General features: G+C 37.0%; 3 protein-coding genes across 6 annotated transcripts; all 3 read left to right on the top strand.

Annotated features, from left to right (window-relative positions):
- The first annotated feature begins 46371 nt into the window (after window positions 1-46371).
- On the top strand, window positions 46372-198295 carry LOC117334133 (zwei Ig domain protein zig-8-like). 4 transcript variants are annotated; one of them, XM_033893599.1, is made up of 9 exons: window positions 46372-46463; window positions 78891-79491; window positions 148981-149108; window positions 165959-166178; window positions 169480-169503; window positions 173476-173778; window positions 188436-188495; window positions 188977-189009; window positions 193419-198295. In XM_033893599.1, the coding sequence occupies exons 2-9, from the start codon at window positions 79425-79427 to the stop codon at window positions 193541-193543; spliced, it is 960 nt and encodes a 319-aa protein (XP_033749490.1). In that variant the 5' UTR covers window positions 46372-46463; window positions 78891-79424; the 3' UTR covers window positions 193544-198295. The 4 variants fall into 4 exon arrangements, with proteins under 4 accessions (XP_033749490.1, XP_033749491.1, XP_033749492.1 ...); XM_033893600.1 differs by lacking the exons at window positions 46372-46463; window positions 169480-169503 and having other exon boundaries at window positions 78574-79491; XM_033893601.1 differs by lacking the exons at window positions 46372-46463; window positions 188977-189009 and having other exon boundaries at window positions 78579-79491.
- Window positions 198296-212737: 14442 nt separating this feature from the next.
- Window positions 212738-213562, top strand: LOC117334029 (serine/arginine repetitive matrix protein 5-like). Its single transcript, XM_033893447.1, has one exon. The coding sequence runs from the start codon at window positions 212738-212740 to the stop codon at window positions 213560-213562; it is 825 nt and encodes a 274-aa protein (XP_033749338.1).
- A 56359-nt stretch (window positions 213563-269921) lies between these two features.
- On the top strand, window positions 269922-283846 carry LOC117334028 (proteoglycan 4-like). The gene is made up of 3 exons (XM_033893446.1): window positions 269922-270071; window positions 282860-283106; window positions 283386-283846. Exons 1-3 carry the CDS (start codon window positions 269922-269924, stop codon window positions 283844-283846), a joined length of 858 nt encoding a protein of 285 aa, XP_033749337.1.
- Window positions 283847-288358: the final 4512 nt, after the last annotated feature.

Genomic DNA, 288358 nt, shown 5'->3' with positions numbered 1-288358 from the left:
GTGCAAAAGACGCTCACTCTTACCAAACGCTCGTCTACTTTTGTGTTGGTATCTCGATAACTCCTCTTTCTTCGTCTATCCTTTTTCGACGAATCAACTTTTCCCCTTTTTGAACATTAATTTTCCATTGTTATCCTTTCATATGGAGTTCAACTGATGTATGATGACAATATAATCTCTAATTTATATACATGTATTACCTTCGATATTAGCTTTTACAAGATATGGTTTACAAAATAAGATAAGTACGATATAAAGGTCAGACGGGCTCGATGATGTGGTTTAGTTGTCAAGGTTTTCGTTTCAAGTTTGCATTGACCAGTCTTGTTTTTTTAATCCGGTCGCACATGACGTGAAAAATACAATTAATATAATGACGAGAGACAAACCGACATCATTTAGTGACAACGTCACGAAGATTGTACTGATATCACTACACCAATGGGATATATATAGAATTATGGTTTGGTGACTTTCTGTTTTGATTGGTAAGATGATAAGGTGACAATGCAGAGAAAATGGAAATATTTTCTTATATTTTACCCTCCTTTTATCTGAGTTTTAATACCGGCTTTGTTTATTTGCATGTTGGCATTCCCTTACTTCAGCAGTTTGTCACGTAGGTGAAAACACTCAGAATTGAACAAGGCGGTATATATGTTCCAGCTTAATCTCCAACCAGATAAAGATAGTTTTGAATGTTCCACAGGGAGTTTAGATTCGAACAACATGAGTTGAGGACACATCAGAACAAAACAATATGGAAGTCATCAAGGCCAACCAGTAACCAAGTTCTGCCGAACAAATGATCTCTACCCACGCTGGAAGATCATAAATGATAACCATTGTGTGAAATCTACAAAATCCATTACGGTGCCTCCGTAGTCGTGATCGGTGACAGTAGAATTCTGTCGTGATTAGTCCAGCCAAGCGTGAGCTTCAAAACACTTTTCTCAATTTTCAATTCGAAAAAAGTGTTGACATAAAACATATGACAAATGGATTGGGCATCAGGCAGAGCCTATTTACAAATTAATGTACGTCCTCTCTGAAAGACCATTCTCCCCTAGAACAGGGGTTCGAGAAAGACAGGCGGTATTGGGTGAAGTTTTTTCAGATGGGTTCTACGTAAAAATGCTCTACAAAGCACACGCTGTTCTTAAAACGTCGTTAAATGAAGGTTCATTTTCATTTCATTTTGTTTCATTTTGTTTATCTTCCAATCAGTGACCTTAATCAGACTTATATGCATATTGGCCTAGTACACTCCTATGGAGATTGCTCCTAGAATTCCAAACATCATGATGATAAATTTGGAATATGTTTTTTGTATTGATACAAGGTCGCTCAGAGTGTAAATAGACGAGGATTGTCTCCCTTTAGATGAAACACTGTCTTTCTTCTCTAGACGGTAATGTATAATTCATACCTGATAGAGAACCAGTATATAACTACCATCTGATCAATAACATGACACATGGAATATCCGTCCGTGTCTATACCTTACCTGATTTGCCTTATGATTTACGAGCAGTTTGACCATTTCAAACAAACATGAAAGCAGTAATGAAAACTTGCCTTTTGATGTTTTGTTTATTGTGATTTGTATGCGTATAGGTATGAATAATTAAAACTCCAACTGCATTCGAGTACTTACAGTTATATCAACAAAAGATATGTAGTGATTGATGATATAATATGAATTATATTCAATAGTGTATCAAAATTCTCAAATGTATTATGTAAGGTTCAACAAGCCGATTGGTTTTGAGAATACTTATCTTAATCAAACCCCCTTGGGTTTAATAAATGATGACCATGACGATGTTTGGTAATCCTTATAGGTCGTTATATATCAGTCAACACGGAGAACATCTCTTTTCTCAAACAAGCGCAAAATATGAAAATATGGCAGATGAAACCGGTGAATACGAAAAATGTACCCTATGAAAAATGTACCCGACGAAAAATATCTTCTTTTTTTCGTCCACAACACCTGTCTGGTTTCTCTTTATAAATCAAATTCTATTAACGAAATAAAAATCGAAGTGATGACAACGAAATCAAAAAGGGGTGGAAATAGAGGATTAACAATGCAGAATATTTCATTTGACCTAAAAAAATCATTTTCACCAGTTTGTATTCCTCAGGCTATGTGTTGTGGGCATGTCAGCATTTAAAATATATCGAGGGTATCATTACACAGGAACAACCACTTGGATATCGAATTAAATGGAATATAACACAGGCTGAAGACGCTAGTATCAAGGAATGGAAAGTTCTCATTACAAATATTGAAATAAAAATGTTCATAAAACGAGCCTACTTCTTCCTGAATGACATGAACCAGTATAATCCTACGTCGTTTTTCACGGTTACAGAAATTGGTGTTTTCTATGACGAATTGCAGTGCGTCACATAGAATGTAAAAATGAAAGTCATTATCTAACCAACGTGGTTATTTTCATGTTTTAAAAGTGCAGCGGATACATCCTCCAATTTATGCTATTATAGTAAATACCACCAATATATATTCAAACCATAACTGTAATGATGGACCCAAAGTTGAAAAATGCATTTTGTCACATTTCCAAAATTTCAGTGATATATATGTCATATATTGGAGAATTTATTTTCCAGAAGAATGTTAAGTACTAAGATGGGTCGATAGTTATTCTGTTGTCCATAATAGCTGAAATTAAGCACATTAGATAACTAGGGCGTTTGAACAATCAATTCTAGATGACGCATTTTCAAACTATGATCGTTATGTTTGAAGTAGAGACAATTACGTGTATTAATGGAGATTTATTTAGTTTTGGGACATATTTCCACTTATCTAAGCGATTAACAAATGAGTAACACAACGTAATAATCATCAATTCGGGACACGAGACAATATCATTGATGATATGGATTCCTCGTAGGATATTACCAGTTAAGATGCGAGAGTTTTATGATTATTATTACTTGTCTTATCTGCTGCTCAACGTAATTAATATTAACTTTGTGCAGAAGAACAGCTATCAAACGCTTTTTTGGATAGAATCCCTTTAAAAGATCACATAATGTCCATATTAAAGAAAACTGAAAGTGTCGCTGATTGATATCAATTTAGATGGTGAGCATGGAGAATTTTGGTTATCGTTATAGGTCTTATCTAGAATATTAACTTACATCTTCAGAAATGGCATTAAATCATATTTCATTGACATTTAAAAAGGTGTTTGAATATGAGTACGCGCGTGCGTCGCTCATTACCAACTTTATTAAAGTCTAAGAACTAAAATAAACAGCCATTTATTTTAAACACCAGAAACAGTCCCGATCTGTAAATGAAATTCTAAACCAACTAGGGCAAATTTAAACAAAAAGATGCTTTCATTGAAATCCTTAAACATGATCAGGTCTCGTAGTCGTTAAGCTCTGGTTCACATTCCAGAGAAAAAAATATGAACGTAATGCATCCATTGCAACTGTCTGTAAGACTGCACACATAACTGCACGTGCAAATACACGTACAGCGTGATCTACCTAAGTATCTATACAATACAATATAATACAATACAATACAATACATAAGATATATATTTGTAAGTACGTATAATAAAAGCTTGGAGTATCATTCGAAAAAAATATATATATATATACTAAGGCATGCCTGTCACGAGTAAAATTTATCACCAGGCTAAAATGAATACAGTTGTATGATACATTGTTATTTACTACTCTAGGTAGCCATTTCTAACTGTATCTAACAGCTTGTTTCATCTTCTTGGGACAAATAAGTGACGTGCTGCATCAGGTCAAATGTGTAGGAGTGTTTGTATGACACAACCGAGACAAGGTAGGTGTGTTAGGTGGTTATTGTCAACAAAATGTTTCATGTCGAAAAGCAGTTCAGAGGCATGGTTTTCTTCTAGTATTTCATATCAAAAAGGGTTATATCATTTCAAGTTCATGAGTCAAACATCATTGGAAATAAGCTTTCACTTTTTGTCACTAGGACAAATCAGTACTGCTATCTCAAGTTACCGACAAAAATGTCTATTTGGAAATATGAATAACACGTAATATATCCCTCGGTTTATACATTGTTCAGTGGTTTACGACCTTCGCTTGACATAAAAAACGCGCAAGATTAAAAGGAAAAAAAACTTAAATATAATTAGAATCTATTTTTACAGTTTATTTTAGGTCGAAAAGATAACAAGATTTAGGAGGTTAATGAAAGCTACTTTGGTATTTTAACGAGAATAATTAAACATTTGTTCTGGTCAATTAAATCCTTTCTATTTCCAAATGCGTTGGCCATTATTGCGGTTTGACTAGTAAGGAACTACACACCCAAATTTAATTATACTATATCCACTCTGTTAGGTTTTCTAGGTCTCTAAAATTCATAATTACTGTATTGTGATGTCATTTGTTCAGAAAAAGCACAACATATCAACGTTTTAATCTCTCTCTACAACTCATTCGTCTGACGGGTCTTCGGCAGATGTTTACACTAAATTAAATTTCAGGACTTGATAAACACACGGAGTCGTTGAAGATAAGATTTTACCAAGGGCTCTGTGCGTTAACATAGCCGTCGATTACATTGACAATACACTCCACTTTCTATATAGGAGAGCGGTGCTTCTACCGCCAGCATTGATTAGTTTTACCACGTAAATCTTTAATTTCTATTTTGGTTATATACACATTACTCGAGCTTCCGCATACAACATGCTAGTACAGATGATTGAAACAGATTAAAAATATATTTAATGTTATTAGTAAAGCTTCAGGGGAAATTTTTGGAGTAATATAGTAATGGTATATATAGGCGTCTGAAATCGTGTGGGTTATATCTTGATGAATAATTGATGAATACCCCAATAATGTGAACCAGGCCATGCATGTGCAAAATACAGCAATAATGTGAAACAGGCCATGCATGTGCAAAATACAGCATAATGTGAAACAGGCCATGCATGTGGTAAATACAGCAATAATGTGAATCAGGCCATACTTGTATAAAATACAGCAAAAATGTGAGATAGGTCATGTGGTAAATACAGCAATAATAAAATGATTACAAGCATGACACGATAATACGGACAAGGAACTAAGAGCGCAAAATCTAGTAAATAAATGAAAATAGTTTTTACCGGAAAGCTAACAATAAAATGTGTTGAGGATGTAGATCGGTAAGGATCATGGACATAATGATCTCATTGGAAACTATTACATTTCCTTGTGCGATACAACGACTGACGTGTTCGTTGATGGATTTGATATGAGCTAGATTGGCATGACGTTTACCTTTTTGGAATGCTTGGTCTTATTCTCTTTTTTTCCCTTTTCAAGAGTTACTATGCAAATTTATAATTTGATCACATGTCCCCTCGTTTTATCGATGCCGGGTGAGAAGTACGGTTCAGTTTTTCGATATTCTCTGCTTTCTACATGGAAACGTGCGGTTCAGTTTTCCGATTTTCTCTGCCTTCTATATGGAAACGTTTGACAACTTACAAGATAAGACCAGGTGTTCCTGAAGAGTAAGGACTTCATCGATGACACCTGTCATCCAAATCTAGGTCAAGGTCATTTCAAGTTGTCAAAATATGAACGTGGATGATATCAACGAAACCATACAAGCAAACAGTCATCAAATGCTCTGTATTGTTTTACTACAGAAGGATATATAATTAGCTTTATGACGGGTCATGGCGGCGTCAGTCGTTTATCATATCGACCCTGAAGACAGGTAAGAGGTATAACATTTCCCAATATGATCATAATGGTAGGCATAAAATCTGCATTTGTCTAAGAACGGTACTGAATTTGAATAAATATAGTGGTAGGATGTTGTGTAATGAAGTTTGATGAACATATATGTATGTATGTTATGTATGTATGTATCTATGTATGTATCTTTGTATGTATGTATGCATGCTCCGCAGTGGTAGAAATCTAAGTAACAGACAATGTCTGACAACAAAAGATCAAGTACATAAAGGTTCTGAACGTCTACCTAATGTTGTAGAAATGGTAGACGCTGCTATGAACTGTCATTATGCTTCATATTACTCACACGTTACTCAATTTTATTCCCAAATGTGGCGGCGTTTTCAACAGATATGACAAGGATCACTGTAAATGGACATGTTGATGGATCCACATATATATCGACTTGTGATATACTTAATCACATTCCCCTCGAAAAAAATCAATCCTAATATTTACTTGTCATGGAAGGATTAAGGAGTAAATATTCCCCTTGTGTTGATTTAACACCGATACCAGTGATCTGATAGACAACAAGCCACGCCCACAAAGTAGGTGAAGTGACAGCCTCCTCCCACCCTTTACCATTACGAGATGTTTGGTTATAATGATATGCGAAACAAGCGCTCGTATGCACTCTACTGATCGTCTGCTTACTCGCAAAGCTTGAATCGTACACAGCATTCTCTGGAATGGGTTTAGGTATGGTTTCGTTTGTGGTTTCATTGAATTAATCTGTGTGACCCGACTGGAAATATAGCAGTGACGCTGAGCATCTCTGTGTATATTTACTTGTCTGAGTACACTACTGTTCTTTGGTCTTGTTGCAGTTATGGAAACTGCGAGTTCGTTTTAGCATACATATTACACAACTTACAAATACACATGTTTTACTTTTAATCTGGATCAAATGATGGAGATGATGTAAAGTGGTTTTAAAGATGGATTTTCTTCAGTATCGTCTAGGGGAGACGTGGAATGTTATATATACTCGCTCCAAGGTAAGTGAAAATGTTACTCGCTATCCCATCATTACATCATATTTACCCTTCAATCCTCAGGCATGTGTGGTAGTTTAGTGAATAGGTACTTGAAACACTAAGTATGGGTGTACTTTATCTATCGATAAAACATGTTGGGCCTAATAGAAATGTTCGTATGTATGTAGGCCGCTTAATGATGTTGTCCATTTTTTCGCGAAAACACAATCTCTCTAAAAATACCTTATATCTAACATTAACCATGTTACCGACGTTAACTACGTTACCCATGTTTCTCACATTACTCATTTTACCCATGTTACCCATTTGACCTATTTTACCCACGTTACCCATGCTACCCACGTTACCCGTACTACCCACGTTACCCGTGTTCCCCCACGTTACCCCTACTACCCACGTTACCCGTGTTACCCTTGTAACCAATATCATCCACGTTCCCAATATTACCCGTGTTACTCGTGAGAAAACATATATAATGTCTACTGTAAATGACCAAGCTAGCCACGAGAAACTCCACACATTGCATTTAGTTCAAGAATTTCACCTAGGATATGAATAGGAGAGTTTCATCTTGGATATGTGTCGGAGACTTTCACCTAGGATATAATGAAGTTTCACCTCGGATATGTAACTGAGAGCTTCCCTAGGATATATATTGGAAAGTTACACCTAGGATATATATTGGAAAGTTACACCTAGGATATGTATTAGAGAGAGTGAACAGACAGCACCAACTTATTATTATAAACTAATTTATTGGCAGATGGAAAAAAAAACTATAGTTTTAAAGTTATTTTGAATGCGTCTCCTACCATAAAATAATACCCCTAGTAATAATCTATGGACTTAATACGTCTATATTGGTTTGCTACACGGAGAAGGGAGTCATTAGGTATTGACATGGCTCTCGCTAAATTTCATTCATCACGGATGATAAGATGCATCAAGTGCACGTTATTCTGCCGAAATCCTAGATTCTTAAAATCTTTAAATAATGGTACATTTTCGCATAATATACATTCACGACTTTCTCATCGAACAGAGATGCGGCTTTATATACTTAAAGAGATTTAAATTTTATGCTCAGCCGTTAAATCTTCCTGCACAATTCAATCAACTTACAACTCACAATAAAAATACCATTTTGGAATCCTTTTAGATATACACTGCGGAAGTGAATTCGATTTTAAAACATTTATTGTGTATATCGATACTAGCTTGTTTTAATGTTAAATTGTTATCAGCAATGATTCGGTAAAGCTATGAAAACCTAGATTATAGTCGTATTTATCTGAGACTGGAAGGTAACACATTTAGAGAGAAATGAGATAGATGGTTAGGAGATATCTCCGTGAGCCCGGGAAACATAATATCATTCAAAGTGTGTATTGTAGTCCGCGCCGATCCTTTAACATCCCAAAACCTATATGTGATTGAAACATCCATTGTAGAATCGGGATTCGTTAATGAATTACGGTCCTGATGAAATTCTAGGAATGTATGCAGGCAGCACAATGTAGCATGCAGCTAATCTCTATCACGCGTTTAATTCCATCCAATATATTCAGAAATATATTCAACACACCTCCGTTCAGAGGAAATTGCATCCATTTCTTCAGGATTCTGACAGCTTTTGAACATGGATGGAGAATCTGTAGGAGAACAAACGCGTTTTCTTTGCTAACCCGTTGAATTACAAATTTGTATGTGCGAGTTCTTCATTGATTTTTAGTTCGGCTTTCATGTCAACACTTGACTAAATTAATGTGATCTTAATTGATAACGTATCCCATTTCACTTTGCACTCTACCATTTAAATTTGAAAAGTTCCATGGTTTCAATTTTTTTATGGAAGTTGGAACTATTATTAGTTCAAGAAATAAAGAATAAAAAAATGATATCATCGTTTAAGTTTTATTCCGTTTTGTTTCTTACGTCCTCAGAATAGGATGTAGAGACTCCGACTCGGAATATTTTACCTTGCTGGAGCTTTCCCAGAGCAATTGATCACTGAATCCAATTTCGATTTCCTTTTCATGACATGTGACATTTTATGCAGAAAAAGGGATTAATTCTTATTTCTCAAACGAGAGAGCACTCAAGCTGTTCTGTGCTAGACTTGTTTCTACCTCTCCAAATTTTCTTTTAGGATCGTTCTCACTGCCATTTACAAACGCAACGCTGTCAGTGACACATACAAATGTCATCTAATGGACGTTTTAGCTTGTATTTTTGTAAAAGAGAGGATACAATCTCCCTCCCTTGTCCTCTCACACAAATTTGTGGATTCATTGAGAACGCTTTTTTTTCTGTTATCATTAAGATGGTGTCGGCTCTGGCTGCCTTTCGTTTTGCATTAGGGCATTTCGTTGCATGCTATGTTGCATTATGATTTTATAGAGAATAATTCTCTTTCCTGAATTTGCTGTTTTTATATTGTTGTATTGAATTAGCGATAATGAGTATGCCTAATTGGCGGCAGAGAGCCTCTATTAAGTCCACTGTGGACGGTTGAAAGCATTTGTTTCAGTCAGTAAAAAGATGGTTCCAATGTGAGCCATTTTATTCGAAAACAGAACTTTACACACCTCCTCTCAAGCAGATCTCGTGCTGATTAGCAAGATATGGATAGCCCGAGGGAATACCTACTCGCATGTACATTTCATCTTTGAATGTATTAATTCCATGTTATATACAGTGCTGATACATCAAATAGAATAGTCTATACCTTAATTAATCAAAAATGGCTTCCTTGGCTTGTCTGCTACAATACTGTCTACTCCCTGACTTTGTACGTTGCTGTATTAAGATCGAACGGCTGTGAAAACATCCCAGATCGAAAACATCAACCGTGGTAAGATCGAAGATATATGTATATATATATGGCGTAATGAAAAAGTACGTATGTGACGGGGTTAGGGGCCCAGACAGTATCTTAATATGTATGTCTTTCCGTCGGCAACCTAATACGGCGCTGTTTGATAAACGTGCCAAAATTACTGGCCATTAGAATAAGACTAAGGTCTCATTTAAACTATCTATTTATCAGTATCACAACACCACAACTCGTAAATACATTTCCTAGGTATATCAGAGGAGGGATACAATAGTTTTACACGTATCTGTCCATTACAATGTTTATAGTATAGTGTACAGAATAGTGTGGGGGTTATTCATGATATGCGTTATTTTTTGTACATTACAGTGAGCGGTTTATAATGTTTTGTACATTACAGTGAGCGGTTTATAATGTTTTGTACATTACAGTGAGCGGTTCATAATGTTTTGTACATTACAGTGAGTGGTTCATGATGTTTTGTACATTACAGTGAGCGGTTTATAATGTTTTGTACATTACAGTGAGCGGTTCATAATGTTTTGTATATTACAGTGAGCGGTTCATGATGTTTTGTACATTACAGTGAGCGGTTCATAATGTTTTGTACATTACAGTGAGCGGTTCATAATGTTTTGTACATTACAGTGGGCGGTTCATTTCGTTTTGTACATTACAGTGAGCGGTTCATGATGTTTTGTACATAACAGTGGGCGGTTCATATTGTTTTGTACATTACAGTGAGCGGTTTATAATGTTTTGTACATTACAGTGGGCGGTTCATGATGTTTTGTACATTACAGTGAGCGGTTCATAATTTTTTGTACATTACAGTGAGCGGTTCATTTCGTTTTGTACATTACAGTGAGCGGTTCATAATGTTTTGTACATTACAGTGAGCGGTTCATACTGTTTGTACATAACAGTGAGCGGTTCATGATGTTTTGTACATTACAGTGAGCGGTTCATAATGTTTTGTACATTACAGTGAGCGGTTCATAATGATTTGTACATTACAGTGAGCGGTTCATAATGTTTTGTACATTACAGTGAGCGGTTCATTTCGTTTTGTACATTACAGTGAGCGGTTTATGATGTTTTGTACGTCACAGTGAGCGGTTTATAATGATTTGTACATTACAGTGAGCGGTTCATAATGTTTTGTACATTACAGTAAGGAGTTAATGATGTTTTGTACATTACAGTGAGCGGTTCATAATGATTTATACATTACAGTGAGCGGTTCATAATGTTTTGTACATTACAGTAAGCGGTTCATAATGTTTTGTACATTACAGTGAACGGTTCATTTCGTTTTGTACATTACGGTGAGCGGTTCATTTCTTTTTGTACATTACTGTGAGCGGTTCATTTAAGCATTGAACGGCTTTCAGTTGGCATTCATAGCGCGCTTCATGCTGAATTTGCCTGTCCAGTTGGAATTCATATTGACTATGAATGCCAACTGAAAGCCGATCAATTCTTATATTTACCATCTGCGATTTTTTATTTGTCATGCGATTTTTGTTTGGAAATTTTCAAATTCAAATTTCCCGCGCTTACCAGTAGCAGAGATCACTTCCTGTTGGCAGTTCATAGGCTGGTGAACACGCAACTGAATTGGTAGGGTTATATAGTGGCAGTGCCATACAATGGTAAATATAATGTTTTGTACATTACAGTGAGCGGTTCGTAATGTTTTGTACACTAACAGTGAGCGGTTCATTATTTTGTACATTACAGTGCGCGGTTCATTATTTTTTGTACATTACAGTGAGCGGTTCATTTCGTTTTGTACATTACAGTGAGCGGTTCATAATGACTTGTACATTACAATGAGCGGTTCATAATGTTTTGTATAAAACAGTGAGCGGTTCATAATGTTTTGTACATTATAGTGAGCGGTTCATTTCGTTTTGTACGTTACAGTGAGCGGTTTATGATGTTTTGTACGTCACAGTGAGCGGTTTATAATGATTTGTACATTACAGTGAGCGGTTCATAATGTTTTGTACATTACAGTAAGGAGTTAATGATGTTTTGTACATTACAGTGAGCGGTTCATAATGATTTATACATTACAGTGAGCGGTTCATAATGTTTTGTACATTACAGTAAGCGGTTCATAATGTTTTGTACATTACAGTGAACGGTTCATTTCGTTTTGTACATTACGGTGAGCGGTTCATTTCTTTTTGTACATTACTGTGAGCGGTTCATTTAAGCATTGAACGGCTTTCAGTTGGCATTCATAGCGCGCTTCATGCTGAATTTGCCTCTGTCCAGTTGGAATTCATATTGACTATGAATGCCAACTGAAAGCCGATCAATTCTTATATTTACCATCTGCGATTTTTTATTTGTCATGCGATTTTTGTTTGGAAATTTTCAAATTCAAATTTCCCGCGCTTACCAGTAGCAGAGATCACTTCCTGTTGGCAGTTCATAGGCTGGTGAACACGCAACTGAATTGGTAGGGTTATATAGTGGCAGTGCCATACAATGGTAAATATAATGTTTTGTACATTACAGTGAGCGGTTCGTAATGTTTTGTACACTAACAGTGAGCGGTTCATTATTTTGTACATTACAGTGCGCGGTTCATTATTTTTTGTACATTACAGTGAGCGGTTCATTTCGTTTTGTACATTACAGTGAGCGGTTCATAATGACTTGTACATTACAATGAGCGGTTCATAATGTTTTGTATAAAACAGTGAGCGGTTCATAATGTTTTGTACATTATAGTGAGCGGTTCATTTCGTTTTGTACGTTACAGTGAGCGGTTTATGATGTTTTGTACGTCACAGTGAGCGGTTTATAATGATTTGTACATTACAGTGAGCGGTTCATAATGTTTTGTACATTACAGTGAGGAGTTAATGATGTTTTGTACATTACAGTGAGCGGTTCATAATGATTTATACATTACAGTGAGCGGTTCATAATGTTTTGTACATTACAGTAAGCGGTTCATAATGTTTTGTACATTACAGTGAGCGGTTCATAATGTTTTGTACATTACAGTGAACGGTTCATTTCGTTTTGTACATTACGGTGAGCGGTTCATTTCGTTTTGTACATTACAGTGAGCGGTTCATTTAAGCATTGAACGGCTTTCAGTTGGCATTCATAGTCAATATGACTTCCAACTGGACAGAGGCAAATTCAACATGAAGCGCGCTAGCGCTTCATGTTGAATTTGCCTCTGTCCAGTTGGAATTCATATTGACTATGAATGCCAACTGAAAGCCGATCAATTCTTATATTTACCATCTGCGATTTTTTATTTGTCATGCGATTTTTGTTTTGAAATTTTCAAATTCAAATTTCCCGCGCTTACCAGTAGCAGAGATCACTTCCTGTTGGCAGTTCATAGGCTGGTGAACACGCAACTGAATTGGTAGGGTTATATAGTGGCAGTGCCATACAATGGTAAATATAATGTTTTGTACATTACAGTGAGCGGTTCGTAATGTTTTGTACATTACCGTGAGCGGTTCATTGTTTTGTACATTACAGTGAGCGGTTCATTTCGTTTTGTACATTACAGTGAGCGGTTCATTTTGCTTTGTTCATTACAGTGAGCGGTTCATAATGTTTTATACATTACAGAGAGCGGTTCATAATGTTTTATACATTACGGTGAGCGGTTTATGATATTTGTACATTACAGTGAGTGGCTCATGATTTTTATACATTCCAGTGAGCGGTTCATTTCGTTTTGTACATTACAGTGAGCGGTTCATAATGTTTTGTACATTACAGTGAACGCTTCATGATGTTATATTTACATCTCTCTCATCTTCAGCTAAGTAAATTCTATTAGCGTAAAGCAGCGGAAAAAGCTAAGCGGAGTAATAAGCGCGGGAATCGGTAACATAAGCATGCCGTCGTCTCTTTGTTACCGGAACGTCAACTGGACGGCGCCATTTTCAAAGGACTGATCTACGCAATATTGTAGCGTTTTCTCGTGTTACCCGATGATCTCTATACATAAACTTAATGCAAAGTGAGCGTTCTGTCAAAAACTAAACTGACGTTTGCGGAAATGTGTGAATATTTAACTTCTCCTAGAGGTAGGCTAACAACAAACGGCCAAAGCTTACAGTTCCTAGAGAACAATCGACCACGTCACTACTAACTCTTTGTCAAAACCCGCTGTGCTTGACAACCATATTTAATTCCAGACGGAAATTGTGGATTATAAATATATATGTTAATGAATTGAAAACCTAAAATGTATTAAACAAAAATTTTGAATTGTTTCTTTTAATTTTGTAAACAGTACTGGTGTCTTTACGTAGATTCAGTGGAACTATATTATTTTAGCAACCACGGCTGCCGTAGTTACCAACGTCGTAACCCATTACGATTTAATTTTCTTCGTACTGTATTTCAACGATTTGATGTATATATATGCAATGAACGGTGTTTTAATTACGGTGCTATGAACGCAATTGGATACAGTCGACATATTTAAATATCTGCATTCATACCACCGTAAACTCAATAAAAACACCGTTCCATCCCTATTTGTACATTACAGTGAGGAGTTCATGATGTTTGTACATTACAGTGAGCGGTTCATGGCGTGTTATAATGTATATTAATGCATGTTAGTTACTCTCTGGAGTAAGGTTTGCTGTGACCCCTCCGGTATGATTTATTACACCATATTTGATAAGAAAATGATTGTAACATATTAAAGGGATGCGGAATGATATCCCGTCATTATTTTAGTAGCTGTTGCTGATGCTGACTTTGAAAGTGTTTTCTCACATGGCATTTGGATCGATTGTGGAAATATTAATAAATAATGAGACTTATTCAGGTGTGAAATTATCCGGCTACGCTCGCGCGTTTAACCGCTTTAGTGCTGTACGTATACAATGCTTCTCTATAGAAAGGATTCATATATAAGATATAAAAATAAAATCTTATATAGTAATAGAGAAACATCTATGGACATTTTCCATCGATTAAATCATCTTTTTTTTTATAAATATAACACGTTCTTTACATGTCCTATCCTATCTTTATGTAACACTGAACAACGTACAAAGTATCTAAATCATTCATGAGAATGTTCTTTACAACGATATAAAGCCGTAACGATAGTTAAAACCTCCCATAAACATCGGCATTCAGACGCTGGTCAGTAACGTTACAATCTCGGGAATACTCGTTCATCCGTGACTAGATTAATGGTATCCCACCAAAGGTTTAGTGTCGGAAAACTCGTTCATCCGTGACTAGATTAATGGTATCCCACCAAAGGTTTAGTGTCGGAAAACTCGTTCATCCGTGACTAGATTAATGGTATCCCACCAAAAGTTTAGTGTCGGAAAACTCGTTCATCCGTGACTAGATTAATGGTATCCCACCAAAGGTTTAGTCCCAGGAAACTCGTTCATCCGTGACTAGATTAATGGTATCTCACCAAAGGTTTAGTCCCAGGAAACTCGTTCATCCGTGACTAGATTAATGGTATCCCACCAAAAGTTTAGTCCCGAAATACTCGTTCATCCGTGACAAAATAAATGGTATCCCAAAGTTTAGTCCCGGGAATACTCGTTCATCCGTGACTAAATTAATGGAATCCCACCAAAGGTTTTGTCATAGCGTCTATTGTCCAACTATTCCTCAGAGACATAGATCAGTAAATGTGATTTAGACGTGATAACAACATAACTGGAGAATAAACACATGTTGCCACTGTACCGACGTTTATTAATTTCAAATAATCCCGGCTCTAATCTTGAGAATGTGGCGACAACAATGGTCTTATTATTGATGTTTATGCATTCCCAAACTTTCAAATGTTGAAAATTATAAATCTAAATCAAGATTTTGACATTTGGTTTGAATTCCCCCGTCACCTTCCTGTTGTCAACACTTTAGGCCATTTACATCACTGACGAACACTAGAAGGACGACACCTATGCATGATGCAGTTTAATTAATGTTGTCCGTACTGTTACTCTCAGTTCTGTTACAAGGTGTTAACACCCTCATTTCAATATTGGGATAGGGTAGTGAACATAGAGCTTAGGTTTTAGTCAATACACGAATGAACCATTAGGACGTTGAAGAAGGAATAAAAAGTATATCGCCATAGCTTTGTTGAACAAATTGATGATTACCATGGAAAATGAATGTTTAATAGACTGAGTGAATAATTGGAAGGTCGAGTGTTTGTTTGATTCTATAGACATATGAATGAGGGGCCGCGGTGGCCGATAAATGACATACACCTTCCAGATTGTCCCTTCAGATCAATCTGTAACAGAGTCCAAAAGGAATACTGAAACTATCGTCCATTTAGTATAGTTACCCCTAAGTATGAGATATTGTAAGCGGTTCTCTAGTTCTGGCAGAGTTCGTCTTACTCTCTACCTACAGCTGAACATATATCGATTATACAAGGGTAGAATACTTAAGGAATAATGTCATAAAATTACAGCTTTAAAACCAAAACATGAATTAATTTTAACGAAATCATACAGTTATAATTATACATTGCGATTTTTTACTTTCTCTTTTTTGTTGACAGCTATGTTTCTGTCGGGACTGTAGGAAGAAAACACGAATAAATAGTGGCTTGTATGAAATATAAGATGATCTTATGCGGTATGTATTGAGGCGTTTGATAATTAAGAAATATCGATTGCAGATTTATTGTCGAATAAGAAAAGATTATACATATATTCATCTGCCTCCGAAAGCGAATGGATTTTGACAGTACATATGTATACAAGTGCACAATTGCATAATTTAGTTATTGTTATTCCCGAATAGAAAGCGATATCGATTTTCAGGTAAACTCAATACTATATATTGGAAGCAGCTAAGATTGGAATGAAGAACTAACTATGGAGTATGTGTCTGCAAATTAAAAGCGGACGACGATTCTGTAAATGTGCTTGAGACAATAGATAATTTGATTGTTTACATTCACTTTCTCTAGTGTCTACACCGTATATTTCTACTTACCCTAAAGAAACACCGACAAAAGTTTCATTACTGTAATGCTAAGTACGGCTCGCTTTCAATTTCGTTTCGGATGTTTCGGGGATTACGAGTGAATGCCTTTAAGTATCTTCCCAGCCTTGATCATACAAGTAGAAGCTATCAAAGGAGAGGATTCCGTCCTTAGAATGTTTAACTATTCTGAGTAACTTTTGATGCCGGGAAATTGGCACACGACGGGAATACCCTCACAGACATTGCTGAAATTGCTGTGACGTACTAAAGTATGGATTTGTCTATATAGGAAGTGAATAAGTAAAACTATATAGAGTATATATTTAACAGCAGGATCAGAGATCTGGAATAATACTATCGATGTATACAAGCATTACCGTTGGTATAGAGTTCAGATACTGCTGGTGAGGGCAAGACGTTCTGGAAAATATGACAAATATCCATAACATATTTTTTCAAGGTTATTATACTTTTAATTATTTTTCACAGTATGTTTGCAGTTTAGATTTAATACTTTTTCTCCGTAACATTATGTGGGTTTAATATGCTTAAACAACGTACTTACTATCATTTGGACTTTAACCCTTTAATAATTGAGATAATAAACACAAAGTTTTATCCAAAGCTTGAGATTCCTTACATTTTGGCAGCAGCATGCAATGGGTGGTTGTCTACATGACGTAATTGTAGAGCGAACGATCAGAAGTCAATTCTAGGAGGAATAGATCATAAATATATTCTCATGGAATATCCTTATCCATCTTTTATCTTCTCTGACCTACTTTCCGATGGAAAGTGTTTCAAGGACCACGACACCACAAGCGGAAGCGATTCCGATTCTTGGTTTTATGATTGATGTGATCTGGTAGGACGAGAGAATGTAATCTATCTGCAGCTACATACAGATGATAGTCAGCCTGTAGTTTACTGTGTATCAAATAAGATTATTTTATTGTGACAGTAGATATATACTATGTTTCGTCTACTCGTTTTATGTTTTACCACCGTTACATACCAATGAATTATGGTTGTCTCAGAGAGCTTTTTACAATGGTTTGTAGCTTATTAGTGGAGCAGGTAAATATGTTTTTGTAATTAAATTATTTATTGACGAATGAACAGCTGTGATATATACATATATACTCCTTCGTGTGAGGGAATCTCATTCTTTAGTATCGTATTGGAGCCATGTTAGAAGTTCTCGTCTTCATAATCAACACATGTGTTCTCAAATTGACGTAAATTTATTATTTCAATCTCCAAGTTTTCGTCAGTTTACGCTAAACGAGACATCGCCTGTTTGCTTAATGGTAAATATCGTTTAATAAAAGTCTTAGTTTATCAAACTAACACGTGTTAAGTTATCTCTGCCGTCAGTCTTAAAACAACCAGGTCAGACAAGCTTGTCAGCACTCGGATACCTCAGGAGAATATCTATTTACGTTATTAGGATAGAGAAAGGGATGATAAAATTACCATCTCTCACAAATCAATTACAGGGAGTCTGTATGTACTTCATACACACTACCCTTGGTTGGTGTATTTCTATACCCAAAAGTCTAATATCGAAGTGAATTAAATTTAAAATTCAATATTTAATGCTCATTGTTTGATCGAGGGACCTCGTAGTCTACCTAGTTACGATTTAGAGCAATGTTAGGGTGCTCTTATCCTTGAGACAGTTTACTGCTCGTAAGCTTTAAATTAAGCGCTGAATGACAAAGGAGTCTTTCGTGAATTTAATCCTTCGCGAGTATTTATTTCCATATACAAAATGTACAAACCAATATATATTATACTTTTGTTTTGTTTTTGATAACTTGTCCTCCTTTGTCCTGTCATCAGATAATGGTTGTCTTTTGTTCGAACGCCTTGTTTGTTGTCTTTCTATGGCCTTGTTGGCGTTCGTCAATGGTATATGTCCTTGGTTCGTTCGTAAGACAGTGTCTATTCCTCAGTCGTTCGGTAGGTTATGTCTGTCCAATGTCCGTTTGCCAGATAGTATCTTTCTATTGTCTATTGTCTGTCCTTTATACATTACCGTTAGTCTGATAATATTGTGTCATTTACCTTCAGTCTAATAATGTTGTGTGTCCTTGACTCTAAGTCTGATAATATTGTGTGTCCTTGACCTTTGGTCTGATAATATTGTGTGACCTTGACCGTTAGTCTGATAATATTGTGTCCTTTACCTTTAGTCTGATAATGTTGTGTGTCCTTGACTTTAAGTCTGATAATATTGTGCGTCCTTGACCTTTGGTCTGATAATATTGTGTGACCTTGACCTTTAGTCTGATAATATTGTGTTCTTTATCTTTTGTCTTATAATATTGTGTGTCCTTGACCTTTAGTCTGATAATGTTGTGTTTCTTTGACCTTTACTCTTATAATGTTCTGTCTTTGACCTTTAGTCTGATAATATTGTGTGGCCATGACATTTAGTCTGATAACATTGTGTCCTTGACATTTAGTCTGATAACATTGTGTCCTTGACCTTACGTCTGATAACATTGTGTCCTTGACATTAAGTCTGATAATGCTGTGCGTCCTTGACCTTTAGTCTGATAATATTGTGTCCTTGACCTTTAGTCTAATAATGTACATGTATGCCCTTAACCGTTTGCATGCGCAAATGCCTGTCCCTATTTCACATATCCATAAAGCTATCAATTTTTTGTTGATGTAAGCGTCTTTACTTATGTTTGCAACTTTTTTTCAGTGTTCTCCTTGAGGTTTTATAAATCCATCATAAACTGATGAAAACGTTATACAAACTCATATTCTTATGAGTATCCATATCTGTCTTACTACAGCAGTACACCAGGCCACGTGACCTTGGAGGGGTACTTCCAATCTCCAATAACTAATCCACTACTATCGTCAGCCCTTTTACGTGATAATTACAGGTATTAATACCACGTTAGTCTCGCTGTATCCTCTCAGATTTGTTTCCCGCCCCTACAGGTCAGCCTGTTCTCTGCCCATTTGAACACTAAACGGATGCAAACGATGTGTTTATACGGAAACCATTACAGATAGAGTACACGGATTCCCGACGGCATCCTACAATTAACAATGTACTTCCCTCAAATTAAGAATTTTATTGACGCAGAATTGGTGTCCAATATTAAAGTTCATTCATTCATTAAACAGTTTTCACAAAAGTTCTCTCATTACCGTGTTTCAATGCCTTTCTGAATGAATTTCATTAAAAACTTTTTATCAATGAAAAAGAATGGCTTTACTATTTTATATAAAAGATAACCATGCTTTATGAGACCATGAACAGCACTCAACAACAGCCTTGGCATTAAGGCATGTAGTACTATGTTGACAATTCATGTACATGTGTTAAACACTTGGAGCAGTTTATGGCAAGTGTTTAGACCTGGTCAGTGGTATTCAGGAACATGGGGTAAAAGCATGTTTATAAATATTGATATTATAACGGGGTGTAGTATGGGAAATTAATTAGTCGGAAGTTTTCCTCGTGTCAAGCAGATTAACCTATTAACTATAACCTATCACCCCTTTCCCCCTAAGATGGTTTTCTATTGGTTTCAGTGTGTTGTGATATTTTGTCTTTTGATTGCTTTCTTATCTTACCATTTTATACGCTATATATACGTACGAACTAACACGAACTATTATATTGAAGTTATCTGGAGCCTCAAAATAAAATATTGACCATTTTATTTGCTGATTCATCCACCCTTCCAGACCGATATTTAGGAAGTGTGTGCCGTGTACTTGTCGGCTTTTCTGTTGATACATAGTAAATCCCGGTACAAAGTAAATTAAAAAATGAAAAAAAAAAAAAAAAAAAATGTGCTGACTTTGTGCGAATCTAGACGAGATTGTATAATGTATTGAATGTAAAGTATCGACATTCACTCCTTTGCACCTGATATCAGCCGACTTTCTATATATGGTTTATATCAATATAACCAAGATTACCCGGCAGTAAAATAATTAACCCGGACAGGACATCCTGCCTGGAGTTACATGTGGTGACGGCATACATCCTTTCGAATACTGCGAGGCACATCCTGCCGGGTGCCACATGTGGTGACATTCTGTTTGCAAAGACTTTGTATTAATATTTCATAAGACGCACTGCCCGAAACCACAGGTGGAGCCGTGAGAAATCCTCTTGTTAAAGGTTTTGTATTAGTGTTTCGTGAGACGTACTGCCCGATGCCACATGTGGTGCCGTGATAAATCCAGTTTGTAAATACTTTGTATTAGTATTTCGTGAGACGTACTGCCCGATGCCACAAGTGGTGCCGAGAGAAATCTTGCCGGGTACCATATCTGGTGACAGGATATTTTTCTTGTCAGCTTTTATCATCTTAGGTTTACGTTAAGCTTATTATATCAATTAGATTCTTCTACTTAAAACCGTTGCGTCTTAAGATATAACTAATAGGCACACAAAATCAAGCTCATGGGGGTGGTCCCTAAAAACCTAACAACTAGTAGTTATGTATTATCACTATGTTGCAATATCGTTAACAGGCGAACTAATTGCATAGTCATAAATGATTTTTTGTGAAGATTGATGTGAAACACGCAATATCGTCAGAAATTAGAATGAGAAATAAACAAACCCCTGTCTGAAAACTATTCAAACAGATTTGTTGTCACACAGGAATTTGTTGGTCCTAATTGGCTCATTTCAATATGCCATCACAATCTCGATAGTCCTTACCGGTCTGTACAAACAGATAGTACAGTATTGTCAGCTCCAAGGTGCTAGAACCTATTGCCTTTAAGTACGGGGCAATGTATTGTATGACGTGTGCGTTAGGCGGGAGAAGGCAGGTGCCTAATGACTAATTGAGGCGAACAGACCTTAGTTCGTCTGCTTCCTAAATGGCTAAAAGTTTCATGCTCCTCTTGAGAAATATTCAAAGAACATTCGAGTACCATTCACTATGCATACACTGTTTATAAGCACGAAGAGTTTTGCATCAAAAAAATCTTTCAAAAGCCGTTTCTTCTACCTCCTAATTGCATTATGGGTATGCTGCTTCGACACTTCGACGCCATCTTGGCTATTACTGAAATCGTGAAGGAAGAAATGAGATTATTTGGTTGTTTGTGTCATCTTTGGGGTATAAAGTTTTCTACAAATAGGCTCTTGTTTTCCCCGAACTGCTAGAGGTTCGACAGAATTGTTACAGTGCTGTGGATTTCTGTTAACTCATCAGAAATCGAGAGAGTTTGTCATCATACGTGTTTCCCATCAGAAGATAAATTCCCTATGCTAACACTGGTAGAGCATATAACCATATTACAGCGATGCCAAGGTGTCGACAATTAGCCCCAGATGTATGAGTTCTCGTGAAATCTCGCTAAAATGAGACTTAGGTGATATTTTAATCGATTTTCAGACAAGTTAATATCTACTCGAATCGACATTTTGAGAAACATTATGTTTTTAATCTTTCAAAATCTTACCTGGTGTAGTCGACAGTAATGAACTTTTGGCCACATTTTATTTCATCTATCTGTCATAATTAACATACCCTGAATCTTACAATATAACGGTTACAGTCAAATTATCAAAGGCACCCCAAGCCTTATCAAAGACTGGTAACTGTCAAATTCATGAACAATGTACAGTGTACTAGTAACGCTACGATATCCTACTAATCTCTAAAGAATAACCTTTCCTTTTATCCTGAACAAAGACATCTCCGGTGATGATGAACCAACAACTGTTTCCTTAAACTTGAACAAATAATTTTCCCTTCCTCGTGAACCAACGGCTGCTCCCGTCATCCATCCCGATCCAATAACTGCTCCCTTCATCATGAACCAATAACGGCTATACCTTCATCATGAACCAATAACTGCTCCCTCATCATGAACCGATAACTGCTACCTATAGCACGAACCAATAACTGCTCCCTTCATCACGAACCAATAACTACTCCCTTCATCATGAACCGATAACTGCTACCTTCAGCACGAACCAATAACTGCTCCCTTCATCACGAACCAATAACTACTCCCTTCATCATGAACCGATAACTGCTACCTATAGCACGAACCAATAACTGCTCCCTTCATCACGAACCAATAACTACTCCCTTCATCATGAACCGATAACTGCTACCTTCAGCACGAACCAATAACTGCTCCCTTCATCACGAACCAATAACTGCTCCCTTCATGAAAAACCTATAATGGATACCTTCATCATGAACCAATAACTGCTCCCTTCATCACGAACCAATAACTGCTCCCTTCATGAAAAACCTATAATGGATACCTTCATCACGAATCAATAGTTGATCCCTTTATCACAAATCAATAACAGTTACCTTCATCATGAACCAATAACGTTACCTTCATCATGAACCAATAACTGCTTCCTTTATCATGAACCAATAACGGTTACCTTTATCATGAACCAATAACGGTTACCTTCATCGTGAACCAATAACTGATCCCTTCATCATGAACCAACCAATAACGGTTACCTTCATCGTGAACCAATAACTGATCCCTTAATCTTGAACCAACCAATAACAGCTCCCTTCTTCATGAACCAATAACTGCTCCCTTCATCGTGATCCAATAACTGCTCCCTTCTTCATGAACCAATAACTGCTCACTTCTTCATGAACCAATAACTGCTCTCTTCATCACGAATCAATAGTTGATCCCTTTATCACAAATCAATAACGGTTACCTTCATCATGAACCAATAATTGCTTCCTTTATCATGAACCAATAACTGCTTCCTTTATCATGAACCAATAACTGCTCCCTTCTTCATGAACCAATAACTGCTCCCTTTATCATGAACCAATAACTGCTCCCTTCATCGTGAACCAATAACTGCTCCCTTCTTCAGGAACCAATAACTGCTTACCTTCATCATGAACCAATAACTGCTCCCTTCATCGTGAACCAATAACTGCTCCCTTCATCGTGAACCAATAACTGCTCCCTTCATCGTGAACCAATAACTGCTCCCTTCATCATGAACCAATAACTGCTCCCTTCATCGTGAACCAATAACTGCTTCCCTTCATCATGAACCAATAACTGCTCCCTTCATCGTGAACCAATAACTGCTCCCTTCATCATGAACCAATAACTGCTCCCTTCATCGTGAACCAATAACTGCTCCCTTCATCGTGAACCAATAACTGCTCCCTTCATCGTGAACCAATAACTGCTTCCTTCATCATGAACCAATTACTGCTCCTTCATCGTGAACCAATAACTGCTTCCTTCATCGTGAACCAATAACTGCTCCCTTCTTCAGGAACCAATAACTGCTCCCTTCATCACGAACCAATAACTGCTCCCTTCATCGTGAACCAATAACTGCTCCCTTCATCGTGAACCAATAACTGCTTCCTTCATCATGAACCAATAACTGCTCCCTTCATCGTGAACCAATAACTGCTTCCTTCATCGTGAACCAATAACTGCTCCCTTCTTCAGGAACCAATAACTGCTCCCTTCATCACGAACCAATAACTGCTCCCTTCTTCAGGAACCAATAACTGCTCCCTTCATCGTGAACCAATAACTGCTCCCTTCATCGTGAACCAATAACGGTTATTTTCATCACGAACGTGATCATATGTTCCATGACTTTTACTTGTGCTAAGTCACGCTAATCTACAGTATTTATAAATTAATCATGAACTAAAGACCAAGTAACAAGACTAGCGTATATCAGGATACAGTTACGACTCGTTATTTACTGGCATCGCAATCATAAACTTATAACGTTGATAAGGGAAATGAGTCAAATGACTGAATCCCGAACTTCTGCTTCCGGTACTGTTTTCAACAGAATGACATCTATGGACAAGCTGCAGCAGTTAGCCACTGATCAAATTGTATAATTCAGTGACATAAGGCCAGGTTTCTCAATTTATTTCCACTGTTTAACTGTTTAAAAACGCCAAAATGACACTGGTGTTATAGATAAAGCCACCTCCGTCTGAATACACTCAGTGAGATGTGTGTGAGTCTGTGGTTTTGTAGCCGTCCCAGTGTATAACACGAAAACAGACAACGCCAGAGAAGTTCCTCCGATACCGATACCACGCATGCCCAGTTAAGTAAGATTGATGATTAGATTAGAGAGATATGTAAAATTCAAACGAATTCAAATTGTATTTAAAAAGCAAAGTCAGTCCTCAAATCTGACAATACCGAGACGTAAGGAAGCACCGTTGTCGGACTCCAGTTTCCGAAGCATTGTCACCTTGAACAGGACATTTTATAAAAAGAATGGAACTTTGATTACCTCAATAAGACATTTAAATAGTAAAATTGGAATACGTGTTTGTTTACCTGCTTACGTTGGTTTTCAGAAAATATCATACTGCAAAAATAATAGGACATTACCTAAAACACACCCAGGTTCGCTTTATTAAGGTGACAAGTTGATGATAATTTAACCAATGGGTTTGATACCATTCATCAACTAATTCCTTTTAAGTTGTCTAATGTAGTTACAACTAAGGACATGTTGCTGTTTATTAATAATGACGCCAATATTCCAAACACATCTAATTGCATGTGATATTCTCCTATTTTCAAGACTAAGCGGATTCTAGATAACATCACTATCCAAGTCTGTCGTGTATAAAATACAGTATCGCCGTCTCCCCCGCTTCATCATAAAAACCCCATGTATATTCATAACAGTTTCGAAATGTTCCGAAACAATATAAAAATGCCTTGCCCGGGAAACGCTCCAGCGTAATCTGTTGTTTCAGAAGATTAATAATCATTTCCAAATAGTGAAGCTTTCATTCATTTCCTTTCCCTACACCAGAATCAATACAGCTTGTCTGTTATGTGTTTAGCAATGTTTTAAACATATCTGTCTAGTATGTGTAGCATGTTTCGGGCCAATGTGTCACTTATAAATGTTGTATTGTCTCGGAAAAACCAAAAGGTCTTAAATGTGTCATTTGGTTTAAGTTTTAGGGAAAACAGATGGAATCCATTGGAATTAAAAAAAATAACAACAACAAAACCGACATACAAATGTACATGTATATAGAGAATACCGACGTATTACAATGTATCAAATCGTAAATCGCTACTGAAAATAAACAAAACAAAGTAACAGATAGATTAACACCGCGACCGTTAGGGTTCCCATGCTACATTTGACCACCATACATCTTGCTTCCATGTCGACTATAACAACATTAAACCACTGTTCAATACTTATATTTACATTGTCTTACCATTTTTGTCAACTTTGAAAATAATTAAACCAACACAAAAAAAATCCCGCCTTTTTTAATGTCACATGACCCACTGGGTGTGATAGCCTGAGGCACTGGGTGTTATAGGCGTATGGTGGCAACTGCCTCTAAGCATTGTGTCAATGGGGAAATGCGGAGCAAATGCAAATACAAAAAAAAGAAAAGTATTCATATATGATATACTGCAATCATATGTTCAATATCAGCTACGGCGACAGTCACTAATTAGAGGAACTAATAGCCAGAGCTAGATATACTATTGCATTAATGGAAACTGTACCACTGAAAGTAACGAGTACGTTGAGGGCAATGGAAAAGGCCAGCAAGAAATACTTCAGTGTAAACCATTGGAAGTCCAGTGTCTGTAGGAACCACGACGGCAGTTATGTCGAAAGACAGCGAAAACACCAAAAGGTTGTGGATCTACTAACATTTATCGACAGAAAGTACAGGAATAGTGACGTCCTTGGAACTCCAAGATCCATTGCATGATCGAAATTGTAGGAATCATCGCATCACGTTAAGGTAACATGCGCGGCTAGCTTTAGTACCGTTTCCCAACGCTAAGCTAGCGGAGAGTACAAAAATTACGGCAAGCAACCAGTCAACATGCGCGGCATGATATGCGGGATTCATTCGGAACTCCTTCGACAAAACGTTATCGAGAAAATTCATTTGTGACCATGATTATACATTTAAGTAAATATCAGAGAAATTCTGCCAGGAATAGTGTTGCACACCAAGATCAAGACCGTTTGAAATGGATATTTTTATAGACATTTAAACGATAGAAAAATGTCAATATTATTGGGGAAAATCTTCAACCCTCAAAACCAAAACTGTCCATATTATTGGGGAAAATCTTCATTCCTCAAAACCAAAACTGTCAATATTATTTGGGGAAATATTCAACCCTAGAAACCAAACATACATCAACGAAACCATATATGTCCTCTTTCCCCAATGTTACCATAGTTACATCCATCATCTTGTTAGCTCATGGTAAACTTGTCAAGCACAATGTAGTCGACGCCAATATCGGTACCAAAGTCAGCATACTGTGTAAAAATGATAATGCTTCATTTCGTCAATGTAAAAATTTTGTTAAGACTGAAATGAAAATAGCGTAATAATCTTAATGCATTAAGACAATCCTGATGTGTGCTGCATTGTGGGAGATATTTATTTAAATCCTTTGTAATCCTCTCGTTTGTGCCATGTATATATACGCCTTGTGAGGGATTAATGTTTTGTGAACGAATTCCGTCATTCTTCACTAATGCCCATTAGGCAGGTATAACGACTTGGAGGGTTATTGCCACCAAACTGGTTTTTGTTTTTTAAAATTATTGGATCTTGGCTGGGAATTTTCCTGTACTCTAAGTTTATAAAAAAAAGACTGCTACATTCTTCAATACTCGAGTTAACATGCCCCAGACGTTATGTACCATACCAATAACATATTTATCATAGCTACCGAGGCATCAAAACACACATCGAATCTATGGAAACCAGTATTTTGATTCCACTAAGGATGTGCCAATTTTCAATCACCCTCAAACCCGTGCAGAATTTTTTATTCTATCGACTTTTTTTTTCTTTTTACATTTCAAATTTTGACTATTTAACTACCCGCATATCTAAATCTAATTCAATTTGAGATGAAGCTGTTTATCAAACACTTTAAATGTAATGCAAGATTATATTAGGGTTAATATATTATAGTAATGCATTTTATCAAAATAGGACGTAAATAGACATTGGGGAGAGTGTGTGGTAGCCACTTAAAGCCCTTCAGAGAAAATGTTGATTTGTGATATTTAATTTATCTGCAATAAATATTGAAACGAAATTCATTCTAAACATTGAATGATAAGAAATTCAGAATGAAATGTCATTTGAAATTACCTCTTGCACGGAGGTTACTGTAAGGATGTAGGAGAGCATGTTGTTCACACAAGGTTGTCCATGTCTTAGACTTGCTATCAATAAGTTAAGTACAAATTAATGAATCTGTAATTATGTAGACATATTGGCTATACAAATCAAGCTCCGTCGTAAAAAAAAATCGACTCGCGTGGCCGCCATTTTGTTTCCCAGCGGGACTTGGTAGCGACATCTGGTGTTAATCGCCATCATAACAGCCAGATGGCGACTGCAAATATATTGCATCGGCGAACCCCACCACTTTCTCACCGTCCTCTGACCTACATACAATACATACAAATTTGTCAATCAAAGTCTTCCTGTTAGGAGTCTAGACATGTGTTGGTACTTCTACATGTATATGATTCTGTCATTTGTAACCGACGGGAGAGAAACATATTGGAATTATTATTCCACGATTATTGTGACGTCATAATTGCTGTTGTCCGATGGTAGGTATTGCTTTATGAGAGATCCCTGTAGGTCCATTACTTAGAAAATACAACAATATAATTTACTGAACTTTACAATCTCCAGTCGTCAATAAAACGTAATGCGCAATTAATTTTCGTGCTAATTCGTCATCTCTACGGAAACATAGGTTTACTTAGACACACATGTACCTTCGTGTATATTACACCTTGTTTACTTAGACATACATGTATAGTACACCTTGTTTAATAAGACATACATGTACCTTCGTGTATATAGCACCTTGTTTACTTAGACATACATGTACCTTCGTGTATATTACACCTTGTTTACTTAGACATACATGTATATAACACCTTGTTTACTTAGACATACAAGTATATAACACCTTGTTTACTTAGACATACATGTATATAACACCTTGTTTACTTAGACATACAAGTATATAACACCTTGTTTACTTAGACATACATGTATATAACACCTTGTTTACTTAGACATACATGTACCTTCGTGTATATTACACCTTGTTTACTTAGACATACATGTATAGTACACCTTGCTTAATAAGACATACATGTATATGAAACCATGTTTACCAAGACATACATACATACATATATATGACACATTGTTTACTTATACATAATGTATATGACACATTGTTTACTTATACATACATGTATATAACACCTTGTTTACTTAGACATACCTGTATAGTACACCTTGTTTAATAAGACATACATGTATATGGCACATTGTTTTGCTTTCATTGTTTTGTCTCTAATTTCTTTCTTTCTATCACCTATCTTTCTGTGTCCTTTCCTCTCTGTCTGTCTTTTGTTTCCGTTGATTTCTAACAGAGACCCACGCCTATTGAGGTATCGGTAGTGATAAGAAGAAAGGATAGCTAGATATGGTAAAATGATGAGGATATTGGATTTTCTGGAGGTTACATACCAAATTTATGTACATAATAGACTCTTATCACGAGCTGTACAATCATATCCAACTTCTATTTCTGTTGGCTTCAGCTGTTATGAAAACGCATTTCCTACAGCGGGACATAGCCGTACAAGTACATTATGACGTATATAGGGCTATTTCAACGACATTTGTCCATTCCGATCGACTTTCTGTATAATGCTTTCAGCTGATATCGCGTGAGATGCCCTCCCTCTTCTATCGTAGATAAGTAACGAAGGCTATTTGTATATTCATGAGGACAATCAAATACGATGTAATTCCACAAAGTGTCACTCGATTCATCAAACATGCAGTACTGTTGTTGAAGTGTCCATGACTGCTTAACACCGATTCGTCACGTGTTTTTAGTCATTTACACCGTGAACGAAACACCTGGATTGTCTCTTGGTTCTGTAGGGTCTTGTGTAATCGTTTGTTTTAACAATAGGTGTCCCGTTGTTGCTTTATTTTGGATATGACTTGCTTCCACGTGTCTCTGTTATGATACGGTCGTCCATCCTATTAACGTGTCTTTGTCTTTTCGGCGTAAAAGATGACCACTGTCAGAGATTTCGATTCTCACTTTCCGTTGATCTAGCTATTGGTAATTATCCTAGATCGCTTTACAGACGGCTACAAGCCTTGAAAGAGAATATCAGACGGGAAAACATACTGGGCAAGGCAGAAAGCGCACGCGAGTCATTGAGGTGTAAAACAATAGCCTAGATTAGACATTGCCACTAGTAATCACTCAAGCAGAAGGGTCGACCTTTACCCATTAAGTGTGAAAATGCACCTCATTCTTATCTTCTAGAACCGGAAGCTGTAACATTCCTTGACCACTCCTGTCCATCTCTTGGAGGTTCTTGTCTGCATTCTGTGGCCGATTTGGAGTGACAGGGTGGGTAGTGAATGGCGTCTAAATTGGCCGAACATGCTGACCGATGTCGGTAACCGTACCCCTAATTGCCTCTCCGCCCGTTTAATGGACACCGCGGGTAGCCTTGTCCAGTCTTAACTAGGCGTCAAAGTAGCCCCAATTAATGGCCGTGCGAACAAATCGCTCCTGTTGTGTGGTGTCCCACGCCTGAATGAGCAGAAGTGTTTATTGATCTACAATGATAACAGCTCATTCACAAACATATTACTGGTACAAGAGGCTATCACGTGCTTTTCAATAGAAGTGTACTATTCCTATCGGCAGCAGCTGTCCTGTATCCTCATACAGCTGGGAAGACATGTTTACTAAAATAATGCACTTTGGGTAGGGGAATGCAGTCCTGGATGTGGCTCGTGATAGAGGTTAGGAGATGGGCAGGTTGTGATGAAGTCATGGGGTAGAAGGTTGCATAAAAGTACTCTCCGACAAAAACAGCAATCTGAATCTGTTGACATCCATATCAACATTTGGCACTATACTCATTCGTTGGATTTCCCCACATATAGCCAGCATATTGATTGTACTATAAAACCCAATACAAATTAGTGACACGTAGATTGTAGTACAACGAACATCCCGGTCCTATCACTGTCTTAGAGGACGCTGCCACTAAACGTCCCTTACCACCCCCCCCCCCCCCCCCCCCCCCCCCCCCGACTCTCAACCATAATGACACGTGTCCGACTAGAACAGGGTTCGGAGATTATGACACCATTATTCTCTACATTTAGACCTGTCATGGATTGAGCAGTTCTGTGCTTGAATTAAATCTCCCATACATTGACATAGTTAAATAATATAATGCTTGTTAACGAGGTTATTGATGCATGCATTAGTTGTTTCCTGATTAACAGCAACAGTTTCGCATCGTTTTTCTAATTGGTGTGGTGTTATGACAACCGGAAAATATAGCTATAAAGATAAATGCATCCAGCCCATAATCCCAAGGACAAACCAGGTTAAATGATAAAAGGAACCGAGGGAGACACGGGGAGTTACGGAAAGACACGAAACATACTCGCTTATGTCACAATGACAACAGCAGGAACCGAGGAGAAACGGAAAGTTACGTAAAGACACGAGCATACTCGCTTATGTCACATTGGCAACAACAGGAACCGAGGAGAAACGGAAAGTTACGTAAAGACACGAGCATACTCGCTTATGCCACATTGGCAACAGCAGGAACCGGTGAAATACAGAAAGTTACGAAAAGACACGAACATTATTACTTATGTTACACTGGCATTCTTCCTATAGGACGCAGAAAGCAGTAAGAAACACCTGTTGTCGATTTCCATACACACGTGCTAGAAAACACACTGATAGAAACGCTCCGTTGAACTTTCCTCATAAAACTAATTGATATGCTGGGGTTATATATACACCAGCGGGGATCAACAAACAACTTATTTAACTTTCAAAGCAAAATACTGTTTCTAAACAGGTGCTCTCGGGAATTATCAGCGGATCGGCAATCCGTCTCGACACCCTTTTTGTTGAAGGCGAAACGAAGTCTAAGTATATCACGGTTTTTCTCTGGATCTTCCTCCAAAGATGCGCCAAACAGGTAGGAATCGTTGTCGGGGAAATCCTCGGTAAATTGTATTCCATTTAGTGTATTGGATAGCCTGGTATCACAAGGCATTCTTTGTATGGCAATGACTACCGACGTGGCGTTAGTGTCGAGGGAACACTAGTGAAATGTGTAACTTGCTTATAACAGCATTAGATTCAGATATTTTTTCCTTTGGGTGAAATAAAACTTTTATCCGCCAAACCTTGATATCTTCTCGTTGAGACTTACGTGGCCAAATCAATTTGACTAATTTACATGTTTGCATATACGTACCGAAAATATATATAATTTGATTAATTTACATGTTTGCATATACGTACCGAAAATATATATATAATTTATTAATTTACTTATTGAAACATATATAATGCTTTATCTTCATATTTGTTTTGCGCGTGCGGAATTCCTTGCTTTGTAGAACGCGAGTATGGTAACAGATATACCTATCGGTGATGGCCAAACTTATTTCCCACTGTTAGGTTTTTCACATGGTCGAATTTCTTGGCTGAAATAAGGGGTTTTTTTTATTGCAAGCTCTTATTTTCAATAAACATCCCTTACATTTGGCTCCCTGACGATAATAATGTCTGTTTTAGTTTTTTTGTTGAGAGCTGTGGCATTTCCGATTTTATTACAGTTACATAAATATGAAAATAATGTTCGATAAGCTTCAAAGTATGCTCTCAGAGATTACTCTAATATACACATGTAAAACCCTACGAAATCCAAATTACCTTCATAACACAAATTAATCCCGCGTCACAGCTTCGGACGTCATTTTTATGACGTCATATTTACAGCAATGGATACACTGTATCTTCTATTTGTTAAGTTACGCTAACACCATATTGAAGTTATTTGACACAACGACGATTGCTTTACACGGATTTAATTTTCTGTAATATGTGATATATCTTCAATATGATTATCAACGTGGACGGATTTTAAGTGGTTTTCATAGCCAAGATCACCAAAAACTGAGTTGACGTCCTTAAGCTAAACGTCTAATTGTATCTATTAGGAGAACACGTGTATCATCCCGCGCGCAATCTGTATGTTAAATACATCGAATATGAAAAAATGCCCTGTATCAAGCCTGAGAAGGGAATATCTTTATGTGCTTGACTTGTTCATGTATAAGGTGTCGATTTCGTTCATCGGTAACAGCCGTAATCTTGCTAGGTGACTTGGTTCAGTAGATCGTGAGTTCGAGGCCCGGTCGGGGCACAAGTTTATTTGTGTGTATGACGTGAGCGGTTTGATCAGAACTCGGTAGATATAACTGCCTCTCAATATTACATCAAACATACAAGATACCAATGTCTGTCCCCCAATATTACATCAAACATACAGGATACCAATGTCTGTCCCTCAATATTACATCAAACATACAAGATACCAATGTCTGTCCCTCAACATTACATCAAACATACAAGATACCAACGTCTGTCCCTCAATATTACATCAAACATACACGATACCAATGTCTGTCCCTCACTATTACATCAAACATACAAGATACCAACGTCTGTCCCTCAATATTACATCAAACATACAAGATACCAATGTCTGTCCCTCAATATTACATCAAACATACAAGATACCAATGTCTGTCCCTCAATATTACATCAAACATACAAGATACCAATGTCTGTCCCTCAATATTACATCAAACATACAAGATACCAATGTCTGTCCCTCAATATTACATCAAACATACAAGATACCAATGTCTGTCCCTCAATATTACATCAAACATACAAGATACCAATGTCTGTCCCTCAATATTACATCAAACATACAAGATACCAATGTCTGTCCCTCAATATTACATCAAACATACAAGATGCCAATGTCTGTCCCTCAATATTACATCAAACATACACGATACCAATGTCTGTCCCTCAATATTACATCAAACATACAAGATACCAATGTCTGTCCCTCAATATTACATCAAACATACAAGATACCGATGTCTGTCCCTCAATATTACATCAAACATACAAGATACCAATGTCTGTCCCTCAATATTACATCAAACATACAAGATACCAATGTCTGTCCCTCAATATTACATCAAACATACAAGATACCAATGTCTGTCCCTCAATATTACATCAAACATACAAGATACCAATGTCTGTCCCTCAATATTACATCAAACATACACGATACCAATGTCTGTCCCCCAATATTACATCAAACATACAAGATACCAATGTCTGTCCCTCAATATTACATCAAACATACAAGATACCAATGTCTGTCCCTCAATATTACATCAAACATACAAGATACCAATGTCTGTCCCTCAATATTACATCAAACATACAAGATACCAATGTCTGTCCCTCAATATCACATCAAACATTCAAGATACCAATGTCTGTCCCTCAATATTACATCAAACATACAAGATACCAATGTCTGTCCCTCAATATCACATCAAACATACAAGATACCAATGTCTGTCCCCCAATATTACATAAAACATACAAGATACCAATGTCTGTCCCTCAATATTACATCAAACATACAAGATACCAATGTCTGTCCCTCAATATTACATCAAACATACAAGATACCAATGTCTGTCCCTCAATATTACATCAAACATACAAGATACCAATGTCTGTCCCTCAATATTACATCAAACATACAAGATACCAATGTCTGTCCCTCAATATTACATCAAACATACAAGATACCAATGTCTGTCCCTCAATATTACATCAAACATACAAGATACCAATGTCTGTCCAATCAGGTTATGTGTTTCATCAAACTACCATAACAAGCTTTATCATCCATAAAAAAGTCAGTAAACTTTAAAAAAAAATTCCCTATTTCACGCTGGGAAATGCGCTGAAAAAAATGTACTTTTCTTTTAATTTATACTGATAGAAATTCGGCGTATTTTTGTTTATTTTATTAAAGCTCACAATGATTTTGTGTATTCGACGGCTTAGATGTGCGCGCGCAGAATCGGTCGTGAGTGTGCCAGCTAGCTGTCAATATATTGTTGTTTATCGGCGTTCGTTAGGCCTCCGAGGTCGTGAAATACCCCAGAGGGTTTGAAAAATGGCCCGACATCATCGATTTTATCCGAGATAGTGATAGGTGTTAACAGGTCATTATATAAAATACCGAATACATGTTACAATACATTGCTTTTTAATGTAAATGTTTAAACCGTGAAACAAAAACAAGTTTGAATCCGGAATACTATATTTGCATCATTTACACATTTCACCGAAGTGAGTTTAATATTTAATTTGATTTTTTTTTCTGGAAGAATAGATTCTGAATCTGTGTAGCTTGCTATCCCCAGAGGAATGTCACAGAGACACAATGTAAATGATCTAGAGAGAGAAACAAAGGGACACGTATTATATACTTATCAAAGATCAAGGGCTGTATCGATTTGATGAAAGGAGGATATCCCAACATCGCATCCATTTCTCTGGAAATGAAAATCACGCACAATATATACATAGTTATTTGGATGTAAATCGACAATACTTTCTATAGTTTTAAAAAAAAAATTCAATTTTTTTTTTTTTTTTTTGGTTTTTAATTTTTCTATTTAGATCAATACATCAAAGCTTTTGTTTTACCATTTATTCCACTGAGAAAAGTCGCCCGAAAGGAGACGCTACATGTATAGCAGTGTGACAATCTTTAGTTTTTACGTACGACATACAATGTACCCGATTTATTGACGGAGAACGTTAAAGGCGTGGGGATGGAGTGGTTTTCTTATTTTCCTGTCCTTGTACCAGATTCCATCGAGATTCTGTTGTTGTAGGACATATCCTTTAAAGCTCATCAAAGCTGTCAAGATTCAGGGACCTTTACCGCACGTGAATCCATTGGCCCTGTACTTTAGTCTTAGCTAGTCGTGCTGTCCACCAGAATTACAAGTGCTTTAATGATGTAATTACCGGACTGTAATGCTCGAGCTGAATAAAGACATTGGCACGGTGAGCAAATTAGAGAATAATTAAAGAAAGAAAGTTGTGATTGTATTCTCTGTAACAATTTTCTTTTCATTCCATCATTGGTCTTCTCTTTAACGCCACATTTAGATTAGAAAAAAAAAACTGTCATATTTTAACTTCAGTCGTTGTGATAGTTTCGCTTCATCCCGGTAATGTTAATTGTACGTTCATGTTGAACACCAAATTACCCGAGCCTTCCGGTGTGTTTGTTTAATTGTTGTTTCTGCGTAAAGTACACCAAACTTCATTAAGTCGTTAGATAATTGTACGGTTCGTCGTGTTCTAACATACATCTTGATCATCATTGCGTTTTGGAATTTGCCTTGGCACTGGGTCTCAAGGACGCTTGAATGATGGCCGTGTGATGGGAAACCGCGGGATACAGTACAGATACATTGTATTTAAAGAGAATGCGTAACACTGCAAACGTTCCGTTAATTTTCACGACCGGTGAATGTTCTTCAACAAAAATACCATAATTAGTAAAAGTTTTTGGATGTTGATGTCTACAGTGAATGGTATCCGTGGCAAGCCTACAATTGCTGCGAGTTAATGAGTGTTCACACGATGATGTCGACATTCTGAAACGAAATCGGATGATAATTCAATAACATTACATATGTAAAACATGCATCAACACCCATGTGACAAGATGTGTGATTATACAAACGCATTTAGAACATTCTATCTTAAAGGTTATCTAATTGTTAATATAGAATGACGCCACACACTACCGTTTTTGTTTCGTTTGAGTGATTTAACGTTGTTTTTACTCCGTGTTATGTTGGTTATCCGGCAGACGAATACAATGTAAGAGAAACGATGTGGGGAATTATAGCATATATTGCTTAGTGAGTATTCAATGGTGTGTGAGAGGCGGGGTTGAAGCGGAAGTTTGTGGAGTGGTCTGTTAGGGAGGGGAAAGACAGGAAAAGCTGGAATTCGTCAGGTTAGTGGAGGGATGGAAATTTAAAGAAGTTTGGGGGAATCCTGTGTTTATAACAGAACCTAACTCTGTCAATGATTTTAGAGCAAGATTCCCTGAGACCGTTTGGACATGATGACGTCACAAGTTATAACGTAATGCTATGTCTCGACGTTGTAAGGAAGCTTGTCACAACATACGTCACAAACATACGATTCTGTTAATATGTTATATTTTGTGAAGGTTTGCGTTGTAAAATAGCGTCTTCCATCAGTGACAAGAAAAAAATTGATAAGTGCGAAGACACATCACCCAAGGGCAAAACAGGGGTCTGGCTAATCTCTGTGAACATGGAAAACTCCTTTCTTTTTTAAGTCACATTATTTAGATACACGTATTGTCGCTTTCATTAGAAAACCCGAAATGTATGATTTGGAGTAGGGGTATGTGTTGCTTTACAACCTTTCACTGTGGAAAGGGCATAGGAAAGAAATGATGGTACTCCATGTCAGGACTACAAACAACATTGCAGACAATTTCTGGTTTTCTATTCGGACTTTACCCTACAAAAGTTCTGAACTAGTTCAGTTTTAAAACAATACCTGTAATGATTATAAGCAATCCTGAAAAATATGGTGCTACGTAAAAATAATGCATGGTTCTTTAATTCTTATGTCATCAGACAGAGTTATTTGTTATCATAGATTGAAGACGTCATTGCTCATAATTGATAACAAATTGAAATTCCACAGATGTTTGCATTAGTTGAATTTAGATCAACAGCATTGATTTTTCATCGAGTTATAACGTAATGAATTTAGACAATTGGTGTCCGGTGCTGCACTGCAATTTTCGCTATATTAACGAGAACAATTCCGAGTTATTATCAAAACACAAAGGGTTTTTTCTCTATCGATTCACAAGATACGAAACTACAAGAGCGTGCCAGTGGCCTTTACGAAACGGCGGCGGTGAATCATGATAGGGACCTATTTACAGGATTACACTAATTTCCATTAGGAACTCATGGATCCCAAAAGGCATGTAGTCGTTAAACTGATAATTTTTGCTATCGAATTTAATTATTACTCTTTGATCAGCGGTGTGTGTGTATGAGAAGAATGCTGTATTGTGCCCAGTTTGTTGAGTGTTAGTATCAAGGGATTTCGTTATCATTATCGAGCAAATACACGACTTCATTGCCCTCCTCAATGCCGTGCCCCCCCCCCCCCCCCCCCCCCCCCCGTCAGTTCTTTCCTCCTGAATTAGTACAAGGATAAACAAATATAAGCATAATTGTGTGAACAGTTGCTACATAGATTCTTAAAAATAAAGATTTCATTTTCGTATTCAAATAAGAATACGAGAACCAATGCACTCCTTCCTCAACTAAATGCGAATACAAAGTTGTATTCATCTTAGCGCTAGTTTCCCTCATTATTTTGTGTCAAAACGATAACAGTGATGTGATAATTTGATATAACAATTAAACATTAGAGGAACCAACTTTCCCTGTTCTAATATTCATGATCAATCCTTCTCACATAATGAGCCTGCTAAGAAGAAAACAACTAAAAATATTTAAAAACAAAAACAAAAACAAAAACAAAACAAAACAAAAAAAAACTTATGTCTATTTTTTGCTATTGTTCTACAATTAACAAATGTGTAAATTAAATTACACAATCATGTGATAGTCATATGATCAATTCAAAGAGCAAAATTGAATTGAACATATGTGTTCTGTCACTGGTTATGCTTTGAACAGCGAGGATCGATGTCTCTATTTGTAACGATGTACCGAAATAAACTGGTATTTTATAGCACAGATCAAACCTATCATTGGTCTCAAACGTCTCCTTAGCGACCTGCTATCGAACAGAACGCAGTCTGTACACAAAAAACATAAGGCATGCTTTCCCTTAATTGGCACAACCAGCAAATCCAAAGTTGGCAAAGGTTAGACCGGTACGATCTCACTGCTTCCCTGCCATTATACCGGTACGTTCAATGAAAGCGATTTATCACATATTAGCGTCAGGGTATATGGCAATGGTCAGAATGTTAACGCCGATGATGCCTTACTAGATAGCCTCAGAGCTTTCAAGTTGAACAGCTCTGTTTTATCATCAGTATAAACATGGTATGGTGGTGATCGTTATAACTCTATGGCAGTGTAATTTATATCGGCAGGAAGTTAATGTACGAAACACAAAGGTCGGTCGTAATATCAAACTATGCAGGTACATGTGTGTATATAGACCGCTAATAAAGAGAATTTGGAAACAATGCATAACCCAAGATAAGTTTATAGATCGAAAGATAAATAAATAGATAATAAATGAATTAATAAAAAGATAAATAAACAAAATAAATAAAAAGATATGTTTAGTATATAGATAAATGAATACATAAATAAATAAATAAATGAATGAATCAAATTACTCTCATATTGAAATTGAACACATTTGTGTACGGTAAATAATAAAAAAGAAAAAAATATTTAAATAAGGCGCCATATTTCCTGCATAATGACACCTAAACATTATCTGAACATTATCTGCAACTTACCTGCTCGGGTGAATGTTGACGTGCATGTTTTAAACTTCAAAAGGAGAACATTACTGTGACAAATGACCTTCCTTTTCATCTCGTAAAGCTTTCACTAAAGTTATGAGACACACACGACGGCGATGGGAACATCATATCATATCAAACTCAGGTTTTTGACATTTAAAGCCTGTAATCTCAGAGCACCAGATGTCAAGATAAATCTGACGGACATTTTAATACTCCGGTCTGTGGTATACTAGAAAACTAGAAGCCAATGGCGTCACCCTGCTAGAGACCCTAAGTAATTTGTTAACAGCTTCACACGGCCTTTCTGTATAGTGGGCCCCAAACTGCACGTTGTGTTACTCGGTACACGTTACTGTACTTTACGCTGCTACACTAATATTGTACATACAATTCTCGATAAACAAAACTCCCATAAGTGTTTCCGTTGTACTTTTGTGGTACATCACACACATCAATTCATGTACATTTCGTCACTACAACCTAACGGTGACATACAAAGTGACAATATAGATGTGTACATGTACGTTAAGCACCAGGTACAAGGTTTTGTTGATTCACTAACGGTTTAATCAAGTGGCATTATCAGCTTAGTCATAAAGCATTGGACTAACGCAGCCTTCGGTGAAGATCCAAAGTGTGTGGTTAGATTCCTGCTCACGGTGGTCGATGTTTAAAACTGAGATCAAGGACCGCTCTTAGCTTTTATTGGCTGTGTCCTTGGAAGGACATATAACTTAAAAAATGGAATACTGCGACGGGTTTTCCATAATTTAAGAGTTATAGCCACCAGCTACTACAATTGAAGTGTGGAGAGGGGTAGAATTTCGGTTAAAATGGAGCAATATGCCGCCCTATATTTGGGGTTTTCATTGCTTTCTTAATTAAACAAATAATTTAAACAGGTAACTCGGTGATTCCTATGTTTGGTTTGTTCTGTTTCTACCAAAGTTGACCTAAAAGTCACCACGCTGGGGTTACGGCAGGGAAAAACCAACAGGTGTTATTTGTAATAGCTTATGTCCTCTTTTCAGCAAGATCATATTAGATCATTTCGAGTGTCAATGATGATCCCGATGGGGGTGTGAACATAGTCAATTCGACCATTACGCACCAGTATAGACAGGGACATTTGTATGTACGTCACCGGTATACACTACGGTCGTCGGATTTATGGATAAAATGCCTTCATCTCGACGACTGGCTTGTGTAAAGGAGCAATAACCATAATTGGATTTGAAATAATCTTGGATTGTTGGGATTGTTTTTAACCTTTCGGATTACGGAATGGTCGGTTTAAACAGGTAACACAGCACGAAAGGTTGAGAGAGTTGTCTTCCTTTAATTTTGGAAATAACTCAGTTTCCAGACATTCATCCCCCTCCCGCTACAAGAAAACTATATAAAATTCGTCTGATTTCAGCTGGGAACTAATTAGCTAAAGTCAGCCATCTTACGACCGAAATCTTCACCATTCGTTAATTATTGATGACGCGGCATCAGCTTTAAGCCCGAGGTCGATCTCGTGGGATTAGTATGGGAGGGGGGATTCCATAACATATGGTACAATCGTAGAGGTATAGAGCTATATATCTACACAAGTTGGTGTCTGTCGACATACATGCATTGCTTTCTCTCTTCTTGGCAGGGTATGCAAGCGTCGACGTGATTATGATCTCAATCGATTAAGCGTTCCCGGGAATCTATTCAGGGGTATAATTTCAGGACTCGGTTGACATGTTTACGACCTGTGAGGTCATAGGTTCGAATCTTTTTAATGCCGTATTACCTGTTCAGGTATTACCTTTAAATCGCGTTCCCTACTGTAGATGTTTCTATTTTTGGCGGCTTTGATCCTCTGATCAATTTGCAGTGCACCCTGCACGGTAGCCATAAATACGTCGGCCTTTGTGACAAGTGGACTTATAAATATTCGAGATAAACACGTTGAACTTCAACTCAAGACCCATAAATTTGTGTTTATTATCTTTGAATTCATTTCATGAAATAAAGCGAAACATTCCGAATTGACAATTTTATATTTTTTAGCATTCTCAGTCGATACAACTACACTTGACGATTGTAAATTACTTGTTATTGACTACCCAGTCGAGAGGCAACTGATTCACCCTTCAAATTTACACTTGAAAAATAGAAACACAACGAATACATGATTCACTCCGAAATAAAATAGGAAACTGGGAATATTGATACCATATAATAACCATAAAAAGGCCATGTTGTCAATTTATTGTTACGACTTCGTCATAAAACTGCACATAATAGTCCTGTACACAGGTGACACTTTCGCACACCTTAATGAAATAAAGTGTTGATACCATTTTTTAAACAAATTTTATTTTTATAATGATTAAAAGATATTTTAAAGGAAAGCAAACTAATAAATTCGTTCCATTTTCATACAATCTCCACAGTTAGTCTAGCCCCGGAGAGGATAATCATGTTTTATCTTCAATATAAAATGATTCACATGCAAAGCGAAACTTATTTTTAAACCGCGCCGAGGAAACCAGTTTCAATGTATATTATGTATGTCCGTGGCTATCACTTAAAACTGAATGTCGTTATTTTCAGTAAAGAAACAATTGTAAAAAAAAAAAAAAAAAAACAACAAACAAACAAACAAACAAACAAACAAACAAAGCACTAGCGTCTGCTTATGTTTAGTGCAAATGCATGAGGAAAATGGAAGGGTTTCGAGCTTCAGATGAATTTCGACAATATCTACACAGGGGTGTTAATCTAGAGAAAATTGAGCGACATTACATGTACATGTACAGTGTACCTGACAACACTCTTATCTTTATCTTAAGACGGTATAACAATGCACATTCATTACCATACTGTTACTTTCAATACGATTTCAAATTTATGTGTTGTACATTTAGTATATATACGAATGGCATACATGTACGTAACATAAAATGTACATAGCGATCATGTGACCCTTATGCCCCGGTCCATTAGGTTACCGTGAAGTCCAGTTTTATTCCGATATATCTCGCTTACATTACAATTCTACTTATTTTTCAAACAGAATCGTTCTGCTTTGATGACATGGTACCCAACAGATGTTAACGGCCCTGTATGACCTAGCATGGCTTTATTCTATACCGTGTAGCGAAGAGTGATTTATGCTTTCTTCAGACTTTCACTCAACGCACTAAACTCTGTCCTGTTATCAGAACTCTTCAATCATGGCCACATTTCTGCTTCTGAAAACCGGAAGTGACGTTTTAGGCCATGTTTTTACTGTATAGCCAGAACCCATTCCGATTCAAATCAAGTCCGTGGAAAACACCGATTCAGCGCCTCGGCCATTTTTCATCTTGCACTGCCATGTCCAGTAAACAGTCTTCCTGGAATCTATAGTATGCCGGCAAATATGTCCGTGTTAACTCAACAGAGCATTATAGATGGCTGTAGGTCAAGCCAAGATCTTTCTTTGTTTTATCCTACGGGACCACCAACTGCTACGTCGACATCATACCGTTTTAGGACGAAGTGGTTCTATGTTGCCGACTTTTTTTTTTATTAGTGGGGTTGTTGTATCAATACAATGTACCTATTGCATGTTTAAAATCAACACGATCACGATCATAACAAAGATACCATTCCAAACCCGATACTACAATGTAAAATAAGGGGTTTTAACGACCCCATTAAAATTTACCCTAATGATGTTACTACAATGTAAATGAATAGTCTATTTTTATGAATATAGAAACAGGATTAATTGTCGCATAATTAACAAGTTGTAATTAGCATCTAATAATTTTCTATAATTATAGAGATAAACATTAGAAGGGGTTGTAATGACAGGATTAAGCAGGAAGATACGTTGGACTTGTAAAGGCTTGATGGGGGCATACAAGTACCCCACTTCATAGAAAATATACAGACCTTCTCTCTGGTTAATCCGCTGATGTTGAATCAAAATATATACATTGAAGGTGATACACAGGCATGGTAACCAGTACACATCTTAGCATTACTGAGCATGTCCAAAGTCATTACCATTAACGAGTATTGTCTGTTGAATAGACAATGAAAAATAAGTGGTCGGGCCTCGTAGTAATATTTTAGTACTCACACTCACCTTAAATCTAGGGGACCGGGGTTCGACTCCCGATCGGACGTGAAAAGGTACATTGTATTAGGACGTTTCGTAGGTTTTCCCAGGTTCTCCGGTTTCTGCCCGGTGCAAGAGCCATCGCGCGCTTCCATTAGGACAAAAGATAATGATTCATATAATTATATTGCTATTACTTGTTTCGCATAGTTACAAATGAAATGAAGTTATAGGTATATACATAAAGAGAAATCCGATCAATCCTACCAGAGTTAGTGAAACCATCATTATGGCGAGAAACGCTTCATTTTACATATACACCGAAAACACATTTGGTATGGCCTTACCATGGTGAAAAACAGTTGATAATTTCGGCTGCTGTACTCTTGAAGTAGAAATCAGTGCGATCTGTGAATGTATGTGTAGGCTTAGAATACTTATTGATTTAAACACCGTATCTGTTTGAGACTAGAGCGCGATCTTGCGCGAGCTGGTCCAGCCGTAATGAAGGAGGAAATTATCGGAGAATCTCCGTTTGTAATTAAATATCTGCTTACAATGACAGAAATTAAGTCATTATGGAAGTTATGGCTTAAAGCGTTTGGGTCGATAGAAGATAGACTTACATTGAAGCAGACGGCATTTAACCGTCTCAGGTTAATTAGATTCTAAACGAACATATTGTCAATGTGGCCATGCTTTCGATCTATATCCAGCAGACGCTCAATTAAGAAAGCAAGACCCAACCGCCTATGCCTTCCCATCGAAAGAGTGTTTGTCTACAGTAATACAGCTATTCAAACGGAAGTTGGTCTGGTGTTTTAATTGTTGTGGATAAGGAAACGGCTACCGTACATGTTTCCGGAATTCGTTTTCTCACACTATTCCACGCGTATAGTTGCAATGAACCTGCACTTTATGTTGATAAGTGCAAATTGAGACGTTAGACGAACTGAACTCTTTAATTAGATAAGGCGTACCAATGTAAGTTAGTCTGAGAGATAAACCTAACTATAAAAGCAAATTAGTCACTGATTGCTTACAACCTTAATCTTATAGATAGTCACTTTATAACCTGCGTAATCAATGTTTAAGTTATTTGAAGTGATAAGATATTTCTAAGGGATGCTTGTTAGCGGAATATGTCTGGATGAGATGTTAAAAAATCATATCAAATGAAGATATGAAGTGTTATATGTCCTTGTGTCATATAAAATGTGACCTATGTGTGACGATGTGATAAAGCCTCCATCAAGAATACTCGGGATTTTACCTAGATCGACACGGGTTATGTCGATGAAACAATAAGACGTTAACTCTCCCGGAACTCCCTATTCTGATCTCTGAGCAAATCGTTTATTCACCCGGAACTCATTCTTCTCCTTCTTCTCATTTGTTAATGCTAAATTTTCCGTCTTGAGTTAGAATAACGTTTCCATTTTAATACCCGTTTTCTTTTTTCGAAAACACACCGAATGTTTTGGTTTTTTTTTCTTCTTCTTTTTCTCTATTACATTAGATTGAAAGCGACTACTAGAATGTGTATACGTCATCTAGAACTTAAATTTTACATTTCACGAGATCAGCTGTTTCCGTATTCAATGAAGGAAAAAACACAAAGTGTGTATGCACGTACTCAGAAAACACATACGGTACGTGAATTGAAATTCAGTTACCATGCAAACAATCCATTGGGAACGTTTTGGCCGAATAACATTTCGGAAGATTAATAGAGATTTGGTTCTCTTAAGAGACCAAATGCCACGTCGTAGACATCGTACTTTTAATGAGCTGTGACGGTGAACACCGAACTTTCCTTATCGAACCGACCTATTCATTGGCTCGGGGATAAAAATGAAAGAATCGGTTCCAGTTTTTCAACCATTATATTCAATATGGAGAACAACATTTGCCAATATGCTATGTTTCGGATAACACGGGTTCAGATTATCAATAATATGAGTTTAAACATAAATTATTATTCATTATGATTAAATCAAAAGGACAAATCTACACAGAAAACATGTATTTAATCAATTTATTTTGCAAATAAAATGTTTTCCGTGTTATTTTTGACGTAATTCTGATTTGATTTTTAATGTTTCCATTGTGACGTCAGATTTTAAGATGCGAACATGGCATGCATGTGACGTCATTTCAGTATACTGACAAGGTCTATATGTGTTAATGTTGTACAGTATACTAGTTTTATGTGTTGATGTTGTTCAGTATAGTGGTTTTGTGTGTTGATGTTGTTCAGTATAGTAGTTTTATGTGTTGATGTTGTACAGTATAGTAGTTTTGTATGTTGATGTTGTACAGTATAGTGGTTTTGTATGTTGATGTTGTACAGTATAGTGGTTTGTGTGTTGATGTTGTCCAGTATAGTAGTTTTGTGTGTTGATGTTGTCCAGTATGGTGGTTTTGTGTGTTGATGTTGTACAGTATAGTAGTTTTGTGTGTTGGTGTTGTACAGTATAGTGGTTTGTGTGTTGATGTTGTCCAGTATAGTAGTTTTGTGTGTTGATGTTGTCCAGTATAGTGGTTTGTGTGTTGATGTTGTCCAGTATAGTGGTTTTGTGTGTTGATGTTGTTCAGTATAGTGGTTTTGTGTGTTGATGTTGTTCAGTATACTAGTTTTATGTGTTGATGTTGTTCAGTATAGTGGTTTGTGTGTTGATGTTGTTCAGTATACTAGTTTTATGTGTTGATGTTGTACAGTATAGTAGTTCTGTGTGTTGATGTTGTTCAGTATAATAGTTTTATGTGTTGATGTTGTTCAGTATAGTGGTTTGTGTGTTGATGTTGCTCAGTATACTATTTTTATGCGTTGATGTTGTTTAGCATACTGGTTTTATGTGTTGATGTATGTCGTGGTTGTGAGTTGTCGAAGTACTGTAGTCTATCTTATATCGTATAGATGCTTATATAGTCCTAGTCCATCTTGTATGTAGACACTGACGTGTAAAATTTCTCCACGTGTGCTGTCACTCCTGTTTTACCTGTAAAGATTTTTAAATGTTGATGACATGATATCTTTTATTATCTTAACATTTTTTTTTATTGTCAGATGACTAAACCGTAGCCTGTCAGCCATGTTCATCACGCCAGTACCCAAACCACTTCCTGTTTGTCACAGAGTTTGGACAATCTTCACTTCCGGTAGGTAACATATATTCAACAATCTTTATTTCCGGTAGGTAACATCTATTCAACAATCGTTACTTCCGATGGTTATCAGATAACGGTGTCCACGTATGGTCTTTCCGTTGTTTACAAATATCATTGTACCTAAATCGTATATGTCCTTCCGGTTCAAGCGAAATCTCGATAAACCCAGTCTGAGATATGGCAATGTTTATGATCTTCCGGTTACTGTCATATATCAATACGCGCTTCCGGTGTGCATCGGAAATCCTATAAAATACGATATAAGGAATGCAACCTAATACATAAATTATGTGTCTGTCGATTTTTATGAAATGAATCACCTTACTCTCTCAACTGGAGTTGTTCCTATGGACAAGCAGATCCTACGGAGTGCGTGTTGTAATAAACAATTTGTTTACTAATGTTACGTACATGTAAAGAAGAGGAAACAGAATATACCTACTGTATCTTACTTTATATCGTAATAATTGAGCCTCGCTGTATGATCGACGGTAGTTTCTCCAATATATCTATTAATTGATTAGAGAACTCGATATCAGGCTTGCTGTATTCCACAATATGTTGATCGTTGCGGGACGACTGAAAGTGACTCCTTACAGATCGGGGTTCCCTGATTTTAGAGACGAGGCAGTTATTGTTTTTGCTATATCTTTTGGAACACTTTGGATTTTACCTTATTTTGTCGTATCTTTCTATTCCGACATTATTTTCTCGCTTGTATCCTCAGACGCCGTCCTCATATTACCCTTACTGTTGGTGTCTCCTATACACCCGTCCTCAAATGATCCTGACTGTTGGTATCCCAATGACACCCGTCCTCATATTACCCTGACTGTTGGTGTCTCAATGACGCCCGTCCTCATATTACCCTTACTGTTGGTGTCTCCTATACACCCGTCCTCAAATGATCCTGACTGTTGGTATCCCAATGACACCCGTCCTCATATGACCCTGGCTGTTGGTGTCTCAATGACGCCCGTCCTCATATGACCCTGACTGTTGGTGTCTCAATGACACCTGTCCTCATATTACCCTTACTGTTGGTGTCTCCTATACACCCGTCCTCAAATGATCCTGACTGTTGGTATCCCAATGACACCCGTCCTCATATGACCCTGGCTGTTGGTGTTTCCTAGACACCCGTCCTCATATGACCCTGAATGTTGGTAATCCCCTAAAGATCAATCCTCATATGACCCTGACTGTTGGTATCCCAATGACACCCGTCCTCATATGACCCTGGCTGTTGGTGTTTCCTAGACACCCGTCCTCATATGACCCTGAATGTTGGTAATCCCCTAAAGATCAATCCTCATATGACCCTGACTGTTGGTATCCCAATGACACCCGTCCTCATATGACCCTGGCTGTTGGTGTTTCCTAGACACCCGTCCTCATATGACCCTGAATGTTGGTAATCCCCTAAAGATCAATCCTCATATGACCCTGATTGTCGGTATCCCCTAAACGTCAATCCTCATATGACCCTGATTGTTGGTGTCCCCTAGACACCCGTCCTCATATGACCCTGGCTGTGGTGTCCCCTAGATACCCGGCTTCATATGACCCTGGCTGTGGTGTCCCCTAGACACCCGTCCTCATATGACCCTGGCTGTGGTGTCCCCTAGATACCCGTCCTCATATGACCCTGGCTGTGGTGTCCCCTAGATACCCGTCCTCATATGACCCTGACTGTTGGTGTCCCCTAGATACCCGGCTTCCTATGACTTTGACTGTTGATTTCTCCCTAGATTCCTACCTGGCTGTCAGTATCACCTAGTAATCCTAGCACAAAATTGTTCTTCGTTACTTTCGCTCATACCCCATCGACAGAACATACTCACAACTCATCGACATAACATGCTCACAACTCATCGACATAACATGCTCACAACTCATCGACATAACATGCTCACAACTCATCGACATAACATGCTCACAACTCATCGACATAACATACTCACAACTCATCGACATAACATGCTCACAACCCATCGACATAACATACTCACAACTCATCGACATAAAATGCTCACAACTCATCGACATAACATGCTCACAACTCATCGACATAACATGCTCACAACTCATCGACATAACATACTCACAACTCATCGAACTAACATGCTCACAAACCATCGATTTGTCGAAGGTCACAACTTCCCGGCAGAACATTCTCACAACCCATCGACAGAGCATGCCCACAACCCATCGACAGAGCATGCTGACAAATCCACGACAGAGCATGCTCACGACCCATCGACAGCGCAGGCTCACAAATCAATGTCAGAGCATGCTCCATGCGATTCCTACAGTCCGTGTACCTGTCAAATGTTTAAACCTTGTATATCGGTGTACATACTTGTTTGTTTTATTACCTTGTATATCGGTGTACATACTTGTTTGTTTTATTACCTTGTATATCGGTGTACATACTTGTATGTTTTATTACCTTGTATATCGGTGTACATACTTGTTTGTTTTATTACCTTGTATATCGGTGTACATACTTGTTTGTTTTATTACCTTGTATATCGGTGTACATACTTGTATGTTTTATTACCGTGTATATCGGTGTACATACTTGTATGTTTTATTACCTTGTATATCGGTGTACATACTTGTATGTTTTATTACCTTGTATATCGGTGTACATACTTGTATGTTTTATTACCTTGTATATCGGTGTACATACTTGTATGTTTTATTACCGTGTATATCGGTGTACATACTTGTATGTTTTATTACCTTGTATATCGGTGTACATACTTGTATGTTTTATTACCTTGTATATCGGTGTACATACTTGTATGTTTTATTACCTTGTATATCGGTGTACATACTTGTTTGTTTTCATGACCAGAGCAAAAACAGCCAACATTATCGCGTTTACCTATAAGGTTAGCTTGTATGTATATTGTAAACGACGTATGGGGCAAATGTATTACATAAAACATCGCAAAATATTTGTTTAACTCCATTGTAATATAATAATTCAGTATAATTTTTAAGACTAGCTCATACGGCATTTGATAAAACGGAAATCAATTGCGCATGTCTACGTAAACTGGAGACATTTCGGTCGACACGTAGGGTGAGATACATGCGGTGAATTCACATAAAAACGTCATCCATTGATTAAACAGAAAACAAATATTTATATCACGCCAAACGCAGTGCTATGACATGAACAAAACCTCTCCTACGCCAGTTGGCCATTCAGAATATTACCGATGGTGGCCCCGTGTCGCCTTAAGCTTATTAGCGTTCCTCTCGTCCTTGTCGGCCCCTATAGAATTCCGAGATTTCAAACCCTGATCGCCTTGGAGATTAGACCTAACAGAGACGGACAGTTCTTTTTATGCGACCTCTGGGACTCGCGTGGTCGTAGTTTATTTCACAGGTCATGAAGGCAAGACAGATCAGCAGCGAAAGGTTTTAGGAAATCGTACAACCCGTGACGAGGTTTAGCACGTGCTAACCTCGATACCACCAGTGCGGTTAGGTACATTCTTTCCATTTGGACTCGTATTAATTCCGTGACTTCGCGGCTCTGAAAATGGTTTTAAGGCCATAACGTACCGTTGGGAATTGGGTAAAGTTCAAGATAGGATGAATAAAGTTTATTGATTTGGACAGTCGGACTTCTAATGATTACCAGTAGAGAAGGCTGGTAACATGTTACGAAGCACATAAAGGGTTACACATAACCTGGTTCAGAACGCGAAGAATAATTTTTGCAAGGTGAACTAGTTGCGTGTTCTGAATGTCGACAATGCTTACAATCTAACCGAGGGTATTCACTGTTAGTCATATACACTATGTACGTCTGTTCATGGTGAAAAATAATCGTAAAAAATCATCCTGAAAATAACTATACCAGAAAAATATTATAACTGAAAATCACAACGAAAATATCATTACACTGAAATTCACCGCGAAAATATCACTACATTAAAAATCACCACGAAAATATCACTACATTGAAAATCACCACGAAACTATCAGTACATTGAAAATCACCACGGAAGTATTATTACACTGAAAGTGATCGAACAAGGATAAGTCTGAACGGTACATGTATATGGTTGACCTAGTTATGTTACAGGATGATGCTTTCTGTTTCCATTTCAATCGAGTTTTGTATCTGAAAGTGAACAAAATATGAATGTAAAATGTGATGCGTCCTATTTATAATGTTGATTGAGCGCATTTTGGGGGCGCATATATAACAAAGACCTGGCCATATAGTGAACTAAATCACTTCAAACAATACTCAATAATCTAAACATGAATGACATAACTCTCTGTAAATACCACCGGATGTTCAAACAAACTTTTTGCCACTGTTCACGTAATTATGTTAGAGATTAGAGAGACATTCCTCATTTTGGTCTTTTATTTCATTTTAACCTTTGATTGCGTTTAAAAAAATTCCTTCTGTAATCTGAGTCTGTGTATAACAAACGATATGTTTACGATACAGTAGCGTGCTTAACCGCCATAGCCCTACACACGAGCCCCGATCTCACACGACACACGTGCCCCGATCTCACACGACACACGAACCCCGATCTCACACGACACACGAGCCCCGATCTCACACGACACACGAGCCTCCCCGATCTCACACGACACACGGGCCCCGATCTCACACGACACACGAGCCCCGATCTCACCCGACACACGAGCCCCGATCTCACACAAGCCCCGATCTCACACGACATACGGGCCCCGATCTCACACGACACACGGGCACCGATCTCACACGACACACGAGCCCGATCTCACACGAACCCGATCTCACACGACACACGAGCCCCGATCTCACACGACACACGAGCCCCGATATCACACGACACACGAGCCCCGATCTCACACGACACACGAGCCCCGATATCACACGACACACGAGCCCCGATCTCACACGACACACGAGCCCCGATCCCACACGACACACGAGCCCCGATCCCACACGACACACGAGCCGCCCCGATATCACACGACACACGAGCCCCGATCCCACACGACACACGAGCCTCCCCGATCCCACACGACATACGAGCCCCGATCCCACACGACACACGAGCCCCGATCTCACACGACACACGAGCCCCGATCTCACACGACACACGAGCCCCGATCTCACACGACACACGAGCCCCGATCTCACACGACACACGAGCCTCGATCTCACACGACACACGAGCCTCCCCGATCTCACACGACACACGAGCCCCGATCTCACCCGACACACGAGCCCCGATCTCACACGACACACGAGCCCCGATCTCACACGACACACGAGCCCCGATCTCACACGACACACGAGCCCCGATCTCACACGACACACGAGCCCCGATCTCACACGACACACGAGCCTCCCCGATCTCACACGACACACGAGCCCCGATCTCACACGACACACGAGCCCCGATCTCACACGACACACGAGCCCCGATCTCACACGACACACGAGCCCCGATCTCACACGACACACGAGCCCCGATCTCACACGACACACGAGCCCCGATCTCACACGACACACGAGCCCCGATCTCACACGACACACGAGCCTCCCCGATCTCACACGACACACGAGCCCCGATCTCACCCGACACACGAGCCCCGATCTCACACGACACACGAGCCCCGATCTCACACGACACACGAGCCCCGATCTCACACGACACACGAGCCCCGACTCACACGACACACGAGCCCCGATCTCACACGACACACGAGCGATTGCCGAGCTAATCATATACCGGGTATATATATCTCCCAACACATGTCTATACCGAGTACCCGGATGTGATCAAATTCACTACCAATCCCTACACTAGTTAGGAGGATAGGATATGATTAGGTATATTAAAACATGTCACAGAAATGATTCATTCATTTGAAAAGCGGAGAAGAATACCTACGCGTCATTTTACAGAATATGACAACGCCTCATTAAAGGGCTAGCCATGTCACAAGAGAGAATCTAAGAATGCTTGTATTTGTTTGACCCCGGTTCGTTACGCCTGGTTAGCTGTTTAACTTAACGGAAAGATAAAATTTCAATTAATCTTTTCCCCTAGAACTATAATGAAAACGACCAACAGCTGGCTATTTGTTGAGTATGATCATTGCAAATTAAAACACGAGCCAGTTTTTGTCCGACATTTTTAAATAATGAAGATAGGTGCCATACCGGTCATCTTCTGTAAGGCCGAACACACGTTTTTGAGCTACTTAGCCAACATGTGGTATTTTTAGAACCTTTGTTGACTTAATGGAAAGGGGAACGCTTTTTTTTATATATTTAAGAAGACAAGTTTCACGTAAAATATTGAATAATCAAATATAGATTGAAATAAAGTAGCTATAGATTTGATATCTGATCAACGATATTCAAAAACTTTCTCAGATATTTTAGAGGAAGGGAAACAATTACATCAATGTACATGTACATGTGTTTTTCGTAAGCTGACTAGTCTCAATATTGTCGACGATCGGTAGTCCCGGGCCAGATCCGGAGTATGATATTATTATGTTCTGCAGTAGAAAGTAGAGAGAAAAAATCTCAAAGAATGAACTCAGCTTCTCGTGGAGTTATCATTCATTATTTTTCATGTTGTGAACATATGTTCTTTGCCACACTTCCAGAATAAGCATTTTGTTTATTTACGCAGGTGGCGTAAGAAACGAAATTCAAACAGCGATATTATATGACTCTAAAATAGATTATCTAAACCCTTCTCGACATCTTTTTGGATCAAGTGTAGGATTTGAACCATTAGAGTATAATCCGTTTTCCTAATGAAAGGCATATGGTCTCGGAATCTCAGACACCGACTCAGGATCTTAGCGCCGCATGTGGTTCCGTCAGTGGATCCAGCGGACTGTCATCACATCACCGACCTTAAGAACTCCTTATTCACGGCACGCCGGAAAACTTGGACTGTATCTGTCCGGTAACAAAAAAACTCATAGGAACTTGTCTGATGGTATACATATATAAGGCTTATATATACATCTATTTCGGAATATATGTACAGTATATAACTCAGTTATATCGGAAAAAAATGCAAGTAGGGAACGACCCCAAGGATTCTAAAAATAATCAACCAAAACAGTCATATTCTTATTAAACCGCTCGAACGGCAATCCACGCGATTACACCAAACAACATGGGGTTCTGCTTCACGTGGATGTTGTTGTTTTCCAGCAAGCCATGTGTTCTTGGCTCAGATGGTAAATAACAGTGTAATATTGCCTGCTAAAGTCAAGCGTCATGTGTCATAATTTGTCACCCTCCCGAATACATGTCTTGGGTGTGGTAAACAAGCCCGACATTCATTGTATAATGCACGTCGACACAGTGGGTAGATAGTTTTCCTGGTAAAACAACGTTAATAATTCACACCGTGTAATATATTAATTACTACGCGAATGACATGTAAATCGTCTCATTGTCAGCTCCAGTATATACACAAGGACGACGGCGTTACAGAGTTAAAGAAAACTTTACGCACAAAATGGAGAACATGTTTTATGCATGACGTAATTCTGCAGAAAATGGTGCCCATGCTGTTTCATTGGCTCGTTAATTATCCACGTGACCTTCACGTATAATGAGACAACGGGAAGAGATAAAACATTGTTTTGTCGATAAAAGGCACTGCTCATTGTTTTGGTGCGATTGAAAAATATTCTGTGACACACTTTCGCGTTGTTCGTCGAGGACATTGCCATAATTCATAATCAGAGAATGGGGAATTTTCGTCTGAAGCTTCTTTGATAAATACACGGCATATTTTTCTTCTGATTTCAATTGACAAAGAAGAAGTCCCAGAGACTGAAAAGGTGTCGGTAACCATGACTAATTTAATTCAGGCTACGTATTGTAAAGTTAAAACGCTTCATTTTCATTTCAGTGATTTCGTATCAAAACGTATCAGCTGGTGTCCTCCCTCCCACTAATGTCCTCCCTCCCACTGATGTCCTCCCTCCCACTGGTGTCCTCCTTCCCACTGGTGTCCTCCCTCTCACTGGTGTCCTCCCTCCCCTTGATGTCCTCCCTCTCACTGATGTCCTCCCTCTCACTGGTGTCCTCCCTCCCCTTGATGTCCTCCCTCCCACTGGTGTCCTCCCTCTCACTGGTATCCTCCCTCCCACTGGTGTCCTCCCTCTCACTGATGTCCTCCCTCTCACTGGTGTCCTCCCTCCCACTGGTGTCCTCCCTCCCACTAATGTCCTCCCTCCCACTAATGTCCTCCCTCCCACTGATGTCCTCCCTCCCACTAATGTCCTCCCTCCCACTGATGTCCTACCTCCCACTGGTGTCCTCCCTCCCACTGATGTCCTCCCTCCCACTGGTGTCCTCCTTCCCACTGGTGTCCTCCCTCTCACTGGTGTCCTCCCTCCCCTTGATGTCCTCCCTCTCACTGATGTCCTCCCTCTCACTGGTGTCCTCCCTCTCACTGATGTCCTCCCTCTCACTGGTGTCCTCCCTCCCCTTGATGTCCTCCCTCTCACTGATGTCCTCCCTCTCACTGGTGTCCTCCCTCCCACTGGTGTCCTCCCTCTCACTGGTGTCCTCCCTCTCACTGGTGTCCTCCCTCCCCTTGATGTCCTCCCTCCCACTGGTGTCCTCCCTCCCCTTGATGTCCTCCCTCTCACTGATGTCCTCCCTCCCACTGGTGTCCTCCCTCCCCTTGGTGTCCTCCCTCCCACTGGTGTCCTCCCTCCCACTGGTGTCCTCCCACTCACTGGTGTCCTCCCTCCCACTGGTGTCCTCCCCCCCACTGGTGTCCTCCCTCCCACTGGTGTCCTCCCACTCACTGGTGTCCTCCCTCCCACTGGTGTCCTCCCTCCCACTGGTGTCCTCCCTCCCACTGGTGTCCTCCCTCCCACTGATGTCCTCCCTCCCACTGGTGTCCTCCCCCCACTGGTGTCCTCCCTCCCACTGGTGTCCTCCCTCCCACTGGTGTCCTCCCCCACTGGTGTCCTCCCTCCCACTGGTTTCCTTCCTCCCACTGGTGTCCTCCTTCCCATTGGTGTCCTACCTTCCACTGGTGTCCTCCCTGCCACTGGTGTCCTCCCTCCCACTGGTGTCCTCCCTCCCATTGGTGTCCTACCTCCCACTGGTGTCCTCCCTCCCACTGGTGTCCTCCCTCCCACTGGTGTCCTCCCACTCACTGGTGTCCTCCCTCCCACTGGTGTCCTCCCCCCCACTGGTGTCCTCCCTCCCACTGGTGTCCTCCCACTCACTGGTGTCCTCCCTCCCACTGGTGTCCTCCCTCCACTGGTGTCCTCCCTCCCACTGATGTCCTCCCTCCCACTGGTGTCCTCCCCCCACTGGTGTCCTCCCTCCCACTGGTGTCCTCCCTCCCACTGGTGTCCTCCCCCACTGGTGTCCTCCCTCCCACTGGTTTCCTTCCTCCCACTGGTGTCCTCCTTCCCATTGGTGTCCTCCCTCTCCTTGGTGTCCTCCCTCTCACTTGTGTCCTCCCTCTCACTGGTGTCCTCCCTCCCGCTGGTGTCCTCCCTCCAACTGGTGTCCTCCCTCTCACTGGTGTCCTCCCTCTCACTGGTGTCCTCCCTCCCGCTGGTGTCCTCCCTCCAACTGGTGTCCTCCCTCTCACTGGTGTCCTCCCTCCCACTGGTGTCCTCCCACTCACTGGTGTCCTCCCTCCCACTAATGTCCTCCCTCCCACTGGTGTCCTCCCTCCCACTGGTGTCCTCCCTCCCACTGGTGTCCTCCTTCCTCTTGATGTCCTACCTCCCACTGATGTCCTCCCTCCCACTAATGTCCTCCCTCCCACTGGTGTCCTCCCTCCCACTGGTGTCCTCCCTCCCACTGGTGTCCTCCCACTCACTGGTGTCCTCCCTCTCACTGGTGTCCTCCCACTCACTGGTGTCCTCCCTCCCACTGATGTCCTCCCTCCCACTGGTGTCCTCCCCCCCACTGGTGTCCTCCCCCCCCCCCCACTGTTGTCCTCCCCCCCACTGGTGTCCTCCCTCCCACTGGTGTCCTCCCTCCCACTGGTGTCCTCCCTCCCACTGGTGTCCTCCCTCTCCTTGGTGTCCTCCCTCTCACTGGTGTCCTCCCTCTCACTGGTATCCTCCCTCCCGCTGGTGTCCTCCCTCCAACTGGTGTCCTCCCTCTCACTGGTGTCCTCCCTCCCACTGGTGTCCTCCCACTCACTGGTGTCCTCCCTCCCACTAATGTCCTCCCTCCCACTGGTGTCCTCCCTCCCACTGGTGTCCTCCCTCCCACTGGTGTCCTCCTTCCTCTTGATGTCCTACCTCCCACTGATGTCCTCCCTCCCACTAATGTCCTCCCTCCCCTTGGTGTCCTCCCTCCCACTGGTGTCCTCCCTTCCACTGGTGCCCCCCCCCCCCACTGGTGTCCTCCCTCCCACTGGTGTCCTCCATTCCACTGGTGTCCTCCCTCCCATTGGTGTCCCCCCCTCCCACTGGTGTCCTCCCTCCCACTGGTGTCCTCCCTCCCACTCACTGATGTCCTCCCTCCCACTGATGTCCTCCCTCTCCTTGATGTCCTCCCTCCCGCTTATGTCCTCCCTCCCACTGGTGTCCTCCCTCCCACTGGTGTCCTCCCTCCCACTGGTGTCCTCCCTCCCACTAATGTCCTCCCTCCCACTGGTGTCCTCCTTCCCACTGGTGTCCTCCCTCCCACTAGTGTCCTCCCTCCCCTTGGTGTCCTCCCTCCTCTTGATGTCCTCCCTAATATGTTCCTGCGTAATTGCTGACTTTATAGCAGGGACCACAAAATTGGAGTGCCATAATAAGCTTAATTGTAAGTATTTGTGTGGTTAGTTATCTGTCTATTTTGGGTCATTAAAAATTGACGCAATTTTGTGACGTGTGTAAGCTAAATTATATCCAGTCAGTCACGTAACACGCAGTATTTTGTATTGCTTCGACATATTATCACGTTAAATAACACCTGTAATATATCTTTTAGAGAATTCATTCAAATAATAAAATCTTTGGTTATAGACGTATGTTGTATATTTCTGTTATGTTTTCATTCTAGAAGAACCCGACCATCAGTATCTCGGTTCTCTTTCAATTCATCGCTAATCAAATTGTCCCAGAATCCTTTACATGTGACTTATCTCGGGGATAGCAATGGAATCTCTTCATTCTCATAAACCGTAATTTACCTGGATTAGCGAAGATGGACCAAACACCTCCGGATTATCGGGAGCATGTAGATATGCCTTTATGTGAGATTTGCGTGTTTAACATTGTACCAGTACGATTGTTCTTACCCGGGTCGTCTATGATTTGATTTAGAATTCATGTTCATTGTCCCAACGCAGTTGTTACCTGGTTTAATTGTCTGTGTAGTACCGGACAATGATCCACAGAATGTGATAAAACTAATGTATCTATATATTTATCATCGTTTAACTCCACTGAAATCCTATATCTCATCTTAACAATATCACGTCATCTTTCCTCGGTAATACTAGTATTGTAAAGGCATTGTTCCTACTCACCCTGAACGAAATGTCCGCGATATCGCTTACACTTGACAGAAGGGGGAGGTAACTCGATCTGACTGTGTGCGGGAAGACACCTTCTAGTCCGTAACCCCTAATTAACCCATTCTATCTAGACCCGTTTTACAAGCTGACAACATGTGACAGGCCCCTTCCAAGTAATTATAGACAGCCCTTTATAAGACTTTAACAGTGAAGGACAAATATGTCAGCCTGTAATCTTTGACCACGCATTCCACTAAAATATCGTAAAAAACCCACAAAACCCTCTCTCGTCGTTTGAGTCTCGTTCATTAACTACGACTCCATGAAGGAGAATATTGACTACAAGTTAAAGATCTGTACAGAAATTAAGGGCTCGTTATGGAAGTCTATGGTGGTCGCACTAATTATTCAAGTTACAGTTAAGTTAATCGCACGCTCGGTGATATTTTTGCAATAAACACATGTCCTCTTGGGACGATATGTAAATGAACCGTACTGTTAATTAATTTGTGAATTACGGTTTCATATACCACAGATAGATATATAGATAACTCAATGTCGTATCAAACGAGAAATATCGATACCTGACGTCGGTCCCGAGACAGACATTTGTCTTGCAGCAGAGTTATCTCCCTGTCTGGAAATGAAATATGTAACTTGATGACCAATTGCAGGTTTTTTGGATCAAATGAGTGGACAAAAGTCACGCAGGATGTTAGCACTGTTTAATGCAAACTGATACAGTAGAGGTAAAGATGAATCCAACAGTATTATACAACAGTTTCGTCCTCCTAGAACTCCTCAGTGATGTTAGGGACATCATACAGCTGTTTCGTCCTCCTAGAACTCTTGGTGATGTTAGGGACACCATACAACTGTTTCGTCCTTTTATGACTCGTCAGTGATGTTAGGGACATCATACAGCTGTTTCGTCCTTCGAGGACTCGTCAGTAATGTTAGGGCCATGATACAGCTGTTTCGTCCTTCGAGGACTCGTCAGTAATGTTAGGGACATCATACAGCTGTTTCGTCCTTCGAGGACTCGTCAGTGATGTTAGGGACACCATGCAACTGTTTCGTCCTTTGAGGACTCGTCAGTGATACAAGGGACATCATACAACTGTTTCTTCCTTCGAGGACTCGTCAGTGATGTTAGGGACACCATGCAACTGTTTCGTCCTTCGAGGACTGGATGGGGAGGTACATTTCCCGACAAATCAATAATTTTCATAAATGGTGAAATTGGATTTCAGTTAAAATCAACAGCAATGTGACATGCAGGGTTCGGTATGATCATGACCATTCTTTTGGTCGATAAAAAGACCACTGTTTATCGCACAGATACAGGTCTAAGGATCCTACACGTGGTTTTCAGAGCTCTCTTGTGGAGGGAAAAAGTGTGTTACAACGGGGATGTATTTACTTTACAAACATGTAAAACAACCCATGGAAAGTGACGCTGATTTGGTGACTTTTCACATAATTCTGCGTTATTATACTGAAACATAACTCACGCCGATGTTAAGATAGTATCAGGCAGAAGTCTATTATCATGGCTGTATGGGTGTTGATGTTGGTCTTTTTGACCTTGTTAACAGATAATAATTGACTCTTCTTTCTGTCTTGTGGAGAGACAATGTTTCACTGTTATGTTATTGTTCTGTCTGCCCCGTGGACAGACAACATATATTATTGTTCTGTTCGCCGTGTGGACAGACCAGCTGTTTTATTGTTCTGTCCGCTGTGTGGACAGACAGCATATTTGATTGTTATGTGTGCCGTATGGACAGACACATATTTGGTTGTTCTTTCTGCCGTGTGGACAGACAACATATCTGATTGTTCTGTCCGCCGTGAGGACAGACCAGCTGTTTCATTGTTCTGTCCGCTGTGTGGACAGACACGATTTCTTTCTGTCTTTAGTACAGATAAACAATGCATAAATAACAACAATTGAATGTTTTGTCATCGCTTTGGTAGACAGACAGTACAAATTGTCACAGCGGCGCTATCAGGCATTATACAGCTTTATCTGATAAATTGTCGGTGATTTCAATTTAATCTTGTTTATTACATTCTGAGGTTGATGTGACAGTAATTGTGTATATCTATAGATATACGGTTTCTGTACGTCACGGTGAGCTGACAGGCCCTTGGGATCTCTAGTTCTCCTAATGATAACCCTCGTTAAAATCATTGAGTTGAACATGCCCCATTTAAACTGCCCCTCCCATTGTTGACGCTGCTGCTCAAGGTAATAGTATCTCTCGCTTCCTGAGCAGGTTTCGTGAACGTATTTCGGAATATTGGTGGACTTTCAATAATTTACTCTTCCGTCGGTTGTGTGGAGAGAAAATGGCTTACTGTTGTTGTATATATTGCGTAAAACATTAAAAACCGGATCGCTTTGGAATGAAGGTACATGTATATCTATAACTAACATCATATACCCCCTTAAATGATGTGTTTTATACAACCTGATACGTTATACATGCAACATACGTCACAATCCGGACTTCAACTTTATAACTGAAAAAAATATCTAACCGGATATCGGATGATTCTTTATTCCGAACGTTTCCTGAAAGCACGTTTATCCGGTTCCGGTTCCGTTTCTATTACAGCGTGGTTTATGGTTTGATAAGCCAGCGAATCTTAATGACGCATTATCTATGACGTGAGGCTTATTATCTAGTTAGGCATGATGTTACTATTTATAGCATGATTTACGGGAGTTCCCTCCACCCTAGTTTTACTTACTCTAATGTACCAGCGATATTCTCTACCACTGAAAATGACATCACTTTTTATGGCGGCAATAAATGTCAAATAAACATATGCTTTATTTCAGTTTTGTACTTAAGGCTGTATGCTACACCCAGATGTTCCTAATCAGACTGTCATTATAAATGAAGGGATGGACAGGAATTCCAGTTTTACTCGTAAATTCGAATCCGTTAATTATCCTAAATTGGACCAATTTCGGGTGTGGTGATCTATTCTGGTAATTAGCAACGAATGTTTTGTATGGCTATGATTTAAACTCCATGATAATTTCACACCACGTGATTAGATACATACCCCCTAAAAACCCAACTCATTAAGTGCCATAATAACTCATTAATTGTCCTCAGAACTGATAAACTCTCCTTAAAAATGATAGAGCCTCCACGCTTTAGTTAGAAATACCTTATGTCTAGAGATAATTTATATTTTCTCGATTCGTTTCTGGTGGACTAGTAAATCTAAAATAAAAAAAAAATCTGTTTATCCACTGTGTTTAAATATTTGATCGATTGTTTGTAAATATCTACTGGAACTCGATCGGCAATAAAAAAGAAAACCAAACTTGAGTATGAAATCTTAGGGTATTCTGATTTACAAGTTGAAAACGGATGGAATGTACAATGGTGTATATAGAGACATTAGATTGGTTTGTTTTACAAGTCTCCACAAGATAGAACGACGGTGATATCAGTATCATTCTGAGATAATTTGACATTTCTTTGGCGGTTTCTGATATTATAAACAGCCTTCCGTGGGGTAACGAGTGATTACAATAGATAACAAGTCTTTTTATTAGGTCTTTTAAGCAGTTTAACATAATAAATGTGATTCTTTAACTTTTTGTTTAAAAGAAAAAGTCAGTTGGCTATGTACAGAGAATGCCTTAGACGATTCATCTTAAGGCAATTCCCGGTCGTTTTTAGTCGGTTGACGAGAACAGAACAGTTTAACTGTCAAAAAAACCTTCGTCATAAACGAAAGAAAAAATCCGTGGAGAAATTTTACCATGTCAATATACGAATGGTCTATTTAAAATTATATACTTGGGTAATAAAAATGAAAGAATTCGCTCCCAGAACACCATGATGTAGTGTAGGCTACTTTACCAAGAATCAATTGTAAGCTTCATGAAACCTCAACAGTTTAACTTCTGAGATTTTAATAATTCCCAATTTGAATTAAAAATCTTTACATTTAATAAGATTTTTGATCTGGATAACTTATTGTGTTGATTGTTTTTACTAATATGTGGCGAGTCTGATTAATCTTGAAACAATTGCGAGATTTACGCTTCCTGCCGTCATTGTTATCTCTGTCATTTAAGTTCCGTTTTAATCAGGCTTACGGGGCTGATTCAGCTTATTGTGGCGTATATCAACACGTAACGGAAAATCAATTCTCACTTAACGAGGCAATGATAGCGTACAGAAAATGGGTCATCGAATATAGAGAGAGTCGTCAGGGGTCGGGTGTAATACCATGAAAACATCAAGAACATTTATCAGTAAAACAATATAAATGTATTTGTTTTGAATAACGATAACCTTGACATTTGATGAACAAAATGAACAAAGTTATACTTATTATCTATACGAATTCTGAATCCTAAAAGAAAAAGAAAAAACCAAACAAACAAACAAACATCAACAGCAAAAAACAAATGAACAAACTAAACGATCTCCTTTTCTACGAATTTTAATCATCAAACTACCAGTATTACTAGTTTTAGTTATTGACGTCATAACATCTGTGGCGTCATAAACATGTTAATTGGGCACGTGCGCCACGTGCTTTGCCTGAGTACGAAGCATTTGTATTAGTATAATTAAATTGGTATTGTTTACCTGTGTCAAATAGACTACGAAGGTATGTAGATATCAATCTTTTCTGATAAAACATTTTATTATCCTCAGGATATTCCGTTTGTTGGTAAACCTGTACGAATTCGAGCCCTTTCAGAAGGAGCTGAAGACGACTAATAAACCTAGCGCTTCGTGCCTACGTGTAGATAAAGGTAGGTACACAAGTACATTCGAAATGAAATCAAATATTGACAAAGAGTCACACATACAAAGTTATGTCAATTGCAATATTTTGAAATCTAAAGGGAAAAAGTTGCTGGCAAAATTTAAATCAATACGACTAAGCCTCGATTCAAAACGAAAGTAAATAAACGTATTTGTTATGTACACATATATACACAATAGTGAATCAGAAGGAATCAATTACCGATAACAGTTGAGGATTCCACGCAGTGACAGTGCTGTGTCCACTTCTAATAACGCCGGGTATATGGCTCCTTGGCGGACACCAAATATTTTTTTCAAAGCCGAATAGTACCGGCAAAAGCTACGTTATACGGTATTGAAGCAACTCCAGTAATCGTTTCCAATTATGCGGCCAGACCGGTTCAACCAGACTGCAAAATCTACGTCAGTTTGTATCGAAGCAAATGCAGTAATGTTTACGATTGGTCAGAACTTTTTTTTCAATTATACGCCCAGACCGATTGAATTAGACATACAATTGATTTCTTTCGCTTTTATGATGAAATACAGACTGACCAAGTGTTCTAGGTTTATAATATAGTGGTGTTTATATTAGCATACATTCCACGTTTAACGGTCTGACGTACATGTATTAATTATCCACAAGCTTGTTATTTGTTCAATTCTGTCGAAAAGAATATTCAAAATGTACAATAATGTCAAGTACGCTGGTTATCTTTGTTCAAATATATTTGAAATATTAAAAACTGGCCTCAAACATATCAATATAATGTAAATCATACCATTGGATTTCGTCAAATCGAGAAATAACGATTACAATTTGTCGATATGGACTCAAACTGCACATCTCGAATCCACGCCATTTTTTCTCGATTGTTTACAGTGCATAACTGAGAATATTGAATGTAACTAAAAGAACTGTTTATCTCGATATTAACACGTTTACCGACCTAGTGATATCGAGATACCTCAGTATGACCTGTTGATGTAAAAACATGTGTAACTAAATATACTGTATATCTTTAGACAGTTTAAAATCTATTTTAAATTTCAGAGTGTTCTGCTAGTCTTTTGATTGAATTACACGGGACCTTTATTTGTTTCTGCCTGTTTTTCCTTTTCATAACCATTTTTTTTTCTCCACAGAATGTAAAATTTGGGAATATTTTGGTTAGGTTCTAGGGTTAGGGACGTATAGGACGTATAATGTCAGTTAGAATGGTGATGTACCTGTGGTCATCCACCGGATAATCTCTATTACGACATTTCGTACACATTTTGTTTGGTATTTGAAATTGTATTCAGTTCAATTGATAATGTCAACTATGTCAACTGAAACAACAACAAACTCGAGAAATCATGTCAAAAGCGGGATAAGATACAACACACCGACGATAGGACCGTATTCTTTGTTATAAGTCAGGCCATTTAGGTTCAAACAGATGTTGTTTAAAATGATTCATGAAATTTATAAAAATATTGATGAAGTCTACAATGGCTGTTAAACCAGTCAGAATTACACCAAAGGAAAAAGAAGTAAAATATTGACGGTAGGTCTAAATATTATTATATACAACTGTATGCGCGACCATGCTAAATTATTAGTCACCGCTATAACACATATTGATAATTCCAACGATCGCAATCATCTGAATGATTGATTTAAAGCTGATCACTACGTTATTCGAAGTGGACTGACAAGCGTCGCCATGAACATGAAACCATTATTACACCGTCTGCTATAGTTTCTTTCAGCGTTCACATGCATGTTATTTAAATGTTTAATGGGAGAAATTTCTTTGAAAGATGTTGGTTATATGTTAATAGTACTATATCACTCACGTTATTATATATGCTGCATTACATGGTACATGTTTACACAAATGTACATAAATTAAATCGAGAATCAATATTTACTAATTAAAAGTATCGGTTAAAACAACGTCAAGTACATTGTACATACATGAGTATCCATACAGTTGACCTAGTTATTTTTAAGCAGTTAATTATGTTACCGAAAATGAAACGGTTTAATTTTAAATTCCAATTAAATTTGTTCTAATTGCCAATCTTCAAGCTAACTAACACCACATGCGACTCTGAATTTTTTCAATGTTTCTCAAATAATTTGTTCAGATTAGCAAACGTTCATTTATTGACTCACATAATTGTCACAAACAATGGTAATGGGTGTCCATTATTACATATAGGTACATGTACTAATTTGTTAAAGTTTGTTTATATGGACGGCCAATCGTTTAAGTTTTGAAATTTTTCTATATAACAAGTCTTTTCATTGGATTGAAAAAAAGCTTTAATACAGTGTAGGAATTGTAAACAATATATTGAATTTTAAGGATTAACTCAATATATCTAATTACCTTAATGAAAAATGTACTGCAGTTTCTTACGTCATTAAACAAAGAAGCATGCTTTCAGTAAACGTTGCTAATAGTCTTTATCTTTGTTGTTCCCAATTAAGACATTCTGTAATTAAATGCGAATAAGAAAGAAAGCATAGGCAAGATCTATGATGTACCAACTACATGTATGACTATGATGGCGTTTCAGTGTCATTAAACATTCATCGGTAATCTCTAGGATGACGTCTTTTCTTTGTCAAAGAATCAATTTCAGAACAGTTGTCTCTTTGATTATCCCCCCCCCCCCCCCCCCCCCCCCCCCAAAAAAAAACCCTCAACCTTTTTGACACCTATGAAATTGTAGTGTCTGCAATAGATATCGTTTTATAAAAAATTCCAAAAGCGTGAACGCTACTGAAATATAGCGTTATGGAGGATTTATATTACTCTATCCTTTCCTGTCAAGGTCTTGTTAACTGGTGTGTATTTCGTATTTATTTTACAATACTCTATCCTTTCCTGTCACTTGGAGTGTATTAAAACTGGTGTGTATTTTGTATTGTTTATTTTACAATACTCTATCCTTTCCTATCAAGGTCTTGTTAACTTGTGTGTATTTTGTCTTTATTTTACATAACTCTATCCTTTCCTATCCAGGTCCTATAAACTTGTGTGTATTTTGTCTTTATTTTACAATACTCTATCCTTTCCTGACCTATTTACTTGAGTGTATATACTTGTGTGTATTTTGTATTTTTTACAATAGTCTATCCTTTCCTATCTTGTCTTTATTTTACAATATTCTATCCTTTCCTATCTTGTCTTTATTTTACAATACTCTATCCTTTCCTGTCCTATTCACTTGAGTGTATTCTGTATAGTTAATCTACACCTCACTTGAGTGTATTCTGTATAGTTAATCTACACCTCACTTGAGTGTATTAATACTGGTGTGTATTTTGTATTGTTTATTTTATATTACTCTATCCTTTCCTATCTTGTCTTTATTTTACAATACTCTATCCTTTCCTATCTTGTCTTTATTTTACAATACTTTATCCTTTCCTATCTTGTCTTTATTTTACAATACTTTATCCTTTCCTATCTTGTCTTTATTTTACAATACTCTATCCTTTCCTATCTTGTCTTTATTTTACAATATTCTATCCTTTCCTATCTTGTCTGTATTTTACAATACTCTATCCTTTCCTATCTTGTCTTTATTTTACAATACTCTATCCTTTCCTATCTTGTCTTTATTTTACAATACTCTATCCTTTCCTATCTTGTCTTTATTTTACAATACTTTATCCTTTCCTATCTTGTCTTTATTTTACAATACTCTGTTTAATCTACACCTCACGTGAGTGTATTCTGTATAGTTAATCTACACCTCACGTGAGTGTATTCTGTATAGTTAATCTACACCTCACGTGAGTGTATTCTGTATTGTTTAATCTACACCTCACGTGAGTGTATTCTGTATTGTTTAATCTACACCTCACGTGAGTGTATTCTGTATTGTTTAATCTACACCTCACGTGAGTGTATTCTGTATTGTTTAATCTACACCTCACGTGAGTGTATTCTGTATTGTTTAATCTACACCTCCACGTAATCGACTCGGTGAGAAGCATCAACACAAGTTCCGTGATGTCTCAGGAATAAAGTATTGAGATCGTATTTTTATCCATTAGGAAAACTCCTTTAGTCACCTCGTCAGCACCCTTCAACAATTTTACCCATATGACAATCAATAACCTTTTTAATAAGTCGATTTTATCGCCAGGCGGAGACAGAAAGTTGTTGAAATTTGAACATTATTTTAATGTGTTCAGAGTGTTGAAAAATATGTGCGCAGGCCGATCCGCCATTGTTTACTAAATCATATTACGACTGCTTTGCTGGAACAAGGTCGTTTGTTTTGTCCTTCATCTTTGTATTCCATCCACAGTTATTTAATCAAAGACATTTTTTCTTTTTAGATATTTAGAATAATTATCCGTATTACATTAAATGTTATGTGTAAAATTTACAATGTTCCGTTTTCAAATCGATTTTTTTTTCTTTATTAATTTTATATGTGGCATAATTACTTCTGTGACCTTCAAACTAATATATCTCTACAAATGCTAAAAAAGTGTATAACCGAAATAAATTCGATTCACTTTCTTTCTCTGGCAGATTATCCGAAGAATTATTCGTTTACATTAATCTTTTGTGTTTATAATTACAAAATTTTCTCGCGAAATCTGATTTTAAATAGCAAATTGCACCAGTTCTTTATTTGATTAGCTTTGTGAACAGAAGAAAAAGCTTTACCGATAAATTTACCGATTACAAGTGTTCCTGTTCAATACAGGCACCACTCGTGTTTTGGTGTAGTGTTAAAGAGCGTGTTTTACGCAGACATTTATTTCCCAGCAAAATTGCTGTTGTCTGGTTCGCTAAACTTGACCTATACGCTTCAAACGAAAGACATAACTCATAAACAAAGCTCATATTAGATCTACAGAAACTACTTCGCTGTTCACAGGACGTTCCGAAGAGTGGTACATCTAATTATTTTTGAGGAGAAAAACTTCGTGCAGTTAGACCAACATTCCTAACAATCAGAAAAGCATGAAATCAGGTGCCGGTATATATTTTTTCCCAAAAAGCCGTGCAGTTTTTATGGGTACGCTTTAGACCTCTGCCAAGTGTTTTCTGACTTCAACATTCAAAGACTCCTCTGAGGTTCCAGATAGAGGGGAACACGCTAACTACAGTTGGCATGCTTGCCTGGTCCCTGCCCAGTTGACCTTCGGCGATGCATTGTCTTTTAATTAATATCGTTTGAAATGTTCCGTCTTTTAACAACAATAACATATAAAAGTACTACACACAAAATGATATTAACAAGACGTACACAGCCTTACAATTAGCTCCCTGTTGATAACATGTAACTATTCAACTATTAGCTAATCAGTATTTCTAATTAGGACCAAGTTACCAATCTCATCAGTTCGCTTCAAGGCATCCGTTATGCTTCTTGGAAAAAAAACCCCACTTGCACGTTACAAAATTATTTTTATGGAAAATATACAATACAAGTATTTTCTGCTGGGTGTAGATTATTTCATTTATTTTCCAGTGTCATCTGTGGAACTAAACAAACTATCCCTTACGCTCAAAATCGTCTCTAATATGTATATATAAGAATATTTTTGTCTAAATTGTAATAATTATCGAAAATAAAACAATTAAGTGCTCTCTAGTCACTTTTCTGATCGTATTGATGAAGTTAACTTGATAACTCCACATATCTGGAAACATTTTAATCTGACTAAACTGTGAATACTATCGCGTTTTAAAACTGACTTCTCTGCTGAGAACAGGTAATCTACATACACCATTTAACTTGTTAGTGAGCTTACCTTGTTAACCAGTTATTAACTTAAAGTAATTAGTTATATAATAATGGAACAGTTGATATAATAACTACGATAGGTAATTATTCAATATCATAAGAAGATATAATGATTGAGTGAATTGGTTTTCCATAGTTATTGAAGATCGTCTCCATCTACTCTTGTATAAACAAGTACCCTGCGTATTAACCGTTAAATTATAAATTATTTTCTATTTCCCTGTTGTTTCTGACTCTTTTACACTAAGGCCCTTATTTATTTATATGCAGCAACCCCTCCATAAAGGTCGAGGCAACAAGGAGGCGAAGGATTGCGTTATCCATGCTTCCATATGCTGTACGCACCTGAAAGATGGAGTCTTAAATGTCACGGAAATGATAAGCTGAATATATGCTGTACTGAGTTTTGTGTATACATACATGTGGCAGCAGCCAGTAACTACTGTTTAACAGCAATGTGTTTCAGAAGTTGTTCTATGGAACTACTCGAGACTACATACATGTATTGATTAATAGCACTTCAAAAACCATCTCGAGCAAATTGATTGGTGGTGTCTACAAACCAATCAAATGTTTACTATGTCAATATCACTGACTTTCGGATTATGGTCAAGGTTATGATGGAAGGTGTTCGTACATCTAGGTCAGATATATTTTTATATAACTACAATAGTTTAGTGGAGGCTAGTGCATCTAAGTTATACTAATAGTGTAACGTTTTTTCGTTAATCAAAACTAATCAAGTGTATTTGCCGTGGCGTTTTTGTGTCATGCAATCCGATTGGTTGTATTATGTGTACGTGTCATGGCTGGTAAATGTCCGTCAGACGAAGAAGTTAAAGGTATATAATTGGCGACTTTGTGTTGTCTTTATTTACTTGTTTATTTTTATATGTGTCTTATGAACCGTGCCTTTGACATAAATGCAAAGGTCGTATGTGTCTTAAGGCCTACTGGCATGTCATCTGTCAAGTCAAGCAAGCTTAACTGTTTCCTCGTAAGCAATAATGATGTTGATTCTATTGAACAAGAGCAAATATATATCAATTCTATATCAAATTATGTTTGCCGTTAATTCCAAAACATTAATCACCAACAGCACGAAATACATATCTCATAATTATTCTTTTATAAGTAGTTAGTGTATATAATTGCTATTTTTCCGTTTTCAGATTACTCTACAATGTATGTATACCCTTTTGGTGCCCAACTGCTTGTTTATAAATAAGCCCACATCCTTTGGTACACCGCTGTGAGATTAAATTCCCCGATTTGTGCCCCTATTGCTTGATTATTATCAAAATTATAATACATATTCCATGTTTTAGGCCAATACCCTTTGTTGCCCCATTCCGTCACTTCAACCCTTCTTTGGTGCCAAATTCTGAGTTTTTATTTATGGCCATTTTGTCGCCATCCTTCCGTGTCCAAAATAACCCCTTTGTGTCCTATTTGGTGTTAATGGTCTCCTTTGGTACCGCATTTTGTGCGTATCCCTTTCCTTCACACTCAATTTCAATGATCCTCTTAAGTGCCCCATCTCTTGTTGATAATCCTCCTTTAGGTACCCCATTCCGGACCATTTCATCTTGCCAGTAATCGCACACATATTGAGGATAATGGTGTAAAGCAGTTTTAGTCGTGTAAACGATATTCTTATTCCGCTGTTTGGGATTTTGTTTACCTAGTTTGCAGACAGAAAACGCATACATAACGTATGCAATATTTATGAAATGAACATCACACTTGTTATAGAAGCGTGTAGATTTGTTTGGAGTTCTACACAATAACAACAGCTAAGACTATTTCAACAAACGATAAAGTAACTCAAGGAGCATAACTTTTATCGCGCCACGCTACAAAGTACAAATGCTTTTATAATATCATTGATATATTAAAGCCATACAGTATATTTCAGTCTGTGACAAAATCTGTGCAATACCATTCTTATTCTATTAAAAGCATCTGGTGTCAATGTCCATGGCTAGATATAAGGATTAATGCATATATGTATAATATTATATCGCCATTTAGAAGCCAGGGAATCGCACGACGCTTTCATGCATATTCATACATTTAGCCATGCTTTTTTTTTTGTCCCACTGAGATAAACAAATTACTTGATACAATGAATAGATGTCTGGGCATATATGTTGGATTTAGGGGAAACAATATATTTATAAATTGCATTTACATGTACATGTGTTCTTTTTCTGTATCTCTGAAACGCTTGGAGCTCAATCTGTAATCTCTAATACATGAAAGAGTAAACAAGAAGCAAAACTTCCTCATCTCATGTAGTGTAGGTCGAAGGTCAACGTGGTGTCGTCATTGTATACGTTACATTAGACAAGAACTCTTCTTCGTTTTCGCATTTAGACAAAACCCTATGAGACGTTTTATGAGATTCCAGAATTTCTGTCCCGATACACATCTGTACATAATGCTCGCCCATTAACCGGAAGCTCTTTACACGATAGTCTTGAAGAACGCTACTGCTGTTTTTGCGTTTTATTTCTGTATTTTTTACCTTCCTGTGTAATTATTGTATTGATTCCCGCTGTAGTATATATTCTCCATTTTCTCCCAAGATTTTTTTTACAAATTAATAAATGCTTTTTATCTTCCATCGTAAGTTTTCGGTGTGTGTATTTACTTACGATAAGAAACAATAAATCTCTCAGTCATTTTTACTACTCGGTAGCAGCCATAGGATTTTAAAGCAGTTATGTAGTAAAAAAAGAAAAAAAATGGGTGATAAGTCTTATTTTTTCGTTTCTGTAATTGTGTCCACATGGTGAACCATTCTGATAGCTAACATAAGGGTTCAACATGGGCGTTCCTGACAGTGGTTAACCATTTCAACATAATTCATTTGTTATAAAAGGTATTACGAGATACCTAAGTGTCAGGCCGTTGAAACCAAGCTTTCATTTGTGTACGGATTAGCATCTCTATTAGAAGGTCAAAGGTTGGGTAACTGTCCGGATCAACCCCGCCCACTTTTTTATAATCTCCATTCCAGATTGTGATCAGTCAAGTGTGAAAAAATAATTATCAATTCTCCCTCAGATCACAATCCTACTTAAAAGACAATTCGCTCTATGTAAGTATCAAACCTATGCTAATTAATAAATTAACAAAGATCAGAACTACTCTGAGTGACATGTTTATATTTGCTTTCCCTGTGGACGACACAATGACTTCCTAGTATGCGGTGGATGTTTAATTAAATGTCCCCTTGTCGTGTTAATAATTTGTCCTTCGCTACGATACAATGGTGTTATTGTCTAGTCAAGTGATGCTAATCCGGTTCACGCTGGTCAGTGTTTGATAAGTTTATAACAAAAACCAATACCCAGCTGGTCATCACCCTAACGAAACCTCCATGTCCTTTCTGTATGTACAGGTAATGAGTGTTACAGTATCTTGAGAATGAAAGGTTTAATCGGCTGTTACTGTGATCAAATTCACGCATGTGCTCAAAACTGAATATATTGATAACGTATGACGGACTTGTCTGTTGACGATGTAAATTCTTGTAAATTGGCGGAGATAATCATGCTAAAATGTGCTCAGTCAAATCGCGTTTAATCAATAGAAAGATTGACTTTAACTTGTCACAAATGAAGTCGTCAAATTCAAGAGTTTCTGATATTATATCTTGTAAAGGTTTATGAATTCTAATCTAATGCATTGAAATAACATTAAATTGGTTAAAAAAGTATGTTAACAAAAAACAAAAACAAATTCATGATAATGTCAATCTGTTATCATTTCATATCAAATATAAGATCGACCGATAGAGTAAAGTGTGAGTACACTATCAATTGCTGATCACCGTTTTTACATAGAGTTTCAATCACAATTTACAATTCATTTGGCGTCACCTGGTTTAAGATTATTGCAATGTGGAGCGCGGCGATGAATTAAGAACAAAAAATATCGTTAATTTACCATTGGAAAGCTACATTCTACTCATCTGCCCCATTCTAAGATATTAAATTGTTTGTTCCTGATATCACTAATTTCGTAGAAGATATCGACTCCTGAACAAAAATCACATGAGCTCGAGTGATGAAGGCTGATGAAGACTCATTGTAAATTTGATGAATGAATATTTGGCTTCCTAGTGCAAAATATTGATGCGTTATATGTTTATTGATATATCCAGGGCTTCCGTTGTCACTGCCACGTTTCTATTTTTGAGAAAGTGACATTGTTCAGATTCGATTTACATTAAGCTGTTTACTGTTCCCGAACACACTTCTCTTTAGATTTATTGATTTAGAATACATGTTTATTCTTTTAGTGATTTGACCATGTTGAAGGGTACAGAGAATACCATCTCTAACTGTTTAGAATTGGTCCGAAACCATTACGATCATTCTGACCTTATTATGGTTTAATATTTAATAAGATTCCATCCCATTCCGATATTCTGACGGACAGGTGGTTTATGGTACGTAAATATCCTAAGTATGCATGGATTTGGCCATTGTTGTCAATGGCTATATACAGGGCAGGAACTGAATGAATATTTAATCAGGATACGAGAAATTCGAAAAATGTGATTGGCTGTCAGAACGGATCGAACAAACACCTGATAATAGTCCTCCGATTAAGACACACTCTTTTAATATTCGTACACAACATCATACAAATCCTGATGACCTCTCCACACAGAAAAGCCACAGTTCAGACCACCTCTTAACATCATTTACCAGACCAGATTCCTGTGGTCGTTGGCTTCCGCTGCTGGTTTAGAAGGAGCGGGATTGAATCGTTCTTCAGTTGTCAGTTCCGTTTCTTTTCTAGGGTTTTTGATAATTCGTAGGGGATTAATTCCGAACTGTGTTGGCGTGTTATTTTATTTCTGATGTGGATTACAGAATAATTCGGATCATAAAATGACAGTTTCGCAAACAAGATTTTCTCATAGGCTTTATATCCAAAATATGTTGTTCGCTTCTCAAACACAGGTGCTCTAGTCAGCACTCACACAGAGCTAGTACAGTGTACCTTAATCGTGGTATCGGGGAGGGGTTCTGATGACCAGCTGGTGCTGAAAAACAATAGTCTCTCGTCCATACCCATTTAGAGGAACATGGACAATACAATAATAATTCAATTGTTTATAATGAATTCGAAAAGAAACTGCCTCGAAGTAAAGGGACGTATCGGAAAATTTGTCAAGTTTTAAATTTTTTATTAGATTACAATTAAGAGTGAGATTTTCTTGTAGAATTTGTACTTTATATCAATTGAAATGATCTTATAAATCGCAGATGTATCTCACAGAAAATATTAATTCATTTATAGAGTTGTGAACCCTTGATAACTTGAACTCCATTATTCTCAAGGCCTGAGTCATGTCTTTGTACTTCTAGGCTAGGCACGTCCTTGTTCCCCTAAACAATGCCTGTTACCTATATCATGGCTATTATTATTATAAAATATATCAATGTCGATACCAATGAATATCCAATATGATAACACTTTGTACAGGTAAATTACCAACCAGTGTCTTGTTAACTTAATCCACTATATGGTGCAAATATTCATAATAATTCTATGTATGGAACATAGTTACACATTTTCTGGTGTATTGTTTCTTAATTATGTATAATTTTGATTTATATGCAATTGAAAATGACATGATTATGCATAATCGTAAAGATTATTTCTGTGGTGAAGTGAGTTCACCAGGTTGTATATGTAACATGTTTACAGCTGGAGACTTTTTAGTTCTGATAAAAGAAAATGTTTATAGAGTTAAAATTCCAAGACTGCGTTGATACTGGCGTGTAAAGTGTGAGACACACGGTTCCTGTACAACTCACATATGCATTAATTACTCTTTTTATATGTAGTTTAGCCCATTCCCCTCATTTTTTACCTGTTACTTTTACCTTGAACGTGTACCTATGTAAGCCATTCAGCAGTGGGTCGTGTGAGTTTATCAGAGAAACTCGCACTCTAAGCTTTATCGAATGTGTTATTAGGGCATTTGTTTACATTTCTCAATCCACTAAAGAATCAAATCCGGTTTTTACAGGCATGGCTTACCGAACTATCGCTTACATATAAATTGCTCCTCCCACCCTGTATAAATATAATAAAACTTTATCCCCCTGACATATGTTACGGGATATATTGGTGTCTGTATTTTGTTTACAGTAACACTTTATATACACGGTGAAGATTGAAGTGTCCCTACCACCAAATGAGGGTTACTGTGTATCTAGTCGACGGACATGTCTAACATGCTCAACTAATCCACGAAATCAGAAGATCCTCTCTATGATATGGATAAAATAAGACATTTTAACGAATGGTAGTCCGAATAGATTAATACTCAATTTACTGAGCGTTTTACGTGTGGCCGAAGTATCAAACTCAATTTATAATGAATTTCAATTTGTTTCAGTATTGGTATTTTCATAGATTAATTGATTTTTCAATAAAGAATGAATAAATGAAATATAAACTAACTTAAAAATAAACTTTGATATTGATCACTATGTCCTTTGTTTAACATTACACGGCCACCATTCTATTAAAAATATAGACAATCACGAGTCAAGCTTGGTAAACAAAACAGCTGTATTCATGTTGTAGGAGAGTAAACACTTAAAGCTAGATATACTACATTGTTTGAGATACTTGAACACTAATGAACGTTTATATACAGTTTGGGATCTGTGGTTATGTACGTAAGTGATAAGCTCTCCGTGACCTGAGATATACACACCTACAACAGTCATTCAATTAATCCGCCATGAAAATCAGCTAAATATCACGAAAGTTATAAAGACAATCTTATCGGCAGACTGATTGAATACTGATATATTTCCTCCTTTCTTATATTCTACCATTTATTTACACATGATGTTATTTGTATGATTTCATCAATTCTAATATCACTAATGAGTCCTACAATGACGAAACAGCTGCATGATACAGTTTAATATTCATTATCTGACCTATTATCTACCTATCATTAAAATCTTATTTAAAGGTGCTACGGCTTGTGTGTCTTTACAGTCGACTCTGGTCATTAGTGTTGGATTCTACTATAACTCTTTGTATTATCTATATCAAGATGGCGTGTTTCATTGTCTTGCATAACAATGTTTGTTGTTAGCCAATGGTTTCATTATTGACTCATTAGTTACCTATTAATCCTTAAGAGAGCTACCTGTTGTTTGTTTCTGTTCCGTCTATAGAAGACAAAGACATTGATATGTAACGTATCTGTCCACTTTGGTCACGTCAAGATAACAAGGTGATCCAAAACTACCATATTGATACTATTTTATCTCTCTAATGAAAATATAAGTGGCATTTAAGAAATTTGAAGTGTGAAAACCATAATCATTCTCGAAACTGAAATCATAACTATATAAAGTGTAACAAACAAATGCTGAACAGTGCAAATGATCATTGATATATGTTTAGTGGTGTTTCACCTGTATGTATCGTCCTTAAATGCTAGTGTCTATAAAGGAGTGTATACGAGACATATACTATAGAAAAAGATACAACTCATACTTAACAAAGAGAACAATTAGGAAACCGAAATAGGACAGTAAAACAATGCCACGCGCGGCTATAAATAAGTTTCTTCTCTTAATGAAAAGTTCATAAAATATACATTGGGGAATCTCGTGTTCCGGGATCGTTGTAATACGACACTATGTATATTTAGAGTAACCTAATACATCTCATATAGCATATCAGAATCTAGGCCATTTACCAGATTTTTTCAGTGATGTTATGATAAATCAATGCGTATAAATCGAAATATCGTGTCAATAAAAAAATAATCCTACCAGGTGCGGATAAAATGAAAACTAACAATACCACGATTTATTCATAATTTTGCGCGTGAATGTGCACGTGCATTTGCTATAATTTATCATGATATCTTGAGAGAACCTCGCCGTATTAAGATCGTTTTATCTAGAAGTACACCGATCGTGTCTGGTATGTATTCATGCGTGTACGCCAGTGGAACAATGGAAATAATCAAATTACTTTAAAACGCTTTTATATGGAATCTACTGTGCGTGCTATTACATAAGAAATGTCGAATACGCAGATGTATCTGTTAACGATAAAAGTACTTGTGACATGTTCAATAATCTTTGTCTACTGAAATGTACGCAATATATGTTCCTGATGATTAGATATAGAAGGATACGTAAATACCTGACATGTATATGTTTTCTGTGACATACGTATTTCATTATTACCTCTTTCACACAAACAGTGATTAGAAAATTAACACATAACAAACATACTGTCTCTACTACCTACATATGTTTCCATTGATCATTACTTACACACACCTACATAATATACTCCCATAGTCCTGGTCTATTGAACCACTGCGCCGTATCTACACCCCCTCCTTTCAGAGTTAATATTCAGCCTCCCATACACCAGACAAGTCTCTTTGACGTTACCGTCGCGATGGAATAATAGTTATGATATACATTTTATCATTACAACATAGCTGTTCAAGTTTTCCCGCTTGGCCATGAAAAAGCTATACTGTGTAAAAGGCACAATAACCTTTCCATATTCTTTTGCTTCATTATCAGCATATACATAAACATCATATTCTCTTAAACGTATCCATTGATGTTTGCTGTTTGCCAATGCATTACTGTGATAAATATTGCCTCTACCCTTCTATATATCGTTCCTATTCCGCACCGTCACTGTGATAGATATCGCCTCTCCCTTCTATATATCGTTCCTATCCCGTCCACCACTGTGATAAATATCGCCTCTACCTTCTATATATCGTTCCTATTTCGTCCATTACTGTGATAAATATCGTCTCTACCTTCTATATATCGTTCATATTCCGTCCATTACTGTGATAAATATCGTCTCTCCCTTCTATATATCGTTCATATTCCGTCCATTACTGTGATATATATCGCCTCTACCTTCTATATACCGTTCCTATTCCGTCCGTCACTGTGATAAATATCGTCTCTACCTTCTATATATCGTTCCTATTCCGCCCGTCACTGTGATATATATCGCCTCTCCCTTCTATATATCGATCCTATTCCGCCCGTCACTGTGATATATATCGCCTCTCCCTTCTATATATCGTTCCTATTCCGCCCGTCACTGTGATATATATCGCCTCTCCCTTCTATATATCGTTCCTATTCCGTCCACTACTGTGATAAATATCGCCTCAACCTTCTATATATCGTTCCTATTCCGCCCGTCACTGTGATAAATATCGCCTCTCCCTCCTATATATCGTTCCTATTCCGCCCGTCACTGTGATAAATATTGCCTCTCCCTTCTATATATCGTTCATATTCCGTCTACCACTATGATCAATATACCTTCTCCATCTATGTATCGTTATCACTGTATCTAACAATGGTACAGTGTAGGTGGAAAATTATCGGCCTAGATTTTATAAGTTTGTTACTCTCTTTCATACCTACAATCCTACCCCTAATCAGCCATACCACCCGTCAAGTTCCGGGCCACTTTTTGTAAATCTCGGTGGTCTCTTTATACCTGTAAAATTCACCCCAAACAACGACTGACATGCATTTACGCTCTCACTACGTACAGTTGTATATCACAACACGCGCACAGTCTTATCGCAACAGATATACCAGGTATGCTACTGAGAAGATGTGAAGGTAAATTATGTCTTTATGGCTTAGACGGCTACATTCTTAGGTTGGTCAAAAGATCAAACCAAGAATCGACGTGCATTTAAACAATTAAACAATTGATACATTTAACGTCTTGCCATTATGTGAATCAATTAAGAAACTGACTCGAAAGGCCACACCAAGTGTTGAGGCTACAGGAACTAGAAGGATCAGTTAAGACGTAATCTATCATGACGGATTTTAGGCAGGTATTTCAGCGGATGCAGTTTTAACCAGTATACTGGGATTTTAACAGTGATATCAAGTGTAGAGCTAAGCTTGAGGCGCTCCTGTCAAACAAGTATACAGTCACTCGCGGATACTCCACTAGTATATAGCCCTCCCTTCAGTACGGAGCATGCAGTGGTGAACGTGCCGGTCCGCTATACAACTACTACGTATAGTCATGTAGGACGATATCGTCGATGCATACACCGACACTGCTTTGCCACAAGTAAAAGCTACCGTGCGCTCAATCGCCTCCCCATGTGTTATTTCAACCATGTCCTTACTGTCAGGCGTATGTTAGCGACTGAGCTCTCTGTTACTAGCACATAGTTGTGTTACCTTTAACAGAGTGGGAAAGGATTTACCTTACTGAGTATAATAATAGCATGTCGCGTTTGAATCTTTCAGAACCCGTGTGACGAACGACACGACTGGAGCATCAGCATACACTATAGGACCGGTACAAAACGAAATGGTCAACCTCTCATCGCTCCTTCGAGACCCATAACAACGATGACAGTACAACAATTGTCGACTAGGAGGAAGGAATTCGATTTGTGCGCTGTGTATTGATAAGGAATATGGTGTTTATTATTGTGTGTTAGGGTCAATTCTTCAATCGACGGATAAAAAAAGTGGCATGTCATTTTTTTTTTTTTTTTTACAAATCACGTGTTATAAAAAAGATGAATGAATGACAACGGTATTTATTTTGCGGTTTAGCCGCCCAAGTACCCGGCAGTTTTGGATGCTACCCCGAGAAGAGGAAGCTTAATCAGTTTTCGTTTTGTATGTGTGGCCTCCCTATTTTATAAAGTGTTAATATAGAGGAGCTGATGTGAGGTGGACAACCAGTGAAATGTAGGGAGTTTAAGTGGCAGGACCATTTTTTATATTCTACATGGATTCACCGTGGAGTTTATTTCTGTTGTTCAGACAAATATGATCGAATCCACGTGGAGACTACTGTCCACAGTGGTTCTCGTACTTTTCGTCCTTTTGATCACAGGTAAGTCCTTTAAAATTAGCTTTAAACTATAAAATGACAGAACACTTAGGTATTTCAATATTTGCTTATGCTGAAATTCATTATCCAAACCACTACATAGTATTCCTGCACTTTGTAGCCCAATAGTATCACTGAAGAGCTAAAGAAGGACTCATGCTGCAGTTTTAATCATCCTACCTAATATGGTATTCGCCTGTATGTCACTCATATAATCTATTGAAGTTAAATTACTTTTATTGTCTAAAGCACATAACCATGATAATATTTTTATGGTATTCTATTAACTTGGATTTCAGAAATAGCACCTTGTTATTTACAGATAAAGTTGCCATATCAAAAACGTGAATTTTAGAATTAGGCCATGAACTGTACTTATTTTAACTATGCAGCTGAAATCGCCCATAGAACCAATGGTAATTTGTACTTTACTGGTAATCTACGTTTGAGAATTAAAACAACCTTAAAAGAAAACTGGTCGAAAATGATAATGATATAGTCATGAATAGTGTTAATACATTTCACAAATAAGACTTTTGGGCTTGCCCATAATTAGATATAAATTGTAAATTTCTTATTAATATGCAATTTTATTAATTTACATACCTTCGTCTGTAACCTTGTACAAGTTGTGATTGGGCCAATGTAGTTTGATATGTGATGGAAATATCGGAAGTATCTCGTAAATTTATGTATATATTAAAACGGGAAAGCAATGTGAATCCCCCACAGATTAATCGGTGAACACATGTCACGTTTACAGGTTGTTTTTTCATTCTTTTCTAAACTTGAAAATAAATCTATATATAGATATTCAAAATGATAATGACATAAGTCACTCGCCGTTGTTAAATTATATCACTGCATTTTACGTAATAATAAACTTATTTTTTTGTTGAAATCCAATACCACCTCAGTTACTTAAAAAGGGGAGGATGGTCATTCCATTGCTGTATATCTTAGAGGGCTATAGCATAAGCAATAGTCTTTCGTTGTCGTAATAAAAATCTCGGTAAACGTTTGAGCACGCGCCTTTTTATGTGTAAAGTTGTATTTAATGAGAGTATTGCGTACATGTGGCGGTGTGACCAGATGTTCCATACAATATCCGACCATTTAGTGGTACACGGTTAATATTTACTCCCGACAACAAACAGTCTCACACACGATTGTTTTCCTGGTGATATCTGTAACATCGATCAGACATGTGTACAACGCCACCGTAAGTGGACAGTTTTAAAGTACAAACGTATGGCTAGGTACTTATTGTATGGCTGACAGTTTTAAAACGTATGTCTAGGTACTTGTTGTATGGCTGACAGTTTTAAAGTACAAACGTATGACTAGGTACTTGTTGTATGGCTGACAGTTTTAAAGTACAAGCGTATGGCTAGGTACTTATTGTATGGTTGACAGTTTTAAAACGTATGTCTAGGTACTTGTTGTATGGCTGACAGTTTTAAAGTACAAACGTATGACTAGGTACTTGTTGTATGGCTCCTCTGCCTAATGTATGGATTGATGTATGTGATGATGGGTATTTAACACTGTATGACCATATTATATCCTCTATGATTATGTTAATGTAATTTTTAATATAAAATCTATCATATCATTATGTAACTATGGGTGTATTAATGTCTTGTGATGCATCGTTACTTTTAAAGAACCAGCGTATACGGGAATATTTAAAGCTTGAGCTTTTTCGCAGCCAACCCGTACTTTTACTTTTGTCTGTCTGACTGTCTGTCCATATCATGCATTTTCTTCGTACTGGTTTATGTACATGAGAAATGAAGCAGTTAATATCAAGCTTACTTGATCCAAGGCAATAATCATTTAAAAATACCATGCACTCTCTGCATAATGAACCAGAATTCCAGTATGGGCGGTTATCCAGAATATTATTTCTTTATGTCCAGATTGTTGTTTAATGCCACTGTAAGATAAAGTATCATGTGATGTAACTAATTCCCGAGGTTGTGTGGTGTGTTCAGACTGTTTCCTTATAATCTACTTAGACCCCAGATTGAATGCCTTCAATATACTCTATCGTTATCTATTCCTAGGTATCAGCGGACATTCAATTCTAGATTTTTCGTGTTTTATGGTCACAAAAAGTTCTCATTACAAACAAAATCGTAAAAGTTACTAATGCTTTTATCTGTAGAATAGATTATAATGGATTGTTTTATAACCCTATGGCAGATGTGCAAATATTTCCAGATGGGCTATAAATATTTCAATCAGAAAGCTATAATCCTTCTATAAATAGATACGTATTGATACTGATAATTACAACAGTAAGTAATAATACATATTTAATTGTTCTTTGAATATTCCCCAAATGCTATACAAGGTGACAGGCAGTTTGACTTTTTATTAATGGACTGTTGTGTCTTTATGTTCATCGCTGGGGGCGATTGATAAAATTCTTGATAAAAAACAAAAGCCCCTTTCTATTGAGGATATCGTTAATTATTTTAAGCTCTATCGAGCATGATTTAAAGCCTTATGTTTTTATCTATGTGTATCATTTCTCCGTGAAGCACGCCTCAATAGATGGAAGGCAATTAAAATAATTTTCACGCAGTAAAATGTTTTAAAATTCCACCGGTTGGTAAATAACCGCTGCTATGTTGGAGGTCATCCTTGTGAATGACAGCTGAAACTCGCATGCGTAAAATATCATTTACTATTATAATTATTGCTAAGTCGTGTAACTCTATTTCATAATTCTCTGTGATTAGTAAACGATTAATGCACATAATATTCAAATTTATAATTCAGAAATGTCATTAACATTTTAAATGTTAAATTTTCTCTCGCATTCCCTTTGAGTTTTGTTAATTTCGTTTATAACTGGACTTGATAACATGACATTTTAGCTTAATCATTATCAGCTGATCCGACACCTTATATGTACTTAGAAGGCTGGGAACCCGTTTTTTTATTCCTGACTTACATAATTTGTTCCTTGTTATACTTATACATAATTAACTTATATCTAGAAACTTCGCATAAGTGAACATTACATTTACAAAATATCTGATTCTTTAATTTATATAAACACTACGAACTTTAACAAAATACCAACAGATAAGGGTACGGACCACCTCAAATTATATTTCTATTTCCGGATGCAAAACGAAATGATATACAATGTATGTATACTACTGAACAAGTAAACAACGTAAACAAAATACCTGTTGCATATCGACATTAGTTACAAACGTACATTTGTATCAACATGAAAAAAAAATATATTTCTTGATTTCAAGTATTGCTTAATACCATTGCATTACATAACAGTGTCTCCTCGACATATTTGCTTGTGCTTAAAACTGTTTCCAATTCGGAATATATAACGGAACAGAATACATTTGGTGACACCTGGTTTTATGCTCGCTTTCTTCCAATGAATAACGTGCATATTAGGAAAAAATGAATACTTTCCTCGTGGTGAAATTAAAAACAAATGTGTAAGTTAATGCATTTAAGATGAAAAAGATTTGAACGATCAGCTTTCTTGGGAATTCTTAGAACCGCTATAAAAAGATCTTATTCGACATAGATAATGAAATAAAGGCTCAAATGCATGTTTCCGCAGTTCTGCTACGCGTTAATCAAAATGAATCAAACGAACCTCAATTATTGTACCCATAAAATGGATGTTTATATTGGACATTATTATATATTTTATCTAATATATTACTGAGATTCTAAAACAAGAGAGAAATTATATCTTCTCGCATCCTGCATGCACCATAAACTAATGTTTGTCTATTTAATACAGGATATAACTCAGTACTCGGATACGTATCATTCTTCACAACGAACACTCCGTGGAGATATATATGATACATCTGAAGACATTAGGTTTAGATAGCAATACATTAGTTCACTCGTCATTACATAATTACAATTAATCAATTGTAACAAAGATTCTTTTACCTTATTATCTACCTAATCAATATCACAAGAATAAAACTCATTTTAAACAAAAACTCTCAATGTATCAAAAATCATTTTGTTTTAATTACCGACATTCGCTCCGGTGGCTACACAGTATAACGCTTATAACATCTGCCATGTTTGTAGCTGTTGGTAATTTCAAACATGATATATTCGACACCCCTCCTGTTTCGTTTTTCTGTAACATTCGTTTAGCTAGGCGAATTATGACAGATCCCATTCCTTCCATTATTTGGATCTTTACCTTTCCATTGCCATTTTAAATTTAAATAAACAGCCCATTCCGTAATTTTCCTGTTTGGGAAAACTATGTGGAAACTCTTTTCAGTAAAAAAACCGTTGTTGTACATGAAGATTAAAATATATCAATGTTTACTGTGATATATACCAAGAAGCTTCCCAGTACGATTAGAGACACTATTAAACGATCCAAGGTATACAGGATAGGGTATAGTGTGAAGTAGAAAATCAGATTTTTATATTAGATATATGTAATCAATGACTCTGATACGTGCATATTTGTTTCCAAAGAATTCTTAACATAACACACGTCTTCTTCATTCGAACACCTGAACTGACGAAGATGTACTTTTCAAAATCTCAACATCAAACATTGTTATAGTAACATCAACGTAGATAAGTTAAGACAACAGCGTTAAAGACAGATCTCACATCATTTCTAGACAATTTAATGATATACAATTATTTACTGCCAAAGAAATTATATCCGTGTGTTATTTTTACAAAAATATAATTATGTCAGAAAAATCGTTCAAAACATTACAGTCTGGTACTCCTCATGAATAATTCATGCCGAAATATTGACGAAAGTTTAATTAGCATTTTGATGTCTAATCAAGAAATACCATACGGTAATGTAATACGTCAAGCCAATGTTTATCTTTCAGTTTTCCTCCTGAATCCATATCGCGATCTTAAAGAATTCATTATTTAGTTTATTTAGCTTTGGCGTCTGTAGGCCGGACAACTCTTAGTCTTTGCGTCAATTTTGTGAAGGTCTATGACACCTTCCGTTGTATTTCAGGAAATGTTCTTTTCAGTTGGTGATACCAGACATGTTCCTCGGCATTACAGCCCGTTTGCATAACCTAACTTATGTCAGTGTTCTTCCTTGAAACATATACGCCTGTTCCACGAAACTCCATGTTTTACGAGCTAAGTCAATTACAGGTAATAGCTGTACGAGTAATGGTTGTAAAAGAGTCATATGGTTTAAATGAGCGTCTTACAACGCATGTCATATTCACTTTGGGTTCGGACTTATAAGCTTTAAAGATAAGTATGAAAAAATGTTTGAAAAACTATAAATGACACGCGGGAAGAGCTGCAAAAATAACATAGAAAATTGCCATTAGTTTTGCATGTGTACTCGAACAAAGAAACACATTTTGTCATGAAGAACGGATTGATTTGAAAGAAAACATTATAGGCGATAACCATTCTTGATAGCAAAACAGAAAAAAATCTGCAAAACATTGCGGTTCTAGAGAACTGTAGTTGTCTGTCATCGAACTGACGTTTTGAAGACATTTTCGCAAAGAAATCTGCTAATATTTATCGATGCACTTTTATATGTGATGGATCTGGTATTGGTTCGGATAAAGTGAGGGTATGCTTCAAACAAACAACCATATCATCTCCCAGTTAGAAGTCTCTCTATTGTGTACGAGTTATGTTATTGACAGGTTCTGTATGCGTTCATGACAATTTAGTATAGGGGCTTAGTTACAGGTGTGGTAGTGGAACTCTCGTAACTAACGATGAAGTATCTCTACTGGAGGCCGTTTATCAATGACAGAAAAAGGACGGCATAAAGTAAATCTCTCATTATAAACTCTGTCCCTGTATAAAGGTAGCCCAAATCGTAAGTTTCATACTTTAAAAAAAAAATCTATAACGGAGTTTTTAATTAAATCAAGCCAAATCAACTGGGACAAGAGCTAGGACGCAACCCTTCCGTCTTTTATTCTTTTCAAATTATCCACTAGATCCACATCAATTTTGACCGAGTGATCTGCGATTATAGGTGAATGTCATTATTGTCGCCCATTCACGTTTGAATTGCTATGGTGTGCTATCTTTAATTACCTTTCCTAACAGATCTTTGCCTTTACTTCGTATGATATAGGATTCATTATGGATATCTATCTTGATGCAATTATATGTCAACAATCGTACTTTTGCTTTCTATGTCAGGTGTTTAAAGAACTTAATAGTAAATTTGTCAGCAGAATTGACTTACCCAAAAGAGGTTAGACAATGTGAAAGGAATAGCTTTGACCGGAAATGTATTGATAGAAACGATGGAAAATAAAAACAATGTTGTTTACAATATGCAACAAGGGTTCGTCAAGTAAATATATCCGAGGAAAAAGACCAAACATTTCTGGCGTTTTCATGCTGACGACTACGGTTCGAGGCATTGAGGATGAAATGTTCAAAGATAACGGATTCCTCTCCATCAATGAGCTCTTCGAGGTTCGTTACCGAAATACCGGTATGTGAGGTATGCTAGTCTCTACAAAACAAACGATTGTCTGAAAGGTCTTAGTCTCAGCCTACTCCGATGACGGATGCAGAGATTTCTTACTTCGGAAGCAATACTGTAAACGTATTTATTTTAGCGCAATCAAATTTTAGCGCATTTGCAGATTTTAGCCAGTTAACGCAATGATGAATTAGCGCATCAACAGAACTTTCTATAGAAATAGAACGTAGAAAAAAGTAATTAGCGCAATCATAATTTAGCGCAAGGCTTCTAGCGCGAAAAGCGCTAAAATAAAATTACCGCTAAAATATGTACGTTTACAGTAAATTAAGTGAAAAAATAGGCTAGTAGGAGGTTGACATACCTGTGGTAAAAAGGGGATACACATGCACTTCCACTTTCTCCCATATAAATTGAGGTGATACACGGTTGTTTTACTTTAAAAACGATGCATATTATGTCATTTCTCTGTTTGAGACATAGAGTGCATTTGTAGGTGAAGAATGCATACAAATATTAACCACCTGAAACTCTACTGCTTTTGACGAACTAAAAGGTTTAGCGTATCAAAACTTAAACAGAATTTTGGGCATATAAATAGTACAAGTATGAATGGGTGCACCCGGCAACGGACAAAAACACTCCAGAGGAACTGTCGTAATGAAATAACAATTTAGTGTAATGCTTCCAGTTGGAAATCACGAAATGAATATGACTGCTAAAATATGCAATTCGGTCGAAAATCAGTCCGGCTTTTAAAATATAGTTTTCAATGGAGCCCCTTCTAATTGTATTTTTCTTTCTTTTTACTGGGTATTTAAGGTGTAAATCTAATTATTTTAACAGTTTAACACTTATCTATTTCAGTGTCAATGTATTAGTAAGATTTTTTCTTTTATATGGTAAAATTTCTACACCAGGTAAATTGCTAACTTTTAACTGGATTCTTGGAGAAATTCAGAAAAACGCCTGTTGTTGAAAATGTATAAATAATAAATATAAACATTAGTTTCAGTAGTTCGAAAATTTAGAATCCAATGGGAGAATATGTCACGATCGGAAATTCCTTATGGTGTAATAGATGAGATCGTCAGTAAAGTAAACAGAAAAATGTTAAAATCAAAATAACATAGATTCGATTTTAACCTAAATATTTTATAAAATCAAAAGTATTCCGCTGTTTCACTGTACTATTTTCGGAGTATAAAACTGCTTCCGGCGATCGGACTTGGTATGCTGCTAGCCTCCCATGCATGTTTGTCGCAGTTCAAAGCAATTATTTTGACGTAATTGACGATATCGCAGTTAAACACCACCCATGCCTTATTCTATCAGAAGAAGGATTGCTATCATGTTTTTTGGAGATCCCACGCTTTCAACCAGTGCTTACGACCACCCAATGAAGCATTAAAACACGATTTTCTCCTTCCAACATGTGATTATAGAGACAGGGAGCCCATTAAACAATTGAAGATGAACGATATATCGTAGCTTCATCTACCTTGCACTTTTATGTAACTTGTATTTCAATATCTGATAAAATATCCAGAAACAAAATGCATTAAAAGTCTTGTGTGCACTTCACATCTAAATGGACAAAACTATTCATGATTTTTCTTTTCGTAATTGACACTTGATCATAATTCCTTTTCTCTTGTCAGTTCACGGGGGTTTAATTCGATATTTTTGCTATAAGTAAATACATAGAATTGTTTACTGTAAAATATCCATGTTGTTGCGCGAAATGTGGTGCCCGCGAGCAATGTCCGAAATGTGGTGGCCGCGAGCAATGTCCGAAATGTGGTGCCCGCGAGCAATGTCCGAAATGTGGTGCCCGCGAGCAATGTCCGAAATGTGGTGCCCGCGAGCAATGTCCGAAATATGGTGCCCGCGAGCAATGTCCGAAATGTGGTGCCCGCGAGCAATGTCTGAAATGGACAAGAACGAAAATAAACGCAAGTACACATTAGCCTCTGTTTTCTTCCCGTCTGTCTCATCCCTATCCATTCCTACGCATACCTTCTTTGCGCATGTCTTTATTTCAACCTTCCACATTTCACAGCATCAATTTATTTTCAATGTATCTTGTACCACACCCACTCTTCACCTATTGTGTTACCGCGCGACACTCCATGACCTTGTTGTGAAGATATTAGTTTTTTAGGTAGAAATAAAATAAATACTCGACATGCTGGCTCTTGTAACAGCTATCGAGGGTGTTCAGTGATTGATAGTTATCTGTATTGTAATGTTTTTGCCATTTGTGTTGCGACACGGAAGACCAGTGCGACACGAGACAGGTATCACTGAAGCATTGGTCTATCGTGAACCTGTATGTGTATGTACTTGAATTGTGGAAGTTTATAAGAAATGCTGGGAGAAAGGTAGAGATACCTTGTTTTAACAGAAATATTTGTATTGTGACAACCGTTACTTACTACATCTCATTTAAGGTTTGATCTTTAGGAAATCTGAGACAAAGTCTCACGTATTCTGATTACCTTTTGTTATTTGTATTATATTGTTATATCATAGAGCTAGAGATATCTACAATTTACGTCAGATGTTATAAAACCAGCCATTTATCGATTATTACGTATCACGATCCCCTTACAGTAGCAACACGTTACAAAGTATGACAACCTGCCTATAACAGACCACATGTCTTTAATGACCACTTATCATTCAATAGACAACATGAGTAACGACCATTTATTCAATATAACAATCTGACTAACGACCAGTTACTCAATGTAACGACCTGACTACCGACCATTTATTTCATATGACAACCTGACTAACAACCATTTATTCAATATGACAACCTGACTAACAACCATTTATTCAATATGACAACCTGACTAACAACCATTTATTCAATATGACAACCTGACTAACAACCTGGTATTTAACATGACAACCTGAATAACGACCACTTATTCAATACAAACACCTGCGTATAACGAATATTTATTTGATACGATCATGTGGTTAAAATAGGCGGTTATGTATAAGAGTATTGCTTGTTTATTAAATGTTTTATGATATCAAGCCTATGTACGTATACTGTAAACTACATTAACTAGATGTAGTATAGACGGGAACAAATGTATTAGTGAGACGGTTATGTTTTGAACCTGTGGTCAGGGCGACGTATCGCCTATGCTCTAATGCAGGTTGTACGCCGTGGTCTCAGAAGTATAATTTCCACACATTCGGAGTGATTTACGTTGGAATTGGCGTCAAGGTTTGAACCATTGGGACCAAATTCAGTACGAGCCAGTCGCTGAACGTGTGACCAGTGATATTAGAGCAGACTTGGATACTGTGTAATTCTTCATGTTGTAGAGTATATAACAACATTTCCCATTCTAGTTTTCTCCATCTTAATACCAACAGGAGAATACTGATGTATCTTCAAACACCACAATTCTACCTCAGAATCGATAAAATAAAGAGAAAATATTAGCAAAGAATAGATTTACACAGATATCCTTGAATACTTTCTGGAAGGACAAGCGAGTTCTGCTTCATCCTAAGACATCCGTCATACAAATCTAGGTCAAATGTATTTTAATGAATTCAATTGTATCAGTATATATATTGATGAGTTTGTAGGTATTGCTACAAGGTCCCTTTGATACAATATCAAATGAGTAGTGTTTCAATATCATTCACATGTGTTGATATGACACGTATCTACATGGTATATGTTGTAATAGTTTACACAGGGTAGACATCTCAACAGGGTAACAAGTAGACTAGTTTTGAGGAAGCGTTACTTTCATGACTTCTTAATAACACCGGCTAAGTATTAGAAACTTGGACATTTAAATGAACACAATACAGCATACAACCATTGACAGTCTATACGAAGCTTGACGTGAATGAAGCAATTGTAAAGTCGCACCAAGGATTGAATGTATACTACTGTACTTCTCTATTTGGTACGGACACTTCAGGGTTCTATTTTGTCATCCGGATTCTGTTGATATCTCTAAGATTGTAAAACACATACACAGTGTACGACTACAATAAAACCGACAGCATCTATTCTAAGTAAAAACGTACGTGTAAGCTCCGAAGTACAAAATTTATGAAAGCGTATCAGTGCTAAACAATGGAACATAATACACAACAGCTTCAGTACTAGCGAAATAAGCAAAACACAAACTCGAAACGAAAATGCAAGACATTTACTGAGAATATAATTAGCTCAACCTAAATCCGTTCCTTAGGGAATCTTTGTCAAACTTCAGTAGCTTTTGGAAGAGCGTACAAAGGTTTGATCCTCCATTAATCCTTGACATTTTACTATTTCAAAAGTCAAATCTCAAATCGTAAAGGTCTAAACATATACCAAATAAGCATAAATACTTGTACACTAAACATACTAACCATTTGTGTGGAGGTCAAGCATGGTCTGCAAGCCAGGGTGAAAGCCATGAAAATACTCGAATGTAACACGTTATCATAGAGCTAGTGATAGATACACCTTATGCTGATTAAGGATACCGGATCATACAGTTTCATACATCTAGGAGTTGTTAGTAATGCCGAGGATCAACTTATGGGAAGCCAGACAGGAGAAATACCATACATTGATATTAGGAATACCAGTGTATCAACGTGTGTTCCGTTGTTTGGTGACTTGAGGACGTATTGTAATTTTTCGGTTCCATTGTCTCGTCATTGACAAATGTTTACTTCCCGCCGAGCTGCGTTTGCTTTCCTGCTCGTGTGGTGCTGACTCTTCGTTATTTGTCCTCGGGGCTATTTCTTCTGACCCTTTCCCGCCACAAGGTAACGATCGTCTGCTTTATTCCAGAAGTAATGCGTCTGGTATGACATTCTCGTATTTTCAACACATTCAGATCCTAGACGTTGAACCACAAGTATTTAGCCCCTCACCCCGTTCTAATAAATCACGTGATCTCCAGTGACAATAGTCAATATATTGACATGTTTTTTCTCTCTAGCGTATTTATGTTATACAGTGATATTCTGGGCCTAAAGAACGCTTGAAAGAGTTCTTGGTACAAGATACCATTATCAGAAATATAAATATGTTACTAGTTTTAGTAGGCATATCTAGGTGATATCGTCAACATTTCTAGCGACGAGGGTCGGGATTCATGCCTCGATTTCTTGAAATACCTATTACTTTTTTCTATTAATGCTCGAGTGTTATGCTACCACAAGTGTACTCGAATATACTTCTAAAAAATTCTAAAAAAAGAAGAACACTTTATGTGTTTTGCAAATTCTTAACCACTTTTCTAGTGCCATTTTGTTATTAAATATTCCTCGGTAAAGAAAGGTTCTTCCAAACATAATAACACTTGTTGCAATAATGCCGAAACTTCTCACTTAAAATGCCTTCGAAGTTAACATAAAAACAAAACAGCACGGTGCTGTTGATTAAAGTTATTCCGTTTTAAGTCTGTCGTGCAGTACATCAGCAGGGTTGCTGGTGGTCCTGTACACTTCATGAACTATTCGGGGACTACCACTGATGGTGTCAAAGTAATTGAGCGATGCCAGACAAGTCAGACTTGTCAATGGATCAATATAATCGGCAGATTTTCGGTAATAATTAAAGTACGTTTGTCAGCATTAGTTACATCATACACAGCTGTAACCGAGTTGTTTTACAACACTTTTAATTAGTGGCATTGATCAGTTCTTTGTTCTCTCACTTCCTTTGACGGTAATTCTATCTTTGAAACGTCTTAGTCATTTCATATAAATTTTAATAGTGTCGATTTCAGTGTTAATTTCTCCTGTTGAATGAAGTTGTTCCATGCTAAAGCTATTTTTATATGTTGTATGTCAGGTGTTCAATAAAACCCGATAGCATTGTGCTGGGAAAGCATATGTGACACGAAGATGCCATCAATCCAATGGGATTCTGATATTGAACACAACGCTACAACATCAAACTAAATGCTCTGTGTACTGTATGCTGGGTCAAAGACGTAAACAACCTCATTTCGGGAGACAGAAGTTTTATTTGCGGTTCAAATCTGTGTCAACTCCCTTTTGCCCTTTTTCTTTTGCTTTCATACTCTTGCCCTCTTTCTTTTCCCCTCTTATTCTTGCCCTCTTATATTTGACCTTTTCCTTTTGCATTCTTTCTTTTGCCCTCCTCTTTTTGCCCTTTTCCATTTGACTCCTTCCTTTTCCTGATTCGTGATTTCTTCCAGCGCGTCTTATCTTTTTTTTCCTTTTGCTATTTCTACATCAGTTGGTTGTAATTACTACATGAACAAATTTAAACCAATATTATCGATATTAATCAATATAAGCTAATATAACCTATATAAACAAATATAAACTAATATTAACCGATATAAACCAATATTAATCAATCATAACCAATATTAAGCAATATAAACCATTATCAATCAATATTTACCTATACAAATCAATATAAACAAATATTTACGAATATAAACCAGTATAACAAATTTAAACGAATGTTATCGATATCAATCAATATAATCAATTTAACCAATATTTACCAATTAAAACCAATATAATCAATTTAAACCAATATAAATCAATATAAACCAATATAATCAATATTATACAATTATAGCATTTTGATAAGGTCGATACATGGTTTATCGACATAAGAAAAAATATCGACCGAAGACGAAAGGTAGATATTTTTCTTAGGTCGATATAACCATGCATTGATCGAAATCAAAATGCTATAACTGTTTAGTTATTTTCCTCGATTTCATTATTATTATCATTTCTTAATTTTTTTGGTTGAAAATTTAAAAAACTGGAAACATTCAAACAAAAACAAAATTTATGTTCATGTCTCTGTAATGTAAAGATGGTAAATCGAGACATTATTTTTACGAATATTTTAATAACGAAGCTTTAAGTGAGAATTGTTAACATTGAATAATTGAACTGTTCACATATGGTGTGTCGTCAAATTCGTTTGATCGTGATGTTTTCGGCCGTTTTTTAGCCTTACGTCTTACGTCTGCTTTGTCCATTTTGCAAAAAGACCGCCGCATTGTAACTAAGTCTTCAGAGCGTTTGACTCTAATGGACTCGATGCACCATTCAAGCTTCAAATGGATATAAGGTGGGGATTCCCCTAGAGGTCTTTTTAAACTGTACAATACTTTTTTACTAACTTGTTCTAACTAATGTTCGAGGGATGTATGGATATTCATCTTAATTAAACGATGCATGCATAAAAACAAACAAACAAACAAACAAAAACAGATGATAAATATTCCTAATGATTAAGTTGGACTTGAATCATAAATTTGTTGGATCATAATGGATTCTGTCTCCACAACCGCGTTAAATGGAGATTATTTTTATTATAACAATTCGCTTTAGGTTTCAAACTCACGATAAGAATTATAATTATTACAAAACTAGATACAAACGCGTTACATATGATCCACCATGAAATATGAAATAAACTGTCAAACTATATAAATATTTAAAACGTTATGGTACGGATTTAAAGATAAGTTCAGTCAGTAATAGAACAACCAATGCATTATTACATTGGCGAAACTATAAAATTGTTCCAAAGCAAATTTTAAGAATCCATTTCTGTTTTATCTGATGGTTCTGCTTTGTATCTAGGTCATTTCCATTTTTGATTTTGAGTTTTATGATACGAGCGCGGCTGCAATCTTAATGAATACTCGTCTAGCTCCGTATAAACGTCCGTAATCAATTTTGAGAAAAAAGTGTATGTGTGGGTTCGAAATAAAAATGCTCTTATTGTTTCGAGATACTACTATCTCAAAATAAACATTGTTGTTCAAGATATGATTTCGTTTATTAGTTTAAAACACTTACACTTATGTGTCGTCACAGATAAATGTAAATCTGGACTGTTTATCGTTGTCAAGTGAATTCACGATTTACAAAAACGCCCGCTTCTTTGTCAAATCACCATTCCCGTTGGCCATGCCTTTTCATATCATTCTCAGACGTTACTGATGTAGAAACAATCAGTCTCGGTGATTACCACCATTCTAATGATTACCATCTATTAATCCATAACGGCGGTCTCAGCAACTAGGGTTTTTTTCCGGTACAAGTTGAAAGGAAAACGTTCAGCAGATCCCGAAATAAGATTAGTTCTGTCTTTTGTGAATTAAAACGTTTAGTAGATTTTGAAGTAATGGCATACAACTTGACTGATAACGTTTGCTTCCGTCAGAGAATAACCTTATCGCCCGGACTGTTCCATAGTAGTCGTAATCACTGTCGCTCCGGGAAGTTGTGTTTTAATTACTCAGAAGAATTCGCCAATGATTGAAAGCTTGAACTCATTGGAAACGCTCGTGTTGTTGTGATAACATTAAACGAATGCTATGTCTTAGCGCCAAACGACACTCATTTTGACGATTAACATCATTTTGCTTTTCAACATTTCACCAATAAAAGACATCGATAAACTTTTCCATACATTAACTTTGCATTAACCGCAGAGAAGGGCTATTTACTGAAAGCAAGGTCATAGAAATTGATTTTTAATATTATAGAATAATACAATAATTTTCTCTATCCCATTGTATAAAAGGCGTACAAGTCAGAAACTCTCAATTTATGTTAAAAGGTGCTCTCATCTTTTGTGCAATACTCATCAAATGCAGTCTCCCTGAACGTAGAACCATCCAATGAGTTACATATTTTATGACAATTGTTCAAAAGCACATTCTATCATGTTTAGATAGTGTACGTTCCGCCTTACGTTTAGTGCTCCAACTCGCCGGTAATTAAAAAATTAAATCCTAAATGTAACCATCTGATACGCCTACATCTACATAGAATAGATGTTTGACCTGTGTATACTTTAAATATTATCAATCTAAGGTACAGTATACAATATGGAAACTAGTAAATTAAATTAGTGTGTGAATGAAGTATGACGAGTGAGAGCCCTCTTGTGAGAGGACAAATATTGTAATGTGTATTGCTATAAATCTGAGTGAATAAAATGTTTGTTTGGAAAAAAAAAATATATATTATCAATCAAGCTTATAATTACTAAACTTTATTTATGATTCTCAGACTAGTTTAACTCGAAGATTCCGACCTATCCATACCAAACGAGGAAGTAGGCAATGTTAAAAGGTAAAGTCACTGAAAGGCCATTACTTAGTAACTGACATTACCATATCAGTTGTTTCTATTGCTATTAGTTACATGTTTAAGTATTTGATTGAGTTTCGGTTTGACCGAAAATACAAGAATGAAAACATTTGTACTCCATGTTCTAATAAAAGGAGAAAAATTAAATTTGGAACGACGAAGTAGATTTTGATGAATTACTGTTTAATCACGAGTTTTATAGAGATATTCACTTGTTTAATTAATTTTGTAAATATATTTGCAAAACTTTACTGAGCAAACTAGTAATACTTCCGATTTCAAGTTGATTTTTTTTTAAAGTGAGATGACATTCTGTAGCAGATAGATTGTAAATGTAACATATTACCATGTTTTACCCATCTGTACTTGTTAAAAACACATAAGGAACATTCTTGTCTTCATGCTTATATTACATGCAATGGACGATTTACACTAAATGTTTACGACGGATGCATTTCATTGATGAATTACACTGCATTACAAGACGAGATCCTTGACGGTTTCTGTTTTTGCTTATTACAAGGTCGTGATAGTTGAGAAAATGCATTTCCTCTGTTATGGGTTTTAGAATCAATTGCATGTCCTCGCCGAAGTATCCATGTACAAAGTAATTTTTGCAGAAACTGTTTTTCCGGATGTTGTTTCTGGTATTCTGTATGTTCCCAATTCTGTGTCAGCAAATGATGCGGTCGTAAATACATCAAGGAAGTAGAGTCCAAACCTTACATTACTTCGTAACAACACACATTTATATGTATACTTATCCGCATTATCATTTTATAAGTTGTTCTTACCTATTGATAACGAGTATCAGAGATTTGAATTAGCGATTTTATAATTGATATGCATGATTGATCTCCATACCGCTTAGTACTGCTGTAGGAACACATGGTGGTATAGTATCGTTACGGATTTCCGTTTCTAGCATACATAATTGCGTGTGAAGGTGAGCTTAACTGTATCGTGCTGTATACTGATAGATTAACGAATACGACACACAACAGACCTTGAACATTGTGATGAAATGAAGATAGATAAAGACAATTTCCTTTACAAGGTACTATATCGTGCGCAATTACTCTACTGGGGGTTTGGAGTAGCGAGTAGTCAATTGCAGAGTTGTTCCTATTGATCGAGCGCAATGCTCAGATTTGGGTATATCATGCATGCTACTTTGATACATACATTGTAATTGTATACCAAGTATTCTCCGTCAATGTTCGAAATGTGCGTGCAGGCAACAGTGACTAATGTTAAATTCAATGTGTTGTAATGAATTTAAAGCTTGGTAATCGTCATTTGGATGGTTGCCATAGCAGAAGTAACTCGATTTGGGTATATACCTTGGCAGCGTAACGTTGTATATAGACTCACTACATGCATTTAAGACATGACTGCAGTTAGCATTGGTCTCCAGTAATAGTATTAAAGCTTAACCTAATTGATTTTAGACTAATGTAGAAACATTTTCCTAATTAATTTGCCCATATTTGTCATTCGGAAACAATCTAATAGTTTCTAAGGCCTACCAAACGCACAAAAGATCCGTGGTTATAAATCACTACAGCATGTATCTTATAGAACACTAGAAGGAATGGCCAAATTGAACAACTCGTTATTGGCAATGGCTCTAACGCCCAATACAAATAATTGATGTGAAGCGCTACGATTCCAACAATTAACACATTTTATTTCATTGAAATTGTTCCTTGCAAAACAGATTGACCGTTCGCGTGCAGTAAACAATAATACAACGGTATGTTGTTTGAATTCATCTGATGAATTGCTACATGGTTTCATATGATGTAGCCAATGGATAGCTTGGGGAAATTTCAAATTTCAACATCTGAAATAGCTAGAGCATATCTCTACCTGATAATTTTTGAAAATAGGAATAAAGAGATCCCTAAAATAAATACTGTAATAAGTTCAAATGTTCCTGAGGGGTAAACGTCTCAGAAAACGAAATCAGTTAATGATTATTATTTAGTTAATAAAACCATGACCTCACCTCATCCAAATATGTTAATTGAACACAATGTATCAAGTCTAAGGCCACACGATATGTCTGCTGATTTTTGGTGTGGTTATACATAGGTAAATATAACTGTCAATTTTAATTGATACATTAAATGATTCGAATACTGAATCTGTTGTCGGTGGTTTTACTAAAGTGTTATTGAATAACGTCCCTTTAAAGTTTACATGTAAGAATAAACATCAATATTTTTTTTCAAAATTTTGAGTTCAAATTTTGAAACCAAGCTTTGAAATTGACACCAACTCCTACATGAATACAGAATTTTCCTTCGCATACAGAAGCAATGTTCATGTTTGCCTCGTGACCTTCAGAAAATGACTTCAATCAAACTAATTTGTGTGGACATGATTCCAGATAGATATAGAAATGTTTGGTATGTCAGCCGTCTTCTCAATGTCAATTTTTGTCTATAGGAAACTGCAAAGCTGCAGCTCTAATTCTATTTCGTCTGATAAGAAGCTTAGCATTTGCGTGAACCTAGTGAATATTGATTCTACAGAACTCCGCTGCATCAACGTGTTTGTTTTATCTCGGAACAGGAAACGATTGCACGGATACGGTGGTGACTATTTTTTTTATCGGAAGTAAAATGGAGTTAATCGGGTGTTGATAGCCCAATCAGGAATCTTACATTCGGAACACCTTTCGACAAGTCATAGATTAGCAATGCTGTCCACAAAGTTGATTTTATAAACAATACTTCTTATCGCAAACTAAGAAAATCTGTCATTGTGCGAAGGATATTTTATCTTCTGTTGCTTATAGATACGGTTGTGATACAAATTCAATAGAATTCTCCTAAACACCATTCAAATCCATAAATACGTTTAGATTCTCTGTAAAATAAACTAGAGGCTCTGCTTGTGTAACCAGTCGGTAACAAATCAATAATTTGGTAGTTTTAATCGTCCGTGATTCTGCTTTCTGTCTTACAAATATCCGTAGCACAAATCCCTGAATATTCATTTTTAACTGTAATGAATTCATTTGCTGTGTTTTGCTTGGTCCGTCTGTCATAATTAACATGCTATTGCTCAACAAAATGAATGTATCCGCACCGAATTGTCCTTCCTGCTTCACACGTAATAACAGGGGTTAAGGTCTGCTAGATCTATTTTCTCGATTTATCATATATCTAACGTGTTTTAACAAAGCTCATTTCGTCTGTTTGGGTTTTAGCGATAAGAAAACAAATTGATGTTTGTATATAAATGTTTGTGTAGATAAAGGAGAAACACAGATATAGGGTAATGATGAACCAAATGTACACTTACTTTGGTATATAAACCGACGTGTACACTGGTCTTGTGTTGAGATACATTATTTAGAACGAGAAAAGCAGTCCTGGTATCGATCAGCATTTCTCAACCGAAAGTCGTCAATGTGACAAGCTGGGTAGAAAAGATGCCGTACTAGAGACAAAGAAAGGTAGCAAAAGTACAAGATGATTGCCACAAGCGAAAACGATGTTCTAAATCTAGAGCAGGGAAGGGGCAAAAGTTTCCTGTACATTTGAGAATGTGTGATGATTTTTTTATGATTTTTTTTTATTATTAAGAAGTTGATATTATTTTCTGATTTTGGAAATATTAAAAGTATTGGTACAGTTTGTAATCGTGATTTTGATAATCAGATCAAATCGTCAATATACAAGATTCTGACACAAAATCGATAATAAAATGACGAAAATATCATCTGAAAAGTAAATGAAAGCAAAAACAGAAAATTCTCGAGTTATGTTTGGGTAACGATTGATACTGGGCTGATTCCGTATGAAGTATTTGTAAAACCAATTACTGGTGGTGACCTTCTAATGAATGAAGAGTCTTGTCACTATCCCACGTAACGGATGATTTACATATGAGGAAATTAAAGTCAAAGTATTAGGGATAAAATATTTAAACAATTTAACGGGGTCACCTGTACCACACAAGCTCTTTGTTTCACCATGGATGCCTACCAGGTGTAGATCCAAGATTGTGCGTAGTATAGTGCTGATTGGATTTTGATTTTCCCCGAATGGAATGTATTAGCAAGGTTTCAGTCATCAATAGGCATACTTGCTGCCAATTCTTGCTTTGCTCGGAGTATTTTATTCTCGTTTTTTTTATTATAGCTATTGTATTATTATCTTTTGTGATGTAGAAATATCACAGAACAATACATGATAGTATGAATCCCCTTCGCTATATCAAAGTTATTTGATCCCGACCGAAATATTCATTGTTTTGACAACATTATCTATGATTGAAAAGCATTGCTGAAAATGACCGCTCCATTCCTCCGTTTAATTTTAATCCTAAATAGCATCGAATGTCATCTCGTCTTTTTGACATTGACTCAAAATTGATGAAACAGAAGCCCAGTTGGTGTCAGGTCATAGGATATCCATGTTTCTTCGGAAAAGTTCTCGTCATGAGGAACTATGTAATAACATGATGTTAATATATATTATATAGTCATTAGGTAACATTATTAGTTTTGTAACCAGAATATGACTTTAGTAGCCGAAGTCAATTGATATTAGACAATTGCAAAGAAGAAGAAGAAGAAGAAGAAGAAGACCACGACATTATTATCTGGTGAATATAAGGATAAGGATATTTTAGTACTGATAGGTATCATTTGTGGCGTTTAAGCACGCGAAGTCATTAATTGTTTCACACGTTTAGCTGCTGTCTTTTATTACTTTATAATGACGCAACTCTCAAAGAAACATTTATTTCATTTCTGGCTAAAACATATATAAACGATAACATATTGTCAATGTCTGCCCCGTGCATTAAGTGTAGTTGGCAATTACGCATCTGATGTTTATGGCCTCGGACGATTGAAGTATCACATCTTGTAGGCGCCGTACCGAATCTGCTTTTTAGTGTTTGTTGTGGTTATTCCGGATGAAACTTCGCCATTCGTTATGAAGACAAATCCCTGTTAATTGTAAACCAGGAATTGATAAGAAAATGTCGACATGTTCTAATTGTTGTCTGTTCATGTCGCACATAAGACTATAACCAACAGCAGTATATGAAGTTATACGCTTGTGTTTAAACACTGGTTTAGAAAGACATAATGATTTATTGATATTCGCGTTCAGTTTTAGAGACTGGTCACAATCCAGTTGATACGTTTAGATAACTTCATTGAAATCCAGTTTGAACCTAGGATGACCAAAATGCAGTGAAATATTGGACTTGAAAAGCCCGGACTAGGGTCATAATTCTTCTATAATAACCCCTTTAAATTATTCATATTTTACAGACAAACTCAACCTATAAATAATCGTTTCGAGGGTCAATCAGATACCTTGCTAACCTTAAAAAAAGTTACGCCATCTCAACAGGAAACACACCAAACCTCACGGAACACCTCTCTAGGCAATATTTCAATATTTCAAGTATAACCTTTGTTCATAATTACCCCGTACCCTGCAATTAGAGTTCGGATGTCCTTAGTCAGATTTAATATAATAATAGATGTCAGTCAATACCCAACTGATGGAATGACGATCTTTACATTATAGGTACTATTTTTGTTTTCCCCTTTTGTACTATATGACATGGAGATCCGAAGTTCTCTTGGGGGTAGAATATTAAGCAATAACATAAAAGATCTTATGAAGATGAAAGGAATGTCAGGATTTTAAGATTTTTTTTTATCGTTATGATGTTTTTTATACCACACTACCTACAAAATGTTCATAATCTATGTACAGATGCCAGGTTTTTAGTTTTCATTAAATTCCTCCATGACACTTACATAATGTCATAGCATTCTAACATGTTTATTTAATAAGATTTATTTGGCACTAAGACAGAATGAGCAGACAACTGCGTGTGAAACAACCGTCCCAAGTATACTAGAGATACTGATATACTGTGACATGTTACCATAGGGAGGAATATAAATGTATTAACTATATGCAATTTGAAATATCATTCTTTATGTTTGGTACATAATTCTGAATGACCCTGTCCCAATGGTCATGTGACCAAAAGAAATCTGACGACAAATATGGCAAGCATAGGGTGCTTGGCAACGAGAATATGAAAATACCACGTGATCGATATTGAATAATATTATAACCGAGAACACCGCGAGAAGACGGTATCAAATTTCTATAACGAACGGGTTTAGTATTTCAATTATCAAGAAGGATATATCCCAAAAGAAACAACATGCCATTTGTATTAATTACGCAGGGAAACGGATGAATATGAAAAAAAGATATTAGCTTTAGGTTAATTTTTCTTTGTAACATGCATATAGTAATGTATCCTTAAAAGCCTGACAGCAATGATTCTCTAAATTACGGGAGATAATGTAATAGTTCATCTGCTATGAGAGACAATGAAAGGTAAGCAGCTGTAGGGAAGTGGTAAAAAAGAGAAAGTTGGTATAATAGGAACGCGATATAGCCCCGTCATATGGCATAACGGAATGTTCTTATACACAACTAGTACTCCAATAGTGTTACACGGACACAACGGACTACTGCTCAACTCCGAATCTAGAGGATATGCTTGCAGCACCACAATTACGCAGTCAACCCCAATTGTTGAATAATGTGTGTTACATGCGGTGGAATTCGAGCCTAACAGCCCTTTGGTAATAACAGATTGATTCCTTTTGTTCAGAACCGTGACTTTTATACAAAACATAGTGTGAATTAGTCTAAACTTTGGTCTAAATCAATACATTATCATCTTAAGGTGCCCTCACTTAAATACAAAGTATCTACTTAGTCCAAGATGCAACGTCAATGTTACGATAGCCTTAATGTTGATGTTAAATAGTAAACGAATTAATCCTCATAAAATTGAAGTTACGGCCAGTCACATCCTACAGAATAAAACAGAAATCAGGAATCAAATTTGATATTGGAAGTTACGGCCAGTGACATCCTACAGAATAAAACAGAAATCAGGAATCAAATTTAATATTGGAAGTTACGGACAGTCACACCCTACAGAATAAAACAGAAATCAGGAATCAAATTTAATATTGGAAGATTTACTTGAAGTTTTACATGTACCTCTCGTTATGACATTAACTGCTACGAGATCACTACATTCTCTCTTATATGACATTTACTTGAGTACCTCCGTATACACTACAGATCATTACTCAAATCAAACTAAATATCCGCGGATGCTTTCCGTGTGATTTATTTATTCATTGAATGACCTATTGCAAATTTAAAATGCATTATGGGTATTTGTATATGGATTGACTTAATGCCCATCCCAATCAAGCAGATACCCCCACGTGCATTTTCATTTTGATTTTCGTGCATATTAAACGTTCATACACGAGTCTCGTTCCTCTCTCGTTTAAAACGAGTGTTTGTCAAACGGTAAAGCGGTACAATTAATCAATGTATATTGTTTATCGCTTTAACCCGATTCGTAGATTGACGTCATATCTGTGTTTTCTTTAAATCATGCCATAGATGGAGATTTTGAATCCAGTTGATTACAGAATCTTCGTAGTTTGTCAACTGAATCCGTCTAAATTACACATTTGTATATCTCCTTAAGTATTTGAGACAAAAATCATCAGGAAACACTTAATCGTGAGTTTGTCGGATTAATTTCTGACTATAATTCGATCTAACACGTGCTTGTTACTCAACATTGTCAACATTACATGTGGATAAATATCCTTCTGATTGTGCTTTAAACAAAATTGAATTTCATCGATTTTTGAAATCGGATTACAGGTCTTATGTACTGTAAGGCAATGCTAGGGTTCACGACTTTTATTACAGAATCGTAAACGGCTCTGCTAGTAACGTTCAGATACACCAAGTTTACGTAGAACAAAACAGGAAGGGCAATTGTTAGTTGACGATAAGCTTTTCGTAAAGGTATTTCAATTATAAAAGACTTTGTTTTGATTAATTATATAACCCATACATTATAGATTTCTTTTCATAATGGAATTGGATGTATAACTTTTACAAAATTTGGAATGAATCTGTTTCTGTACAGAAACATTTTATAAACCGTTCGTCTGGTTGATACAGCAATATCGGCGCCAGGGTGTAGCTCATTTAAGTAAAGTCTCGATCATACAAACGAATATAATATATGTATATTATTTAAAGCAGACAATACCGTACCAATATGTATATATAATTAATTTCAATAAATTATATTTGATTTATCACAGGAAATTTTAGCAAGGAATTTCCATCTAATATTGTCAATATGTTAATTCCGAGGCGTTATCGAACCGAGAAAAGCTTAAATACCCGTCCATTTTACTGAACGAGCGCATTTGAAGAGATTTCGCATGAATCGGACCCATGCTAGGTATTGTACAGCGGAACAATACGCGGCATATTAGAAAATTTCAATTTAATGTTTATTTATATATTATTTAGCTGTTATTGCTTTCGTGATTCACCTTGTCGATATTGAATATACTGACTTGTGAATCTCTTGTCAACACAGCTTCTTCTGTACAGAAAGATATTAAAATACATAATAGAACACATGCTTATTTTCAACACAAGTGCCGCTCTGCTAAGTGTATGTGGGTCATATGCTAATTGAAAGGTCAATATCAGGAAGTTCGTAAATTATATTACAATTCCATTCACTTCAAGAGTTCCTGCAGAGTGTTTGCATGTGAATAGAAAAATCAAACCGTCACAAATATCCGAAACTCAAGCACCTACAATATTGTCAGAGCTTCCGTAAACGGTTTGTCTTTTTTTTCCTTTTCAAATTTGAAAGTTGTATATAATATATCGGAAAAATTAAATGTGGTAGTTTGGCCACTGTTGTCCATGTTTTTACCGAGGGTAAGGCAGTGTAAAAAAAATTCCATGACGAAACTTAATTTTACTTTCCCTAAGTGCAGTGCTAAATATACTCCATTGGTCAGGTATTTGTCGTCATCATCAACGTGCCCAAACATTTATTTAGCATTTTTAGAGTCGCATCAGTATATAAAGACACAAAAAGGAATGTAAATTCTAGCGTTATAATCGAAGTCAAACAAGTGCAATTATCTGTAGTTTTCCTTTATTAAAGAAAAAATGATGCTTTCGCATTGAAAACTATTTTCTCGTTTAACACAAAATACCTATTTAAGTGTTCCATAAAGCTATATTACATTATTGTTCAGGAAGATTAACTAATGCTTTGACTCTACAACTTTAAACAATATCTTCTATATCATAATACTGATAATGGACTTCCAATGCAGATAATGACGGAGTACGTGTCAAACGTCTGTCGATATGACGTACCCCCCTCCCCCCCCCCCCCCCCCCCCCCCATATCATTGGTATAAAACGTCTGTCGACATGACGTACCCCCATATCATTGGTATAAAACGTCTGTCGATATGACGTACCCCCATATCATTGGTATAAAACGTCTGTCGACATGACCTACCCCCATATCATTGGTATAAAACGTCTGTCGATATGACCTACCCCCCATATCATTGGTATAAAACGTCTGTCGACATGACCTACCCCCATATCATTGGTATAAAACGTCTGTCGACATGACCTACCCCTATAGCATTGGTATAAAACGTCTGTCGACATGACGTACCCCCCATATCATTGGTATAAAACGTCTGTCGACATGACCTACCCCCATATCATTGGTATAAAACGTCTGTCGACATGACGTACCTCCATATCATTGGTATGAAACGTCTGTCGACATGACCTACCTCCATATCATTGGTATAAAACGTCTGTCGACATGACCTACCCCAATATCATTGGTATAAAACGTCTGTCGATATGACGTACCTCCACATCATTGGTATAAACGTCTGTCGACATGACGTACCCCCATATCATAGGTATAAAACGTCTGTCGACATGACCTACCCCCATATCATTGGTATAAAACGTCTGTCGTCATGACCTACCCCCATATCATTGGTATAAAACGTCTGTCAACATGACGTACCCCCATATCATTGGTATAAAACGTCTGTCGACATGACCTACCCCCATATCATTGGTATAAAACGTCTGTCGATATGACGTACCCCCATATCATTGGTATAAAACGTCTGTCGATATGACGTACCCCCATATCATTGGTATAAAACGTCTGTCGACATGACCTACCCCCATATCATTGGTATAAAACGTCTGTCGACATGACGTTCCCCCTCCCCCCCCCCCCCATATCATTGGTATAACACGTCTGTCGATATGACGTACCCCCCATATCATTGGTATAAAACGTCTGTCGATATGACCTACCCCCCATATCATTGGTATAAAACGTCTGTCGACATGACGTACCTCCATATCATTGGTATAAAACGTCTGTCGTCATGACGTACCCCCATATCATTGGTATAAAACGTCTGTCGACATGACGTACCCCCATATCATTGGTATAAAACGTCTGTCGACATGACGTACCCCATATCATTGGTATAAAACGTCTGTCGACATGACGTACCCCCATATCATTGGTATAAAACGTCTGTCGACATGACGTACCCCATATCATTGGTATAAAACGTCTGTCGACATGACTTACCCCCCCCCATATCATTGGTATAAAACGTCTGTCGACATGACGTACCCCTATATCATTGGTATAAAACGTCTGTCGACATGACCTACCCCCATATCATTGGTATAAAACGTCTGTCGACATGACCTACCCCCATATCATTGGTATAAAACGTCTGTCGATATGACGTACCCCCCATATCATTGGTATAAAACGTCTGTCGTCATGACGTACCCCCATATCATTGGTATAAAACGTCTGTCAACATGACGTACCCCCATATCATTGGTATAAAACGTCTGTCGACATGACCTACCCCCCCATATCATTGGTATAAAACATATCATTGGTATAAAACGTCTGTCGACATGACGTACCCCCCATATCATTGGTATAAAACGTCTGTCGACATGACCTACCCCCATATCATTGGTATAAAACGTCTGTCGACATGACCTACCCCCCATATCATTGGTATAAAACGTCTGTCGACATGACGTACCCCCCATATCATTGGTATAAAACGTCTGTCGACATGACCTACCTCCATATCATTGGTATAAAACGTCTGTCGACATGACGTACCTCCATATCATTGGTATAAAACGTCTGTCGACATGACGTACCCCCCATATCATTGGTATAAAACGTCTGTCGACATGACCTACCCCCATATCATTGGTATAAAACGTCTGTCGTCATGACGTACCCCCATATCATTGGTATAAAACGTCTGTCGACATGACCTACCCCTATATCATTGGTATAAAACGTCTGTCGACATGACGTACCCCCATATCATTGGTGTAAAACGTCTGTCGATATGACGTACCCCCCATACCATTGGTATAAAACGTCTGTCGATATGACGTACCCCCCATACCATTGGTATAAAACGTCTGTCGATATGACGTACCCCCCATATCATTGGTATAAAACGTCTGTCGACATGACGTACCCCCATATCATTGGTATAAAACGTCTGTCGACATGACCTACCCCCATATCATTGGTATAAAACGTCTGTCGACATGACCTACCCCCATATCATTGGTATAAAACGTCTGTCGACATGACCTACCCCCATATCATTGGTATAAAACGTCTGTCGATATGACGTACCCCTCATATCATTGGTATAAAACAACTGTCGATATGACGTACCCCCCATATCATTGGTATAAAACGTCTGTCGACATGACGTACCCCAATATCATTGGTATAAAACGTCTGTCGACATGACGTACCCCCCATATCATTGGTATAAAACGTCTGTCGACATGACGTACCCCCATATCATTGGTATAAAACGTCTGTCGATATGACGTACCCCCATATCATTGGTATAAAACGTCTGTCGATATGACGTACCCCCCATATCATTGGTATAACACGTCTGTCGACATGACGTACCCCCCATATCATTGGTATAAAACGTCTGTCGATATGACGTACCCCCATATCATTGGTATAAAACGTCTGTCGACATGACGTACCCCCATATCATTGGTATAAAACGTCTGTCGACATGACGTACCCCCATATCATTGGTATAAAACGTCTGTCGACATGACGTGCCTCCATATCATTGGTATAAAACGTCTGTCGTCATGACGTACCCCCATATCATTGGTATAAAACGTCTGTCGACATGACCTACCCCCCCCCCCCATATCATTGGTATAAAATGTCTGTCGACATGACCTACCCCCATATCATTGGTATAAAACGTCTGTCGACATGACGTACCTCCATATCATTGGTATAAAACGTCTGTCGTCATGACCTACCCCCATATCATTGGTATAAAACGTCTGTCGACATGACGTACCCCCATATCATTGGTATAAAACGTCTGTCGACATGACTTACCCCCCCCCCCCCCCCCCCCCCCATATCATTGGTATAAAACGTCTGTCGACATGACGTACCTCCATATCATTGGTATAAAACGTCTGTCGATATGACCTATCCCCATATCATTGGTATAAAACGTCTGTCGATATGACCTACCCCCATATCATTGGTATAAAACGTCTGTCGACATGACTTAACCCCATATCATTGTTATAACACGTCTGTCGACATGACTTACCCCCATATCATTGGTATAAAACGTCTGTCGACATGACTTACCCCCCCCATATCATTGGTATAAAACGTCTGTCGACATGACGTACCCCCATATCATTGGTATAAAACGTCTGTCGATATGACGTACCTCCATATCATTGGTATAAAACGTCTTGTCTCTAACGGTACTATCACAGAGTACCCGGATGTGATCTTTTCTCTGCGTTACACATTTCTGGACGACTGGGCGGGTTATGGGAGGAGTTAGGGTGATAGAAGTCAGTTTAATTACCCGAGGTCTTTGAAATGCCATGAGCAAATTGGTTGATATTACTGTCCTATTCTATAGACTTTTAAAAATGGATTATGCTAATATACATACGTAGTCCAAAAACCCATATACATTATTCATCAAACGAAGATTTACATTTTGTCAACATAAGCTTATATTATGTTCCAAAATTTTACGACTTAGATTTAATATTTCGTTCATCTGTATTTTATTGCTATCTTACTAAAACCAATCAAAGTTCAAATTCTAGTTTTATGAGAGTATATATCTTAATATGTAAAGAAGGATCATTCGATTCCGGTACACGTAGATACGCCCCTGTTGTGTCAATACAAATCTGTTGAATCCGAGTCAAATTACACCACTCTCCTATATGTATGTTTTTTCTTCTTTCTTTCGTTTTTTTTTTATTTCAGTAATTCTACAAAATGTCCGTCACGTGTGCCTAATATTGCAGGTATTACACCCCAACTGTTCCATTTACCTTGGTCTTTTTTCTTCTTTTTTTTGACAATTACATGCATCACACTTCTACTTTACATTAAAATTATCTAATTAGTGTTTTCCCATCCAGGTAAGGTTCCTGCTAATCGTATTTACCCTCCCTTCCCAACTTCCCAAATTTAACATTTTACGAACTATTGTCTTAACCACCTTATAACCACTGCTTATATAAACATGAATGCAGACTTATAATCAGAATATCCCAATTTGTATCTGTCTCGATTTCTTCTCGTCTCCATATATCGCTCGATAAGCTCTTGAGGGAGAGTGTTGGCATGCAATGTTAAACAAACGTCTAGATAACCTAGACAATATAAACCCGCGTACCGTGTCTAACCTTATCAAACGTGGGGCCTCTGTTTACATATATACAACAGTATTAGTGTAATGAAGGCCGTCCAATACACACACACACATGGTTACATCTCACACGGTAAACAATGCGCTGGTCTTATCGTTACTCCAGGCTTCAAAATGTAATTAAATTGAATCTCGAGATTGACTTTAACATTTTATTGAACGTCATTTAATCAAAGGAATTTCAATGTCCCCTCTCTTTATCTATAAAATATGACTTCTCGCGTAAATATGAGAAGTATTGTTTTCTTTCTCACGCGCGAGCCCTGAGATGAATTTGAACAGTTGTTCGACAAAGAAGAATTGTTGATATATACACTGTACTGCTTGTGAACTGATTGTCTGGTGGCAGATGGTGCCGGGGTTTTGTTGTAACACAAACTACTATATTACAGCTTATGATAGAGACATTGTACTAGCGTACCGATCATTTGGCTGTTTCTGAGTGGAGACTGAATGCATTTTTCGACAGCTTATAACTCTCAATTAGGGATACTTTGAATCACACATCCTACATCACGATATGCCCTACGCGTGCATTTCATACATACAGCCGAAGCGTGCAAACGCTTTGAATTCGGTTTCAAATGACAGTTTGTAACAGTTCTGGCGTTTAAGATTGATTTTATGTGAATTTTAACTTCTTTTCTCTGTAACATTTTGATTCATTCACAGTAAAGATGCTCCATTTGGAAGAAAATGAATACAAATTTGGATATTATATCCGTTTTCTTCATACAAAACACATGACACGTTTCGTGGTAACTGCATGCAATGTCATTGGAATTCCCTATAGTAGTTTGGAAAGCATTCGGAACAAGATGTAGAATTCCCTGTAGTAGTTTGGAAAGCATTCGGAACAAGCTGTAGAATTCCCTGTAGTAGTTTGGAAAGCATTCGGAACAAGATGTAGAATTCCCTGTAGTAGTTTGGAAAGCATTCGGAACAAGATGTAGAATTCCCTGTAGTAGTTTGGGAAGCATTCGGAACAAGATGTAGAATTCCCTGTAGTAGTTTGGAAAGCATTCGGAACAAGATGTAGAATTCCCTGTAGTAGTTTGGGAAGCATTCGGAACAAGATGTAGAATTCCCTGTAGTAGTTTGGGAAGCATTCGGAACAAGATGTAGAATTCCCTGTAGTAGTTTGGGAAGCATTCGGAACAAGATGTAGAATTCCCTGTAGTAGTTTGGGAAGCGTTCAGATACCTCAGACTTTTGTGTTTTGAAATAATTTTAGATGAAATATCCGTTGTATATCTGGAAATAAATTTCAAATTATTGGTAGAAAATCAAGATATATCATTTCTTTATATATACACACACTGGAGATAGAGCATGCGATTCTATAACGTATACAGAGAGGACATGTATTGTATGATACACACACATAATTATAGTGATATTCGAACCCTGAATCGCCTCCGCTGTCAATAGATAACTTCATAATTGTGCCACGTGTTGCCATTATGATATGACATGCTAGTAGCTTCAGCTGCTGATCAGAGCGGGGTAAATCTATCTCTTAACGCCAGTTCTCAAACGATGACTTACGACTGAGTTTTATAACACGTAATGCAAATTCCCCTCCGCTCGTAAACTGTCTGGATAAAACCTACACGTCCGACATAGGATCTGAGGCATGATTTTATACTACACGTACAGAAAAGACAAGTCTATCCAATGTGCACGTGATACCGGGCAAATCATCCGCATAAATTCTGTATTCCGGATATACAACTTCTACGAAAGGCATATATGTGTCGTATTTAAATACATCATGTGTTTTATTAACTTGCGGATTCTATTTAAATGACAGCAAATGTTGACAATCTCACGCAATGATTGCACATTGCTAAACATGTTACAATACTTTTGCTTCTGTCCCCTGGGCGACCTGATTAAATTGGTCATAAAAAAATGAAAAATTCAATAGTCAACAAACATTTTGATTAATCAACTTTTTCTATTTAATGAAAAAAACAAATTATATATAATATAACTTTGCACATTTTATTAATGTTTTGTGTCATGTGAGAAATGGGCTGGAATTTACAGTACATGTATTTCAGGATCGATTTTTAGATTGTATACATTCTCGAAGCTGCTCAAACAAAAATGTATGTTAGACCGTGGTTGTATATATCAGTCTTAGTCAATATTCTTTCCTCGGATGTGTGGTGCCAAATCGCCGAACACACCACGGATTTTTGTGCTTCATGGTCGTACCGGGCAACAGCAATGATTACGGAACTCGAGTTCCTGTCAGACACAGTTAACAGGCATTTTACATTGTGTAAACACGACACTTCCAAACTTGAGATACACACCAATTCAGTATTCCATAGACAGCTACATGAACATTGATATTTTCATCATTACCGACTATCGTATCGTCGTGTAGATGTTTACACGATCGCTTGTCATGTCCAGTACTAGTTTTATCAATTTTGGCGAAATGATTACAAGATGGAAAACAACCGATTGGTGAGATTGATGGTATGATATTTGATTTCTGTCAGAAACAGATTGATTTGAGTCAATATATGACATATTACTGTGTCGATCAGGACCCCAGAATAGCCGTAGAGCTGAAATATATTTCAATCATGTCAATTTCAGACTCGCGCCGGTCAAAACTGACAGCGCCAGGCGAACACGTGTTTTGTTCCCGCTCCGCATGACGTATGTATCATATGTCGGCAACTGAATAGACTCAGTTTCGTATTGTCAACAGCTCGTGTCATTTTGTTAATTTCTTATGCATGTTATTTTACTTAATGAAGTCAATCTGTCTGACAGCTGTTGAAGTCACGGACACATGATCCGTGCGCACGGATGTTGCACTTATTAAAACAGGTGCAACTCCGGGCGACAAAAAGTCCTTTGAGTATTCCGCAGATGTGTCGATCGCGTTAGGAGCTGGCAATGGACACAGTTGCGTAAATATTGACATCCTGTCATTCTGTATCGAGTTTTGTAAAACCATGGGCGGAGTGGACTCACATTACTGTTGGGTCGACCCCCAAGGATGCTTCAAAGATGGCGTGTTGACACTTCCGGTGTCATCTCCGTCGGTGGTCAGTGACTGATAGACGCTTCTCGTGATGTTGACAAGTTATCGGGTAGCGCGGGTCGTGATATATAATACATATCTGTATGCTATTTGTTTTCAGTAAAGGCACAGAAATAATCCAGAAAACAATTTATAAGTTATCTCATTTAAATAATATCCCTTTACATTCAGTGTGTGGCATCTTAAAAAACAAATACAGAAGAAAAAAGAATGAAATATAAAACATAGGACCGTTTTTTCCACGCCATTGAAACGTGAAATTGACACATGCTAAATGTTTTGGCACCAGATTACATTGCAAAATGTCAAATATGTTTGATATTGATATCAACATTTCGCCCTCAGGGATGTTGATTTCTGTAACGAAAACTCAAAGGCGTTAAAATATAACACATGCTTTTAAACAAAAGCTATAGACTGTCATTAAGGTATACACAAAATGTACAGTAATTCTTTTAAATAAAACCACTTAATATTAACGATTGAACATGTACACATTATGTCTCTGGCATGATGTACACTTATCAGTTTTATAGCTTTTATTTAGTTTAAGTATTTTATTGGCATGCAAAATGTCAAAGGGATTAGTCAGAAAGTTTTTCCAACTTATATACGACTCTTCCCAAAATGCATATATATATATACATTATGTATTACATAACAATAGTCACGTGATGACATTGACTATTACAACCTATACTTAAACATTGTTTCAAATAAGTTATAAACAATGTATGTATTATGCCTCATACATTGTAGATGACTTATTCATAATTCATATATACATATTTATATCCCAGTTAGAGCTAGCTATGTACGATACGTAAATGTATATACTCCACACAACACTATTAATTCAATCGGTAGTCGGGAGCACTTTTGGGGCTACCAATCATACTGCTGAGTTTGTATTATACACAACGTTAATTTTCTATTATTCACTTATCATTTCATTTTATTGATTCATTGACTGATTAGTTCATTCGTTCGTTCATTTATTTATTCATTTTTTTATTTATTCATTTATTTATTCATCTATTAACTTGTTTTTAGTAAAATGCAAACCATAAATATGCTTCCCAGTACCTTACTGAATATTCAAATAAAAATAAATAATAACTAAATTAATCTATTGATTAATACATCAAATAAATAAATAAATAAATCATTAGATAAATAGGAAGAATGAAAATACACAAATGCATACCTTAATTGGAAAAAAAAAACTTTGATGTCATACAAAGATAATTTCAAAATATGCTCGTTGAAAATATAAGTATCTTTCTTTTATTATGACGTAGGCTGTTACGACGTCGATGAAAAAAATTGACGTCATAACGCTTTGCATTGCATTGTCAAAACGAATTTGTAACTTCATCATAATTATTCGTCAGGGCAACGACGACGGCAGTAATTTTTAAAAAATCCGTGTCAACATCATAGTCGTCGGTGATGTAAATTTGTGACGTCATCATAACTTTCCTCGTGAGCATCGTGACGTCATCGTTGAATCCGTTACGTCATCAGGTTATTCGTCATTTTCAAAGTTTTCAGTGACATATCATAACGACAGAACGCTATTTTGTACGGAGTTGTTATGCGTTAGTGGGCATATAGTTGATATATATTATTTAAATATTCACACCGACATGACGCACATGTTTTAATATATAAATATCTGCATTACGTATGGGCGCATGACGATTAATATGCGCAATATTATAACATTATAAAAAGGTAAAGGCTACACTACATGTATAAACGTCCTATCAACAGCTACTTGTCGGAGGACCTAGCTCTCGTCAACAATGTTGACATTCGCTAATACAGTAAGGCGTTTTGTATCTTTTTATAGGACTTTCCACCAGTAACATACACGTGTACATGTATCTATTGACTTTTATCTGAATATTTCCTGGATTTCCAAACTTGTCGCCGGAGATCAGTCCTCTCTCTCAAATTCCCCTGGGAATTACCAGAAATATGATAAGGTCTTAATTTTTTGTCGTTCTTACTGGATCAGTTCATGATTTTTCAGTACGGGGGTAAAGATCTACATTCCCTCAAAATACTTCTGGGGCTCTTTCAAGGATTTACCGTTGTTTTGGAAAAATCCAGAATCTACGAAGTGTAATATAATTATTACGTTTTACCAAAGCTTTTAGATCCAAGGATTTGCACATATTTCGTTTGCTTTTCAAACATGCTGTTTCATTTTCTAACCATGAAGATATAGATGTCGTCCATAGTATTCTTCGGGCACAACACATGATCACACCTTATTTATTTGTTTGAATGAAGTATGAGGTTCAAATTTCTCGTTGCTTGTTATGTATATATTATATGAACACGAAAGAAAGGGTTTGTCGGTTCTTTTGTTAGTTGCTCCTTGTTATTTGCGTATATTTAAATGCGCATGCGTGGTTTTAAATGAGCTGTGAATGCCGTTAAATCCTTTTCCTGATACATATGACAGTTAATGACTCTTTATGATGACACCTTTGAACTTGACGACCTGAAATAACTAACGCACACCTGTCACTTTCACCTGTATCCGATTTCCAAACCGGACATATTGATGTTTAGATAATTATATGAAACTTCTCCCAGTATCGATAACTGTTACCCGACATGGAAAATCCGGAAGCCCACGACGGCAAGATTTATGTACCACGAATGCTCAAATACACTTACATACAAGATAAATCAAAATGCCGAGCATTCCAAATTGATGTACGAATCAATACTATTCGTAATCAGGAAAATCTTAAAATCTATTATTGACGACGTCACTTGATCCTGAAATTTGATTTCTTTTATTAATATGCTGATGAAAATAATAAAACGGTGATCTAAAGTACAATTATATAGAAAGCATTACAAAGCTTAAAGATGCCGACAGCATACACACTGTTTGTGTATAACATGTCACCACGGTATAGAGATGGTCCAATTAACGCAAACAAATGAATAAATGTAAAAGCATCCTGAGAATGATCAGTTGCCGGACATCAAGATACGTCAATAATATAGAAGCGGAGCACTATAGAATTCTTAAGTGATGTAATAAATCGTTTATTCAATTTAAATCTAAAAAAACAAAACAAAAATGGGCAGTTCAAATTATGGAAGGCTGATATATACATGTAGTGTAAAGTATGTAACTTTTGGTATAAAATAGAATAACATATTCTTGTTTGAAAATCAATGACAATTATCTTTGTCGGAGATGTAGCTTTAACCGTCTGTCTGGTGAATATGCTACTTTAAAATTTATCCCGACGAGAAAGATGACTAGGCATGCTAATTTTACATTACACAAAAAACTGCGTGACAGCGTTAAATGAATTTCATTTCAGCATGTTGATTTCTGCAACCCGAATAGCAGTAAATGATAATTATCTTATTAGTCTGATTGGAATTTCATTCCAGTTCAAAACGATGGTAGAATTGATGTTTCCCAGGTCGAGCTGTTGATTAGAGTGTTTGATTGGATATGGATTGTGTCTTAATACGATGTATGAAATTGGATTGCGTCTTATGCGATTTTTTAGGAATTTTCAATGGGGTAAACTGCACTTGTAATCAAAACATTCAGACGAAGTCTCCGTTTACATGTGTGCTGCCGTGAATCTGGTGGAGTGTTATACAGCAATACTCTTCCTACCTAGATACTTTATACTGATGTGGTCAGGATGTACATGTATGGCGTTAAAATTAGTAAAACTGACCCAATTTTAGGCAGTGAAAATCGCATGTTTTTATGTAAAATACCATTACTCTAGCACAAGTCATAGCGTAACATTAAAGGCAGTGTTCAACGTTATACAAATTATAGGTATAATATAACACATATTTCGGGTATAATATGTAAGGTAGCATATAACCTTAACTCTAACACAAATCACAGGTACAATATGTAAGGTAGCATATAACCTTAACTCAAACACAAATCACATGTACAATGTGTAAGGTACATGTAGCATATAACCTTAACTCTAACACAAATCACAGGTATATTGTGTAAGGTAGCATATAACCTTAACTCAAACACAAATCACATGTACAATGTGTAAGGTAGCATATAACCTTAACTCTGCCACAAATAACAGGCACAATGTGTAAGGTAGCATATAACCTTAACTCTAACACAAATCACAGGTACAATGTGTAAGGTAGCATATAACCTTTACTCTGACACAAATAACAGGTACAATGTGTAAGGTAGCATATAACCTTAACTCTAACACAAATCACAGTATAATGTGTAAGGTAGCATATAACCTTAACTCTAACACAAATCACAGGTACAATGTGTAAGGTAGCATATAACCTTAACTCTAACACAAATCACATGTACAATGTGTAAGGTAGCATATAACCTTAACTATAACGCAATTCACATCTATAATGTGTAAGGTACCATATAACCTTAACTCTTGCACAAATAACATGTATAATGTGTAAGGTAGCATATAACCTTAACTCTAACACAAATAAAAGGTATAATGTGTAAGGTAGCATATACCCTTAACTCTGACATAAATAACATGTATTATGTGTAAGGTACCATATAACCTTAACTCTAACACAAATAACATGTATAATGTGTAAGGTACCATATAACCTTAACTCTAACACAAATAACAGGTTTAATGTGTAAGGTAGCATACAACCTTAACTCTAACACAAATAACATGTACAATGTTTAAGGTTACATATAGATTTAGAAGGATGATGTGGTTAATTGTTGAAATATAGTTTAAACTTGACACAATTGAATGTGAATTGATGTTAAATTCTTCATCACGACTGGAGCTGTACAGTACGCCAATCATATATTTACACAATCACAAATCATTACCGAAGTGAAGATCACTTATATAGGCGTAGCTATGTATATTTTAAGGACTTGATCTTCAATAAACTTTGATAAATCCAAAATCAAATAAAATTTACTGGTATAACACATCCCTGCCATGTCCAATGAAATCGGTTGTAAATCTAGTTTAGAATTAATATGATTTTGCATGACTAACGTAGCGGGAACGTCAATAACTGGGAGTCATAACCAGGCTGTTCCAACTGTCTTATCGCAGTATGGAATACATAATGTTCTCCGAGACAATATGCAGCAATCGGATTTCGACTACGCTTGTCGAGGTAATGATAAAAAGCCCTTACAGACGATTGCCTCTAATACTGTCAATTAATAGTTTGTTCATTAAGAGCAATGCATATCAATAATCGACAGATTTTCAGGCTATTTTTAGAAACATATACAGCTAATAACCCTTATACTCCAGATTTAATCATCTGAAATCGATGTTAATAACCAGAGGCCGTTCGTCTGGATGAAGAGGTATGATTGATTACAGAGAATTAAGGTAATCGAGAATAAACCCATACATCATAATCACATCCCTATTGTTTGGGGTGGCGGGAGGGGTGGGATATAGCTCGCGCTGTAAGGCGACTGTAGTCCTCGAATACAGGTGTTTTTTTTGTAGCTTGAATCATATTGAGGTATTATTGAGGTTTGCAGGTTTATAGAATAATATGAATATGATTTCATATTTCCTCTTAACTAAAATCTGCATAATTTGGCGCAAATCGTATGGGTAGCGATATGGATCGGTGTTAGGTGGTAGAAATGGGGTTCGGTTTTATAGATTGGCGACACGATTCTGAACAGGACAATATTCTGGATTGCACGGTCAACAACGTCTGCAAATATAATCATAAAGCCCCGGTCGGCCATACTGTCCGGTGGACTACCCGGATGTAAATGTAAGGCACTACCATTTCAAGCGGTTATCACGGGTGAGCCCAGCTGGATACTACATGTACCACGATATAAGATAAGATATTTGAGCCCACAGTGCTGGAAGAGACTTAAGGCGTGCTATCAAATTGACATTGTTATAATTAGATGTTGTCGCAAAGTGAAAAAGAATGTTTAGGAATCATATAAGAAATGCAAAACACCTATTAAGCATGGTTTGCTACTCTTGGGGTCATCATGTTACAGGTTTGGGTTTCCGCCCAAATGATAAGACGAAATCCTGTGTTGAGTTCGGACCATTTATTCAAGTATAGTTGTGATGATATATATACCAGACTCTGCGTGTGGCACAAAGTCTAAGATACTCATGGTATCGTCATACTAGAGACTTGAAAATATTACATCAGGACTGTATTTTCAATGTTTGGCCAGTGCGACAAAAAGTACAGTACGACCTCTGGTTGTCACGATCGTATATTTGACAATGACCGGAAAACCGATCTGGCGCCAAAACATTGGACCAATAAAAATGTACATATCTCTATGACGTAAGACAAAAGACTTGACCATTGACCACAGTACATAATACGGACGGACGAGAATATAACGAAACGATATAACATTACATTTTGAACATAACAATACTTATTACTTCTAGGTAATCACGGAACAATTTAAATACAAAATATACATAAAATAATCCTGCCACATACTCCCCCTGCTTGAAAAATGTCGTCCCGACATTGATCTATTCAGACCATAGAAGATGATTAATAAAATCTAAGGGAACATGAAAAACTGATACCTATCTCTAACCTGTTCCTGACTGATATATGTACACAAAAAAAAAAATGTACCTAGGTCTTAAAATTTCCAGACACTATGCTCAACAACGTACTCGACACCTCCGCATCCCTACCCTTGAAGATACCGGTATTGTATAGACCTTCAATGTAGCGGGCACGTGTCATCCATTCTGGTTGTGTTTGTTGCTGAGACAGTACATAATCACCAGACTCCATCCACGCAGGAGGCTCTCGACGGCGTTGTGGGCGTGGCGGCACAACATGATCAACCTCAGTGGCGTCGTCTCGGGTGTCCAATATGGTGTCGTTGTCGTCCTGATTGCTCGAGTGGTCCGTGGTCGAATGAGTGTCCTCATTGTCTTCCAACTCGGCGATGTCTGCGCCATTACCTTCATTATCGTCCAGTACCGCTTCTTCACTAGCATCTGCAGCATCAACATCCAAAGATGCTTCGTAATGAGATGGTCTGGTGGCACCGGCTGTGGTGTTGGAGATAACACCACTATCCACCAGAACGTCATCCTCGTCTCCGCTTGAAGATTCAGAAGATTCATGCGCTGTCTTGCTATTTCTTAGACGCATTCTCCTTGGTCGAGGAACTGGTACTGGCTTTTCCTCTAAACCGCTGATGAAATTGATAGGGAGGAGAAGGTTCCTGTGAAGAGTTCTGTTTCTTCCTTCGCCGTTCTCCTTCCTGACGACAAATATTGGTAGTGCTGGATCAGGTTGGTCGATGACCGTGCATGGCTCTGTCTCCCACTTGTTTGATAACTTATGTCTGCCATCAAAGGAGACAATCTTTACCAAAACCCGGTCGCCGACTTTAACTGTTGCTCCTCTCACTTTCTTGTCATACTGCCCTTTCTGTCTCGATTGGGACTTGGAAACGTTGATTGACGCGATCTCGTATGCTCTTTGTAGACGTTCCCTCAAGTCCTCCACATATGACGTCAGGTCCTCGTACTGCTCTCCTACGTCAATTCCGAATGCCAGATCAACCGGAAGTCGCGGGTTCCTGCCAAACATGAGGTAGTATGGTGACTGTCCAGTAGAGTCCTGTCGTGTACAGTTATACGCGTGAACAAGGGCTGACAAGTGTGCCTTCCAGTTCTTCTTCTGTTCGCTCTCAAGCGTACCGAGCATGCTCAGGAGAGTTCGGTTAAACCGTTCGCAGAGCCCGTTTCCCATTGGATGATAAGGTGTAGTATGGGATTTGGCAATTCCGGTTACCCTGCATAATTCCTTAAGAATCTGGCTCTCGAAGTTTGGACCTTGATCTGTATGGATCCGGGCGGGGAGTCCGTAATGTACCACGAAATTACTGAAGAAGGCATCTGCCGTTGTCTTTGCAGTGGAGTTCTTTGTCGGTACGGCGATGGCATACTTCGTGAAGTGGTCCGTGATAACAAGGACGTTGTTAAAACCACCTTTTGATGTTTCGAGACAGAGAAAATCCATACAGATAAGTTCCAAGGGTTGACTCGATGGAATGTTGACAAGTGGAGCACAACACTTAGTAGATGTTTTTCTGAGGGTACAGGGTCCACACATCTTTATCCATTCCTCTGTGTCCTTCGTCATGCCTGGCCAGTAGAACCGATCTTGGAGTAAAGTGATAACTCGATCACGTCCAAGGTGTCCCATCTTGTCATGCACCATAGTGAGAGCTGTTGGAACGAGCGCTTTGGGTAAGACAAGTTGTTTCTTTGCCCTTCCGTCTACTGTCGACCGTCGGTACAACGTCCCACTTTCCAAGAACAACTTATCAAAGTTGGTTCGCAGATTTGTGTGTATACGCGACATGGGCAAATCTTCCTTTCGTGGCTTGGTTCCTGATGCGACGTAGGGAAACCAGACCAACAGATCTGCGTCTTTTCTCTGTTCTTCGGCTACATGCAATGTGTCCTCTCCATCAGGGTCCCAGTTGATGTCCCGTAGCACATCTGCCGACATTGTCACATTCTCAACCAATGGCTTTGGCTGCAGTGAATAACCAAGAGCTCTTATTATTTCACGGGGAATGGTTTGGCTGCTCTCCGTTTCACTCGCAAGATTGGGGAGTCTGGACATCGAGTCAGCATCAGTGTTGTTTATTCCCGGTCGGTACACGATTTCAAAATCGTATGCGGCTAAGGCGGCGACCCATCGCTGCGATGTTGCGTCCAGCTTGGCAGATGTCAGCACGTAGGTTAACGGGTTATTGTCAGTAACAGCGGTAAACTGGTTGCCGTAGAGATAGTCGCTGAACTTCTCGGTGACTGCCCACTTTAAAGCGAGAAATTCCAACTTGTGGGCTGGGTATCGCTGTTCTGACCTCGACAATCCACGACTAGCATATGCAATAGCCCTCTTCCGATCATCTTGTTCTTGGTAGAGTACAGCACCGAGTCCGAATCCGGACGCGTCGGTATGAAGGAAAAAGGGTTTCTTAAAATCTGGGTAGCCAAGGATTGGCGGCTGTGTCAGACTCAGCTTCAGCTTGTTGAAGGCTTGCTCCTGTTCCTCGTCCCAGACCCACTTACGTCCTTCCCGTGTCTCACTCTTCCTGTCAGACTTCTTGTTAGCCTTCTTGGGTTTCTTGGGAGTAGGCATCAAAATAGTAAGAGGTCTCGCTATCCTCGAAAAGTTTCTAATAAATCTTCGGTAGTAGCCTACAAACCCCAAAAACTTCCTCACGTCTTCTGGCGTTTCCGGGCGAGGCCACTGAACAACCCGCTCTATTTTCGCCGGGTCTGGTTCGATGCCTTCTTCCGAAACGACGTGTCCAACGTATGTGACTTTTGGTTTAAACAAGGAGCACTTGTCTGGAGAAAGCTTTAGACCATGACTCTTCAGACGCTCAAAAACTTGTTCCAGGCGAGAGATATGTTCAGCAAAAGACGGCGCAAAGACAATTATATCGTCAATATAGACAAAACATATCCTCGTATGTAGACCATGCAAACACTGTTCCATCAGTCGCTGGTAGGTGGCGGGCGCGTTGGCAAGTCCAAATGGCATTCTGGTATACTCGTAGAATCCAAGAGGTCCTACTGTGAAAGCTGTCCTTTCCTTGTGATCCTCGTGGATTTCTACTTGATGGTAGCCGGACTTGAGATCCAGAACAGAAAAGAACTTGTTCCCTGCAAGGGAGTCCAATGTCTCGTCTATTCTGGGTAGGGCATACGCGTCCTTAACGGTTCTCTGGTTTAGCTGGCGGTAGTCCACACATAGTCGGAGGGCACCGTTCTTTTTCCTAACAAGTACAACATTCTGGGTCCACGGGGAATGTGACCGCTGGATGACACCTGCAGCCAGGAGCTGGTGCAAGTGATTCCTCACTTCATCCAACATTGAGGGTGGAATTCGGCGATGTCTTTGTCGGAAAGGAGTGTCATCATGGAGATCTATTCTGTGCCTGACTACATCTGTATGACCCAAGTCGATGTCGCTGGTTGCGAATATCGAGCGATATTTCTCCAGGAGGGTTTTTCCACAAGATATCTCCTCGTTCGACAATCTCTCCGTGTTGATCTCTATCTGGTCCAAGGCATCTCCAGACTCTTCTTTGTCCTCCACTTCAGACACATCCTCTATTCCTACTAGTTGTAGTTCGCATAGTAATGCTCTGGGCTGAATGGTTGCTGTACGAGTAGAGATGTTACTAACATGAATCTTAATCCTGTCTCTACTTTGGTGACTGTAAGAGACGACTGATGGTGTAATATCCATATCGTCGGGTATAGCAGATCCGTGTGTAGGATGTATAAGTGCGCAGACTTTGGGAAAGCTTAGCTTCTTCTCCAGCTGTCCGTGGATAACTACTTCTGAGTTCGGAGAAATGGTGATCGGCGTAGACTCAGCTGACCTCACTATAGCAAGCCGGTTGTGATGCCGTGCCAATTCCCGCTCACGAAGCAGCATGCAGCGAAATGACAGGTACATTGGTGTTGTCAACTTGCCATCCTGTAAAAATCCCTGTCCGTAACAGTCTTCAGTCCTCGCCATCAAAACTCCAAGTAAGTTTGTCCCTATAAGGGCTGGTACTGTAGAGTTGTACGGACTGGGTGGCACAATAAGGAACAGTCCCTTCTCAATAGTGTTGGTGTCTGACTTCATCCCAGTACCGGATAATTCAATGGGCACTTCTACTAATCCAATGTACGGGAGGAGCTGACCATCCGCGCATTCAATATTCAAAACTTTCTGCAGTTCCTGTATAGGTATATGGGTGAGATGTCTGTCATAGAATTGCTGGGAGATCGTAGAAATTGTAGATCCGGTATCCAGTAAAGCCCTCGTAAAGGTGCCATCAATCTTTACAGATACCTCATTTGCTGACCCCACCAATTCTGTAGGTTTCTCGGGGCTCACTGGCTGACAGGCTAACGTCTGCCCCGTGACGCTGGCCTCTGATCGTTTAAAGCACTTGGTCTCTGTAGCTTTGCTCTACATCCAAGCTTAATATGGCCCTTCTGACCACATCTGTAGCAGGTTGGTTCCTCAAAAGCTGCAGCACCCTGCTGATCATTCCCATCGTCTGAGAACTGCTGAGGCTGCTGGTTGAACTGGTTTTCTCTGCCTCCTCTATAACGTTGTTGCTCTCTGCCTTGGCTTGCGTTGACCCGAGTTTGCTTATGTTGAGACTGGCTTCCTTGGCGCTCTACCCTCAGATCCTTCACCTCTGCAGCCAACTGCTGGATGATCCCCTTCAACTCGCTCATCTCGGACTTGCCGGGCTCCATCACTGTAGTGGCAACTTTGGTAATGGTGGCCTCTTTCTTCGCCACCTTTTCAGGTTGCCGACTATTCCAGTCATCTTCTAGTCGTCTCAAGGCTATCCTTAACTCGTCAAAGTCGTTGATATTCTCATGCATGTATCCGGAAGCATCTTTCAATGCAGGCTTCAATCCACACCAAAGCATCGTACACAACATTGAGTTTGCCTTGTGTTTGGTAACCTGTCCACTCTCAACAGCCTTTGCTACGAGATCTTCAAGTCGGCAACTCCAGGAAGCAACATCCTCATCAGCATGTTGCTTGGCACTGTAGAATTGGGCAAGTAGCATCTCCGCCTGTTGTACATTTCCAAAGACACTGTCCATCTTTTCCAATATAGTAGTGTATGATGCCGAAGGGTCAAGATGTGAGCGTACTCTCAGGGCGTTTCCTCTTAGGGAACTACGGATAGCCTGGGAAATGGTAGCAGCTGGGTGTCCTTCATTGATGATGCAGAGAACCTCATTCCGCCATACGTCATATGAGACATCTTTCTTGGCGTCTCCAGAGAATGGCGATATCTTTGGAAAATGCTGCATAGCTCCAGTATTGTATGTGAAAAGACTAGGCTTGACTTCCTGCTCTGCAGCTGTGGTAGCTGTGGTACCCTTCATCCATGCTTGGAAATCCTCTAAGGTGTCCACTTTTGGTTTAACCTTCAAAGCCTTCAGGTGACCCAGGAGCTTCTTCACTTCCTCTTCAGTCATGTCATGATCAGCCATGGTTAGGGATGGGAGTGACACCAGTACAAAAAAAAAACCGCACAAATTACTCCAAAACGCATGCAAAATTTGATGTGATCCAAGTTGTGTTTTACCCAAGTATAAACTATAAATTATATGGGATTTAACAAAATAAATCGATAGATAAATAGCATTGGGCAATGTGAAATACACGGCAAAAAACAAATGCCACAAAAAAAAAATCAAATGCTTGCACGGAAAATATAAAAAAAAAAAATGTTGTACAATACTTCAATGTATACTGACTGCAGCGCTGTCACACCTCGTTCAGTTTGCAAATATGCACGTTTAAATTTAATCTAATTTAGACATTTAACATAAAACGTATAACATGGAACACAAATAACATAGAAAACTGAATATATATATGGTTGATGTGTGTGTGACACAGCTACAGTAGTAAACCTCACTGTCAAAATATATGCAAAAATAAGCAATGTCCAATGATATAGCACGGTACAGTAAGTAAACAAGAAGCGGTATACCACTAGCAATCACAACCCAAAGCAAATCACTGTCGAATTAATCGAACAATGATGTGTATACATGTATACGTAGGCAGAATAAGCTATTATTCTAATACGGGATATGCCTGTAATATTATTCAATAAAAAAAAAAAAAAATTCAATAGGCGCAAGGCAATGCATGGGTACTATAAGTTTTTGCTAGTGATATCAATGTTACCTTTTGAAATAAATGTCCAGTTGTCCATTGGGAAAGCAACACAAATCGTTTAATCCAAATAAATGAGGCGAAATCAATAAAGTTTGTCTATATGGGCGTCGCCATCTTGAAAAGTCTTGGTCACTGATGCGTTTGCATTGGAGACAAGTTCCAGTAATATGAAGATCACCGCGTTCGAGGTCCTGCCGACGCTTCCGAGTACCCGTGACGTCACTATAGCCTACCTGTAGACCACAACTCGCGCACGTGCAATATGCCACTGTCAGTGTACAAACTGTAATGAGTAGTCACAATATAAAACAGGTAGTATAATACGACACAGGTAAATTGTTCCTCATAACACAGAATTACACGCACAGTTCTCGATGTAAATAGCAATGGTCCTCACTGGGGGCTCCAAATGTTACAGGTTTGGGTTTCCGCCCAAATGATAAGACGAAATCCTGTGTTGAGTTCGGACCATTTATTCAAGTATAGTTGTGATGATATATATACCAGACTCTGCGTGTGGCACAAAGTCTAAGATACTCATGGTATCGTCATACTAGAGACTTGAAAATATTACATCAGGACTGTATTTTCAATGTTTGGCCAGTGCGACAAAAAGTACAGTACGACCTCTGGTTGTCACGATCGTATATTTGACAATGACCGGAAAACCGATCTGGCGCCAAAACATTGGACCAATAAAAATGTACATATCTCTATGACGTAAGACAAAAGACTTGACCATTGACCACAGTACATAATACGGACGGACGAGAATATAACGAAACGATATAACATTACATTTTGAACATAACAATACTTATTACTTCTAGGTAATCACGGAACAATTTAAATACAAAATATACATAAAATAATCCTGCCACAATCAGATTTTTGGTCAGTAGGTGATCTGAGAATCGGCTACATGTATCATCTTAGTTGATCTTTCTCAAAACACAAGTATCTCATAAAATAAGAAACAAATCCCGTATTAGTCTATTAACACGTGTTTATGTGACAGTACAAAGTGTATTGATCACATTCTATTTAGGGTCCCTAATTCTGACAACTCGTGTATAAAGTCTTGGATGTTATGAGGAAACTGTGAAACCAAGCCAGGATCCTACTTATAGTTTCTTAGATGCAGTCGACAATATGTAAACATTTCTCTTTGGTCGATACATCCACTTCCAGGAATCGCCTACGGATTTCTGAATCTACAACCTTCTAATTTAGGTTGGGACAATACCAGGTACACCTCTTGTCGCCCAGACATACATGTACCATTACTGGCTAACGTCACTCTAATATATAGGTTAGGACAATACCTGGTACCTCTTGTCGCCCAGACATACATGTACCATTACTGGCTAACGTCACTCTAATATATAGGTTAGGACAATACCTGGTACCTCTTGTTGTACCGACATACATGTACCATTACAGGATAACGTCACTCTAATATATAGGTTAGGACAATACCTGGTACATCTTGTTGTACCGACATACATGTACCATTACAGGATAACGTCACTCTAATATATAGGTTAGGACAATACCTGGTACATCTTGTTGTACCGACATACATGTACCATTACTGGCTAACGTCACTCTAATATACAGGTTAGGACAATACCTGGTATCTCTTGTCGCCCAGACATACATGTACCATTACTGGATAACGTCACTCTAATATATAGGTTAGGACAATACCTGGTACCTCTTGTCCTCCAGACATACATGTACCATTACTGGCTAACGTCACTCTAATATATAGGTTAGGACAATACCAGGTACCTCTTGTCGCCCAGACATACATGTACCATTACTGGCTAACGTCACTCTAATATATAGGTTAGGACAATACCTGGTACCTCTTGTTGTTCCGACATACATGTACCATTACTGGCTAACGTCACTCTAATATATAGGTTAGGACAATACCAGGTACATCTTGTTGTACCGACATACATGTACATGTACCATTACTGGCTAACGTCACTCTAATATATAGGTTAGGACAATACCTGGTACATCTTGTTGTTCCGACATACATGTACCATTACTGGCTAACGTCACTCTAATATATAGGTTAGGACAATACCTGGTACCTCTTGTCCTCCAGACATACATGTACCATTACTGGCTAACGTCACTCTAATATATAGGTTAGGACAATACCTGGTACATCTTGTTGTCCCGACATACATGTACCATTACTGGCTAACGTCACTTTAATATATAGGTTAGGACAATACCTGGTACATCTTGTTGTCCCGACATACATGTACCATTACTGGCTAACGTCACTCTAATATGGGACCGTTAACCTACTCTTATTGTTGTGAACAATTTCAACTAAGCATGTCTCGAGCTCTGTAAACGATTTCCCTGTCGGCTATGTTATGTGCAGTATCACATACAAAAAATACAACATTATACGATATATAAAGTGACTGTATTAACAAATTAAACTAGCTTTTAATTAAACAGGTTGTACACATGAAGGCCGACAGAAAAAACAATCAGACAGCTTTACACACAGAACATACATGTGTACGTTAGGTGATAAGTAAGAAACTTCTCGACGGTAATAAATCTTAATTCGCCTTTAACTGTCGGAAACATCGATCGTACTGAAGAGGTTATGTGTAGGGCTGTGAACATAAAAGATAGGGTTCAAAAATCAGTAGCATTGTGTGAATATTTTACATGTAATATTGTAATGTTTGTGAAGACAAGAGACTATTTCACTCAGAGATTCGGGCGTTTTTTTATCATTTAACATTCTTATTCATAGTTTAGCATAGTATAGCTCACATGATACAACAAACAAAGACAACTTTCATTCACAACTTGCCATACAAAAGCTGTATACCAGGGGTGTTTTGAAGCTTGAATAAAATATAACTTGTAGTTGTGTGAGATAGCAGCATATACATGCATATTTAAACCCAAGATAATGGTATTCATGTATTTCTATGCAGTCTATTGATGAACTATATTTTGAAAAAAGCCCCCATTTATGAATGACAACGAGGTAGAGATTGGGTGGTTAGTAAGAATGTAAATCATCGTATTTGAGAGGTACACCTTAAGTTGTTAATTTCTTGTTGTTCTGTGTCCTAACAGTTCGTGTTACACTTCTTGTTCTGTGTCCTAACAGTTCGTGTTACGCTTCTTGTTCTGTGTCCTAACAGTTCGTGTTACGCTTCTTGTTCTGTGTCCTAACAGTTCGTGTTACACTTGTTGTTCTGTGTCCTAACAGTTCGTGTTACACTTGTTGTTCTGTGTCCTAACAGTTCGTGTTACACTTGTTGTTCTGTGTCCTAACAGTTCGTGTTACACTTGTTGTTCTGTGCCCTAACAGTTCGTGTTACACTTGTTGTTCTGTGTCCTAACAGTTCGTGTTACACTTGTTGTTCTGTGCCCTAACAGTTCGTGTTACACTTGTTGTTCTGTGCCCTAACAGTTCGTGTTACACTTCTTGTTCTGTGTCCTAACAGTTCGTGTTACACTTGTTGTTGTTCTGTGTCCTAACAGTTCGTGTTACACTTGTTGTTCTGTGTCCTAACAGTTCGTGTTACACTTGTTGTTCTGTGTCCTAACAGTTCGTGTTACACTTGTTGTTCTGTGTCCTAACAGTTCGTGTTACACTTGTTGTTCTGTGTCCTAACAGTTCGTGTTACACTTGTTGTTCTGTGTCCTAACAGTTCGTGTTACACTTGTTGTTCTGTGTCCTAACAGTTCGTGTTACACTTGTTGTTCTGTGTCCTAACAGTTCGTGTTACACTTGTTGTTCTGTGTCCTAACAGTTCGTGTTACGCTTCTTGTTCTGTGTCCTAACAGTTCGTGTTACACTTGTTGTTCTGTGTCCTAACAGTTCGTGTTACACTTGTTGTTCTGTGTCCTAACAGTTCGTGTTACACTTGTTGTTCTGTGTCCTAACAGTTCGTGTTACACTTGTTGTTCTGTGTCCTAACAGTTCGTGTTACACTTGTTGTTCTGTGTCCTAACAGTTCGTGTTACACTTCTTGTTCTGTGTCCTAACAGTTCGTGTTACACTTGTTGTTCTGCGTCCTAACAGTTCGTGTTACACTTCTTGTTCTGTGTCCTAACAGTTCGTGTTACACTTCTTGTTCTGTGTCCTAACAGTTCGTGTTACACTTGTTGTTGTTCTGTGTCCTAACAGTTCGTGTTACACTTGTTGTTGTTCTGTGTCCTAACAGTTCGTGTTACACTTGTTGTTCTGTGTCCTAACAGTTCGTGTTACACTTGTTGTTCTGTGTCCTAACAGTTCGTGTTACACTTGTTGTTCTGTGTCCTAACAGTTCGTGTTACACTTCTTGTTCTGTGTCCTAACAGTTCGTGTTACACTTGTTGTTCTGCGTCCTAACAGTTCGTGTTACACTTCTTGTTCTGTGTCCTAACAGTTCGTGTTACACTTGTTGTTGTTCTGTGTCCTAACAGTTCGTGTTACACTTGTTGTTGTTCTGTGTCCTAACAGTTCGTGTTATACTTGTTGTTCTGTGTCCTAACAGTTCGTGTTACACTTCTTGTTCTGTGTCCTAACAGTTCGTGTTACACTTGTTGTTCTGTGTCCTAACAGTTCGTGTTACGCTTCTTGTTCCCAGCACGGTAACTTTTGATATTTGCAAGGCCTTCAAGATATACATGTAAGTGATTTGATATTGTAATAGCCGATTTCCATTTCGTATCTGATTTTAAAACAGTATTAGTTTTCTAGTTTGTACGTATAGGAAGTACAAATACAGGTTGTATGCCCTCCTCCTGTTTACAGGTTGTAATCGGAGTCACTCCAGTATTGTTACAAACAGCCAATAAACAATAGTAAGGTCGCTCACGATTATTTTTTTCAAATTATGTTGTCCTCACTTTTTCGTGATGTCGGATAAATCAGTTTCCCAATAGTATTACACACATTACAGGATAAAACGGAATTTCAGTTAACGTGTGCCATCAATGTTTTAACGCCGTCTTCTTCAGAACCTTATAATTTTGACCGTAGTAAATTCCATTGGCCTCGGTAACATGTTTTAAGGTGTGATTTATCGACGGTGTTTGAGTCGTTCTTTTGGGTTTTTAGTTTTGATCCCTAATTAGGTGTTTTGGTAAAGGATACCTTTACTACAGACTCTATGGACCTTAACTACAGACTCTATGGACCTTTACTATAGACTCTATGGACCTTTACTACAGACTATATGGACCTTTACTACAGACTCTATGGACCTTTACTACAGACTCTATGGACCTTTACTATAGACTCTATGGACCTTTACTACAGACTCTATGGACCTTTACTACAGACTCTATGGACCTTTACTACAGACTCTATGGACCTTTACTACAGACTCTATGGACCTTTACTACAGACTCTATGGACCTTTACTACTGACTCTATGGACCTTTACTACAGACTCTATGGACCTTTACTACAGACTCTATGGACCTTTACTACAGACTCTATGGACCTTTACTACAGACTCTATGGACCTTTACTACAGACTCTATGGACCTTTACTACAGACTCTATGGACCTTTACTACAGACTCTATGGACCTTTACTACAGACTCTATGGACCTTTACTACAGACTCTATGGACCTTCACTACAGACTCTATGGACCTTTACTACAGACTCTATGGACCTTCACTACAGACTCTATGGACCTTTACTACAGACTCTATGGACCTTTACTACAGACTATATGGACCTTTACTACAGACTCTATGGACCTTTACTACAGACTCTATGGACCTTTACTACAGACTATATGGACCTTTACTACAGACTCTATGGACCTTTACTACAGACTCTATGGACCTTTACTACAGACTCTATGGACCTTTACTACAGAATCTATGAACCTTCACTACAGACTCTATGGACCTTTACTACTGACTGTATGGACCTTTACTACAGACTCTATGGACCTTTACTACAGACTCTATGGACCTTTACTACAGACTCTATGGACCTTGACTACAGACTCTATGGACCTTTATTACAGACTCTATGGACCTTTACTACAGACTCTATGGACCTTTACTACAGACTCTATGGACCTCTTTTTTTCCTTGTCATGTAGCAGTCTTACAATGGTCCCATTGTTTCACTTGTTATTCCGCTGTACTTAAAGTCTGGCGAAACGTTCGATTCAATCGTGTTCAGCTTATAATTGTGTTTCAGCATTTGTCTAGACGCTGTAAAAAAAGAAATCGGTATAGATTGAAAGTAATTTATCGTCATCCTAGCTTTTCCCAACTTAAGGCTATGATTATTTAAATCTGCAAAGCACAAATGTCCAATTATTGATACAGAAAAGTGAACTAAAATTGTAACTTGGAGACGTCACTGTCCATTTGACTATGTGCAAAGATTTCAAATAAAATCGAATAACACCATCCGAACAATCTTACATATATATATTTTCCGTTTTCAGGAGTTTGAAGAATGCATATCCTAAGCAATATGCCTGTATTTGAGGCCTGAATGCTTTTGACATTTACGTACCAGTAAATTATATACTTGTCCACACTAATATACTGAATGGAACATTTCATCGTGAGAGACTTCAAATGAAAAATGCATTATCATCGTTCCTATGTAAGCTGTATGATTAACTCGGCATACACGTACCACTCTGTATTTGGTAACCAGAAAGACAAAGCCAAAACAAATGTGCTTTGTCGTTTTGTTTCAATTTCACAAATTACACGTTTGCTGCCTTGACAATCTCCAGGAAATATATACACCATTCCAATAAAGCATGGTATTTTTTTTTGAACGCTTCCTCGTTTTGTAGCTGACATTTGTTTCCTCTGTGCTTAATCTAATGCTGGCAGGGTCAATATTTTATCGGTGGCACTGAGCCTGCAGATTTGTCAGCCATTTAAACCTGTTATATTAGTAGCAGTATGGACACATATCTCCTCGTTTGTTGTTCAACTGGCGGACGGCTCTGTGTTGTGGGAATTGATTCCATGTTGTAATGTATTAAACAATACACACAGTAGTTAACATAGGTATATGTATATCAGGGGCTAGTTTCCTCTTTATTCCTTAACTTAAGGAGGCTCCCTAACTCATTATTTCTATAGGAAAGCATTACGGAATTTAAGGAAGGTTCTTCAATTAAGATAGTTTCCCCTTAAATCCAATCAATGTTTGACTGTGGAATTTTTCAAGTCAAAGAATTCCCTGAAGTTAAGGAACGTTGATGAATCCGGTGCCAGGATTGTCAAGGAGAGTGATGTTCTCCTGGTTCTAGTCATAAAAATGGGTTGGAATCTACCGATAGATAAAATTTCAACATCCAATCAAATTTTGAGAAGACGTTAACCCTTCTGAAACGTCAGGTCATATTATGATTGTACTTAATAAATGGTCGTCGTGTAGATTTGTCTTTTGTTTATATTACAATGACGGTTACTTTATTATGTCGGTATTTTATTTTTGTTACTTTTGAACTATTTTACTTTAATTATAAATATTACCAATATATTTATCTGTAGCGATGTTCAATTGATGATTCGAAATATTTAGCTCTCCCTCTTTTTGCGGGTAACATTAATACTCTTTGTGATAATTTTACAATTGTAACAAAGTACGTTGTATTTCTCAGTTCCGGAATACACAATTTCACGTTCTGCTAGAAAACATCCCCGTCTAAAGTTTAAATGTAGCTTCACTAAGGAGACGTATGATATACAGCAGAGTGATGGGAAATGGCGTCCATAGGGAGTGATATTGAATGTTTCCGGAGCTGTATAATTGGTTGACACTATTAGCCAACACTTTGAGAGGATATTATGTAATTATAGAAAGCTAGAGGATAGAGCGTGGACATGCCGCGGCAACTCTGCAAAACCACGTGATATGGCGAAGATTTAGTGTTCTTGGGGATGCTGTACATATCTGGAGAAAATCAGAGAGTTTATAAAACCTTCCCATCACCGTATTTAAGGATCCACATCAGAAATTTAAATGGCAGGAGCGATTCCAGCACGTAAGAAGTATCTAAAATAACTTGATTTAGTTTAAGGGGCCCCGTCGCTTCAACCGTCGTGGTACTGTAATTAGCGTCCATGTCTCTCCCGTACAACCCTCCATTTAGGGGTTTCCCGTGAAGGTCTCTCGCGGCCGTTACGTACCAACATGCAACGAAAACACATCCCTCGCCTACGAGCAATTTCCCTGTGTCTCGATCTCGCATGATCTTTGTGAGCTGGGATATAAAATACCTTGTAGCCTACATAATGTATATTTCAGTCAACGTTTTAATGTGAATGATATATACTTACGGACGAACAAAATTGCTAAATTTGCATATTTTTATCGAAGATTGAAATCTGATCATTCAAATCTAGATATTTTTGCGTTTTTCGTTGGACAGCAAAATGTCAAACCGATTTTCTCAATGAGACCTAATAGAGCATTTTACGTTAGAATATGGTTCGACTGTCCTTTCCAGGGAAACAGTACAAACTCATGTACACTATCTATATACTCAATGTTCTACTTGCCAAGATTTTATGATAAACAGAGCGTTTGCCAAGAAGGTTCATGAACTTTGAAAAGCAGACAAATCCATGTATGTATATCAAACATCAGTGGGAAAAACAAAAAATGACAGATAACTTGACATTTATTACAGAATAGTTGGCAGATTTCAAAGTTGAATCTATAATTGTCTCAAATAAAAAAAATAAGGTCTCAAAACCTCTACCGAGTACGTCCCAATTCACACACATACAGAAATGGAATATTGCCAAACATAACGAGACTTTTTACAAGACGAAACGATTGTCGCATTTTCTACTTTGAAGATACAAACACAATATTTTTTTTTAAGTTTGTATACGAAGCATATCATTATTTTTTGCTGCATCTTTAATGTAATACACGTGTACCAACAAAAATTTCTGACTGAACGTCATTGCTACAAACATTTTTTTTCTCTACGTTCGAGTTAAATTCCTAACATATTTGGCCACAGGGTCTGGGCCTTTTAGAATATCCTAATTTCAGGAGTTTTCGACAGATCTAAAATTAACCGTAACGGTTTGCAGCATCTGATTTGGTTTGTAGATAGAGAGAATTTCTTCAAACCTTTCGAGAAAACATGCCAAGAGGCTTTTTGACATGGCTTCGCATAGTCGACGAGGTAGGTCGATTGCACAGAATGTTCGTGCAAAAGCACAATAAAACTAAAATTTGGATGTAATAGAATGTTCCCCCAGTGGTAACGCATCTTAAACTTTGATTAAAAAAGTTATAAGGTTTGTTCAACCTGTGAAGGTGTTGATGGATAAGACTTCGGTTGGAGTCTGAATACGTGTACGATCTCAATTCTTTAGCAATTCCATTGAGACATTACATACTCGTTATGTAGTTCACAATACCTACAATGCATTGTTAAATGGTGCCGTGTGCAACATAACGACAATAGACATTTTAAGTGATTCTGTTTTCACGGAAAACTTACATGGTTCTATATTCCCCCGGGTCGTTTTAAATGCTTTAATATTTTTCGAATTGCCTTTAACATTCCCAATTTTCGTTTTCATTTCAGTTAAAACGGTTCAGTTTGATTTGTTTTGTGTTAACTAGAGATAGGAATATGTAAAAACGACATCAAGATATTGTCTTTCAAAAACATAAATCGTACGTGTATAGAGAAGAGAAATGATTGATTGTGTACATTTCTAAATTAGTGATTGTCGGTGTCTAGTCTCGCCTGGGAGATAAGTAGTCATATGCTCTAGCGGCAGTAACGGTACGCTTCCACGTCCTTGCGGGAATTCACTCGGGTTTTCAAATATCAGCAAAATAGCTCAAATAACAAAGGTCGGCGCAGATTCTATTGTATGTATTCAAAGATGAAGTTGTCATGACGAAACCTCTGGTATGATACACATATAATTGTATGATAAGCTGAAGAGTGTCGGCATTCTTCTGTAAGGTGTATTTTCCCGAATATACAGTACATCTATATATAAAAACCCGTAGTTCCAACTAAATATCTAGAACATGTGAGGGGGGAAATTAAATAAAAACTTACATCGACTCATTATCTAGATATCTGTTGGTGACATCACCAGTTACACCAACCACCAAATTATCTACAGTTAAACCAACCACCAAATTATCTACAGTTACACCAACCACCAAATTATCTACAGTTACACCAACCACCAAATTATCTACAGTTACACCAACCACCAAATTATCTACAGTTACACCAACCACCAAATTATCTACAGATACACCATCCACCAAATTATCTACAGTTACACCAACCACCAAATCATCTACAGAAACACCAACCACCAAATTATCTACAGATACACCATCCACCAAATTATCTACAGATACACCAACCACCAAATTATCTACAGATACACCAACCACCAAATTATCTACAGATAAACCAACTACCAAATTATCTAATTATCTAGATTTCTATCGGGGACATGACCAGTTACACCAACCACGAAATTATCTACAGATACACCAACCACCAAATTATCTACAGATACACCAACCACCAAATTATCTAGATTTCTATCGGGGACATGACCAGTTACACCAACCACGAAATTATCTACAGATACACCAACCACCAAATTATCTACAGTTACACCAACCACCAAATTATCTACAGTTACACCAACCACCAAATCATCTACAGAAACACCAACCACCAAATTATCTACAGATACACCAACTACCAAATTATCTACAGTTACACCAACCACCAAATTATCTACAGATACACCAACCACCAAATTATCTAGATTTCTATCGGGGACATGACCAGTTACACCAACCACGAAATTATCTACAGATACACCAACCACCAAATTATCTACAGATACACCAACCACCAAATTATCTACAGATATACCAACCATCAAATCATCTACAGATACACCAACCACCAAATTATCTACAGATACACCAACCACCAAATCATCTACAGATACACCAACCACCAAATTATCTACAGATACACCAACTACCAAATTATCTACAGATACACCAACCACCAAATTATCTACAGATACACCAACTACCAAATTATCTACAGATACACCAACCACCACCAAATTATCTACAGTTACACCAACCAACTACCAAATCATCTACAGATACACCAACTACCAAATCATATACAGATACACCAACTACCAAATTATCTACAGATACACCAACCACCAAATTATCTACAGATACACCAACCACCAAATCATCTACAGATACACCAACTACCAAATTATCTACAGATACACCAACCACCAAATTATCTACAGATACACCAACCACCAAATCATCTACAGATACACCAACTACCAAATTATCTACAGATACACCAACCACCAAATTATCTACAGATACACCAACCACCAAATTATCTACAGTTACACCAACCACCAAATTATCTACAGTTACACCAACTACCAAATTATCTACAGATACACCAACCACCAGATACACCAACCACCAAATTATCTACAGATACACCAACTACCAAATTATCTACAGTTACACCAACTACCAAATTATCTACAGATACACCAACCACCAAATTATCTACAGATACACCAACTACCAAATTATCTACAGATACACCAACTACCAAATTATCTACAGATACATCAACTACCAAATTATCTACAGTTACACCAACCACCAAATTATCTACAGATACACCAACTACCAAATTATCTAGATTTCTGTCGGGGACATCACCAGTTACACCAACTACCAAATTATCTACAGATACACCAACTACCAAATCATCTACAGATACACCAACTACCAAATTATCTACAGATACACCAACTACCAAATTATCTACAGATACACCAACTACCAAATTATCTACAGTTACACCAACTACCAAATTATCTACAGATACACCAACCACCAAATTATCTACCGATACACCAACCACGAAATTATCTACAGATACACCAACCACCAAATTATCTACAGTTACACCAACTACCAAATTATCTACAGATACACCAACCACCAAATTATCTACAGATACACCAACCACCAAATTATCTACAGTTACACCAACCACCAAATTATCTACAGATACACCATCCACCAAATTATCTACAGTTACACCAACCACCAAATCATCTACAGAAACACCAACCACCAAATTATCTACAGATACACCATCCACCAAATTATCTACAGATACACCAACCACCAAATTATCTACAGATACACCAACCACCAAATTATCTACAGATAAACCAACTACCAAATTATCTAATTATCTAGATTTCTATCGGGGACATGACCAGTTACACCAACCACGAAATTATCTACAGATACACCAACCACCAAATTATCTACAGATACACCAACCACCAAATTATCTAGATTTCTATCGGGGACATGACCAGTTACACCAACCACGAAATTATCTACAGATACACCAACCACCAAATTATCTACAGTTACACCAACCACCAAATTATCTACAGTTACACCAACCACCAAATCATCTACAGAAACACCAACCACCAAATTATCTACAGATACACCAACTACCAAATTATCTACAGTTACACCAACCACCAAATTATCTACAGATACACCAACCACCAAATTATCTAGATTTCTATCGGGGACATGACCAGTTACACCAACCACGAAATTATCTACAGATACACCAACCACCAAATTATCTACAGATACACCAACCACCAAATTATCTACAGATATACCAACCATCAAATCATCTACAGATACACCAACCACCAAATTATCTACAGATACACCAACCACCAAATCATCTACAGATACACCAACCACCAAATTATCTACAGATACACCAACTACCAAATTATCTACAGATACACCAACCACCAAATTATCTACAGATACACCAACTACCAAATTATCTACAGATACACCAACCACCACCAAATTATCTACAGTTACACCAACTACCAAATCATCTACAGATACACCAACTACCAAATCATATACAGATACACCAACTACCAAATTATCTACAGATACACCAACCACCAAATTATCTACAGATACACCAACCACCAAATCATCTACAGATACACCAACTACCAAATTATCTACAGATACACCAACCACCAAATTATCTACAGATACACCAACCACCAAATCATCTACAGATACACCAACTACCAAATTATCTACAGATACACCAACCACCAAATTATCTACAGATACACCAACCACCAAATTATCTACAGTTACACCAACCACCAAATTATCTACAGTTACACCAACTACCAAATTATCTACAGATACACCAACCACCAAATTATCTACAGATACACCAACCACCAAATTATCTACAGATACACCAACTACCAAATTATCTACAGTTACACCAACTACCAAATTATCTACAGATACACCAACCACCAAATTATCTACAGATACACCAACTACCAAATTATCTACAGATACACCAACTACCAAATTATCTACAGATACATCAACTACCAAATTATCTACAGTTACACCAACCACCAAATTATCTACAGATACACCAACTACCAAATTATCTAGATTTCTGTCGGGGACATCACCAGTTACACCAACTACCAAATTATCTACAGATACACCAACTACCAAATCATCTACAGATACACCAACTACCAAATTATCTACAGATACACCAACTACCAAATTATCTACAGATACACCAACTACCAAATTATCTACAGTTACACCAACTACCAAATTATCTACAGATACACCAACCACCAAATTATCTACCGATACACCAACCACGAAATTATCTACAGATACACCAACCACCAAATTATCTACAGTTACACCAACTACCAAATTATCTACAGATACACCAACCACCAAATTATCTACAGATACACCAACCACCAAATTATCTACAGATACACCAACCACCAAATTATCTACAGATACACCAACTACCAAATTATCTACAGATACACCAACCACCAAATTATCTACAGATACACCAACCACCAAATTATCTACAGATACACCAACCACCAAATTATCTACAGATACACCAACCACCAAATTATCTACAGATACACCAACCACGAAATTATCTACAGATACACCAACCACGAAATTATCTACAGATACACCAACCACCAAATTATCTACAGATACACCAACCACCAAATTATCTACAGTTACACCAACCACCAAATTATCTACAGATACACCAACCACCAAATAATCAAGATTTCTGTAGGGGACATCACCAGTTACACCAACCACCAAATTATCTACAGATACACCAACCACCGAATCATCTACAGATACACCAACTACCAAATTATCTACAGATACACCAACCACCAAATTATCTACAGATACACCAACCACCAAATTATCTACAGATACACCAACTACCAAATCATCTACAGTTACACCAACTACCAAATTATCTACAGATACACCAACCACCAAATTATCTACAGATACACCAACCACCAAATTATCTACAGATACACCAACCACCAAATTATCTACAGATACACCAACTACCAAATTATCTACAGTTACACCAACTACCAAATTATCTACAGATACACCAACCACCAAATTATCTACAGTTACACCAACCACCAAATTATCTACAGATACACCAACCACCAAATTATCTACAGATACACCAACCACCAAATTATCTACAGATACACCAACCACCAAATTATCTACAGATACACCAACTACCAAATCATCTACAGTTACACCAACTACCAAATTATCTACAGATACACCAACCACCAAATTATCTACAGATACACCAACCACCAAATTATCTACAGATACACCAACCACCAAATTATCTACAGATACACCAACCACCAAATTATCTACAGATACACCAACCACCAAATTATCTACCGATACACCAACCACCAAATTATCTACAGATACACCAACCATCAAATCACCTAGATTTCTGTAGGGGACATCACCAGTTACACCAACCACCAAATTATCTACAGTTACACCAACCACCAAATCACCTAGATTTCTGTATGGGACATCACCAGTTACACCAACCACCAAATCATCTACAGTTACACCAACCACCAAATCACCTAGATTTCTGTCGGGGACATGACCAGTTACACGAGTCACAAATCATCAAGATTTCTGTCAAAGCTTGATTTGATAATTTCACTTCTGAAAAATTGTCATAATTTTGTCTCACACAAATCAACGCCACCATGGCATTGTGATCGTAATTGCTTGTGACTAATATAACAGTCGGTTCGCTATGTGAACACGATATTTAGAAATGCATATTCTTTCTACCAATGCTTAGGTATGAAAGATCAATTATATTATGTACAAAATAAGTCGCGTTCTTCGTGGTCGGGCCCCTTTGTCGGTTATTTGTTCATTCTGAACAGACGGTACTAGGGAATTTATAGAAGTAATTAGGTGTATTTGGTGTTTGTAGGATTGTATAGGGTTTAATATGCTTTTCGTAACAGCTGATAAATGGATCGAGTTTCTATTGATTTTTGCCCTGCTTAACTTAGAACAGGCATCACAGATTCTCGCTGTTTTTGTTCTTTTTTTGTCAGAATTCAGCTTTAAACTAAATTCGCCATAACTGGGTCGAATTCGGTCATCAAGAGATGGAGCATGCATTGTATATACGTTGTTGTACTTTAGATACGTCGTCTTGGAATTTAAAGTTCTATTTTTGTGGATATGAGGAAGCGTTTCATAAGCGTAAGGATATTAGAAAAAGATATGTCAAGTTGACTAGACATTTGAACAACTGTTACATTGTTTGTGACTGATATATAAACAAATCGATTGATATTTAGTTGAATTATGTCGCTTTATTTTGTAGCTATGAATTGTGAAGTAGTTCTCAAATCCGAATGTAAACATATACACTGCAAATATGAATTGTCGGCTAGTTCAAATATAATACATACGTGTAAAAATGAATCTTTTAGCACAATGACATGAAACATTTTATTTGGGGTTAGAACATCTTTTATGTGCCGATAATTCATTAAATTGAACAAAAGTGAATGTTTTCACATGTAGTGTACATGTACAATAATCGATAAATCCGCTAATTACATATTATCAAAAATCAAATAGCATTATTAATACGTCTAGATTTATATAAACAAATTAAAATGTTGTTTTTGTTAAGTGAAAACCTGGCAACATTAAATGAAAACGAAGAAGAAACACCTGTATAACTGTATTTGATGATTTACCTGGTATGCGATATTGGCATTACGGTTTTATGCACTGTTTCATGATTTTGGTTTGTTTTGATTATAAAGGTCATCAATGGAATATGAAAGTAGGGATTTAATACAATTATTAATCATGCATATTTTTCTTTCTCTCGTAATAACATTTAAGAAATATATAGATTGTTGTAATAATCTTATCTACATTAATTTAACATGTACATACTTTTCATATGCATAATAGTCTGATTTACTGATGGAAAATAAACAATAATTAGTACATGTATGCCTCTTGACAAGGTAAAGTATATTTTCAATGTCAAAGTCAATATCCTATCCAGAAGGAAATTTTATTGGAGTTTTTATCAAAAGTGTATTTTTTTACCATTAACATGTGTTGAAAACGTACAATTTAAAAAGCCATGTTTTTCTAGATAGGAAGTAGATAGGAAGTCTTGGAAACTGATATTTTTCCTTCACCTAAAACACCGTAATACCATGGGGAGACGAATTCAATCTAATTTGAATCCGGCACAATTAAAAGATCTAACTTGTGTTTATATGGACACGGTATTCGTGTATGAAATTTTATCATTTCCTTGAACGTCTCTAAAACCTTCGATTATGAATTCCCTCAGACAGCATGCAGTTCCCAAATCGGTTTTGTCAAATCCCACGGAGACTGAGAGCCGTCTTTGGCAGATACTTTAGCATAGCGAGTTTTGGCTAGAATATAATTTAATTTGATTAACTTGGAACATTAAAGGTAACGGAAAGAAAGATAAATAAATTATACCGACGAATTGGAATGTAGGAACTAGATTTTCGTATGTCTCTTCTAGGTCGTGTATGGTCCGTTTCCAGACATTGGGTCTCCTTAAAGTAAGTCTTTGGGTCCCTATTGTCTCTATTACGGCACTAGATAGTATAAAAGGGTCTATATGTGTCGGAAGCATGTTCAACTTGAAAAAATATAAATATATGTGTAAATAAATAACATTAACACAAAACAAAGTAAAACAATAAAGGCTATTATTTTCATAAGTCTAACATGTACGTACTTCATGGCATATAGTTTAACAAAAAGAGCAAGCATTATATTAATAGCATATTCTCATTTTTAGAAAAAAAAGTGTTACTATGGACAATTTTGACCGGTTAAGCTAACAATGCTGTTTATGGAGGAAGCCTGTCTCTCACTTACAGTATTAGGTATACTTCCTCATTGTCCACAGGGTCTAGACATAAGGGGCTCACTTTAAATAACAAGTGGACGTTAAGATTTATGAACTGACCACCTATAGACATGAAAACTGACCAGTGCGTATTGTATTCTAATACGGCCATACATGGCGCTGTATACATGATATCTGTTCAAGGGGTTTAAATACGACAACAACGATAATGATAAGATTTCAACGGATTGGGCCGAAAATCCGTGACATGCAAAATGAATATGTCAACCTTGGAAGAGCGTGAATTCAGTTGTACATTTAAACTCTACATTCTTATAAGCTCCAGGGTGTTTATTATCTAACCTTGGCTTCTATACATATGATTACGTTAACGCCACTCAGATAGCTAATTGTGCTGAAACCCCTGAGACGTTTTGTGTTGGATAATTCTATAGCGATCCAGTGCCACATTTAACCCCCTGGCTTCACACGAGATTTACGGATCGTTTACCTCAGCTGTCAAAAAGGCAATGCTATGTTTACTTACATAGAGCAGCACACGGAGACCTAGCTCGTATCCATATTCTCATAATGTATGATACACTAGGCTTTGTACAAACAACGACAGCAAAATCAGCAGCAGCAGCAGCAGCAACGACAACGACGATGACGATGACGACCCTTCATGATGATGTCTGAACATCCTACATGTATATCTGACCATAAATACCTTTATAACCACACCCCATATATGGTGAAATGGCGTTTTTAACGACTGTTTGTACTCTGAAATCTGTTACATAATTCGGAATGTTTCCCTCTCTTGTCTGTGTGTAAGTGACGAGATGATAATATGTGAATCGCCCTTTCTCGTCAATCCAGTCCGCCAGGGTATTGTTCTCATATACTGAGATTAAGCCGTAAAGGGATGCTTATACCAACTTTTAAATTAATGCATTTAAAGCCCCTAGCGCATTTAATCCGTTTTTAGTGGCATGATTCTTGGGGAAAATTCGATTTTGGATCAAAATTCTGACATTTATCTGCGCAATCACCGTTTGATATGATTTGGTAAATCTAGGACAGAGTTTTATGATACCAGTGGGCTTGTTTTATTACTTACTACCATGACATACACGAACAATAGCTCTGGCAGAGTTACGAATATAAACTAGGTATAATGTGGAATGTTATGCGTGTATATTGTTAAATCTTTTGATGATACAACGAACCTACAACTCTAAACACGTAACATCAGCCGATGAACACGCCTTTTTGTATTTTAATATCTCGTTTTAACATCTATATGTATTTATAGTCAAGAAAAATATTATGATCTCCGAGGTAAGCTGATTTGCTTGAATGACTTTGGGTGTTTTACATCTATTTCACGTCTTATGACTCGAGACCGGTTTTTTGATTTGTTTTGATTTTTGACAAAACACAGGTTTCTTTTGGTAACTTGTTTGTGTTCTAAGCTATTTATCTGTATCCTATTGGCAGAATTCTTCAAATGTAACTTTCACCAGATGCGAAAAGCAACCAATGAGCTCAGAATGAGACTGGAAATGGACGTAATTGTTCGACTATAGAAAGGGAGAGATGGACTAAATCTTTGATTTAATAAATTTGGGAAAGTTTGGATAAAACGTAGCATGCATGGTACCGTATACCTCGGAACTAAACGTCCACCAGCAGAGTACCGGTAAACATCGGGACTAAACGTCCACCAGCAGGGTACCGGTAAACATTGGGACTAAACGTCCACCAGCAGGGTACCGGTAAACATTGGGACTAAACGTCCACCAGCAGGGTACCGGTAAACATCGGGGCTAAACGTCCACCAGCAGAGTACCGGTAAACATCGGGGCTAAACGTCCACCAGCAGAGTACCGGTAAACATCGGGACTAAACGTCCACCAGCAGGGTACCGGTAAACATCGGGGCTAAACGTCCACCAGCAGAGTACCGGTAAACATCGGGGCTAAACGTCCACCAGCAGGGTACCGGTAAACATCGGGGCTAAACGTCCACCAGCAGAGTACCGGTAAACATCGGGACTAAACGTCCACCAGTAGAGTACCGGTAAACATCGGGGCTAAACGTCCACCAGCAGGGTACCGGTAAACATCGGGGCTAAACGTCCACCAGCAGAGTACCGGTAAACATCGGGGCTAAACGTCCACCAGCAGAGTACCGGTAAACATCGGGGCTAAACGTCCACCAGCAGGGTACCGGTAAACATCGGGACTAAACGTCCACCAGCAGGGTACCGGTAAACATCGGGGTTAAACGTCCACCAGCAGAGTACCGGTAAACATCGGGGCTAAACGTCCACCAACAGGGTACCGGTAAACATCGGGGCTAAACGTCCACCAGCAGGGTACCGGTAAACATCGGGGCTAAACGTCCACCAGCAGGGTACCGGTAAACGTCGGGGTTAAACGTCCACCAGCAGAGTACCGGTAAACATCGGGGCTAAACGTCCACCAGCAGGGTACCGGTAAACATCGGGACTAAACGTCCACCAGCAGGGTACCGGTAAACATCGGGGCTAAACGTCCACCAGCAGGGTACCGGTAAACGTCGGGGTTAAACGTCCACCAGCAGAGTACCGGTAAACATCGGGGTTAAACGTCCACCAGCAGGGTACCGGTAAACATCAGGACTAAACGTCCACCAGCAGAGTACCGGTAAACATCGGGACTAAACCTCCACCAGTAGGGTACCGGTAAACATCGGGACTAAACGTCCACCAGCAGGGTACCGGTAAACATTGGGACTAAACGTCCACCAGCAGGGTACCGGTAAACATTGGGACTAAACGTCCACCAACAGAGTACCGGTAAACATCGGGGCTAAACGTCCACCAGCAGGGTACCGGTAAACATCGGGGCTAAACGTCCACCAGCAGGGTACCGGTAAATATCGGGACTAAACGTCCACCAGCAGGGTACCGGTAAACATCGGGGCTAAACGTCCACCAGCAGAGTACCGGTAAACATCGGGACTAAACGTCCACCAGCAGAGTACCGGTAAACATCGGGTTAAACGTCCACCAGCAGGGTACCGGTAAACATTGGGACTAAACGTCCACTGACAGGGTACCGGTAAACATCGGGGTTAAACGTCCACCAGCAGGGTACCGGTAAACATCGGGCCTACACGTCCACTAGCAGAGTACCGGTAAACATCGGGGTTAAACGTCCACCAGCAGGGTACCGGTAAACATCGGGGTTAAACGTCCACCAGCAGGGTACCGGTAAACATCGGGGTTAAACGTCCACCAGCAGGGTACCGGTAAACATCGGGACTAAACGTCCACCAGTAGAGTATCGGTAAACATCAGGACTAAACGTCCACCAGCAGGGTACCGGTAAACATCGGGACTAAACGTCCACCAGCAGAGTACCGGTAAACATCGGGACTAAACGTCCACCAGCAGGGTACCGGTAAACATCGGGACTAAACGTCCACCAGCAGGGTACCGGTAAACATTGGGACTAAACGTCCACCAGCAGGGTACCGATAAACATCAGGGCTAAACGTCCACCAGCATGGTACCGGTAAACATCGGGGCTAAACGTCCACCAGCAGAGTACCGGTAAACATCGGGACTAAACGTCCACCAGCAGAGTACCGGTAAACATCGGGACTAAACGTCCACCAGCAGGGTACCGGTAAACATCGGGGTTAAACGTCCACCAGCAGAGTACCGGTAAACATCGGGACTAAACGTCCACCAGCAGGGTACCGGTAAACATCGGGACTAAACGTCTACCAGTAGAGTACCGGTAAACATTGGGACTAAACGTCCACTTACAGAGTACCGGTAAATATCGGGACTAAACGTCCACCAGCAGAGTATCGGTAAACATCGAGGCTAAACGTCCACCAGCAGAGTACCGGTAAACATCGGGACTAAACGTCCACCAGTAGAGTACCGGTAAACATCGGGACTAAACGTCCACCAGTAGAGTACCGGTAAACATTGGGACTAAACGTCCACCAGTAGAGTATCGGTAAACATCAGGACTAAACGTCCACCAGCAGGGTACCGGTAAACATTGGGACTAAACGTCTACCAGTAGAGTACCGGTAAACATCGGGACTAAACGTCTACCAGTAGAGTACCGGTAAACATCGGGGTTAAACGTCCACCAACAGAGTACCGGTAAACATCGGGACTAAACGTCCACCAGCAGAGTACCAGTAAACATCGGGACTAAACGTCCACCAACAGAGTACCGGTAAACATCGGGACTAAACGTCCACCAGCAGAGTACCGGTAAACATCGGGGCTAAACGTCCACCAGCAGGGTACCGGTAAACATCGGGGTTAAACGTCCACCAACAGAGTACCGGTAAACATCGGGGCTAAACGTCCACCAGCAGGGTACCGGTAAACATTGGGACTAAACGTCTACCAGTAGAGTATCGGTAAACATCAGGACTAAACGTCCACTAACAGAGTACCGGTAAACATCGGGGCTAAACGTCCACTAACAGAGTACCGGTAAACATTGGGACTAAACGTCTACCAGTAGAGTACCGGTAAACATCGGGACTAAACGTCCACCAGTAGAGTACCGGTAAACATCGGGACTAAACGTCCACTAACAGAGTACCGGTAAACATCGGGACTAAACGTCCACCAGCAGGGTACCGGTAAACATCGGGGCTAAACGTCCACCAGCAGAGTACCGGTAAACATCGGGACTAAACGTCCACCAGTAGAGTACCGGTAAACATCGGGGTTAAAAGTCCACCAGCAGAGTACCGGTAAACATCGGGACTAAACGTCCACCAACAGGGTTTGCCATCAAGCCATCTCAAGCGATCGCACAATGACGACCAAACACCAGTTTTTAATATTTAAAATTGAGTTATAGATACAGTATAAACTCATTAACGGTTGATTGTCATGCCGGTCTCTCATGTAATTACTTACGCCAGGTTGTCTCTTTATGCATCAGGGTCTATTATAACATGTTCTGTTTGGTATTCAAAGCATAAACAACGAACAATACTAGTCGAAATAAGTTAATTTCACTCCCGTAAAACCATAAAATAAAAATACATGAAACGATGTTAACGACGACTGGGAATCCCAAATAGATTGTAAATGACCATCGGAAGGACAGAGTGCTGAACAGCCAAGTCCAGTACTGTACTATTGTCTATGGTGACGATTACTAAAGGACTAAATTGTTACACGTGCTATCTCAGTTGTACAAATTGACGTCGACAGTTTGTGCTACATCTTTTAAATTAACTGAAAACGTCATAGAAAATGAAGGTTAACAAATGCAAAAATAAGAAATATTTCAGTTGTGTCTGGAATTGGTGGTCTATTGTGACTTTTACAATGTGTCAGGAAACACTTATCGCTGTGAGGTAGCCATCGCCGAAAATCGAAAGTGACAGAAAATGTTTCTGCCTTCGTCGAATAAATCATCACAGATAATCTCATTCCATGAGCCAATTATGTGTGGTGTGTGGTCGGGTTAGTTGGAAGGTGTGTGTGTGTGTGTGTGTGTGTTTTTGGGAGTGGAACACGAAGGCTGTGGTTGGACGATTGGGGATTTGAACGGCGATGCAGGGATGGGGATTAGGAAGGTTATGATGAGTTTGTGAAGATGATGGTGTATTTTCAGAAGGACATGCTATGTTTGAGGGATTTGATGAAGGGCTCTTTGTGTGTATGATTTATTGACTTTGATTTAACCGACGCCATGGTGATAACCATATCAGTCAGTAAGCGCTGTATTAGGATGTATCTTTGTTATAGGTTCGATTTCGCTAGTTATGTTGTATTCCCCATCATTTCGGCGTGCAGATCACTTGCCTTGTCAACACGCCACACTAGAAATGACCTACCTACCATGCCATTCGATAATTTTCGATATATTTCCGGATTTTTGAGTTTAAAGTTATCATGTTGAAGGCGTTATCGTAAGTTGGTGTTGTAAAAAGTAGTTCCCATAAGACAAGTTGAGTTCCTTGAGACCAACCATACGACCGCCTGCCTCCTGAGATTGATCTATATGTCAAAGCGTTTTAAGTTAACCCAACTAAAAATCTGTTTCTGTACAAAATCCTGAGCTGCTTGGGTCAATGTAATTCAAGTTTCCTTACTAAAAGTTGGTCTCTTGTCGCTTTGCATTGTTTTATAGGTACATGTATGAACGGCAAAGGTCATGGCCACAGTTTCTAAAAATAGAAAGTTGGCTCCATCTTTTATATCTTTATCATTTCTCTGCTAAAACAGCTGATTTATTGTCATTTACCTTTCAATCATGTCATCAAGTTTTTCTACCTTTTAAATGTATACTCAATATTCATTTTTAGAGGTGTTTTTAATTTTTACATATCTTTCTAAAAGCACTTCTTGTGTACTTTTACAACATGCCAACAATCTTTGGACTCCTGTGGATTTTGTAATGTGAGAAACGTCTATCTAATTGGGATTATAGGGACTGGTTATAATGACAGCATGCATACGTTTCCAAGCAAACGGTAGGGTTAGAGTTTATGTTGCTATTTCTGGCGTTAAAGGGACCTTCACTTCCCATTCATAGCATACCAAATTCAAGGTACATATCCTGATGAAAAAGTTACATTGTTTCATGTACAATCTCCTCTTTCCTGTCTCATATTGATTAGAAACAAACAAAGCATAAACATTGGAATAAAACTGAATTCAGAATGTTACAAAAGCTTTAAACTTTCAGCACAGCTTACCGTTACCCATATGCCCCTACGTCAAACATTACTTATTCATTCTATTTTTGTTGCAGTGTCCGGGTACTCGTCAAAGCGCCGGGTTCTTGTCCCAAACTTTTTACCCACAAAAACGAATGTCACCGTCCATATGGGAGAATTAGCTGTTCTTCAGTGCAAGATCCGGAATCTCGGACCAAAACAGGTAAATCGTTTGATGCTATTGATGGAGTTACTTAATGTTTATACCGAAAAAAATGTGATATTTACTCAAAGATCAGTATTACAATAATTGTTTACACTAATATTGATGACATTTATCCAATGTTTACACTAGAATTGATGACATGTATCCAGTGTTTATACTAATATTGATGACATGTATCCAATGTTTACACTAGTATTGATGACATTTATCCAATGTTTACACTAGAATTGATGTCATTTATTTAATGTTTACACTAGTATTGGTGACACTTATCCAATGTTTACACTGGTATTGGTGACATTTATCCAATGTTTACACTGGTATTGATGACATTTATCCAATGTTTACACTAGTATTGATGACATTTATCCAATGTTTACACTGGTATTGATGACATTTATCCATTGTTTACACAGATTATGATGACGTTGAAGATATCTCAACAATGATATTATATAACGCTTATTAACAGTTATATCAATGATATATCGATGACGTCATCACGTCTGAGGGAACACATGTGTACAAAACCACTAATGATACGTAACTGATATACACACGCCCTTCACGTGCCTGAGGGTATACTCTTCTGTACGTAGCTATCACGTACGTGTCTGCACGGGCATGCGCAAGATAAAATGACAACACATCAGTGCAATGACAGACCAAATTCCAACAGGAAACAAACACATGCTTTAGTACCCTTCGCCTCATACTATATATCTAGATTGTTATAATTACTTCCAGAATACAAATTGTCTGCCAATAGTATGCAGTAATAAATCTTTCCCTCGGTCGTTCCGTCATTCCCGGCAGCGACAGAGGTTTACAGACGGTTTGGCTTTATTACTCAAAAGCTAATTCAGTTTCGTTCATTATGTTTTGTTTACCTTGGAAAACAACACAATTGACAGATAAGCTACTTAAAGGAAATTTGGCACTACATCATACCCCGCCGAGTTTCTGACAAGAAACCTCTTTCAGGTGTAGTTTTAGTACTATGTCTCTAGTTCGAACGATTACGGATATAGTCGTTCAATAAGATATAACACGGATGGTGCTTTTTCATCTTTAGTTTTAAAATATACCGATACGACTTGTTACGGCAGGATGAATGTATTATCTAAATGAAAACATGCCCAACCGTTCTAGAGAAAAAGTCATAAACAAAGGTATTTGCAACTTTCGGATAGCTAGGATAGCTATGTTCACTTGCTTCTCTTGAAGTCTGTAATTGAACTAATTTGGGTTGATTTTACACTCAGAACTTTGGGACGCAAGGCATCTGTCCTACAAGGCTTACTATCATCTTCTTGCATTCTTATATAAAGGCAATCACGGGGAATTCTATCTAATTAAGTTTGATGCGTTTGTTAGCAAGAAAGCGGTTAATTTTAACAGGTTTGTAGTGCAAACACAGTAAGACTAGAGGTGATGTGTGTGTCGTCCCTCTCGCTCCTCTATTTGAACGTGGTGTTAGCTCAGTAGGTCCCTAAGACGAATTTAATGTTCATCATACTGTGAATGTCACCACACTGAGTACAAACACGTGCACATGAACGAGAACTTGGTGTATCTCTATAGAAATAAACATGTGTGGCGATAACATAATTTGACCTTCAATGAAAAAGGTTATAGGTTCAATCGGTGGTTAATTAGCATATCAATCTAAGTGACGTATTGACAGGTAATGTTTCCTAGCGTCATAGGTTGCAGGCAGGGTATCTAAAAACATAATGTGGTCTGGTTGTTAGTAATGATTTTATTCATACATCATTTACATTTCTTTGAATCTTGTCATGTGACCTGATGTCATTGTTATTTACTCTGATATTAATAATTATTTGGTTACGATTTTCGTTACACATATTACGTAACGCAGATTGATATATTCTATGGAAAAAATAATGGTCGAGAAATGGGATATCATAGATAAATATTTGTTAGTTTGGACGAGTGATATTAGTTAAAAAAGATTTGATAACCACTATCCCAGTTCTCATTTCGAAAACTTGGCATTATAAGACGCTTTCTCTTCCTCAACGCCTAGTCGTCTTCTCCTTACACGCTTTTTTTCACCAGTCTCTATGTAAATTTATCTTTCCTTATCATTTAACCCACATTTTATCGGTTCCAAGTTAGAATATGGTTTCTTTCTTTCTTTGTGTTTTTGCTTGTCTCTTTCTTTATTTCCTTTCTCCAATGTAATATTTCTGAAACAGACTTATATAGGTTTAGACACACATACGGCAAACTCTGAACACTATAGCTTTCGCCGAACCCATTAACGGAGAGCTGCTAGCTTCATATTGATGTTGAAGTTTATTTCTTTGGGAGTACCTGATACAGGAATTGCTGTATCCTTAGACTGCAACAGCGGGTTTTATAAGCGATATCACATGAGTTTTATTAGTTATAACTGTAACCACACAAATGTAACTGTATATTTACGCTGTCTTTATGATACCTGTGACATCTTACGAAGTTACGAATTCACGTCTGCTGCAGTTTCATGTGTCATCGGTATAATATATTTTGCCAAACGAGTCTAGAACTGGAATAGTTATGGGAAATATCTTTGCTCAATCTACACAACATGACATTATAAAGCTCCCGTATTTCTCAGTCGGGAAACATTTCAAACACAGAGCTTTCATCAGACCAGCCATGCGTCGTCTCAAGGACACTAATGTAACTCCCCTGTAAACTTCTGATCGTGATATGAGGCCGGGGATATGATGAACCTGTTGAGGACAAGAACGAGGAGGGGGTACTTGTTTTTATTGGGACACAACATGTGGGTTAGTGGGATCATATGAGGACGAGTGTCTCGGGGATATTTACAGCCAGTGTTTTATGAGGACGGGTGTCTAGGGAATTTTTTACAGCCAGTGTCAGTCAGGGTCATATGAGGACGGGTGTCTAGGGGATACCGACAGTCAGGGTCATATGAGGACAGGTATCTAGGGGATACCAACAGCCATGGTCATATGAGGACAGGTACATTTTGTACCTAGGGGATAACAACAGTCAGGGTCATATGAGGACGAGTGTCTAGGGGACACCAACAGCCAGGGCCATATGAGGACGGGTGTCTAGGGGATACCAACAATCAGGGTCATGTGAGGACAGGTATCTAGGGGATACCAACAGTCAGGGTCATATGAGGACGGGTGTCTAGGGGACACCAACAGTCAGGGTCATATGAGGACGGGTGTCTAGGGGACACCAACAGTCAGGGTCATATGAGGACGAGTGTCTAGGGGACACCAACAGCCAGGGCCATATGAGGACGGGTGTCTAGGGGATACCGACAGTCAGGGTCATATGAGGACAGGTATCTAGGGGATACCAACAGCCAGGGCCATATGAGGACGAGTGTCTAGGGGACACCAACAATCAGGGTCATATGAGGAAGGATATCTAGGGGATAACAACAGTCAGGGTCATATGAGGACAGGTGTCTAGGGGATACCAACAGTCAGGGTCATATGAGGACGGGTGTCTAGGGGATAACAACAGTCAGGGTCATATGAGGACAGATCTTTAAGGGATACCTACAGCGAGTGTAATATTGGTGACAATACCAGAGTAAGGAGGAAAGAAACGTATTTGAAATTACCACAGCAGATCGTTTTTGTTTATTTTATATCCCAAAGTAGAATGTCTTGATGAAAGCTCTGATTTCACCGAAGACTTTTCTGAATCTTTTATTTGCCTCTAAGATCAACATGTTATGAACTCCGTCAGGGTTAGTGATTGGGTTCTCTAATGACTCGATACCAGAAGACATCTGAGAAATCATACCCGATAACACAGGGGCGGGGAGCAATCATTAGTCCCCTCGTACGATAGGCCATGAGATCCAAGGGGCGGGGAACAATCATTAGTCCCCTCGCACGATAGGCCATGAGATCCAAGGGGCGGGGAGCAATCATAAGTCCCCTCGTACGATAGGCCATGAGATCCAAGGGGCGGGGAGCAGTCATTAGTCCCCTCCTACGATAGGCCATGAGATCCAAGGGGCGGGGAGCAGTCATTAGTCCCCTCCTACGATAGGCCATGAGATCCAAGGGGCGGGGAGCAATCATTAGTCCCCTCGTACGATAGGCCATGAGATCCAAGGGGCGGGGAGCAGTCATTAGTCCCCTCCTACGATAGGCCATGAGATCCAAGGGGCGGGAAGCAATCATTAGTCCCCTCGTACGATAGGCCATGAGATCCAAGGGGCGGGGAGCAGTCATTAGGCCCCTCCTACGATAGGCCATGAGATCCAAGGGGCGGGGAGCAATCATTAGTCCCCTCGTACGATAGGCCATGAGATCCAAGGGGCGGGGAGCAGTCATTAGTCCCCTCGTACGATAGGCCATGAGATCCAAGGGGCGGGGAGCAGTCATTAGTCCCCTCGTACGATAGGCCATGAGATCCAAGGGGCGGGGAGCAATCATTAGTCCCCTCGCACGATAGGCCATGAGATCCAAGGGGCGGGGAGCAATCATTAGTCCCCTCGTACGATAGGCCATGAGATCCAGGAGGTGTATTTATTTCCATCTCTCAAATGGGTAGAACCCGGAAAGAAAGACATACACAAAACAAGCATTGAGATAGAGATTTACAGAAAGGAAGGGGCAAGTGACTGGGCGCGAAGGCGAGGAAGGGGCGAGAGGGGATTTCGTCTCAACCTATGCCCATAAAGGTCAGATTACGCGAGTCAGACAGCGAGGAGAAATTCGCATATAATGTGTACTTTGAGATTTTCAGAATCGATAGAACCCCGTATATCGCCCCGTCTGATCTAGGCCCCGAGGTGTAATACTAGGAAGTGTATCTATCTCCGACCTACAGGGCTAACACGTACGAAGCCTTATAATGTGTATTTATACAAGGCGCGTTCGATTCATTCTCCATTGCTTTTAATTGCACAATTGTGAACAGAAGTTGGCGAACGTCCTGGCCGTGGATAACATAGCTTTACCTCTCGAGATACCATTCAGAATTTGGCGCTCTTACGTTCAATACATAGCTTGTTTAATAGCAGCTCAGTATACATTTTGAAATGTAATATTTCGTAAATCTAACCCTTACCCTTATACATTCGTGTTTTATTTAGATCAATATATAGTAATTGTGGCTCATGCTGATATAAAGAATTGCACATGTAGAAACATTTCTCTCAACAAAATACTTTAATTTACCAAAAAGCATAAAATATTTGCCTTTATAAACAGCTGACCACAAATAACAATTTTAGTACAGTACATTTGTATATCTTATCGATCTATCGACCTATATGGGTTTTGACAACGGTACAATTGATACCATTAGGTAGAGTATACCATACGCAACAGGTATATTCCATTTTGTAAATTCAATGACAAAGCTTCAGCACCCCTGCCCAGAATATCGCACAATTATGAAGACAACTCGTTGTTATCTCCAAAATAATTGACTTGCAAATCCTAATTTTGCAAAATACATTATAAAAATGTAATACAATATATTAGATATTCACTAGAAGGTATTTCAATGCTTATTGGTTTTATTTATCTAATTAGTTTTTAACGAATCGCACGTGGTCGATATAGAACGCTATACGATAAACAGAATTAATACGTTTTAACGTGGGGTACTCAGCAGTGATGATATCAAAATTCTTCCTCATTTCGAAAATATGAATGGACGTCATGTCAGTCGAACATTTATAACGGTGTTGTTAGAGTGTGTAGAATCATGTTAACAGTAAAATAATCCCATAACGAAACGGACCGCCGTCATTATAGTTATCATTTAACCGACACCAATATCCATGGGTCTGTCCTGGCAATCTTCAGATTTTCTCAGACAGATGGATGACGTTCTGGTTCCCCCGCTAAAGTGCTAGAAGTCTAGTTAATTCGGCTACATATATGTTACCACCATTTCGACTGAATAAATGCATGAATTTCCCCACCACGTCCATTAACCTTCTGCGTCGCTTCGGTCCGTGGTCGCGTTCGATACGCATAACCGTCTGATTACAGTTGGTAACTTGTCCGATAGGCGCGCTACATATGAGCTGTAATGGTTTTCATGGCCGGGGTTTCTGGGGTTGACGAATACTGATGCGTCTTGGAGCAGAATAAACGACAATTTTCATTGATGAAATACTGCGATTCGAACAACGACAATGATATTGCTGCTTGATAGTTTCCTTTATACTAGTAAAACCTATGTTGGGGAGTCGTTGGAATCAAATGGATATATACCAAACAACATCTAAAAACAATCGTGGGAATATTGGATTTATTTCAGTGACATCATTATTATCAAGAGACATAGTGAAGGCACCACAATGTATATCACGTGTACCAGCTAAACACCCCATCTGGCAACTTGTGAAAGAGCGTTCATTAAGAGTATACTAGCTCGCAATACACGCGCTAAAAACGGATAAAAAATATAACAGTGTATTAATTGACAAGAAAAAAACTGTATTTAAATCAAACTGGCGATGTCGTCTGGTAAGAATAAGACTGTTAGACAAGTACGAACGAACTTTAGCTTCTTTTTTTATTCATCTGGATACAGTTGTTAAAACTGAAGCATTCCATCTTTGCAACAACATCCATTCATGGATCTTCAACAGAGGCCACTGTCGTTTCGGCTTCTGTTTAAGATATATATACCATGCACCAAAAGGCAGAGTCGCTTCTGTCACGGGAGACTGTCTGACCCCTATCCAAGGAGCTAATAGAATTCAACAATTTCTAACTGTGGTTCCAGTCTTGAACGATAACGATTTTCTGTAGGCAATCAAAGAGAGCATCTACTACCATTATATATAAACCTCCTACCTACAATGGTATCGATCTGTAGTCGACTACTTTTTAAATGTTACGTTCTGACAATGTGTTGCCTGAAGATCGACCGTCTTTTACAAAATACAGTCACACATCTACAAGTACATGCTTTTTGATGTCAATTTAAACTGCCGATAAAACATTTTAGAATTAATTATTTGATGTGAGAAAGAAACTCTGAAAGCCTTCTTTATACTGACTCTATCAGGATATCATCAATTGACGTGACGTCATAATATCGATATAATGTTGCACTGTAACACACACATGGTTCTTCCTTTAAAAAGTTACAGAGCTTTAATATACAGCACATCATTAATGACATTAACCGTCGTGACGTCATATTTCGGCAGAGGAAGCCATTAATTTAGCTTAAATTTGAAATAATGATTCAATATTTTTATTTTGTTTGGGCGATCTCATGATATTAAAAAGAAACATTTATCATCTACCATATATAAACAAAATCCAACGAATAGACAAGAAAACAGAACTCGCCATGACAGCGAGGTATGTACAAAGACATAATTAACACATTGATCATTAAAAACAACAGAGAATACCGGTATAATAACAAAGCCGTGAGCGGAAATATACGAGGGAAAATATATTTGTACGAAGACCATTGAAAAAGTACGAGGGCAAGATCCCAGTTGTTTCATTAGGGCAAGCGTCTTCTGCTTAATCGACGATACCGTCACAATCTAAAATGTACCAGTGTGTTGACGACTGGACACCAGGGGGCTGGTGATGACGCTTAAACGGCCAAACCAACATGACTCATTCATTTTGCATTCGGAAGATATTTTCCACGATCTGTTGGTGCATTTGAAATGGCCCAGCCATGATTTACAGCTGATGAAACATTTCTTTCGCATGCTTAAAGGAGGCGTATGTTAGCATGACGAAAAGTACATCTTACTTCGGGTATGTAATCCGCATGTCCAATAGTACACGGACAAACACAGGGGACAACCAGCACTAGCTTCTGGCCATCAACGGATCGCGATATTGGTAATACGAGACAACATGGTATCCCCAATATTACAGCTGTGACGTCAAACGGATATTGATTACCAAGCAGAAGTTAATGTGGATAAGAAAACACACCATAAATGTTTCAAATCACCTCTGTCAGACTTGGTAGAAGTTTACGATTGTTTGAGTGAGAGTATTTCTGCAGTCTGTCACTGTCCGTTGGTTCATTGTTCCCGGATAATTTGGTCTGGGGACTCTACGCTATACCAGTGTACTCTTGTCTCTCTCTGGGTGTTTTCTCTGTTTCTATGTAGTATATATCTGTTCGTTGGATTTCCCGGACCTAAGACCAGTTTATCACATGTTTCTGTACTTTCTAACGTATGATGTTTCTCCTGTAAGACATTGTTATGAAGACACATAACATGGTGGTATGATATATAACGGTTTGCACTGGCGCTATTGACCTTTCGGTTACGGACCCGCAATGAACAAATCTACACGAGATTGTTTTCGGTAGACAAAAGACAAATCGCCATATACAAACTCCAGCTGTGAAGTGACCATATTAGAGATGAGATAGCCAGCGTCTTTCGTCTGGACAATGGTCGAATGGACAATAAGGACACCTGTCAATCATTGAGGGGTCTGTTGAAGGAAATCGATATTTCTACAGTAGGGCCAAGCGTTTGTTACATCTATAGTAAACCATTCCCAAACATCCGTAATGTTAAACCTACCAACATATGTCGTCCGTATATTGTCTGTAGCAATACTTCCAAAAATATTCAATAAATTTACTTTTTGATGCCTTATTTGCCATCACATAAAAAATTGGTACGCAGATTTCGTTTTGGAAGCCTCAGCCGCTTCTTTGAATGTAACTTGGTGACGTCAATTCACCAACAGAATCTCGAATCAGGAATACATTGGTTATATAGCCTCTAGCAAAACGGAGCCCGTATGCGTCTGATCGTGAGTAGAATCATATGAAGATATACTGGAATTTGTTTAAAAGAAGGAGTAAGTCGATACTGTATGTCCAGAATACCTTATGTGTCTTCACGGTCATTCCATCTTGGACACATGCGTCCCGGAAGCTTGTCACTCGAAATCTTCCATAGAGGAACAATGTCAACCGGACATTTTGTCATCCGGGGATGTTGCCCAGAAACTCGTTCATGTTTGGACTATGTCATCCGGGAATATCTACATCGTCATTCTGTCATTCTAGATCTTTGATATAACAGTTACAAATACACGCTAAACATATTAATACAGATAATTGAATCTCATCATTCTGCACATTTATACGTTTATATATTTTTTCAAAGAGATGCATGTATGAATGAAGAGCATACGTATATTTGTCCATTACACCTATGGTATGGACAGCGTATACACGTGTACCAAAACGATTACAGGTAGAGCTTGATTGTCGAATTTATTTCCACCATATATCTTGTATACGTCTGTTTTATATCAAAACACTTTTTGACAAAGGTTCAATCTTGCATGGACTAAAGGTCACTCACTTATGTTGAGCGAGTACTTGCCTGCAAATGTCACAGTTCTCCCAACGCTACTATATATATTCTATCTGCGTTCTACTGAAATCACCATATGAAAGAAACATGTCTATACCATTTTGGTGGCTATATACAGATTTTGACCGCAGTCGGTCAATGTATATAAATGATTTCTTTTAAACGTCTTTGGTGCCATTCTGTAGTCTTACCCAAAACCCGCAGACCCGTGCTGTTGGCTGTCTGTTCGGTTCGGTGAAGGGTCCCCAGAGACGTCTAAAGGGTCTACATGAGAATGGACGCAGACAAATTTATCCCTACAGAAACAGGCGTCGTAAATGCCGATATAAAATGAATCAGTGATTTAGCACATGCGTATACGTGACGTGCCAATGCACCCATGGGGAGCTCTATTCGATTTCCGTTGGTCAAATTTTGTACAGAAACGTTTCAAACATATCTGCTAGTTTGTTTGGCAGACTATTTGATCCTCGATAAAACTGGAACATGGTGTAGCCTTATAAAGTCAATACTGATTGTTTTGACCATCAAAGCCGTATGGAGTTGTTTGTTCCTAGATCCATATTTGGGAGACCATTACGTTATGTTCGAGGTTTCTAAATCATATTTACATGTATGATTACATTGTTCTTGGTTTATTTAAAAGTACGATTTATTTGTGTACCATTTAAACAACATTTCGACAAGACTGTAATTCTATTTCGAAGCCATAATTTTATATATATAGTTTTGTTGTTTCTATATTCGATTTTTACATTCTATAACCTCTTTTACGATTACAGAAGTTATTGTCGTAGTGTTACCATGGATCATTTCCGTGCGTTGGTGTTAGGTTAGCAATGGTCATTAGAGAAAAGTTGAACTTTTATAGAACAACAAAGCAACTCCCGAATTGAACCAAACCGCATAGTTAACTCAGAGTCGATACAATATAATTATGGTCCGTATGGAACTTCTTTACCATTTTCATGCTCAATGCATATCTAGGTCAAATCTGGGGTAATTCACATCCAAATGAGAGCTACGAAGGTAGCAAAGAAACCACAAGGCCTACCATTTTTATTCAAAAAAGTCTAATTTTATATTTCGCAAGGATATATACGAGATCATGATGACATCACGTTAAAACTTTCTCGTTGTGTACCTCAATCTGCTTCCCTCGGAACATTGTTCTGTACGTTTTTCCAGCAGTAGACGACATCTGTCTCGGAAATCATGATAATCACGGAAATCATGATAATCATTGAAATCATAGTAATCACGGAAATCATGAAAATAAGGGAAATCATGATAATTTCGGAAATCATAAAAAACACGGAAATCATGATACTTTGAAAAAGTCCTTGCATAATTATAATGCAGCGAAAGCTGGCATATTGCTCACTGGAAATGGTAGATTAGCAATGAAGAATCATCACGTTTATCATACATTTGTAAGCTGTCCCTGCTAGTTATACTGTATAGAGAGATTATGATAAACGGCTGGTTTGAAGATAACAGCCATACTCCACTCTGCCATCCCATTAATATATTGTGTTATTCCGTCTGAAGATTCAATGTTTAAATAATAAAACACAAATAAAGTGATTTAAAACACCCTGAATGTAAGAAACAGCCATGTACTTTAAAAAACCCGTCAAACTAAAGCTTGTTAGCCTCATCATTCTCATTGTTATCGCTATCGGACGTTCTCATCAACACATGTCTTATCTCAAACTGATCACATTGAGACCAGGGGTTACCTAAATGTCGTATATCAGGACGTTACAAGGAAGATATGTTATTACACGAGGTCACCTGATGTAATCCTCGTGATTTAAGTCTCACAGCTGTGATTATTCATGGGAACCACGCATGCGCGACTATAATCAGCTAAAGTACCAACTCATTTGGAACTTTGGAAAAAAACGTGGAACGATTTATTATTTCATGCAATTTTCGACAATTGCCTACATTTGATTATATATGGACCAGTGATCATGTACAATGCGAGTGATGGTTTTTAGAACTGGCGTACGTGATTAAGGTTTAATTTGGTTTGTTGATTCAATGTAGCGTAAACTCACTTTAATCATCCAAAATCACGGGAACGATTAGTCATGTAACAAGAAGGACATATTGTATTTAGCTACACGCGACGAATTATCCTGATAGTCAGTTCAGAAATGTTATCCAGCTAAAATGTTAGTACGGCAAAAGAAACCGACTACTATACCTAAATATATACATTGTACCTTAAATGTTGGTACTTTACCTCACCAAATTAGGTGTTAGGCAAATGTCCACAGTGTCTTGGAAGAAAGATATGTGTAATGAAATTTTAGTTATAAAAATATAACGTAATGTCTTTGATAAATATTAGAAAAGGGCACATCATCACTAAGACGCCACATCTTGAGCAGTAAGATGGTTCCATGCCTCAACATCCTGTCTATCATTATACCTCTATGATAGTCATTATTTTGCCGACATCCCGTAACAATGCTGACATGTTCTAAGCGGCTCAAATGATAAAAAAAGCAAACGACAGAATGTGTTTAGCATGATGACGTATCGTTCATATATCGGTTAAGTATGATATTACACAATCCCTCCATACGTATCAGAAACATGTCCATACGGTAAATCAGAAAATATCACATATATCAATACGCCTACACAGCCGTCATCATATTTTGAAGAGCATATCTTAAAGGTATTACCATGGCTTATAATGGTAAACACTGGTCTGGAATATGACATTTCTTGTCTCGAAAAATGACTGTATAATGAAAAATGGCTCCTCCTGAGGGCGTCTGAGTCTGTCAAAGCATATGGTTTTTGCTTTCTTTATTGTAATTGATTTGAATCGTTTCACATGGACATATATATGTTTGACATGTACAAACTATCAACATCATACACCACGACGTTAACTATGTAGAACTGCACAGTGCTACAACATTTAACATAGTTCGAACAATACACAATTCTAGGAGTCCTAGTTTAACTTATGCCGATAGAGATTGCAAAATTCCCAATAATTGGAATGACACAACAACCTTGACACAAAATGTCAATATATACCCTAATGATGATGCATAGATGTTCTTCAGAAATAAAGCCAACTTTCCACCGCGTTGATATACCTAGTGTTTCATTTGGCACCACCTAGTTCCCATTTTAGGATGTGACTTTACCGGAATTTGATCTAGATTCCTATAACTAACATCGTCGAGGAAGCAGACGACGCTTCACTCACCGGAACACATGATCTCTTATGATAACTTATTTTTGTGGTTATATCGACCTTGATTTTGAATTGCGGTTTCATTATTAAGTCAGTATGTTTTCTGTTGTTTTCGAATAACATTGGCAATATACAAATCAACGTTGTGTAGACGTTTTGGCGACACATCTATATTTGTCACACAATCGTATCGTATTTTATCAGTATAATATAATGTAGGTTATCAAAATTACATACTATATTACATAATTGATGTCGTGATCTCTTTCTTTCCTAGTAAAGAAACAATGCAACTATTCCTTCTGAATTATTACTATGAACATATATTCAGATAGTAAATATTTGTTTACCTTTTCATCGGAATCAAACGTTTTGAAGTGAAATTATTAAATTGATACCCCATTGTCGATAGAAGTCAACTTTAACAAACATGATCATTTAGAGAGTTAAATCGTTTTTCTAAGGTTTAATACAGTTTAATATTTGTCGTAAGCCTCTGCCTGGAATTACTTGCAGAATTACTCATATAGTAATATCGCATGATAGAGTACACTCAACGGAGGACGGTTACCCCCTGGGGTAATGTTATGACTACTAGTTTAAAGTACTCGTAGCCCGTCATAAAACAGGTATGCACTTTTCCTTTGTAATGAGACGTTGTTTCGGTATATAGGTGAGAAAGTCTTTAACTGCCCGTCTCATTGACATTACGTATGAGAAATCATTATAGTTGTTACCGATTTAATATCCTAAAGAAGACTTCAATTCTATGAGTTGTAGTCCCGTCTCACCAATACATTTGAAATGCAGTTCCCTGGAGCAATAGACTTCCAGTTTAATCAGCGATCCAATTCAAGCCAAGAGCGAAGAACTATAGAGAGCTCTGAGAATTATATTTTTGCATAACACCTCGACCGATTTAATGTATGTCTGCAAAATATTACGAATGGATGAAGAATCCACAGGGAATTGCTGTTATTGAAAGCTAAATTAGGAAATATGATGCATGCGAAACCGACACCGAGTGAAATGAGAGAGACAAAGATCAAAACAACGTCTTAGAAATATGATGCATTCGATGTGAAATTCTCTGTATATTACATTGCATCACTTCACACGGCTCAATCGATGGAAAGAAATTCATCATGCCGTCATTCAGGTTAAATCGAGACCAAAAGATCGGTACAATGCTAATATACCCAAGGCGTGAACTTTATAATACGGTTTTCGTAAGCTATTAGATAGTTTAATGCTTATGAAGCAGCATTTGTATTTTACATAATTTCAGAGAATTACTATAATTCATATATGAACATATTTAACCCTACACTGCCTCCCAATGTGAAAAGGATATCTTCGATTTCTAAAAATTGTTAACATACCTTTTATCTTTTATACATTAGCTTTTCAAAGTAAAACGGCAAACTTCTTGAGATAAGACCCTACACGCATGCTGTCTCTCAGAGCTAACTAAATGTGTATTCTTTCTCAAGCTCGGTATAGGAACATCGAGCTAATGATTATAATTCAGTTGTGCTAAATCTAATCGCCGGGAAAAAATAATGTTTGTCTCCCTTTGATCCAAGTAACCCGAGACAAAGCTTTCTTTAACTAACGTTAACTATGGAGTCATAGAATGTATAACTGGATGTGCTATTGGCGATAGGATCCGGTTCCTGGATGTATTTGCTGTCACCCATATCAGTTTCCATTGTTAAAGGGAATTTCCGCAAAAGATGGGAAAAATCTTTCTATCGAATATTGTCAGCATCAAAAAGTCTTTCCTAAGGTCAATTTGAACGAGCGTAATTAGTGCGAATACCACAGGCTAATATATAATTAGACCATTTAAATAAAGCACGTGGGGAATCTGGAACTAAAAGGTCACTGCGTCGTATATTGTATTGGGTAAATACTCATACGATTTTTACTTATGATTTCTAAGAGGACGCAATTTCATTAGCAGCACTTCCTGTCATTTCTATAATGTTCATTAATATTTCATACAGTTCGGCCAATACATCGTAAACTGTTGTGAGACAATCAGGAGCAGGTGAATGTTTCTAAATCAATCTAGGTAGATCCATAAAAAAAATCCACAAAATAAATAGTGTATGTTTTTTATGGTAAATTGGGGTATATTATTTCCATTAGGACTTTGGCACCTGTTATATAATCTTATATATATATATAGTAATAATAATAAAAAACACAAACCAGAAATTCACACTAGCGCTTTCAACATGCTTTGAGAGCAAGCTCTTCATTACACCTGAAGAGCTTGCTCTCAAAGCATGTTGAAAGCGCTAGTGTGAATTTCTGGTTTGTGTTTTTTTTTATTATTATTACTATGTATACCCATCACAAGGACATTGTATATTTTTAATTATATATATATATATATATATATAACCCTGTCGTGTGAAATAGCTCTTTAATTCAATAAGAAATATATAAGGACTTTCGAGATGAAAATAAACATAACTTTCATCCCAAGCTTACTCGTATCTAAAAGTAATGTTTACTCTTAACCTTTATCCCAAGATTACAATGTACTCATATCTAGCATTGATGTTAAAACATGGCATTCATCTCGAGCGATATAAAAAAGACCTTCGTATCGAGCTTACTAATATCTAGCAGCGATGTTAAACCATAATTCATAAACTTTTAAATTTATATGAAGTGTGTTTTGCAAGAGGCCTTATACATGTATAACCACAAATATTTTATCAAAATTCAAAAAGTTAACTTCTTGTCGTAAGGCAAAGCTGGAGATTTGATATGCGTACAACTTCAAGTCATACATCTATAGATTTACATCATTATTGTATTGTGGGCAGCAGTGGCTATGTCAGATCCTTGTATTGGAGAAATATCAATGCCGTAACATTTTATCATTCAAGGTTCAATCAACAAAGCAACATTTGGAAGTTGACACGCAACTGCCATATGTTTTTCGCCATTGTTCATTCAAGTTGAAAATGATTTAAAAATACGAATGCGATCGTTGTACACATCCTTCAGACTGTCATATGTATTTTTGTCTTATCGGCACCGGTATGATACTAACCAGACGTCCATGTCCGCATGGAATAACTCCACACGACATGCATACAATACCGACAATATATATTTACGACTCTTTTTTTTTAACTTGCCGAATGCATTTTTCACCCACGATTCATTTTCGTTTGATTGGTTATGATTCATTTGAATATAAAATATATGAAATATCAAATTTCGAAGAATGTCGGAAATTGAAAATATGTTTCCTCTAGCTCTGGCTCTTATTAGAACCACGTGTGAGAAAGTATGTAAACGAAACATTCTATCGAAGTCAGAGTCGACAAAACTAAGATATATCACAGTCACAGGTCACAGTTTATATTGTTTATTTATTTATTTATTTTATTTTTTTTTGGGGGGGGGGGGGGGGGGGGGATTAGAATTAATTGAAATAATCAATAATGACAATATATCAAAATCAAACCTCAACACGACACAAGATATCTTAAACCTGCTGAGACAAGTTTCCTAACAAACGGAATCCATTGACTGTCTTTCGGCGTAAAGATCCGGACCACCAGTACGGTGTCGTATATATATGTACGTTAGCATCAAACAATAATCGCAGGTTATACAGGAGAATAGCTCTTACCTACCAATGGGAAGCAAACAGTATAGATAGTACATATATAAAAGGATTTGTAATATCGGTTATTGTACATCATATATTGAAATCACTTGACGTCATAAACCAGCTATCATTCTTGTTCCTCCTTCAGATTAATCTAGAGATAATATACCTTACTACTTACATTTAGTGTATTTGTTTTGTTTTGATATGCCTTGACATTTCACAAAATGTTTTAGAAAGGGGCAAATAATATTAGACAATTGTTTTGATATTTCACGTTGTCCTTGAGGACATTTGGTATTTATGTATATACGGGGATATTTGTGTGTATACGGGGAGAGGTTTTTTATGTAGCATATGCAATGCTAATTTGCAACATATTTACTACTAAAAAAGGTCAGTGAAATCAATGAAATATATATATTTACCGATGCAACTGTCTGTTTGTATCGTTCATTGTGGCATTGTGAAAAAGTAAGTATTTCATTGCGGATGGAATATTGCTACCTATAACTTGGACTGAATATTTTCCTTGTTTACATTTTAAGATCGAGTGGGTAAACTTACCATATCTACCTGTATCAAAAAGTTCAATTCGTTTGCTGTATTTTCAGGTTTCTTGGCGAAAGGTTTCCCTGGATTACCCGTTAACGGTCGGCACATTGCTGTTCGACCCTCAAGAAGAGCTCAGTGTTGATCACAAGAAACTGAGAGGGATGGTCACCCAGTACAACCTCATTATCAAAAGGGCGCAGCCCCGTCACTCTGGGAAGTACGAATGTCAGATAAGCGCTACCAACATTCATACCCATCATGTATACCTTACAGTGTTAGGTACGTATACATTGATGGCATCATTATTTCCACCGTTTAAACTGATGACGTCATCATACTTATCAGGTATACCTTACAGTATTAGGTACTAAAGTGATGAAGTAATTACGATCACTATGTATACCTTACAATATAAGGTACGTAAAAACTGATGACGTCATCATACTCATCATTTACATTTTAGAATTTTTAAGTACGTATACGTGATGACGTCATCATACTCATCATAATCGCATATATCATGAATTAAACAATTCTAGTCAGACTAATTCTTCAACGTCATTAGTGTCAGTTTTTATGTTATGATGATGTAAATTGATATACTCAACAAAATGTCACGTTGTCAAAAATAGCCGAGGACTATTCTATACAGCATATACGCAATACAGGGACCATGTGACTGGTATTCAACGACGTCACAATCTCAATATTCTAAATATTGCAATTGGACAAAACGAATTTGATTAAACAGGGAAACTTGTTAGATCTACATGTATATATATTTATCCTAGGTGTAAAATAATTTCACAGACGTCTCAGAGCGATATTTAAACAAGAGAGTCAGCTTTTAAAAGGAATTTTCTAGAATTTGAGAATAACGAAATTACAGTTGTTATCGTGCAGGCCACTTTACCGAAATCACAAATCATTTACTTACCCAATGGTAACACTTTTACATATGTTCTCATCAACAGCCCCCTTCCTTCCCTTTTCGCTGTGACACCTGTATTTAGGTTAACTAACCTCGGAACAATCGTGTGTAATTAGCCGGATAACTTAATAATAAACCACTTTATACCAAAGTAGTAAACCTGCTGTCAACATTGTTTTGTCCTAACATTTAACATTCCATTCCCCCGTAAACTGATAATAACTTTTTGCAATGTTAAAACGTGAACATAAAACAAGTTTGTATTATATCTAAATTATCTCCTCTCTTAATATGAACTTTTGAACATGTATTCACTACTAATTCGATCTTGATATGTATATACAACTGTACATATATTTATCGTTATTTAAAAAATATTGATGTCTTCAGCATTCTTTGGTCCTATACGAAGCATTGCTATTATTTGGTCCTATAAGAAGCATTGCTAATATTCGGTCCTATAAGAAGCATTGTTATTATTCGGTCCTATAAGAAGCATTGCTATCATTTGGTCCTATAAGAAGCATTGCTATTATTTGGTCCTATAAGAAGCATTGCTAATATTTGGTCCTATAAGAAGCATTGCTATTATTTGGTCCTATAAGAAGCATTGCTATTATTTGGTCCTATAAGAAGTATTGCTAATATTTGGTCCTATAAGAAGCATTGCTATCATTTGGTCATATAAGAAACATTGCTATTATTTGGTCCTATAAGAAGCATTGCTATTATTTGGTCCTATAAGAAGCATTGCTATTATTTGGTCCTTTAAGAAGCATTGCTAATATTTGGTCCTATAAGAAGCATTGCTATCATTTGGTCCTACAAGAAGCATTGCTATTATTTGGTCCTATAAGAAGCATTGCTATTATTTGGTCCTATAAGAAGCATTGCTAATATTTGGTCCTATTAGAAGCATTGCTATTATTTGGTCCTATAAGAAACATTGCTATTATTTGGTCCTATAAGAAGCATTGCTATTATTTGGTCCTATAAGAAGCATTGCTATTATTTGGTCCTATAAGAAGCATTGCTATTATTTGGTCATATAAGAAGCATTGCTATTATTTGGTCCTAACAGAAGCACTGCTATTATTTGGTCCTATAAGAAGCATTGCTATTATTTGTTGGTCATATAAAAAAAAATTGCTATTATTTGGTCCGATGATAAGCTATTATTTGAAATCACACAGAAATCCCGACATGCTTTTAATATTTTCCAGAAATAGTAATACATATTATATAGGATCACAATACTATTTTCAATATCAATTGTTTGAATAATATAATTCGAAGGACATAACATGGACTTTCGTCGTGCATTTGGTGTGTCTTTGTTCCCACTAACAATTCAAAATTTCCGTACTCATAATTCTAACTAGATAAATATGGCCGAAAAATGGTGTATAAAGTACACTGTGCACGGACTTATCTGTGTTTACATAATCTGCACGCGTATACACCTAGCTATGTATGAGTGGACTACGCTCTACCTGTACATCAAAAGCACTTTCTCCGTAATAATTTCCCCACGTATTGTATGCTTGAATGTGAGAAAAGATAATTATTTCCTCTTTTTAAAAGTATTTTGTATTGTTTTCCTGAGGCATATGTTTTACAGACCTTTGCTTAAAACTTAAAAGTAATGATTTCATTGCGATCTTCAAAATATTCAGAACTGATGTATTTTCGGCGAATGAACTTCATTATATTACGATATATATCTCTAGCTTTCGTATTTTCGGCGAATGAACTACATTATATTACGATATATGTCTCAAACTGTCGTATTTTCGGCGAAAGAATTGCATTATATTACGATATGTGTCTCTAACTGTCATATTTCGGCGAATGAACTACATTATATTACGATATATGTCTCTAGCTGTCATCGTATGACTTGTATGACCTGTTTGTCCTGGTCGTACATGTAAATATTCTCAAATGAAAATATAAACTATACATAAGATGTAAAATGCAATTTCGACCAGATTCCACTTTTTACATTATTTTTTGTTGCATATAAATCGTCAAGACTAACAGCTGGTGTGTTGGAATGAAATAAACTTAATAAACTTAAGCGGACGTTACCTTTTATTGTTATAATTTGGTAATGATTTAACTCGAACAAGGCACCATTTAATCTGTATTGACATTATTGTCTCCGAAGTTTGAGGGTAATAACCTAAACATTTTAATCTGATAATTTCTATCATTAACAGTACAACTCAAAAATGTATGTTAACACTTAAACTTATACATTTGTAGGTAACATTTCGTAGAAATGTCCGACTCCCAGTCCGACAATAACAATGGCGGTTGACTTTTGACCTTTGAGGCTTGTTATCAGGGGTTTTAGTTTTTATTTCCATTGATTATGTGTTAATACTCCCCCTGTGTAAGATTTTTTTAAGCATTAAGTTTTATCGCACACTTACTTGGAGAGTCCGATTCTCATTTCGCTTTGGTTAACATTTCAGTCAAATGTTATTCCATAGCTTGGTGAGAAACCCGATTCCCAGGTCGGTAAATATACCTGTTAGCTAACTTTTTCCTCGGAAGAATCGTAGATTTTGGTCAATATTCAAATGATAAGTTAAATTCTTACCTTTTTGAACAAAACATAAATTTCTCAGTTTTATTCCACAGATTCACCTTTACACATTGAGCCAGGTAAGATATTTACTATGTTGTCGGCTGCTCCTTCCAAAAACATCACTCATCACTGCTTCTTATCCTATCACGTCATCCTGAAAAGAAAGGATGTATCGCCTTCACGTAGTACTCGCTTACAGAATCTTAGATGTCTTTACTACTACATAGTAGGAATCACCAATGATATACATACAAAATGTAAATCCATGTAAATTTCACTGATTGCCAATTATTTATCTTATATTGTAAGCAATACGTCTAGTGTGTACCTACTACGTTTGTTATTTTTAAATAATTTAATTTTGTATGAAACACGCATTTTCATTGCTGAAATAATTTTGTTATACCTCCATAACAAAATTTTTGACGTTGCGAAATGTAACGTCATTTTTGATTGGCTGATGACGTTGCGTAATAATTTATCACAGAAAAGAGTTCGCCACAGATAGTGAAATATCTTGGTGTGTATAAGACGAAATTAAATTATAAGAATTTACATTAATTATTTTTTCTGTTATACAGTCATAACATAAAAAACTGGAGTGTACTCTCTTCATAAACCGCTTCGCGGTTTATTTAAAGTACACTCCAGTTTTTTCTGTTATGACTGTATAACAGAAAAAAATAATTGATGTTAATCCTTAATAAACTCGGATCCGACATTTTAAATATAGAAATAAGCTTGGGATAAAACGTTTTCGTTAGTATTGAATCAGTTGTTTTACAAGGAAATAATATGTATCTAACTTGAGTTAGTGAAAATATATGTATATATAGTTGCGAATATGTGCAAAAGGAGAGGCCGTGTATAGGCATATCCTGTTGCAAAACTGGCATCTAATCGCAATGATTGAATGCGAATATTTTGAAGAAATAATAGTGTCAAGTCATTATGCAGCAAAACAATTATGTTAACTGGTCTTGCAATTCCGTAATACACTGTTCTCTCAGCTTCCTTGGTATATCTATCATTATAAAAGCAATTGATTCCAATCTGAATACAAGTATCAAAACAATTCACACATACATGATGTAGACAGGCGATATAAAGGAATCTAAAGTTATTTAACTATCCTATTTAGTTTCGTCGATATAAGCCCTACTTTAGAACGTAACATCAGATAGGCCTCGTTCAGCTGTTGACACTCTTGCTCAACCTACGGCTTTGTTGCTAGATCTCATTGCCGCTTCACTGTCGCCAGTTTTGTCGCCATTTTACATAATTTGAAAACACGGATTACAATCCTTCAACAAACGTTCGCTATACAAGACCATCTTGGCGACATTTAAAGAGAATTTTTCAATAATCCCTCAGAATTCACATCAACTAGTTTCGTTGATATTTAAATGGTTTCAGACGAAATAATTATCTTCCCTATTTGCTAGGTTGTTGCAGTGTTGTTTGCTTCCTACATTTCATTTTTTTATCAGTTTGGTTCTTCTGCTTTTATTATATTATTTCACAAGACAGGTGTATTCTTAATGTTTTCAAGAACTATTCATCGTTATTTCTTCACAGTTGTATCTTGCATTAAATATATCAATTTTCATTGTTTTTTGGCTGTTATTGGCGAAATGGTTCAAATATATTTCTAAAAATTTATGTCGCAAAATTTGTTAAGTTTATTTTATTGCTATTAAGATGTAATATATGAGCACTGCACTGTAAATACTCGCATGCATTGTCATAGATCACATCGTCAACGTTGTTGTCTATGTCGTAAATAGGATCATCAACATTGAATTTATGTCGTAAATGGCATCGTCAGCATTGCTAGTTATGCCGTATTTGGTATCGTCAGCATTGTTGTTTATGTAGTAAATGACAACATAAGCATTCTTTTCGTAGACATTATCAAATTTGGAATAAATAATATTGTAAAATCCAAAAAAAGAAACAAGTTTCGAAACCAAATTTACGAAGTGGTAGAGATAGCATGACATATTGTTAATAACGTTTTTACAAATGTAACTGAACTTCTTTTATGATATATAAAATATTATTAAACATTTTGACAGAACGGAAATATCAAAGGAAATTCTTGCAAATATTTCGAAAAATTGGACTCAATGTGAATCAATGTTAAACGCGCGAAAGTCTGAATGTAATGTACTGTGTAATTAAGCTAGAAACACATTGTAAAAGTGCCACGCTTTCAAAAGTGATTCTGAGATTTAAATGTGTCTACCTTAATCTAAGTAATGAGACGTTTTTGATGATCTAGATATAATTTAGCTGGATAGTCTCCAGAATGCGTACTTAGACATAAGATATGCTAGCAATGCTGTATATTTAGACGTGGGTGCCTAATGTTGAGAAACAGGGGCGACGGTAGTGTAAATGAGAACTCACAGTGATGAGACCTACCCATAAATGCTACAGGTAGGTTGACATATTCAAGTTCCCTACCAAGGTTCGGTATATATTTTGAAAGATTGTGAGATATACGAAAAAAGAAGACTGATATTGTCAAAGATAAGGTTCTAAATATTGTACATACATGTACCTTCGCCAAGATTTGACATAGGCTTACAGGATTTTTATCCTCTTTTTACCCTCTTGGTTGTTTTTCATGTAGGAAGTAGGTATTTTATTGTTCCAGTTGAACACAAACCTCAGTGCTAATTAAAGAAGCTTTCAGTAAACTATACAAAGTACCCAATTCTGACTTCTCCCTAATTGCTTTCCGGACAAATCTTACTATGCCTAAATGGATAAACATTGTATAGTACAAGCAACATTATCAAGAAACATTATTGCACCATGCTTCAACATGATAAGGCTTTGCAATAACAATTATACACGTACAGGAGGAAATAACAGCAATGCATTTCTGTAATTTGTGACGCCAAAATGAGCAATGGCGTCATTGTTTTATTATAAAACAATAAAAATATATTATGTCTTCATGTTTAACAGAGAGCGAAGAACAATCACGAGTAGTTTATATGTATCGTGTTGATGTACACTGTTTGAAAACAATATACATGTAGTTTACATTTAGGGATATATATTGGGATTGTCATTGATAGTTCAAAAAAGATACATCTTTGATTTTTCGACCATATTTCAATAACCATTAGAATTAATATTTCCTAAACACAAACATGATAACATGTCTCTTTTTTCTATCTTTCTTTTAACAGCAGTAAATCTTTAACAACACTTTCAATCGTGTGAACTAAATATCATTCTTAACATATGCAGTTTTCGCTTATATTGATTATTAATTCCATGTCTGTTCACAACTTTAATACTGTTACTTAGGACCCCCTGCATGTTTCTGTATATTGTGATTGTCGAGAGTTAAATATTGATATGTAATGTAAGATTTTACATATATGCTAATAGGAATAAGCCGACATTTTGTTTCACAAGAGAAATCACGCAATCACAAGCAATTATATCCGAACACTTTAGTTACAGATGGTTTATTTGTCCTAGTCTAGGTTATTTATTTTGTCGCATGTAATCATCTGATAATAGTTTCCTTCGAGTGGGTCTAACCAAGTAGATGTGTGTTAATAACAAAACGCACGTTTTTAGTGATAACATCTAATGTGTATTTGAAACAACTTCACAATTGCGCATGCGTCACCAAAACAAAAGTGATAGACTTGTGTTCGAGAAGATATTTATTGATACACCAACACTGGTTTACTGCAAATATATATTGAATTTAGTGGTTTTTGTTTTATTTGTCATTCTTGAGATTTTGTTTTTTGATTTATAAATCTCTCTCATCAATTTCACTTAATTTCACAATCTATTAATGTTGGGTAATTTTATTGTCAGGTATTACATATATTGGTATATGTCTTTTTCTTATCATTTACATATCATTGCATTGTATTGTCTATTTTTAACTTTAATTACAAATTGCGTTTTATTTTTTATTTTGTTAATAACTTTTATGTTTTTTAATTAACACCAATTCAATTCTTCTTTTTGGATTTTTATACAAACAATGATTGTATTTTTCCTTTTAGCAATAAGTATACGAGGAACAGAATATGTTAGTCGGTATGAAGAAATAAGGTTAGATTGCAACGCCACAGGTGCCGTGCGGGCGCCGGACGATATTGATTGGTTTCACAACGGTCACATGATAGTAAAGGACGATCTAAGATGGCGGGGCCGAATTAAAGTTTCAAAATACAAACCGGAAGTGCCTGGGAGATCCCTTATCAGCCATTTAATCATTGAATATAGCCTACTGAGTGATGGGGGACGGTATGTCTGTCGGAGTTCTGATTTAGAGACCGTCAGCATGGACGTCAATGTTTTAAACAGTAAGTACACTTCTGATTTCAACTTTAAATGTTTATATTGGATTATTTGTTTATATATGTCAATTGTACTGTTTTCACGATGTTTGCTCTGTAAATCTTAAACACATCGAGCGTGAGTAAGATATGTGTATCTTGATAATGACGGGAATGTATTATTCTATAAACGAAGTACATGTACAATCAATCAAATTAATCTAGCATTTATACTATTAATTTAACAAGATAAGATAGCTTTGATCAAAACAACTACATACTACGTTGTTAGAAAGACAAAGCAGCTTAATTTGTGTTCTACTCCCTTACAGCGATCTGTAGTATTATCAAGAAATTCAGTAAGAAATCTATCATTATTCAAAATTAATGGTTAGCGCCACGCCACATACATGTTCCATTTTAAATACTACTTCAAAATATTTATAGTAGAGCAAAGGAACACGTATAAAGAGAGCAAAGATGGAATTATTTTTGCAACTTAGGGATTTCTGCTATTGACCTCAGATGCACTGACCTAATGAAATATCCCTCTACCCTACACTATCGCAATCTATACCTCTCTCCTAAGCGTAACCTCTATATCCTCCCAAACCGTTCTCTTCTCTTTCCATCTTGACGGATCTTTTTTATCCACCCTCTACACAATCTGTGAGTCTACAAGTCTCATTATCTTCACGTGGTCTATCGGTGTCTTTTCATTTTTTTCTTTCTGCTTATACAGCTGTTTAATGGGCCTTTTCCTCTTTCATGAATCTAACATGACTATGAAACGTTACATATCAGTATATCACTTCATTTGTGAGATGCTTCCTTAAGCAAACACACATGCTTTTTTTCCTTTTTGATCTGTAGATGTGTTTTTTTCTATCATATCACCCATTATAACTAGATATATGAATGTAATGAATACAGCACTCATAACTACCGTGGATTCTGTCTTAAGACATGCAGGTTTATTACGAATCATTCGACAATGATAATGTATTGTAGCAAAAAATTGTCTCGAATACCTTGAAACTTCAGTGCAACGTTTTTCCCATTATAGGCTGTCATATTAAAATCAGTGTTCTTTATACTACACATATTGGTTTCTTACTCTTCCTTATAACACCGTACAGGAAGGCATTTACGTTGATATATAATGTATATCGTTTTAGCGAACAGCAAACATAAAGCATAATTCTGTTCATATGTACCGCATTTGCAAACCTGTTGCTTTCGTCCATGCGCCAATGCAGCATACACAGAGTCAAAGCACTTAAACTACTCTCCACATGTGACCTATTTGCACACTAAAATTGCCCCAATTCAGCGTTCACATTTTCCAGCTTATTAAGTGTTTAGTTTCATGCTTCATTGTAATGAACACAAACTGAATCCCTCCTAAACTACAAATGCCAATGAACTTCATGCAATTCAACCAATTGCCTCATTTTAGACCAGTAAAACATATATCCAGTCATACCAGATGATTGTTACCATGATTTTTGCATCATATTCGACAGTTACTCCGGAAGCAAATGAATATTGATATCAAAAGCATGGAAACGAGAAATTATCTGTATTAGATTTTTCTTTTGCCGTGGAAATCGTTACTAGATCGCATTTGTCTATGACAAAGACTGTTCTCTCACTGTCTTGCCTGACAGGGAAAACAGTCAAATTGGTGTCTTTAATAAGCGTCCTTCTAGAGCTATCCGGATAATTGCTTGTATTAAAAAAAGGAACAAATTCACTTTTGACAAAATTCACCAGTAAACCTATCCCTCAAATAAACCGATGGTTGGCATATCGCCAAGAACGTTATGAATGGAGTTTCTTTGATTTACTAATGCATGTTGTGAAACAGAACAAAAAACTAACGGTTCCGGCAAATACTTAGATCATGACATAATCGAATTAACTTCGATGTTTTAAGCGTTATGCATCCAGAGAGGCAGCCATCTTACATTAATGAATGTAGTACAAAGTTTTGTTTCGGATGAAATCTCTTTTTAAGTAGTTTGCCCTACAGTAGGCGGACAGTTTGTATACTGTATTTAGAGACAAAAGTATATGTGTTTACCGTGTATTAATCGGTTTTATTTAATTCAAGGACTGACCCGCGTTGCTATGATAGTTAAATCGACGAGTTTGATGCTCATTTCTATATTCCCTACAGGTAGGACTGCTTGACATTAGGTTTAGGCTAAATGAAGTATTGACTAAACGGAGCAACTGTATTCGCCGTGTCTCTTGTTATACTTTGACGTCATTATTCCACTTGAGTAATGCACTATATTTTCTGGCAGATACAACATTTGTTTGTAATGCTTACGAAAGGGAACCCTTTCATGCAATTAAAAGATTTCGATATGTACTAGGGTTAATATCATTCGATGACTAAGATTTTCAAGTTTAAGGCAGGCACGGATGGTGTTTGTCTTCTTTTTTTTGTAGTTGATATAAGCAATCTTATTGTGCATATTTTATGTACCATTTGTTAAATTCCTATTATTTACAATTATAATTACATTACTAGTTACTAAGCAGAACATGATGATCTTGCTGTTAAATATTCAAGATTGAACTACATAATGTACTTTTGATCTGAATCATTGCATATTAACCCTTTAACTTGAGAAATCGAGAGACACGGTGTATTATATCTGTATTTTAGAGGATTGATAGAGATTTGACAAAGCGGACTCCCGTTTGACGCGACAGCCATTAAAGCGGCTTGCACAGATGAGACTAAAAACTCCCTGTAAACCTACTCGACCAACTGGACCTATTTAAGTAAATATGAAACACTATTCACCGATGACCTGTTTTATCATATATAGAAAAGTGAACATCTTGCAATGTCTGTAAAGAAATCTGCATTTCCGGTTAGCCGACGGATCGGCGTAGCCAACCTCAGTGAAAATGTGCCAATGGCGTTGAGCGTTCGTACAGAAATGTCATTTCTTTGGAGTGGTCACGCAATGGATGTCTCAATCCGTAGTTCTACAGCCGCTGTACGGCCAGTATTATGGTGACACAGGGACGCATCTCATGTTGACGCCGTGATGTGCTGAATGGGCGAGGGCCAAAACTGCACTTTAAGGAAATGTAGTGTTAAATTAATACCCATGAGTTCAATGTCTTAGACAGGTCTCACAACCATTCTTCAGACACGAACAGGTTTTCTTTACCGCAGCATATTCATACATGAAATCTTAATCTGGCGAAGTTTGGTTGTGAAATGACCTTTGGAAAAAATACTGTCAATTTCTGAACAATCGGCCATACATATTGAGTTATTTTTCTGTATCAGGGTTTGAGCGTTAAAGTGTTAGGAAGTTGTATTTTATGCTAAAATTATAATGCCGAGGCAAGATTTTATTCTATCAATACATGGACACGGTCGACAAGACGCATTGCGTGGACCGTTGAATTACTTCAAAGCGTTGACAAGACCTGCCAATAACGTCTGGATACAAGAACACCCTGGTGGTCGTCGAAAAAAAAAAGATATTTTCCGACTTTCTAAGAAAAGCAAGCGGGGAACAGATCTCCCGTCTGTATATCACAAATGGTTGGCTCCAAGGACACTATCGAATGGGCACAGTCCGTGTCTTGTCGATTTCGTCTCTGCCGTTTAATTAAAACACAGTCAATGAATGCGGTCGTTGATACACTAATAAAGCAACTCATAGTAAGAGGCAATTAACTAATGAAAGCGTCCAGTATCTGTTGATTATAGGTGTTGCTGAACATGCAATAGAAAAAAGTTATCAGTTACATAAACGTTAGAGAAGACGTAGCAATGTATTTCATTGATCATAGATATTCACTCCTTTTTGGTTTTGCAGATCGTTGTATATTGTGTTGGAAGCCATAGGTTGACTCCAGCTGGTATTACACTAATCAGCACATCGTTCATTTCGAAGGAATCCGTTTCAATAGTAATACTGGATTTTACTGTAAAACAGGGAATATGATGTTTGCAATCAACGGAGGTCTTAAAAGTTCACGCTACCTCTCAGAATCTGTTCTGTCTGTTTTCGATAATATCATCAACCCAAAACATATCATTTACTGAGTCACATGAACATGTTGTAAGGGCCAAAGATGGATAGAGATCATTAGGATAGGCCAGCTTTACCATATATTTGCCTCGTGACACCTGACCGCATACACGTAATTTGTTTCGGCTAGGAGGATTAATGAAAGACTGCCTCACCGGAAACAAGTTGTTTTGTTATGATACTAGAACATTATCGGTTTGTTTGCATCTTCGATATAAAAATGAAATGAATATTTTTCGAGATATATGTTGTCACCGATTCGTCTGTCTTTCATGTGGTGATAAGGAGCAAGAGCAATACTTGGAAATCTTGTATACGTGTAAGTTCTCTATTGACCAAATGGTATTGTAAAATACAAGCCACTGAACCTTGTCCTGCATGCCTTTATACAGTTTAAGAACCTTATGCATATGTCAAAAATTAGTTTCCTGTTGATTAATTTGCCTACATAGACTGTTATTGGGGTCACGTGACAAACAGTGTATCACCCAATAGATATGCGGCATAGCTAACTATGCCAACGTAATAGCATGTCAGACTGTGGCGGGTTGGCCATATATCTCGGCACATTCTCAGCCACACAAGATATCCGAGCCTCTCACTGAGAATCGCGGTTTCCAGGTACATAATGTCATATCTACGGGCTATGTAACAAACACCCTGGATGTTTGAAACTCCTACCTGCTAGGTGAGCTTCAAGGTACACAGTGCCATAAGTATCTATATAACAGAAAATATGAAAGTTGTCAAAAACGCACTGGTAATGGCAACTTCCAGATGCAAAGAGGCATATGTTTGTTTCGTATAGGGTAACATCACTATAGGTCCCTAGCAGTACTGAAGGGACGCGTCTTAGAAAAACGGAACAGTTGTGTGGTGTCCCCAGTATCACTGACGCGTCTTAGAAATACGGAACAGTTGTGTGGTGTCTCCAGTATCACTGACGCGTCTTAGAAAGACAAAACAGTTGTATGATGCCCCCGGTATCACAGACGCGTCTTAGAAAGACAAAACATATGTAGGATCTCTTCTATCACTGACGCGACTTAGAAAAACAAAACAGTTGTAAGATCTCTTCTATCACAGACGCGTCTTAGAAAGACGGAACAGTTTGCGATGTCTCCAGTATCACTGACGCGTCTTAGAAAGACAAAACATATATTTGATGTCTCCAGTATCGCTGACACATCTTAGAAAGATGAAAAAGATATTTGATGGCAATTATATCACTGACGCGTTTTAGGAAGACGAAACAGTTGTACGATGTCTCCATTATCATTGACGCGTCTTAGAGAGACGAACAAGGTCAATGATGTCTCCAATATCACTGACGCATCTTAGAAGGTCGAAGCAGAGCTATGATGTAGCTCGTAGCTCTGACGCGTCTTTGAAAGACAAAACAATTGTATGGAATCATTGACGCGTCTAAGCTTAGAAAGATGAAACATATGTATGAGGTCTCTGTAATAACAGACGCGTCTTAGAAGGTCGAAACAAATGTATGGTGTATCTAATCGCACTGATGCGTCTTAAAGCCGAAACAGATGTTTGATGTTTTTACCATCACTGACAATTCCTAGAAGAAGGACAAACAGCTGCATGATGTCCCTAACATCACTGACGAGTCCTGGAAAGACGAAATTACTTAATGGTGCAGTTTTGTACCATTGCATGGCCTATTTTACAGAGAGCTATCACGCAGTTTAACCGGAACCTTACAATGGTAACGGCGGTTTCAGGGTATAAAGTGTCATACGCAATAATGTAAATATGACCTATAAAGCAAAAACATGTTTGAAACTCGGACAGAACATAGAACTTTCAAGACGACCATAGGATCATGAATTATAGCCTCTATAGCCAAGAACATGTGCATGAGTGTGCTAACGAGTCCTAGAGAGACAAACCGACAGTATGATGCCATAGTTATTACGTTTGTAAATAAGAGCTATCCCTCTGCCTTTCGATACAGCTAGATCCACGATGAAGAAGTAGATAGAAGTAAGATTTGTAATTATTTCATTCTCTCTAGTACACGATATGTAGAATAGTGCGTTTTTGGTGTGTCTGTCCTTAACAATAAGGAAGCATTTTCTTCTGATGGAATACGTCATGACACATATTCTTTAAGGATGCTACCTTTCCGTTGTATACTGACATCTTCTGTAGAGGAAACCATGTCTTCATTCGTTTTGTGTTCTCGTAAATGTGAGTCGGCCAGAAGGTGTCCATAAGATATATTGTACATTTTGTACTTACAGCTGATGGCCAAATAGTTTGTGTATTATTTAGGCCACCTGGACGTCATATACAATAAGGTAGATAAGACCTGTAGTCCTAGCATTACCGTCGGTATCCAACCGGCAGTTAATTTGTTGTCGGATGTTCCGAGGGGAATACAATATTAATTGTCAAGTTCATATGCGTGTTTCCAGCGAACATCTTGATCAAGTGTCGTTATAAATAAACGACATTTCCATGGGTAATAAAAGAACTGTTTTACTATATCATACATCCTTGCAAAAACTATTTTTTATTCATTGCCAAGATGTGGATCACATAAACCGTCCCTTTATGTCCTCTTTACTCCCGTCGACGTATGGACCTATGTAACAAACATTCATAAAAACAAAAATTATATAGAAAGGGAGCGAAATCTGTGTTATCGCTATTATAAACGACTTCCATAGATATGTATACAGATGTGAGTACATTATCTTTTGGGGCGGGGAGACATGTCCGTGCATTTCGATAAAATCTTCTGACAGACATTCCAACACGAGGTAGTATTTGGGGAATACTGTTATGACTCGTCGGCTGACGGCATCATAGGACAGTAGCTAGTATATAATATAGCAAATATATATATATTTCTCTACATAGTTGACATAGTATGCAGGACAAAGTAGGCAAAAATATGTTTCAGTTTGTTTGCATGTTTCCTATGTACAGTACATGTAACCATCTTAGCGAGTAATGCCACGTACTTCAGCTAGAGGTAATAGGTAATACATATGTTATACATACCGAGAATAATATAATTGTCTTCGGAACAATATACACTTCGGATTGTGGCAGTCTGAAATGGATTTGGTAGTGAATAAAACAGATTTTGTTCAGATATAAATACAAAGAATTGACATAAGGCATGCAAAGGAGTTTCGAGTTGTTACGACATAACGTAAAGAGTACATCCAAAATGATATATACACCTGGTATATACCGTACGACGTGTTTCTGGACAAAAATAAATGACAGACAAAGCAGACACAACTGTGAGAGTTTTCGGATTCAAATCAAATCTTCATCGTGTAGAAAATAGCAAAATTTTCAGTACTGAAGTGGACATCGGTAGGATTTCAAATTTATTATTAATGAAAAGCCAGTATTGTAACGGGACTGTATATGGCCAAAAATATCTAAATCTTAGATAGTGGAGTTGATATACTTAGACTCTGTTTCATCACAGCATATAATCCTTAGACAAGGTCATTCTGTCTCAATAGGTGAGCAAAGTCTCAAAGGTGTATTCTTAATATGTCTTTATATCATTACCAAAACGAAGACAACGACTGGCAGTACGAATGTCTCTGTTTAACAATAGTCTTCAGTCATCTGTGTGTAGGTGTGTCTCGACTATCTATAGAGTCTGTGGCGGACTGAGGCCTCTGTCTGCACATCAGATCCAGTCAGCTCCAAGGCCAAAATCTGATGGACACAGCAGGTGTTCTTGACTGTTTGGCTTCATCCCGACAAAGAAACAAGAGGCCAAAGGCCTCGTAGCTCTCTGGACGTTGATTTGAAATCCAGCTTGTTTGTATATACAGTTACGTGCCAATTTTAGTCTTTCAAATCTTTTTAATTTTGCTATATATTCTTTGTATTTTCAACTTTTTCAATAAATTTTCCTGACTTTGTGTATTGATCGTTTTAAATGAAATTTTTTACTCTTATAGAGAATTGTTTCCTGTTTCATCTCATAATATAATGTGTATAATCATAATTCATAATTTATTATTTTAATTTGATTTTATTTCATTACATAATTCCAAAAAAGGTCGTCACACGGAAATTAACAATGCATGAAAGTCCTTGCTTTCAAGAAATTAAGTTAATATTATGAGAAGACACTATGGTTATTTTATAACAAATGGACAGATTTTGTGAAAATCCATTCATAAACAATTGGAAAATATCAGTGTTTGCCAGGGACGTATACGTATACCTCGCGAGACACTGTACACTGTAGCAGACGACATAATGTGTATAAAGTAACACGCATAGCAGCAATTGTTTGCAGCGGTACAGGGATACGTGTGTTGCAGCACATTACTATATACACATTACAGTGGGTTGATATAGGAACTTTGCCTCATAACTCCTCAGAATAACGCTCGGCATGTCCCTGTGACACCGAGTATGTCCAAAATGACACCGTAAATTGACGATTACTCGAAAATGAAAACATTTAACAACTCAAACTTCTTGTCAAATCTAGTTCGTGTCGACCCCAATCATGTGTCTTGAAATCCATTCTGACAGTCCCATTGTTTCTGATATCCTCTGTCCACAAAATTTTAATAATTCTACTTCCGGCAAAAACATGAGAATGACTGCGTAAGCTCTCCAGGACTCCGTCCAGAGAGCTAAAAAGACTGCGGACAATGAATAGAACGCTGACTCTGCTGGTTTAATAATTCACTCTGCTTTCTCTAAATCAATGTGACCTTCCTGTACCTTTAATTAACATATGGTGCTTTAAATTATGTTCATTGAAACTTGTCAAGTATGACACGATATACATATTTCTTTTGAATAAGATTTTTTCTTGGTACTAAGGTAAACTATTGACTACCTAGAACAAAAGATTTATTAAACAGGAAAAGGATTTCGAATCATATTTAAGATAAATGAAAAAAAAAGGGGGGGGGGGGGGGGGGGGGGAGCACAACCTTAAACAAGACGTTCGTCATCAAGTTTGTTGCTAAATTAGCATGATTAAAATAAGATACAGCGTATATTGTAGCCTTTTTAGAAGGAAATCCTGAATACAGATTACTGTCGTTGGATAAAGCGAAACATGAAATCATTCTGTTTAGAATTAAGATATTTTGAGTTTATATGATACAAGGGTTTTCATATCTCTCTGCGTGCAGTTGTTGCTTCTTTAGATTTTTTTTAATTTTAAATGATAAATAATAAAGTGACGTACATGTTTACAGTATGTAAACTATCATGCCACCTACTATTATAATCCGTGATTCTGATTGGTTCTAGGTTTTTAAATTAATTTTTCCCGCGTTCTGTCTAAGTCTGAGTCATTTCGGCGCTTCTTATCCATTATTACAACAGAGCTGTCATCATCCTTCTCGTATGGATGTTGATGAATGTCGGCATCCCCGATATGTGTTTAAATCTTGAAGTAACTGAGTTTTATGTTTTAGTAAGGTAGTTCTTCGAAGGACGAGAAGTGTCCGTGTGTATCAGAACTATGTCAATGGCCATTAAAAGGCAGAGAAATCTGCCAATAAAATCATCAACACTATCTCCCTATGTGTGTTATCGTTATGTTATAGCGCACTAGACGAGGGGCCGATTGCATTTCGCAATGTGTTAAACGCCTTTTCTCCACGAAAACTTAAAGTTAAAAGTCTCTTGTTACGAATACTATCTATATAGTTGTCGATTCCATGCGTCAAATATGGGATGAGGGAATAGGAATGGTATTTCGTGAAGAGATAGCTAGAGAGATTGACAAATGGACGATGATGTTTTGTACGATTATGTACAAAGCTATTCTAGCTCATTTGGATTTGTCAATATCTGACATAAATGATGTTGCTGTGGAAGTGTAGCTATCACTTGTTGACAAACGAAACCCTAATGGCCTCATAATTAAGTCACAATAAAAGGTAGTTCTGATTCGTGCTCTCCCAGACAAAATTGACACCGTGAATTCGAACAATACAACACTTTGAAAACAGTCGCATTCATGGCACTCGAGTGTCTTTCGAGCTTTGTGAAAACCACTTACGTTTGTCCAAGAATGTGAAAGCCTTGTCGATATTTTCGCGTAAACACTTAACAATGGAGAAAAGTTGTAATAATAGTGTTTCTCGGTACGATTGGGTGTATAAAATATCCAATGCTTCTGTCTTGAAATGCTCGTTAACTGATAGTCAATTTTACACAGGTGTTCTATTAAACCTTTTATGGTAACATTGAATGTGTAAATGGATCGTGTATGTATGCTAAGGCTCTTAAGGCCACTGTTCAATCGATATCACAAGTATTCTTAAATTTTGCCTGCATTATTCCATGTTATCTGAAATATTGTGTTTTCTTTGCAAATTTCTCAAAATATGGATTTTGTGTTCAACGTTGCATAATTTTGTTTCTTTTATTCTTTACATCGGTATTTGTTGTTATTGGAAAGAACAATTCTTTTTGATCTGTTTCATTTCTGAAAAATACTTCAAACGCGCTGTGGCAAAGGACATCTACGTTTAAAAACAAAGACTCTCCAAACGCTTTGTAATGAGTAGTCAACACTCTGATGCAATTCTTAAAAAATAAATTTCCCAATGTTGGTAATTGAATCAATAGACAGGCAAGTGATGATTTGAAGCGTTTAAGTTGTTAATAACCTCGCGAATATTCAGCGTTTTCCCTAAAGGCAACGGCTTAATCCTAACTAATGTCATGTTGTCAAACTAAAAATGTTCAACAACTATTTTAACGTTGAAATCCACAATTCACATGCAACAATAGTTTCTAAAGATAAAAAAATATTCACTTTCTCAATAATATCAGTTCATTATTATCTCATAGCATTATGATTTTATTCAATACTACTGTTTACGATAAACATTTGCTTATGATCAATATTTATTTCTGACATTTGCAATGCATTTTTTATGTACACAAATACATTTACACTCAAGTTTTTCCTTGATTATCAGACTTATTTAGGAAGTGCATTTCTTTAAGGCACCCACATTGGTTACGATGCTTGATATTAGTCTAAGCAATCATCATAAATGTATGCACAACTTAGTACACAATCACCTCTGATCAAAGTATGAATACTGTTGGCGTTCATATTTTAATGCAAATTCACTATTTATAGATGTACATTCACTTTCGGCACTTTACACTTTTTATGAATATCCAGTTTTTAACAATCGTACATTTTAGTCACAATTCGTTGAATAACCAAACTTTTATTGATAAGGAAACCTTGCCAACAAATAATTGAACAATACATCACCATACATATAAGCATTTATCTTAATAAATAATGAGATTATTACCATTTAAATGAAATTCTAACTCCACGTTTATACTAACAGGAGGGCTGAGCTTGAGAAAAAAAATAACATAAGAACCCTTGAACATTAGTAAAAGCATAACTAGGCATTCCAAAATGGTAAGCGTGTTTAGATCGGCGACACCAACGTGCATTTCTAGGTCCAAAATTAAAAAAAAAATTGAAAGAATCAATATCATTTGTACGTTCACGAATGAACTCCCTAAAACAAAGTGTTATCTTTTTATTATTTTCAACCTTGTTGTTAGCTTCTTCAAACGCAATCGCGATGAATTTACAGTATTCAACTATTAGGTGTTTTGTTCATCCTAATGTTACGTAGTGCAATGTTTGTACAAAAGGCGGCAAACCAAATGTGCCGGAAACCTGTTGCTAGAAGATTACTTATTGTGAGTACAGAACGAATTAAAACACTCGATTTATGGCGAACATTTCTTTATAGAATGGTAGTGTCGTTGGTAAAACGACGGGGACACTAGGTCATTCCATCTCCAAAAAATACGAAATTGTTTTAACAAAGTTATCAATACACCTCCCCTTTTATATTTTAAGATATATTTTGCCCGTGCTTATTTTCCAGACTTTACGTATGGCATTTCACACTTTAGCTCCCTTTCCATATTCGTAATGCATGTTTAACAGAATATATAACAGAACACATATTTGAATACGCTGTTCCGTTGTTTAACCTGAACATTTTTTTAAACGTCAACCAAGTTTATTATACCTGTATGTGGGAGGAAACATGACGTTAACCATTATTCATATATATGCTGAAATAAAAATTGTGTGGGTTTCTCGGCGATTAAGAATACTGATTATGATTTGTGTGTGAAATTATGTACAATTGTATGTATTCGTATACAAAGAATTATCCTTTCAACCGCAAAGTCAGTGAACAAAACTGACTGGTCGGTTGTTCATAAGTGATACATCTGACAACATAAAGGTAGACACATCCTAATCATCACCGACTACCAGTCCATGGAGCCAATCTTGAGTGACCATTACGCCTTCAATCTTAATATCAGTATATCAATTGACGAAAGAAATAAAATTTAAAAAAAATCTTCCAAAAGGAAAACATTATAGAAATAAACAAATATAGATCAATTATGACGTCGTAAGAGAGTTTAAAAATGTAACAACGATTGTATCAGATATTGAGAAATCGTGAAATGACGAATTATTGTTCGTGATTTCAATACCCGATTTTATGGGTCGTTATTACCGTAGATAAGCTTAGATGTTAATACCCACAACTTTACCTCTACAGCTAACCACCGAATCACTTTAATAACATAATTAATTATTTGTATTTTATATAAAAAAATGCAATTCAAAAGTATCAAAATTAATACTATAGTTACAAATAATTAATGTAGGGGGTAAAGAAATGGAAAAAAAAACCTGCTGATAAAGCGAGGTATGCCAATACTTGGTAAGTGTAATTTAATCCTTCCGAATACCTGCTTTTGGTGATTATTGAAGAAAAAAATCACAGTGTGCAAGAAAACACAAAAAAATCCTATAAGATGCCTGCCTCTGTCAATTTTACTTACGATGTCCTTAATATACTTTTCATGACCGTTCTAATTATGGCTACATACACTGTTAAGGTGATACAGGACCCCGGGATATTTACAGATTGACCTAGATACACTATGATTAACACCTATCTATACCTATCTACTTCGAGTGGAATTCGTGTACGCTGTCATGACATCTTCTCTCTGCGATAGTTGTTTCAGAGACAGACTTATCACACGAGGAACCTTATACATTCTTAAGGAGAAGTGGACTTTATTTTTTATTTATGATCAATTCTCACGATCTCTGCAATGTTTCTCTCCTTTTTTTTCTGTGATGTATACATTCCTTCGGTGATGTTTTCTAGTTAAGGAGGCTTATGTGTCAATTCGCTCGTTTGTATTTCCTCTTCCTCTGTTCTCCATTCCCCTAAAACATTGAGGGACATTAGCTTTCTGATTCGTGTCTGGTCCGTGTTGGTTGAGGAGACCTTGTGGGGGTTAACCACATACATCGGGAGAATGACGACATACCATATCCATTAAGGTAGTTTTTAAGTGTTTATTCTTGTAAAAACGGCATCTTTGTTTCTCTATGGGAACACGTTATGTTCGCTATAGATGGTTTTCATTTTAATATCTTTTCGTATAGGATACATTTCTGTGTTAGAGACGATCATATCTAGATGGGTGTTCTTCTGGTAGGAAGTATAATTCATTAATCTTATCTTCTTGTTTCATCCAGAAATATTCATACGATCTAAGATTAGATTACCAATGTCACATGTTATAACTGTTGGTTTATTTTGGTATATCAATAACACCGATTGAAGACGCTTGAACATTAATTCTCAAACATAGAGATGATCCTGAATGAAAACCAAGTTTCATCCATAATAAGATAAGGCGTATATTTGTATATAAAAGGTTGATGACAATAAACACCTTCCTTTTATATAAGTGTGTATGGGTGTTACTCTGAAGACATTAAGTGTATATGTGAAATTGCGAAATAATTCCACGCGTTCTTTTATGTACCTGCTAATGTCAATTGTTTGTGTATTCATACCATGACTTTACCTGATACTGCTTCATCTTCTCTGTTTCTGCTGGTATTTTCAGGTATCATTATATCACTGCTACTTAATACTCATTCATCTTAAATGCCTTCGTAATCACAATTCTCTATATGTGTGCCTACAAATCACCATCTGTCAGCTACAATGCTACACTGTCTCTCTATAACAAACCTTTCTGGATATCCCAAACATGCCCTCATATTATCAACTTCATTTCCCTGGAGTTTTTAGTTATCTTGTTGACCTCATATTGGATACTTAGTATATGTATCGGCCGTCATAAGATATGATTCAATATGATAGATATATATGATTTCAATTTATCATTTATACAAAAATGTAACTTCTTTTTTACCAAATATCATTTCAGTATTTTTTAAATGAAACAATTCGAACTCAATAAATGAGTACGTGATCCTTTTAAGTTTCAGGTATCTGATAGCATTACAAACTGATTTATCGATAAATTTAGATAGGGCAACCACAGAGGAAATCGTCCTGTTTACCAGCCGCCATAGCATAAAGCAAAGAAGTATACCTAAATGAACTGTTAAGTTTCACGACTCTATATGTATATTTTAAATATAACTTCATCTACAGGTTTAAAAGACCTATTTAACTATGTAAAGTTTTGGAATTCCTCTGATGAGATCGCTTTGTGATTTTCATGTAGGTGAAGAAATGAAGTTAGTGCGCGATGCAGGAAAAAATCGGAGAGATCCGAACAGAAAAGGTAGACATGCGCACTTAGATCCATTTTTACGACTTCTCCCTCAATTTTAGTTGCTTCAAATGTATTTTTTCTACTCCCGATATATTTACACGTATGTGATGTTCCCACACTTTGATATTGTTGCTTTCATCGTTTGTCACTCACCCTTTCTATCTTGACCGGTATTTCTTCTCCTTCATGTCAAGCCTGCATCAGTGCCTTTCATTTAACATTATATTTTATTTTGTCAACCTTTTTATTCCTTTTTCTACTTAATATTTCAAATAAACCCTATTGCACACTTCACACTCAATTCTATCTTTGAAATCGGAGTCTCTCCGACAATTATATTGGTTAATTAAGAAGAAAATCTTAATATTAGATTTTAAAAAAAAAACGCAAATTGTGCTTATAAACTATTGATGTTTTTCTATAATTATGTACAGGTTATAAAGTGTTTTTGCATGTGTTTAATTAAAATGTGTTTATTTTAAATTGTCAGCACCGGTCAAAGACCTACCTAAAAGAGAAAAGGGTAAGCTGTTAGATGGATCCAGTTCTGGTAGTTCTAGCGATGCTTGATTTATCGTGCTGTGTGCACATTAACACTTTAAAAGCATTAACTAACTGCACAGGTTTGGTGACATTTTAGCTTTTAACTCAAACTGCGTCTACCTCAAGCTTCATCACAATGAATGTGTTCTTAGTTTTTACTTTTATGGCACATGCTAATTTTCATTAATCAAAGAATGTTGTAAGGTGGACGTGGGCATTGTAAAACCTTATAACACCAATTACATTATAAAAGTAAATGTATGTTTTTAAAATGAAAATTCGAAACGTTATTAACTATATAGTGATGATCGTATGCGTGCTACTTGGGCTGCTTTTATCTCGCTCTCGGTTATAAGTGATTTTTGTAATCCAAAGATAATCAAATTATTGAAATTGATTCATTGTTTTGTAGTTAAATAAACTTGAAATACTTTTTTTTCCGTTTTGGGCTTTATTTCCTCCCAAAAGTGAAGATCACAATAGAGAAGCAAATGTTGAATGGTCTCTTTAGATGCATGGAAATCTTTTTCAGACATACATGCATGTATATATATATTTCAAAGCTCAAAAACATTTAAAACACCTTGTCATTGTACACTTTTGAGGCATCTCTCCGTTTATAAGGTACGTTCGGAATACTTCGTTATTATTAAAGTACGTTTGAAATACCTCGCCACTGCATATATGACACAAAATATCACAAAATTAAAAAAAAATATAATACCACTGTATTTACAGTTTATATAAACAAATTCATGGAGCCCCGAAGGAACATATACAACAACAAGAATGCACTAATATTAAGGAGATGGAAAATGTAGGTCATACAGTACGTGACACTTGGCTTTAGAAACCCGATTATTGCGGCTCTAGTTCTATATAAATGTTCACGTGGCTGGACTTCTATAATAAAAGTACAAATGATACACAATTACGGTATCCAAAGATCCGATCATAATACCACAAAATCTCATCGCCGAAATCATTGGTTTTGGTGTAACACTCCTTATTCCCTATACTGATGACATAAGCCCATGCCCAATTTGTTGAAAATTACATTTCAGTAATTTATCACATTTTTCGCTATCTGCTTGATCTGTTGCAAATAAGGATTTAGAAGCGTTTTCGCTTGTAATAGAATTTTCCCGAAGAATCGATTTTTCCTGGACGGATAATGTTTCTATTACAAAGGATTAAGCTTTGGGAAATATCAGTTTTTATATAAACAAACTAATGATTAATGGCGTTAACACAATAAAGTATAGGTATTGATATATTATGAGATGGGTATTGATCATCACTACAACAAAGAGTAAAGAACATTTTATTTCTACGAGAGAAACTGAATCAGAAAATAAAATAGCACTGAAATTAAAATGGGAAATGTAAGCAAAAATGCTCGTATTTTGATATGGTATACTGATACCAATAAAATGTTAACGAGGTTGATACGGGAATGTGTTGCCATAGGAAAGTATAAATCGATAATATAGCTTTAAGAAGAATTTCGCCAAAATGTTTAAACTTTTACATTTCACGGCAAAAACTGACTTAGATCTTAGAGTGGTAAATATAGGCCAAACAAACAATTCAGAACTGTCAACATATTTTGATACGGGGTTGTAATATTAAGTTAATTTTAATGACTTAGTGTCGCCCTTAGTAGGAAAAACATTGACTGACAAAGAGCATGTAGTTTTTAGGATTATTTAATTGTAGTGTATTTTTTTTTGTTTTTTTTTGTTATGATACGTGTGCGGTAAATAAATCAATAAATACATAAAGAAAGAATAAAATAAGTCGTTAAGTAAAGTCAAAGTAGGATACGTGACTAAGGACTAAAGTTTATTTTCATGGATTTTTGTCCATTAATTCATGGTCAAATTCGACTAGTCTTCAAAATGAAATTATGTTTGGTCTGAAATTCCCGTATGAATTAAACTACTTTAAGGATAAAAAGACGTTCAACGTGGTGGTACTATTGAATTGTAGCTCGTTCATTTGACTGCTGAAACGTTTTGGTGTGACTGTGAGTACCTCTTGAACCGATTGAGAATAAGTGGCATCGCTGCATGGTAAAACATAATGTGAAAGACAAATTCATATTGATATTCAATGCTTTACATATTTGCATTGTTTTTACTTTGTTTTGATTATTGTTACTTTGCATGATTGCACGACTTACTAATTATCCACGGTATGAGTGATAGATGGAAAATTTGTATTTTGTTTGACCAAACCTTGCTCTTGCAATATATGTCTGGCAAGATCAGCATCAAGCAAACCGAATATTTGAAGATATGTTTTGAAGTCCTGCAGATACCACATAATTGACGTTACGCATACCGTGGATGGTTCTGATCAAAACTCAGATTTATAAAGAAGAAACACAACAGACTTTATACATGGAGTCAAAATGAAATTGATATATTTATATAGCTTAATTCTCACTTAACTATCATTCGAAAGAAATGTATCAGTTATAGTGTTCCGTCTACACAAGATGGCATCTTTCGATTTAAACACTGATACAAATTTATTTTGCGATGGAATATGAATTTTTAGTCTGTTTTCTCACTATAAACTAAATTTATTTCGCCAAAAATAATCCATAAAGATAGTCGATGCAATAGAACAATAGAGTATGAAGACAATTTAATTAGGTATAACTTCCCATTTATTTAAAATGATAATTTTTTTTTTTTTTTTTTCATTCATTTTCGAAAAGATTTCATCTGATATTTTATAACAAACGAAAACAATCAAAAGGATTTTGTTTGTACAAAAACCAAAGTATGACCCTCAAAGTCGTTCTTAAAGTGATAATAAAAACAATACAGAGTAAAATTGATGATCAAACAAACCAAACAAATCATAATATCATTATTTAATTAAGACAGCATAGCTATTTTAGTGGTATTCTAAGTGTGATTAAGTTTTAAAACATTGCTACGCTGGGTCGAAAATCTCTCGAAATGTACGATTAGTTATGAGTATCTGCATCATTATATAATATCTATTGTTTACTCATATTTTGCTGGTTGCGTAGGTACACCCATGTATTTTGTTGTTTTTTTTACTGTTATATTAATTAAACTATTGTGTTTGTGAATATTTGTTTCACTAACAAATGTTATTATAAAACACATTCTCTAATTGCCTAAAACAAACGAGAGATATGTTGAATGACGCACAGGCACATAGAAAACGTACCGAGCACTGCTATAGTAACACACCTCTCAAACAAGTAGCAAAGAGAAAATGAACGGAAATATAAAACAGACGTTATTTTTGCTTGGGGATGGCAATGTTTGATTGGTTGTATTAATGATTGCATCCTGTTTATAATTAGCGCCGTGCATTTTATTCATGTATTGGGCATGACTTCTTTTCCTTTCTTCTTCTTATTGTGCTTTTGTAGAAATGACAACAGACATAATTAATAAGTTAGATAGACACAAATAACATATGAACACGTGTGTTCGCGCGTATGTTTGTAAGTTCAACTGAAACGGTTGTGTTTGTTTATTATTGATCACGGGTAAGTAGTCCCGTGTCTAACGTGTCTTGTGTTATGGTCGCTGTTATATGTCGTTTATAAAGAAAATTACCCGTTAACACCGCCAATATCGAGCTTTTTGTTTGGTTGACCTGCATTCCCTAGTTGAGTACTCCACAAGTACATCAATAGAATTGTGAACTACCCTGTTAGGCTGGCCTCTTATGATCACGGTGTTTCCGCTATTAACGCAAAGCAGGTCTTCATGATACGCCCCGTTGTGGCGATGCCCAAATGATCAGAAGACTTCAAAGTAAGCAGCTAGGCATTCCGAAGTTCCATAGCTTCGCTGAATTGAGGACAATATTCGTTCACATATATTACCAGCATATTTGACACAAATAATTTAAAGATGTCCCAAATCTAACATGATTGAATATGTCTCTTAAAAGCTCAAATAACACAGTTACTTGATGTTAATTGAGAAGCATTTCATGTAGCCATGTTCTTAATAAACACGAATAAAGTAATTACTAAACTATTGCAGTCGAGTTCAACTATGGAACAAAAGCAGTCATCTTGCTATCAATATCGCATCCTATTTTTATCAGTTTGTAAACATACTCATAGCAAGCTTCATCAACATTATATAAGGCTGGTCCTGTCTACTTAATAGTGTAATTATTGTATTCAAAAGTCAGTGTTAAATGTGCCAATTGCTTTGTGTATCACATAATACAGCAGAATATAGTATAGCCGAAAATATAGATACATGTTTATAGATTACATCAAGTCAGTTTTTATATAATGCTCCGAGATTTGTATCATATATATATATATATTGTAACAATTGCTCAAATACTTAATAGTCTTTAATCTTTACTTTTCAGACACAGTTTCGAGAAGCACTAGTAGAATGGATCGGCCAAACGGGTCTTCAGCGAGTTCGAGAACTCTCTGCAATACATCGATATTGATAATTTTGTTAACTCTTTCGTCCCTTGTGACGAGGTGACAGAGATGTTAAGCGTTTTCTTTAACTATTGTTGATATATGATTCGCCACATTACTGTACTACAAAATACCTCATAAGGTACTATTGAAGGCACAGCAATATATCTTCTTATGATGCACAGCAGAAGACGTGTACGATGTTTATTCAAAATGTGAGTTTGAACTGCATCCGTCTCAAGGCATCGTATCATCAAAGGACGCCCTTAGCCATCCGGAACCCCTTCGATGACTAAGAACAGGTCCGAGGAGATCCGAAGGACTGGCGCCTTTGAACCGGTGATATATCTTGGTTGTGTTTAACTGTTACGGAATAATTAATTGTGTTAACGCGTGAAATGTCTGTCATCTCATTATGTATGTGCCGAGAGGCGGCTACTTATGATATTTAAGGGATCCGTTAAACTAGACAAAGCAGTTATCACTTCTACTGCTAAGCTAAAACCAGATAAAAATGTCTGCCATTAAGTGTGAACTGTGTTCGAATGAACTATGTAGACAGACGAGATCGCGTTTTGATTTCGTTTCATTATTTAAATGATAACGGAGAAAATTCATCAAATCTATGCGGTGATTCCAGCCGTTATCCATCAACAAACACCATCACAAATATCGAGTTTTGTCGTGTTTTCATCTTGAATGTAATCTGGATATTTCCTATGTAAATAACAGAAAGGTTGACAGTGAATGTTGCCATAGGAACCTGTGATATAGCCTCAGAAGAGTATCAAACAACTCGTCTACGATTGAGAAAAGACTTATGTTGACGATGTGACGTAATATTTTTAAATATAAATTTGAGGTTAAAACTGTACCAAGTGTACATGGGGTTAGTGGATATGGTTCACTTGGAGCAAGAATGGTGTCAAGTCTTGCAATAACAATTATTCAGGAAAGCAAAGACCTCTACTCTACGAAGAGTGTTTTCGACTGCAAAACACACTATTATGCAACCACATACAAAGCATGTACATAGCTGCGGTCGGACAGAGATTTTGTACATATATTTGTTACCATAGATATGTTAGATCCTACCCTGTGTCGGATATCATATGCGAATCGTTACCACATAATTTTCACATTGTCGTGGTAAGCATAACCCACAATCCTCGACTGATTATTATAGTCTAGGACTGGGTTCTGTGGTTACTATTAAGTCTGTTGATGATCTGTACATCAATACCTGTACGAGAGTAGCATATAACACATATCGTGTACATATTTGAAATCAGAAAGATGTGATTAAATAATGTGACTGGATGCCGAGAGCGTGAATTAGAGATGCATTACTTTCAAAACTATATATATACATATATATTTAATTTTTACTGTTATAAGCGTATGAAGTGGAATAAACAAGGAAGATATACGCCTTTAGGAGATGTGGTTTTATTGCTACTTTATATTATATGTCAGCAGCTGTCACTGCAGAACACGTGGTGTTAATTATGTAACTTTTGATACGAAAGAGCTCTGTTATGCCTATCCAACAACTTATCATTTGACGAGCATATAATATATAGCGTAACAATACTTTGGCAGTTGGCCGCGACATATCAGCAAGTCTGGTCGCCTGGTTACAATACATAGTCTACGTTAATACTGATAGAGTAGGGGGAAGGTAAACAATTGACACCAGTCATATTTAAATGATAAACATATTGAGAAGGAAAACGTAGACTAAACAATATGAAAAAGATGTTTAGAGGAAACGTTATTGTCAACCACATTTTTCGTCTTCGTATATGTAAAAGTGTTATTCTGATAACATTTCCTCACTGAAGTCATTACATAAAACTGCTTTAAATAAGTGTGTAATATTGAGACGTTTGTAAAGAATACAAATTTTGAATTAATTATGGAAGTGCAATACAATTCAATGATACATATGTAATCACGCCATACGTGAAAGTACGTTATATATGTAATGTGTTATGGATAAAATCATTTTCCATATCGAAATGATATCGAAAAGAGCACCAAGAAAGTAAAATGTGGTTTCAAGAGTTGTTCAACTGAAATCCACATTTGTTTCACACTTGGTTCTTTAGCATTAAAAGATGTTCAGTTTTCATGTCAATCATTTATTTTTCGAGTTAAAAATCGAAAATGTCATAAGTCAGTGAAACCTTTATATAATGCTCAGGTACAGTCACTCATTGTTAAGGAAAAATCACCGGCGTTCTGTGTTCGAAATTTCAAACACGTCGAATCATAATTGTATAAACTCTTCTCATAAAACACAGAAATAACAGAAACTGACTATACGTTTCATTGTTTGTGTTAGGTATTTATTCAATCGTTTGTTAGGTATGTTAATTTACTTGAAAATAAATGACAATTTGATTTATCTTAAATAATAAGGACCTTCTCGTGAGAGCTTTGTTTTTCTTGACATCCAATGTAAAATACGAACCAGAATAAGCTTTCTATATGAAGTTATTTCAAATGTATTAAAGCTCTCAATAATCTCATAACAGGTAATTTGATTTCAACGTGTTAAGCGATTTACTCTCGCTATATACGGTACATGCAAAAAAGTGTTCATTTTTTATAATTTTGGATGAGTTTACCGTAAGTTTCTTAGCTGGCTTAATAATATTATTTATTACTTTTTTGGTTATAAATTAATTTTGGCAACGTCGTTTCCGGAAGTATCGACATACATGCTGAATAAGATAATACCCGGAAGTATTCGGGTGTACATACATGCATGGTAAGTTAATGTTGTATGTTAGAAAATTCATTCCATTTCGTCATTATTTGCAATAAAACGGGTTTGTCCCTTTTAATTTATTCTTGTTAATTTTATCATTTATCGTGACTGTTTGTGTTTTTAATGATGTTTAAAACTTTATTTGTTTAGCAAATGCTTGAATTATCATAATTTGTCCAGAGTCTTGATTATGAAAATCGCTACAAACCTCCAATTATTCGCGTACATATGCATACTTCATATTTTTTAATGAATTTCTCATAAATCATTATGTTGGAATTCAATTTGTGTATTCGTTGAATGGGTTTATAATTACCTAAGATTACAGTTGTAATTATCGATGTATGCGTTCAAATAGCATTCGTTACAATATAACATAGCAATTTTGTATATTTTAATGAATTTGGTTGGATTCGCTAGACACAAAGCATATATCATTTCGAAATTTCCGAAACCAATTACAAAATTAAACGCAATCATCTCTGCATTTGTATTACTCAATTTGAACATACAAACGGTTGTAATTCTAGCTAAGCTATTACTCATATTTACAAATAAGATAAATCTCTTATTTCTTTTTAAATATAGCTATCGATCTTTGGAACAAATTACCTAAAGGGAGGCTGATTCAGATGTTTATACTACATTATGATAGATGGTTTAAATATCTCTCCATTACAACTTTCAGAAACCAACGTGCTCCGCTTGTGTTTCAACAGGGTGAAGTAGAAAAGGTTTTCAGAATCAACCCTTTGATATTAATTATAAAAAATACCCAACGAGTTACTGTAATATAAAACATCGTTTTAATTAACGCGGTAATCATATATAAAAGATAAGTGCTCCCTACAAAAGTTGTTCAAATTCACTTTCAGGAACATTATGATTTAATTTGCTATAATTGGCTAGGATAATGACCTGTGTCCAAATTGACACTTGGAAACGTTTAAACTGTTTCTGTAGACTTAACTTTTAAACTGCATTGTGATACAATAGACAAACACTTTTTAAAAGAAATTAGCGCTCTTACACGAAACAAATTTAATTGGTCATTGTGTCGGCACTATTGTGATGATGTTAATATTGCTAGCAAAACGTGAAAACAATAGAATGTACAATTCATTATAGAAATAATGAAACTGGTGAAGCGCCAAGTGTTTTATATTCAATTGCTCAGTTAATGTTGGTTGACATATTTAGGAGCATAAATCAGAAAAATGGCTACTTTATGCCACTATGTCGTCGTCGCTACAAATGTATCGGCAAGCTATAAATACAATGGAATGATCAACTGTCTTCTTTTATGATATTGGAAATACCTGTGGAAGTGATACAGAAAACTCTAAATTATATCGTAGTATTATTGTATTATAGTATATCGTAAATCATTAACAGTTCATGAGATACAGAATCTTGTGTAAGTATCGAACATTATTGGCCAGAAAATAAAACAAATCTAAAGAAGATTGAGATTGAGAAGTATCTAATCGAATATATCTCCAGCATCCATCAACATGTATTGCATTTTACATTCTAGAAACACCGTTTATTAAGATTTACACAGTTTTCATGGTTTCACAATAATAGTATCCAACAGGTTTATAGCGTATTGGGTTTATTCGTATATCTTTATATACCACTAAGGTACTACATCTGTCTCATTTCAAATTTAGATTAAATTCTTGCTCATGAATATTTTCAAAGAAACCTGGGAATATGTTATTTCGCAATAAGCATTTGATTTACGCTGTATAAATCGTAAATAAATGTTGTTAATTGTAATTGCTGTCATTATTATTAGTACACCTATTATTTCATCTATTCGAGATACACGTACTCATTGTTTTTTACAGTAAACATGAACGCTGTTCACACAATGTGATTGGCTGGTATTTGAAGTATCAAATAAGAGCAGCGTGGGGTTCTTGTCCTTTTCAAGGGTGACAAGCAGCACGTTTAGTGTTACTACACTGCTACAACTGAACTTATGTTGTATGTGAAAAGAATATTTATGTACAAATAAATGAGTGAAAACTATCATTCTTCTTTGATATTCTTTGTCGCCTTTTTGTTTTTGATAACTAAGCACTTTAAAGTATATGTTTACATCTACTCAAAACTATCTTTCCTTTATCACCGAACGTTTAAAGTTTTAAAATTTTAATTTTAGATTTGATAAAGACGAAAACATGTCTAAGTCAATACCATTCGATGAAACTTTGATTTAAATATATTTTATAGCCTTAGATTATTTATGCTATGTTCCATCCTATCCTGATAATGTGTGAAATACATTTTTCAAGATTTGCAAAAAAAGGTCACTGCATATGGAATGCAAACAACCGCGACACAAGGAAATCGCCATAAGTGAATTATGAAATTTAGATATTTAGTAACAATTTTACAAAAGAAGCTAAAACATCTCTGAATTTTAGTAGTTAAGAGATGATATAATAATTTGTTCATGTCAATTGGTAGAAACCAACAGCTGTTTCGTCCTTCATCCGACAGTGGCCAAATGTACGAAAATTTCTGAAGAATAGTTAGATAAATCAAAATGTTCAAATATGTATTCAGAGTGGAAAATGAATCAACTCTTTTTTTTCACCTAATCATGGAATGCTCGGATATAACAAAATCGTAAAAGAACTTGAAAATCCTCTGCATATTCCAAACTGGTGTCGCTATTCATAAGATTAAAAATATGACATGCATGTAAATAACGAGAGAACATTGCAACGTACGTTCCCCAAACAGAGCTAACCACTCAACAAATTCAAAGAATTGTAAGAAAAAATCCATTTCATGTAAATTTAGTAAAAGAGTGTATAATTGACACCGACTGTATTTGCACCTTTCAATACAAACTAGAGCTAGATACAGTAGAGACCATAAAGAGGATTGAACCGAATCATACAGGTTTGTCATCTTATAACATATGTATGATGCCTAAGGGCCTAAGAGTAGATACAAAGAGATAACAAAGGACGCTCAAATAAGTCAAAAGAAATGTAAAAATGTCGAAATTTGGAGCTGTTGAATAGAAATGTCATAATTCCCGATATTGGATTTCAATAGAATGTCAAGCACATGTGTGTATTCTAAACCATGCCATCACTGAAATACACTAAGTGGCAAGCATTCAGTCCACTAGCTGTGGGTAGACTACCTGCAATTTCGAAGGTTTTACAAAGGACAATTATTCATTTTAATACAAAGTTAAGAGTTATAATAAAATCATTATTATTAAACTGATTTAAGGTTTGTCAAATGATTAAAAAGTGCAACTTCAGCATAAGAAGGATTAAGTTGAACCAGCCATAGAGCTGACACTTGCTCTATTTTAGAGCGTGTATCTGTATTATCATATTAAAACGACCCATCCAAACACGTTTTATAAATTGCCTTAACATTTATATAATAGGCGCCTGAGAGTTGGTTCGGACAATAGAAATAAGTGCCAATATAAACAAAAGCTGACATATATGTACTTTAAAATGATATCACAAGTTTTCCATTCAAGTAACCAAGATATACATTTCTAATTTCTATAACATAGTATTTTATGAGGATCTCGTGATGAGACTTGATACATAGTTGTCAATTATGTGATGTCAGATTTCTACGACACTGTGATATAGACAATTATAAGTAGACACTATATTCCACCACATGGCCACATTACGATAGTACGCTAATGTAAACTAACACTATCTAAGATAAGGATGTATAATATATATAACATATCATGATCCGACATCTGGTCTTCTAGTAGAGAGAGAGCCAAGGAAAAAACAAGATGGCGACCAATTGGAGCGTACGGCCAATACATCGGGGAGTTAACGAATAGCGTTAGTGGCTTCGCTGGTGAATCAAATCCATTACGTTTGTGAAATGTGATCCGTAAATGAGTTTATATGTCCCTATCAAACAACGTTTGTTCACAGTACGTTTACCATGGTCATTATAGCACTGACTCATTCGGTCGTGGTCCCGCCATCACTCTTTGTCCCTCATTAAGATTTGTCAACTAATGGCCGTTAGTGTGTACAATAGACCATAACTTTAGTCAATAGGGTTCTCCAACACCTGATTAGCGGAACCTTTGATGCAGCAGCATATGGTATTCTGTTTAATGCTTTGCAATTTATTATTCTGTCAATATCAACCTCCTGTTTTACGTAACAAACTTAAAACTCATTCCCAATACGTTATGCTTACAGTTCTGTAACATCGAGTGACAATTTGTTCCCTGATCGCTAATTCCACTTCACTACCGGGCATATGCGGACGCTCAACGATTTTTGGGCTTTTGGTATGACCACTGAAAATATCACGATATCGGAATTGGAATCGGGCTGGCGAAGACAACCATCAGAGCGGCGAGAAAAATCATCAGGCTGGCGAGGAACCATCGGGCCGGCGAGGAACCATCGGGCTAGCGAAGAGAACAATCGGAACGGCAAGAAGAACTATCAGGCCGACGACGACAACCATATGATTGGCGAGAAGAATCATCGGGTTTGCGAGTTGAACAATTGGACTGCTGAGGAGAACCATCGAGCTGGCGAGAAGAACTATCGGGCTAACGTAGAGAACCGTCGTACTGGTGAGGATTACCATTAGGCCGGAGGGAGAATCATCGGGATGGCGAGATGAGCCATGGTAGTGACGAGGAAAACCATAAATCTGCCGAGGAGAACCCTCGGGAAGGCAACGAGAACGATCGAACTGGCGAGGAGACTAGCGGGGCTAGCAAATAGAACCGCCCGACTGGCGAGAAAAACTATCGGACTTGCGAGGAGAACTCTTGGGCTAGCGATCAGAATCATCGAACTGGCGAGGACTACCATCGAACTGGCGAGGAGAACCATTGGTCTGGCGAGGAGAACCATCGGGTTAGTGAACAGAAACATCGGGTTAGCAAACAGAATCATCGGGCTGGCGAGGAGAACAATCGGTCTGGCGAGGAGAACTTTCAGGCTAGCGAGGAGTAGCATTGGGTTAGTGAATAGAACCACTGGGCTGGTAAGGAGTACCGTCGGTCTAGCGAGGAGAACCACCGGGTTAGTGAACAGAAACATCAGGCTAGCAAATAGAATCATCGGGCTGGCAAGGAGAACTATATGGTTTGCAAGTAGAACAATCGGTCTGGCGAGGAGAACTTTCGGCTAGCGGGAGTACCATTGGGTTAGTGAATAGAACCATTGGGCTGGCGAACGGAATTGTCGGACTAACAAACACGTCCATAGGACTGGCGACCAGAGATCCATCATCGTGTGTCGTCAATGAAGCTTCTTATCCTTCACAATCCCTAGTCTAACTCTCCTTGTACTCTTTATGGGTCCCAATGCAATCACGTTTATGATATTCAGATAGAATTACGTAATTATGTAGGTATTCTTTCTCTCAATTCAAGTAAGGTAGCTACAAACTGTTCCATACCGTTCATGTTTAACTGATGCAATGACTATCTTTTTTATTATTTATTTATATATTTTTTTTATTTCTGGTATTAACTTTAGTTAAATATAATAGCAAATGACTTTTCTTTCATTTGACCTTAGCAATGATGAGCTATTTATAGCAATAATATTTAATTATGTTTCTTTGGCGTTGAATATTAATCTTCACGGCTCATTTACGTAAGACTAAAATATTTCCCATTTGCAAGGAACATAAAATATGATGTCTTGTATATGTGCAGACATTCTTTAATAAAAAAAAACAAGACTTTTTCGCTGGTAGCTTATATTTAAATTCTGTAAACTGTCTCGGTATTTTAACTAACAAACATTGAAAAAGACAGCTGATTGACAAACGATATTTGCCTAACACCAAATATAGCTCACCGTTGATATCAAACTCGTAAATAAACAGACTAGCCAAATAGAATACCACTGGCAAGATACAAAGAACATAACTTAAGTACGTCAAATAAATCTGTAAATCATGTCTGAGAACTGAGTGGCTACTGTTAGGTTGACATATAGCTATAGGGACCGGAAATACTTTGGTAGATTTGATTCATATTACATCGTGTAGAATTTATACTTGTTATACGTTGGAAAAGTCGTTCATTTAGTGAGATATAGTCAAAATGTTTCCTGGATCAATAAAGACAATATGTGCATAATCTAACTTGTGCTGCCTTCCCTATCTTGGCTTCAATAACATACCTGGTGTTTGCGGGAGGAAGGTAATCCAACAGGTGCAATTGACGATGCATCCAATTAGCATACTGATGTTTATTATTCCTTGGTTTCAAATTCATTTGATGTGTTGTGTAAAATGTAGGAATGTTTTGATCTGTAATATGGGGTCTTTCATCATGGACAGATGACAGAGAAATTGTTTGAGTGAAGACGCTTGCTTTAGAATCGATGCCAGATAATAGGTCTTTGCGCTCGTCTCCATCAAAGCATGTGGGTAAAGCAAGTGTCATTTTGGAATTCTAACTACAAATCATGTAAATAATTGATAGCAAGATATGTATTTATAGCTTGAATGATGCTGTATGTTATACATATGTATGTATGAAATATAGAAAATTTATTATAGACATGCTATGCGTTTGTAGGATCCATAAATAAATATATATATATATATATGAACTTATCAATGATTGATCTTTATGAATATAGATAAGTGAATACCATTTCTTGGCTAATTATTCTTATACTGATTCTCATTACGTCTATCATCAACCAAGTCAGTCTAATGAGAATGTAATCCTCTTCAAATTTTGATAATGTGTACATCAATATAAAATAAATCAGCGCGAGCAAAAATGAAATTAACTTCTAATATCAAAGGATTTGAATTCACCAAGAAATAAATCTTGTATATAAGAAAATAGAGAGAATTACAACTACGGAGAAATGAGAAGACACTGACACAAAAGAAAATAGAACACGATCTGAAGAGACACCAATATCAAGAGAGACATCACGATCTGAAGTGACACTAATATCAAGAGAGACATCACGATCTGAAGAGACACCAATATCAAGAGAGACATCACGACCTGAGGAGACACCAATATCAAGAGAGACATCACGACCTGAAGAGACACCAATATCAAGAGATACATCACGATCTGAAGAGACACCAATATCAAGAGAGACAACACAATTTGAGGAGACATTAAAATAGGGACAGACATCACGATCTGAAGAGACGCCAACATTCAAACTGGTACCATGACATGAATAGAGAACACAATATGAAGAGACCCCAAAATAAAGACAGAAAACACGATCTAAGAAGACACCAGAATCAGGAGAGACAACACGATCTGACGAGACAGTAAAAATAAGAGTGACAACACGATCTGAGGAGACAGTAAAAATAAGAGTGACAACACGATCTGAGGAGACAGTAAAAATAAGAGAGACAACACGATCTGAGGAGACAGTAAAAATAAGAGTGACAACACGATCTGAGGAGACAGTAAAAATAAGAGAGACAACACGATCTGAGGAGACAGTAAAAATAAGAGTGACAACACGATCTGAGGAGACAGTAAAAATAAGAGTGACAACACGATCTGAGGAGACAGTAAAAATAAGAGAGACAACACGATCTGAGGAGACAGTAAAAATAAGAGAGACAACAAGATCTGAGGAGACAGTAAAAATAAGAGTGACAACACGATCTGAGGAGACAGTAAAAATAAGAGAGACAACACGATCTGAGGAGACAGTAAAAATAAGAGAGACAACATGATCTGACGAGACAGTAAAAATAAGAGAGACAACACGATCTGAGGAGACAGTGAAAATAAGAGTGACAACACGATCTGAGGAGACAGTAAAAATAAGAGTGACAACACGATCTGAGGAGACACCAAAAATAAGAGTGACAACACGATCTGAGGAGACAGTAAAAATAAGAGTGACAACACGATCTGAGGAGACAGTAAAAATAAGAGTGACAACACGATCTGAGGAGACACCAAAAATAAGAGTGACAACACGATCTGAGGAGACAGTAAAAATAAGAGTGACAACACGATCTGAGGAGACAGTAAAAATAAGAGTGACAACACGATCTGAGGAGACAGTAAAAATAAGAGTGACAACAAGATCTGAGGAGACACCAAAAATAAGAGTGACAACACGATCTGAGGAGACAGTAAAAATAAGAGTGACAACACGATCTGAGGAGACAGTAAAAATAAGAGTGACAACACGAGTGACAACACGATCTGAGGAGACAGTAAAAATAAGAGTGACAACACGATCTGAGGAGACAGTAAAAATAAGAGTGACAACACGATCTGAGGAGACAGTAAAATAAGAGTGACAACACGATCTGAGGAGACACTAAAAATAAGAGTGACAACACGATCTGAGGAGACAGTAAAAATAAGAGAGACAACACGATCTGAGGAGACAGTAAAAATAAGAGAGACAACACGATCTGAGGAGACAGTAAAAATAAGAGTGACAACACGATCTGACGAGACAGTAAAAATAAGAGTGACAACACGATCTGAGGAGACAGTAAAAATAAGAGTGACAACACGATCTGAGGAGACAGTAAAAATAAGAGAGACAACACGATCTGAGGAGACAGTAAAAATAAGAGTGACAACACGATCTGAGGAGACAGTAAAAATAAGAGTGACAACACGATCTGAGGAGACAGTAAAAATAAGAGAGACAACACGATCTGAGGAGACAGTAAAAATAAGAGAGACAACACGATCTGAGGAGACAGTAAAAATAAGAGTGACAACACGATCTGAGGAGACAGTAAAAATAAGAGTGACAACACGATCTGAGGAGACAGTAAAAATAAGAGTGACAACACGATCTGAGGAGACAGTAAAAATAAGAGTGACAACACGATCTGAGGAGACAGTAAAAATAAGAGTGACAACACGATCTGAGGAGACAGTAAAAATAAGAGTGACAACACGATCTGAGGAGACAGTAAAAATAAGAGTGACAACACGATCTGAGGAGACAGTAAAAATAAGAGTGACAACACGATCTGAGGAGACAGTAAAAATAAGAGTGACAACACGATCTGAGGAGACAGTAAAAATAAGAGTGACAACACGATCTGAGGAGACAGTAAAAATAAGAGTGACAACACGATCTGAGGAGACAGTAAAAATAAGAGTGACAACACGATCTGAGGAGACAGTAAAAATAAGAGTGACAACACGATCTGACGAGACAGTAAAAATAAGAGTGACAACACGATCTGAGGAGACAGTAAAAATAAGAGTGACAACACGATCTGAGGAGACAGTAAAAATAAGAGTGACAACACGATCTGAGGAGACAGTAAAAATAAGAGTGACAACACGATCTGAGGAGACAGTAAAAATAAGAGTGACAACACGATCTGAGGAGACAGTAAAAATAAGAGTGACAACACGATCTGAGGAGACAGTAAAAATAAGAGTGACAACACGATCTGAGGAGACAGTAAAAATAAGAGTGACAACACGATCTGAGGAGACAGTAAAAATAAGAGTGACAACACGATCTGAGGAGACAGTAAAAATAAGAGTGACAACACGATCTGAGGAGACAGTAAAAATAAGAGTGACAACACGATCTGAGGAGACAGTAAAAATAAGAGTGACAACACGATCTGAGGAGACAGTAAAAATAAGAGTGACAACACGATCTGAGGAGACAGTAAAAATAAGAGTGACAACACGATCTGAGGAGACAGCAAAAATAAGAGTGACAACACGATCTGAGGAGACAGTAAAAATAAGAGTGACAACACGATCTGAGGAGACAGTAAAAATAAGAGTGACAACACGATCTGAGGAGACAGTAAAAATAAGAGTGACAACACGATCTGAGGAGACAGTAAAAATAAGAGTGACAACACGATCTGAGGAGACAGTAAAAATAAGAGTGACAACACGATCTGAGGAGACAGTAAAAATAAGAGTGACAACACGATCTGAGGAGACAGTAAAAATAAGAGTGACAACACGATCTGAGGAGACAGTAAAAATAAGAGTGACAACACGATCTGAGGAGACAGTAAAAATAAGAGTGACAACACGATCTGAGGAGACAGTAAAATAAGAGTGACAACACGATCTGAGGAGACAGTAAAAATAAGAGTGACAACACGATCTGAGGAGACAGTAAAATAAGAGTGACAACACGATCTGAGGAGACAGTAAAAATAAGAGTGACAACACGATCTGAGGAGACAGTAAAAATAAGAGTGACAACACGATCTGAGGAGACAGTAAAAATAAGAGTGACAACACGATCTGAGGAGACAGTAAAAATAAGAGTGACAACACGATCTGAGGAGACAGTAAAAATAAGAGTGACAACACGATCTGAGGAGACAGTAAAAATAAGAGTGACAACACGATCTGAGGAGACAGTAAAAATAAGAGTGACAACACGATCTGAGGAGACAGTAAAAATAAGAGTGACAACACGATCTGAGGAGACAGTAAAAATAAGAGTGACAACACGATCTGAGGAGACAGTAAAAATAAGAGTGACAACACGATCTGAGGAGACAGTAAAAATAAGAGTGACAACACGATCTGAGGAGACAGTAAAAATAAGAGTGACAACACGATCTGAGGAGACAGTAAAAATAAGAGTGACAACACGATCTGAGGAGACAGTAAAAATAAGAGTGACAACACGATCTGAGGAGACAGTAAAAATAAGAGTGACAACACGATCTGAGGAGACAGTGAAAATAAGAGTGACAACACGATCTGAGGAGACAGTAAAAATAAGAGTGACAACACGATCTGAGGAGACAGTAAAAATAAGAGTGACAACACGATCTGAGGAGACAGTAAAATAAGAGTGACAACACGATCTGAGGAGACAGTAAAAATAAGAGTGACAACACGATCTGAGGAGACAGTAAAAATAAGAGTGACAACACGATCTGAGGAGACAGTAAAAATAAGAGTGACAACACGATCTGAGGAGACAGTAAAAATAAGAGTGACAACACGATCTGAGGAGACAGTAAAATAAGAGTGACAACACGATCTGAGGAGACAGTAAAATAAGAGTGACAACACGATCTGAGGAGACAGTAAAAATAAGAGTGACAACACGATCTGAGGAGACAGTAAAAATAAGAGTGACAACACGATCTGAGGAGACAGTAAAAATAAGAGTGACAACACGATCTGAGGAGACAGTAAAAATAAGAGTGACAACACGATCTGAGGAGACAGTAAAAATAAGAGTGACAACACGATCTGAGGAGACAGTAAAAATAAGAGTGACAACACGATCTGAGGAGACAGTAAAAATAAGAGTGACAACACGATCTGAGGAGACAGTGAAATAAGAGTGACAACACGATCTGAGGAGACAGTAAAAATAAGAGTGACAACACGATCTGAGGAGACAGTAAAAATAAGAGAGACAACACGATCTGAGGAGACAGTAAAAATAAGAGTGACAACACGATCTGAGGAGACAGTAAAAATAAGAGTGACAACACGATCTGAGGAGACAGTAAAAATAAGAGTGACAACACGATCTGAGGAGACAGTAAAAATAAGAGTGACAACACGATCTGAGGAGACAGTAAAATAAGAGTGACAACACGATCTGAGGAGACAGTAAAAATAAGAGTGACAACACGATCTGAGGAGACAGTAAAAATAAGAGTGACAACACGATCTGAGGAGACAGTAAAAATAAGAGTGACAACACGATCTGAGGAGACAGTAAAAATAAGAGTGACAACACGATCTGAGGAGACAGTAAAAATAAGAGTGACAACACGATCTGAGGAGACAGTAAAAATAAGAGTGACAACACGATCTGAGGAGACAGTAAAAATAAGAGTGACAACACGATCTGAGGAGACAGTAAAAATAAGAGTGACAACACGATCTGAGGAGACAGTAAAAATAAGAGTGACAACACGATCTGAGGAGACAGTAAAAATAAGAGTGACAACACGATCTGAGGAGACAGTAAAAATAAGAGTGACAACACGATCTGAGGAGACAGTAAAAATAAGAGTGACAACACGATCTGAGGAGACAGTAAAAATAAGAGTGACAACACGATCTGAGGAGACAGTAAAAATAAGAGTGACAACACGATCTGAGGAGACAGTAAAAATAAGAGTGACAACACGATCTGAGGAGACAGTAAAAATAAGAGTGACAACACGATCTGAGGAGACAGTAAAAATAAGAGTGACAACACGATCTGAGGAGACAGTAAAAATAAGAGTGACAACACGATCTGAGGAGACAGTAAAAATAAGAGTGACAACACGATCTGAGGAGACAGTAAAAATAAGAGTGACAACACGATCTGAGGAGACAGTAAAAATAAGAGTGACAACACGATCTGAGGAGACAGTAAAAATAAGAGTGACAACACGATCTGAGGAGACAGTAAAAATAAGAGTGACAACACGATCTGAGGAGACAGTAAAAATAAGAGTGACAACACGATCTGAGGAGACAGTAAAAATAAGAGTGACAACACGATCTGAGGAGACAGTAAAAATAAGAGTGACAACACGATCTGAGGAGACAGTAAAAATAAGAGTGACAACACGATCTGAGGAGACAGTAAAAATAAGAGTGACAACACGATCTGAGGAGACAGTAAAAATAAGAGTGACAACACGATCTGAGGAGACAGTAAAAATAAGAGTGACAACACGATCTGAGGAGACAGTAAAAATAAGAGTGACAACACGATCTGAGGAGACAGTAAAAATAAGAGTGACAACACGATCTGAGGAGACAGTAAAAATAAGAGTGACAACACGATCTGAGGAGACAGTAAAATAAGAGTGACAACACGATCTGAGGAGACAGCAAAAATAAGAGTGACAACACGATCTGAGGAGACAGTAAAAATAAGAGTGACAACACGATCTGAGGAGACAGTAAAAATAAGAGTGACAACACGATCTGAGGAGACAGTAAAATAAGAGTGACAACACGATCTGAGGAGACAGTAAAAATAAGAGTGACAACACGATCTGAGGAGACAGTAAAAATAAGAGTGACAACACGATCTGAGGAGACAGTAAAAATAAGAGTGACAACACGATCTGAGGAGACAGTAAAAATAAGAGTGACAACACGATCTGAGGAGACAGTAAAAATAAGAGTGACAACACGATCTGAGGAGACAGTAAAAATAAGAGTGACAACACGATCTGAGGAGACAGTAAAAATAAGAGTGACAACACGATCTGAGGAGACAGTAAAAATAAGAGTGACAACACGATCTGAGGAGACAGTAAAAATAAGAGTGACAACACGATCTGAGGAGACAGTAAAAATAAGAGTGACAACACGATCTGAGGAGACAGTAAAAATAAGAGTGACAACACGATCTGAGGAGACAGTAAAAATAAGAGTGACAACACGATCTGAGGAGACAGTGAAAATAAGAGTGACAACACGATCTGAGGAGACAGTAAAAATAAGAGTGACAACACGATCTGAGGAGACAGTAAAAATAAGAGTGACAACACGATCTGAGGAGACAGTAAAAATAAGAGTGACAACACGATCTGAGGAGACAGTAAAAATAAGAGTGACAACACGATCTGAGGAGACAGTAAAAATAAGAGTGACAACACGATCTGAGGAGACAGTAAAAATAAGAGTGACAACACGATCTGAGGAGACAGTAAAAATAAGAGTGACAACACGATCTGAGGAGACAGTAAAAATAAGAGAGACAACACGATCTGAGGAGACAGTGAAAATAAGAGTGACAACACGATCTGAGGAGACAGTAAAAATAAGAGTGACAACACGATCTGAGGAGACAGTAAAAATAAGAGTGACAACACGATCTGAGGAGACAGTAAAAATAAGAGTGACAACACGATCTGAGGAGACAGTAAAAATAAGAGTGACAACACGATCTGAGGAGACAGTAAAAATAAGAGTGACAACACGATCTGAGGAGACAGTGAAAATAAGAGTGACAACACGATCTGAGGAGACAGTGAAAATAAGAGTGACAACACGATCTGACGAGACAGTAAAAATAAGAGTGACAACACGATCTGAGGAGACAGTAAAAATAAGAGTGACAACACGATCTGAGGAGACAGTAAAAATAAGAGTGACAACACGATCTGAGGAGACAGTAAAAATAAGAGTGACAACACGATCTGAGGAGACAGTAAAAATAAGAGTGACAACACGATCTGAGGAGACAGTAAAAATAAGAGTGACAACACGATCTGAGGAGACAGTAAAAATAAGAGTGACAACACGATCTGAGGAGACACCAAAAATAAGAGTGACAACACGATCTGAGGAGACAGTAAAAATAAGAGTGACAACACGATCTGAGGAGACAGTAAAAATAAGAGTGACAACACGATCTGAGGAGACAGTAAAAATAAGAGTGACAACACGATCTGACGAGACAGTGAAAATAAGAGAGACAACACGATCTGAGGAGACAGTAAAAATAAGAGTGACAACACGATCTGAGGAGACAGTGAAAATAAGAGTGACAACACGATCTGACGAGACAGTAAAAATAAGAGTGACAACACGATCTGAGGAGACAGTAAAAATAAGAGTGACAACACGATCTGAGGAGACAGTAAAAATAAGAGTGACAACACGATCTGACGAGACAGTAAAATAAGAGTGACAACACGATCTGAGGAGACAGTAAAAATAAGAGTGACAACACGATCTGAGGAGACAGTAAAAATAAGAGTGACAACACGATCTGAGGAGACAGTAAAAATAAGAGTGACAACACGATCTGAGGAGACAGTAAAAATAAGAGTGACAACACGATCTGAGGAGACAGTAAAAATAAGAGTGACAACACGATCTGAGGAGACAGTAAAAATAAGAGTGACAACACGATCTGAGGAGACAGTAAAAATAAGAGTGACAACACGATCTGAGGAGACAGTAAAAATAAGAGTGACAACACGATCTGAGGAGACAGTAAAAATAAGAGTGACAACACGATCTGAGGAGACAGTAAAAATAAGAGTGACAACACGATCTGAGGAGACAGTAAAAATAAGAGTGACAACACGATCTGAGGAGACAGTAAAAATAAGAGTGACAACACGATCTGAGGAGACAGTAAAAATAAGAGTGACAACACGATCTGAGGAGACAGTAAAAATAAGAGTGACAACACGATCTGAGGAGACAGTAAAAATAAGAGTGACAACACGATCTGAGGAGACAGTAAAAATAAGAGTGACAACACGATCTGAGGAGACAGTAAAAATAAGAGTGACAACACGATCTGAGGAGACAGTAAAAATAAGAGTGACAACACGATCTGAGGAGACAGTAAAAATAAGAGTGACAACACGATCTGAGGAGACAGTGAAAATAAGAGTGACAACACGATCTGAGGAGACAGTAAAAATAAGAAAGACAACATGATCTGAGGAGACAGTAAAAATAAGGATGACAACATGATCTGAGGAGACAGTAAAAATAAGAGTGACAACACGATCTGAGGAGACAGTAAAAATAAGAGTGACAACACGATCTGAGGAGACAGTGAAAATAAGAGTGACAACACGATCTGAGAGACAGTAAAAATAAGAGTGACACACGATCTGACGGAGACAGTAAAATAAGAGTGACAACACGATCTGAGGAGACAGTAAAAATAAGAAAGACAACATGATCTGAGGAGACAGTAAAAATAAGAGAGACAACACGATCTGAGGAGACAGTAAAAATAAGAGTGACAACACGATCTGAGGAGACAGTAAAAATAAGAGAGACAACACGATCTGAGGAGACAGTAAAAATAAGAGTGACAACACGATCTGACGGAGACAGTAAAAATAAGAGTGACAACACGATCTGAGGAGACAGTAAAAATAAGAGTGACAACACGATCTGAGGAGACAGTAAAAATAAGAGTGACAACACGATCTGAGGAGACAGTAAAAATAAGAGTGACAACAGATCTGAGGAGACAGTAAAAATAAGAGTGACAACACGATCTGAGGAGACAGTGAAAATAAGAGAGACAACATGATCTGACGGAGACACCAGAAGTAAGAGAAAGACAACATGATCTGAGAGACGAAACAGAGTAAAGATCTAGACACATGAAAATGAGTGACACACCAGAGACAGTAAAAACTAAGATGAGAACCGATGAAGAAAGACAAATAAGATGACAACACCAGAGTAAAGAAAGACAACATGACCTGATGAGACCACCAGAGTAAAGAAAGACAATATGACATGATGGAGACAAACCAGAGTAAAGAAAGACAACATGAAATGATGAGACACAGAGCCCTAAAGGAAAGACAACATGACCTGATGACGACACCAGAGTAAAGAAAGACACATGAAATGATGAGCAAACCAGAGTAAAGAAAGACAACATGACCTGATGAGACACCAGAGTAAAGAAAGACAACATGAACTGATGAGACACCAGAGTAAAGAAAGACAATCATGAACTGATGAGACACCAGAGTAAAGAAAGACAACATGAAATGATGAGACACCAGAGTAAAGAAAGACAACATGAACTGATGAGACACCAGAGTAAAGAAAGACAATATGAAATGATGAGACACCAGAGTAAAGAAAGACAACATGAAATGATGAGACACCAGAGTAAAGAAAGACAATATGATATGATGAGACACCAGAGTAAAGAAAGACAACATGACCTGATGAGACACCAGAGTAAAGAAAGACAACATGACCTGATGAGACACCAGAGTAAAGAAAGACAACATGAAATGATGAGACACCAGAGTAAAGAAAGACAACATGAAATGATGAGACACCAGAGTAAAGAAAGACAACATGAAATGATGAGACACCAGAGTAAAGAAAGACAACATGAAATGATGAGACACCAGAGTAAAGAAAGACAACATGACCTGATGAGACACCAGAGTAAAGAAAGACAATATGACCTGATGAGACACCAGAGTAAAGAAAGACAATATGACCTGATGAGACACCAGAGTAAAGAAAGACAACATGACCTGATGAGACACCAGAGTAAAGAAAGACAATATGACCTGATGAGACACCAGAGTAAAGAAAGACAACATGAAATGATGAGACACCAGAGTAAAGAAAAACAACATGACCTGATGAGACACCAGAGTAAAGAAAGACAATATGAAATGATGAGACACCAGAGTAAAGAAAGACAATATGAAATGATGAGACACCAGAGTAAAGAAAGACAACATGACCTGATGAGACACCAGAGTAAAGAAAGACAACATGAAATGATGAGACACCAGAGTAAAGAAAGACAATATGATATGAGGAGACAGAAAACGAAAGAAAAACAACATTAGCCTAAAGAGACAATATACGAAGAAAGACAGCATGGTCTGAGGAGACACCAAAATAAAGATATATATTACGATCAGAAACACCAAAACGGGTTGGCGGTTCGTGATACATACAAAGTTATGTATATGTATTACGTATACATTATGTAACATAGTAATATCATTAACCATCAAAGAAGAAAGCTAGCTTTAGTTGAAGGTTTTTTTTTCTGTACAAATACTACAACAACAAAAATGTAAAAACGTTTTGAAACGGAAAAGCATTTACAGCGGCGATGAAATTCATGCAAAACGTGAGCATTATTCACAGAGTAATATAGCGTGTACGAACAAAGGGCAGTATATCTAAACCAAAACAAAACCTGAAAATATGACAGAGGTAACTAGGTATGATGGGGGAGTTCAGGTCGGTATGCAAACTTCTCGGAGAATGAAGCTGGCACGTAACACATCTCATGCATATATAGCAATAGTTCCACGTGTGTATAAACACATCACACAAAGAATTTAAAGAAGTATGACGTTTACTTCAGTACTTGTACAATAATGTAACTGAGTACTAGGGATGGAGAAATCAGACGTCTTGTCACGTTTACATGCAGCTAGTCTTTCTCGGTCAAATTAAATGTTTTAAACGAATTTATGTTGGGGAGAATGCTTATTCTTATTTGCATAACAACAGTCTTAGACACGTTCATAATGGTGTGATTGATAAGCACTTTCTTGTTTTACTATTGAAAGTGTTATACAAGTTTTCTTTTGTGAGATCTATTTAGTGATATCAAAGAGGTCACAACTGATTTGGAGTCTACATTGGAAACTGTCTCTCTCTGTTTAAATATCTCCTCTTCCTTTATGTGTTTTAATTGCCCTAGACACTCGTCCCAATATGTCCCTGGTTATTTATGTCCCCCTAGACATACTTCTCGTCTCCATATGTCCCTGAACAATGGTGTCCCCCTAGACACTCGTCCCAATATGTCCATGAACAATGGTGTCCCCCTAGACACTCGCCCCAATATGTCCATGAACAATGGTGTCCCCTAAACACTCGTCCCAATATGTCCGTGAATAATGGTGTCCCTCGAGACATCCGTCGTCATATGACCCTAGTTGTTGATGAACCCCTAGATAACCATCCCGTAAATGGTCCTTACTGTCCGTGTCCCCATAGATACATGTACCCATCTCAGTATGATCCTGGCAGTTGTTCCCTAAACACTCATCCCTTTATGACCCTGCTTGTTGATGTCCCCCTAGACATCCGTCCTGTTATGATCCTGACTCTCGGCGTTCCCTAGACACGTCCTCATATGATCCTGACTGGTGACGTTCCCTAGACACGTCCTCATATGATCCTGACTGGTGGCGTTCCCTAGACACGTCCTCATTTGATCCTGACTGGTGGCGTTCCCTAGACACGTCATCATATGATCCTGACTGGTGGCGTTCCCTAAACACGTCCTCATATGATACAGACTGGTGGCGTTCCCCAGACACGTCATCATATGATCCAGACTGGTGGCGTTCCCTAGACACGTCCTCATTTGATCCTGACTGGTGGCGTTCCCTAGACACGTCCTCATATGATCCTGACTGGTGGCGTTCCCTAGCCACGTCCTCATATGATCCAGACTGGTGACGTTCCCTAGACACGTCCTCATATGATCCAGACTGGTGACGTTCCCTAGACACGTCCTCATATGATCCAGACTGGTGGCGTTCCCTAGACACGTCCTCATATGATCCTGACTGGTGGCGTTCCCTAGCCACGTCCTCATATGATCCAGACTGGTGACGTTCCCTAGACACGTCCTCATATGATCCAGACTGGTGACGTTCCCTAGACACGTCCTCATATGATCCAGACTGGTGGCGTTCCCTAGACTCCTGTCCTCATATGATCATGACTGGTGGCGTTCCCTGCACACGTCCTCATATGATCCTGACTGGTGGCGTTCCCAAGACACGTCATCATATGATCCTAACTGGTGGCGTTCCTAGACACGTCCTCATATGATCCTGACTGGTAGCGTTCCCTAGACACGTCCTCATATGATCCAGACTGGTGGCGTTCCCTAGACACGTCATCATATGATCCTGACTGGTGGTGTTCCCAAGACACGTCCTCATATGATCCTGACTGGTGACGTTCCCTAGACACGTCCTCATATGATCCTGACTGGTGGTGTTCCCTAGACACGTCCTCATATGATCCTGACTGGTGGCGTTCCCTAGACACGTCCTCATTTGATCCTGACTGGTGGCGTTCCCTAGACTCCTGTCCTCATATGATCCAGACTGGTGGCGTTCCCTAGACTCCTGTCCTCATATGATCTTGACTGGTGGCGTTCCCTAGACATGTCCTCATATGATCCTGACTGGTGGCGTTCCCAAGACACGTCCTCATATGATCCAGACTGGTGACGTTCCCTAGACACGTCCTCATATGATCCTGACTGGTGGTGTTCCCTAGACACGTCCTCATATGATCCTGACTGGTGGCGTTCCCTAGACACGTCCTCATTTGATCCTGACTGGTGGCGTTCCCTAGACTCCTGTCCTCATATGATCCAGACTGGTGGCGTTCCCTAGACTCCTGTCCTCATATGATCTTGACTGGTGGCGTTCCCTAGACATGTCCTCATATGATCCTGACTGGTGGCGTTCCCAAGACACGTCCTCATATGATCCAGACTGGTGGCGTTACCTAGACGCGTCCTCATATGATCCAGACTGGTGGTGTTCCCTAGACGCGTTCTCATATGATCCAGATTGGTGGCGTTCCCTAGACACGTCCTCATATGACCCAGACTGGTGGTGTTCCCTAGACACGTCCTCATATGATCCAGACTGGTGGTGTTCCCTAGACACGTCCTCGTCTGATCCTGACTGGTGCCGTTTCCTAGACACGTCATCATATGACCCTGACTGGTGACGTTCCCTAGACACGTCCTCATATGCTCCTGACTGGTGGCGTTCCCTAGACACGTCATCATATGACCCTGACTGGTGACGTTCCCTAGACACGTCCTCATATGCTCCTGACTGGTGGCGATCCCTAGACGCGTCCTCGTAAAACCCCGACTGTTGCGAGCTCGTTAGAAAAATCTTGCCTTGTTTTTAGATTTCTCATAACACAATACCCTACACATGTTGACTTTCTCAACACAATCACCACCATGTAAACAAACATTAAAAGTTTATTTTCTTTTTTTCGTTTTCTTTTTTGCAACGTCTTTGGATTTTTTCTACATCTTTATGAGGTAAATGTGTCGTTAATTACATAAGCCGGAAGTAACTGGGTTGCCCGCTGCAGTCGAGAGTGATGTTCTGAGTTTGATAACTGTCATTGATAACCGGACCAGTAACCTTACATTACTTCACCATGACACTGGTATGTACCTATTTACATAACCGTTCGTGATTGAATTCCAAAAATATTTGCACCAGTCACAGACAACACTATTATTATATCTCAACCCGCCATTGTCAGATAGCCTTGACATTGGTAAGTGTTTGATGACGTAGATTTTGATATTTAGTGCACAACTCGGTAGAGTAATATTTGTAATAGATCGGAACATTTCTTGAATTATCCTATTTTGTCGAGCTTATCGGTGATAACCGAGGTTGTACGATATACATTTCAATCCGCAAAAAAAAAAAAAAAAAATTAAACCCCATATGTTGTAATCTGAATCAATACAGTACACATCTATTTAGTAGATCCATGTCTTTTGGTGCAGCTACTGACGGCAAAAAGGACCAAAAGTTCTTTCATACTACACGATACGATACTATAAAGAACTCGGTCGAAAGTGTTCACTACAGTTTCCAGATTTTTTCTTTTTTTTCTTTTATTATTCGGATCTATTGTCAATGGGTTTAAATGCAGACTCCAAGGGCAAAGTATAAGGAGAATATGACCAGAGAGAGGATAACCGCCTTCTGTTTCGGCGACACCTGCGACACAAAATTATAGTCAACTCTAAAAACGAACTAGGGTAGTGACAACGGTACTACAAGTTATTGAACAACTCCTACTCCAGACATCCTACCAACACGCTGATAAACTAACCCGGGCCAGTTAACCGATATACAGATCTATCTTATATTCAGTTGAGGCGCCTGTCAATTATATTTTGATATTTTACAAGTAATGTCCTTGGTACAGAATTCGGTTCTTGGCAAATCATTCCGATAAATAATTTATCCGCCGTTCTGACTTTCGCTCGGCGTATTACAACGTATGTAACTACAATTCCTGCTTTCATATGGAAATCCGAAATATCGTACGCGTATGAAACAGAAAAGATTTGCGTTACCAAGAACGTGTATTGATGTTGAGTAGTGTAGCGAGTTATCTCACTGTGTTTTATCTGGAAATGGATCTCGTCTCGTCTCTTTTTCTAGTTGTGACGTGATAATTGTCTCATGTGACGTTATCAATGTTTTTTTTTTTTTTTTTTTTGTCTGCCTAGATTTGCCCCGTGTCCTGCAACAACCAGAAAAAGTGATTTCTCTTGTCAGGATTTATTATAACAAATCTGTTACCAGGGAAATGTGTTGTAAACTTATATTGAAATTAGCTAGTTTTATAGCAACGGAGAAACGTCAAAATCGTCAACGGTAATAACCAAATTACAACGTCAACTTCGCCACTACAAAATATAGTCCAAAGTCAAACGTTACGCACTTATATAGAAACTCAAAATTCTACAAGATTACTATGAAAGTCATTCTTTATATTGAATCATGACTAGATTCGACTGGTCAAACCTGACTTCTATAATTCACATGTAAAATACATGTAGTTCCAACATAACGAACAGTTTGATGCGTTGCATTCTTTTTGATTTAAATAATTCACTGTAAATGTTACATCATCATAAGACGTAATCAAGTCATCAATGTATCTACATGTCATTGTATCATCAAATCTGAAAAAAAGACAGCGGAGGGATTCTTCTTTACTGGTGTTAACAGGTCTATGTAATGTTGATCAGTGTATATTTGTAGCTTAAATGTCACGACTTTGTGACTTCATTGATATCGAGGGAAAGAAAAGCATTCTTTAAAGTTTGAAGACCTTTCAAGTTTTCAACTACAGGTTTGTTAATATCTCGTATAGCACCAGAATATCTTATAAAAAAATCAGCAAGTATCAGTCGAATACTAAGACAATAGAAAATTGGTCAAGAGAGAGTTAAAATACTGTGTGAAATGAAGGGTTTTATTTTCTGACGTAGATTTTATCTAATTACACTGAAGTCTGGGCAGTACAAGACCGTGTGAAGTTATGGAAACGCTTCACAAAATGTCATGTGACATATTGTCGAAAAACAAGTGTTAAATTTTAACAAACAAACAGAAAAGAAAAAAAATCACAAGTTGTCCAGGTTGGATTTTGTTTTGTTTGTCTTCTTAGTTACACAACAAGGTCATTTAAGGACGGGTTTTACAGAACAGATTCATTTAAGAACCTTTGCATTTCATTTCAGTAATTTTCTGTATCAAATGTTATCTTAGATAAAAAAAAAAAAAAAACAACAACACTAAAATCCTTCCCGATTAAAGTGGGATATTTCAGTAGAACGTTTATCTGTTAATTTTGGTATTATTTCTTCCTCTCTTCATGGCCTTTTTTTGTAGTAGCTTCTGTAAATAACTGCTGGCATTCAAAAGCTCTCCAAGCCGAAAGTAAATGACGGCTATCTTTTTTATCTACTACACCTGAAGCTGTATTCCTACACTGACCGAATCACTGTAAATTGTAGTATACAGTCTCATGAATACAATTTGGTTTACTAACGACATATAGGTAAATGCAACATAGAATGTAAATATATTATTATAAACCTTTCTTACTTAAATTCGAACGCATGCATACGGTTATTTTCCATATTAAAACCTTTAGATATTGGTTTATTTTCAGAGAAAAGATAATCTTTAAATATTCATATAAGTCTAAATGTCAATTACAAAGCTTGGGAAAATAATAATTTCACCAAAATTGTTCAGACCAATGTCATGAAAGGAAAATAGACGTTCCTTTTAGAAAACAATTATACCTTTAAAAGATAGCATGTCAATTTAACACGCTGAGATGAACTACACTAATTGAGGTGAAGGAACAATTCATCTGATAGTGTGGGTGTGTCATTAATACCGGTCTCTACCGGGCGCTGTCAGGCTCTCACAGTTCATCCCTGTCGATGTTTATATGTAACAGTTCTTTATTTCCTTCGTACAAATGCCTGCATACACAAAGATTGTATTTTATGTGTGTTTCCTTCGGCACCACAAGTAAACCACACTTGTTCCTATTTGCAATATTTTACGGTAAAGTAGTATAAAAAGAGGTCATTTTTATACAATGTGTGAATGTAGTAAGAATGGGATTGCTGACAGCTAAAGCTTGCGTCTACATCTTAAAGATGGTGACTAACATGGACATTTTGTAGATAATTGTCATAAGGGGGAACCATTTACAACCGATAAAAATATAGACAAAGAAGGAGGACGTAGTTTGATGTTAGTGTTTATAGTACAGTGTAGGAGTTGATACATGATTTTAAAGAATCTGTACTTGAACTGGAAATAATCATGGCTGTAGAAGTTCCAGTCAGATGTAGCGAGGGAGTAGACCCATTGTTTTCTGACCTGGGTTTGACAATAACGTTGTTGAAAGGAATTTCGAATTCCAATGTTCGAATCTCCAGCTATCCGAACGAGATAACACATACACACGGCTATACATGTTCTTTGACAAACCTTTCAGAATCTCAGAGATGTTACACAGACACCAGTACTACAGAATTACATGTCCTTATATGGATCGGAGCCCTTGGATGACGAACACAAACCCAACCTGAATTATACACAGGTTCTACCAGGATCGTACAGAAAAGGTGGACTGTCTGAAGTTTTAATGTCCAGTGTTCGAATCTCAGGCTGGCTGTTTGCCATTTCCCCTTCATTGATAAATAAACAATCACGATCATTTTCTAAGCTTGCCGTCTCCTTACATGTATGTAAGAAATCGATGTCATGTGCCGTTTTCCTTGGATTATGAATTTAATTAAAAGCATTCCGACTATAAACGACAGGTTGGTCGAAGGCAAGCATATTACAACTGAAGGAGAAGAGAGCGAACTGCTGAACTGATGTCACAGACATGGCACGTCATTTTGGTGTCGAATATCTCGGCGAAACCATCGAGCTCATGCGTCTTTTACGATATGCCCTGTAAAATGTGGACGAAATGTTACAGTTGAAAACAAATGTATTTCCATTTGTGTCTTTCTAATTTCTGTCCCACCTCAACCCTCACCCCTCACCTCCCACCCACTCCTCACCCTCCCCTCCCACTTCACCCCTCCTACCCCTCCCCTCCCACCCCATCCCTCACCCCTCCCCTCCCTCACCCCTCCCCTCCACCCCACCCCTCACCCTACCCCACTCCTCACCCTCCTCTCCCCTTCCTCCCCTCCCCACCCCACCCCTCATCCTTTCCCTCCCACTTTACCCCTCCCCTCCCACCCCACCCCACCCCACCCAACCCCTCACCCCTCCCCTCCCTCCCACCCCTTCCTCCCCTCCACTCCCACTTCATCCCTCCCACTCCACCCCACCCCACCCCTCCTGTTCAGAATGACTGGGTGGAGGTTCATGTCGGTGAAGTGTAATGACACCTTAAATCAGCCATAATATTGCCACGTTGTCTGAAGACATGTATAATTATTCATTCGCATGCGCGTGCGCATTAGCTTCCATATAAAAAGTAAAACATATAGTCCTTTCGTTCATGCATGTAATTCTTTTAAAATAAGTAACAAGGTATAAAAGATACTTTAAGAATTTTCTAACCGATCAACAAAAAACATTTGCAAATGACAATATATTGTCCTGAGAAAATATCGGAAGCAATTATCCAACTGATACAAAAACAAATCGAATTCATTGACCAATTCTGGTACAATTAGGCTTGTTCCTATACGACAGAGCTCCGTCATACGAAAAAGCAGTATTATTTTTACTCAAAAGGACGAAAGGGAGAATTGATAACAAACGAAATCAGTGATCACTTATCCCGGCGGATTGTGGAAGCTGTTCCTAGAACCACTTCTGCCGTGTCCTTGATCCCATTACCAAGACTCAAACCCCTAACAGCAAAATCCCCGCAAAACATTGCAGGATTCCAAGAAAATTGGTTAGCTACTTAAAGATTTTCTGTGAATAATTACTGAGTATAAGAAATCACATTTGACATTGCAAAGGGAATACAAAATAGCATTTGTATTGGTTTATTGTTATCGTAAATAGAACACACTATCTGTTGAATTCAAGATTTATATTTTCTTATAAATCTTAAACGAGAACCATTTTGCATCGATCTCAGCAATGTATCTGGTCTTAATTAGTTATATTGCACGCGCATATTAAAAAAGAACCACACAAGCCCTTCTGGAGAGTTTTTTTATCGGAAGATGAATTACCATATTTTTTTTCCCTTCTTCTTTTTCTTTTCTTTTTTTTTGTTTTGTTTTTTGTTTTGTTTTGTTGCATGATGCATGTACATTTGCAGTCAAAACTGGCTGTAAAGCCCAATTCAAGGGCCAGGGAAAAGTTACTTTTGTGGGGAGGTAAACCTAATGTACATGTCCGTTTACAACGTTTTGTGTTACATGTACTTCTGGAACTGAACAAGTTACTTTTTCAAGACAGTTTAAGCTATATACAGGTAAAATAGGACCATATTTGTCAGTTTATTATTTTGGAAAGCCCTGTTATAAACAATTCATTATTTATTAAAAAACAATAACAATGTATTATGTTACCTTATGAACCAAAATAACTTACTTTTAAGGCAGGTTTTAGGGTAGTAGGTTAGAACAATTCACAAAGAAACATTTTGTAACATAATACAAAACAAATTACAATAGAATACACTGTCTCTTTGATCAATACAGGTTTGGCTGTGTGATAAAGACTTTGTCTGTTAAATCTATATAGGTTTGGCTGTATGATAAAGACTTTGTCTGTTAAATCTATACAGGTTTGGCTGTGTGATAAAGACTTTGTCTGTTAAATCTATATAGGTTTGGCTGTATGATAAAGACTTTGTCTGTTAAATCTATATAGGTTTGGCTGTATGATAAAGACTTTGTCTGTTAAATCTATATAGGTTTGGCTGTATGATAAAGACTTTGTCTGTTAAATCTATATAGGTTTGGCTGTATGATAAAGACTTTGTCTGTTAAATCTATATAGGTTTGGCTGTATGATAAAGACTTTGTCTGTTAAATCAATACAGGTTTGGCTGTATGATAAAGACTTTGTCTGTTAAATCTATATAGGTTTGGTTGTATGATAAAGACTTTGTCTGTTAAATCTATATAGGTTTGGCTGTATGATAAAGACTTTGTCTGTTAAATCTACATAGGTTTGGCTGTATGATAAAGACTTTGTCTGTTAAATCTATATAGGTTTGGCTGTATGAGCAAAACTTTGTCTCTTTAATTAATATACATCTGTAGGTTTGGCTGTATGATAAAGACTTTGTCTGTTAAATCTATATAGGTTTGGCTGTATGATAAATACTTTGTCTGTTAAATCTATATAGGTTTGGCTGTATGATAAAGACTTTGTCTGTTAAATCAATACAGGTTTGGCTGTATGATAAAGAGTTTGTCTGTTAAATCAATACAGGTTTGGTTGTATGATAAAGACTTTGTCTGTTAAATCTATATAGGTTTGGCTGTGTGATAAAGACTTTGTCTGTTAAATCTATACAGGTTTGGCTGTATGATAAAGACTTTGTCTGTTAAATCTATATAGGTTTGGCTGTGTGATAAAGACTTTGTCTGTTAAATCTATACAGGTTTGGCTGTATGATAAAGACTTTGTCTGTTAAATCTATATAGGTTTGGCTGTATGATAAAGACTTTGTCTGTTAAATCTATATAGGTTTGGCTGTATGATAAAGACTTTGTCTGTTAAATCTATACAGGTTTGGCTGTATGATAAAGACTTTGTCTGTTAAATCTATATAGGTTTGGCTGTATGATAAAGACTTTGTCTGTTAAATCTATATAGGTTTGGCTGTATGATAAAGACTTTGTCTGTTAAATCTATACAGGTTTGGCTGTATGATAAAGACTTTGTCTGTTAAATCTATATAGGTTTGGCTGTATGATAAAGACTTTGTCTGTTAAATCTATATAGGTTTGGCTGTATGATAAAGACTTTGTCTGTTAAATCTATATAGGTTTGGCTGTATGATAAAGACTTTGTCTGTTAAATCTATATAGGTTTGGCTGTATGATAAAGACTTTGTCTGTTAAATCTATATAGGTTTGGCTGTATGATAAAGACTTTGTCTGTTAAATCTATATAGGTTTGGCTGTATGATAAAGACTTTGTCTGTTAAATCTATATAGGTTTGGTTGTATGATAAAGACTTTGTCTGTTAAATCTATATAGGTTTGGCTGTATGATAAAGACTTTGTCTGTTAAATCTATATAGGTTGGTTGTATGATAAAGACTTTGTCTGTTAAATCTATATAGGTTTGGCTGTATGATAAAGACTTTGTCTGTTAAATCTATATAGGTTTGGCTGTATGATAAAGACTTTGTCTGTTAAATCTATATAGGTTTGGCTGTATGATAAAGACTTTGTCTGTTAAATCTATATAGGTTTGGCTGTATGATAAAGACTTTGTCTGTTAAATCTATATAGGTTTGGCTGTATGATAAAGACTTTGTCTGTTAAATCTATATAGGTTTGGCTGTATGAGCAAAACTTTGTCTGTTAAATCTATATAGGTTTGGCTGTATGAGCAAAACTTTGTCTGTTAAATCTATATAGGTTTGGCTGTATGATAAAGACTTTGTCTGTTAAATCTATACAGGTTTGGCTGTATGAGCAAAACTTTGTCTGTTAAATCTATATAGGTTTGGCTGTATGATAAAGACTTTGTGTGTTAAATCAATACAGGTTTGGCTGTATGATAAAGACTTTGTCTGTTAAATCTATACAGGTTTGGCTGTATGAGCAAAACTTTGTCTGTTAAATCTATATAGGTTTGGCTGTATGATAAAGACTTTGTGTGTTAAATCTATACAGGTTTGGCTGTATGATAAAGACTCTGTCTGTTAAATCTATATAGGTTTGGCTGTATGATAAAGACTTTGTCTGTTAAATCTATATAGGTTTGGCTGTATGATAAAGACTTTGTCTGTTAAATCTATATAGGTTTGGCTGTATGATAAAGACTTTGTCTGTTAAATCTATATAGGTTTGGCTGTATGATAAAGACTTTGTCTGTTAAATCTATATAGGTTTGGTTGTATGATAAAGACTTTGTCTGTTAAATCTATATAGGTTTGGCTGTATGATAAAGACTTTGTCTGTTAAATCTATACAGGTTTGGCTGTATGATAAAGACTTTGTCTGTTAAATCTATATAGGTTTGGCTGTATGATAAAGACTTTGTCTGTTAAATCTATATAGGTTTGGCTGTATGATAAAGACTTTGTCTGTTAAATCTATATAGGTTTGGCTGTATGATAAAGACTTTGTCTGTTAAATCTATATAGGTTTGGCTGTATGATAAAGACTTTGTCTGTTAAATCTATATAGGTTTGGCTGTATGATAAAGACTTTGTCTGTTAAATCTATATAGGTTTGGCTGTATGATAAAGACTTTGTCTGTTAAATCTATATAGGTTTGGCTGTGTGATAAAGACTTTGTCTGTTAAATCTATATAGGTTTGGCTGTATGATAAAGACTTTGTCTGTTAAATCTATATAGGTTTGGCTGTATGAGCAAAACTTTGTCTCTTTAATTAATGTACATCTGTAGGTTTGGCTGTGTGAAGAAGACTTTGTCTCTTTAATCAATATATGTTTGGCTTAAGATGAAGACTTTGTCTTTTTTATTAAATAAAAGTTTGGCTATGTGATGAAGACTTTGTCTTTTTATTAAATAAAAGTTTGGCTGTATGATGAAGACTTTGTCTTTTTATTAAATAAAAGTTTGGCTGTATGATGAAGACTTTTTAAAGTATATCTCATTCATCTTTCTCTACATCAAATGTACACATAGACGTTTATTTCGTCATCAATGTGAGCGAATTAGAATTTCGTGTGTTCTACGTTATATTCGTATGCTTCGTGTGCGGATATTTCTGACGTTAATGCCGACTACAACCTTCCATGTAGTGCAGTGGCGTAAATTATTCAGGTAATTTAGGAGAAGTCGTTATTACTTGCCAAGTTTGGGTGAAGGCCGACAGTCTGACATGCACATACGCCTACCTGGTGAAGCCAGTTGTTTGATCATTAGAACACTCTTCTAGATTAATCCTCTCCTAGTGGTCTCAGGCTTTCTATTTCAATTCAGGGACGTTGCGATGTTTAGAGTTGAAAACACTTTTATGACCTAATTCTCTATATTGATACAATGACTGATAAAATAACGTTCTTCCTAGAATTATACGGATTGAAGTCTTCGTCAGGAAATTGTTTGGACGCAAAATGGTTCTCTTGCAACTTTTGAAAAATCTAAACTTCACACATTGGCGATGCAGTTTTGTGCTTCAACAATTTCATTTTTTTTTTTTATTTCATACCGTTTTATTAACAAGTTTGTATTAGTATTATTATTTTTCTGGATGGGGTCGTTCAACAGACACAGTATACAAGATAAGCTCCTGAATGAAAGATTATATGTATGCAAACATGATATGGAGGAAGATATTGTTCCTTGATAGCACTACTTCTGTACTAGACATTGCATGGCTGGGGGAAAAAACGCGATATAGCTAATTTTCAGAGATTCATAATGATATATTTACCATTGTATGGCACTGCCACTATATAATACTACCAATTTAGTTGCGAGTTCACCAGCTTATGAACTGCCAACTGAAATTTGAATTTGAAAATTTCAAAAAAAAAATCGCACGAAAAATAAAAAATCGCAGATGGTAAATATAAGTACGGCTTTCAGTTGGCATTCATAGTCAATATAAATACCATCTGAAAGCCGTTCAATGATTAAATAGCCGTTTCGGGGTTTCACTTGATCTCATTGTCATTGTTACAATCAAATGTAGGAACCATTCTATGTTCTGGTGTAATATCTTACTTATTTACTGAACGTGATCTTATTCCGATTTAACAAAGATATGTTTGGCGGGTGTCATCGGTAAATCGTGTATTCGGACCTATATACTAGTGGTACTGTTTGGGCGTTTATACCGGTTAGATGAAAATCAAAGGATATGGGTTATTTTTGCTAGATCTTAACCACACTTGTATTAGCGCCCCTTAAACGACAAATAACACGTTCTGACCTGCGTCGCCCTGACGCCGGAAGTCAAATAACAGTTTCCAACACACCGATGTTCTAATCGAATTTCTTCTAGAAACTAGATAAACGAGTTTCTGATTAACACATTTCGGATTAACGCGTTTCGATTTCCCGAGCTTCCTGTCACGGTCATGTAATATTGTACGGACAGATAAATAAACGACTTTCCGCTTACACTCATTCAAAAGTGTCTTGACAAAGATTTATTAGCATACACATATAGAATCCGGATTAGCGGAATCCATTTGTCCTTTAAACGTTAAAACGGTCCTCTCTCAGATCCAGAGATAATGTTTCCCCTCCGTAACCGTGATTTTAAATGGCTAGAATAATAAGAGTACTTAACAAAATTGCAATGTCTCAGCCAAACGTCTACAAGCATCCAAAGTATTGGGCTCTTGGCGTGCAGTATAACAATGTCGTTTTTTTCTGATGAAATGAAGGGGCAAATAAATAAACACTGAATAGTTCCACGGAACTTCTCTCCAGATGAAATAAGTTTACAGCCGACTTTAGACTCAGATGAACTTTTTGAGGTCTGGATAACAAATTAATGTTCGTCATGGCCGTAACGAAAGAAATTCAGCGTGACAATCTATATACAACTGTTGAACCTAAATCTCGCGTGAAAAGACGAGTATTCACGAGAAAATCTAGCCTGACGACTGTTGTTCAAGCCATGCCAATATCGTTTTTCTGGTATGTGAAATTTACATTCGTCATTAGTAACCCCATTCCCCGCTCAATCTAACAGGAATATAGGCCATTTACAGATAGTATACAGATACATTGTAGGCCATACTGTTCATTAGTACTGCAAAATTACTTCCCAAGCATGCGTACTGGATACAACGAATGATATCAATGTCAGACTTACAGGATTTTCGTCACGCTTGCTTTCATCCAATCGCTGGTCGCAATGCTATTGTTGAATAAGTGGTGTAGCAGATAATGTGTGTAAAGTGCTTTGTGTGGGAGCACGTGCGAATAAGCGGAACCGGAAGTAATGCAATGAATCAAGAACTTCGAAGAAAATATGCTAATACTATAATGTAAGTAACTGGCGATATGGAAGCTATACCGACAGGTTACTTTTATTATACGTAAATGCAGTAAATATGTACACTTTATTGTTTCTAAAACGCTGTTTCTCCTGGGTCGGCAAAGTACAAAGTAGCTGTAAGGTGATATGTCATTACATTTATAGTCAAAGGTTCTTTTTGTACAATATCTATATTAACTGTATGTGAGAAGAGGAATTTTGATAACTTGACTTACCTCGCGTACAATTCTTTTTTCCATCACTTCATTAACCAATCGATTAATTCAAGTTTTATCTCCAGGTTGTGGATACCTTAAATTCAACTCTGAGTGATTTCATAAGTTTTACAAACATGACGTCGTCGTCAAATATGAAGATAATATTTTAGACTTGTTTATTTGTTAAACATTCATTAGGGCTGAGAAAGAACGGCGGGCATTAAGGTTGATTTATATTTTGTATACATTATATTGTTATTTCAATTTTATTCATGTTGAATGTTTTTACGACAATAAAATATTCAAAGTATCGCTCTTCTATGATATACACTAAAAGCGAAACCGGGCAAGCTTCATCCAGTTGTCAAGGTCTACACTTCCCCAATGTGTCATACATAATCATTATTTTTCTGTAAAATTTAATTTATTGACGTCCTGCTTCTTCTTCCTTTATTAAGAAAGAGCATCAAAAACCAATTGTCTTCTTGTTTTCTATCCTTCCTACTCTTCTCACTCCACATATATCACCATTTATTTTAATTTGTACATGTAAACAATGTCCCACCTTTGGCATGGCTATTGAGAATTCATACTCTCCTGTACCTTTTCAATGGTCTCCGGCAAATCGATATTTTGTTTGTGTTTACAGATTAGAACTATTGTACCATTTGCATTCCAGTACTAATCATTTCATAAATTGTATAAATGAAAGAAGTGGCATTAAAAAGCCAACCAAAACACCATCCATAACAATTGCAAAGACTTAATACCACGATTTGTTAATGTTTATGCATTTGCTTTGGTTTTGGTTTATGTTGGTTAACGCCATGCTAAGAGCCAGAGTTATTTACAGACGTGCCAGGTTTTGGATGAGGAAGAAAGCAGAAGTAACTGAAGAATAATCAACGACCTACGGTCGGTACTAGGCAAAAGGGGTTTCGAATTCACTCGCAACTGAACCAGGGTTTCAAATTTACTCGCAACCCATAGGTGGAGAGCTAGTGATAAAGTGGCGGGACACCTTAACCACTCAGCCAACGCGGACATCATGTTTGTGATGTACAAGTTATATTGAATGGGGAAGGGGGGTTAGGGGCTGGGGGCGGGGGGGGGGGGGGGGGGACGCTTACTCTACCAGAGTACCTGGTCTTGTTTCCCTGTACCTTCTAGAGTCTTCATGCAAATCTGGATTTTTGTTTATATCATGCCCCGTTTATTTGGTTTTGAGTTTGCACAGAGGTTTCGTTATGTCGATTTTCTTGTTTATTTATCAATTTATTTTTCACAAAAGGCAAACAGCATGCAATAAAAATCTAGTCAAAACAACGCTGTAAGTGTATGCAACAGATGCCTTCCGAACATCTGTGATATTTCTTAAAATTTCTTTCCGTGGAAGCAGTTCCCGATCATTTCTTCCGCTGTGTCCTACAGATGGTTTCTTCATTTGAGCGAAGCACGTGCAAGGGTTCACGTGAAGTCCTGTCAATCAGCCAGGGGAATCCGATCCGGGCTACGAAGCCAATAATAACAATGTGAGTGTTATTGTCTAAAACGCAACGCCTGTTTTCTTTGAGGCTTTTTGTTCAATCTCGTGAACATACATGCATACAAACTCTTGGTTACGAGCAATCACAGCCGAAAAGTAAAATTACAGATTCTGAATACACATTGTGATGTTGGAAGACACACGGCGCTTTGAAATGAAAAGGATAACCAATTACAGGTCATTGAGTGTGTTTAAGTCTATTTCTTTGATTCTTTGTCTAAATCTTGTCTTGTAAACTTTTCTTTTCTTACTTTGACTTCTTTTACTTACTTTTTCTTCAAGTCCACAACTACGTTATCAAAGACTAAGAAAACCATTTGAAATCGGTCAAACGTGGTCGACGCCATGTCTAACAACGTCATTCAAAATGGTCACCGTTCCGTTTTCCACGATTAGACTTAACATCTGGGCCCAGTTGTTCAAAAGGTGATTAGCTTAATCACTTGATTGGTGAAAATTTGATTTCTCATTTGTTGCAAAACCTGTGAGTATATCATCTTTAAATTAAGCCAGTTGAAAGAGAATTAAGAATTACAGAATTTCATTAAGTTTTGTCAAGTTAGCTCTACCAGAAATTATTATATCAGGATTTGAAAAATGTTGTTAAAATGTGATTAGCCTAATCACCCTTTGAACAACTGGGCCCTGGTATGTAACTCCAACAGTAAACTGTTAACTCCTGGGCAGGTAAAGTTTTTTTTTTTTTTTGTAAATCAGAAGTTATTACGGTAATTGTACATTACTATTTATATCCCAATGTATATTGAAATGAACAAGAGTAGATGTATGTTCCCGCTATCGCTGCTTGTCGAGTGTGTCACGGCCGCAGACAATGGTCAGAGGGTGACTGAAAGATGGCGAGAGTTCCACATGCTACTGCTTAAACGATTTTATTAAGAGCAGACAATTTTATTCTGTATTCTTCGAGAATCTAAATGTTGCGTAAATTGATAGTATGGGCACGTAAAGCAGACAGCAAATTTTGAGTAAACAAGCTGATAATGGTTCTCTGTCGGAAACAAAGGGAATGGATGAAGATGGAATAGTGTTTAAAAGTTGTATCAGTTAATGTGTTTGTGTACATAACATAAAAATCAACAAGTCTGGGTTGATGAAGCAAACGTAAGAGCAGTCGATATGTATAATGGCACGACGTTCGTTCTCCTTTAATATAAACTGCGTCACGTATTTACTGCTGGGAGAGCGATAGGGAAAGCATGACATCTTAATCGTTCTCAATCATCTATGTACAAACTACAAGTACACTATGTTTATGATTTTACAAGGCCTGCAGTCTGTGGAAGCATTTTATCATGTTTATATGAAGAATTGAGTGTTCGAATCATATCAGAAGAAACCTACTTCACATAACCCGGATTTTACCTAGATTTATATCGTTGGTATCCTCGATACAGCAAAAGACGCTTACTCTTCCGGAATACCTGGTCTTATTTTCCTTGTAATTGTTCAGGGGGTCTCCATGCAAAACTTTATATTGTTTTTGCCCTTGGTTTGTCAGTTCGATTTAGAATTACGGTTTCGTATTAACAACCATTGTAATATTTCTAGATGTACTAAAATCAACAATAATAAACAATGTCAGGTTATAAATGTGATTTTTAACCACAAATAAATCATTCTTCCTTGTCTGGGATTTTATGAATGCTCTTTATAACGTGTTGAATGAATTTGTTGTTCATTTTTTTCACTAATGCCTCCCACCATGAAACATGAAAATCACATGTTAACAAGTAGTCACTTGTATCCCTCCCATTAGATGTATGGTGTGCACATGTGGTTGTCTAAAAAGGAAGAACTGTGATTCCCAAGGTCAAAGACCTATCCGATCATTAACCATGTGACAACGTCTGACTTCAGTTGCTGTCAAGTGATGCACGTTCCGTGAATGCATTTGCAATTTAGATGATAGCCAAAAGCTGAAAACAAGATCCTAGCGAGAAGACCAAGTCGTAAAACAGTCATTACGATCACAGTCTCAGCTGTTTAGGCTGTTCTAATGATAGGGCCGTGTAGAATTGTAATAAAAAAGTAGGTCATACTAGAACCTCCACCGGAAGTCATGTGTTTCATAAACAAAACTAAACATTGACAGTAAGACGTGAATTGTTCTGTTCAGTCTGACGACATAGGAGACAATGACATCTCGTCAATGCCAATTTGTGAAATTATAACTCTCTAAAACTAAAATAAGATGACAGAAGAAACAATATTTAAGAAAGTTTTGAATTTCAGAAGATCTAAATTAAGAAGACACCGAAAGAAAACTGAGAACACCATGGCAAGTAAAATACACAAGTAGGAATAGGCATGCGAAAGCTGCTCTTTAATACAAATTGGCGGAATCAGCTCTAACATTTTATGTTTATGAAACAAATCAATGTAAATCCTGCAGTGACTGCACGAAGAAAAAAAATACACACAAAATAATAATATTCTTCATTCGAAATCAAAATGATGATGAATAAACGCAATTTTTCAACTCCCTTCGCAAATCCTCAAATAACACAACACTAGACTGCTTCATAATCGAATTGTTTTATATAATAACCAAGTGAGTATTGAAACTGTCATTGTGATCTCTGGGACTATTTATAATATTCCGATAAAGTTGTTCATTAGCGTCACCAATACCCACACAAGGAACATCAAACGAAGCTACTAGACGTACATAAAATCGCCCTTAAACATGTTTCTGGTAATTTTTAACACTTTAAACATTAAGGACGGCGCACAAATGACCTTCCTTTAACTGATTTTCTATCTCGGTCAAGGCTTCTCGTCGGATTTTAAATTCAATAACAATTTGGTAATTTAACACTACCAACGATCGACCATGGACAAGTATACTATATGATTCGTGTTCCGTGCAGGATAAATGCATTAGTATCGATTTTGACATGTCTTTATATTGATGTGTCTTTCTTCTTATAATACCTTGCAAAATATATCGCCAAATTATACAGAAAATGTATACAGTCAGTCCTTGTTCAAATTATTAAGTTACGTGGAAATCTATGTATTGTTTCCCCAAGAGAAATCCCGCCGTTGATCGTAAATATACCGGATGTGATGGTTCACCTAGGTCATTTCCGGTTGTTAAGTGCAGTCAGAACGAGACTGCGATAAACATTTTTAAAAACCTTGAACGCGTTTGCGTAAATTGAATGCAGCAATTTAAGCAAATGGTTATATGTCTCCGTTTTTTAACACTAACGACTGATATCAGAGATTATTCTCGTCGTAGCGGATGAGAGCTGCAATTGACTCCATTTTTGAGACCATTTCGATCAGTTACACTATACGTCCATGTGAAATAAAAACTCATAAACCACAAGATTAGCATTCATGGCAGACAGAGATAACCAATTGTTCAGACTATTGTTGCATGAAACCAACTCTCAATCCTTTTTTGTTTGTGTGGATGTCATTTGATAACAATGCTGGACGCAACGAACGGGAACAGGTACTTGTTATTGAAATAAATGTCGTATTTTCAACAATTATCAGTTGTATTTTTAACAATTATCAAACCATCATTTTGCAAAAACGGAATTGTACGGTGTGTGTCACATGCACTGTTAATTACGGTCAATATCTGTTAGCTGACAGAATATGTGTCGTTTAGTTTGTTCTCCTGCCAAAGATGAAACACATCGCTCCAGTTTGCCGTGTGATTGGTAAAACAAGACAACATTAGAAGGAAGGAAAATAAAATGCCATCGCATTAGTATTCCTCTCTATAGCGATATTTACAGTAGCATTATATATATATATATTTTATTTCTTGTGATTTATCTATTTATGCATGTTTGGGGTGAAGGAAAGCAGGAGGAGAGTTTCTCATTTTCCTTGCTACCATGATTAATTACATCTAAAATATGAAGATTTTTCTCTTCTGATGTTACGTCTCCTTTTTCTTATCTTCTGTCATTTTCAGACCATCATAAACTTGTCTGTACGGAAATACATTCACATACAAATCAACGAACTGCAAGTTTTTTACGCGTTAATCTTTCAAGGTCCAATTTTATCAAGCAAAAGCTTACCTCTTTTTGTCTCGTGGCATGATCTAATGTGACGTCATATCATCAACTGGTACGTGAAATCGAAGCCAGCCTGGTCTCCGATGTTTCATGGTCTGTGAATCATATCGATCGGCTGTACATGGCCAGGTTCAAATTACCAGTGAAAATTATTTACGGCCAGCCATCTATTTCTAATGCCAAAATATTCAAATGAAGAAAAATGACAATCGATGAAAAACTAGACAGCAACATTGTTTACGCGGCTGTAAAATCGGCGTGATTGATACGTTTGGGATATTTGAGTATACCAACAAATGCAAGCTAGTATCTATGTACCAGAAACGTGTTCCTGCTAGAACAAGAGCCAGGTTTGGTATACAGTGAGATTGCTGTTTTGTGGATGAGCTCAGAAATCTGAATCGTAAATCATTGATAACGGACTTTGACAAGACCTATTCTAATGTAACAGTGGTCATTTTGCTCAGTAAAAAATGGTTATTCGGCATACATGATTAATGATATAATGAACTAGTTACAATATCTCACAAAACAAAAGCATCTTTAAAATACAATTAATATCTCTAGAATATATATTTGTATGTATGTCCAAGTGGAAAGGAACAATAATGTATATTGTTATCATTTCTAGAGCTACAACTGTCGACTATATCATTAATACTTTTCTGGTTCATAACTGAACAGAAATAGATGAAGATGTTTATTTTGGAGATTGCTGAGGTCGTATGAGGACGGTGCCCGAGAAGGATGGAGCCAATGACGGACGCTTTTTTATAGCGGAGTATGCTGAAATGCTACTCCTAAACACTTTAGCGTGACACTCGATCAAATTATTACGATAACGAGCTAACTAGACCAATTGCAAGTCAATTGCATTACTTCACCATAACAATACAATGACGTCACGTCGGCATTGTCTTGCATCCATGTATATTTATATTAAAGACATAAGAGGATAAACATGGTAAAAATAAGGGGATTCGCACCCCTCAGCGTAAGATTCTTAAGTTGTCAAGCACTCGTCAAACCTCGTGTTTGACAATTTAATTACCTTCCCTATCCGTTTGAGATCCCCAGTCTCACCCCAAGGGCGGTATCAGGAAGTTATTTTGATGAGAACATGCATACTTGCCTTACACCAGTTCTCATTGCAAATGGGTTGGGTAGCTTTCAGGTGTGGATGATTTAGCTGATGGAGTCATCCAATGGCTTTTCGTTGGATGTATCCGTGATCAATCCTATACTCTATTTCCATTGGTGTTTGACTGTATAAACGTTAATCTTCACTTTAAAATAACAAGTGTTTGGTTACTGCTGCAATATCTATCTAAAATATTTTATTTTTAAATACCAGGACATATAAATGTTTTAATTGGAGAGATGATATTTTACAGACGGTTTCGTGTTCCCTTGAAGAGGGAACGCTCTTGCTAAGCTATTTTAAATCCAAACTTCTGTGGCAGACTCTCACATTAGTCGCCTCCTACACAAACTTCTGTGGCAGACTCTCACATTAGTCGCCTCCTACACAAACTTCTGTGGCAGACTCTCACATTAGTCGCCTCCAACACAAACTTCTGTGGCAGACTCTCACATTAGTCGCCTCCTACACAAACTCACGTATTGGATTTAGATAACAAATACGTGCAGCTGGTATGTTTTAAAATAACCATTGTTACACCATCCCCGACACCCGACGCCCCAGTCGTAATCCTACCATCCCGACAGGAAGAAAACACTTTGTTGTTCGACTGTACGTCTAAGCTACATATGTACGTAATTACAATCACACAAATACAACAGCACACCATCCATGGTCTAGTTCTGAAGCAAACCGAATAAAATCTGAGAGAGAAACCTTTACAATAACACGAAACAGATACACTTCTTGACTTGCGATGTCTCGTGCTATTATTTGAACTTAATTCATGAAGATAGAAATAAGAATAATTGATTTGCAGAAATAATTGTATTTATTCAAGAAAGATGTTAAAATCAATATAGGTCTATCAAACCGCAGCTAATATATATTGGCTTGTTAAACCAATTCCGTGTCTTCAAGGATGTAAGAATCAATCGAGATTCATCTGGAAATGTGAACGTTGATGCAATTAACACAGTAATATATATTTCAGTGTGTTTTTAAACCCATCAATATCAATAACGAGATACTCAGGTTTGTGTTACTGATTTAAAAAAATGTAATCTGAGAGATATGTGTAGCCTAAAATGAAAACTGCTTTGCATGGATGTCTTTGATGACAATCAATAGGGTCTGAAATTAAACACATAAATATAAAATCATACATGTCTACTGGATACTGATATTGAACACATAAAATCAGGGGTTATACATGTCTACTGGATAATGAAGATATATTGATATTCAACATGTATCTATATTCATAGTGATAAAATAAGCGTTGAATTCCGAATTCACTTAATTATACACGAAATTTATAGATAATTAATGTGTCTGTTAATATTAACTGAATGCATAATTAGTTAAAGAAAGTCCACTGGAATTGAAAGTGAATGAATTCAGCAAGAAACCAAAATGTGTCTGCTTATGAATAACCCCTTACGCTTAGTATCGAATATGTTCGAATTGACAAAAAAGTACAGTAGTATTGCCTTTTAATTTTACATACTAAAACAGGGTAATGTCCGCATAAGGAACATAATTCAACTGTTCATCTCTTGTTTATTGTTAAGAAAATCAATACTCTCTGTACTAACTTCTCAGACGATCGGTCGACAAAGGGTCTTGGATTATTGTTATTTCATGAATAAATGAACCTAGTATCAATACAAATATAGATCGGTTTCATTGCTAAGGAAACATTCTACTGTGTTCATTATTTATTTACAAAAATGCCTGCCTGAATGTGTTTAATGTTCGCCGTTAGACCGTATGATCTTACTTTTTGACACCTTGAAAGCAAGGCATATTTAATTTTCAACACACGGATTTATGGTCGTAAATGATTGCTGTGGCAGGTGAAAAAGTGAATAATTTGACATTACTATCTTGATAGTACCGCGTATAGAACATTTGTAAAGCTACAAATAAATGGACAAAACTTACAGCTTACATTTCCTAGTACCGGTAATATCGGGAGTACTTAACCATTAACCCGGCTAACATTTCCTACTTATATGTGGAACACTAAACCTTTAACCAGGCCAACATATAACATACAAGTAATATCGAGAGTGCTAAACCTTTAACCAGGCCAACATATAATATACAAGTAATATCGGGAGTACTAAACATTTAACCAGGCTAACATGTCCCAGTTATATCGGCAGTACTAAACCTTTGACCAGCTAACATGACCCAGTTATATCGTCAGTACTGAACCTTTAACCAGGCTAACATGTCCCAGTTATATCTGCAGTGCTAAACCTTTTACCAGGCTAACATTTCCAAGTTATATCGTCAGTACTAAACCTTTAACCAGGCTAACATGTCCCAGTTATATCGGCAGTACTAAACCTTTAACCAGGCTAACATGTCCCAGTTATATCGTCAATACTAAGGATTAAACCAGGCTAAAATTTCCAAGTTATATCGGCAGTACTAAACCTTTAACCAGGCTAACATTTCCAAGTTATATCGGCAGTACTAAACCTTTAACCAGGCTAACATGACCCAGTTATATCGGCAGTACTAAACCTTTAACCAGGCTAACATGACCCAGTTATATCGACAGTACTAAACCTTTAACCAGGCTAACATGACCCAGTTATATCGTCAGTACTAAACCTTTAACCAGGCTAACATGACCCAGTTATATCGGCAGTACTAAACCTTTAACCAGGCTAACATGTCCCAGTTATATTGGGAATACTAAACCTTTAACCAGGCTAACATGACCCAGTTATATCGGCAGTACTAAACCTTTAACCAGACTAACATGACCCAGTTATATCGTCAGTATTAAACCTTTAACCAGGCTAACATGACCCAGTTATATCGGCAGTACTAAACCTTTAACCAGGCTAACATGTGGAACACTGAAACTTTAACGAGGCTAACATTTACAAGTAATGTCGATAGTACTAAAGCTAACCTTTAACGTACCGTTATCACTTTTGTAATGGTATGGCCTTATCTTTAGGGTTAAAGACAATGTGCCTTGAGTCGGTGAAGAGGACCATTATGCACTCTCGTTACGTCGTGAAAAAGACTACCGTCTTTGGAAAGGTCATTTTGGTACAGGGAAGTTTTTTAAGTCTTTATTCATTGTTGGCGTGTGTAAACATAAACACACATGCTTAAACTCACTCTAAGCGAGTGTGAAGGAGGATGAGCGTGTGTGAGAGGGTAAAACGAAACAATAAATGCTACTTTTGAAAAATGTTCTTGTCGAGGCCTCGAACTACGAAACACACACCACTCCCAATTACCGTGTATACATATGCCAGTACAAACACACACATACAAAACACCACTCCCAATTACTATGTATATACATGACTGAACACACAAACACACACACCACTCCCAATTACACTGTATGTACATGACAGTACACAAACACACACCTCTCCCAATTACAGTGTATGTACATGACAGTACACAAACACACACCACTCCCAATTACTATGTATATACATGACTGAACACACAAACACACACACCACTCCCAATTACACTGTATGTACATGACAGTACACAAACACACACCACTCCCAATTACTGTGTATATACATGACAGTACACAAACACACACCACTCCCAATTACTATGTATATACATGACTAAACACACAAACACACACACCACTCCCAATTACACTGTATGTACATGACAGTACACAAACACACACCTCTCCCAATTACAGTGTATGTACATGACAGTACACAAACACACACCTCTCCCAATTACAGTGTATGTACATGACAGTACACAAACACACACCACTCCCAATTACTATGTATATACATGACTAAACACACAAACACACACACCTCTCCCAATTACTATGTATATACATGACAGTACACAAACACACACCACTCCCAATTACTATGTATATACATGACTAAACACACAAACATACACCACTCCGAATTACACTGTATGTACATGACAGTGCACAAACATACACCACTCCCAATTACAGTGTTTATACATGACTGTATGCATACAAAAACATACACCACTCCCAATTACAGTGTTTATACATGACTGTATGCATACAAAACATACACCACTCCGAATTACTGTGTTTATACATGACTGTATGCATACAAAACACACACCACTCCCAATTACAGTGTTTATACATGACTGTATGCATACAAAACATACACCACTCCGAATTACTGTGTATACACACGACGGTACACACATACAAAACACACACGACGGTACACAAATACAAAACATACACCACTCCGTATTACAGTGTTTATACATGACTGTATGCATACAAAAACATACACCACTCCGAATTACTGTGTATACACACGACGGTACACACATACAAAACATACACCACTCCGAATTACTGTGTAAACACACGACGGTTCACACATACAAAACATACACCACTCCGAATTACTGTGTAAACACACGACGGTAAACACATAAAAAAACATACACCACTCCGAATTACTGTGTATACACACGACGGTACACACATACAAAACACACACCACTTCGAATCACTGTGTATACACACGACTGTACACACATACAAAACATACATCACTCCGAATTACTGTGTATACACACGACTGTACACACAAACAAAATATACACCACTCCGAATTACTGTGTATACACACGACTGTACACACATACAAAACATACACCACTCCGAATTACTGTGTATACACACGACTGTACACACATACAAAACATACACCACTCTGAATTACTGTGTATACACGACTGTACACACATACAAAACATACACCACTCCGAATTACTGTGTATACACACGACGGTACACACATACAAATCATACACCACTCCGAATTACTGTGTATACACACGACTGTACACACATACAAAACATACACCACTCCGAATTACTGTGTATACACACGACTGTACACCCATAGAAAATATACACCACTCCGAATTACTGTGTATACACACGACGGTACACACATACAAAAACATACACCACTCCGAATTACAGTGTATACACACGACGGCAAACACATACAAAACATACACCACTCCGAATTACTGTGTATATACACGACTGTACACACATACAAAATATACACCACTCCGAATTACAGTGTATAATTATGACTTTACGCACGTAAATACACCACTCCGAATTACTATGTATACACCACTCCCAATTGCAGTGATATACGAAGCTGCTACATCAATCTGTGTTTTACTGTGTAATAAGTAATATTTGCGGGAACTGAGTTTGGCTATATTCGCGGTCATAAAGTATAGCGCGAAAATAAGTACACAGTGGAAATTTGATATACACACAGATGCATACAAGTGCTAAATGCAGAATATTCAAAATGCGGTACAATTTGATTTCCGCAAGGTTGGCACGATTTGAACAACCGCAAAATATTTGCACGTGTACAATTTGTTACTAAAAGTAAGTGTATTATTATTTTACGAAAGTCAATCTTGTGTTTTCCCTTAATAAGATTTCTAGATTTTTCATTGTTTTCTTTTTATTGTAATTATCCTCAGAAGTGAACACTCGCACACACAATCCTGCCTACTCTCATAGATTGTCCTAGCCGGAGGCATTTTACGAATTGCGCGTAAACGTTCCCTTGTCTAACGCTAGCCAAAATAATTTGGACCATAAATAAAAATATTGACTGCATGTTTGACCGTCTACCAGACAAGTAAATAATGGCACAGATCAAAAGTTAAATCAAAAACTTCAAGAATTTCCATCAGTAGGAAAATTATTCATTTGTAGATCCGACATGTTCCCAAAGCATCGTTAAGACCCAGATCAATGCTCTCCGATATACAAGCGTCTGGGTGATAAAGGATGTATGTTGTGCCATTTCAAGCATATTAGACTCCTTGGTTTAGAACGGACACTATATTTTATGAACAGATTGTTCTTTTCATGACAGAAAACACTTGCCAATTTCTCCACTACCATTTTAAGCAGACGACAAGATGTCTTGATCAGAATATATATATCTTAATATAACTCAAGCCTCATGTAATCAACACGCTGAAACACAAGATGCTACATAAGCCCATCTGAGTTGATATATAGTTACACGTCTTTTGCGACGTACTGATTACTTAAGGGAGTATGTTACTTTACTTTAGCATACACCCAATTTATATTTGAGCGCCAGAATAACCAAGACATTACAGATTTTGATGACCTGGTAGGTCACCTTCATTACGTCATGCTGAGGTGAAGGAATGGTAAGGGACAGGTACATGTATGGTGGATTCGGTAACGCTTTGCAAAATTAGTCGTAATTCTTACATCTGTAATATATTTTTCATTTCCTAGCGTCCAGTGCCTACGTTTATGCTAAACTCGTCATTTTGAAAACATAAACACTATTTAACGTAATTTGTAATCAATCAAAGGCAAAATATATACTTGAATGGATTCCCTTGAAAAAGTAAAATAAGAACAAGTTTCCCGAGAGGGTGTTACTTCTGCTTTATTATCAACGACACCCGCCATACAAATCTAGGTCAAATCGAGGACATCCGTTATACAAATCTAGGTCAAATCGAGGACACCCGCCATACAAATCTAGGTCAAATCGAGGACATCCGTTATACAAATCTAGGTCAAATCGAGGACACACGTCATACAAATCTAGGTCACGACGACACCCGTCATACAAATCTAGGTCAAATCGACGACATCCATTATACAAATCTAGGTCAAATCGACGACACCCGTCATACAAATCTAGGTCAAATCGACGACACCTGCCAATAAAATCTAGATCAAATCGATGACACCCGCCATACAAATCTAGGTCAAATCGACGACACCCGTCATATAAATCTAGGTCAAATCGACGACACCTGCCAATAAAATCTAGATCAAATCGACGACACCCGTCATATTAATCTAGGCCAAGTCAACGACACCCGCCATACATAATTTCGACGCTGATTTTGACAGAGAAATGAGCATGTGAATTTGCGAGGTCCAGCAATGGACATGTATTGTTTAGATACTCAGCAAGCAAACGTTAATGTAATTTGAAATAAAAATGACTATTTGACAGAATGGGATACCTTTTTTGGTCAAATTATACATACAAGAGACAGACGGGTGACGTGGTACCCGTTGTTGCTTAACGACGTACATGTAAGTCACGCGTTCGTTAAATAAACTGAGTGTAGAAAATGAATTCGAATGCGTATGGCTTCAGGACAAAAATACAAGGATGTATCTGATTGTAAAACTGTAAAATCAACACGCTGTTGCTATAACAACGTGACACGTGGTATATATGCTTTGAACACGAGACATATGTAAACGACGAGTCCTAAGTGTTCAGTTGTCTGTGTTATGCTACTTTAATTCTGAAGAAATGGATCTGAAACGACTGATTTGAGCTTCTTTTTTTTTTTCTTTTTTTTCCCCTTTTTTTTTGGGGGGGGGGGGGGGGGGTTAGTTTTGAAAAAGTAACAACTCCCTCCAACGTAACATGCAAAAATATTTCCTGCATTCGAAATAAGAGCCCCGGAAACAATTGAATTCAAACTGTATAATACATTACAATAGCTCATGCTAGGGAAGTCATAAAAGCGTTCCTCTCGACGAAAAGATGGCACTTTCTGTCTTCATTAAAAGTCTGTATAAAGGCTATTTGGTGTTAACCCGCTGATGTGATTTTCTGTAGTTCATTCAGAGAAAACTCGTATCGAGACTCTGTGAGATTTAACAGTTTAATTAAGATGTACTCAAGTCTTCAGCGATTACTGATGAAAGATGCATGCTCGGCTGTACTCCCAGTAAATCGCCATCAATCGAGATGACTTTGAAGGTAACAGGTTTCAGCATCAGGAAGCTACGCCAAGGTAGAGCGTCGAAGTAAAACCATTGTATCGGATTCCAGGGACCGGGTTCCGTTTCGTTGGATAGTGTTCTCATTATTGTTGTACATCACCAGAATGTTTGAATTGCATGCACAGTGGTCATATATCACGGCCTGTATCCCACCAATGAAGCAGATCATCTATAACACAGATTCTGTTTACCGTCGCCCAGTTAGCTTTAACAATGTTTTCAACATAGCACCAATTCTAAACGTACCAGACTTTAATGGTATATATATATCTCCTGTTTACTACAATAATTTGTTAATGTACGATTGATTTTTGAATAATTCTCAACCTGATACTAAACTTTATTAATTTAAGATAAAACACATTATTAGCAAAGCTTATCTTCCTCAAAGTCCTCATATTAATAATACAAGTCGAAATTAAAAGCATATATAATAAGTGAATATTTACCCGTGACACGAATACTCTCTTCAAAATTATCCTGCGACAACATGCTGCTGGTATACCCACGGTAACAGACAGTGTATAAGGCTATGGCCGACGATTTGTTTTGCTTTCATACGAGGATACTTGCATCATTTCAGGAGACACGGACACTCCAAAACACTCAATTTTACTTTTAGATAGTATGACGAGGTGCTGTCTTTAAATAACAAAAGTGTTATTGACATGACTTACCCTCAAGACTTTCAGACCCCTACAAACTCTTCAAAAAAGTCACCTCGACGTTTGGTTACGACGTAACCAACAGAGTTTTTACTACTAATCTATATATATACATCAAACGTAATAATTTTAGTTTTTGTTCCTTTCAAAAGACCATTTCTGGATAGTAACATTCCAGCTCTCCCAACCTAATGCATGACGTTTACATGACACATTGACTATACATTTGTCTCTCCCTAACTGTTTCACGATTTCCGTGACAGGTGTGAACTGCTTACAGCGTTTGTTGAGATGTAGGTTGATAAAGATAATAACATTTTAACAGACTATTTAGCAGTAAGTAGAGAGAATATAACAAAACATAGAGTAAAACGTTTAAATCTAAAGTCAGATCACCATTCCATGCTAACACAGACTGGCCGTTGGTCAATGCCGACACTTTATGAGCCATTACGTCATGCCTGTCCCGATCGATCGCCCATCTTTTGCGTTAAACACTAACTATAGGGTGTTGAGCGCTTTTAGTGAAATGCCATACAAATCGGATATGTGGTGTCAGATCCTACAGGCCTAAAGTCTCTTCAACAGCCTTCTGGGACATGGTCGTTATCGTGTCAAAAACAAGATGACCTTCAGGGGGTAACTGAAGGTCACGTCTTTACATATGCTGGAGTCATTACCGTGTATTGATGCTGCTGTTCTATAGAAATGTCCGGTATATATTTGAACATGTATACACTTAAACTAAAAACTTTCTTATTTATCTATTTATCTTTTTTATCATAACATATGCACAACACTCTTTCCGTATTTCATTTGTAACAATGATGCAAATTGCTCCGTAAAAAGCTGCGGAAAAAACGCTTGCTTCTTAGATGAAGATGAAGCGAAACGCGACAAATCAGCCACCATGACTAACAGGCTGTACTCCTTACAAAATAGGTAATATTCGATGAGAAGTAGATTCCATACAGTCGCTAGTAGATAAACTAGGTTGTAGGATCTTCAGTTTCCTTCACCACTTTCAATATTTTCAGTATTTTATGTTTTCCATGGAATAGGCTATTTAAATCTCCCTTCATTTCTGTTTCCTAAGAAATAGTCTCTTTGAAATCCCTTAAAATCTCTTGTTTCCCAGGAAGTTCGCTTTCATATTCTGCTTCGCAGAGAATGCCCCGTCTTTTCTTTTTCCCAGGTAGTAAACTCTTCGAAATTCACTCTCTTTTCTGTTTCACATGACATAAGATATTCAAAATCCCTTTCATTTCGGTTTTCCTTGGAATTTGACCATTTTATTTCGGTTTTCCTTGGCATTTAACGTTTTCATTTCGGTTTTTACTTGAAATTGAACATTTTTAATTTGGATTCCTGGGGACAGGGTACATTGTATTTGAAATTCACTTTTTATTTAATCGCGATATTATTATAGAATGACCAACGGTTGACTGAGTCACCAAATTAACTGTACCTGTTGAGAAACCAGTTATTATTTAAATGTCCTTCACAAGATCTTATTATTTGATAGCGAATCGGAAACTTAAAAACAAATGTGACAAAATTGCATCAATACTTACGTTACCGTTGACAGTCACAATAAATGTCAGCTAACATTGTAGTTATTGGGAAAGTAATATTGATCTTGCTTGTAGACTAATTCCTTTGAGTTTCGTATGCCAATAGCACTGCACCAGACGGCTGTGCTAGTTATTTGACGAATCTTGTTTTGTGCATGTATTGCTGAACACAATTAAATGGATTCTCATGCTATAAAAGCGCATTTTCTTCCTTATGCGAATCATAGTAAATGCATGTTGTTATATGTGCCTTTGCTATTATGTATTGGTATGTTTTGGTTTCAATCCTGACACTGGCAGAAACTTCAGAAATTTACAATTTCTTAGTTTTCTTACATTCCCTCTAGTGCCAGGATTAATAGCACACAATGCTACTAAAAAGCATCATCCCAAAAAGGAAAAATATCACACGTTTTAACACGGGTTTTTACATACAGTGCTTTCTAGCTATAGTATAATGAAGAGTTAGATTCAGTATCGGACATCACAGAATACCGATATGATAAAGAAATCATACTGCGACTCAAAATCGAACAAACGAGGATACACCACAACGCAAAAATTAGATTTGTACGGAGATCACGACGAAATGAAAGGTTAGCATGACCAGGTGTTCCGGAAGGGTAAGAGTCTTCTTCGTTATCAACCTCACCTGTCGTACAAATCTAGGTCAAAATCGTGTAGTTATCCACTGAGTGTTAGGATGGTGACCACAGAACCAATTGGTATAGCAGGCATCGAACACGCCTGAGTTATTATCGCGTAAGGGAATAAATATCTCCGAATGATATCACGATGTCCACCATAACACTGTCCCTGGGTCTTTCTCAGCCATCGTCCCTCGAAACCATGTGTTGGTAATTTCTCCGTCAGATGTCGACATCTGTCACGTGATAACGGGATCATAGGGTTCTAAATAAATGTTATTGTATATTTTTAATCACAATCAATATGTTAAAATAGTAACACTTAGTGTTTAGAAATAGCAAGAATGAACTTTCAAGTTGATTAACTCCCATAATCGATATTATAAAGGGTTTAAGTATAACGGAAATGATTTTGAATAAGTGTCAAAACCGTATATCATTACCTTTAGTATTTCTCAATAAGATTGGATAGCTTTTACATTTACAGGTCATTAAAGAATACTTAAAGTTGTCAGAATTATGAAAAATGGGGGTGAAATAAGCTTTCAGTATATAATAAAAAAAGTTAAACACAAATTTACAAATACTTTACATGCTTTGGTTATTTATTTCTATTTAATTGTTATCCGCGGCGACCGCAGCCATTTCAGATGTCAGATTTGATCTACGATACATCCTCAGTGGATGGCTCACATTGGTTTGATGGTAGACTTCAAACACAAGACGTAATTACATGGAAAATATAATTATTCAATTAACATCTTAAAAATTGTTCATAATTCAATAGAAATAGGTTTGGCTATAATTGATGACACACAGGTTGATAGTGATACATCTTAATGTCCCTTACTTATCACTCAAACTTTAAGCCAGTCTTCTTAACAGGTTGTTACCTAATATAGATTATAAGTGAATCGCGTGTTGAAGGAAGCTGACGTTTTGATTGACGTAACCTATCAGTATTATGTATATAGACATGTGAGACCAGTATATAGACATGTGAGACCAGTATATAGACATGTGAGACCAGTATATAGACATGTGAGACCAGTATATAGACATGTGAGACCAGTATATATACATGTGAGACCAGTATATAGACATGTGAGACCAGTATATAGACATGTGAGACCAGTATATAGACATGTGAGACCAGTATATAGACATGTGAGACCAGTATATAGACATGTGAGACCAGTATAGACATGTGAGACCAGTATATAGACATGTGAGACCAGTATATAGACATGTGAGACCAGTATATAGACATGTGAGACCAGTATATAGACACGTGAGACCAGTATATAGACACGTGAGACCAGTATATAGACACGTGAGACCAGTATATAGACATGTGAGACCAGTATATAGACACGTGAGACCAGTATATAGACACGTGAGACCAGTATATAGACACGTGAGACCAGTATATAGACATGTGAGACCAGTATATAGACACGTGAGACCAGTATATAGACACGTGAGACCAGTATATAGACATGTGAGACCAGTATATAGACATGTGAGACCAGTATATAGACACGTGAGACCAGTATATAGACATGTGAGACCAGTATATAGACACGTGAGACCAGTATATAGACATGTGAGACCAGTATATAGACATGTGAGACCAGTATATAGACACGTGAGACCAGTATATAGACATGTGAGACCAGTATATAGACACGTGAGACCAGTATATAGACACGTGAGACCAGTATATAGACATGTGAGACCAGTATATAGACACGTGAGACCAGTATATAGACATGTGAGACCAGTATATAGACATGTGAGACCAGTATATATACATGTGAGACCAGTATATAGACATGTGAGACCAGTATATAGACATGTGAGACCAGTATATATACATGTGAGACCAGTATATAGACACGTGAGACCAGTATATAGACATGTGAGACCAGTATATAGACATGTGAGACCAGTATATAGACATGTGAGACCAGTATATATACATGTGAGACCAGTATATAGACATGTGAGACCAGTATATAGACATGTGAGACCAGTATATATACATGTGAGACCAGTATATAGACATGTGAGACCAGTATATATACATGTGAGACCAGTATATAGACATGTGAGACCAGTATATAGACCAGTATATAGACATGTGAGACCAGTATATAGACATGTGAGACCAGTATATAGACATGTGAGACCAGTATATATACATGTGAGACCAGTATATAGACATGTGAGACCAGTATATAGACATGTGAGACCAGTATATAGACATGTGAGACCAGTATATAGACCAGTATATAGACATGTGAGACCAGTATATAGACATGTGAGACCAGTATATAGACCAGTATATAGACATGTGAGACCAGTATATAGACATGTGAGACCAGTATATAGACCAGTATATAGACATGTGAGACCAGTATATATACATGTATGATCTCTACAGTGTGTTATACACTTATCTAAGATCTGTCTACTGTTCACTTTATTATAAGTATTGTTTTAACGTATATTGTAATGAAACAATTGTTTTTATTTATGGATAAGCATACATGTAAACTGTAATTTAATTTCACAGACATGATTTTAAAACATATGTATACAGTGTATTTCTATAAAAAAAAAAAGATGAAAAAATCAATAGATTATAAGGAGTATTTGAAAAAAAATCTTGAAAACATACAGAGAATGCCGAGAGTGTGTCAGTTGAACCAACGACAATTTGTATCTCCAAATCTATAAAACTAGAGTATAATACGAACGATAACTCCAGTCAGATGATGGCCGGTTCAAATGGAATGAAAGCAAGGTAGGCGTCCTGATCGACGACATCGTCACAGTCTAACTCAAATACAGGGAATGATGCGTTCTCAAAAAAATAGCTAGGGTAATGTATATTAGTACTAGGATAAACTCACCAGTATAAAACAGAACTACAAATTGCATAAAGGGTGATGATTATTAAAGTTTTCATCCACCAGAATCTCTGAAACCCTTTGACGATATCCGTCAGTGGTCGACATTTATCATGGAAATCGTGATAATAGAACTAAGACAATGGATATCGAATTAATGTGAGATTCCAAGTGTTGAGGGAAGCAGTTTAGTGTAATTGTGATAACAGATAAGGAAATCTGATCTTTTTGTCCTTATTAACTCCTAAATCAAATGTTTTAATATGATTTTGATATCACGATAGAAAAAAAAATCGTTCTAACAATGGATGGATAATCTTATCTGTTTTTGTTCGAAGGTTAACTCATGAGTAACAATTAAAGATAAAACTGGTCGTTTTGTTGTGAAGCATGAATTTAAACTTTCACAAACTCTTTTCTTAACCTCATTCAAAGCTGACAAAATGCTAAATGATGTATAATGCTAAGTGTAGTAACGAAGCATTAATATAATATGTAAAGTCCATTTGAAATGCAGATGTTTTTACACATTTAGAAATTAAGTTTTTGCTTTTTTCCTTTTTGCATTTAAAACGATGGATTAAAGCAATTTGTTTATAATTAGATCTATTAATACAATGAGATATAAAAAAAAAACGTGACCGTTTCAATTGATCAACCGTCACACTGCCACAGGTGTTGCCTCTATCTGTGTGATATGTTGATACACAGGTGCGAAATGTCATACCTGTAGTTTAAGAAACTAATTTGAATATGAAAATTGGCGATTGATATTTGGAATTCATTTATTAATCTTAAAATAGCACTGTGAACCTTTGAACTAGTTATTCTGTTTCCGTATGTTATGGAACGAATTAAAACTACTTTACGTACCTCCTCATTATCATAATCATTCCTGCATTACGATTCATCCAGTTGTATACTTAATGAATACTTTTTTTAGTATTCGTTCCGAAATTAAATTTTAACAATTTAACCTTGGTATATCCTGTTGTCCAGAATGCGATAAAGCAATTATACTACATATGTCTGTGAATTTTGTTTTATCGATGTTTGCACTAGTTATGATGGCACTCATAGATAATTTCTTCCATACCTGTATTGAGCACTCATAAATAATATATATCCCGTTTTGCTCAAGATGGTAGCAAAGAAAGCAAGAAAAACAGAAAACATGAAAATACTCTATTGCCGAACCTGTGTTCCTGATGGAGGGTGTTCCGAATGAAATGTGTTCTAGAAGAAAAGGGTTACAAAAGTAGTGCTTGACGTTAGCTGCTCCGGAGTGTTCCGGAAAATTACGCGCTTCCTTCACCGTATGTGGTAAGATGCCGAAATACCATACATTTATTTTACTACAGGGACTTATTTCCAGCTTCTTTAATTGAACAACAATGCCAGATATTAAAATCAAAACCAGAATTCCATTGTTGGAATGTTACAATACCATAAGCAGTGTAATTTACATTTACTCATTTCTTGCAAATTCGTTCGGCTGTGTATGTACGCTGTCAAAGTAACGAACCTAAACATTTGTTTGTGACTCGTCAGTTGGGATTTTTCGTTAACTTCCACCAAGCATTGAATGAGTAAAGTTTGGTAACTGATTCTATTGCTAGGATACAAACCTTGAAGGAGTAAAGTTTAGTAACTGTTTCTATTGCTAGAATACAAACCTTGAAGGAGTAAAGTTTAGTAACTGTTTCTATTGCTAGAATACAAACCTTGAAGGAGTAAAGTTTAGTAACTGTTTCTATTGCTAGAATACAAACCTTGAAGGAGTCAAGTTTGGTAACTGTTTTTATTTCTAGGATACAAACCTTGAAGGAGTAAAGGTTGATAACTGTTTTTATTGCTAGGATAAAAACCTTGAAGGAGTAAGGTTTGGTAACTGTTTTTATTGCTAGGATAAAAACCTTGAAGGAGTAAAGTTGGTAACAGTTTCTATTGCTAGGATATAAACCTTGAAGGAGTAAAGTTTGGTAACAGTTTCTATTGCTAGGATAAAAACCTTGAAGGAGTTAAGTTTGTTAACAGTTTCTATTGCTAGGATACAAACCTTGAAGGAGTTAAGTTCGGTAACTGATTATATTGCTAGGAATGAGAACCTTGAAGGAGTAAAGTTTGGTAACTGATTCTATTGCTAGGATAAAAACGATATGGTCAGAGATTATGACTGAATATAGAAGAAAATAAACCGGAGTATAATTAAGATTAGAATCGACCGACATTGATATACTTCGTCAGGCTTAAAACACCGAAAAGCCTCCTCTAATTTATTATAAAGTTCCATGTCTTGAATAACCTGTGTTCTTTGTGTAAGGAAAAATGAAACATGTTTGCAATTAATGGCACAAAGAGGTTAAAAGCATTCAATCCTCATGCGACCTATATCGGAATAGTAAATATTTGAAAATGTATTCGAAATGCATGGTGCTTTTGGATTCTCGGGATGAAAATAGCCCAAAGTGAGGTGATATGTATCGCCATGAGAGACGAAATCCCTAACACTAACCGGGATTTATTCCTTCACGCCGTGTGTTTGTGACGTGCATAGCTTCAACCTTTGTAATATCTCTAATTCTGACATTCGCTGCCAAACTCAGAACTTCACACCCTATCGGAATCACGGCATTTATTACAATTATTGGTTTTGCCATGTTTGTCCTCCACGCATGAAATAATGGTTTATGTTTACTTAGAGCAAATCTGTAACACGATGGCAGTGACCTAGTTAAATCATCTTATCTATACCGGAAACATAATAAAAAAATAATGTTTACATGAATTTCAGTAGTTACAACACAAATGATAAAGTATACAAGTTAATTGGCTAACATGTGCTCAAAGCATTTACTCGTTGGACAGCTACAGGTACGTAGGTAACGTATTTGATAATCACAACTAACATATTTGACAGCTACAGGTACATGTACGTATGTTACATGTACTTATTTGATTATCACATGTACCTTATTTGACATCTACATGTACGTATATTTGATTATCATAGCTAACTTATTTGACAGCTACATGTTCCACTCTTTCATAATAAAAAATATAAACATTGTCTCGTCCTCAGCAAGTGTTGCTATTTATTCCTGTATAAATATCTTTCCATTCTAGAGAATAAGGTAATCATGCCCGATTTAAAGCCCCTTCGTCACCACCCTACTTCTCATTTTGTGAACGTGAGATCCGTGGATTTGACCTCGATTTCCAAAGAGGATGTTACCGAGGAAGCCAGTTAAAACTAGTCAAACCCTTGATGGCTAGCTTTGTATGTTCTAGGATTTACAGTCGTTGACCGATTTCTAGTTGGAATATCAGTTTCGCGTAAATGTCAGTGTCATTGTTATGTATTGTGTCCCAAGCAAGCCATATATCTTCTATGTATGACTGTCGTCCTCCCCATTAATCCACGGTAGACGGTATATATATCCATTCTGTGCTATCTGAATTAGCATCTTGAACTTTTGTTTTGATGGCTTTATGTCGATCGTTTTTACTTGCGTAATTATATTTTGCATTGGTTAAATATGAATACTGTGATAACTAATCCAGTCAGGTTTTATGACTAGCGTGGGCGGGATGTTGCTTTGTAGTTCTTTGACAGACACGTAAAATAATTACTGTTACTTTCACGGATCAGATAGTATGTATTTCTTATGATTCTCATCCCTATCGCATTGTAACTGTTCTTCTGTATGTAGTGCTATTAACAGCTGACAATCAAATACAATAAAGGCCTTGAAGACATTTTGTGATTGTTTTGTTTTTGTCAATATATTTTTGAAACTTTCATTTGTATTGAATGTAATGTTGTTTTTCTCAGGTAATCAGTTGCTCGCCTCTAGAAGTTAAATAATTATAATTCTAAATGAAGACTAAAAGAAGAATAAAACACGGGGACCGTTTACTCATGTTCCTGAAATGCATGAATCCAATTTCGTAGACGGATAGATTAATTTACTTTATGCTTGATTTATATTAGACCAGCACAAGTCTCTGGAATATTGAAATAATAAATGGAAATGTACACTCATAATCTCTCGGATAGCTGTCTCGTCAGTAGTTTTGGACAAAGAAAGATAAGAGGTAGTATCAAAATTCAGCTTGGTAAGTCTACACAGATTGAGCCACTCCTGTTTTAATATGCAAACAAATATTCGAAAACACCTACGCGGGTTATTGATTCGTTATCAGGAGTTGTCAAAAAGCACCACTTATTAAGCTCTAACAAAGGATAAGATTATCTGCTGAAATTGCATCCGACGTTTTTCATTTAGAACAAAAATATAAATCGATGTATAATATAACGCCAGAGGTTTGACAAAGTGAAAACTTCTAGGATTTCATTTCATAAATCTCATCTTAAATGGAAACTCATGTAAGATTCTTTAGAAATACATTGTCTGGGTATGTCGAAATTAATCAAACAAGGTACAGTAATTGTCTAGCCACCATTCTTTTGGTTATCTGATTTCTAATAACTGCCAAGGAGATGAAGTGTCACCTCGGGTTTCGTCTGCGACATTATCAAACACCAGCTAATGTAATCTTACAAAATGTTGTGTAGAAATTAGAAAACAAATCTACACTGATCTTTAATACTGCAATATTTTCATGAAGTGTTGAATTACGTTACGAAATGTAGGATATGGCGCCCTTAAATATTTGTTCTAGTCCCATATCAATGTTGAACTATAATTACAATGTCACTTTTAAGTTAGTTTGTATTCGTCCATTTCTATTTTTCTAATCTCGTTCTGCATTTAGAATTTTGGTTTCTAGTATGTTACCTTACTGAGGTGTCCTGGAATGACGAAAGAAGTATATGATGCATTCTTATATCCATTAAGTAGCATAGAGTATATAAGTTACAAAACCATCAAAGAATACCAATATTTAACAGTAACTGTAATTCTGGCTCAAACTCGATACAACTCGTGCAATTGCGAACTAAACATCTAGATTTGCATTGAGATTCATGAAATGTTACAATGAGAATATGACTTGGCATCACAACATTATACACTAGTATGTGTTAAGTTTTATTTCCCTTGTGAAATACGTTTCGGTTATTTTTTTGTACAGTTACATGACTGTACAATGAATGGTTACAGTATGGTAACACTGAATGCATTTACACTATCTCGTTCATGTGTATCATTTGAAGCAGCTCGTGAGTTGTGTCCCCTTTGAACTAATCGTTGATGTTTTGCCTTCAAAGTCGCTAACATAAAAACAAAACGAAGGCATTATCAAGTGCAATGCAGACGGTTCGTTTTTTGTTTAAGTTGTATAAGTACATTTTATTTCCAAATTCAACATACCTTTTTTCAAAAATTGATTTTTGTCGTAAGCGTCTGGCTGAAGTTGATCAGTATTCATGAGATCATGTGTAACCTTGTCTGTCAAACGCCTCGGTCCATCAAGTGTTCTTTTAAGTAGCATGCACGAGTCGTTTTAATGTTCTTTCCCCAGACTCATTGAAAGCATTGGAATTACCCGTACTCTCCGGAATTCCAAACTTTCTAATGTCTGGCAGTTAAAAACCCTCCCTCCGGGTTCCCGCATCAAGTGTTCGGCTCTGCACGTGTAAATATAGGCTAGAGGAAATCATGCAAATCCGGTTATTTTAACCACTTAATTTGTGTGAACACTATATTTAGAATGCTGTAAACTTTAAAAACAGCAGTGAGAGATCTACAACATCATAATCGGACAAATTTAGCTTGAGTTAAAGTAATAATATTTTATGGTGTTAATCAATGAAGGAAATGTCTAAGCCACAACAGAAGTTACGAAATGGATGATTGAATTGTTTTGAAGAATGTAACTTAAGTATAATGCAAAACGTGTAACCGAAGCCATTCGATGTACATGTAGTTTCTTCTGTGCTGCTCTGACTTTGGTCTGTCGAATCTTTTCAATATGGAGTAGACTACTCGCAAGTCATACCTGAAGCTATATTGAAACAATAGTTTCTTTTTTCTAATCAATGAATCAACATCATCTTCATCAATCTTACTTTGGAATGTTATTACCTTGTTTTTTTCATGGTGAGAATGTGACATCACATGACCCATATATGCATGACAAGTATTTGCGATGAATTTACGAAAACAGTGTAAGTCCCAAACCAAGAATATTATAGAATTAGTGTCATGAGGGTGCAAGGGGTCGGACGTGTGGAATTCTAGAGGAAAGTTCGGAAAACCAAAATTAACAAACACATATGATCAGATAAAAGAACTGCACTCATGCCATAAAATATCATCTAGTCATTCGGCATATATTCTCTACATATAACTAAGCTAAAAATGTTTAAATAAGTCATGTGAATGTGTTTTGTACAATCATAAGTATTCCCTTTTTCTTTCATACAGTGCATTTCTTACTGCCCGATATGAAAGGGAACGGCTGGGAAAATAAAAGGCAAACCCATTACTAGAATAGCTTCAAGTCTTCCCAAGTAACATTTCAACTTTATAAGCTGACCGACAAGCACTTTAGAAAGCCAGTTTTACTTTTTTTACTTTCGATGCGATGTATATCTATCATATCCGGCGTAATTGTAAATGAGGGATTGTTTTGTCGCCGCAAACACGAGGAATTGCATGTCGAAACTGCAAAAGGAACATTGAAATATCTTTTGATTACTAAATTACGGCAATAGTATATACAACAAGGTCACGGCGGTAAAGTCGCGATCGAGGAAATGATTCCTGAATTTGACAGAGCCTATCCATTGATATATCGGTCAATATGATTCTGACACGAGAAACATCACATGTCGCAGAAATAACTGACTGACATAATCATTCTTATATAATCAATATTTTTTTCCTATTGGACAAAACGACGGCATGTTTATCTTGAATTCGATACAAAAGGTAGCTCAGTGCTAATATCCCTAGACAATTGTCGCATGTTATTGTACATGTTTGACACGTCGATTATTTATATTTTTTTCAGTAAGATATGTTAAATTGCTATAGGATAAGTAAACTGTATTCAATATGAAATTCAACATATTAACAGTCGGTGTTAAAGTTTAACTTGGCATATATTTCCAGATGTACTTTAGCGTGGGTTAAATGGGAGAGGCGAGGTAAGATTGAGTAATTGGGGGGATATATGGGGCCGTTTATTCATTATATCAGGTATGTTGATTTATCAAAGGATAAATAGTCTTTATGTGTTACATTTATATCATCATTGCGATAGCCAACTCCCATTCTTGCTAACATAGTCATTGTGCAATATTTCTCATCAACGGGGCTAAACATTACAACAAATTTCTCCTTCAACGTCAAATTTAGAAAACGACGACATCAAAGATACTCTAATTCAAAGAATGATTTTGGCTCTCATCTTGTGCCACAATAGGCAATTATGGAGACTCGTCAGACAAACCGGTGTGAAAATTCCACTTAGTGTAACATCAACGTGAATATATCATTGTGTCTACGTTCACAATCCGATAACGTCAAACAATGTATACAGTCAATATGATAAAGATATTAGTCGATTTCCAAGGATGAACTACATAGTTGCAATATGTGTCATTTCTTTGGCAAGTTAAATATTCTTGAACAATTTCGGATCATAGTTTTGGGAGGACACAACTAAATCAAAACCGAGATGCACTGACATAATAACAAAACCATAATCCCAACCTAAAATCGATAAACGGGCGGCAAAAATGAACTTAAACAGACTTGCACGGAGACGATTGGGAAAGTACAAGGAGAATATGACGAGGTGCTACCGAGGAGAGTAAGTGTCTTCTCCTTCATCAACGACACATGTTTACCTGTCTTGGTCGAATCTGGGTTAAGTAACATTCCCGAAATGACATCTAGGGAAGTGACGATGGAACCACCAGACAAATCACCAGACAAATCACCAGACAAATTACCAGACAAATCACCAGACAAATCAACAGCACCGTACACGATTATTTTATATCCCATATACAAATAGAGTTTTCATAAATGAGATCATGATTGCGACCATACAACTCCCGTGTTCTACATTAACCTGCATGCCTTGAAACCTTGTGTTGTTAGTATCTCAGTCAGACAATCGTCATAGAAATCCCGACGAAAGAAACAAGTCGTTAGATAACACCGTAGGTGTTAGCATAAAGCTAACATGTCCCTGTTTGTTACACTTGGTAAAGTAAAGGTAAGCAGCTGACGCCGAACAGTATGTAGCGTTCTTGTTTTGCAAATCTACAGGGTGTATCTGATCGACATAGTTAATAAAGTTATTGTTAATTAACGATGACACATGGTATATATACCTGTATGTGAAATTGAAGGACACTGCAAGATGTCCGTTACCTGTTCTGATAGGCTCTTCATTATAATCAGTCTCGTACAAAAGGTAAAGCCAGTCGACCAACAGGGGGACAGTTCGAGCCCATAGTAAAACCATAGGAATAGACAGTCTCTTGGTTGACAATGGGTCTGTTAAGATCAGTAGAACGTTCGCGTATTATACGGAAGCTTATTAGCTTCACATATGAACATATTTTTCGTGATTGCGAAAATATTTTATCAGGCGGGCGCTACTTCGATATATCTGCCTGTTTCTGCCAGCCGCCAGTTGTTTAACAACCACCATTTTCAATTTATCCATCCATTCAAATGAACAACGGCAAAACGTGCAAGATAATATTAGTTACACTCCGAATGTATCAAATTAATTATATTTCTTAATTTCACGATATGGTATGTATTACACGCTTTAATGTTTTTTTAGAATGGCATTGAGAAAATAAAAGAAAATCACGGCTACCAGATATTTATGTGGCGGTCAGATGTTTAAGACCTTGAGTAGTTTTTAAAGTTTGGCATAAAAAAACGGTTAACAACGACGATCGTGCGTTGATATAAACATCGTATCAAATATAGCAATTTGAATATATTCTTTTTTATTTTCACTCCTACAATTCTCTTGTTCAACGTTCAACATTTGTTATATCAATGTATACGGAGTGTATCATTAGTGAAGAAGACGCGTTCTCCTTGGGAACACGTGGTCCTTTTTTTTTTTTTATCTTTGTATATTTTCAAGTGTCTTTGTCTCCGGTTTATAGAGGTCCCTGATTTACAGATTTTGAGTAAGAATAAACAGCTTCCGGATTTGGGGAAAAGAGTTTTATAGGTAAAATCCCTTCCTTAACGACGTCCTGTGTATATAGTCTGTTATTATTATCTCCTCCTGAGTGGCCGCATGGAAATTCGTGTGACTTAAATCAATACAGATATTGTCTTTTTCATTGATATATGGAATTTGTTCCCATGCAGGAGACTAGTAAATGATGCAGATCGAAGGATTTGGCCTTGGATACGCTACTTTAATGTCTTTAGATAATAGTCTCCGTGTTTAAAGTGATATTTTTTCTCCAAGGTACTGTTGATGTGATATTGAATGTAATTTTGTCGACAAGGTACTGATCATATGAGATAGAATGTGTTTTTGTCTCCAAGGTACTGATGATATGCTATTGAGTGAGCTCTTGCTTCAAGATACTTGTTGCATCATATACAATGTGATTTCGTATCCAAGATACTTATAGTATGATATTGAATGTGCTTTTTTTGTCTACAAGGTACTGATGTTATGTTATTAAGTGAGAGTTTATCTACAAGGTACTGATGTTATGTTATTGAGTAAGAGTTTGTCTCCAAGGTACTGATGGTATGTTATTAAGTGAGAGTTTGTCTCCAAGGTACTGATGTTATGTTATTGAGTGATAGTTAGTCTCCAGGGTACTGGTGGTATGTTATTAAGTGAGAGTTTGTCTCCAAGGTACTGATGTTATGTTATGGAGTGAGAGTATGTCTCCAAGATACTGGTGGTATGTTTTTGAGTGAGAGTTAGTCTCCAAGGTACTGATGGTATGTTATGGAGTGAGAGTTAGTCTCCAAGGTACTGGTGGTATGGTATTGAGTGAGAGTTTGTCTCCAAGGTACTGATGGTATGTTATTGAGTGAGAGTTTGTAACCAAGGTACTAATGGTATGTTATTGAGTGAGAGTTTGTCTACAAGGTACTGGTGGTATGTTATTGAGTGAGAGTTTGTCTCCAAGGTACTGGTGGTATGGTATTAAGTGAGAGTTTGTCTCCAGGGTACTGGTGGTATGGTATTAAGTGAGAGTTTGCCTACAAGGTACTGGTGGTATGGTATTGAGTGAGAGTTTATCTCAAAGGTACTGATGGTATGTTATGGAGTGATAGTTTGTTTCCAAGGTACTGATGGTATGTTATTAAGTGAGAGTTTGTCTACAAGGTACTGATGGTATGGTATTGAGTGAGAGTTTGTCTACAAGGTACTGGTGGTATGTTATGGAGTGAGAGTTTATCTCCAAGGTACTGGTGGTATGTTATTGAGTGAGAGTTTGTCTCCAAGGTACTGGTGGTATGTTATTGAGTGAGAGTTTGTCTCCAAGGTACTGATGGTATGTTATTAAGTGAGAGTTTGTCTACAATGTACTGATGGTATGGTATTGAGTGAGAGTTTGTCTACAAGGTACTGGTGGTATGTTATTGAGTGAGAGTTTATCTCCAAGGTACTGGTGGTATGTTATTGAGTGAGAATTTGTCTCCAAGGTACTGATGGTATGTTATTGAGTGAGAGTTTGTCTCCAAGGTACTGGTGGTATGTTATTGAGTGAGAGTTTGTCTCCAAGGTACTGGTGGTATGTTATTGAGTGAGAGTTTGTCTCCAAGGTACTGGTGGTATGTTATTGAGTGAGAGTTTGTTTGCAAGGTACTAATGGTATGTTATTGAGTGAGAGTTTGTCTCCAAGGTACTGGTGGTATGTTATTGAGTGAGAGTTTGTCTCCAAGGTACTGGTGGTATGTTATTAAGTGAGAGTTTGTCTCCAAGGTACTGGTGGTATGTTATTGAGTGAGAGTTTGTCTCCAAGGTACTGGTGGTATGTTATTGAGTGAGAGTTTGTCTCCAAGGTACTGGTGGTATGTTATTAAGTGAGAGTTTGTCTCCAAGGTACTGGTGGTATGTTATTGAGTGAGAGTTTGTCTCCAAGGTACTGGTGGTATGTTATTGAGTGAGAGTTTGTCTCCAAGGTACTAATGGTATGTTATTGAGTGAGAGTTTGTCTCCAAGGTACTGATGGTATGTTATTGAGTGAGAGTTTGTCTCCAAGGTACTAATGGTATGATATCGGATATTTGTTTTTCATGAACATTCCAGTAATTGGTGGATTTGAGCACAAGATATTTGTGGATTATTACTAACCGATTTATTAAAAACAAATAGCTATAATAGCATAAGAACACGAATGAAAAGGGGAAAATCGAAATGTTATTGACGCGTCAAATCGGTATATAACAACTTGTTAGCTGTTTTTATTAAGCTTGGATTCAAAATCAAACGCCCTACATTAATAAAAAAAAGATGTATATAATTTTAAACTTCGTCGAAATAACTGACGACATCTCGAGTGTTCGAAGTTAAGAATTCTCCAGCAAGCAATACATCATGTAGAGAACACTTTGTCTACAACAACACAACCTGTTATTGTTGAAAATGATACTTAGTAACGGATAGAATTATCTAGGTTTGTGTCGAGCTTTCCCTCGCCGAAATTTATATACCACTTAAATGTATTGAGGTCTCAAACGGGTACCAAGAGATTTCAGTCAAGCTGTGTTATACACTTTATTGTCATTTTGATTTCCTTAGTGACTGTACTGTTACAATTCAACGCCATCGTGTTAACGACATCCTCCCAAAATATGGATACAATGCAGGTTATTATTATAAAGAAATTATATATATAAACGCATAGATATTACTTATTCCAAGGTGTGGTGTTTTTATAAACATTCTTACGATGGCCGATATCAGCCGTCACGTTACTCGCATTTATGTGATGGGAGTAACCTGACATAGTAAAAATCACATGACAGGTTACTAGCATGTGATGCGAGTAACCTGACATAGTAAAAATCACATGACGGATTACTCTCACGTGATGCGAGTAACCTGACATAGTAAAAATCATATGACAGGTTACTAGCATGTGATGCGAGTAACTGTACACAGTCGCGAATGAGATGACTGTACACTTACAAAACCCATTAACATTCCAGAGTATAGTTTTACTAGACCTTTCAAAAGAGGTTATCATGGCGACTGTAGAAAATGGTTTTATAAGCCAAGGTGTGGCATGTATATACAATGGAGCTCGTGTAGTCTTGTCAATTCATTATTTGACCACAGACTAATTGCAACAGATTTTTTTTTTATTTTTCCTGTAGATTGGTATATTTATGTGATAGAAAAAAATGCCCTAAAATCTAAATTGGGGGAAATGGTTTTATTCACCAAATAGAATTGAGGAAATAAGAGAAATTGACCAATATTATACTCTTGAGTGACATTGGACGAGAGATTTTGTATGCAACACAAATAGACTAAAATAGTCAATTGGAACTATATCTACTATACTGTACAAAGCCACCTGTCATGTGATTTTTACTATGTCAGGTTACTCGCATCACATGCTAGTAACCTGTCATGTGATTTTTACTATGTCAGGTTACTCGCATCACATGCTAGTAACCCGTCATGTGATTTTTACTATGTCAGGTTACTCGCATCACACGCTAGTAACCTGTCATGTGATTTTTACTATGTCAGGTTACTCGCATCACATGCTAGTAACCTGTCATGTGATTTTTACTATGTCAGGTTACTCGCATCACATAAATGCGAGTAACGTGACGGCTGATATCGGCCATCGTACATTCTGCCCCTACTCTCGGGTACACACACGACAAGGAATATCACACAGTCATTACACAAGTCATGCCTGTCTGTCATATCGAGGATTAGTGTCATATTAAGTTCGACAATGTCACTGTTGGTAACAGTAGTTATGTTAACCATCGGAATGAAAATACAATTTCGTTTTAACGACCCTGGGATTGACAGCTACTTACTTGCAATGTTCTCATTTCCCTTATTGTCCGGTCATATTTCGACGTAGGAAACTCGTATCGACTAGATAATTCTTCTTAAAACTAAAAACATAAATTGGAATAAGTTGGTGATCGTGTGGTTGTACCAGGACAAATATGTAAACAGACATATTACAAGGCGCACTTGTCACAATACAATTAGAGTAAAACAAAGTGTATTAAAGATCTCATTTGTCATGTGCCGTAATTTTTTGTTAAAATATTCAAAAACCAATATTGCTGTCGTTTTGTAAGAGATAGTATTATTGTAAATATAAAGAAACAATTGCTGACATATTTATATAGGATAAAAACCGCGAAGCATCTCCAATATTACGATTATTTCCATATTTGGCAAAGAAGTCAAAAGCAAACATAGTTGACCAAGCCAACATACGTTTTTACATTTAACATGAAATACACAGATATCCCATCTTGCCAATCATCTTATCTTAGTCGTATTTGCATATTTACAGCTCCATATACATCCACTGGGTTCAATGCATGGAAATTGTACAAAACATGTTGATATATGATTGTTTTCATGAAAGTTTTAAGATGGAAAACTGAAGATACCATCACTCTTTACAGCCACCGTAAACGAAGTCGCAATTAAGACTCAAACAAATAAATCGAGAATAAAAATGTATGAATAGATTAACATAGAGACCATTCGAAAACGTAGAATGTTGATAGGATAGGGTGTTCTGGGAGGAAAAGGAAATATAGGTAAATTATATGGCGAAAATAACTACATCTTAAAACAGTTACATCCTTCTTAAGCTTTTCACTGATGTTGAGGGCAGTAAATGCGGTCATCAAGGCTTTGATTCTAAAGGTAACGCAAGGTTGTTTGAAGATGAAGGCAACCGGGAACCTTCGACACCGTAAGCAAGAAAATACTTCCTCGTTTAAAGAAAGTGCGAAGATTCACGAATGCCATTCAAAGTTTATTTCAAAGCCTGGCATCATACTAAAAGGGAAGTTATTCGTAAACGTGCCTACTGTGACATCATACTGAAATATCACATCCAGAACACATGGATATGCCATCATATCCATAGTGAACAATATAACCCAGCCCAAATGTACACTAACAACCTTATATGTTTACCATATCCAAGGTAGCACGGAATAAATAGATAATTCACAAACAAAGGCGTGTGGTTTAATACAATTGTTTATTCTGAAAGTCTGCTTCGAAATCTTCTGATCAAATGATACTTTGGAGATAATATCATCATTGTTCAACCACAATTCGCAACCATATTCTAAAATCATATAACTGTCTCTCACATATTTGTTTCCAGTTGCTGATTCGACCACACTTGGCTACGCTACATACGGCATAATAAAATATAATATAATAATTAGTTTCTTACATGTTATCGTAATATTGACTCATTTTTCAATTTGACTTGAATTAAGTTAATGGAGTATGAGTGATGTGTAAAATATCTAACACATGCTTGTGTGATAGAATAAATGGGCTTCTTTTAAACTCAGATGGGGGTATTTAACATACAACAAGTCACAAAATGGTATAAACCTATTTAAGTTGTTTCTGAGATTCGATTTTGTTTAATCTAATCATTGTATAGATTAAGGTGTATAACTTTCTTTGCAAAATCTTTTGTTGTGTTAATCATTGGTATTGTGAAACGTTAACTTTATTTTCTTTATGTACGTAATCAAATAAAACACTTTTCACTACATGTTTATACTATTTATAACTTTAAACAACATTTGAAGTGTAAGTCTGCAACGACTTATGTAAGGAAGCAATTAAATAGACATAATTTACGCTCCACTTAGCAAATTCTATTGCATGATTAAAAATCTGTCAGCTAACGGACGAGGGTATGGTGGCTGTTAAAGTGTCAATTTTACAAGTAAACAGCAATTTTAAAGTTTCCTAGCTTAGGTTTTAGATGTTTGAGGTTATTGTGGGAAAATGATATACATCAAACGTATTTTTTGCTCAATCGAATATTAGCGCATAACCGACTTATAACAGGCAAGTGCCACGGTCAATCGGCACACCCAAAACGGTCAACCGGTACACCAAAACGGTCAATCAGCACACCCAAAACGGTCAACCGGCACACCAAAACGGTCAATCGACACACCCAAAACGGCCAATCGGCACACCAAAACGGTCAACCGGCACACCAAAACGGTTAATCGGCACACCCAAAACGGGCAACCGGCACACCAAAACGGTCAATCGGCACACCCAAAACGGTCAACCGGAGCACCAAACCGGTCAACCGGCACACCAAAACGGTTAATCGGCACACCCAAAACGGGCAACCGGCACACCCAAAACGGTCAACCGGCACACCCAAAACGGTCAACCGGCACACCAAAACGGTCAATCGGCACACCCAAAACGGTCAACCGGAGCACCAAACCGGTCAACCGGCACACCAAAACGGTCAACCGGCGCACCAAAATGGTCAACCAGCACACCTAACCGGTCAACCGGCACACCAAAACGGTCAACCCGAGCACACCAAGACGGTCAACCGGCGCACCAAAACGGTCAACCGGCACACTCAAAACGGTCAACCGGCACACCGAAAACGGTCACCGGCACACCAAAACGGTCAACCGGCACACCAAAACGGTTAATCGGCACGCCCAAACGACTTGCAGCAGAAGACAATGTACAGAAACTACAAAATTTTGCGAAAAGCTTCTTACTGGAAAATCACTAAAATATGATAAACGTTGATATATATGCAATTACAGTATTCGAACAACTGTGACATTGTTTCATATATATATAGTTGCGTCAGATTATATAAAACTGTTTGATTCTTTTGGGGACTTTGAATGAATCCAATTTAGATCATTTGAATCATAACAGCCATAATCTACGATCGGCGCAAAGATATACATCATATGTCAATTGGACAATTTACTTAAATAAAAAATAATCACAGAAAGTCATTAACTTTCTAAATAAATGTGAACACCTACATTACTGTGCGATCGGTCAGGCCACTTTAAAGTTCGCTTTTGTTGCTGGTTGATCTATTAATTCAGTTAAACATGTGAGAAGCTGAATTTCAAGATAAAAATGGTATATATCATTGTACCATATAAATAAAATGACGAACTTGTCCTCGGTACAATACTCGATTTAATTTGACTACGAACCGGGATCTTTGCACATATTAAGTTTTGAATGTTTTAACTGGTTTAAAAGGTTTCACTAAGTGGAATATAGCGTATATACCTACACACAACGTATTTCATGACCAGCATTTAGTTCTTTAAGATAGAAATAATCACAAACAAGAAGTAGCCATGTCGTAACAATGTTTCGTTTACAGCTTTCTCAATAAGCAACAACATTAATTCAATATTTATAGAATACCTACCTGTACAATGTCGTAATGATTGGTCGTTTACAGCTTTTACTCTCAGCAACAACATTAATTCAATATTTATAGAGTACTTACAATGGAAAAGAAATAGTTAACAACATAAACAAAAAGTTTTATTATAACATTAACCATCTCAAAATGCGCATTTATTTCAGTCTTGTAAACCATTAAACTAGACAAGATGTCATTGTACGTAGCTAACATTCAGCGCCATTGACCTTTTATATTGAGACAATAATCAATATTTACACAAGAACCAATGTTACTTTCTGTGTGGAATTGATAAGATGACAATTAATCTCATATCAAAGGAATTCATGGAAAAGGGATACTAAATGAGAACACATTGCTCAGTCTTCCGCATCTGGATATATTAATTATATATCACTCTTTACTCAGATACACTACATCACGATAGTTGGTGTTAGTGTAACAAATGTTAGTAGCTTCCCACTAAGTAACAAGATAAGCGCGTAGAGCTTTGCTTCCAATTTTCCATTTCTAGATAGCAACCTTGTTTCTTCTGTATGTGGTTTTAACAAATGGCTCGTTCTCTATCCCAGGATCTGAAAGATATATTTTGATTGTTGATGGAAGGAACTTATAATATAAGTCGTAGAGACATATAGTTTGATTAAAAGTGGTGTTCTTTTAAAGTAATATTATATTCTAAATAATGTATGAATTTTAATGCCTTTTTATTCAAATTACATGAACGCATGATACTATCTATCATTATTGAAACAAAGAAATCGATTAGATGGATTGATTTAACCAATACTAGATCACTGTGATCAGATACAAAACGCCACATTCTAAAAAATAAGTCATTCCAAATTCCACAATCATTCCAAAAAGTGAAACAGAAGCTTTTTTGTTTGTTTGTTTGTTTGGGGTTTTTTTTTCTCTATTTTCTTAGTTTTGTTTTTTTTTGTTTGTTTTGTATATGTGATCATGAAGAAACAGAAAATCTTACTCCATCGGATATGAATTAGGGCAGATATATGCATGTTTGTGATAGTGGTATCATTTCCGTAGTACTTAGATATTGATAAAGTGATGCTGTCAAACGTGTTTTGGATAGTGATTACCAACGAAATTATATCGATGCTGTTCTTACCATTAAAGACCACGTGAAACGCTCGTGAAGGCACAATCTACGCTATTGTTTAAAGTGATGTAGTATGTTGTTCTTTTTGAAGGCTTCTGCATTACGACGCATTTAAAGTTCGGTGCCAAAGCATGAAATACAGTTGGAAATATAGGTATTTGAAGACTATTGACTGTGTTTCTGTGCTGCAAATTCATGACAGAAAAAAAAAACAAAAACAAAAAAAACGAAAAAGACAACAACAAAAAGAGCAAGCAAACAACAAACAATATCTGGCGTATTACATCAATTGAATATTATATTAGAATCCTACATTATGTATAAAGAATTAATGACAGGAGACTAATAGAGGATGGAATACATACTATTATATGCTAATACACTACATACTATAAAATCAAACCTTTAAAACCCTGTTTTTTACCAAGTATTTAACCCAAAATACCAAAACATATTTATGTAAAACCAAAGAAATCTGCCAACATCCGGTATCCAAATTTCTAATCTCCTACAAGAATTCAACATAAACAATTACCGACATAGCTGAATCTAACATATTTGATGTTCCTCAATTGAACGTACAAACAGCTGGTTTTAACTTAACGTTAATCGGGAGAGACAAATCCAGTTCCTAGAACGAAAATCTTCCTTTTGGAAATGAATTTAGAATTACAGCTCTCATACACAAATTTATCCATAGGATCCAAAGAAGGTGAGAAAGTTGCTGCATCATGTTGTGTTACTAATCTCTGCACTTTAGTTCGACTACTAGACGGTACCTCACGCCTTCCCGCAAAATAATGTGCCATGGGTTTGGCTCTATCGATGAACAACGCATTGAAACTGTAATCATTTGTTCTGACTCTCTGTCTGTTCTTCAAAGTTAAGAGCTACGATATTCTAAAATCACACCCGTACAGAATTTTGTTTGTCGATTATCTAGTATCTTAAACAAAACGCAAAATAAATTTACTTTCGATTTCAAGTCATGTTGGAATCAAAGGCAACGAATTTGTTAAAAGGGAAGCAATAAATGCTTTAAATCAACTAACAAATATCAAACTGCCATATACATATTTCAAAATTGTTATCTGTACAGTCATTCAAAGTAAATGGCAGTAACGCTGGTCTCTCGAGGCTAGCAACATACTGTTTAAAAGTACAACCGAATCTTAAAACATCCAGTCGGAAAGATCTTAAAGAGGTAGTTGTCATCGCTCGGCTCCGTACCAGGCACACATAACCTACTCACTCGTTCCTCTCAAAGCGAGAAGATCCACCAATATATAATGCATGTGACACTCCATTAACTGCGGAGCATTTTAAAGAATATTCCGATTTTAAACACATCCGTGGTAAAGACCTTTGGATCCCGGATATGAATTTTTTTTCAGATCTGTGTTTTCCAAGTCACTATTTAACTATTTGAAAGACATGGATCTTTTACACGTATATAGACTGTAATATCATTTTACCTACCTAACCCCATTTGACTTTATATTATCACATAGTCCTTATCATCTTTTCTTTCAGATCTCTTTGATCATTTTAACTTCTTTTTTTCTTCTTCATTTTAGTGGTCTAAATATACAATGCAAAGGCTTAAAAAAAATAATATCTAATTTTGTCTTTGCTACCCAGTTCTTTATTAATAGTAAGATATTAAATGAATCACCATGGCCCTCAATGACCACAGCCGTCTTTTGGACGTTAAACCGAAACAAACGAACATACTAATACATGCTACTATGTACTAAGAATTATTTAAGATGGCGTCAAGGGATAACGGGATTCGAGAAAGCACACACAGAGGGAGGTAATGAAATATGTCTACCAAGATCAACTAAATACAGCTTAATCCTTGTACTCCAAGAAGCAGTTTTCAGGTTGTTTTAAGCAAAACAATGACTGATCTGAATGTTTCTTATATCGATTGATATAAATATACGTGTGTTGGTCCGGGCCCACAAACAATTATCAATATAAGCAGATAAAACTTGTTTCGCAATTGTTGCAAAATACATAAAATTTACATTTTGATATAAGCATGCATCATGCAATAAAGATCAACCACCCCCACTTTGACGTTCAGTCCGACATCAAAGGGAGGTAATAAAATGTACGTAGGATGTTTCTGCCACCTGCTAAAGACGTGATACAATGTATCCTTGTGTGTGTCAATCATACCTATCGAACCTTAGCAGGTCCTATTTGTCTTACAAGATACAATGGGGATGTGGATCTATTTATTTGTCAATCAAACAGCTGTTTATTGGAACATATATGTCATTCAATGTCAATTTCGTGTCAATCAATTGCTGTGACGTCAAAGGTCTGACGACTTTAACAACTGACATTCAAATAATATCTTTTAAACGGATCTCTTGACGTGTGAAATGAGTTTAATGTTATTGATCTTAAGGTTGATTAAACTACAAAAAATGCTGTCATTTTTTTTCCATTGAGAGAGAGAACATACTGAATTGTTCTGAGTCATTTGGTTGTTTTTCTGTAGATTTAAATTAAGTAAAATGTCTATCAATTATGTAACTTGAAACAAACATATCATTCAAAATTAAAATCCATTGTGTCATTTTACCTATGTTTAATTTAAGTCGATTGATAGACCAGTATTCAAATTAAACATGTATTTAGCAACGCTATGGTTAAATTTTTAACAATATTGATAATCGTTCTTATGCGATAAAGTGGTTTCGTGTCATAAATCCTAATGAGACACTACCTATTTCTGTGACCGACAGACATATTTTGGAACTATTTAATTGAATAATTAAATCGTCACATATTTTCCTGCAATACTATTTACACAATGGATGTTACATAGTATCGATGATAGGTCCCTTTACCTTTTGCTTTAAGCATGGACGTAGTTATTATTAAGTGACTTCCCTGACACTCAGTGAAGCCTGTAAATTACTTTATTGTGTAAATATCCTAACCTTGGTATTTGGGCATTTATCAAATACTCCTGATGAAAGTTTTATTTAAATTAAACAATTCGAAAAAACAATACCGTAATTGTTAATAAAATCTTTCTATGTTCGAGCTGTATGCTTTGGAGCCAAGAAAATAGAATGACTGTCTTATAAAAATATAAAAACCTTAAAACAAATTCATTAACAAGTTAAACATACCTATGATTTTTTTCAAGAATGTCTTTCATAGCCGGTGATATATTGCGCATATTTGCCTGATTTCTGATATGATTATTTGCGGGTATGATAATTTCCATTTTTTTGCCTTATTTCGGTAATATATAGATAATTTTATTAATTATTTTAAGTTTTCCACAATAAAATGTATGATTAACATTTTGCTTACAATACGAAGCAACCATACGTTGGCCTACCTACTTTTATATAGCATTATTCCATGCTTTGACACTATAAACCATATTACATTCAAAGGTGTAAAACGGAAAGGATCAAGAGCTCGAAAAAAATATCAATTCATATCCAATCGAAGGAATATTTTATTAAGTAAAAATCATTTTTTCAATTTAAGATAACATTCCAAAAGTCTCTCTGTAAGGTATTTAGTTAAGTATGCTTGCTTTGTTTTTGTACAAAAGCAGACTTTCAGAAAAAAAAGAAGGAAAATAAAACCGCTGACGGTTTTGTCAATCGATGAAGGAGGGAGGAGGGCATGAGAAAGGCTAGCATTTGTCACGATGTGTAGTAATAGTATAGGAAACTATATATTATTATCGACATGAACAATTCTGCTTGTTTCAGAAATTTAAGGATCAGTGTAGAACAGAATGAGGTCCATTAGTCTGAAGAGAAGACAATGTCTGACGATCTCGGTCGTATTTACAGAGATAGTATATCCTGCCTCGCTGTTTTACTGGCAGCAAGCTGACGCTCGTCGTGAATCGAAGAAATATTTATATGCTGGTAAACGTTCTGTGGTAAGTATACCGAACATGATAACTGCATGCCCGTTAATATAATAATACATGTATATAAGATGTTGTCCGATTTCCTTCAATTCTTATTGACTAGAAACATTGTCACGGGGAGGTCGAAATGTTGAGGTATTGATATGATGTTTCTATCTTTAGAAACACCGAGTTAATATGGCATTTATGGCGTCATAATCCTTGTGTCGTCACAATGCTCCAATGAAAGTTTCTGGTTATCAAAATTAAATATAATGAAAACCGTCTTTTTCCAAACAAATTTCATATTTAATCTAGAAATAAATGTCCTTTTATTCGGTTGATATGTTACTATACCGACCTGGTAGAATATAATACATTTAATTCTACAAGGTAAGCATAACACGTTGAGACGTTGTGATTCATTTGGATATTGGCACGCTGCAAAATATACAAATGTACTGAACTATGAGTCTGGCACATCCCCGTGAATATTTTGACATATATTTTGTTCGCCACATTAGATCACTTAAGAGTCTTAGTAGGACAAATCAGCTGTATCGTGTAGTTTGACTAACTTTATCTCTCAATTTTGTTTGAATGAAAGTTGCTCATATTTTGTATGTCTTTTGTATAATCCATTTATAGGAAAAACATTGCTTCTTCAGAACAAGATAGATATGTTCAGTATGTGTAAATGCAATAAAAGTGTGACCCCGAATGTGTCTATGCACAACATACACTTCAGATATATTTTGCGGTAAACTTATTTTTAGCGATATTCGCCTTCGAAGCGTTCCACTATAAGTGCGCTAACATGTGCTGTATGATATCGTTTATGGAATCTTTGTATCCGATGGGTATTTTATTTTTGCTATATCAGTGGGGGAAACACGTGACCTGTAACAGATATGGGAACACCAAAAGCCGGGGGGGGGGGGGGGGGGGGGAGAAACACGTGACCTGTAACAGATATGGGAACACCAAAAGCCGGGGGGGGGGGGGGGGGGGGAGAGACACGTGACCTGTAACAGATATGGGAACACCAAAAGTCCGATAATGGCAAGCACTTCTACACCATTTCTGTAGAGGTGTTTGCAATAACTACAGCATATAGGGATGTCTTTTGTGTATATCCATTGAATAAGAAGCGTTACGGGTCCCATGTACTATATTAAATTGTTGGTATCGATACAGTAAATGACTTTAAAAGCATTAAACTTACGCGAGTTGGCACCTTCGTCCGCCATTATCGGACTTTTAGTGTTCCCATAACAGTAACAGGTCACGTGTTTCCCCCATTGTATATTCTCTGTCGTTAAATATAAGGCGAAAATAAATACCTCTCGCCCTCGACTATTTATAAATGAATATACACCAATGTGTACAAGTGAAAACAGCAGAATGGCTACAAGGCATAATTCCGCGAAATTTTATATCCGCCACTAGGTCCGAGTCTTAAACCATGAGCTATCAGCTACGTCGAATTTAACAACTAACCAGTTTATGGCGAATTAAGATATGAGAGGAAAAAAATCATTAGTTCTTCATCTGCTTGGTTTTATATTTTCTTTCTCATATCATAAAACACTCAGGGTTACCTCGAGACCAATGTAGATGCCGTGCTTCCCTTATCGTTTGACCACAAACTCCGTTTCTGTTTCCTCGATATAGGCCAATGTTGTTTAATCCAATTTCATGGTTAGTGAAGTAGGACAATGACTTTCGTATCGATGTTGCTATATAATACGACTTCCCCTTCAAGTTATTGGTTACGATTACTGTGCCGTATATACTGGTATAGTAATAACTAGGTTATATTAATAAATATATCTACAGTCAAATCTAGCAGTATGTGATAATTGGGCCCAGTAGGTAAAGAAAAATAAATTATTATGAAGTTTCGGTTTTTACACATTGCAGGTGTGTCTGAAGCACAGCTGGATCCGCAATACCAATACATCCAATGTATTTACAGCTTTACGGTTTCTCATGCGTTTGGGATTTAAATCGTTCCCAGGGTACTCCGACCAGGAATTACTGGTCGTATTGTTTGATATGCTACTCTCATCTCTTCAGAATCCCATGTGTACAAGGATAAACGACGTATTATATTCAACTTAGGTTACATACAGGCCTCAGGACCCTATATAATAAAAACTTTCCTATTTCCAGGTGATCTATGAAAATTGAATAGGAACAGGCGTTCCGGGCTAGTTAGCGTCTTTTGCTATACACACCCAGGTCAAATCCGGGTTAAGTCAAAATATTCAATGAGGAAATGACAATAAATAAACATTTTACAATCATAGGGTCTGGGATTATCGTGTGGAAATTATATGTACAGTTTTTTGGAAACAAACCTCAAGTTAAATAAATGAAATGAAATAAAATGAAACGTAACAGTTCTTGTTTTAACTATCATTATCAAAGATATGTTGAGAATTGTTTTCCACCAGCTTGTTATAATCATTATCGTGTCGATAAGAACTACATTCTTTTTGTATCTACTGTTTTTTAAACACACACTAATCAGTGATAATACTGTAAAAATCTAATATTTCATTAACATTACATACATGTACCTATATTAATTAAAACAGATTACGTCTTAGATCTTCGATTGTTATATATAGATATAAACCATAGATATTAGATTGTTTTATATAGATATATCATACATCTTAGATTGTTTTATATATATTTATCTTAGATCTTCGATTGTTATATATAGATATACCATAGATATTAGATTGTTTTATATAGATATATCATACATCTTAGATTGTTTTATATATATTTATCTTAGATCTTCGATTGTTATATATAGATATATCCTTTATCCCATTTAAACATTCACTTAAAGACTACGGAAACGTCAAACTGCCATTACTTATGAGTTATTTCAAAATCCACCAATGTAATGTTATTATCTCAAGAAAAATATCAGATACACCCATGTACAACTCAACTTGAAGAAAGGTATATATATACATGCATGCATAAGATTAAAAGTGATTCGCTATACTATAGTCAATGGAACATGACAAGTTTTGATTTCAAGAAAATGTTTAATTCTACAGAAACATAAGATAATGTTTAATTCTACAGAAACATAAGATAATGTTTAATTCTACAGAAACACAAGATAAAATTAAAATTTCACTATACAGCCTGAATGATTGACTATCATATATTTAGAAGCGAACATTTTTACATTTAAAATTCGATCTATTCGCCACCTGTATGGTGTTTACGTCTTCAGAGTGTTTGAATGTGACGAAATATCTTTTTGTTGGCTATGCCTATACCATTACCGGGATCCCTAGGGAGTCATTTACTACCTGAATACATGTTCCACTCCTATCCTTGTCTTCAGCAATGTGATGGCTGACGTATTTGTAGTTCCCTTGCGTTCTTTAATGGAAAGATGTCGTATTTCATCGTTAACGGGAATCTTTTATTAATCTCCAGGAGAAGAGACTAACGTGTGTAGGCAAGCTGAATCCAACAACGAATAATTTAACGATACACTTCAGCATGGTGGCTTGGTGTTGACAGCAAATATGTCATCGATTTAAACCCATTATTTAGTTAAACTTTAAAGAATTTATCAAATGTTAATAAATATTTGAGATTTTCTTAAAAAGTGAAATAGAAGTTATCTTATTTATTTTGATATTTAATTGATGTATCTTATATTATGACAACGAGTCTTTGAAATACAATTCCATCAGAGTCATTATAAATGACAAGACTTGCGAGATAAAACGTATTACTTATATTTGTAGTAATGGTATAATCTTTTAGTATCCTAGCGAAGTCACTCAGTGCTAACATTAACATTGTATGACTCTTTGGCTACCTTAGTAGGATCCTAATGCATTAACTCTATAAGTTATTTATTACCGACATCATACCCCTTAATGTCACCGTTCTAAGCAATATGACGTCATATAAGGGTCACTTTAATTAGGATACCACTTATATTCCTTTACTCACACTTTTTTATGATTGGTTTATATACAAACATTACAGATGTACATGTAAATAGAAGTATATGAAAATGTGAATCAATTAAACTGATTTTAAATGTACGGTAACGCATGTAATGCCACTATGACAACATTGACTGTCGTAGTACAAAAGTTTGCTATCATATGCAAAACGCCGAAAGAAAGTTACACATTTCCTGTTTCTATTTAGAGTATCGATGCGAACAACATCGTATATATCTCGTTGGCATTTCTATTATTGGCAATGATTAAGGTAGGGTTTCTTCTGAGACAAAAATCCTTCATTTTATGGTAAGTGATATTATGGTTGAAGTCCTTAATTTCCTGTGTTTGGTTTGAGTTGTAATTGTTGTCATTGAGTACAAAGGCGGGATGGGTTATATCATATCTGTCTGTCATCTCTCCCTCCTTCTCTGGCGACTTGTTAATGTTCAGCCCTGTGCGACCTCGTTAAGCTCATGAGAAGTTGAAAGATGTCATCAAATAATATATGATTAATTCGTATTGAGTAGATACTGAAATAGATTATATAGGACTTTGTGATTGCCTGACGAAATCCAATGCCAGTCTTGGGGCACCACATTGTATGGAGTCAAAAGCTCATGACAGAGCATTTTGTGGTCCTCTTTGGCATGAAGTGTGTGGGTGAAACGACCTTTTGATACTTGAATGACAAGTGTAAATAAAAAGGCTGATTACAATTCTCTCTAGATACAAACTTATTGATTTGCGTCTGGCTAAAAAGTATTGAAAGCAATATACACTTGATAATACTTTCCCCGTTTCCATTTGGATATATTGCGAAATAATTAGGTAATTGACTCGATTTAATTGTATTCCCTTGTTTCGACTTGTTACGTCATTAACTGGCAGCACGTGCCACCCAGAAGGCCACGAGAAGAGGCATATATGGGAGGCTAATAGGTTTCATATGACGCGTTCTCTGTTCACCATTGTAATTAAGTGATACGAAGTTAGTCGTATGTTTTCTAAACATATACATGCGATGGGTCCAAAGGGAATAACGCTGTACCATCATATTTAATTAATTTTCATTGCCACTTTGATGCAACCATACAATTGACATGATCGCATGCGTCCGAATCATTGGCGAATACTGCGTCACACCTCGTCCCTATCGCAGACATTTTCTTTTCGGGAGACTGTTTTATATAGTCGTTTTTATATCCTTAATTTTGTGTGTTACACACCCTAGTATGGCGTTTGATAGCTATTCCGACATCCTCAAACTACATGGTGTGTCTGCTCTGTATCAGGCTGCCGATAGACTCTATAGGTGTTGCATGTGAAGTTAATTGAATTTGCCTGACTACCATGGAGAAGACGGCTTATATCTATTTACTGTTGGAGCTTTGAAGGTGGCTTCGTTTTTAAATATCGTGTTTTGTACATGTGATGTTTATATTTTTTATCAAACATGCCTTTATCGTGACACTTATGCATTTTGAAACAAAATGTAAAATCGTCACTTTTTTATAAATTTCCGTGTGCATCGTTACTTCTGTATGTAACATCCTCTACAAAGGCGTCTAATTGTTTGTCAATTTTCGTGATAGGTATAGCTTCTTCTCAATTTTCTTCATAACAGACCATATAAGTTACTTTGATGCATCATACATTTAAAGGCAACGAGTGCAACCATCCCTAATTATTTTGGTATAGATTAGTTTAGCATGGACCAAATGTTTAGTCACAATGTGAGCTCTAGAAAACTCGGATACAAGTTTAACTTATTTTGTTGGTACTGTGGTATATACATATATGAATTTACAACACGTCTCTTATGGCAGACCAAAGTAACCAGAGAAAGTCAACGTGGTCAGGCAGCTTGCTCTAATATTCTGTTATGCCTGGTGAGAGAATCGAACTGCCGCGGCCGTCTAAACTTGGCGAGAAACTTGTGCGCGATCCACTTCGACATTTAACTACCCATCTCTATAATAAACTGCAGTTTTGTTTACTATCGAATCATGATATGACCTGTATTAAAACATGTTTTAAAGTCGACTACATACAATAACCGATACTACCTTAAGTTAATAATTTGAGGCCGGAAGCACGTTTAATCTGGTAACATTACTTAAGGAGTCCTACAGGATCTAGGCGGGATATCCCTGGAAAGAGCATCCAGGGTTTATCTGTACCTTGTACTGTACTTCTCTAAGACTATCGCGACGTATGCCAGACAGTCATTCATTATCTACACGCTGCAGTATATTCTGTTTATGTCCCATGTAGCATAATGTAATTCACATGACATATTTTGACTACTGAAGGAAAAATGAATAGCCGTTCCGCTGTCACTACCCCGGTTCTCACTCTGAGAGCGTGACATTACATAAAACTGACCTAAATTTAAATTACGGGTGTCGTTGGTGAAGCCAAATATTCTTACCTGCTGGAACACATGCCCTATTTTGTCAAGTGTCTCCATGTAAATCTATATTTTGTTGGTATTTTATCCTCGTTTTATCGATTTCCAAAGTAAGTTCTTTTTCCCTTGGACCCTTTATCTGCTTACAGACTGTGGGATCTCCTTGTCATTCTGAAGACGATAAAATTAAGATAACGGAATCTAATTTCCCTTGCTGACAGGCCGGAATGGCAGATAGCTATGAAGATTTAGATAGTTCAGCCTGCCACATGAGCTGTATAATATTTAGATTACGACATAGAACTGACAATGAACTTACACATCAAAACATTTGTTTATAAAAAATACAAAGATTTGATTTTGGAAGTAAAACTTTTAACTCCATCTGAACCCTTCTCCATTATATATCTATACGCCGCATTTCCTGTTCCTTTACAAATATCTTATCCAAAAAAATACGAAATTGATACAGATTGTGGTGTACATGTATATGCACCTTCTTCTTCATCTTTAGCTTTTGTTTTGGTCTTATCGCCTTGCTGTCTTAGAACTTCTAGAAGGAGGAAACACCGGTATGAGCTGTATTCGACTTTATCTATTATTAAAACCACATATGAATATATTATTGTTTACTGTGATCTTGATTCACCTCTACCGCCGTACGAGTTAATACAAGATCCAGTATCAATCCTAAAGTTTTATGGCCATGAAATACGCACAAGCTATCTGCAGTCTTCGTTTATAGAAGTCGTTTCCAATCCAGTTTACGACACGAGCTCTTCGTGAGCGATGTATCGCTATGTCACAGTACACTTTCGAGTCCTTAGACATTCCTAGAATCCAGCACAATAAAGCTGGTATAAATTGATTTTTCTGTCAATTACCCACATTTAATACCAAAAATCCCATCACAAAAACCGTGATAAGGTGTCGCTGTCAACTTCATGATATGTACATGTATCCATGTTTAATTTTACATGGAGATAATAGGGTTTTATTTTATTTCATTTTATTTTATTCTTAGAAACACCATAGGACACTGTTAAGACTTCCGAGAGACAGCAAGACTTTGGTATCTTTTATCAAATCAAAATCAAATTCATTTTATGTACAGCACATTAAATGCCATCGTTAAGCTTCTACAAGTTTCATTGTTAATCATTAACTATCATTAGTTAATATATATAGTGTAAACGTCAACCGTGTATAGTGAATATATGTTTAAAACTTACTTCCGGTGGCTTTTTATGTATACTAGGCAGCATATCAACCTACGAGTGGCTTTTTAATGGTGACGTCAACAATTTTAACATATATTGTATGTTAGATTATTTGTTACATACTGTTAAAAGTTCATCAGAGATACATAGCTTGTTGTTGGTGACCATTGTTTAAATGAACGTACATCAATATCAACTTTGTTTATGATCAATGTATCATACCGGAGGGATGAGATATGACGTACATAAAAGTGCCCATTGATGTACAATATATTCTTTTACCAGGTGACTCTTTAACCAACCTTTAAACACTGAGTATCTTTTTTTTTATTTTTTATTTTTTTTATTATTCCCATACTTACGTTTATTTCCTATATATTATCAAGTTTACTAGGAAAATACATACAAAAAATACGCCATTAGAAAAAAAAAGATTTCTGACAGAAATTGACTGACGTTGGTTCCCTGAATTGTACTAACATTGTAATAGTATTGTTATTATAGATGTGTCCCCTTTGATATCTTATCAAAACAATCAAAATATAGTTCATCTCATTATGTTTTGGTGATACAGTTTTAACAAAAACTTTCTACTCTGAGTTCTCTGGTTATTTTTTTTTTCAACAATTCCATCAGTGTAGCAGCTCATAGAAGTTTCAAAAATGCTTATTTCGATGTTTTTGTTAGACGCCCACAGAATATGCTTTGAAATGAGAAAGTGATATTAATCCCGGAAAACAGACATTTAGAATGAGTGTATAAGTCATGAAATAGTCATGCAGGACAATGCCATCAGACTTTTTGCCTATATTTGATTTACCAATTTCGGCCTATAAGTGTTGTAGGGTAGTCAGGATTCTTCAGAGTTTTCTCTAATAATCAGACATAATTTAACCGCTGTGTCAACTATCGCGTCCAGATTTCCCTCGAGTGCCGACCCGTCCTCGTCAGCTCGAGAGGCCCCTCTCTTAACGATTTCTAGTACCACTCCTGGGGACGTGACTTGACCACAAGTGGACAAGGTGGCCATTGGTGATGACGTCATAATGCATCTTCCTTGATTTATTGACACTTATATCGCTGATAAGGCGTCACATATATGGTAATAACCAAACGTTATGCAGCCATTTTAAACAATAGATGTTTGTGGAAACTTGTTCGACGACGACTCCAGTGTATAATTGTACTTTACGAGGTGGGGAATGGTCAGAAAGGCGACCATTTGGCTCGTGTTATTGTGCACCAGATTGGTCAATAAGATTTTAAGTCCCACTGAAAATGAACAAAGATTAAAGTCGGTAACATCAAAGGTCAAATCTGAAGAAAAACACAATGACGACAGAATAATGTCGAAAACTTAACGCGAAATACGAATTATGGAGAACTTACTCATTTGTAGGTGATTGTTCCCAGAAGTTTATATAGGTCTCTGTATCTACTAACAAAAAAAAATGTATATATTAAAACTAGACTTGAAAATTTAAACACTTATCAGACAACTGATAGCTTATTTTCAATTCTGTCGTTGAATTTCTTTGGTAAATCACATTCACAAACACATGGCCTACAAAAGACAATGGGATGTGTATCAATATACAAATATATACGGAAAAAGTCCATGGCATGACTTTCATGACAAAGATCTGGGTAACACAATGGTGATTGTTGGTTCTACCTTAATACAATATCATCAGTGTATCATTACATAGGTATTGTTGGTTGTACTTTAATACAATATCGTCAGTGTATCGTTACATAGGTATTGTTGGTTCTACTTTAATACAATATCGTCAGTGTATCATTACATAGGTAATGTTGGTTCTACTTTAATACAATATCATCAGTGTATCATTACATAGGTATTGTTGGTTGTACCTTAATACAATATCATCAGTGTATCATTACATAGGTATTGTTGGTTCTACCTTAATACAATATCATCAGTGTATCATTACATAGGTATTGTTGGTTCTACTTTAATACAATATCGTCAGTGTATCATTACATAGGTGTTGTTGGTTCTACCTTAATACAATATCATCAGTGTATCATTACATAGGTATTGTTGGTTGTACCTTAATACAATATCGTCAGTGTATCATTACATAGGTATTGTTGGTTGTACCTTAATACAATATCATCAGTGTATCATTACATAGGTATTGTTGGTTCTACTTTAATACAATATCATCAGTGTATCATTACATAGGTATTGTTGGTTCTACTTTAATACAATATCGTCAGTGTATCGTTACATAGGTATTGTTGGTTGTACCTTAATACAATATCATCAGTGTATCATTGCATAGGTATTGTTGGTTCTACTTTAATACAATATCGTCAGTGTATCATTACATAGGTATTGTTGGTTCTACTTTAATACAATATCGTCAGTGTATCATTACATAGGTATTGTTGGTTCTACCTTTAATACAATATCGTCAGTGTATCGTTACATAGGTATTGTTGGTTGTACCTTAATACAATATCATCAGTGTATCATTACATAGGTATTGTTGGTTCTACTTTAATACAATATCGTCAGTGTATCATTACATAGGTATTGTTGGTTCTACTTTAATACAATATCATCAGTGTATCATTACATAGGTATTGTTGGTTCTACTTTAATACAATATCATCAGTGTATCGTTACATAGGTATTGTTGGTTCTACTTTAATACAATATCATCAGTGTATCGTTACATAGGTATTGTTGGTTCTACTTTAATACAATATCATCAGTGTATCATTACATAGGTATTGTTGGTTCTACTTTAATACAATATCATCAATGTACCATTACATAGGTATTGTTGGTTGTACCTTAATACAATATCATCAGTGTATCATTACATAGGTATTGTTGGTTCTACTTTAATACAATATCGTCAGTGTATCATTACATAGGTATTGTTGGTTGTACTTTAATACAATATCGTCAGTGTATCATTACACAGGTGTTGTTGGTTCTACTTTAATACAATATCGTCAGTGTATCATTACATAGGTATTGTTGGTTCTACTTTAATACAATATCATCAGTGTATCGTTACATAGGTATTGTTGGTTCTACTTTAATACAATATCGTCAGTGTATCATTACATAGGTATTGTTGGTTCTACTTTAATACAATATCGTCAGTGTATCGTTACATAGGTATTGTTGGTTCTACTTTAATACAATATCGTCAGTGTATCATTACATAGGTATTGTTGGCTGTACCTTAATACAATATCGTCAGTGTATCATTACATAGGTGTTGTTGGTTCTACTTTAATACAATATCGTCAGTGTATCGTTACATAGGTATTGTTGGCTGTACCTTAATACAATATCGTCAGTGTATCATTACATAGGTGTTGTTGGTTCTACTTTAATACAATATCGTCAGTGTATCGTTACATAGGTATTGTTGGTTCTACTTTAATACAATATCGTCAGTGTATCGTTACATAGGTATTGTTGGTTCTACTTTAATACAATATCATCAGTGTATCATTACATAGGTATTGTTGGTTGTACCTTAATACAATATCATCAGTGTATCATTACATAGGTATTGTTGGTTCTACCTTAATACAATATCGTCAGTGTATCATTACATAGGTATTGTTGGTTATACTTTAATACAATATCATCAGTGTATCATTACATAGGTATTGTTGGTTGTACCTTAATACAATATAATCAGTGTATCATTACATAGGTATTGTTGGTTCTACTTTAATACAATATCGTCAGTGTATCATTACATAGGTATTGTTGGCTCTACCTTAATACAATATCGTCAGTGTATCATTACATAGGTATTGTTGGTTCTACTTTAATACAATATCGTCAGTGTATCATTACATAGGTATTGTTGGTTCTACCTTAATACAATATCGTCAGTGTATCATTACATAGGTATTGTTGGTTCTACCTTAATACAATATCATCAGTGTATCATTACATAGGTATTGTTGGTTCTACCTTAATACAATATCGTCAGTGTATCATTACATACATGTAGGTGTTAAAATGCTTATTTCGATGTTTTTGTTAGACGCCACCAGAACATGCTTGAAATGTAAAAATGATATTTACAACAAGTGTAAAAGTCATGAAATCGTCACGCAGGACAATTACATCAGACTTTTTGCCAATATTAAATATTTGATTTACCAAAAACCGAAAACTCGGAATAAAATACCAATTCGACTCGACCATAATTCTGGTTGTTGTTTCTACCTAAAACTCGAAATTGAATACTGTGTTGTACTCTTCTTCCCCAATGGCAGTATATCAAACACAATACAATATGTTGGCAACTACAACCGAAGAATAAATACTAGTTGGATGATTTACAGATGTAAACAGTTGTGTCACGCAGTGTTATTCATTTTGGCCATACTTTATCTGACTCTCAGTTTGTTTTGGTTGGTACTGATACTTTGGGTGTCTTTTCTATAATCCTCTGATATTGCAGATGGAGGACGCCGCTCGTAAATCCCCGGGGTTTAATATTGAAGTTATGGATCTTTTGTACCCTCCTATCCGTTAGACTTTTACATTCTTTTGACCGATTTTGAGGCTTTGGTCGCCTCCTATGAACATTTGAGGACTTTAGAATCACTTACGACTTACAAGTCATGAATGGACGAAACATCTGTTAGATGTCCCTAAAATCACTGACACGTCCCAGAAGGACGAAACAGCTGTATAGTGCCCATAACATCACGGACGAGTCCCAGAAGGACGAAACAGCTGTATGGTGCCCCTTACATCACGGATGAGTCAAAGAAGGACGAAACAGCTGTATGGTGCCCATAACATCACGGACGAGTCATAGAAGGACGAAACAGCTGTGTGGTGCCCCTAACATCATTTACAAATCCTATTAGGACGAAACACCAGTATTATGTCACTAACATCATTTACGAGTAATGACCCTAAAATCACGAGTCATATAAGACGAAACATCTGTAGGATACAGCGCCCTGTTTGTTGTAAAATCCTAAATTTGAAGCCTCAGTATCATTTTAGTATTAGAAATAAAGCGTGTAGGACGGTTACTTATTAAACATTGAATAACACCCCAAGATCAAATATGGCTGACATCTTTTCTTAAAACATATTCAAACATTCAAATGTTCTAATGATATGGACAATAAAGGACATAGACTGTAAGTATCACTTTGAAGTGCACAACAAGACTCACCAAACAACACCAAAGAAACAACAAGACTCACCAAACAACACCAAAGAAACAACAAGACTCACCAAACAACACCAAAGAGACAACAAGACTCACCAAACAACACCAAAGAGACAACAAGACCCACCACACAACACCAAAGAAACAACAAGATCCACCAAACAACACCAAAGAAACAACAAGATCCACCAAACAACATCAGGTGAACAACAAGACCCACCAAACAACATCAGGTAAACAACAAGACCCACCAAACAACATCAGGTGAACAACAAGACCCACCAAACAACACCAAAGAAACAACAAGACTCACCAAACAACACCAAAGAAACAACAAGACCCACCAAACAACACCAAAGAGACAACAAGACCCACCAAACAACACCAAAGAAACAACAAGACCCACCAAACAACACCAAAGAAACAACAAGATCCACCAAACAACATCAGGTGAACAACAAGACCCACCAAACAACATCAGGTAAACAACAAGACCCACCAAACAACATCAGGTGAACAACAAGACCCACCAAACAACACCAAAGAAACAACAAGACTCACCAAACAACACCAAAGAGACAACAAGACCAACCAAACAACACCAAAGAAACAACAAGACTCACCAAACAACACCAAAGAAACAACAAGACCCACCAAGCAACACCAAAGAGACAACAAGACCCACCAAACAACACCAAAGAGAAAACAAGACCCACCAAACAACACCAAAGAAACAACAAGACTCAACAAACAACACCAAAGAGATAACAAGACTCAACAAACAACACCAAAGAAACACGAGACTCAACAAACAACACCAAAGAAACAACAAGACTCACCAAACAACACCAAAGAAACAACAAGACTCACCAAACAACACCAAAGAAACAACAAGATCCACCAATCAACATCAGGTGAACAACAAGATCCACCAAACAACACCAAAGAAACAACAAGACTCACCAAAGAATAACAGGTGAACAACAAGACCCACCATATAACATCAGGTGAACAACAAGACCCACCAAACAACATCAGGTGAACAACAAGACCAACAAAACAACATCAGGTGAACAACAAGACCAACCAAACAACACCAGATAAACAACAACACCCATCAAACAACATCAGGTGAACAACAAGACCAACCAAATAACATCAGGTGAACAACAAGACTCACCAAACAACACCATATAAACAACAACACCCATCAAACAACATCAGGTGAACAACAAGACCAACCAAATAACATCAGGTAAACAACAAGAATCACCAAACAACAACAGGTGAACAACAAGGTCCACCTAACCACATCAGGTTAGCGACAAGACCCATTAAGCAACATCACGTAAACAACAAGACCCATCAAACAACATCAGGTAAAGAAGAAGACCCATCGGGTGAATTTGTTTATTCATTTGCATATGGCGCGTAGTGTGGCACATCGCTCTTAACATTACATCGCCCAGTATCAACCAGCCGCAGAAAAAGTGCAAGAATGCATGCTACCTTCAAATAATGCATCTTGTTAATGGTACAGTAAGTATAGAAAACGGACATTAAATCGACCTTTTACACAGCAGACTTCCGTTAAAATCGTCTTGTCAGTGTATCTGTACCTAATGCGTACGTTTCCCTAAGTGTCAATCCACATATATTACCAAGTATTAGGTGTCACTTTCCAGAGTGTACAAGTTCCAAGCCGAGATTTCCGTCAAGTTGTAAGTATACACGGAATGTAAGGTTTGTGGGTATATTCCGAATGTGACTTAAGTATACCTTGTCTTTTAACGGTAATAACGATTCACTTATACAGTGGCAGTTTTAAACCCGTGTTTTTGTTTCATTTCAATTACAGGTATACCATGCTAGTGTAAAGAACGACAACGCTGGATATATATGGAATTACCCACTTGACACGTTTTTATAACCTATCTAAACAAGGTAAGTATTCGATCAAAACCACACAATCACTCTCACGGATAAATCAATGAATCTAGGAAATAAACATTAGTATTCGAACCCGGTAACTTCGATATCAATACTCATAACACAACGTCTGGCCAAGGGAAGCAATGTCAATGTTACTCGGATAAGTCATTTATTGAAATATATCATCAGAGGAAGTCAATTATATTTGACAGTTGTATGATTCCCCTTTCGATCATGAGTAGGATCATTTGTTTCGCAGATCACAAAAAGAACTGATAATGAGCGTATGACGTTATTCTTAAAACAAACAGCATACAATCCCTGACATAAGAAAACCTTTGTGATTTCACAGTAAAATAACATGTATTATGAGTCACACGTGTTTGATGTTAGATGATAAGCCCATTGGTTCCGTTGTCACCACCCTAACTGTCATTTGAGATTGTCACTTCACTCGGACCTGAGCCAGATTTTTTGACATGTGTCATCGATAAAGCAGAAGGCGTTTAATCTTCCGGACCACCTGGTCCTATTCCCCTTGTAGTTTGAGTCTCCATACAAATCTACATTTTGTTTATATATATTGTTTAAGCGACTTTGAGTTTGAATTATGGATTCGTCATGACGTCGGTATTCTCTGTTGTTTTAGTATATTGTAAATTGTATTATTTGTGTTTTCCTTACTCGTTATCTTTATAATTTATCGTCTAAAATACTTCCCTGTAACTTTTATTATTCTTGACATATCCACATTGCTACATTGAACTTGTCTAAAAGAATTCACAAAATTTTAAGTCATTTTTTAAATAATCCGCACAGGTATCAAAGTTCTTGTGCGGGTCATGTCGCTAGGCACCAGTGAAATAAGAAAAGGGCATTAACTGCTTATAATGCAGTATGACACACGAATGTGTTATATGCTTCGGAACGTATCTTAAAAAAATAAAAACTCCATACGGCAATATTGCCGTCTTTTTTCTATTTCTCTTAGTTCAGGGAATACGATGAATGCTTATACATATGTCACGTTGCGTGGTTAAGAAACCTACCGAGATGTTAATTATCATTGTATTACGTTACCAGATTGGTAAGACACTTATAATTATCGAATGTCATCTGACTATGTAGGCGAAATATTTATGGAATGGTTAAGTTGTCCCGACACTTTATCACTAGCCTTCAACTTCTTGGGCGCAAGTGGGGCAGTTGCCTGGTACTGACCGTACGTCGGTGGTTTTTCTCCGGGTACTCCGACTTTCCTCCTCCTCAAAACCCTGCCACGTCCTAAAATGACCCTGGCTGTTAATAGGACGTTAAACTAAATAAAACAAATAGACAATAGGCGAGACTCTTATCGAATGGCATCTGACTACCTAAGTCAGATACCCATCGAATGTCATCTGACTATAAATCAGAGACATGTATAGAATGTCCGCTGACTATATACAAGTAGTAGGTGAGATACTTATCGAATGTCAACTGACTATAAAGAGACATGTACAGAATGTTCGCTGACTATATAGGTGAGATACTTATCGAATGTCAACTGACTATAAATTAGATATATAGGTGAGATACTTATCGAATGTCAACTGACATTGTAAGAAGTATCGACCGTCACATGTGCAATATTCAAAATAAATCACTAAAGGCGCATCACCGCCCAGATATATATGCCGAGCGATGATTATAAAACTACAGTTGTTGCCTTATAGCCATGCATACTTACTTTTTAATAAGATATCGGGGCTGACCTTTTTAATCTGGTATGAACATATCATTGTATCATGCAACCCAAATGAATAATAGATAATTGGATAGCATTACGAATTGATCCTTTATCCATGAAGATACGGGAACGGCTTCCCTTTACTACAGTATATTATGGAGAACCATATGCCGGCCCTAACATAGAGTATAACACGAGGCAACAACCATATGTCAGTCGTTTAGTAAATGTATTTTTTTAAAACAAGTATCAAAATATGAATTTAAAAATACATTATTCAGCCATAATTACTTTAGAACAGAGAATACAAAAATTAAACTAATCATCTTAAACGTATTCTTAATATGTAATTCTTAAAGATAATCGACAAAACGAGGACAAAATATCTGCAGTAGTTACAAACAGTAGGAACCCATCCTGAGTCCATATTTAGTGGAAATTAGGAGATACCTAAGGCGTAATTACGAGATAACTAAGGCGTAATTACGAGATACCTAAGACGTTATTTCGAGACAACAAATGCGTAATTACGTGAAAACTAAGGCGTAATTACGAGATAACTAGGGCATAATTACGAGATACATATTTGTAACTAAGACGTAATTAAGAGATACCTAAGGCGTAATTACGATATACCTAAGGCGTAATTACGAGATACTTAAGGCGTAATTACGAGATACCTAAGGCGTAATGACGAGATAACTAAGGCGTAATTACGAGATGCCTAAGACGTTATTTCGAGACAACAAATGCGTAATTACGTGAAAACTAAGGCGTAATTACGAGATATCTAGGGCATAATTACGAGCTACATATTTTTAACTAAGGCGTTATTACGAGATAACTAAGACGTTATTTCGAGAAAACAAAGGCGTAATTACGAGATAACTAAGGCGTAATTACGAGATAACTATGGCGTTATTACGAGATAACTAAGACGTTATTACGAGATAACTAAGACGTTATTTCGAGATAACAAAGGCGTAATTACGAGATAACTAAGGCGTGACTACGAGATAACTAAGGCGTAATGACGAGATAACTAGGGCGTTATTACGAGATAACTAAGACGTTATTTCGAGATAACTAAGGCGCAATTACGAGATAACTAAGGCGTAATTACGAGATCACTAAGGCGCAATTACGAGATAACTAAGGCGTAATTACGAGATCACTAAGGCGTAATTACGAAATAGCTTATGACGTACACTACGACTTACCAAGTCGTAAAAAGTTTACTGTATATGGCACTAGCCGGCTTCCGTAGTCCTGTGCATCACCATACACTGCTGTAAATGTTCAGCATGAACATGTTTCCATGCCGAGAGTAAATTAATAACACTCAAATTATCCTGTTTATTTTATTCTTGTGTGTTTTAAAGAAGACGCTCCGAATATTGTCCACATTGTTAAAATTACTTTTTGTTCCCTTATCCTAGGTGATTCTATAAATACCCGGAAGTAATGAGCCAGGATAAGTATCACTTGTTTTACCCATAATTAAACTCCTGTTATATAAGTAGTACACGTAATCATACGGCATTGACAACCGTGAGAAACTCATTTACCCAATAAATTTCAATTTTATTTCAACCGAGTGCACTATTCTCCCCTATACACAAATATCTAACTTAATACATTATTTAATCATAACAATTTATGTTCCTTATGTGTAAACCAGGCTCACATCAAACACTTTGAGATTCCTTCCCTTCTTGGACCACTCTACAGCTTAAGTGTTAATTATGAATAGCTATGAGAACCTGCAGGTACTTATGTCAATAACGAATTGGCAATGTCATACTCTATCTCGCAATTAACTCA

The sequence above is a fragment of the Pecten maximus genome, chromosome 9 (assembly GCF_902652985.1).
Source record: "Pecten maximus chromosome 9, xPecMax1.1, whole genome shotgun sequence".
Taxonomy (NCBI): domain Eukaryota; kingdom Metazoa; phylum Mollusca; class Bivalvia; order Pectinida; family Pectinidae; genus Pecten; species Pecten maximus.
Note: the sequence above shows the minus strand (reverse complement) of the source record. Positions and strands in the feature narration are given on the sequence as shown.

Bases quoted from the DNA above. Each gene is read 5' to 3' on its own strand.
- LOC117334133 (XM_033893599.1), top strand. From the start codon at position 79,425: ATGATCGAATCCACGTGGAGACTACTGTCCACAGTGGTTCTCGTACTT. The intron at 79,492-148,980 runs GTAAGTCCTTTA...TTTTTGTTGCAG, and splicing joins TTTCGTCCTTTTGATCACAG to TGTCCGGGTACTCGTCAAAG. The intron at 189,010-193,418 runs GTAAGCTGTTAG...TTTACTTTTCAG, and splicing joins CCTACCTAAAAGAGAAAAGG to ACACAGTTTCGAGAAGCACT.
- LOC117334029 (XM_033893447.1), top strand. From the start codon at position 212,738: ATGAGACACCAGAGTAAAGAAAGACAACATGAACTGATGAGACACCAG.
- LOC117334028 (XM_033893446.1), top strand. From the start codon at position 269,922: ATGAGGTCCATTAGTCTGAAGAGAAGACAATGTCTGACGATCTCGGTC. The intron at 270,072-282,859 runs GTAAGTATACCG...ATCACTTTGAAG, and splicing joins ATGCTGGTAAACGTTCTGTG to TGCACAACAAGACTCACCAA. The intron at 283,107-283,385 runs GTAAACAACAAG...AAACAACATCAG, and splicing joins GACCCACCAAACAACATCAG to GTGAACAACAAGACCCACCA.